The 247399-nt window shown below is 47.7% G+C and overlaps 1 protein-coding gene across 4 annotated transcripts; it reads right to left on the bottom strand.

Moving 5' to 3' along the window:
* Positions 1-38083: 38083 nt before the first annotated feature.
* Positions 38084-171997, bottom strand: BOC (BOC cell adhesion associated, oncogene regulated). Of its 4 annotated transcripts, none has more exons than XM_086935638.1 (19): positions 171792-171997; positions 95627-95799; positions 93813-94091; positions 67723-67869; positions 60972-61115; positions 59203-59496; positions 57719-57991; positions 55511-55812; positions 54823-54985; positions 52745-52852; positions 49973-50179; positions 48725-48906; positions 47762-47867; positions 46540-46662; positions 43887-44105; positions 42693-42886; positions 41920-42110; positions 39764-39942; positions 38084-39097 (listed from the first exon to the last, which is right to left on the bottom strand). In XM_086935638.1, the coding sequence occupies exons 2-19, from the start codon at positions 95769-95771 to the stop codon at positions 38916-38918; spliced, it is 3438 nt and encodes a 1145-aa protein (XP_086791764.1). In that variant the 5' UTR covers positions 95772-95799; positions 171792-171997; the 3' UTR covers positions 38084-38915. The 4 variants fall into 4 exon arrangements, with proteins under 4 accessions (XP_086791764.1, XP_086791762.1, XP_086791763.1 ...); XM_086935636.1 differs by having other exon boundaries at positions 54823-54982; positions 171792-171910; XM_086935637.1 differs by having other exon boundaries at positions 41920-42107; positions 171792-171910.
* Between the last annotated feature and the right edge of the window lie 75402 nt (positions 171998-247399).

Raw genomic sequence — 247399 nt, forward strand, 5'->3', positions numbered from 1 at the left:
CAGTACCTGCACTCCAGTAGAATGTTGAGGACCTATTGTACAGAACTAGACTCCTTGGAAATTGTGCTGAAGATGCAGAGGGGCGCCCGTGCTGCACGGTAGTCTGCAGGGGGGAAAAAATCTGAGTCTCGATGTCAAACTCCCTGCCAAAGACTGGCGATGTTTTAGCAGCTTCGAGGCGCAGTGCCTCAGCTATGAAAGTCTTCTAGCATGAAGTGCAGGACACAAGTCCTAAAGAGAAAAGTGGGGGGACGCTGTCACTGGAAGTGACGTCATGACAGGAAGTGACGTCACAAAAGTTGGCTTGCACCATCAGGCTCATTGCCTCCCCTCGCTCACCCCTTAGACGCGATTGCGTCTGAGAAGCCAGCGTGTGAGCAGCCTGCTTCGATCTCGTCCCAGAGAGGCCAAAGTGTGAAGTCCAGCTGTTTGGCAGGGGGGACGGCGTCCACCCGGTAAAAACCTGGTAAAATAAGTGGGGGGACGCCGTCCACTCGCTTGGTACCCAGACTCGAACCCTGATGAAGAGTGACTATTGGCAGCAAACAGTTTTGACTACGGTGGACAAAGCCGACTGCCATGCTTTCTAAGGTGGAGGTTAACCTTAAAAGCATGGCCCCTGGGCTACTCTACGCTGCGAGGAAGGGGCTATTTGCAAGGTCAGTCCCTGGAGCTAAGATTCTCGCTGTTTGCTCAATGATGTCTTTGAGGTTAGTGCTGGGAATGAAGATCCTCGGTGTCCACTCGAAGCCTGAAATCTTAGGTGTAGTCTTTTCCTCTGGCGCTGGAGTGGACAGTCCTATAAAATCTTGATCTTTGGAGTCAGATGTATGGGAGAACACATACATGGGTCTCTACTCCTGCAGTGTCTTTGCGCTATGGTACGACCAATGCCTTTCATCATCGGATATACTCGTTCTGCTTCATTGGCAACAGGGGTCAATTTGGATGTGGCCCTTTCTATGAAGGCCCAAGTCCATACGGTGGCCGGGGTCTGATTAGGGCTGCTGAGAATGCTGCGAAATTTTCTCCCCCTGCTCTCAGTCCCCTATAGGAAAACAGTGGTTCAGACCCTGGTAGTCTCTAGATTGGACTATGTTAACTCCTTATTTCTCAGCCTTCCTGAATACCTCCTGGGCCGACTACAGGTGATTCAGAATGCGGAGGCCAGGGCCAATTATCTGACAGGCCCCAGAACCCACACTACTCAGCTTCTGCCCTCACTACATTGGCCCCCGGTGCGGAAAAGAATTCATTTTAAAGCCCTGGTCTTGGTCTTTAAAGTTTTTCACAAGATTTGTGCCCCCTCCCTTCGGGATAGATTCCAACCTTTCATTCCATAGCGTACCTCGAGATCTTCTTCCCAGCTTCTGATCTCAGTCCCAAAAGTTCGATCTCCCGGGTAGGGGGCAGATCTTTTCATGCAGGGGCCTCTCGGCTGTGGAATAGCCTACCCTTCTCCATTAGACAGAGCCCGGACTTCCTTACATTCAGGAAGGCTCTTTCAGCTGTGAGCTTCATAGCAATGGAATGCTCCGTACGACGTTATGTGGTCTAGGTTTCTCTCCGCGCCGGGACACTCCGAGGAGTAGCCGTGCATTTTATAAATATTAGCTAACATAACAGCAGAGGTGGACTCAATAGTGTCCTGGAAACACACCACTGAATAGTGTACTCACCTGTTGTCCCTTCAATGCCAAATGGTTTTCTTTGAATGAAAGGTGTTACCCTTCGAGCGGGCAGCTTTGCAGTGGTGCCTCAGAAGACAGAGGTTACTGACTCATGCTGGCCGGACAACACGAGTCTGCTATGCATTGGTGGCATTATTTTTACAGTGTGTTTTCCAAACCCACGATCCACATCATTCTTTTAAGACCTTCATTGCAACCAGTCCTGAAGAGTCAATGATAACACAATAGCATCGATGTACTGATAAAATGGTGCCCACGTGCTCCACCATCTACATTTTGTGGTGTGCAGTGGTAATAGAGCAGTCCAAACACATTCTAACCTGATGGGGTAAAAAAAAGACAATCTTAGGTGGAGTCTCTCTATCCGAGTATGGATTTCAGAGGAGTTAACGCGACTCATCTCAAAACTGAAACCTCTTCTTCAAAGAAAAACAACTTGCAAAACCTGAGTCCAACACTAGATGGCAGGAATGTGCACAGCATGTGGTCTCCAGCAGTAAATGCTACATATGTGTATTTTAAGGCATTGCAGGGTTATAGTGCTACAAGAAAGTTAAAATAACTTTTAGAACTGATCTTTTGGGGTCAACAGCTTTGAGGTTCTTTAATTTCGACTCCATTTTACATTCGTCACCATTTTGTGTTGCCTTTACACAGGCGGCTCGAATCACTAGGTGTCTCTGCCCCTTGGACTGCAACGTGTCCAAAAACCCCTCCGTCCTTGTCTTGAAACTCATCTCAGACACCAGCCGGCCTAACTAATCCTTGTCTGGACTACCTAATCTCTATATCAACTATCGGTTAGCCTTTAGTATTCTTCTCTTGCCGTATCTTATCTTTTGGCCTTCGTCATTCTCTCCTTGTGTTTTCCTATTTTTCAACCTTTCTTTTTAAGCATACAGACATGTCCTGCCATTGCAACACTGAACCATGGGTACCAGTATTGATTAACTCTGGGGGCTGGATAACAGACAAACATGTAAGCAGAGAGCATTCTGGTTGCACAACACCTTGTTTTCAAACTCTTCTGATTGGCAGAAACTTTGTGTATTGGATGTATGTTTGTACAGATTTATTTTTGCTATAAAAGACTGTGAGCCACGGAGTAAAGGGGCAGTCTCCTGAGAACCTACTTGGTGTACTTCTGGGACAACTGTGCTTAGCTGCAGCTAATAAACTTGGTCTTTCTACGCCAACAGAGTATTCCGTGTCTCTGTGCAACAAGGCAGGTGAACTCGAAGATTTCAGGCGTGCCCTGCGCCGCCAGGCCCAAAGGCCCGGTTCTTCAATTGGCAGCCCAGCGTGGGGCGGCTTCAGAGGTAGCGGTTGAGCCCAAGGATCGTTAGGAGCCCACAGGATAATTCCAGAGGAGGCGCCCCCACACCAGCGACCCCTGTATGTCGAAAAGTGGACCGATGGTCTTTTGAAGTGTAGCTTCTCATTTCCAACGTCTGCTGGTGACTGCTGCCCTGACTGCCGTCCTGCCTTGGTCCCTTTTTGGTGATGACTGGTATTGCGAGACATTAGACAGACCTCTGTTAGGGTGAGAAGACATTTTGTTAAGAATTTGTGGGTAGCGCCCACTTCTTTGTTTTTGGGTCTTTGATTCGATTGTTGCAATAACCGAAGCCAAGGGGTGAGTACGTTTGTGCTGTTTTGATTAGCACTTTGTTGTTTGTAAAGGAGCCAGTGAAGTAACAATGCCTGGTTTCAGTAAGTTTAGGAAATTGTGTTGTTTTGGTTGCGATAGGGACTCCCGACTGGAGGACTCTTGTCCAGTTCCTCCGGTTGGAACTCCTACTTATGAGCTCTATTCTAAGCATGGTGTTTGTCCCATCACCTTTAATGAAGTGTGGGTTCGCTACACAAAGAAAGATGGTGTTTTACAGTGGCCACATAATGATAGTTTTGAGCCTGACATTCTAGATGATTTAGAAGCTACTTTGTTTAAAAGAAAAGCCCGGCCGGCTATGTTTGACGCTTTTCGCCTTGGCTCAAGGAAGCCAAACAGAAAGAAATTAAACAGGCAAAAAGAGATAGGAAAGAAAGAGGCATGACTGTTATACAGGATGCCCAGCAGTTTAAGGATGATGAAATAGATTATGCATCTGAGGTCTCAGATAAACAACATCGCATGGCAATTGATAAATGTTACCCGGTGCTGCCAACTTCTCCCCCCAAATACTGATGCTGATCTTGAGAAGGATCCTTTAATTTCCACTTGTTAAGATTGCCCACGCCCTATGTACAAGGTGCTAATGCACCTCCGCTTTTGTTACCCGTCCAGCAACCTGTTATTCTCCCACCAGCTCCAGCTCCTGCACCTCCACTACTGCCAGCTTCACTGCCTCCAGCTCCTCTGCTTTCGGCTCCCTTGCCTTCGACTTCTTTGCCTCAGCCTTCTCTGCCCTCGACCTCCGTTCTACCTATTGCCTCTTCTCCTGCTCCGTCTCATACCTTATCTCCTGTTTTTCTGCCAACTTCCCCTTCCGTCCGTCAGTGGATGGTTGAGACTGTTTCTGGTCTCTTTTCTCCTCTCTTTGGGTCAGTAAGTCTGACTCCTGTTCTTCCCCATAGGCAGACACGAAGCTCACTCCCAGATTCCCAAGAACGAGAGGCGTTAATGAGTCTTGCTCACAAGTGGATCCTGAGTGATCTTGAATATACTGTTCCGGATATCATGAATACTTTTGAGCAGTGGGATGCCCCTGTACAAAGATTCATTTTCAATGCCATGTGTGACAATCTAGGTCAGGAATGGGAGGCTACAGGATTGGGTTTAGCTCCAAAAGGTTTGCTGGATATTAGGACTGATTTTGATAAGGGAATTATTGTGGGTCCGTAGGTTGAGAATGCTGTACGGACACTTATCACTTTTAGATCAATGTTTATTTCCCGGTCCTTGTCTGAACCTGATCCTTCTGTTATAGGCAAACTAAAGCACTACCCTATGCGAGAGGTTCCCCAAGTGTGGAGAGAAGCGGTATAAAAGATGAAAAATTAGTTGGCCCTCTTCAATGAATACATTAAAATGAACCGTAGTTTATATTAATTTATGTCTGACATCTGCCTGTAAATGATATGAGCCACTCATAATGGGAGGTAGCTCCATGCTGCACAAATGGTTAAAATTAAGTTGTCTGAAATTCAGCTGAAACCAGAAAGAATGGCAAGTGAACATGTACGTGCCCATTCTGCTGTAACTCCAACTTGTTTAATGATTCACTAGCTTTCATCTGTGTATAGAGCCAGTTCAGCGAGCCAATTCCTAGAAAGGATTCGCTGACCTAGGACGTGTCAAGTTTGCTCTGCCCTTGCCCGGTTAAGTGAAAGGGTAAAGTGTTTGCTCAGCACAGATAGCAAGTGCGTCATTTGTATGAGGAAAGCAGAAAACACGGGCCTCTGCTGATAAGAGCAAACAGTGCACATTGACATTTTAAAGATAACCGACCAAAAGGCTGTGGGTCAGGAGGTAGTGGTGTAAAGATTAACCAGCATCTGCATGGTCAGATCCGTCAGGAATAACGTAAAGTGTGAACGTAGACATATTTCTGAAATGCACCATGATGTTGTAATGTACACGTGGCTGAGATGGTCACACCACAATGTAGTAGTTAATGAATAATGTGTCAGGGGTCTGTGAAAACATATATAAAGACTGATTTCCTCACTGAAAAACCAGATCACTTTGCAGTCCTGCAAATTGTCTCAGCTGCAGCTTATTGGCAATAAAGCCACTTTCTTTTGAAACCTTGTATGTGCCCTTCTTCTTGTCCCTATTCACAATTTTGTGCTTTTACAGATGGTGCCAGTGACTCGCTGGGAACTGATGGTCTCTGCAGGGGGTAAAGAACTGCGGTCTCGGGACTCTTCAGGGGCCTTCCAGTCTCGGTGTATGCTGCGCAGCTGCTGATTGGACATAGTTTCCTGCAAGGCCCAGACAAAAAGGCTCCCGTTGATAAGCCTTTGACAATAGACACCACCAGCTTCCTTTGAGCCATCAGGTGATTTTGCTACAGCAAAGAAGGACGCATACAATGGCATTACTGGTCTGTGATCAGGTAGGCAGTGCTTAACTGCACTGAACTCAATTTTATCAATTGAATGTTGTTTTTCTAAATACATCAGAGGGTACACACTGAGATTCATTAGGGGTCTCTAGGGGAGGTCTGAGGGCGCCTTTAAGATAGGTGCCTGAGGAGGACTGTCCAACCTGTGAAAGATCATAAGGATCCCAAGGACAGGAGAGGGACCGTGGGAGGTTGCCTCAGAGGGACCGTGGGAGGTTGCCTCAAGACAGAGCATGCTTCTAAAAGACGTCTAAAAAATATGCATATTGTTGAAGTAAGGTGTACAACAGTATATTTCTAGAAAAGAAATAAAAAGTGACAAAGGAAGAAAAATAATTAAATTTGTAACTAAATAAAATTAAAAATGCTTAGCAAAATATTTCTGAGCACTGCTAAAGGCCGCAGGGCAGCCTTAGATGTCACCCAACCGACACCTCCTCGTGGCACACCAGCATGGTACGAGTCACAGAAAAAAGGGTACCATACAGCTGTTCATCTAGATCAATGGACTCATTATACCAGGAAAAATCCTGATTTACAATGGCCAGAAGATGGCACGTTTGATAGAGCTAAAATGCTTTATTTAGAAGATTGTTTAAGGGAACCTGAAAAGAAAGGGAAGAAAGTACGTTTATTACAATGGGATGCATTTCATGCATGGCGGTCATACGCCGCTAATAGATGGTCAGGGGAACCTAGGACAACGAAAGGAAAAGCTATGGCACATGATAGGAAGAAGGCAAAAGAAAGATGTGTAACAAGTTGTAGGGAAAAAGAAATGGAAATAGACAAATGCCTTACAGTTCACAAGCCAATACCAGATGTTTACCCCACTCTACCTAATGCTCCCTTAGAACAGGAACATACTGAAGATCCTGTAATAGAGGCATTATTAACAACTCCACCACCATACAGCCCGCAAACAACGCAAGCTTCATCAGCACCGCAGACACACACACCACAAGTTACATCACAAACTAGTGAGACAATACCTATACAACTTCAGGGTACCCCTGTTTCTGGCTCAGGTAGACAAGGGTTACGGATAAAAATATCAGACAAAGAACAGAAAGTGATACACGAGTGGGTGATGGAGGTTATATAAAATGGTACTTCTACATGGCGTAATGCAAAAAGCTGCTTCCCGACTGATTTCACGCCTGCACTTCAACGCAGTGCTTTGGAAAAGTTGGACAAGAAAAGTTACAGCTGGTTTAAAGACTGGGACAAACATTGGCCTGAGGAAGACAGCTACCCCCAACCTGACAGGTTGTCCCGTGTTCTTAACGGCACAATATCAGCAGTAATAGACGATGTAGGGGCAACAAGCACAGAAATATTAGATGCTGTCCAGATATTAGCTGAATGGATAGATACACTACTGATATTAGAAAAAAAATTTACAAAAGTTAAAAAAAGTAAGGAGGAGGAAGCTAGTACTCTTTCTCCTACTCACACCTTGCCTTTGAGAGAAGTACCAGGAAGTCAGCCAGGACACACTACTATTAAGGTGCACACACCATGGTCTAACGTTGAGTTACATAGATTTGCACTTCAGTTTCCAGATATTAGACAAGACAGAGAAGAATGGTATAGACAGACAGAAATAATACTAAGAGTTGGCACTCTCACACTGGATGACATAGAACAAATGTTTTCTATAATATTGCCACCAGACATTTGGGGAAAAATAAGGAGAGAGGATGATGAATTTTTAAAAATAAAATGGGAAGATATAACTTCAGAAAAAAGGAAACAAGGAGAGGATATATCGGATGATATTAGAGACTTACCAGCAAAAATAATGGCTAAAGTAAATACACTGGTACCCAGAAAACAAATAGACTGGTCAAAATTAAATGCATGCATTCAAGATACTGAAAAAACAGTATCTGGGTTTTTCGCTAGAATACAGAAAGTCTTCACAGCTTCAAGTGGTTTAGATACTGAAAAAGAAGCAACACAAAGCGCACTTGTCTCCTGTTTTGTAAATAATTTAAAACCTGCAATTAAAAGAGGGATTCTAGAGTACAACCCTACTTGGTCATGCAAACCTCTGACAGAAATTTTACAATTAGCACAGTATTACGAAATGCTAGGGAAAAAGCATTTGGAAAGTAAAAATAACAAAATAAAGGAGTTAAAAACAAAAGTTTTGATTCAGCAAGCAAACCAGTATAGCGGCAGAGGACAAAGAAGCAGGGGGAGAGGAAGAGGCCGTGGAGGCCCACAAAGGTCATTTTCGGCTCCCCCTACACAGCATACCACCACAAATGAACACACACACACAGGGATGCTTTAATTGTGGGGAACATGATCACAGGAGAGCTCAATGCCCACACCCTGTCAAACAGTCACAAAGACGGGGTGGGATGGGGAGATCAAGAGGCCGCGGAAGGAGCATGGGAAGAGCTGGATATCAACAGCAAGGACGTGACTCACAAGATGGCCCAGCAGGGTATCCCCCAACACAAATTTCTTTGATAATGAACAAATACCAAAAATGCAGGTGCATCACCCTTATGATGGAATATATCAGGAAGGACCCCAAGGGGAATGGGACTATTATGCACCATAGGGAGGCCCGAGAGAGTTAATACAGAGGATGGTAATCCCTGTAGATCCCACTGGACCATATGTGAGGGGTAAGATTGAAGGTACACCTGTGGAATTACTAATAGATACAGGGTCCACCAATTCCTCCTTAACAAAGAAAACGTTTCCAGATGTTCCTCTCTCGGGAAAAATAAATAAGTCAGTGGGATTCACCAACATACTTGTAACAAGCCCAATTTCAGCACCCTTGAAATACAGTATAGGCCCAATTCAGGACACGCATTCATTCCTTATATCAGACAAATGTGCATTTAATTTGTTGGGATTGGACTTGCTAAAAAAGATGAATGCCACAATTAAGTGCACTGCAGACGGAGTTTTCTTGGAAGTAGATGGACCAATGACAGAGGAAATGGGCAACTGTTTCCTATCAATAGGAATACAAAACATTACAGCACAAATAATGGATCAGATAGATTCAAGGATATGGGCAAAACACAAAAATGACACAGGGAAAATGAACATCACACCTGTAACAATTACAGTCAAACAGAATGTGAAATTACCAAGAATACCACAGTACAAAATAGCTCCAGAGGGTCTAAAGGGATTGCAGGATATAGTAGCTGACTTACTAAAAGAAGGGATTGTTAAAGAAATATAAGGCAGTCCTTGTAACAGCCCTATTCTTCCGGTCTTAAAAAAAAGCAATGGAAATACTAATGAAAAAAGTTACAGGTTCATAGTTGATCTCAGAGAAATTAATAAAATAGTGGTGCCACAGTTCCCGGTTGTCCCAAATGTAGTATCAATATTGTCAACATTGTCACCAGAAATGGCATATTTTTCTGTAGTGGATTTAAAAAATGCCTTCTTCTCAATTCCAGTAGATGAGGGTAGCATGTACCTCCTTTCATTCTCTGTAAGCGGGAGAACCTTCTGCTTCAGTAGAATCCCTCAAGGGTTCACAGAAAGCCCGAGCATTAACAACCAGGCCTTGAAAAGAGAACTAGACACATTCAATTTATCACCTAATTCTGTGCTAATACAATACATAGATGGCCTGCTGCTTGGTAGCATCTCTGAGACACAATGTACAACTGACACCATTAATTTGTTAAATTTCTTAGCTGAACGTGGTCACAAAGTTTCACCAGAAAAGATACAATTTGTTCAACAGGAAGTACCCTACCTAGGACACATCCTGTTGAAAGGGCAGAGAAGATTGGATGATAAGCGCATTAAATTGATTCTACAGACACCAGTGCCACGCACCCAAAAACAGGTGCGAGCCTTTTTAGGTATGGCCAGTTATTGTCGACATTGGATTGCTAACTTCTCCTTGATTTCAAAACCCTTATTGGCCCTGACCCACAAGGACACGTCCGAACCCCTTCAGTGGTTGCCAGAACATGAACAAAGCTTCCTTGCCATTCGGCAAGCTCTCTGCTCTGCTCCTGCTTTAGGCCTACCAGACTATTCTAAGTCTTTCCAACTCTATGTTCATGAGTCTGACGGGAGTGCTCTTGGGATTCTATGCCAGCAGTTTGGTGACCACAAAAGACCATGAGCATATTTGTCTGCCACCTTGGATACTGTAGCCAAGGCTTTACCTTCCTGTATACGTTCTGTTGCAGCAACTGCCTTAGCACTACAACGTGCAGAAAGCATAATAATGGGACATGAAGTTGATGTCTATGTTCCACATGCCGTAGAGCTGATACTGAATAAGACACGTACGCAGCACCTCACAAATGCCAGGCTCACGCAGAATGAGATCTGTTTATTTGCAGCACATGTAACACTTCACAAGTGTAATGTGCTTAACCCTGCCACTCTGTTACCTATTCCCACTGATGATCTAGTGGACTCAGACCATGATTGTATTTTGTTAACTGAGGAGCAAACAAAAGGGAGAATAGATATGACTGATACACCCTATGCAGATGCTGAAGGAGAATTGTGGGTGGATGGTTCCTGCCTTAGAACAGAGGATGGAAATACATCAGCAGCCTATGCAGTTGTAACAAATAAAACTGTAGTTGAGTCCTATAAGATACATGAGTTGTCTGCACAAGCAGCAGAACTTGTGGCACTCACACAAGCTTGTGAATTATCTGAACGAAGGTGTGTTAACATATATACAGACAGCCAATATGCCTTTAATGTGGCACATTCCTTTGGAAGACTCTGGAAGGAAAGAGGTTTTATTACCTCACAAGGCACAAAGATACAGCACGGAGTGCTTATCACCAAATGACTTAACTCCCTGGCACTTCCAAAGAAATTGGCCATAGTTAAATGCAGTACTCACAAGAAGGTTACAGACAAGGTAGGCCAGGGAAATGCATTTGCTGACATAACAGCAAAACAGACAGCAAGAAATAATTCAGCACTAGTACTAACGGCCCAAGAATTACCTGAAGAAGTGAAGTCACTAGATCTAACAACTGAAGGTATAAGACTAATGCAACAAGGAGCAACAGCAGAAGAACAGATGGGTTGGTCAAAGGACGGGTCATTTGTTCAAGGATGTTGGATGAATGGCGCCAAGGAGAAATATATGTTACCACGCAGGATGGTCTACTCCATGTGTTTGGCCATGCATGGCCCGGCACATATATGCAGGGATGCAATTGTAAATTGTATGGACAAATTCTGGGTGAACAAGAACATAAGAAAAATAGCACAGGAGATATGTCAAACAGGTATGGTATGTGCACAGTACAATGTGGGTAAGACTGCTCCAGTACTCAAAGGCCACTTTCAAAAACCAACAATGCCATTTGAAGCCCTGCAAATAGACTATGTGGAGATGCCCCCTACAAATAAGTATAGGTATATCCTGGTGGTGGTGTGCATGTATTCAAAATGGATAGAGGCATACCCGGTAAAACACAATGATGCCATCTCAACAGCCAAGTGCCTGATAAAGGAGTTGATCCCACGTTTTGGGGTCCCAAAAACAATATTTTCAGACAATGGCAGTCACTTCTGTAATGAAATAATAAAACTGACATGCAAAGCCTTGGGAATACAGCAGAAGCTACACTGCGCCTATCATCCAGAGGCCGCTGGTGCAGTAGAAAGAAAAAATGGCGTGCTCAAGGCCAAGATAGCAAAAATATGTGCTGACACAAAATTGACCGGGATGGATGCCTTACCTATTGCCCTAATGAGCATGAGGAGCACACCAGATGCCAAGACCAAACTCAGTGCACACGAAATTGTCACTGGGTTGCCAATGGTAGCTTGGGGAGTTCCAGACAAAAATGCTCTGCCTATGATGACGAATGAAGTGTTGAATGATTACTGCATGTCACTTACACGCACTCTTGCTTCTATCAACCAGCACGTGAAGGGGGCCCTTCCAGAGCCACTGCAGGTCGAGGGGCACAAGTTCAAGCCCGGTGATTGGGTGCTCATCAAAGCATTCCAGAAGTCCAACTGTCTCCAAGCTCGCTGGAAGGGTCCGCAGCAAGTCCTGCTCGCCACAAAGACAGCAGTGAAGTGCACCAACAACAAATCTTGGATACACGCCAGCCATATAAAGAGGGCACCTCCTGAGACTGCATCCAGCCAAGACCCAGGTCAGCAGCACATGCCAACACCAGAACTGATCAGAGAGGAAAAAAGGTACAATTTGAGGTCTACAAAGAAGAAGGAGATGAAATGTCAGTAATTTTGGTAACTGATCTTCTGCAGGAAATAGATGAAGTACTACTATTAGATATTATCCTAACAGATATTTTGACAACAATTTTTGACTTTGAGAATAGCAGTGAAGAAGACAACGAAGACGCACTCATTTACCTTGAGGAACTATTTGATCAGCTAGAATACCAACTAATGCGAGATTAAAATAGTATAGCATTACAAGAAGCCTTGAGTAGAGTACTTTCTGACTAAAAAAATTCAACTAGGGTATATTGCACACTACCACCAGGAGTAATAGCTCAGTTGCAGAACAGGAAATGTTTAGCACACTTCATCAGGGAATTCTTAGTAAAAAACAAAATGGGCCAGTACAACGTTGAGTAGATGAACTGATCCAGGAGGTATTTGCGAGTCCTCCTGTAACTGCATAGTGCCTGTGCCACTGCAGCAATTAGTAGATGAACTGATCCAGGAGGTATTTGCGAGTCCTCCTGTAACTGCATAGTGCCCGTGCCACTGCAGCAATTAGTAGATGAACTGATCCGGGAGGTATTTGCAAGTCCTCCTGTCACTGCGAGCACCCGTGCTGCTGCAGCAACCAGCAAATAACTTTTTCACAGGTTGGCAAGACAGCCTGCTTCAAAAAGCTCCTTTAGGGTGAGGTACAGTGGACAATATTGTAAAAAAATTAAGTAAGGCTGCACTAAGGGTTAATACACGTGACCAAAGGGTCGTGCATTACAAGAATTACATGCATATCTTTGGGAGTCGAGAAGTACAAAGAAATTCTCAGAGGCCATCTGAAATATTAACGAATAGCTGTTCGCAATATATTCTGTACTACAGCCTCACCTTATATGTGTTTATGCTTTTTGTGTGTTTAGCTTATATTATAGTAAAGATTCACAGTGATAATTTACAACATAGTGTCATCAATAGCACTACATCCAATTCAAGAAAGTATAAGATTAGATAGGTATGGATAGGGAAAATACAGCTCTAAAAATGAAGAAAAAATGGTATAAGTCTAAAATGTGCATACCTGGGGTGATATTCTGTCTGTTATTGCTAGCATTAATTACTGTATATCTATTGGATGTGTTCTATCCCATGGAACAGTTGATCCCAACACCAACAACACCTGCTACAATACCTGCATACACTTTGTCACCTGAAGAAATAGCCCACAGAGAAGACATGCACCACAATTCCTTTGTAGCTTTGTTGCATCATACAAATAAGATATTACCAAGGGGAAATTGCTGGATATGTTTGCAATTCCCAGCTTCGGTGGACCAAGGTTTGCCCCTTTTTCAAGTCCCACTGCCTTTTGCAGCATCCTGTTATGCCATTTACATAACAATAGTAAAAATAGAACTAATAGCTGTTTTGCAGAATTTAAAGAAAAGTACTGCTGGTGCAGGGACAACTAGGGCTCCACCTGCAGGAACATTATATAACAAATATATGGCAGATATTCTGACTCTGGGGAACTGCACGGAGGTAATAGAACAGAATGCAACATTCCCCCTCTCTGACATCTTTACTCCGCTCTTTCCAACTCAGAATACAAGCACTGGGATAGCAGGCCAATAAGAATATACCATTTTTGAAGTTAAAATAAAAAAAAACACAACGCAATAGGGAGTATTTGTATTAAGAGTAATGGGACCTATCAGGTGGGCAATAGTACAAATTGTAACATGACATTTGAAATGACGGCCGGAAATATTAGCATTCCACTTTACGTAGGTGACTCAATTTATTTCATTTGTGGAGAGAAGGCTTATACATGGCTTCCAACAAGTTGGAGTGGTTGTTGTCACCTAGGGTTTATATTACCTTCTATAGCAATAAAGGACACAAAGGAAGTACGAAGGGACATGCAAAGACATGCACCACGGCGAGGCAGGAGAAGTGTGGATCAAAGAGATACAGCATCACAGATAGCGGGTGATATATTTAAAGGGGTGATACCATGGATTGGTCCATCTATCAACTCAGGGGATATACGTAAATTGTCCAGGCTACTAGAAGCAACAATAAATGAAACGACAAGTATACTTGAAAATATTACAGTAGAGCTTCAAGCTGTGAGATTAGTTTCGTTACAAAATAGAATGATTCTTGACATGATGCTAGCAGAAAGGGGAGGAGCCTGTGCAATTATAGGGGCGTCCTGTTGCACCTATGTCCCTGACTCCTCTGTTACTGTCAGGGAAGCAATAAAAAGATTGCATCATATAGGTGTAGAAGCACATCAGGATTCTGGTACATGGGATATAGGAGGTTCACTTTGGAGTTGGTTGAGCGCATGGGGTTGGAAGATAGGAATGGTGTTCATAACAATTTTCCTACTAATAATAGGCTGTTGTCTATTAATTAATTGCCTGCCAATGTGCTGTCAACTATTGGGACAGCTGACAAAATGCCAAGTGAGGAAATTAGAGGAAAAAGAAAGAATGCTGATGCAAACAGTCACTACTGAGTTGATGAACATAGACATTTCTGACAATGATAAGAATGGACAATATAATTATTAAAGTGTGATATGCTTTGTGATGAAATTATTTTAAACTAAGGTTCAAAGGGTCGTTTTGTAAAAGATGAAAAATTAGTTGGCCCTCTCGAATGAATACATTAAAATGAACCGTAGTTTATATTAATTTATGTCTGACATCTGCCTGTAAATGATATGAGCCACTCATAATGGGAGGTAGCTCCATGCTGCACAAATGGTTAAAATTAAGTTGTCTGAAATTCAGCGGAAACCAGAAAGAATGGCAAGTGAACATGTACGTGCCCATTCTGCTGTAACTCCAACTTGTTTAATGATTCACTAGCTTTCACCTGTGTATAGAGCCAGTTCAGCGAGCCAATTCCTAGAAAGGGTTCGCTGACCTAGGACGTGTCAAGTTTGCTCTGCCCTTGCCCGGTTAAGTGAAAGGGTAAAGTGTTTGCTCAGCACAGATAGCAAGTGCGTCATTTGTATGAGGAAAGCAGAAAACACGGGCCTCTGCTGATAAGAGCAAACAGTGCACATTGACATTTTAAAGATAACCGACCAAAAGGCTGTGGGTCAGGAGGTAGTGGTGTAAAGATTAACCAGCATCTGCATGGTCAGATCCGTCAGGAATAACGTAAAGTGTGAACGTAGACATATTTCTGAAATGCACCATGATGTTGTAATGTACACGTGGCTGAGATGGTCACACCACAATGTAGTAGTTAATGAATAATGTGTCAGGGGTCTGTGAAAACATATATAAAGACTGATTTCCTCACTGAAAAACCAGATCACTTTGCAGTCCTGCAAATTGTCTCAGCTGCAGCTTATTGGCAATAAAGCCACTTTCTTTTGAAACCTTGTAGGTGCCCTTCTTCTTGTCCCTATTCACTATTTTGTGCTTTTACAGCGGTTCCAGCCCAGGATGGTAATCAGCCTATTCCAGCTCATTTCCAACGTATATGGGTACAGGTACCTTGGAAGAGATCTGAGGTGCTGGCCCTTAAACAGTCTTTACCTGACCCCCGTAAAAACCCAGCTGGTTACTACAAAGAATTATCTCAGACTGTTGATGCTTGCGCTATGAATTTGGCTGAGATAGATATGTTGATGGGAAATGTTGTCCCACAACCATTGTGGGCCAGGATTCGGAAAGAGGACCACGTCCAAGAATTAGGAGGGGATTGGAACGCTATACTGGCTGCTGATAGCCTCCAGGTGGGCGGTGCTAAGCCTGATGATTTAATTGCACAACTTTCTGGTAGGATTATTACCTTAATGAAAACTGATGCCCGCTCTGCGAGTTAATTGGGATAAGTAAGCTGCCTGTAAGCAGAAGAAAGATGAGAGTGTCTCCGACTTCTTTACTAGTTTTGAGGAAACGTTCCTTGATCACAGTGGTCAGGATATGAGCACAGAGGGGGGACAGCGATTGTTCGTAGATAAATTTGTATTGAATTTGCTTCCCGAACTCTCTAATAAATTAAAAGATTCCGAAAGTTCATAGGCTGTTTCTTCTTCTGCCCAGATATTGGCTACTGCTCAGTATTATGAAAATAGGGATAAGGAGGAGAAGGATAAACTTGATAAAAAGACCAAAAAAATAAAGACAAAAGTTCTTTTGCCACAGGCTTATCCCCCTCGCCCTGCTCAGCGTCAGTTTCAGCCGACTCCCCAATTTTAGAAGTTGTTTCAGAAACCTGAGCCCTTTGTTCCACGGCCTCCACTGGGTCCTAATCAATGTGCCTATTGTAAGGAAGAAGGTCACTTTAAGAATAATTGCCCGGCTTTATCACAGCGTACTGGTGGTACGCCTGGGCCGCGAGGCCGAGGTGGCTTCCAGTCAACACCTAGAGGGAGGGGGCGAAGTACAATGCTCCAGGATCAACGTTCCTTTCTGCCTAAAAATTCCATGAATTATTTTGATCAGCAAAATACTCAGTCTGCCCATTATTATAATGACGATTATTACATGGAAGATAAGAATCAGGGTTTCTCCAGCTAGGACAGCCATAGACAAAGTGAGGGAGTCATATCAGTTCCAGTGGACCAAAATGGGCCTTATGTTGATGTTGTTGCACTAGGTGTGTCAGAGCCATTTCTCTTGGATACTGGTGCAAGGAAGAGTTCTGTCATCCACTCTAAACTCCCTGGGGCACCTTTGTCTGGCTTAACAAATGTTTCTGTAGGATTTTCTGGTGCCCCAGTTCGTTACCCAGTTTCTTGTCCTCTGCCCATTTCAATAGGTCCTTATGATTTAGAGGCTCCGCTTATTTTGACGACTGGTTGTGGTGAAAATTTGTTGGGTTTGGATTTGTGGAAAAGACTATATGCGACACTGCATTGTTCTCCTTCTGGTGTACACCTTACTTTAGGTAAAAGTCTGCTTTCCCGACATATTTGTCTAGAGACCAACTCCCTCTTGAATTACGCTCCCTGCCTGCCACTCTTTGGACTACAGGCCCCAATGATGTTGGTCTCTTGCAGATTCCACCCTGTATTGTCACCCTCAAGTCCAATGTTAGGCTACCTCGCATTCCTCAGTACAGAATTTCGAGTGATGGTGAGAGAGCACTGATGGCTATCATTTATGATCTGGTTGAGAAAGGTGTGGTTGAAGAGACTAGAGGAAATGTGTGCAATAGCCCTGTTCTGCCTGTCCTTAAACGTACTGACTCTTCCCAGCCACCTGTTTATCGTTTTGTGATCGATCTCCGGGAGGTCAACAAGATTGTTGTACCACAGTTTCCTGTCGTTCCAGATATCACTCCTTTATTGACAATGATACCTGCTTCGGCCGCCTGGTTTTTGGTCATTGACCTTAAGAACGCTTTCTTTAGCATTCCCATTGCTGAGGAAAGTAGGGATATTTTTGGTTTCTCTTTGGGAGGCCGAAGTTTACGGTTCAAGCGCGCGCCTCAAGGCTATTGTGAAAGTCCCTCCATTTATAGTCAGGCTTTGAAAACTCAGCTTGATGCTTTCACTTTGCCTCCGGGTGCCACCTCATTCAGTACGTAGATGATCTGTTGGTTACTGCTGATTCTGAGGATGTTTGTAAACAAGATACTGTTTCACTGTTGCATCTCTTGTCTGACCATCATAAGGTTTCGCCCTCTAAATTACAATATTGTCGCCAAGAGGTTACCTACTTAGGTCATCTCTTGTCGAAGGAGGGACGGCGATTGACCCCAGAAAGAATCCAAGCAATTGCACAAATGTCTGTACCATGCACACAGAGAGAGGTGTGTGCCTTTTTGGGCATTACCTCTTATTGCAGACAGTGGATTCCGAATTTTTCTTTGTTAGCAAAACCTTTGTTAGCACTTACCTTTAAAGATACACCCCAACCTCTCCCTTGGACAGAGGAATGCCCAAAAAGTTTTACTGATTTGCGCACTTCCTTATGTTCTGCTCCTGTGTTGGGTACTCCGGATTACAGTAAACCTTTCACACTTTATGTGCACGAGAGAGAAGGTTGCGCATTGTCAGTCTTGACACAGCAAGTTGGGGACAAGCAGCGCCCATGTGCCTATTTTTCGGCTACATTAGACCCTGTAGCTAAAGCATTACCCAGTTGTCTGAAGGCTACAGCAGCAGCAGCAGCAGCAGCAGTTTCCATTCGCCAGTCTGCTGGATTGGTACTAGACAATACTCTTATTGTCATGGTGCCACATGCAGTAGATACTCTCCTAAATAGGACAAAAACTCAGCACCTAACGAGCGCCCGCTTATCTTGGTATGAGCTGACGCTCTTGGCTAGTCACGTGCACATCAAACAATGTAATACCCTAAATCGAGCTACACTGTTACCAATCCCAGTAGAGAAAGACATTCAAGAGCAGCATAATTGTTTTCTCCATACAGAGGAGGAGACAAAAGGTGGATTGATTTAAAAGATACACCGCTCCTGGACCCGGATGGGATCCTATGGGTGGATGGTTCGTTTTTCAAGCTCCCCAATGGTGAAATGACTGCAGCCTATGCTGTTACCACTTTGCACACAGTTGTAGAAACAGCACGCATTAGGCAGAATTCAGCCCAAGCAGCTGAATTGATAGCTCTGACTAGAGCTTGTGTATTGGCTGAAGGAAAGAGAGTGAATGTGTTTACCGATAGCCAGTATGCATTTGGGGTGGCCCACAGTTTTGGCCACCTTTGGAGGGAAAGAGGATTCTTTACCTCACATGGTACTAAAATACAGCATGGTCAGTTAGTTAATGACCTTTTGGCATCACTTGCTTTGCCCACTCAGATAGCAATTGTGAAGTGTAGTGCGCATAAGAGGATCACTGATGATGTGGGTGAAGGAAACGCTTTTGCGGATCAGATAGCGAAAGAGACAGCGAGAGATGTGACAAGTCATATGTATGTTGCTGGACCTGCTAGATGGGTCAGTCAAGGAGGAATGTGTGAGGACACAATAGAAAGTGTTAAAATGATTCAGGAAGAGGCTACAGAGAAAGAATTGAGTAAGTGGAGAGATGGTACGGGAATGCTGGATGCAACGGGGTGTTGGATAGAATTGTCGGAACACCGACGTTGGCTGTTACCAGACGCCTATGTACTTACAGTAGTAACTATGGCGCATGGTCCAGCCCACATCAGTGCGAAAGGAATATGCAAGCTTTTAGCTCCAGTATAGCAGAATGCAGGGATTCCTAAATGTGCCGACAATCTTGTTAAACATTGCATTGTTTGTTTGATGCACAACCCAGGAAGAGGGACACCAACCCCAGCAGGCCATTTTGCTCCCCCAACGTATCCTTTTGAGGTATTGCAAATAGACTACATTCACATGGAGAGATCCAATAACTTGAAGTATGTCCTTGTGGTGGTGTGCGCTTTTTCTAGATGGATAGAGGCCTACCCCCTAAAGGATAATACTGCCTTGTCTACAGCCAAGGTCCTTCTGAAAGAATACTGCCCTCTTGTCAACTCGAACAGCTGTTCATTCTCGTGTGGGACTTAGCCCATATGAGATTGTGTTCGGACGCCCGGCTAATGTCTGGGATGTCCCTAGGCCCAAAGAGTACTCTGACATAGAATACCCAATGTTGGTTGACTATTTGCATGACTAAATTGCGTATTCTCCATCAGCAGGTACAAGGCGCTTTGCCTCAGGCTTCTTCAGATCCCGGGCACACCATCCAACCCGGGGACTGAGTGTGTCTGAAAAACTTCCAAAGGACGAGGAACTTTGAGCCTCGCTGGCAAGAGCTGAGACAGGTCCTGCTGATGACACGTACAGCTGTGAAAGTGGTTGGAAAGAAGAACTGGATTCATGGTGTGCACTGCAAAAAGGTACCCTTGAATTTGCCTTTTGACAAGTGGCTCCGCAAGGGTGTAGGTGATTTTGAAGGGGAAAGGGTTCCCCGGTTTGTACCTTTTAGCGATGCACACCTGGAATGGACTCGGACTGAGAAAGAAGACGATGATGTTTTGCAAGAAGATATCCCACCACATCTGAGATTAAACACAACTAATCCAGAGACACTTTACCAGGATCAGACTGTACCGAACAGAAATACAATTTGAGATCTAGAGCTGTACCGGACAGAATTAGATACAATTTGAGATCTAGAGCAACTAAGGACAATTAGGGAATTTTTTTTGTTGTTGTGTGCTTTTTGCGATGTTGACCATCAAATTAGGTTGCAGGGTCGTGGTAAGAGCCTTAGTTAGTGACCCGAATTAAGGCAATAGGTCTGCGGGACTTGCAGTGTCATAGGACGGCTAACAATCACGGCTAAGTGAAGAAGGAAGACTACCAGGAGCAACATCTAGAAGATGGATTCTGCTAAATATTGTAAATTATTATTTAATAGATGTGGCGTAGTACTATGTGTTTTAACTTTGCTATGTGTTTTATTAACTTGTGTGGGTTGGGTTATTCACACTTTGCAGCCAACATCTGTACCTATATCTACCTCCCAGCCCATACCTTTTCAAACTAATGTTTCCCCACACCAATTTCATACGCTACCAGAGCATGAGCAAATTAGGAGAATGGAGTATTTCAACAATTCCTTCTTTTAATTGTTACACCAGCATCAATTGGTGATCAATACCACTGACTGCTGGGTTTGTGGACTTTTACCCCATAATACAGATAGAGGAATGCCATATTTAGTTCTACCCTTCTCCCTAAAAGGATCTGCTTGGGCTTACACCTCTATGTTTGCCAATGCCTATGAGAACCAACATCGACATCCTGTTGGTCCGTATAGAGATGGAATTGACGTTAGTCATGACGCATTGATAAAAGGAATAGTGGCTATATCAAAACATTATAAGAAATTTAATGAATTCCCCACTGACGAACGACAAGCATACATTGACTGGAATGTGACCCATTATGTCACTAGTCTTACAGACAGAGCCAAAAGGAAAAGATCCCCACCTATATATACTGTACCACACCAAGGTCACTTATGTCTCCAAGGAAATGGTCAAAGTTCTAAGGCTCAATTGGGAAAGAGCACTTGTAAGATCACATATATCTATACATCCCGAACGTCTCCACCACTGGTAGCGTCTCAAGGAACATATTTCGTTTGCCATGACAGAGCCTGTACATGGCTACCAGCCGATTTCTCAGGAACTTGTTATATGGCTTTTCTTCTCCCTCCAACATATACTGCTCCTTCGGGACATCACAAGACAAGGTACGGTAGAGGGGCTATTGCTTTGGAAGACACAGTAGGACAAGAAGGAGGCAACTTCCTTAAAGGATTCCCCCCATCTTGGGGCCCTATGGCCAATAGTAGAAATATCAGGCATCTCATTCGTGTTGTTGAAGCAACAATAAATGAAACTGTCGGAGCACTGGGTAATATCATTGCTGACCTTCAGGCGGATCGCCTTATGACATTACAAAATAGAATGGTGTTCGACATCATTCTTGCGGATCGTGGTGGAGTCTGTAAATTGATCGGATCCAGTTGTTGCATTTACATACCTGACAACGCCTCTACAGTATACCAGGTCATCTCTAAATTACACCACACTGCTGAGTCCATCCACCAGGACGAAGGAAATTGGTCTCTGATGGGATGGTTTTGGGGACTACTGTCCACATGGGGATGGAAGGTATTGACTTTCATTGGAGTAGTCTTGGCCATCATCTTTCCGTGTTGCCTTTGTTTGCAATGTGGCCCCACAATTTGTGGTCTTTGTGCTACCATGTGTGTCCCAAGACCCATGTCACAGAAAACAGAGAATATGAAGATGATGTTGCAGCAACAGCTTGACGACCTCATGAACATCGACATTGATTCAGATTAGCGCGAGTCTTTGTGTATTGCCTGCGTAATGGCAAAAGGAGGGTCTGAGGTTCTTTAATTTCGACTCCATTTTACATTCGCCACCATTTTGTGTTGCCTTTACACAGGCTGCTCGATTCACGAAGTTCCTCTGCCCCTTGGACTGCAATGTGTCAAAAACCCCCTCCGTCCTTGTCTTGAAACGAATAGTTTCTTACCTGTCGGTGTAGTTTTGCAGCTTGAAGATCTTTCTGGATTCACTATGCTGTGCATATTCCGCGGTCTTGTGGTTGGGTCCGGATTCGTAGTCTTTTCTTTTTTTTTTCCGTCGCCCAGGTGGGCGTCGGCGTCACCCCTCCTTGGGTGCATTTCCGGTGACGTCGGCATGCTTCCTGCGGAAGCTCCCACCCTTGTGTGCCATCTTCGGATTCTTTTTTTCCGCGTTTCTTTCGTCTCCGAAGTGATGGCAATGTTCTATGTAGGTGAAACTTTTCAACCGCTTTGTACATAAAGTCCTTTCTACCTTTTTTTTTTTTTTGACCACCTCTTACCTCTCCAGCCTCATCTTTCCGGCGGAGGTGGGTGGGTTCGCTAGTGAATCCAGAAAGATCTTCAAGCTGCAAAACTACACCGACAGGTAAGAAACTATTCGTTTTGCAGCGTGCATCTTTCTGGATTCACTATGCTGTGCATAGATTTTGTAGCGGTTTCTCATTTCTGTGGCGGCTGGGTGGAAGATGAGCTTTGGTTCTTGAATATGTGCTGGAGCACCTTTTGTCTGAACATCCACGCAGTAGTGCTTCGTGAATGTGTGCACCGAAGCCCATGTTGCCGCCAGGCATATGTCTTGTATGGGTGTGTTAGCCAGGAAGGCTATTGTAGCACCTTTTTTCCTAGTGGAGTGGGCACGTGGCCCCTCCGCTAGTTCTTGCCCTGCCCTTTTGTGGCAGAGTTGAATTGTTTGCGCGATCCATCGTGCAATAGTGTTCTTGGTTACTGCCTTTCCCATGAAACTGTTGGCAAATGACACAAAGAACTGCTTTGTCTTCCTGTGTCCCTTTGTCCTCTCGATATAGTGCATGACCGCCCTTCTGGCGTCTAGGGTGTGTAGGGCTCGCTCTGCACTAGTGGTTGCTTTTTGGAAAAAACTCGGTATCTGTATGGACTGGTTCATGTGGAATTTGGACACCACCTTTGGCAAGAAGTGTGGGTCGGTCCTCATCACAACCCTGTCATTGTGTATTTGTATGTAGGGTTCCTGTAGCGTTAGTGCTTGAAGCTCGCTTACTCTGCGTAAGGACGTTATTGCAACCAAGAAAGCGGTTTTCATGGTAAGCATTTCTAGTGAGCCCTTGTGGAGTGGTTCAAAGGGCTCCTTCATGAGTTCCGTTAGGACTATGTTCAAGTTCCATGCCAGTGGGTGGTGCGATCCTCTTCGCTCCTTCCAGGAACCTGTTCACAACCTGTGATGTGAAGAAACTCCTGCCCATCTCACCCCTTGTATAGGCGACTATCGCTGCCAAGTGGACTCTCAAGGAGTACGAGCTGAGGTTCTTCTCCAGTAAGTGCGTGAGGTATTTTAGCACTGTGGAGTCCTTCTTCATTTTATTGTGAAGTCTTTCTTTCCTGCACCACATCGTGAATCTCTTCCACCTTGCCACATAGCACTTCCGTGTGCTGGGCCTTCGTGCCTCCCGAAGGACCCTGAGGGTGCTCTCTGGTAGTCTCAAGTGTGCGAACTCTATGTCCTCAGGAGCCACGCCACTAGGCTCAGGCTCTCTGGCTCTGGGTGCAGTGCCTCTCCGTTGTGCATGGAGAGCAGGTCTTTTCTCCTGCCGAATCTGTGGGGTGCACTTTGTGTCATCTCCATGATCTGCGAGTACCATGTCGGTCTGGCCCACTGTGGCGCGACCAGTATCAGGGTCATGTTGCTCGCTCTGCACTTGCTCAGTACTCTGTGTATCAGTGGTATCGGGGGAAAAGCGTAAGCAAATGTCCCGGACCAAGCTATCCATAGGGCATTCCCAAGGGAGCCCTCTTCGGGTTGTCTGGATGCAAAGCTTTGGCATTTTGCATTCTGGCGTGTTGCATACAGGTCCACTGATGGCGTTCCCCACCTGTTGAACAACCACCTCGTCTCCTGAGCATTGAGCTCCCACTCGTGGGATGCCGATGTCTGTCTGCTGAGCCAGTCTGCTTGAATGTTCTCCTTCCCTGGTAGGTGTATGGCCAGTAGGTCTATCCTGAGGGGGATGGCCCATCTCCATATCTCCTGCGCCAGTGTCGAAAGCGCGGTTGACTGTGTTCCACCCTGCTTGTTGATGTAGAACATCGCTGTGGTGTTGTCTGTCTGCAGCAACACCTTGTGCTTGTACAGTCTTGTTTGGAAGGCTTTCAGTGCAAGGAAAATTGTTTTCAATTCTAGGTAATTGATGTGCTTTGTCGCATCTGTTGGTGTCCACAGACCCCTCACTTTGAGTTCCTCCATGTGAGCGCCCCATCCCTTCAGGGATGCGTCTGTGGTGATGGTCGCAGTTGGTGTTGGGGGTGTTAGAGGCTTTCCCTTTGTTATGTTCTCCATGGTCCACCATTCCATCTCCTTCTGCACTGCGTGCATCACAACCACTAGATCCTCCCAACTGCCTGAAGCCTGTGACCATTGTTCCTGGAGCCATTCCTGGATGGTTCTTATGTGAAGTCGTACATTTGGTACCAGGTGGATGCATGATGCCATCATCCCCAAGATCTTGCTCGCAGTCCTTACTGTCCGAGCTTGTCCCCTCCGGTAGAGGCGAGTTTCCCTTACCAGGGCCCTTGCTCTCCTGTCGCTGGGGAACTCCCTGCCCTGTAAGGTGTTGATCTGTGCCCCCAGGAAGATCTTTACTCTCTCCGGCTCCATTGACGATTTCTTCCAATGGATGGAGAACCCCAGGTTTATTACCGCGCTCGTCACTGTATGTGCATCTTTCCTGCATTTCTGGTACGAGTTTGCTTTCACTAACCAGTCGTCCAGGTAAGGGTATACGTGTATTCCCTGCCTTCATAGGTGCGCTGCGACTGCCGCGAGGCACTTTGTGAAGACCCTCGGTGCTGATTTTAGCCCGAAGGCTAGTGTTGTGAACTGGTAGTGGCTTTCTCCGATCGTGAACCTGAGCATATGCTTGTGCTTTACGTTCATTGGGATGTGCAGGTAGGTGTCCTTGAGGTCTATCGTGACCATGAAGTCTCCGATCTGCAATTGTGGTAGCACCTCCTGCAGGGAGGTCATTTTGAATTTTTGTGTTCTTATGAATTTGTTCAGGAACCTCAGGTCCAGAATGGGTCTCATCGTCTCGTCGACCTTTGGCACGAGGAAATACGTTGAGTATATTCCCTTGTTTCTTTCCTTGAAGGGAACCCGTTCTATGGCCTGCTTTTGTAGGAGCTCTTTTGCTTCTTCCTGAAGCTGCTCTAGCTGTTCGTTTGCTAGTGGCTTTCTCTTTGGTCTCCTGCTTGCTGGCCTCCCTTCCACTTCTATGCAGTATCCAAATTGGATGATGTTGAGGATCCATTTGTCTGATGTGATCTCTCTCCATTCCTGAAGGTAGAATCTTAATCTTCCACCCACTGGTGTTATGTGGTGGTAGGTGTCCAGTTTGTCTTGACCCCACTTGTACGTGTTGCCCCCTGGGATCTTTTCTGTGGGCGGGCATACGGATCTCTTGGAAGTCACTTAGAGGCGGGCTGCTGGCCCCCTCTTTTATGCTGTCCTCATCCATTTCCTCTCCCTCGAAAGGACTGGCCTCTTGACTGGTACTGCCAGGACTGCTTCTGCTGACTCAGTTGCGCCTGCGAGTCTGCCTGGTGCGTCTGTTGGAAAGCCTGGTGTAAACTACCTGGCTGGTTTCCACCCCTTCCGCTGGGCCTCCGTGACTGGGTGCCCCTCTTGTTGCCCCTGAACTGCAATGCTCCCATGGATCTTGCAGTTTCATTGTCTTTCTTTAGTTGACTTAGTTTGTCGTCAACTGTTGTCCCGAACAGCGTCTCGCCATTGAACGGTGTGTTCAAGATGCTGTGTTGAACCTCTGGTTTGAAGCCCGAGATTCTGAGCCATGCGTGTCTTCTTTCAGTGACACCCATCATCATGAGCCTGCTGGAGGTGTCTGCTCCATCCAGGGCCGTCTTGAGGCAACAATTTGCTGCATTCTTCCCGTCTTCCACCAGTTTCTTGGCCTTCTGCCTGGCCTCCTGGGGCAGGTCTTTCACCAGCCTTCCCAGCTCCTCCATGATCTGGTACATGTGCCTGTTTATGAGGGCATTGGAATTAGCCATGCGCCATTGGGTCGCGGCATTCCGTTCGATCCTTCTGCCCACTGAGTCCATCCTTTTGCTCTCCTTATCAGGTGGTGGGCCAGAAGTAGTGGCCAGGTTGGCCCTCTTCCTTGCTGTGGCCGTGATGATGGAGTCAGCTGAGACCATGCCTCGAATGTAGGCTGGATCCTTTGATGAATGCTTGTACTTCTTTTCCGTTCGGGGAGTGACTGCCTTGCATGTTGCGGGCTTCCTGAATGCTTCCATCCCCTGCGCCAAGATGCTATCGAGCATAGGCAGATACTGGCTCCTTGTTTGCGTGGGGAGTAATGTCTCGAGAAGAAAGTCCGCTTTTTGCTTCTCTTAGTCGAGCTTGAGTTTAAAAGCTGCTGCCGCAGACCTTATCACCAAGTTGTAGGCCCCGATGTCGTCCGGCGGCGATGGCCTCGAGGGATATGTGTCGACCGCCTCTTCCGGGCTTTCGGTGTCGACATCTAGGTAATCCTCCTCCTGCGGGTCAGAGGTGGCCGAATCGGCGTCCATCCTGCTGTCCTCTTCCTCCCCATAGTTGTAACTCTCGTAGGGGTTCTCGTCATCTTCCTGGTCGGCGACCATTTCGACGCCAGGCTCATGTTCGACATTTTCATCTTCCTCCTCGACCAGTTCTAGCACGGGTGGCTTGGTCTTGTGGGGAATCGTGAAGGCTCTCATCTTGGCATCGAAATCTTTCTTCCATTGCAAGATGTTTTCCATTTCGGCTTCTAGTCGCCTTCTTTTCTTCTCCATCTCGGCTGTGTTGTCCGCGCCGGGTTGTTCGGCCCCTCTCTTCGGCGCCTGGCTCGGCGGTGAGAAATTCAGTGCCGAGGACTTGGATGTCGAACTGGGTTTCGGGGTCCCTGGACGGCATCGGGCGTTAGGGTCTTTCTCCCTCGACGTCGATCGGTCCCTTTCGGGGGCGATTTTCAACGCCTTCTGCTGTTCAACAGCTCTCGGCGCCGGGGACTCCTTCTCAGAGGATCCGCTGGGCCTGTGGGTAGTCGCGGACGCCAGATGTTTCTGCGCCGGCGCTTTCGGGGTCTTGCCCTCGCTTTTTCGAGACTCAGAATCTCTCGTGTTCTTGGGGAACGACGAGTCTCCTACCTTATCAGATGTCTTCGTGTAATCGGTCTCTACGACCGTGTAGCTGTCATCTTCGGCAGCAGCGTTGTCCTCTTCCTCCGAGGACATCCCCAGCTCGTACAGCGATGGCGTCGGGGCTTTTCCTTGGAGGGTGGCGTGCGCTACCCTCTGGCTCTTTCTCACACGAAGGGTCTTTGGGGCGAAGGCGGAGCAGGCGTTGCAGTCCTCGCTTCTGTGGTCTACCGGTAGGCAAAGGTTGCAAACCGGGTGTTGGTCTTTCTGCGCGTACTTGTGGTGGCAGTTACGGCAGAACTTGAACGGCGTGTTGTCCATCATCGAGTGTTCAGGCCTCCCTGGCCGCGTGGACTTCGACGATCGTCTAAGTCCTCGATGATTTCTCCTTCTTTTCGCTGGTCAGTGATCAGCGAAGTCTTCCGTAGTCTTCTGGTGAATTTCTTCTCCAATTTCAGTCTTTTCCTTGTACTTTCTCCAAAAATGTCTGGAGCCCAACGGGAACGATCCAGACCCGACCTCGGAAAAAAGAAGCCCTGCACACCCTAGACGCCAGAAGGGCGGTCATGCACTATATCGAGAGGACAAAGGGACACAGGAAGACAAAGCAGTTCTTTGTGTCATTCGCCAACAGTTTCATGGGGAAGGCAGTAACCAAGAACACTATTGCACGATGGATCGCGCAAACAATTCAACTCTGCCACAAAAGGGTAGGGCAACAACTAGCGGAGGGGCCACGTGCCCACTCCACTAGGAAAAAAGGTGCTACAATAGCCTTCCTGGCTAACACACCCATACAAGACATATGCCTGGCGGCAACATGGGCTTCGGTGCACACATTCACGAAGCACTACTGCGTGGATGTTCAGATGAACAAGGAATCACAAGTCGGACAAAAGGTGCTCCAGCACATATTCAAGAACCAAAGCTCATCTTCCACCTAGCCGCCACAGAAATGAGAAACCTCTACAAAATCTATGCACAGCAAAGTGAATCCAGAAAGATTCACGCTGCAAAACGAATGGTTTCTTACCTGTCGGTGTAGTTTTGCAGCTTGAAGATCTTTCTGGATTCACTAGCGAACCCACCCACCTCCGCCGGAAAGATGAGGCTGGAGAGGTAAGAGGTGGTCAAAAAAAAAAAAAAAAAAAAAAAGGTAGAAAGGACTTTATGTACAAAGCGGTTGAAAAGTTTCACCTACATAGAACATTGCCATCACTTCGGAGACGAAAGAAACACGGAAAAAAAGAATCCGAAGATGGCGCCCAAGGGTGGGAGCTTCCGCAGGAAGCATGCCGACGTCACCGGAAATGCACCCAAGGAGGGGTGACGCCGACGCCCACCTGGGCGACGGAAAAAAAAAAAAAAAAAAAAAAGAAAAGACTACGAATCCGGACCCAACCACAAGACCGCGGAATATGCACAGCATAGTTAATCCAGAAAGATTCACGCTGCAAAACTCATCTCAGACACCAGCTGGCCTAACTAATCCTTGTCTGGACTACCTAATCTCTATATGAACTATCTGTTAGCCTTTAGTATTCTTCTCTTTCCGTATCTTATCTTTTGGCCTTCGCCATTCTCTCCTTGTGTTTTCCTATTTTTCAACCTTTCTTTTGAAGCATACAGACATGTCCTGCCATTGCAACACTGAACCATGGGTACCAGTATTCATTAACTCTGGGGGCTGGATAACAGACAAACATGTAAGCAGAGAGCATTCTAGTTGCACAACACCTTGTTTTCAAACTCTTCTGATTGGCTGAAACTTTGTGTATTGGATGTATTTTTGTACAGATGTATTTTTGCTATAAAAGACTGTGAGCCACAGAGTAAAGTGGCAGTCTCCTGAGAACCTACTTGGTGTACTTCTGGGACAACTGTGCTTAGCTGCAGCTAATAAACCTGGTCTTTCTACGCCAACAGAGTATTCCGTGTCTTTGTGCAACAAGGCAGGTGAACTCGAAGATTTCAGGCGTGCCCTGTGCCGCCAGGCCCAAAGGCCTGGTTTTTCAGCTTGTATGTCCTGTTTTATCAGAAACAGACAATCGGTCCCCGTAAGCACATTACATCATAATCGGTCCTCAACCTTCATTCTTAGTGCAGAAACATAAATCGTGGAAGCAGGTTCATAAGTCAGTCTGTCGAAGACCAACATTTGTCTCTGTGCATTTTCAAAGTCTTCAGTTTGAAAATAGTTCAGCAACAAGATCATCGTGATACAGAGGGTAACACAAATTATACTCTGTCTGCAAGTCTACCCACAGGAATTAAAAGTACCACTTTAGGCCGAGCCTAAAGGAAACTGTCCACCTCCAAAATGAAAACAATTTAAAATAAGCATTTTCAATGCAATAGGTCTCGCATTTGCAAGCGTTTAAGCTATTGGTATTGTAAATGACAATGCCTTTTATTTGTGTTAAAAAGAACACATATATAAAAGGCATTGTGTTTTTAATGCGAAGAGCTCAAACTCTCACAAATGCGAGACCACTATAATGGTGGCCACGCCCGTTTTTAAGACACTGCTTGCATAATTAGGTTACCGTGAGCAGAGTCTAAACAAAGGGGCGTGGCCAACATTAAACTGAAAGCGCATATGGTGCTTTCACCCAAAGTATAAAAAAAAAATAAGTACTTTCAAAAGCTCTGTAGCGCCTGCTAAAGTGAAAGCGGGCTGAGCTAGTAATTAAATAGGTTTTGGCCGCTACAGAGAATGCGGACCGCGCCGTACATATTAAATAATGAAATAAGTGCATCCGCCATAAAGCGGACCGCGCTGTAATTTGAATTAAACTACATTACAAAAAAAAAGCGGGCTGGTGCTCCAATGTCATGGGTGGAATAGGGGTATCAGTTAATGGATGAACACCGTGTTGAGTCAGGTTTTCTATGGGGTCAATGTACATCTCGAAGTTTCATTAAACTTAGCATATCTTACAAAATTTCTCAATTTAACATCCCAATCAGAAAAATATATTGCAACCCCATGGCAGAAAAATGAACCTGCAAATGGTGATCACATTGTGGGTCAATGTCGGCTTGTGGTCGACGTCACTGATAAATCATAAAGACCCTGTCAATGGTTGATGCCAAAATAGATTTATTACGATGTTTTTCCAGCTCAACATCTGGATAGCAGATTAATGCACAGCATGTGAATTTATAGAAAGTTAATCCAGAGTCTGTGCCTTCCATTCCATTTTTCATGCCTCTCTACATCCACCACAAACTCTATGTAGGTATCTGTCTCCAAGACCACCATGAACCAGGTTTGGTGTATCCGTCTAGCGGTGACCCTAACTGCCTGCTCCAATGACGCGTTCCCATGTTGCCTTCACAGTATCCAGATCTGCAGGTCCCCCTCCCTGTATCCATGTATTCCTGTCGCTGACTAAGTGCCTCCCTTGTTCAGTGTTTAAGGTACTGCTGTGTAGTAGTTCCTTACTCCAGTTGTATTTTCACTTTCCTCACAATCCTGCTATAATGTACCCTGGTCTGTGTCCTATACCCTAGTATTGCAATCTCCCTGGCCCAGGGTTTTGTCACCTGAACTCACGTTCGATTGTCCTTGTCCCTTTGCACCTTACACAGCTACTACATTGCATTCTTTATGTAACTGACTCTACTCAGAGGGATGGAGCTGCTTTAGGGAGCTGGGTAGAGCAGCAAATCATGTATGAAGTCCTCTCTGAAAGCAAGATGACCGCTAGTAAGTAACCAGGTGTTATGTGAACAGAGGAGAGGAGCGTAACCTGATTTTGGCAGGAGTTCTCCCCATTGAAGTCAGTGGCTAGCCAGAAGTAATTGCACATGTTACCGGTAACCTACAACGTCCTGCACGGTTGGCTTCAGAGGGTCAATGTGTTTGGGTAGGCAGTACTGGACAAATCTTTTCCACTTGACATGCTCTAGTGGTGTGACGGCGAGGCAGTACTGGACAAATCTTTTCCACTTGGCATGCTCTAGTGGTGGGACTGTGAGCCTCTTTGAGAACGGATATACATTAAAAGGGCACATTGGGATAATCAAACTAAGACCGCAAGAGCCAGATCCCCAGGTTGTGCTGCATGACATTAGGATGCCTGAGTGCCCTGATGTTGGGTGAGAAGGTCCAGCCTGTTAGGGAGCTTCTCGTGGGCTGTAAACCAAGCAGTCTGGCCCACATGGGAGTCAGTAGGGTGAAGGATGGCTGTAGAAGCTTCCAAATTACGTATGGAAGGAGTGGTAGGTGGAGAAGGTTAGATAAATATCCCTCAACACTTCATCCAGATTGCATTGACCATGGACTATGGACACATGGAGGCAAAGCTTGGGCTACCAGCATTTTCTGTGGTTGTGTACAAATCTATGTCAGGAAACCCAAAACATTGGAAGTAGGCGAGCAGGGTTTTGTGGTGGAGTTCCCACTCACGGATTTGTTGCTGCATCCTGCTGAGCAGCTCTGAAAAGTCGTTGTCTGCTCCTGGAAGGTACTTCTCAAGCCCATGTACATTGTGGTGGATCGTCCAACTTCACATGTCCTTCGCTAGTGCAGAGAGGTGGGGAAGAGTATGCCCCGCTGTGTATGCAGGTAGTACATGGCAGTCATATTGTCTGTTTTGATCAGGACTGCCTTGTGATGAAGAAGGCCTTCAAAGCCAAATGAACTTCCAGCAAATCCAGGTTGTTGATGTGGACGGTCTGTTGAAGGGGTGTCCACATGCTCTGAAGTCATGTGCTGCTGATGTACTCCCCATTCTGGGAGTGAGGCGTCTGTGGTGATGGTCACTTGGGAAACGGGATCTAACAACACCTGCCCCCTCCCCCCCCCCAACAAATTGTTGTTGTTTCACCACTGTAGAGAGCGATGGATGCTGGCCCAAATCAACAGCAGTTCTTCCCATAGACCCTCTGCTTGAGACCACTGTGTCGGTAGGCACTCTTGAATCGGACGCATGTGTAATCGGGCTTCGGGAACGATGGCGATGCGGCAGGCAATCATGCATAGGAGGCACATCACTGTTCTGACTGTTACTGGATACTGTGGTTGACAAAGAGGCAGCAGTGTCTGAAGGGCTTGGACTATTGTGGGGCTGGGGCAAGCTTTCCCGGGGAGTGAGCGAAGTATTGCCACAAGGAAGGGTTTACGTGTGAGCAGTGGCCTAGGGAACTCCCCGTCCCACTCTAGCAGCTTAAGTGGGAGTAGAGTCTTGGCTCGCTGGGCTGGTGAACTGCGTCCCACTAGAACATTAGTTTGTTATTTGTGGGAAGACGAAATTCTCGAGTCGCTGGTAGGGAAAACCACGATAGAGGGATGTGGCCTTGGAGCTGCTGAACCGTGAACGAAACTAAAAGAGAAGAAAGATCAGAATAGGGAAAAACAAAGAATGGGGGACAAATTGAGAAAGTAAGCATGAGAGAAAAAGGTAAGAGGGGAAAAATATGGATAAAAAAAGTTGGGTAGATGGATGTAAAAAAAAGATGGGAGGAGTAAGGAAGGATAGAATGAAAAGAAATGTGAAAGGCAAAATGGAAGAAAAGGAGAAATGTATAATTTCAAGATGAAAGGATGGATAAGTGGAAGGGCGAGAAGATGGAAGGTTTAAATTGAGAATAGATGGAAGGGAGAGTGAAAGTATCGCTAGGTGAAAGGTTGAATGAATGGAAAGATTGGAAGATGAGTGAAATGATGGCTAAAGGTATAGTGTAGGGATGGATGGGTAAAAGGATGGATGGATTAATGAATATATCGCCGAGTGGAAGGTTGAAATTCAGGATGGATACAAAGTGTGGGTGGGTGAAAAGGTGACTGGAAAGAAGGGTGGATGAATGAACAGATGGAAATTAGTAGATGGGAGTGTGAAAGAATGCATGGATAGAAGTATGAAGGGAACTTTCCTAAGAAGAGTCAGGTTAGCCCACTTCACATGCTTTATTATGGTTAGAAATATGGTTCTCCAATCAAGTGGCTGGTATTTTAATTTTCTGGCTACTCCATTGAAGGTGGGATTGGCCCACAATGATAATGAAACCCAAATCATGGAGGAGGTCTGTGTTTGAGCCAGACACTGCTACTTGCTTGCAATCTTTATCAGCTAGTCATCGAGATTGGGGAAAACGGGGATGCTGTACCTCCGTAAATGAGTGGCGACCACTACAAGACGTTCGGGGAACACTCTTTGGGCGGTAATGACGCCAAATGGCAGAACTTTGAATTTAAAGTACTGTCCACCTATTATGAACCTGAGGTAGCGGCGATGTGCAGGATGGATTGGGATGTGGAAATAGGCGTCCTTCAAGTTGAGGGAAGTCATAAAGTCGCCTTGTCGCAGTAGCGAAAGGACATCCTGGAATAGAATGCACCTGTTGAGGGGTCCAAGGTCTAGTATGGGCCTCAGATACCCATCCGTTTAAGTTTAGGGAGTACACCCATTTGGCACGTTGTTGGGGCGGCACGGACTATGGATCCCTTGAATAAGGGTACGTGTACTTCACTTCGTAGGAGCCTTTGGTGTTGAAGGGAAGGGGAGTGTTTGCGTGGGGGGGTGTTTGGTGGTGGGGCAGTAAGCCTCAAGCATTAACCCTGCTCTAAAATGGAAAAGACTCATTTGTCTGTGGTGATGCCTCATCATTGTGGATGGAACCCCTGCAGACATCCCCCGACAGGGGTAATGTTATCGGGGGGAAGAGAGAGGAAGTGACTGCTTATGGCGTGCAGCTCCCTTAGCTGCTTTGCCGCAACCCCTACCTTTGGCGTGGTTTCTTCTAAAGGCATCCCTGGACTATCCTTGAGGGGCTTGTGGTTGTTGCTGTTGCCTCTGGTATCAGGACGAAACATCTTGGAGGTAGTTTTGGCGCTGCCACGAAATTGTGTGCGATTTAAAGTCTCAGTGGGCGATAGAGACTGGAGAACTCCTGTTGGTTTGGCTGTATCCATATCCAGAACAGTATCTGATCAACTTGAGGCCAAAAAGGTATTCCCTATGAAAGGGCATGTTGAACAGTTGCTGCTGTACCCTTGGCTTGAAGCCAGACATACAAAGCCATGCAAGCCTGCGGATTGGCATGCTGGAATTTATACCCCGGTTGGTGAGATCTGCTACATCAAAAGCACACCTTATGATGGTGTTTGAGAGTCTTTGCTCATTAGCTATAAGGTCATATGACATCTGTTCATATTGATCAGCAGGATGTTGAATTAAGTCCCCATTTCATCCAATTGGGCACGCCAATAACCCTACTGAGTTGGTGATATGCCACTGAGTTGCCGATTGTGGAGCAACCTGTTTTCCCACATCAGGGGGTGAAGGATTGTACTTTTTGTCAACCCTTGGGGGGATAACTCAGGTTTTAATAGGATCCTTAAAGACCTCTTTTGTAGGGTGAAGTATTCCCTTAAGCATAGCCAACACTTTTGTGGCACTCTTGAGTGTGGGAGATTGTTTTCACCAGAAAATCCTCCTCCTCTGGCAAAGTGTGTAAGTACACCTTGTGAAAGGTAGCTGCCCTGTAAATAGCCTTGTGATACAAGGTGGTATCGTCAGGAGGGGAAGGCTTGGTGGGGCACAGCTCAAGGTCATTGTCACCTGAAGCGACAACCCCATAATCATCCCATGGGTCATCTCATCGCTCCCTACATCGTGGTCAGAGGGAATCGGGTTCCGGGCTGAAAGACTATCTGCTAAACTAAGAACCCTCCTTCCTCCACAAAGTCTTCTCCAAAGATATCAGAGGTGCCTTTGCCTCTATGTTGCTCCATAGCATACAGAGCAAGTTGACGATTGTAATGATTCCTGACAGTCTTTTTGGAGTAGAAGGCAAGGCAACTGCCTAGTAATGCTCCGGGGACAGGCAGATATTGAAGTCCACGCGTTGATCTGCCCAGGAGTACTTGGAACGGCACTGCGGACCTTAGTGAAAAGCAGGAGGCTTGACGGAAGAGGCCGAGCCCTGAGCGAAACACCAATGAAATCAGAGAAGTGGACTCGATGGAAGTACCACGACAGAATACGAATGGGTGGATGCACCGAAGTATTGTTTGAAGGCTAACAGGAGCGGAGAACTGGAGAGGCCCAACGAAGAACGCGGCATCGACTCATAATCCCGGTGAAGCACATCCAACCCAAACAGCTTCAGAAAACAATCTAACCATGGCGCTGATGCCCATCCATATTACCAGTCATGGGAGGAGTCTCTAAACTTTGCCACTCAAAAGATTTCTTCAAACAAAAACAAGTTGTACCCATACGAGCCTAAGACCAGATGGCAGAAGTATGCACAGCATGTCTCTCTACAGCTACACATGCAGTTCCTAAGTATAACTGTAGTGCAAGTGGTGCCATTTTGGACTCTTTGAGAACTAGCAGTAAGGCTTGGGGCGTAGGTCATGGGTGGTAAATTTACAAGAGGAGGTGGGTGTTTCTGCAGTAACTGTAGTCATTAAGGACCAAGGGACAAATCATTGGGCCCAATTCACAGAACTAACTTAAGACAAAATCCTAAACTTACTACCATTTCGGTATTCACAGAAGTTAGGAGTCCTAACTTTACTACTCCTAAACTGAGAAAAATCCTAACTGTAAGACTTTCGGTATTCACAGAAGGCATTTAGGAGTCCTAAAGTTAGGACTCCTAACTTCTGTGAATACCGAAATGAGTAAGTGCCTTCTGTGAATATTGAAATGAGTAAGTGCCTTCTGTGAATACCAAAATGGTAGTAGTTTAGGATTTCGTCTTAAGTTAGTTCTGTGAATCGGGCCCATTGAGACCAGTGCGATCGAGTAAGTACTGCATAGGAGAGAGAAAATGACTTAGGTGTGCAAGAACCTACTTAAAAAATAGAGGAGCAGGTACAGCCTAGATTTTCATAAGCAGGAGACTGACTAGAGAGCAGGTGGTTCACCATTTCACATGCTTGGAACATGTGCAGGACAATGAGGATTCCTCTAGCACTGGTTTTGCTTTACGACCCCGTAAACATTCTAGCAGACGGTGTATCTTGTATCGCTCGAACCCCGATTGGTCGGTATCTTGTAATGTGTGTGTTTTTCAGGTTGATTGGACACAGAATATGATCTTGGTGGGCTACAGGATATTGTAAATAGGCAGCTAGTCGTCGTATTGTGATGGTGGACGGTGCCCCTTTTGAGAAGCGGGTTGACCAGAATGCCCTGCCGTCTTGCATTGCTATTGACACATATAGAGGATTACTTTTTGTATTGACTACTGACATCATAAATGTATGATGCACAAGCATTGGCAAAGCCAATAAGTCTCGCTTATAGAATAAGGATGCAAAGCTATTAACTTTGCCAATGTTTTGGCAAGGATGGCTTAAAACAGTAAAGAAAAAAACATTTCAAAATACTAGAGGAAAGGCAAACGCATCTTAAGGTACACAGCATTCAATTTTCAATCTTTATAAATGGTATGCTTTATTTTTCAACTACTTTTCCTTAAGGAAACATAAAAAGAAAAACACGTGCCAGGGCCTATTTTAACCCCTTCGCTGCTGGCCCGTTTCCGCCGCTGTGCGGTAAACAAATGAACAGGGGCGGGCCATGACGAACCCCAGCCGTCATCAGCACACGAGCACCGTAGTGCATGACGGCTGCGGTTCGTCATCAGCATACAAGGGGTTAATTTCCACAGTACTGGGAAATGAAACATCCTTTTGCCATTTGGCCCTCTGCAGGGCCCAGCGTGCAGGTTTAAGAGCCTCCTTTCCAGTCACGCGAATTAAACGTTCTGAAGCAAATATCCCGCTGGAGGAACCAGCTCCTAACCCAGCACCATAAAAGCCTTTGTATGCCCAGGCCTGAGCTATGCAAAATGTAGAATGGTAGAGCCACACCAAAAACAAACCTTAAAGCCTGCTTTTCAGTCATACCCTAGCAAAAACACACCTGTGCAGTGCTTTTATAGACAAGCGGGGAGGGGTGGGGAAGTAACATCGAGGTGGGGAATTAACACTGAGTACAGGGTGGGGGTATTAAAGGGGTGTTATGCATCCCACAATGAAAAGCAAAACATGGGCACTCTTATGGAGTGTTGACTGAAAAATGAAACATGTTCCCTAACTGTGACCAGTGAAAAGTTACAAGTCGGTCAAACAAAAGGGGGCACAATGAAACGGAGGCACAAATCACACGAACAGGCAGGCAGTCCCCATGGAACAAGACGCGTCAAATGAATGACAATAAAACCACACAATTGTAAGCAATGGGAAGGCTCTAACCCCACCCCCCCCCTGTACATTGTTGGTATGGTCCAAATGAGATGTTCGCCTACAGACAACTAAAAGCTGCCTGGTAGGCAAGACCTAAAAATCGTTTCAATAATCCCTATTCCTGGTTCCTCAAAAAGAGGAAAAAAGTGTTGAGGTGCCATGTGGGCAGCCTGGCACTACCAGATGGACCAACTGGAAAAGGTCGGTGTGCGGGCCATACTTTTTACCCCTGTGGGCTGTGATGGGACCAAAATACAAGCCTACACACCAGCCCTTTCAAGATGACCCATCTGAGGGCAGACTGCCAGACTCCCCAAAGGTCAGTCCAGCTGTGTGAAGGTTGTGTCAGAGTCTGCCCAGATGTTAGGCAGACTTGCTCACCTGGAAGCTTCAATCTGCTCACCGCAGCTCTTGGTGGCACAAGGTGCTATAGCCACGTTTCTTGCTTCCGCGTATGATTGGCGATTCAGACTTCTACGGCACACTTTCCCATCAATGCTGCTCCATTACCTCACTGCCTAAACACTGGACCATAGCTGCACTGATTGCAATGTATAATGGCCTCAGTGCAGACACTATTTAAACAGCAAGTTGGAATGAGGCTTACAGTGGAGCAAAGGGTTAACAACTGCAATCCGAAATCTAATCCCAGATCTGTCTCCTGAGGACACCACTGCTAATGCTTGAAAAACACAACAATAAACAGAAAATAATACTAAGTATTTATTTAGAAATGTAAGAGTTGGCTCTTTTACAAATATATTGCTAGACGTATGTAATGTTTTCAGGTGCTTTGACATCACTTCCTATTATATTATTTGACATCACTTCCTTTTAGGCTTGTCCTGTAAAGTCTTTAATGTGACAAAATTCCAAGTGCTTAATTTTCAGCAAAACACACATGTAGTGCACATCTTTTTATTTTATCAGGGGTGACCATTGTTATTTAACGAGCAAAGATGGCGGACATGCTGTCCTTTTGCTAGGAGTAGAATTCCTGTGGCAAGGGGGGTAGTCTGTTGCCGTTAAATACATTCTATGGACGTTGTCTTTAGCAGTTGGGCTCACGTGATGACATCACTTCTTTTCGAATGCCTAATCGGGAATTTCACCCATTCAGTCCTGTGGGCACTTCACGACCTCACTTCCTGTTGTCACGAAAGCTGGTTGGGGTTGTCTTTCAGATGCAAAGTCATCTCATGATCTCATTTCCTGCTGCAAAGTATTCACGTATAAAAATGTTGCTTCCCTGGCGTCTGTTGGTATGATGACATCACTTCCTGCGGCAACTCGCATCTAAATATTGACCATTTATTAATGTGACCGAATACCATTGAAGCACTGGGTTTGGTCAGACCGGTAGAAGGAAAGGAAGTGTGGCTCGGATTCCATATGCTACGGCTGTGTAATAGGCACATGTACATTTATTTACAAGTTCATAAATATATAAATATTGCTGTTATACAAAAATAAATACATCTTTTCTCTGTGTTTTTGTAGTTTACATAAAAAGTCTCTGAGCGGCGTCTCTGGGGCTAAACCTTAACTTGTGGGGGGCTCTGGAGAGCAGTGCATTGTGGGATTGCTGGAGAGGCTTGGTCCTGGGTCTTGCTCCATGCAGGTGAGGTCTACCGTACATGGACAAAGTTCATGGTCATTGCTTCGGATGGAGTTTGGACTCTCAACCTCTTCCACGGGTGGCAGGTCAATGCAGTAGATGACGCCTATTGGAGACATGTCCGAAGAAAGCCAACATTAGCAATACGAAGAGGGAACTTATTTCAGATGTCTTTGTTTATCAGAGAAAGATTAAAGCATGCAGACAAAGGAGAAGGCAGGTCTGATATCAGCATGTAAAACAGCCCACATCCCTAGATGCGTTCACAAAATGGGCTTTATATTTGGAGAGACTTGCCCCTTTTGTCATATCCTAACTGTAAACAGAAGAAAGAAGCAAGGCCAACGAAGCTCAATGCAGGCGCCTGCCTGGACCAACCTCCCTGGGAGGATTGGAGCCGGTAGACAACGGAAGAAGAACCCAGAGAGATGCACAGGAAAAGAACCAAGTAGCTGATCCAGAGTTAGACTGCATGCAACAAAGGTCAAAGTTGACTAAAGACTTTTAAATAAAAAAAAGTGGGGGACTTCAAAGAGGTTAATCCACTATTCCCCATCTCAACAGCAAGATGTGTGCTTCCAACTTTGCGATCAATGCACGCATACTTGCAATGAAGCGCCCACCCCCACTTTCTCTCCAAACAATGTACCAGATGGTATTTTTACCACTGCCTTTCATAGCCACAGCCCTGGGAGGACAGTAAACATCATTCAATCACTGTTCCCTGCATTGTGGGATCTTGAATCGAAAGGCGGCACTGGTCTATACTCACCGTGTTGAACACAGTCTCCCACTCCTTGGTTGGCGGGGTGGGCTGTCTCCGCATGCTGCGGTTCAGGCTGACATGGCTGCTGCAGTAGGTGGCTCTCGGGAGACTGAAGAAGCTCTTGGGCAGAGTCATCGGGGCAGTCGGGCAGGTAGCAGCTTTCCTGGGACCTCTGTAGAGTGTTCCTGAGAAGGCAAAAGGAAAGATAAGTTCACCATCATTTGCTACTGATCAACGTGCTGAAAAAAGCAAGACTCAACGGCTTGGTAATCAAATCAACAAAATGGCAGATTCTAAAAAAAAACAAAAAAACAAAAAAACGAACAAGACTGTGCATCGAGACCATACCGAATCAATCAACATGGCCAAGAGGATGTTCTCAACCAATGGATTACCAATGTGTCCCTAAAACACTCATTATGATCTAAGTTGACTCAAGGAACAACCTCTAGCAAGAATCGCTTCCCACCCCAATAAAACACACCAGCGCTGTCAACGCCCGCTGCCTTACCCAAACACGGCCAAAAAATAATACGCGTAAGGGGGTCTGAATTCGGCTTCAGTAGTTACCATTACCCGGATCAACAGTACTTTTTTAAATTGACCTAAAATATCAACGGTGGAACGGATTAATCTCGTCGCCTCATCACATTACTCCAGCACCGCCACCTCGTGCCCTGGATTTACGACATTAAGACGCAGGGCTTATGAGAATAAGTATCGTCTGTCTATCACCACAACTTGGAGCCATATCTTGTTTTAAGAACGTACGGTGGCAGCGGAGCACTCACGAGCATGTTAAGAAGCAACCACACTCCATCTTTTTGTTGAGCCAACACTAACGTCTATAAAAACTTCTACAAGGAACAAAAACAAACCACTGTGATAGCCCTGAATTCTTTCAATCTGCACCTCTGATTTTGTAACAAATATAAATGATACACTTGCTGTCCTACTAATGTAATTTACTGTTTGAGGACATCAGTTTGAAAAAACAATATGAGCAACAAAAAGATCAAAAGTACCCTATATGGATGGCAATTTTTACTGAGAATTAGGGTAAATAAAAACATGAATAGTACTGAACATATTTAGTATCTGCAACAACTATCTCCCTATGAGGCTGTTAAAGCTCCAACTGAGGAAAACAGTAAGAGGTTATCTACGTCATTTCCTACGCATGAAGAAGCTCTTCGTATTTAACCCTTTCCATGCAGATGTAATGCCGCAGTGTGTTTATGTCGCAGTGTTTTTATTCGAATGGCGTGTTTTGGAAGTCAGCTTTGTGTTGTAAATTGTCAACAGGCGTCACTCTCTGTAACCAACATACGTTTGTGTGCTTTAATATTTCTCATTAAAGGCAGAATGGACCATTTTCAGCTCAGTCAAAAATCCCACATAATTACTGTGGATTAATTAAACTTCAAAATAAAAGTCAGAGCTCCTTTTCATTTCACTTTACAGATCCAGGCAGTGCTCTGAACTTTTATTTCAGGTTTCCAAAACACTCCAGGAGACAGATGTGAAGCTGTGGTAACCGAGGATCAGTCTGGCTTGCGTAGAAGAGGCTCTAAGGTGTTAGAAGTACATCCCAGTGAGAAACTACTCTAAGGAGAATAGGAAACTGCCTATTTCCTTCAATGAGCAGACAGGTCCTTCATTCATAGCAGAGAGAACACAGAAATGTCTAAGATGGACATTTCCCAACAAGATTTTAGTTTAAAGCCCACTGCCTCACTTAATGTAATGCGCGACTCTGGCCGGAGTGGGACTACATGGAAGTTGGAGATGGACTTTGAGCAGGATGTGTTGCTAGCACCATCATCTTCCTGTGAAAGTTTGCTGCATCTACAGAGTACATATATCGATGACGCTTGCAATGCACTAACTCCTGTTGCTGAAGCAATTGCTGCAAAAATTCAATTTTCCAAGAATGTTACTAAGTTGCAGAAGATGTACGTGCTACAGCGACCAACAATTGCATGGATAATTCCTCGAAGCGGCACCCTTGAGGCACATAAGTGTCCTCGCTTACCGGCACACAAGATACCAAGATACCACTAAGGTTGTAACTGCTGGCTGAGAGATTGAGAGGCGGTTGTGTATAGGTGAAGTGGTGCCTTCGTCAACATGCGCAGCAACAAAGTAACTGTGTTCCTTACCCTGACACTTGGTGGTCGCTCGCCATCAGGCTCCCCGGCAGTGACGCGCCAGGCTCGGCATCTCTTGTGAGCACCCCCTGCATTAACGTGTTGGGATCAGGATTTCCAGTCAGAAATCCCTGAAGTAAGGTATTGGGGTCAACGCTCCTGGACAGAATCCCTTGTAGTAAGACATCTCTCTCTTCCGACTGCTGAAATGAAAGACAGAGAGTAGTAAGACACTGTGCAGCAGAATTCAAATCAAAGAATCAATTTGTCTTCTGGAGCCAAGAAATGTAAGAACTTCACCCATCCCAAACACTGTGTATAACTTTTTATAACTTCCTCTTCTCCTTCCTTGAATCCCTACCCAGTTTCAAGTCATCCCCATGGTGGGTGTATCTGGAAATCCTCTCGACACATCCATTTCTCTCACTACATTCACTCGGCCGGATGCAAATGGTTTGTTTCTCTTGGATCTGGGAATCGCTGCTCTTGTCACATATTGTGCACAACATGAGCAGAGTAAAGTTGCTCCACCAATCCTGTGCTTGGACTACCACTAGCCTGGAAACATCTGCAACTGCAAAGTCCTCAATTCTTGTACAAATCCTACCCTTATGTATTTCGGACTTCGTTTCAAGCCATCTTGAGTTTCTAGGTTTTGGTTTTAATTATGCACGACACTATACCCAGAGTTCTATAAAGTTTCTGTGTAGCTTTCCCCCTTATCCTGTGCCATAAGTCAGTACATTTCCGGACAGAGATGCAGGTACACTTGAGCAGGTCAATACCTGAATACAGTCGTCCGGTTGGTACTCCCTGCGCTTGGCAGCCAGACCGTTCAATTCACCAGGGAGGCAGCTGCCATTGGCATAGGGAAGCCCGTTGGCTTGGCCGGTGGAAACCCCTCGAAGTGGGACCATGGTGTACTGGCAAGAGGACGTCAGGAGCCCTGTCCGTGGGAACGCAAGATCTGTACTTTGCTCTGTAAGGAGGAGACGGTTTAGTTAGAATCAATAAGCCTTTTTCTTAGCCAATCAGAACTTAACATGATGCAGCCATGTATCTCACATCACACCAGATCTCATATACTCAATCACTATCTGTTACAATAGGAAGTCCTGGGTGTTAGCGAATCAGGTGCGGTCTGTATTGTGACGCACTGGGTTACATCTGTGTAGCTCATGTATCTCAATCCAGCTGCCTACTGTAAAACTTTACATCCTCCAATCTGCGTATTTCTCTAGCTGGGAATCGGCAAGCATCAAACCTACCCAACAGCATTCGTCCTCTAGGCTTCATACACACCAATCTAGCATTCCCATGGCTCTCCGCGCTTCCTTTCCCCCACCACAGAGTTCATTTAAGGGCAGGTTTTATATATTTCTATCGCACCAATCGTGGTAATCCAGACTAGGTTTAAAGCTGCAAATCCACCAATCACAGCATTCCTTAAGCTCAGGTCATATATGCATCATACACACCAATCGAGCATTCCCATGGCTCTCTGCGCTTCCTATCCCCTGCCACAAAAATCATTTAAGTGCATGTGTTGTACATTTCAATCCCACCAATTATTTAAAAGAAGAAGTTCAAAGCTGCAAACCCACCAATCACAGCATTCCTTAAGCTCAGGTTCTATATGCTTCACATATACTAATCAGAGTATTCAAGAGGCTCAGTCTGCTTCATCAGGCATAGAATGCCTTTCAGTGCAAGTTCTGTGCTTCGGATCCACCAAAAACGCATTACTTAATATCAGTGACAGGATTTTGCAAACTCAGTCTGCCTCACATGAACCAATCATAGCATTCCTCCGTCCCTATAAGCACCAATCACATCCCTTAAGCTCACTTAAAACAAACCATAGCATCCACCAGACCCTCGAAGATCCACATACATTAAGGGACACATTGAACCGTATGTGCACCTTCCTGCCCACACATGCCCCCCTCCTACCCCCCAGAATATGGAGAGAAACTTACTCTGCTTTGACCAAGCCCTCCAGAGGCAGCAGGGGATGAAGGCCACAATGATGAAGACGATGGAGCCCAACACAACGCCCACGATGAGGTACGGCAGGTCGCTGGACCGGGCTACCTTAGCGCCGATGCTGGGTGGCCCTGAGCCACTCTTCTCCGGGGGGGACTGGGAGGGCAACAGTGATGGAGGCAGGCGTCCAGGCGGCCCAGGGAACTTGCGGGCTGCAAGGTAAAAGAACTTGGTGAGAATCTCAGGTGGTGCTCTTAAAGCAAGCATGCTACCCTTCTTCAGGGCCACTGAAAAAGCACCACAGAGCTGCTGCAGTAGAGGCTTCAGTGAAAATGTGGCTTTACTGCACTTGTCAAAGAATCCAACCTCTGCTACTTAATCTAAAGATTTCAAGTAAAACAACTGTTTTAGAGCAAACAAATCAAAAATCACTAACAAGATTAGGATACCCAAAATAAAAGAGGTGCGCCTTTTATTACATGAAATGTGCACAAGTAGTCTGGAGTCCTGCTGTGTGCAACTCTGTATGCGTAATGCTAATTATTTTAAAGTATAACTTAAGAGACAATGTTACTGGTGTTCCAGTGCTTCCATGGAAGAGAAAAAGTTGTATATATTGGATAAAAAAATGTTCAATAGGATTTAGTGAATGCACATAGTTTTCTGCATTAAGAAACCTTTGCATTTGTAGGTGTTGAAATCACAAAACAGAGAATAACTGCCAGGAAGGTGGCCGCATAATTTGCTTTTTATTGCTGCCTAATTTAGTTGTTCCAGCCACATAATTTGGTCCTCCACTCCTGTACAATTTAAATGGTTCTGTCCATATCCCATCATGAAAACGTAGGATGGTTGTGATGTCATGGAACGTGGCAGGAGATGGTGCAAAGAAAAGGAACCCATGAAAGCCAGAACACGGCCAGCGTTTTTCAGGGTTTTTATAAACTATACAGATATAAGAGTGGGCATGGATGGGAGGGGAGTGAAAGTTTCCTCTCAACAACTTTATGGTCTAAACAAGAGCTTTATTAGATCGACACTGACAGGATACAAAATAGAAGGATTTTGAAGTGTGTAACTGAACAATCCAGCAGGTGGCAGCAGAGGCAAGCTTCTGAGCCTGAAGAAGGTCCCATGATATAGAAAGGCACTATTAGGAGGCAGGGGGATAAAACATAGCATGGAAGCTGCAAGTCTGGATCTCAGCAGTGAGGTGTGAGCTCATTTCCTACAGTTTTTCATGTCTAAAGAACTGATGGATAATTATTCCAGCACATTATGAGCCAGAAAGTACAGAGTGGGCAAGAAAATATCCATATGGGTCCCAATAAACATGTGTTCATCAAAGAATGGAGGGATGAGGAAAAATAGTCTCTGTTTCTTTCCCCTAGGTATGAGACAGATTTAATCAAAAGTGAAAAATGGACACTAGTTACACCTTCTAACCTTCGGTTTAAAAGGTAAAGAGTACCCTCAAAAAACTCAATGCATACGGAGGTGCGGTATATATGGATCATCCGCCCCGCATTGTAGTTGTGGCAGTTATCATCGGGTTGATCTTCTGTGTGTGAACTGCCAGCCTCACCCGAGGCACCTCTGGGTTATATGGTGCAGTGTCCAGAGATATGAGGGTTTCCCCACTATACACAGTGCAAAAAAGAAAGAAAAAAGTGATGTGCAAAAAATTATTTTAAAAAAGGGAAATGACCCCGAGGATTTATTTAAGGGGTATATTTCCACTATAGTTTAAAAAAGGTCTGTACTTTACGTAGAACGAGTTACTGGGTCTACAAGTATTTGGTAAGAAAGCGTCGACATGTTTCAGCTCCTTGGGCCATACGGGTCTATGGAAATCCGGGGGCAGAGCCAGCACAAGTCAGGAGACTTCCTACACGCGGCTCTGGGCTTGAATAAGCGAACTCCCCTGAGGTGACAAAACGATCTCTTATTTAAGAGTTCGAAAATTGACAAACTGATACTGCACAAATAGTGTGAGTATAATCTCTATGTTTTGTGTGTCTTTTTTGTACAAGTCCTGACGAAGGCTCCATAGACCCGTATGGCCCAAGGAGCTGAAACATGTCGACGCTTTCTTACCAAATACTTGTAGACCCAGTAACTCGTTCTACGTAAAGTACAGACCTTTTTTAAACTATAGTGGAAATATACCCCTTAAATAAATCCTCGGGGTCATTTCCCTTTTTTAAAATAATTTTTTGCACATCACTTTTTTCTTTCTTTTTTGCACTGTGTATAGTGGGGAAACCCTCATATCTCTGGACACTGCACCATATAACCCAGAGGTGCCTCGGGTGAGGCTGGCAGTTCACACACAGAAGATCAACCCGATGATAACTGCCACAACTACAATGCGGGGCGGATGAACCATATATACCGCACCTCCGTATGCATTGAGTTTTTTGAGGGTACTCTTCACCTTTTAAACCGAAGGTTAGAAGGTGTAACTAGTGTCCATTTTTCACTTTTGATTAAATCTGTTCCAATAAACATGGACATCAAAATATATGGGAGTATGAAATGACCACAGCAGGAGATATTATGGTAATTGACATATTGCATTTACACCTGGCACTGCCAGGCTGGCGCGTGCAGGGTGCATCAGGCAGACGTCGCGCCTCGTCTTACCTCTGGTTTCGCAGATCATGACGTTGCTGAATTCGCTCTCGCCGCCCTCGTTGAAGCAGCGCATCTTGATGTCGTACGAGGTCTCCGGCTGCAGGTGGGCGATGGAATGCCAATGCCGGTCCCCTGTGAGAGTAGATGTGGAGAACAAGTTCATGTCAAGTCAGAGGGCGGTAAGTGGAGAAGTGTGGCTCAATTGTTAGAGCGGCAGACCCTGATGCAGAGGTCTAGCCCGGGACCAGGGTTCAATTCCCCGCCTCGGCGTATCTTGGGCTCAAAATTCCATGGACCTGATAATTCTCGCCTCTGTGCCTATTGCAATCAATGAGTCCCACTCTGCAACTCTGGGCAATAGCTTGCTTAATCTCCACAACGGCCCCCACAACGCTAAGGATGCCTGGCCTCCACCTTGGGGGTGCCCAGGAGTGGACGCCTCACAGGGAAAGCCAGGATGAGTTCCACAGCGGTATTCGTACAAGCGCCTTGAGACCCTGCGGGTGAGTAGTGCGCTATACAAGTATCAATTTACAACTTACATTTAACCGCTCGCTCTGGGTGCACATGTGTGATAGGTCTGAAAACTGCATGGACCAAGGGGTGCGCGTGTGTTCGTGGCGAATGCACATGGCCACAGGGCCGAGCTGTAAGTGGGAATGACTGTCACTAGGACATGGTGGTACTGGCCGTCATCAGCTCCTCCGGACCTTCTGTGATAGGATGAACTATCCCTACAGTCTTAGGGTCTCTATGTGAGATCGGACTGTCCCTAGAACTTTAGCCCCTCTACGTGGTGGTACTGACCGCCTTTAGCTCCTCAGCCCCTCTCTGTAAGAGTAGGAACAATCCCTACAGTCTTTGGGTTCTCTCTGTGATTTCACATGGTTGGTCCCCACCTGTAATGCCACAATTAGCCAAACCAGTGGAATGGAATGCTGCCTAGAACAATTGCCAATAGTTACAGTGAACGCAAGCATTTCCATTTACGAGTCTTATTTTTCTAGTTTAGAATGGGTAACCCTAGGGATAGGCCGTTTGCCCTCTTCTGTGAGGAGACGCCCCTACCACCGAGGAGACGCCCCTACCACTAAGGCCCCTGCCCTCCTCTACGATGAGATCGCCTGCTTGAACCAATATCGATACGTTTCGGTTCGCTATGTCCCAGACCCTGAGCGTTAAACCTCAAGCATCTATCGTAGGTATAGGTTTGCGAATGTTGCCTCCTCACCTTCCACTACATCCTTTTTGTAGTCGCTGTCATTGTCACTATCCGTGGGTCGGTAGTAGATGTAGAAGCCATGGATAGGGGTGTTGTTATTGCTGGCCGGAGTGTACTACGAGGCAGGAACAAAGAAAAACAGATATTTTAAAGAAGGTACAGCATTGTCCTTGTATAAATACTTTGTTGCCAATTGTGTCCCTCATTACCAAATACCACAACCTTGTCCACATGCCTGTAAGCTTTCACAGACAGACCAACGTTCAAAAGCAGCAATCTCCCTGCCTACCACAGCTTGCCTTTAACCCTTCCACTGCACCACCTCAGCCAGATAACTTTACCCACCCCATAGACTAACTCCACCTGGCACTAATGCTCACCTCCCCCACACCCCGACCCGCTGCACGTTTTGCTGCTGAGCCATTCTTGGTGTCACCAATGACCAACTTCTGCAACCCCAGCTAGCATCTGAGACCACTGCATCCATACCAGTGCTGGCGACACCATTCACTCGGACCAAAGGAAGCAAAAACATCAAAACAGACTATGACTGCCCCATGCGTGATTCAAGACACTTTTGCCATTTGGCTGTGCAATGTGCCTGCTTTCTACCTAGGGGGCAAAGTTTGGAACCCTGCAGATGGAAATGGAAAAACAAATACAGACAACTCTAGGGGGTAATAATAGGTCTCCTCGTCATTTCCAGTTTTACTTGGCATCCTCAGCGGTGTAGCCCAAATGCTGTAAATGTTGACTAGAGCCCTGCCCCTCAGAATGCATTGGTTCATTAAATGAAAGCCCAGGGCTGGACCTGTGTATCTGGGCACTCATATAGTCAACCTAGATACATCTCAAGATGAGAGTGAGAGCCCTTTACAGGTGAGAACCCTTCTAAAAAACTTCACATGTAGGTATTCCTGGCTAACTCCCCTGCAGCATTAAGGCTTTAGGTGCACGAGAACTGCCCCTTACCATCCACTTCAGCATGATGGTGGTCTCATTGACGGCCTCCGTGAAGGTGATGTATGGCCCCGTCACAGGCCGCTCATACACACGGTTGCTGTAGCCAGACACGGCGTAGGGCCTCGAGGCGGCGCTGGGCTGGCTCTCCCCAAGGATGTTGAGCGCTCGGACACGAAAGCGGTAGGAGGTGCCTAGTAAGAAAAAGAAGGCACCAGAAGTTACAGAGGGCACCAACAATACATTTTCAGCATGAGTGCAGACCTCAATCCAGTTCACCTCCGCCAACTAGTACCTCAACTTGAACCGCAGTGTTTGGCTTCATCCGCACTCAGGTATTCAGCCATTCACGAGAGGACCAAACCCAGGGCCACCATCAAACTCCAAACCTCACACTAAGTGGATGGTGTTGATTGGATTTTGTCTAACACCTTCCAGACTATTTCCAACACATTTACTGGATGACAAGAATATGGACTGCTTGTGAATCTACAACCGATTCATGGGGCAAAAGTAGAATTATATGTGATCATGGTTGTCTGGCCAATCTGTTTTCACAAAAATGTAGCATACGAGAGACGGAGTAAACAGCCAAAGTTGACGAGCATTGCAGTTTGTTTTCATCTTGACCTAAGTTTAGAAGTCCGATCAACCAGCCTGGACATCCACCTGACCGATAACCGCACGAGTAGCTAGGTTTTTACCAGACTGTAAATGTTGGCGGACTGAGGAAGGTCTATATCTAGAGAAAGAATACTTAGGAAAGAATCCCCAAAACACCAAGGAAAAACAAAAATTGGAGGAGTTAACTTTTCAACAAGATCGTATGGAAGCAAACAGGACCGCTGCTAACCAAACTTAGAAGTTCAGTAAGAAAGAAACAAAGGTGGAAACACAAGTTATAAACAGTTGCAGCGGATATCAGAAAGGAACAAGCTCACAGATATTTTGTAAAAATCCTGCAAAGGCAGTAGACCAAAGAGGAGCTATGGGTAGAGAAGATCCAGAGAACAGCAGAATTACTGACAAAATCCTGCAAACAATGCACAGGTGCAATGTTGACCTCCAGCCACAGGTGAATGGCCAGCATTGTGAACAACCTTCTGTACGGTGCCTTGCAAGAACTGTACGCAAAGCGGTGACCCTGTGCAGGTCCTCAGAGAGCACAGAGGTGGACACATTAACGAAGATACACAAAAAGAACTTGTTTCTAAAGAAACTCGCGTCTTAGCGTGTAACTTGGAGAGCGGCAGTCCATACCTTTCTCCAGCTCTGGAATCTCAACGGAGAGACGAGACGGGGGGATGTCGGAGGTGGCCAACATCCAGTCTCCCGCCTGCTTCAGCTTCTTGTACTCCACCCGGAAGGACTGGATCGGGAAGCCACCATTCCCACGGGGAATCCACGTCACGTAGACGGAGGTCTCCGAGGCTGTGGATATTGTTGGTCGGTCAGGAGCCTCTGGAGCTGGAGAGAGAAGAGAAAATAATAGGTAAATATAGGATCAATGTCAACAAAGATAAACTCTCTTCTCCAACAGTGTGGCCCCCCTACGAAAAGCCACTCCGAAATACCAGCAGGAACATTTTCAACCTAAATATACATGAATGAATTGATAAATTAACGAATGAATGAAAAGATTAATAAAGCGCACTGTTACTGCAGCAGAATGTCTCAGTGCTACATGCAAGCATGTCCCTGAAGCGCCTTAACAAAACCTAAGAGTCTTAGCCATGGTCCTAATGCTATGGCCCATGGGACGCACTCCCAGTGATCACAGAAGGGAGCGGGAGACCACAAAAGAACGTCAAAGGAGTTTCAAGCAATGGTGGGTGAAAAATTCAGGAGAAACACAAGAAATTCAATGTGGAAAAAAGTTCATGGATTGAAAAAATTTGACAATTTCCCAGTTTATTCCGTTTGGTGGATTTTGTATAAGTTTGTGGATTGTGCAGAATTTTGGGTGCTTTCCGGCCACCTCCGGAAAAACCTGCACCCACCTCAAAGTACTACATACCACGTGGCAGAAAATGATCACGCGAGTAGGAAAAAAAAATTTTCACATTTTTTCTACTTTCAAGTTTCACAAAAAGTGGCCAGGCCTATTTTACTGCACTGCCATTCTAAGTGCAATAGGAGAGAGGGAAGGATCATAGGCAAAACTCAGAGGGTATTCAGTATGGCCTTAGTGGGTGTTATAGGTCAGGATACATCTCCAGTGTTTCATAAAGGATTTAAAGGGGCCTTCCAGAGCAGAGAAACAGGATATTCTGTTCTTCAGTGCTCCATCGCGAACAATCGCCAACAAAAAGCATTTTAGGATGTGGTTTGTTGGATGATGTCCACTTCTGTTTTGAGGCCTATTGTGACGTCATTCACTCCAAGTCCCTTTTAGTAGGTCACAATGGAGAAAGTGTAACGGGCATGGATAGAGGTTAGTACACATGCGTAACTTCCAGCGTTATTAACTGCTGAAGAGTAAAGTTGCATCAAGGCGCTCTACTGTGCGATACTGATGCTGTGGTCCTCATGACATTCTGGGTCCGATTTAGATCACGGCAGATGGGTTATTCAATCACAACGGTGCTGGATATCCTGTCCGCCGAAATACAAATCCCATATGATTTAACAGGATTTATATTTCAGGGGTGCGTTATCCATCACCATTGTGACGGAGTAACCTTTCCGCCGAGATCTAAATTGGGATTTATATTTCAGTGGACGGGATATCCCTCAACGTTGCGACGAAGTAACCTTTCCGCCGAGATCTACATTGGGATTTATATTTCAGTGGATGGGATATCCCTCAACGTTGCGACAAAGTAACCTTTCCATCGAGATCTAATTTGGAATTTATATTTCAGTGGACGGGATATCCCTCAACATTGCGACGAAGTAACCTTTCTGCCGAGATCTAAATTGGGATTTATATTTCAGTGGACGGGATATCCCTCAACATTGCGACGAAGTAACCTTTCTGCCGAGATCTAAATTGGAATTTATATTTTAATGGACGGGATATCCCTCACCGCTGTGACAAAGTAAGCTTTCCGCCGAAATCTAGATCGAGTTTTATATTTTCGGTGGACAGGTTATCCATCATCGTTGTGACGAAGTAACCCGTCCGCTAAGATCTATATCTGGCTCTCTGTCATACGGCTGTCACAAGGGAGGCAGGTTAAGAGGAGCATTATCCACTGGGCGCCATGCTTCGGCCTCAAAATCTAGTTAGAGATTTAAAAAGGCACGCTTGCTATTTATTTTATTATTTAAGAAGAGTCAGCCATGGAAGAGGTGCAGCTCCACGTATAGTTTTTTATTTCGCCCTGAAAAGACATCTGAAACCTGCAGAGTGCCATAGAATGAGAATCTTCTCTGCCAAGACCTTTCATTTACAGGACCCTGCATGGATTCCACAGGGTAACCCTCAAGGTGCTCTGCTGTAGTGTTTACGGTAACCCTCCAGGAGCTCTCCCTTGGTTGCATCCCCACCCTTTGTCGCTCCAGGTGTTCTGCACATGGATCCAGAGGTCTACACCGTGCTTAATTTGTAAAAAAAAAAATCATAAGTGCCAGAGCCCTGGTCAGGAGGCCACTGCAGTTTGCACCACACATTGCCCGGCCAGTGCAGCCCGTGACAGCATAAACATACCTAAAAACCTTACATTCCTACAAGTGCAGCACTTCAGACTATTTCTGTCCCTCTGGGCTATATGAATGGCTTGGGTGGCAGGTACTAGTCATTTTTAATGTATATTCAATTATCAAACAAATGTTGCTGTGTTCATCTCTAAATAAAACAAACAGCGCCACCATGTGGCAGACTGCCTTAAGTGCCTGTGTTGGCAATTAAGTACTGGTGCCCAGTACTGGAAACCACTAGCTCAAATTAAGCACTGCTACTGCCCTTGGAGGGACGCTAAAAGCACTATCATCAGGCCCTTGAGAAGCTCTGCCTGGGGGTTCTTTTCCAGAGACACTTGAGGTGCTCCCCTCTAGGGCTCCCTTCCCAGGGCTCTCCAGGACACTTACGGGATAGGCGATTGTTGTCCGACTGGTTGATGCTCTGTGTGCTGGTTCCTGGGTCATCCTTCTGAATCTGCTCCTTGCTGGCGATGATCTCCGGCTTTGGGCGACGCCCTGTGGAAAAACAAGAGGGAAAAATGTCAGTAAGCAAGAGGCCATCAGTCGGGCCCAAAACATGCCCCCAGCTTCCTTCCCCAGCTCAGATTCTCTGCCGCTTCTTCACACACAGCCTCCCGCTAAGCGTGCTCACACCTGCCCAACACTGGAGACCCACTCACGCCTTTTATTGAGCTGTCAGAGACCCTCTTCCCCAGACCATGACAGCTATGGGATATCCATTCACCCCTGAGCCGCTCTGTCCCAGGGGCACCTGCACCAGATCAGCCTCAGTGCGGTGCGATGACGTAAGCGCTGTTGAGGCGCCTTCAGTGTGACCCCCCTCCTTCAGTGTGACCCCCCCCCCTGTCCCCCCTCCTTACCTCCCACCCTCTCCCGGGAGGTATGAGAGTCTCTTCTCTGTGGGAAAAAGAGGACTGTATGAACACACCACAAAAACCAGCCGCGGCTCATGGGGTGAGCTGTATGGAAAGGAAGCAGTCGAGGAAAGAGGCTCTCTGCCTCCCTCACCGCTCATCAAGAGCCGAAGATGAGGGACTCCAGCGGGTATGGGGCACCTATGCCATACTATCAATCCAGTAAATGCTTGTGTTAATGTGCGAGTTTGTACAGTGCATACAAGACACTGTGCATTTGTACAGCGCATGAGATGGTTTAGGGGGATCGCATTGTGCACACAGTACACGACCTTGGGACGGGTGAATTGGAACGCACACATTTGTAAAGCGGGCAAGCTAAAACAGGGTATTGGTGATTATGCTATTTGCACAGAGCATGAGATTGCACAGGGTGAACTTAGATGTGTCCTTTTGTACAGTGTATGTTTCACCAGCATGTGTACTGGTGCATGCTGCGCACCTGCATAGTGTATGTTTCACCAGCATGTGCTCTGGTGCATGCTGCACACTTGCATAGTGTACGTTTCACCAGCATGTGCTCTGGTGCATGCTGCACACTTGCATAGTGTATGTTTCACCAGCATGTGCTCTGGTGCATGCTGCACGCGTGTACAGTGTATGTTTCACCAGCATGTGTACTGGTGCATGCTGCACACCTGCATAGTGTATGTTTCACCAGCATGTGCTCTGGTGCATGCTGCACGCGTGTACAGTGTATGTTTCACCAGCATGTGCTCTGGTGCATGCTGCACGCTAGTACAGTTTATGTATCACCAGCATGTGCTCCAGTGCATGCTGCACGCGTGTACAGTGTATGTTGCACCAGCATGTGCTCTGGTGCATGCTGCACACCTGCATAGTGTATGTTTCACCAGCATGTGCTCTGGTGCATGCTGCACGCTTGCATAGTGTATGTTTCACCAGCATGTGCTCTGGTGCATGCTGCACGCGTGTACAGTGTATGTTGCACCAGCATGTGCTCTGGTGCATGCTGCACGCTAGTACAGTGTATGTATCACCCGCATGTGCTCCAGTGCATGCTGCAAGCTTGTACAGCGTGAACGTTTGGTTTGCTGGAATATTCAGGTGCAGCATGTGAACGGGTCATGGTAAGGAGAGGACCCCCTTTTCCCAATTTGCAACGTTTGGTTTGTCAGGCTTAGTGAGGTCATTATAGGGGGTTCAGCTTTGAAAGGGGAGAAATCAAACTAGATTGAGAATGCCCCCCGCAACCCTCTCCCCCCAGGCCCCATTCCAAGAGAAATCAGGAAGAACCGAATACAAAGATCTCTTGTTAGTGTAAGGTGAGAGTAATATCTGGGGCAAAGAAAGGCCTTTGGTAAGATGGAAGCAAAAAAAACAAAAAACAAAAAACAAAAAAAAAACAGCACATGCGTGGCACAATAATGGATACACACAGACAGCAATGACATCACCGCAGTGGGTCAGCAATACTAGCAAACCCACAGATTGCAGTCCCTATAACGCATTTGTTCAAATGAATATAGAAAGCCTTCTCAGTTTGATAACCCCACACTTTCACTCCATCAGAAGACAAGCAGCCATTACCGGTTCGGAAGGTGACCATGGCCGTCTGGCCCTCGCCGCCACAGTTGAAAGCCGCCATCTCCACCTCGTAGAGGCTTCCGGGGTCCAGAGGCGCCAGCGTAAGGCGGTGCTGCGTGCTGGGGACACGTGACACGACCCAGTCCTCAGAGGAGTTTGTTACCTGCTGCAAAGAGAAGCACAGTCAGGACCGCTCACCCCTCGAGATGGAGCATCTTGGTCATGGCAACTACTCTAAGCAAAGTTCAAGACCCTTGGGTGGTCATTCATGGAGCATCAGTTATCACCTAGTAACTGTGATGTAAAGGGACCAACCCACTCCTACATCTTAAAACTTCACAAAATGCATTAAAAGCTTCAGTTACTACAGACATCAGCTTTGTAGAATTCTTGGCAAATGGGTGTAAACACACAAAAAAAATAAAAAGAGAAAAAAAGACTACAATTCCGGACCCAACCACTAGATGGCGGAATAATGCACAGCATAGTGAATCCAGAAAGATTCATGCTGCAAAACAATGGTTAATATAATGGATGGCAGGGAACCCTGTGGGAAACACAGGAAGGCGAGATGTTTATTTATTCTATTGAAATGTCAGTGCACCGATATGCTTTGTATCTGTTTTTTTACTAAACTGTCAAACAGAATTTTAAAAAAATGGTTCGGTCAGAACTCAAAGAAGCAGAATACCTTGCGGTGTTTGACCACATAGTGGAGGAGCGGCGCCCTGCCGTCGTGCCGGGGCTTCCACACCAGCTCATAGAAGTCCATCTTGGAAGTCCTGGGGGAGCTGAGAATAACGGGCGCCTCGGCCAGCGCCACTGGCTCCTTGAGGGACGCGCACTGCGGCAGGAGAGACGCGGAGGTGGTCTTCAGCTTCGGCAGCGCCCGCTCCTTGAGGAGCACTGAGGAACCGCCTGGTCCAGAAGGCAGCAGTGTCGGGGAGAGTAGTGAAGTGGAGATGAGGTCCTGAGCAGGCTTCAAGGTGGCTCCTGCAAGGTAGTAGAGGGACAACAAAAAGTTGGGTGAGCTAAACAGGTCCCGCCCATAACAGGTACATCCAAGAAAAGGGCGCCGCAAACGGCTGTACGACGGAACACAGGAAAAACAATGCATAAATGTACCACACATTTTTTACCCCGCATCTTTTTTAGCAAGGATATGCTTTTACCTTGCTTGCCATTACCAAGCATTAATAGTCTAACTAAGGTAAGTATCAGTTAGGTAAGTATCAGTTAGGTAAATATATATATACATACATATACACAAATATACATATTTGTTATCTTTTTGGGGTGAGATCCCCCGCCCCCCCAAACTCTGCATACTTACCCTAAATGTGTGGTAAAGGCCTATAAATGGTAAAACCTTGTGCGGTAATAAATGCGTGTTAAAGGCACTGCGATGTAAAAATCGCGTTGTAAAGGCGGTCTGCTGCCGGAAGCTTACCAGAAGGCCAAACCTTTACTTGCTAACAAGTTTATGATACAGGATCTCAGGAGGTGGGGTTTTCACAGTTTCTTAGGCTGCTACACCCACAATATTTATAAAGGAAACACCAACTTTGTCGCAGTAAACACAGCAAAGGAGTAAAACTATTTTCAAAAATAATAAATACCAAAGCCAAAACCTGTGGTGTTGTACCCTGGAAGGGAATGCTGAACAGACTACTGCACACCTAACCACAAAAAATATATTTTTCTTAAAACAGCAGCCTGGCGCTCATGTGGGAACAAGGAAAAAAGATGTAAGTGGAAAAAGCCAGATCAACAGGGAGCTGCTAAAGCACAAGGACAAGACCTAAATAGCGGGGAAAGGTTAGTGAAAAGAACTGAAAATCGAAACTTAATGTTAAGGTGAGAAGAAATGTTCGAAAATTTCAGTTCCAGGTCTAATGTGCGACTCAACCGTGCTCGGCACCTTCACAACTCAACATTTGATCATAAAGTTATCCAGTTTTCCAAGATTTACCATCAAGGTGATTGTAATCCCCTTTCACCTTTGCCACATGCATATGCATGTCTACAACTTCCGCCTCTGCCTTGGCCCAAAAGAGAGCTGTGTGGTGTATAGATGGTCTTAAGAGGGCTGAATAGAGGTTATGGGATAAAGAGAGGGCTGAGAGACAGAAAACCATCAACGCGTGACGTAGCCCACACCACCCGCCATGTTTTGCGCCTGATAGTTTTTCGCTGTGCCGTTTTCAAATGGGTGTTGTGCTTCGTGTTTCCTGCATGGCAGGTGATCTAACCTAACAGGTGATGTGACGTGGCAGGTGATGTGACGTGGCATCTACTGTGTACTCTGAACACCCTTAATAACAAATGTCAATGGTTTTGCACCTTTCAGCCAGAACCCGAACCCAATTTTTAAACTGTCTTTTTTTCTGCAAATTTGAGGTTTTATGACACACTTAATTTCCAACCCCATTAAATAATATTTGGTGTTCAATTGTGGAGTGACCAGTTCAAATGTCTGCCCCAAACATCTTCTTGGGTATTAAACCATGGAGTCCCCTGTCCTCTTGGTGCCTTTAGTTTCATTACTTAGATACGAGAAATTTTACACACAAAAACTTTTACAAGACGATGCTTTGTCGAGTATAGACCAAACGAAAGTACATAGATTATCTTGCATATCAGACCTTTAAATATAACAATTTAATATATTTAGGGTGACATACAAAGAAATGTGAAAGAACAGAACAGTACCACTATAGAAAGACAGACTAAAAGGGAAACAGTTAAATAATGGACAAATGACAGAAAAACTAGGAAAAAATTAAAGGGGGGGGGGAGAAAAAAATAGAAAGGTAAGAGTGACAATATAGAGATAGGATTTAGATGGTGGTGCCTTCTTAAGAGAGGAGGCATCATTGGGGGGAATGGGCAGACTGACCTGGCCTGGTGGTTCTGAGCAGCATCATGGCTTGGGCACTGCCCACCTCGTTCTCCGCCATGCACTGGTACATGCCGTCATCTTCCGGTCCCACGTTGATCACGCGCAGCGACTTCCGGGAGAGGCGGTGGCGCTGGCCCGCGGCGAGCGGCACAGCGTTCCGCAGCCACAGCACGGAGGGCGAAGGGTTCCCCCGGACCTCGCAGGTGATCCTGGCACTCTGGCCCCAGGGCACCATCTGATAGGCCAGCTCCATCAGGACCTCCGGCGGCTCTGTGGGTCCGAAGAGCAGCGAATTAACAAACCGCGACAAGGGTCCGGAAAATGCTGCAAGGCCTACTGAGTGTGTTTGGACAACCTTCACTGTCCGCACCAGGTCATTCTCACTGATATTTACCCAAGCCAGAACAGTGCAGGCTGGGTCTAGCCAGTGGCGTAGCAAGGTCAGGTGGTACCTGGTTCCTGAAAATTTCTTGTCATCCATAAAATACATATTTTTGCCATTTTGCTACCCCCCTCAGTGATGACACTAGGCGCTTTGAGACCCTCTGGGTATGTAGTGCGCTATATAAATTTTGACTTGACACTGAGATTATCACAGGAGACAGGCTTTTAAGCGCCTCTTCTAGCGCCACACAGAAGCCCTCCCATGCAAATGTTTAGTAAAAGTCTTAAACAATACATCACCACCCTCTTCAGGAGCTCCACCACCCAAGGATACTGACACAGGCTTGAGTGACACTGCAGCTACCCAACACAGCAGCACCATCACCCGTGCAACTACACCAGGCGTCACCAAGACCGCTACATCGCCAAGCATCCGCCCACCTACCAACGATCTTAAACATAGGCTTGAATGACAGTGCATGCACCCAATACAGCAGTCCCATCACCCATGCAACTACATGCAGGCTTCACCAAGACTGCTGCATCCTAAGCATCCGCCCACCTACCAATGATCTTAAACATAGGCTTGAATGACAGTGCATGCACCCAATACAGCAGTCCCATCACCCATGCAACTACACGCAGGCTTCACCAAGACTGCTGCATCCTAAGCATTTGCTAACCTTCCAATGATCTTAAACATAAGCTTCAGTGAAAAATCACCAGCCCAGTATTCCAACATAATCCAAGTAAAAACGGAGCAAAAGTCGAACTTTACCAACCCAACATACCCGCACCACCGCTCATGGAATTAGGCAGGAGCTTGACGCACTTCTCCTGTTCCAGACAACAAGCTACCTTCCAATGGAACTGGACACAAGTTGGATGACACAACCCCAGTCTCAGACAACTCCACAGCTAACCTTCCTTTGCCTTCCAAAATCACCAAAATGCAGGCAGAAACGAGGGCGGTTTGAGTGGTACCTTCCCTGGCGCGCCAAAACCCACTCAACAAGTAATGCAGTGATCCCTCCACAGCACCACACTTAGGATAGCCACAGAAATAGCCTAGAGGGGTCTCTGAACCCTGTACTCACCGAAGACCTGCACATTGTAGGAGATGAAAGCGGCACCCGCCTCTCCAATGCCGTTGCTGGCCATGCAGCTGTACGTCCCGGAGTCCGCCTCGGTGGTGGCGTCAATCAGAAGGTTGCTGAGCAGGAAGCGCGTCTTGTTGTAGCCGGCCACATCGGCTCCATCCTTCGCCCAGGTGATACGTGGTGGCGGCATCCCGCTTGCCACGCACTCCAGGATGAGGTTCTGGCCTTTGGTCACTATGATGGTCTGGGCGGCCAGCGGATAGATGATACGAGCCGCCTCCGCCGTGGAGCCTGGCGGGCACAAGAGAAAGAAGGAAACACATACAGGAACGTTAACAGAAATAGAAGGCTCTAGTGATACAGCTTCATACTTCCCCATCAAAGTTACACCAGGTCTTAGGAATAAAGAGCAAAAATATGAACAAACACTGGCAAAGCCAATAAGTCTGGCTTTCGTACAGTAATTGCAACCAACAACAAAGTTATGGAAGGAATGCTTGAAATAATCCCAGACACTGGCGTATGCTTAAGCTAGCCCATTATTTTTCACCCTCTGTGCCATTTTAGACAGAGTACAGTCATATGTAAATCAAGGTTTGTCCTGCTCCAATAGAAACAATTCAACCCAAACTACCAGGCCAAATCCCATCCAGCTGGAAAGACTAGCAACCCCAGACCGTTGTTGGCCTACTTAGACGTAGTCAGTGAGGTTTAGCTTGAGTCCTATGGCACAATGAGCACAGGACCCATGTAATGGCGTATGCAAAGCACTTTGAGTATGAAATGCAACAACGTTATGGAACAATATGATAAAGCATGAAAGCTCAGGCATTCTTAAAGGTGGTGATGGTAATGGTGGTGGGTTCTGGTGATGGTGGTATTAATGGTTGCCATGGTGATGGTGGTGGTAATGCCTTGCATTCGAGCCCTGACAAAACATTTCTAAAATCCTACTACAATGAAAGAAATATGAAAAGGGTTTGTTTTTTGTATACGGTGACAGTATGATGATTCAGTGTATTTTCCTGGCATAGAATAGCCCCTTAATCATTACAATAGAAGCAGAAGGCGAAATGATACAGAAAACTGCAAAGACCACGAGGGAAGAGAGTGCAATTAGTAAATTGTTAAAGAATGATTAAAGAGGTGTTGAAGAATTCACAACAAAATGTATTACAGACAACTGTGCTGAAAAGACAGACCCAGAAGAGGGTGGTGAGCTACATTGACAGTTGAGGTGCTCGCACATGTTCAGAAAATAGTGAAAATAACAAGATCAGGGGGAAAAAAATACAAGAGTTAAATAAATACCAGAGGACGGTGGAGACCAGAAGATGAGAAGGCAAAGAACAGAAAATGGCAAAGACACTGAAAACATCTAGAACAAAGCAAAAGCAGAGGATATCAAACGAGAAAAGGGTGGTGGCCAGGAAACTGGGAACATGTGTCAGACCAAACCAAGGAAGAAAAAACACAGGAAGCAGGTGCACCAGGACATCAAAAGGCAGCCAGTGCTGATGAACAATGGATGGCGGTGCCACAAGAAGGCTATGCTCAACAGAACAGTTAAGGACCATAGACAGAAAACCAGATGGAAATGATGGAAAAACGACTATAATGTGGAGATGGACAGGTTAGCAGGTGAAAAGTTTGGTGAAGAGTTGAGAAGAGAGGTGGCCAGGAGACAAGACAAACACGGTAACAGCACACAAAGTGTTTATTGACGTGGAGCAAACAATAATACTTAAGTAAAAAGAGGGTCTTACGTCGCACACGCAGCCTATCACTGGAAACAGAGGTCTTCACTTCCTGTGTCACGGGGTTGTACGCCGCACACTTGTACGTGCCCTCATCCTGCTGGGTGGCGTTGACAATCTGCAGGTTCCCGGATGGCATGATCAGGTAGTTATCTGGGGGAGGAGAGAAGGCAAAGATGTGTGAGTGAAGGCACTCCCGGAGGAGGGAACAGACCCCTAGGGCCATACTGGTACAGCTCTTACAAATGCCCCCTAGAGACACAACTTTACCAACAGGTATATGCCTGCTGTAACCTTAGGCACTATACAATCCTGAACACACACGGTCAACAATCATAGGTGTAGGTGTATGTGTAGGTATGTGTGTGTGTGCACGCGAGAGAAAGAGAGAGATTGGAGGCAAAATAGAAGTGATGCTGAATGACCCACAGTTTTAGATGAAGTGTGTGCATTAGGTGTTTTTATTTTATTTTTATTTATTTTTAGAGTTTTCTATAGCGCGAACTTGAACCGATTAGGTTATCAGAGCGCTTTACATAGCACCAGTTCCGTTACATGTTATCACAGCAGTTTACATAGAATCAGTTACGTTGCACATTTCAGGATCTTGAACCGATTAGGTTATCAGAGCGCTTTACATAGGACAGCCTTCGATGTCCAGTGCCCTCCTCCGCCGTGTAGCGGGGGACCACTTCCAGCCCTCCGAAGTCGTCGAGCTGTCGGGACTAGGCTCCTGGAATTTCAGCTGCCCCTTTACAAGGCACTTTACATAGAATCAGTTACGTTACACATTTCAGGAACACCTTTCTTTTTGCTCTAGTGGATAGGGTTATCTCTTCACACGGGGGAAGGGATACACCTGGCTATATTCCAACAGTTCCACAGGCGATTAGTCGTAAAAGCTATAATTCTAACACAGGGAGGGGATACACATGGATACAATCTAAAAATCAAATAGTATACTAGTTGTTAGAGTTATCTTCTATCTTGACAGGAGGGATGTGACTGGAAACACTCTAGGGGTAATATAGGGGTGGTAGAGAGTACAAAGGACCGCTGCAAACACTACACGAGTACCAGCATAGAGGAGGGGTGGGTGGGATGCAAAGGTCTGGAGGGAAGGAAGGGCTAGAGTCCAGCGAGAACTGTCCAAGAAAAAACAGCAGCATTCACAGCATAGAGGAAGGGTGGGTAGGATGCAGGGTATGGAGGGAGGGACTAGTCCAACGAAAAAGTCCTCCAGAGTCCACCAGGGCACTATCCTCTGCGTTCGTGTTCCCGTAGCCTGCGTCTGCCGGTCATAGAAAGAGTGTCCCCAAGGGCGCCATCTTGAAGTCAGGCACCGCCGACGCCAAACAGCGCGGCCAGCAATGGGGAAGGGGGGGGCACATCTCTGCCCTCGGGCCCAGGCTCGTCTGTGGCGGAGAGAGGGGTGTATGGCCCCCGGAGCAGGTCGGTGGGAAGGCCTCAAGGCGGCGCCGTCATCAGCAGGGGCGCCGCCGTCAATCACCGGCCCTTTACTGGTGTGCCCCTGGAATGCCCTCAGAGTCTCGGCGGGTGACAGCGGGTGGCAGCGGGGGACGCCGTGGGAGCTCTACATACCGCTCAGGTGATCAGCGCCTGTCCGACTCGCCCCCGGTCTCCGCTCCTCTTCCCTGATGCCCTTCAGCCCGGGCCGGCAGCGGGCGTCCGCCATGTTGGGTCCCCGGCAGGGATCGACAGGAGCCAGCCAGCGCTCTCCACAGACACCAGCAACGAGGTGGCAGCGGGGGACGCGGCAGGAGCCCTACATCGGCTCGGGTGAACAGCGCCCGCCCGTCCGACTCGCCCCCGGTCTCCGCTCCTCCTCCTTGTTGCTCCACAGCCCGAGCTGGCAACGGGCGGCCGTCATGTTGGGTCCGCCCGTAGGTGTATAGGTGTTTGTGTGCATGCATTGGAGAAAGTGTGCATGCGTGTACTCATTTGGGCCACACGTATTTATTTGGGTTGGTGCATGTCTGGTGGTGGGGGAGTGCATGTACATGCTTGGGAGGGCTGGTATGCTCGCATTTCACAAGAATCGTGCTTGTGTGTGATGAGTGCACAAATATGTGTTTGCTAAATGGAGGGTGAAGAAACATGAAATATTTCCAGTGAACTCTGAGAAGAAGACTGTTTCCAAAATCACAACACCGCATTCCATACTGCGCCTCCCTAAACTAGGCAGGAGGGTCTGTGTGTAAGAGTCTCGCCAGGGGGAGAGCTGGGTGCATACAGACCCCCTCAACCAACCATCCTAAAATATCCCACCCGCATGCAGCAAGTGCACTGACCCCGCCAAGGTGCCCCGTTTTTCTTCCAGCTCTGCTTTTGTTTTATTTTTGCAAGTGGTCGCAGATAGCGCTTAATGCTGTCCCTGCAGCTCCAGGCACGTCAGGCTACACACAGGTGTGCGCAAGTGTTTACGGAACCCTGATTGAAGCAATCATGTTCATCAGGGCAACTCGCTGGGGCATGAACAGTTTCCACACACAAACCCCAACAAAAAGCAGGGGCAGTACGTACAAGCAGACCTGGGCTCGATCCTTTAACAAGCCACGCCCCCTGTCAATCAATTGAGCCATTGCACCACCGGATCTGGGTCACCAAGCTCTTTCAAAACCTCTAGAGATGAGAATTCGGAGGTCTTTTTCTATTAATTTTTGAGTGCCTGGTCCCTTTTCTAGCATACAGGCGGCGGCCATTTTGCTTTGGGGTCAAACTGTGGCTCAGGTTTGGAACTGTGAGCGAACTGAGGCAGAGAACGAGGCTGGATGATTAAAAGTATGTTCTGATACTCGCAGTTTAGATGTGGAATTATGTCTGGATTGGAAAGGTATGTATCGACTCTGTGGTTGGGACAGCAGTGACCTCTTCATCGTTTGTACAGTTCTGTTTGCCTTCCTCCTCAACACTCTCGGTGAAAAGCTGGTGGTATTTCAGGTCAGCTCGATGACCGTTGCTTACTGGGGTTCAAGGTGGCCGGATGGAGCAGCTCGCTCCGTAACAGCTCAGAGGGGTTATTTGCGCCAAGTGAGCCGGGATTGAGACTCTTACAATTAAGTGCCAAATAAACACTGAATACATGTAACATCATTGAGACCAAAGAGGGTGAGGTAGAAGTTATGTTATGTTATGTTATGTTATTAAAATATTTCTAAAGCGCGCTTTCACCGATTGGTTTCTTGGCGCTGTGATCATCAGTAACATGAACAAAGGGTGGGGAGTTGCGTTATTGAAATGCTTGTCTGAAGAGCCAGGTCTTCAAGGCTTTCCGGAAAGAGAGGAGGTCTTGACAATTCCGGATCTCCAGGGGGAAGGAATTCCACAAGCAGGAAGCAAGGGTCGCAAACCTACGGCCTCCTGCGCGCTTAAGTTTGAAGGAGGGCATCTGCAGGAGGCTCAAATGGAGTGAGCGTAGGTTGCGGGATGGAGTATATCTGGAAAACAGTTGGTTAATGAATGAGGGGCTTTTACAATAGAGGGACTTGAAGATTATACAACCAGTTTTAAAGGCACAGCGCTGGGTTACTGGGAGCCAGTGTAGTTTCTTTAGTAGAGGGGTAGCTGCGTGTCGCCTAGGTTGGTTCAGGATTAGCCTTGAGGCATGGTTCTGTACCATCTGGAGTCGCTTAACTAGGTAGTTGGGAAGACCTAGGTAGGTGGCGTTCGCGTAGTCCAGATGGGACAGTACAGTTGAGATCACAACCTGGGTGATTGCCTCTGAAGTAAGCAGACGGCGTACCTTCCGAATTTTTTTTAGTTGGAAAAAGCACTTGGAGACCACCTGACCTACTTGCGCTTTCAGTGATAGGTCGCGGTCCACGGTGACTCCAAGTGTTTTGGCTGACAAGGAAGGTGTTGGAGCTTGGCCTAATTCAGAGGGCCAATAGTGGAGGCCCCAGTACTTAGTGCTGTCGCCGGTCAAAACTAACTCGGTTTTCCCCGGGTTTAGTTTGAGCTGGTTCTGGTCCATCCAAGTTTTAATGAAACTCATGGTGGACTGAAAGTGCAGTATGGAGTCTTCAGTGTTGTCGATGGTAAAGAGCAGTTGTAAATCGTCTGCGTAGTTGAAGACACTCACCTGTTTGTCTCTTAGGGTCTGAATCAGGGGAAGTATGTAAAGATTAAATAGGTGAGGTGACAGGGAGGAACCTTGTGGCACTCCGCAGGTGATGGCCTGTTTGGCACCCATTAGATCACCAAGGCGTAGTGTTTGGTTGCGGTCTGTCAAGAAGGATCTCAACCAACAGGCTGCTAGGTCCCGGACGCCGGCCTGTTCGACACGGTCGACCAAGATGTTGTGATCGACCGTGTCAAAAGCGGCCGAAAGGTCCAGGAGCACCAGGGCCTGTGGGGAGCGTCTGTCGGCGCAGTCACGCAGGGTGTCCAAGACTGTCGTGACTACTGCTTCAGTGGAGTGTGCAGGCCGAAAGCCTGCCTGGTGGGGGTCGAAGCAGGAGGATTCCTCAAGAAAGTTAGAGAGGCACTTGGCCACGTGCGCCTCTAGAACTTTTGCCAAATAGGGCAGCAGCGAGATGGGTCGAAAGTTGGCTTTGCAAGCTGGGTCTGCCCCCGGTTTTTTTAGCAGCGGGATGACTATGGCCTCTTTAAACGCTGCGGGAACTGTGCCAAGAGACAGGGAGTTATTCAGGAGGGAAATGGCAGGTGCTGGGTGTGTCAGGAAGCACTCTTTTTTAAGATGTGAGGCGGGCAGCTGTCCGAGGGTGCACCGGATTTTACTCTTGATAGCAATTCCCGAAATTGGTCCTGGGTAATAGGTGGGAAGCTACTAAGGATGTTGTGGTTAGGCTTTATAGACATGATGGACGTGAGGGGGGACACCGGTTGAGGGATACTGGCTTTGATGTCCAGTATTTTGTCAATAAAGTAGACATTAAGTGAGTCACAAAGCGGTTGAGTGGGGATGATCTTAGGACGAGAAGCGGTTGAGTGGGTCACAAAGCGGTTGAGTGGGGATGATCTTAGGACCAGAAGTCCCTGGTCCAACAGGTGTGGACACAACTCAACACAGGGGACTTTCAGGAGACCAAAGAGGGTGGAACGGAAGCCACTAATAGAAGCCTCAAAGGTGGGTGAGTCCCAAGGAAGCGAGGTCAACGCCCTTCGTGGAGGAGGAATCATGGCTACTCCATGCTGGAGTCCAGAGAGAGTGGGATCAAAGACCCCCAGGGGATCACCATTGGCTAACGATGGCGTCAAAGTGGCTAAATGGAAGACTCTTGCCAAAATAATTCATTGGTTGTTACTTAACGGAGCCCGAAGGGAGTGGACATGATGAGCCGCAATAGAACGGCGCCATACTTGGTAAAGGCTTAAACCAAGATGGAAGGACGACTAGACCCCTCCTCCCCCGCTTTAGCGCAGCTCAAAGATTATTCATTTATGGTTCATGCACTCGATTTTTGTACTTGCGTAAGCCCAAACAAGATAGCATGCACATTCTTGCTAGCACCACTCATCAGTTAGGTATTCGAGCTGAAAGGAAGTAAGGCACAAGATTCTTGCTGGAACAGCTCATGATTGGTACCAGCTTAATTGTTGGGAATTAGGAATTAGCCCAAAGGGCTTATCTCCGGGTCATTAAACACTAGGAGATTCATCTCGGGTGATTACTCTTGAAGCGATCAGTATCTGAGGAGCTCTAGTTGTTTAATTCATTTTTCATTACGAATTTTTAGTTGAACCTCGGGTGTTGCTGTTTTTTTTTTTAATAAAAGCCCCAAACCAGATACTTTCCTGTAATTTATATCTTTACTGTGTTGTTGTCGTCCTTTTTAAAATTCACTTCACTCTTCCGGCTTCTTTTCTATAGTTTGGTAAAATTAATATAAGTAACATACCTCCCATTTCCTATTCACATCTGGGTTTTGACAGTGCCGCTGCCAAAGAGAACTATTGCTTACAGCATAGAAAGAGTGGAGTTTGGGTCCATTACTTTGATCTAGTGGTTCTTCTTGTTGCCCTCTTGAATCAGTATCTCCTAAGTGCTGCCAGAATGCGTATTTTTTCCGTTTCATAGAAAAAGAAAGGCAGACTATACTGAAGCCTCCATTGTCTTCAATACCACCCTCTTTTTGTTTCTTTATCAAAAAGGTTGGATAGAAGGGCGCCATCGGTATAGTTCTCCCTTCTTCCTAGGTAATATTAACTAAAGAATGTTGATAATGAAAGCTAACTTACCATCCAACCATTATTTGAAATAGAACAAAAACAGGATTGTACTGAAGGCAAGGACGCCTTCAATTAAGTCTTTCTTTCATTTCTTGTCGTGCTTTAAAGTGCTTACATTACATGGCGGGCGGTAGCACCTTAAACACAGACAGATTGAATTCACCAATTTTTTTTTAAATTTTTTTTAATTATACTAGTCTTTATCTTCTATTTTTCTTCCTTTTGGCAACAATAACCCTCACAGTGACGTTTATATCAATGATTTTGTTTCCACTGCCTTTGGTTTCTCAAATTAACTACTCAGATGTTTCTAAAGGGAATCAAACCAGGAAAAGTACATCACTGAAAGAACCCAACTAGAAGGACAACCACTGGAAAACAAACAGCGGTGCTGAGAAGCCCCACAGGAAAACCACTGCAGCCCTGGCTTGTAGGGTGGCAGGGCACGGCTCAGTGGAGATCAGGACTACACACCACACCCTACAAATCCCCCCACAAGAGGACATATTGCGCCTTGGGCTCAAGGACTCAGACGGTGGCCACTCACCTCTGGAGGACTCCAGCCACTCCTGCTTGACGCTGTAGCGGACTTGGGCCTTCGGGTGGCTCTCGGGCAGGTTGCAGGCGATGACCGCTGTGTTCCCCTCATCCACCTCGATCACATGCTGGGCGTCGAACTTGAAGTCCTGGAGGTCTGTGGGGGAGCAAGAAGTGGGGTGCATTAGGAGGTGGCCTTGAGTGACCGGTCTGCTGTGCTGCAAGGGCTGCTTTCAGCATCTCCTGAGCAGCATCAGACACTTGATGCAGAAGTTATGCTCGAACCTCAAGGTCCTGCAAGGACACTGCCAGAAGTTGTATAAAGTGCTGTAGATTTACGACGGAGAAAAAGAAGCACTTCATTTTCTATACGCTTACGCCTACCACCATGTTTTTGGCCAAGTCAAAATTACACATAATTCATGGTTTTGGCAGCAAAAAAAGGCTTCTGAGGTTTACTACAGGGAAAGTACAAAATGTACTCGTTCCCCAGGACTAATCTTGGACCAGGAAAGTGTTACAATACCATTTACAAAAGTGGCAGACATCACAATGGCATGAAACTGTACAACTCACAGCACCCTCTTCTGATCATGAACCGCCTCCTCCCCCAATGAAAAATATAAAATGTTTGTTTTTAAAGAGGTCAAACGCAAGAAGTGAGCAGACAGTACTTTTCTTAGATAATAAAAATCAAAAAGTAGGACATTAATTAAAAGTGGGTGTCAAGAAAGCCCGAAACTTTGCTTGGGCACACGGAGAGACCATGGGGCAGTGCGGTTACTGGACACCGCTTGTCCACACAGACCACAGGGACAGTGAGCGTGGGCAGCTTCACAGCGTGGGCAGACTGAGCCACGGGCTAGAACATATGTATTCATAAAGCGTACGTTCACCCTCTCGGATAGCTTTTCACTAAATAAAAGATATTTATTGCTGCCCAACTTAACGGTGCACACGTTATCCACCTAGAGAGCATGAAGGGATGTGTGCATCTGTTCGGACTCGAGCTTGCAACCAACATACGCACACACACGTCACCCACCCACACTGACCTACGACAGGGATATAGATTATAGACAGGGCCACTGGAATTAGGCGGCAGGGGGGCAGCAAATTATGCAGTAGGATTGACTAAAATATGCAACCAGAAAAGGCAAATTATGGTGCACAATGCGTTCGATAGTAATACTTCATTATTTTCTAATATTTCGTTATGGTAATACTGCCTGGGTTAAGAGTTCATCCCATTAGTACCAGTTTATGAACCAAATACAGAAATAAGCAACAGAAAGATGACCAGTTAACCTTCGCGAAGAGTATTCCACTGCGTGCGAACAAGTCACCACGTTTTAGTAACTTTTGATCTGTTGGAGCTGGAAACTATTTTTTCTTAAAATCTGCAAATAATGTATCAGATGATGAATTATGTGGCAAATGCTGCAAATCACAGCCTGTCCACACATTGACCCTTGGGGGGGCACGAGAGCGCAGCTTGTCACCACTAGGACTCCCCGACTATGAGAGACCAGCTTGTACATACTCCAACCCCTGGACTGCAAGAAAGATTCTAGAGTCCAGCCTGTCCACCCTCGGACCCCGAGGGTGGAACTAGAATCCTGAGCTTGTGTACACACTAATCCCTGGATAGTGAAACAGATTCTAGAGTACAGCCTGTCCACACACTGACCCCTGGATGGTCAAATGCATTCTAGAGCACAGCCTGTCCACACACATTGACACCTGGGCTGTGAGATAGTTTCTGGAGCACAGCCTGTCCACACACACAGACACCTGGGCTGTGAGATAGTTTCTAGAGTCCAGCCTGTCCACACACACTAACTCCTGGAAAGCCAGATAGATTCCAGAGTCCGCCTGCCCATACTGCCCCTGGGGCGGAAGTGGGGCACAGCTGGACTACACGAGCCGCCCTCAAGCTTCCGTGGAGTTGTTTGGGGGAGGGGGTGTGGGGTGAGAGGGGCTCCCTTCCTCCGCCTGGTCCTGATGAGTGTACCAGCTCTGTCACGTGGACCGAGAGAGAGGGTCGTGTTTCACGGACGTGTGTGTGGGGCTGACACCTGCCCCCCCCCCCCCCTCACTGCGGGGTGCCTCTCTCAGGCCCATTAGCGGTTGTTTTCACAGTGACTCCCCTGTCTGCATTCCTCCTTCCCAAAGCATCGAGCTGCCTGCATCCATCATGTGGAGTGCTGTCACTGGGGGACACCATGCCCCCCCCCCCCCTCACTCCCGAATGCACTTATCCGGTCCACGTCCACCGCCCCCACCCGCATGCATGTGACTCCCCCTCCCTTGCTCTCGGGGCCCAGAATCCACCGGGGGCTCCGAGGAGACGCCGACCCTCCTCTGGACTTTCGGGGATGGAAGGGACTTCCAGGTTGCTTCACGTTCCTGCTGGGGTTTCCCAGCTGTGGCCCCTCCCTAAGCCATCCTGCGAGGATCTACCAATTAGAGGGGGCGGGCGGAAGGCAGAGAGACCCCTCCCCCATACTGGGTTCCCTTAGGCAGAGTGGGCAGTCTGGAAATGCTGCTTGGCAAATGTGTCTTCATTTGGCACTGCTACTGGGGCAGTGACAGAGGGCAGTCTGCTTTACTTACTGATAAAAGGGCAGTTAAAGGACAGTCTGCTGTAGTTACTGATGGACACGCAGTGGAAGAGGGCAGTCTCTTTCAGTTACTGGTGCGAGGGCAGTTCAAGAGGGCTGTCTCTTTAAGTTACTGGTGCAGGGGGCAGTTCAAGAGGGCTGTCTCTTCCAGTTACTGGTGCGAGGGCAGTTCAAGAGGGCTGTCTCTTTAAGTTACTGGTGTAGGAGGCAGTTCAAGAGGGTGGTCTCTTTCAGTTACTGGTGCAGGGGGCAGTTCAAGAGGGCTGTCTCTTTAAGTTACTGGTGTAGGGGGCAGTTCAAGAGGGCTGTCTCTTTAAGTTACTGGTGCAGGGGGCAGTTCAAGAGGGCTGTCTCTTTTAGTTACTGGTGCTGGGGGCAGTTCAAGAGGGCTGTCTCTTTAAGTTACTGGTGCAGGGGGCAGTTCAAGCGGGCTGTCTCTTTTAGTTACTGGTGCAGGGGGCAGTTCAAGAGGGCTGTCTCTTTTAGTTACTGGTGCAGGGGGCAGTTCAAGAGGGCTGTCTCTTTTAGTTACTGGCGCAGGGGGCAGTTCAAGAGGGCTGTCTCTTTCAGTTACTGGCGCAGGGGGCAGTTCAAGAGGGCTGTCTCTTTTAGTTACTGGTGCAGGGGGCAGTTCAAGAGGGCTGTCTCTTTTAGTTATTGGCGCAGGGGGCAGTTCAAGAGGGCTGTCTCTTTCAGTTACTGGCGCAGGGGGCAGTTCAAGAGGGCTGTCTCTTTCAGTTACTGGCGCAGGGGGCAGTTCAAGAGGGCGGTCTCTTTTAGTTACTGGCGCAGGGGGCAGTTCAAGAGGACTGTCTCTTTAAGTTACTGGCGCAGGGGGCAGTTCAAGAGGGCTGTCTCTTTTAGTTACTGGTGAAGGGGGCAGTTCAAGAGGGCTGTCTCTTTCAGTTACTGGTGCAGGGGGCAGTTCAAGAGGACTGTCTCTTTCAGTTACTGGTGCAGGGGGCAGTTCAAGAGGGTTGTCTCTTTCAGTTACTGGCGCAGGGGGCAGTTCAAGAGGGCTGTCTCTTTCAGTTACTGGCGCAGGGGGCAGTTCAAGAGGGCTGTCTCTTTTAGTTACTGGTGCAGGGGGCAGTTCCAGAGGGTGGTCTCTTTCAGTTACTGGTGCAGGGGGCAGTTCAAGAGGGCTGTCTCTTTTAGTTACTGGCGCAGTGGCAGTTCAAGAGGGCTGTCTCTTTCAGTTACTGGTGCAGGGGGCAGTTCAAGAGGGCTGTCTCTTTTAGTTACTGGCGCAGTGGCAGTTCAAGAGGGCTGTCTCTTTCAGTTACTGGTGCAGGGGGCAGTTCAAGAGGGCTGTCTCTTTCAGTTACTGGCGCAGGGGGCAGTTCAAGAGGGCTGTCTCTTTCAGTTACTTGTGCAGGGGGCAGTTCAAGAGGGCTGTCTCTTTCAGTTACTGGCGCAGGGGGCAGTTCAAGAGGGCTGTCTCTTTCAGTTACTTGTGCAGGGGGCAGTTCAAGAGGGCTGTCTCTCTTAGTTACTGGTGCAGGGGGCAGTTCAAGAGGGCTGTCTCTTTAGTTTCTGGTGCAGGGGGCAGTTCAAGAGGGCTGTCTCTTTAAGTTACTGGTGCAGGGGGCAGTTCAAGAGGGCTGTCTCTTTAAGTTACTGGTGCAGGGGGCAGTTCAAGAGGGCTGTCTCTTTTAGTTACTGGTTTAGGGGCCAGTCAAGAGGGCTGTCTCTTTCAGTTACTGGTGCAGGGGCAGTTCAAGAGGGCTGTCTCTTTTAGTTACTGGTGCAGGGGGCAGTTCAAGAGGGCTGTCTCTTTTAGTTACTGGTGCAGGGGGCAGTTCAAGAGGGCTGTCTCTTTTAGTTACTGGTGCAGGGGGCAGTTCAAGAGGGCTGTCTCTTTCAGTTACTGGCGCAGGTGGCAGTTCAAGAGGGCTGTCTCTTTTAGTTACTGGCGCAGGGGGCAGTTCAAGAGGGCTGTCTCTTTTAATTACTGGCGCAGGGGGCAGTTCTAGAGGGATGTCTCTTTTAGTTACTGGCGCAGGGGGCAGTTCTAGAGGGCTGTCTCTTTTAGTTCCTGGCGCCGGGGGCAGTTCAAGAGGGCTGTCTCTTTTAATTACTGGCGCAGGGGGCAGTTCTAGAGGGATGTCTCTTTTAGTTACTGGCGCAGGGGGCAGTTCTAGAGGGCTGTCTCTTTTAGTTCCTGGCGCCGGGGGCAGTTCAAGAGGGCTGTCTCTTTTAATTACTGGCGCAGGGGGCAGTTCTAGAGGGATGTCTCTTTTAGTTACTGGCGCAGGGGGCAGTTCTAGAGGGCTGTCTCTTTTAGTTCCTGGCGCCGGGGGCAGTTCAAGAGGGCTGTCTCTTTTAATTACTGGCGCAGGGGGCAGTTCTAGAGGGATGTCTCTTTTAGTTACTGGCGCAGGGGGCAGTTCTAGAGGGCTGTCTCTTTTAGTTACTGGCGCAGGGGGCAGTTCAAGAGGGCTGTCTCTTTTAGTTACTGGCGCAGGGGACAGTTCAAGAGGGCTGTCTCTTTCAGTTACTGGTGCAGGGGGCAGTTCAAGAGGACTGTCTCTTTCAGTTACTGGTGCAGGGGGCAGTTCAAGAGGGTTGTCTCTTTCAGTTACTGGCGCAGGGGGCAGTTCAAGAGGGCTGTCTCTTTCAGTTACTGGCGCAGGGGGCAGTTCAAGAGGGCTGTCTCTTTTAGTTACTGGTGCAGGGGGCAGTTCCAGAGGGTGGTCTCTTTCAGTTACTGGTGCAGGGGGCAGTTCAAGAGGGCTGTCTCTTTTAGTTACTGGCGCAGTGGCAGTTCAAGAGGGCTGTCTCTTTCAGTTACTGGTGCAGGGGGCAGTTCAAGAGGGCTGTCTCTTTTAGTTACTGGCGCAGTGGCAGTTCAAGAGGGCTGTCTCTTTCAGTTACTGGTGCAGGGGGCAGTTCAAGAGGGCTGTCTCTTTCAGTTACTGGCGCAGGGGGCAGTTCAAGAGGGCTGTCTCTTTCAGTTACTTGTGCAGGGGGCAGTTCAAGAGGGCTGTCTCTTTCAGTTACTGGCGCAGGGGGCAGTTCAAGAGGGCTGTCTCTTTCAGTTACTTGTGCAGGGGGCAGTTCAAGAGGGCTGTCTCTCTTAGTTACTGGTGCAGGGGGCAGTTCAAGAGGGCTGTCTCTTTAGTTTCTGGTGCAGGGGGCAGTTCAAGAGGGCTGTCTCTTTAAGTTACTGGTGCAGGGGGCAGTTCAAGAGGGCTGTCTCTTTAAGTTACTGGTGCAGGGGGCAGTTCAAGAGGGCTGTCTCTTTTAGTTACTGGTTTAGGGGCCAGTCAAGAGGGCTGTCTCTTTCAGTTACTGGTGCAGGGGCAGTTCAAGAGGGCTGTCTCTTTTAGTTACTGGTGCAGGGGGCAGTTCAAGAGGGCTGTCTCTTTTAGTTACTGGTGCAGGGGGCAGTTCAAGAGGGCGGTCTCTTTTAGTTACTGGTGCAGGGGGCAGTTCAAGAGGGCTGTCTCTTTCAGTTACTGGCGCAGGTGGCAGTTCAAGAGGGCTGTCTCTTTTAGTTACTGGCGCAGGGGGCAGTTCAAGAGGGCTGTCTCTTTTAATTACTGGCGCAGGGGGCAGTTCTAGAGGGATGTCTCTTTTAGTTACTGGCGCAGGGGGCAGTTCTAGAGGGCTGTCTCTTTTAGTTCCTGGCGCCGGGGGCAGTTCAAGAGGGCTGTCTCTTTTAATTACTGGCGCAGGGGGCAGTTCTAGAGGGATGTCTCTTTTAGTTACTGGTGCAGGGGGCAGTTCAAGAGGGCTGTCTCTTTCAGTTACTGGTGCAGGGGGCAGTTCAAGAGGGCTGTCTCTTTTAGTTACTGGCGCAGGGGGCAGTTCAAGAGGGCTGTCTCTTTAAGTTACTGATCCATGGGGACAGTGGACCAAGGCAGTCTATTTTAGTTGGTGGTAAGTAGCCAGTGAAAAGGACAGTTTTAATACACAATGGTAGTAGAAAGGGGAAGCCTCCTTAACTTACTGATACGTAGTGGTGGGTGGTAAATTCCACTCCGCGCTTTATGGAAAAACCACTCCAACCGGGCGGGAACAGCAGCACATGAGGAAGAGAGCAAAACAGCAGAGGGATTGGTCGGGAGAGCAGCACATAAGAGTGACAGCAGCCCACGAGGGCGAGAGCAACACGCACCATTGGCATTTTGCAGTGAGGAGCACGTGAGGAAGAGAGCTGGAAAACACATGCACTACCGTGAAGTGCTGGACGGAAAAGGTATTTTCCCCCCAAAAGTGAGCAATAGAAAGGCTAAAATACCAGCCATCAAAGGAATGAGAAACAGCTTTGCTCCAGTGGTGGGCCAAACCTCAGAAGGGGAAGGAAAACCAGAAAACGAGTGACAAGCAAGCAGCCCACAAGGTCTTCGACAACAAACATCAAAGGGTGTCTGTCCGGGAGACGGAACCAAAGCAAAGTGTAACACCACCCACGCATGCGTGAACATTACCAGTGCCCTGAGCACCAACGCGACACACACTCAGGGCTTCTCACAAGTCATACGCACGACTTGGGAACATGGACTCTGTATATAGCATCAAAGGTTAGGCGCTACAGGCGCCCCATCTTTGGAATACTTCAAGTTGAGGCCAGGAGGCAACACCACGGGGCTTTCTTCGCCTCCCACCGACAGTTTAAGAGCAGGGCGGGCGGGCACACGAGAAAGCCGAGACTCCAACATTGTCCAGAAAAAACAGACACAAAAATCTCAGAGACGCCACAAAACAGCGAGAGTTGGCATATTATAAATTCACTCCCCTCCGGCTGCCGGGAAAGCGGGCCCCACCTTCCGCCAGGGGTTCAGCATTGATTTAAATGCCAGCAGCAGGTACCCCTCTGCCCCCGCACCCCCCGCGCAGGCCTCTTCCGAGGACCCGGGGGAGGGGGCAGGCAGTTCACTTTCCAGATGTGGCCCAAGTGGGGAATCAGTCATCAGTCCTGGGGGGTTCCCAGGGCCTCGTTACAGCTAGGCCGGGGAGGTGATAACTCAGGGCTGAAGGGATTGTAGGGTCGGCCAGCGTTAAGGGCTTGAGAGGACCCCCCCCCCCTCCCTCCCCGTGTTGTTCCACACCCCCCAGCTCATTAAAGCCGGACTGCAGGGGGCGTCGTATGGCTGAGGAGGTGCTGGGCAGCCGGAGTTCAAAGGTCCCTTAGACACACCCTGTCCCGTCCCAGACATTATTTCTCTCGCCAAATATGGACTCCGAGGGAAATCTCTTTATTTTTTTATTTTTATTAGTTTTTTTATACAATGTACAGAAGTACACTTTACATATAACAGTTATCAGGTTTCGCTGACATTCACATTAGGGCTGGTTTCTTGCTGTGGCGACTTTGTTCGATTGTTCGAGGGTGGACGAGCATTTGGTTTTAACCGGTCTACGCTTTATGGCCCTGTAAGCTTGCGTAAATGTAACACTGAACGTGTGTCTCAATTGCTTTCCGGCCACTTTACCAGTTGTAACATATAACATAACAAAAAAACACATATGCGTTTGGCTGATGATTGGTGATTGGCCGCCGGCCTCTGTGGGTGTTTCCTATTGGTGTAGCGTCGTTAAAATGTTTATGGGGGTTTGTACGGGTTTAGGAATTTGTCTAAAGTTGACCACATCCCTCTGTTGGGATTTCTCCAGGGTATGTGTCTCAGTGCAGTGTTGTCCGCCCCCTGAGATACGTCACCCAATTCGCCCAGCCTTTGAATGTGGCCTTGGTGGTGTCTTTCCATTTGGCTAGCACCGTTTTTGTTGCAGTCGTCAGGAGGAAGTCTAGAAGGTTTCTGTCTTGTTGTGTGGCTATGTCTGTTGTGATGTGTGCTGTGGTTATAGTGGCAAATTCCCGTTTTAGAGTGCAGCCTAGGGCTTTGTTAACGAAGTCGAACACCTTTCCCCAGAATTTGCTGACCTTACTACAATGGAAGGTGAGGTGTGCGAGGTCTCCCTTCTCTGTGCTGCAATTCCAGCAGCAGTCGTTATCCCTCAGGCCTATCGATGCTAGATGAGCTGGTGTCCAGTATGCTTGGTGTAATAGTCTTCAAAGAAGAGAGTTTCCCAGAAAAACCAGAAAGGACTGGGTATCAAAATAATAACAAAAGCAAGATTCCTTTCTGTGTCGTATTGCGGCTTTGTGACCAACTAGTCTACTTATAATGTATTATATAACTGGCTAGACCGACAGGTTATATAGGTACTAAATTTTACTCCACACTAGAATATATGCCAAAAAGTTTGGTTTTTTATTTTTTATTTTCGAGTTTGTTTTTTGAGCGATAATAAGAATAGGATTTATGCTGTATTAGACTAGGGAACGCTCAATTTTTATGTATGATATGATCTACTCTGTTGTGAATTTTACATGAATGTTTTTAACTAATGAAAATAAAATGCTGAGAGAAAGAAAACTATTCTAGTGTGGAGTAAAAATTAGTACCTATATAAACCTGTCAGTCAAGCCAGTTATATAATACATTATAAGTAGACTAGTTGGTCACAAAGCTGCAATACGACACAGAAAGGAATCTTGCTTTTGTTATTATTTTGCTTGGTGTAATAGCCAGAATTTCGTCTGAACTAGCCCCGGTGATATGTTTTTTGCTGGGGCCGCTCACATGGTTTGTAATTCTTGTTCAGTGAGTTTGGAGCCTATCTGCGTTTCCCAGTAGCTAGTATTCTTGGCATTGAGATTGGAGGAGACATGGCGGAGGAGTTTGTACAGGTGAGAGACTTGGTGTCCCGTCTTATTTATGACTGTAAATGTTATATGACGATTGACCATCTCCCTCCAGGCCACTGGCTATACTCCTGGACTTTTAGGGGATAAACAAATGCATTCTGGGGGTTGGGAGTCTTGTTTTGCTTCCTCTGCACTAATTAGACAAATACACTGGGCAATACAGGAAAAAAGTTCAGGACTTGCGACAGTAAACATCTTGCGTAACAACACCTGTAACAGGGGCAGTCCTCGTGGGAGGTAACAACAGGAGAGGGAGGTACTAAGGAGGGACTAACAAGCCTATTAACAAATCAAAAGCCAATAGTTACAAAGAACAGTTAAGGGAACCAATTAAAAAGATGGGCGGAGCTTACAGCCTATACTGGAATAAAGCATGTCTCGAAGAGTCAGCGCAAGCACTGCCTAGGCGGCTGACTCAGCGAGACCTAAAAACTGAAAAACTGCAACAACAACAAAAAAAACCCTTGTAAAAATAAATATGTAACACAATGGAATAAAGGAGGCAAAGCATAAATGAATGCACAAGTCATATCCAGGGTCTGAACATCTTTGCAGATTTGCCCTACACGTCCACTGCTGCAGACCCTCTGGAACCTCGACACCAGGTCCAAACTACAGACCCATGGGAGCTTCCATCATCCAGTGTCTGTGTTACAGACCTATGTGAGCCTACACATGGTGTCCCTACTACAGACTTATTAAAGCTTCCACGATATGGCCACGCTAGTTAAACTTTACATTTAGTGTCCCAGATACAGACCCAGGAAAGCTTATATCCTGTATCCCAGGGTCTGACCATCTTTGCAGATTTGCCCTACACGTCCACTGCTGCAGACCCTCCGGAACTTCGACACCAGGTCCAAACTACAGACCCATGGGAGCTTCCATCATCGAGTGTCCGTGTTACAGACCTATGTGAGCCTACACATGGTGTCCCTACTACAGACTTATTAAAGCTTTCACGATATGGCCATGCTAGTTAAACTTTACATTTAGTGTCCCAGATACAGACCCAGGAAAGCTTATATCCTGTATCCCAGAGACAGGCCCAGGGTATATCTTTATTTTTTTATTTTTTATTTTTAAAGTTTTGTATAGCGCTAGCTAGACCCATAGGTATCAGAGCGCTTCACATACATATTGTGCAAAGCCGAAGGGCATTACATTACCTAGAAGGCTGACAGTAAGTAAGCAAACCACTGATAAAAAATACAGTATGAACAATAAATAACTGTGCAACGGAGGGGGAGAGAAAAAAAAGAAAAACAAGGTGATTAGCATAGTCCATTAGCCAACAATCCTTGAATGGGAGTCAACTCGGGATATTGAGGTCTAGGTTAGTTGACGTTGTTCAGGAAAGTATTTATTAAGGAGATGGAGTTTGAGGTCTCTTTTGAAATAAGAGAAGGAGGGGTTGCATCTGAGGACTCCCGGGAGAGCGTTCCATATCCTGGGAGCGTTGCCAGAAAACGATCGGTATTGGGTGGTTTTCTTTTTCCACCAGGTATCGCAGATACCAGCCCATGAAAGCTTCTACCTGAAGTCCCAGCTTCCCATCGGTGTCCCAGATGCAGCCTTGTTAGAACTTCCACTTTGTGTCTGAGATACTACCATATGAGAGCTTCCACCCAGAGCCTCAAGAGTGCCCCCTGGTATCCTGTGTTCAGCGCTCTCGCATGAGAGCACTTCCACCCAATGAAGGACTCCCAAGAGGTATCCCAAAGATCACATGGAAGAGATCCCCACAAAAAGGCCCTAAGTAAAGGGCCTCATACAGGGGATCAAAGAGGACTTATCTCGCTCATTCGAGGCAGCGACCTGAATCCTCCAACTCAGCATCGAGGAGATGGCACCAGGGAAGAGCTTCTACCCAACACCCAGCAAATGCCCCCATTGAACATATTCTACCCAGAATCCAAGAGGTGCCCCAGGGGGAGCTTCAACACAGCATCTGGGAGATGGCCCCTGTAAGGTCGTCCACCCAACATGCAGACGGTGCCCAATGAAAGCGCTGCCAGCCAGGATCCAGAAGACAGCTCCCAGAAGAGCTTCAAACCCACATCCAGGAGATGCTGATGGGAGAACTTCACACCAAAATCCAGGAGATGCTGCTGGGAGGGCTTCAAAACATATCCAGGAGATGCTGCTGGGAGAACTTCACACCAACATCCAGGAGCTACTGCTGAGAGGGCTTCCAACACACATCCAGGAGCTACTGCTGGGAGGGCTTCCAACACACATCCAGGAGCTACTGCTGGGAGGGCTTCCAAAACACATCCAGGAGGCACTGGCTGGAGAGCTTCAAACTAACATCGAGGCAATGCTGATGGGAGAAGCTTCCACCGTAGATACAGGAGATGGCCCCATTGAAGATCATTCACCCAACACCCAAAAGATGGCCCTAGGGAAGAGTTTCAACAAAGCATCTGGGAGATGGCCACGTTTAAATGAGCTTCTGCCCAATATCCTAGAGATGATGCCATGGAAGAGTTTCTACCCTATATTTTGGAGAGGGCTTTTTGGAAGAGCTCCAAACTTCTTCCCCAGAAGAGATTCCACCAGGTGCCGGGGAGAGGTTTTACTGGGCATTGAGGAGACACCAGGGAAGTTTTCTCACCTGATGTGCACAGCTGGCCTAAGGAAGAGCTGCCATCATTCACCATAGCTGGCAACCAGCAGATGGCCCAGAGCAGGAGATCCTATTCAACATCCCTATCCAGCTTGTGGAACATCCCCATCCAAGAGACAGCTTCCCAGATGAGACCGTTGCTTCTGTCGCTAGATGTCAAATGAAAGAAATCCTGGAGGTACACCACTGGAAGAGCTCCTTCGAGGGTCCAGCGGTACACAAATGGAAGAGCTTACACTAGAGGTCCGATGAAAGAGCATGGAAGTGCACGGGGGTGCTCGGTTTTAAGTGCTTGACCTAGGGTCCAGTGGTGCACATCTGGAACAGCTCTTGCTAGGGTCCAGTGGTGCACCACTGGAAGAGCCCCCGCTAGGGCCCAGTGGAGTATTGCTGGAAGAGCTCCTGCTAGGGTCCACTGGTGGACCGCGGGAAGAGCTCCCAGCAGGGTCAACTGCAACACCGCTGGAAGAGCTCCCGCTAGGGTGCAGTGACGCACTGCTGGAAGAGCTCCCAGAAGGGTCAACTGCTGCACTGCTGGAAGAACTCCCGCTAGGGTGCAGTGGTGCAGCTCTGAACAGCTCCGCTAAGGTACAGTGGTGTAGTGCAGGAGGAGCTTCCATAGGGTTCACTGGTGGACCGCTGTAAGAGCTCCCACTAAGGTCCAGTGGTGCACCTCTGGAACAGCTCCCGAAAGGGAACAGTCGTACAACTCTGGAAGAGCTCCCACTAAGGTCCAGTGGTGCACCTATGAAACAGCTCCCGCTAGGGAACAGTGGTGCACCGCTGGAAGAGCCCCCGCTAAGGAACAGTGGTGCACAGCTGGAATAGCTCCCACTAAGGTCCAGTGGTACACCGCTGGAACAGCTCCCGCTAAGGTCCAGTGGTGCAACGCTGGAAGAGCTCCCATCAAGGTCCAGTGGTACACCGCTGGAACAGCTCCCGCTAAGGTCCAGTGGTACACCGCTGGAACAGCTCCCGCTAGGGAACACTGGTGCCCCTCTGGAACAGCTCTCTTTAGGCGTCCTGGAGACACCCCGTGGAAGAAGAGTTCTCACTGGTGTCCAGGGTGAACGCCCATAGAGGGGCCCCCACTGGATGTCCAGGAGGGGGCCAATGGGAGCTATGACACGCCTCGCGCTCATCTTAATGACCCAAGCGACTTTCTTGCTCCCTTTAATGTTACAAAGCCCCGCCTCAAACCCTAGGCTCGGCCCCCTCCTACACCCCCCCCCTTCCCTTCTCCCGGCGCCGGGTTTATCTTTCTTTTTAGGGAGTCGGAGGAGGCAGGTTCACGAAGACATAAAAATGATTTGCGGCGCATATGCTTAATACTTCAGGAATGTCCTGGCATCGCTCAATTAAGGGAAAAAACCCAAGTTCAGAAATGTGATTAATCTGTACAGACAGGCAGACGAAAGGAGCCATGTTTTTCCACTCGGTATTAAAGCCAGATGGGGGTTAACTCTTTAGCGCCCAGCGCCGACTCCGGGCAGGGAACAGTTTAGAGGGATTTTTCCCCCCTACCACGACCCTTCTCGTGAAAAGCGCCGAATGAAGGCAGATTCTATAAGATCTAAAAGAAGAAATTACCCCAAAGATACACAACACCAAGTTCATGCAGGCTCAAACCAGATAACTCGAGTGAGTTGAGAACCCCAAGTGGCGATGCGAGTGCAGAATGCAGGCAAGGGGTTTAAATAGTAGCAGGGCAGACCCCCTTTCATCTTCCTAAGGTCGATCACACGAGGCCTATTTAGAGAAGACAAGCTGATGGCAATCCTGATGAATGTCTTTAATTATTTCGGTTCGCAGTTGGACTAATGATTTTAGGAAGAAACTCACAATGATGTGGGCCAAATATTTGAAATAACAGTAGCTACAGATGCAAGTTATGCATGCATTGTATTACGGTCATATCCGTCTTTAGTATTTTCAACCATATATGCTGCATTTTATGGTTTTAATAGGTCTGCTTAGGTTTTCGCCTGAAATGTGCAGCGGTTTGAACCCAGCTCTGCAGTCACTGGTCCCCTTAAACTCAAGGTCGGGGTAACTCCACCAGGGGTCCAGGAAGAGGGCCTAGGGACTGGGGAGCTTCTAGGAATACACCATCCAAATGCAGAAGTCCAGAGGTAATTAGATCCAGATAGGGGTGGTGGGAAATATAATAAAAAGACACAGCAGCTAATGGAAATAAAAAACAGAGGGAAGACGAGTGGGAATGAAATAGAGGAAAAAAGTTGGGAAAATGTTCTTGTTCCCTAGTTTAACACCGGTCAGATCTTCAAAGGGACGGGGCACCACGTCTAAATGAATGGATAGATTAAGCTTCTCGCTTCAATGGGTCCACCGAATGCGGATGCACCGACAAGGGTTGAACCCATCCTGCCTCATCTAGGAGCGAACAAAAGGCTGTCCCGTTGGAGGTATCTTCAGGTGGAGCAGGGCAAAGACTTGTCAAGACACATCCCATTCCGGTGAAAGACCCAGGCTAGAAACACAAATATATCAAAACTTTCAAAAGTTTCTAAAAAACTCAACTCAGATTCGAGCTTTCACATCAGTTAGTTTTGTGCCACAAGACACAAGTTATCCATTTCCAGAGAAACAATATTACTAGACCTGGGCAGTAAACTTCGCTCAGTTCGGAGTTTTCTGCACTCCGCGGAACACAGAAAACTCCGCTTCGCGATGTGCAGTAGAGTTTTTTCCCCACTCGCAAATGGTAAATTTGCGAGCGCGAGCTGCCGCTTGGGTAGACTTTCTACCCGAGCTGCAGGAATACCAGCACAAACTGCTGTTCGTACTGCACTCCGCCATTTGCGGAAATTGCAGGGTTTTTTTTTTGTAACTTCGCGAAGTTCCGCGTAGCAAAACTCCACAAACTACGCCCAGGCCTAGATATTACAACGTATCTCCACACTGCACTTATCATGTGGCCTGTGGGTTACATGTGTACTGTAGGGCACGTGGTACAGGGGCACCTCGTAGCACTGGGGAAATTGTACAGCTTTAGTGCGCTTTAAGGAACTACACGGAGGACTGGCAGAATCCGGCTACAGGTCTCCTTCAGCTCAACAACTGAGGTCCCTTTCACAATAGGGTTCCAAGCTGCAACTGCATGTGCGGTGCGCAGCATGCACGAGTGCACCCTGCACACCAGTCCTCACCCACGTTATGCAGATTTGTATAGCGGAGCTAATCACCCGCGAGGGTATCCAGGCACTGGAGCAGGAGTGTAGGCATAATACGAAAGATGTGGGGCTTCAGACCCCGCAAAATTATTCAAGTAACTGGGCCTTCAGCTTCTTGTAGAATTTAAAAAGTGAGGAGGCGGCCCTGATTGTATTGTAATTGCATTTATATAGCGCTTACTATCCCTGACGAGGCATTGAATCACTTTTTCGGCAAGTAGCACGCTACTCCGGGACCCATAAAAGATTAGTGTTGAATTAGTATAGTGAAATATGAAAGTAATTTTAGTGGTGGATGGGTTAGTCAGTTATTTGGATTTGGAAGGATAGAAGAGGAAAAAAAGGTTTGTATTTATATAGTTATGGGAGATAGTTCCGGGTCTTGGGTGTGATGTAGGCGAATGCTCAACCTCCCGTCTGCTTTTGTGGATGCGGGGTGTGAGCGAGTTAGAGTGTGGCTGAGCGTAGGTGTCTGGAGGGTTGGTAGAAGTGTAGGCGGTTGTTCAGGTATGTTGACACGATGCTGTGCAGTGCCCTGTATGAGTGTGTGAGGAGTTTGAATGGACTGCGTTTGTGTATGGGAAGCAAGTGGAGATCTTGGAGCAGTGGTGGGATGAGGGATCGCTGTGGGAGGTTGAGGGGGAGTCTCGCTGCGGTGTTCTGGATGGCCTAGAGTCTATGTAGCAGATGGTTGGAGATCCCGGCATAGACTGTGTTGGAATAGTCTAGTCGAGGGCTTTCTTGATGTCTGGTTTTTCAGGGGTAGTCATTTGAATATCTTGCAGAGCATGTGGAAGAAGGAAGAGGTTTGACCTGCACCCTTATGTTGAGCTTGTCTCAGTAGATTCATACTGGTTGCAGGTGAATGTATTTAATTTATCTTTATTTTTTTAGCTCAAAGAAAAGTTTATTAGGATAACCAATATAGCTTCAATAATTTATCTTTATTTACAAAGTGCAAAAATCGACTTGATCAGCTAAGTACTTGAGACAAGAATGCTGGATTATGTATACATGAGTGAGCACAAGAATTAAGAGATTAATGAAGAAACTGAGAAATGTTTAACCTGTTAGCGCAGCTGTGCCAAACTGAAATGCCGTAAAGATGCCTCATGGTTGGAGGAATTGGGGCACATGCAGAACAGAAAAGTGGTGTTTTAGGTTTTCTGAAGGGAAGTGGTTACGTGGTTATGCTCCAGTCCAAGTGGTTGGGGGTAATGTTTGAGTAGGGAGAGTACCTCAGTCTGAGCATGACCAGCGGAAGGACACCTATGAAGATATCCATCAGTACTTGGTCCATGCTCCATCAAAAGTACAAGCGCACAAAAAAAGTGAAACCGGATGCAATCACCAATGAGAAGCAATGAATTGAGCGACAATGAAGCCAACCAGTAGTAAGTAATGTAGACTGAATGCCGCAGCAATGAAAGGGAATGGAAAATAAAGAAACAAGGGACCAGAACAAATACTAGAAAATATATATAATAAACTTAGCAAGAACAGGCTTAAAAGAGGAAAGAGTTCCAAAAAGAACAAAGATTGAAAATGGAAATTGCACAACAAAAAGCAAAAGTGAAATTAATAAAAAAAAGTGAAGAAAGGACAAAAGAAACAAATATGCAAATAAGAAAAGAAATTAAGGAAAGAGGAACAATAAAGGGAAGCAAACAATAAAAAAGGAATTCAAGAGAAAAAGAAAGGAGCAAAAGATGAAATAAGGAAAGAAGGAAGGTGAAATGGTGAAAGAAGAAAATAAAAAGGGTTCAATAAAAAAAGATGGAAAAAGACAAACTGGTAAATGAAGAATAAAAATGAAAAAGCAAAAAAGGAAAAGAAGAGAAGGAGATGGTAAGAAATGAGGGCAGAATACAGTAAAAGCTGGGTAGAGGGGAAACCCAAGGGAATAAGGTAAGAAGAAAATAAAAATAAAAAGGTAATGAAAATAATGAAAGAGAACGGGGAAAAAGGAAAATGTACAGCGGAGAGGGAGAATAATGGGAGTAATATAGAATTACTTATTGCCAGAGTCACAGTCCGGTGTAGCTGTGTGAAGGCGCAATGAACCCGGAGAAGACCAAAAGAGGGTAAAAATGGGAAGCGGGAAAAACACTTTCTCGGCGGCCTCCACCCACGAGCACACATATTTTCGTGATGGAGAAAGTATAAACTTGGAGCAAGAAAATTAATTTGTGCTGCGGTGGTCCAGGCTCCTGACAGCCAAGTGCAGACATCGGAGCCAAAACCAAGGTTTAGAGGTGGGGGCGGAGAGGGGGGCAATATAGTGAGGAGGACCTGAGCGAGAGAGCAGAAAGGCGTCACTGTTGGGGAAAAGCGTATTGGGAGACAGGCCAAGAGAGGGAAAGCAGAGGTGCCCCGGGGGGACGGGGAGGTGCAGACATCGGGGAGAGAAGAGTACAGTTTGAGGTATAGTGAAGGCAGAGGGGCCCCGGGGGGACGGGGAGTCGTAGACAACGGGGAGAGACCGGTACAGTGCGGGCAGAGGTGCCCCGGGGTACGGGGAGGCGTAGATATCGGGTAGAGACAAGTACAGGTAGAGAGACGGTGGAAAAGTGAGGGCAGAGGGGCCCCGGGGGGACGGGGAGGTGCAGACATCGGGGAGAGAGGTAGAGGAGCCCCGGGGGGACGGGGAGGAGTAGACATCGGGGAGAGACAGGTACAGTGTGGCAGAGGTGCCCCGGGAGGACGGGGAAGTGCAGCCATCAGAGAGAGAAGAGTACAAGTAGAGAGGGAGGTAAAGTGTAGGAAGAGGGGCTGGCAGAGAGCAGAGTGGAATGATGAGACAACAGAGACTTTGACTAAATGAAAATTGGCCCGTGAAAGAATGGAGCATGGGTGGACACATGGAGTGAAGATGGTGTCTGGTGGGAGACAGCAACAGGGAGAAAAAACAAGCATTGGCAACACTTTAGAGACTTATTAACACAGTCAGTGTCTTTTGTTCATGCTGTACATGGTTCGGCAAAAAATCTGAAATGCCCGAGCTCAGGTTCGCGTCATGGTGGCACATGGCATGAAAGCTCCTGATGGGTCCGGAGCGTAGGGGGCCCTCTCTATGTACTTTGCAGGTGGGACCCCACAAGTTTCATTACGGCACTGGTTCAGATCAATGCCGCAACAATAGTCCCCCAAACACCAGGGGGCACCTCCGCACTGTGCACAGGCGGCGGACACTTGGCATCAGAGAACCAGACGGGGTCCGGAGCGTGGGTGACCCCCTTCATGTACTTTGCAGGTGGCACCCCTCAAATTTCGTTACGCCACTGGTTCAGAGAATCGGAACGTGCCAGAAGCCCCATGTACGGGAGGCTAGGGAGGGGCCATTCTCCGCTAGCAAGCGGGCTGCACGGGACTCCACCGCGCGTCTTGGTGCACAGCCATTGCTCTGGGTAGGAGGAGGAGGCCGCCGGAAACACCACAGCGCTGGAAGGAGACAGGGCTGGGAGAACAGGAAATGGAAGGCGACTGCTCCAGCTGAGGAGCTCGGCAGGCGTCTCCCGCCTAATCCCGGCCTTGGCTCACGGGCTCTCAGCAGACTTACAGCAGCTTTCTGCCCCATATGAAAAACGAGAGGCGAAACATGAGGAGCAGACTGGAGCCATTGGCACCCTCATGCTTACTGGCAGCCAAGGCCTGAACAGACTTGTGCCAAGGCTAAGAGGGGCAAACACTGCTTCACACACCCTCAAAGCCCTGTGGGTACTGCGGAGGGCAGAAACTGTCCTGTTGGTATGGAGGACAACCTCTGCATACCAAGGCTTAGTGGCCAGTGCCAAGGCAGACTCTACACTCACTTCAGGGCCCCCCCTGTGCTACCACTGCGTGATGTAAAATGTACAACAACATATTGAGGCATTCTGCGGTTTGCCGGTGGCTAGTGCTCACACAATTTTTTGTAGAATTTCACATAATTATGCAAAAGCAAATTACTCAAAGTTCAACAAGACCATTCACCTTCAATAAAGACCCAGCAGCATTTATTAAGGCAATGCTTACCCCCCACAGCATGGACCCGGAGGTCTCCTTCAAGGCCCAGTGCACCCCGCTCAAGGAAAGGAGTATCCTCATTGGGTGGAAAGTCCACGGACCAGGACAGACACTACCATCACAGTGAGGGACGACACATCACCTCAAGCCATGGCAGCCAACTGGGCTGCGTGGAATGGACCTTCTCAAGCAAAACCTGGTGGCCATTGCCACGGGCAGTCACTCCCATCACAGTGGGCAACAGGAAGTCTAATTTCCAAGCCAACAAAACAGTTCAAGGCAGGCAGTCCAATCCGTCTGAAATCACAATGTGGAATGTCAGCCACTGCTTGGAGCGGACTCCGCCTTCACTGTGTGGAATGTCAGACACTGCTTGGAGCGGACTCCGCCTTCACTGTGTGGAATGTCAGACACTCCCTAGAGCGAACTCCGCCTTCACTGTGTGGAGTATCAGCAACTCCCTAGAGCGGACTCAGCCTTCACTGTGTGGAATGTCAGCCACTCCCTAGAGCAGACTCTGCCTTCACTGTGTGAAATATCAGTCACTGCGTTGAGCGGACTCAGCCTTCCATATGTGGAATGTCAGCCACTCCCTAGAGAGGACTCCGCCTTCAATGTGTGGAATGTCAGCCACTCCCTAGAGAGGATTCCGCCTTCACTGTGCGGAATGTCAGACACTGCTTGGAACGGACTCAGCCTTCCATATGTGGAGTGTCAGACACAGCTCTCACAGTGTGGAATGTCAGCCATTACTTCGCGCAGGCACACTTCTCACAGTGTGGAATATTGTTGCCGTCCCCAGAACAACTACAGCCCTAGTATTATAGGACAATTTACAGCAGACGTGAGAAGCCCCTCTCCAACAGGGCATAACAGTTATTACACTGGGCAGTAGCACGCACAGAACATGGCTGGACCACAGAGGAAGCACATTTTTTCTAGAGTAGTCAATCTGTGGACACAACAGGTGCAATTCATGTGGCAAAACAGTTGCACGTCATGGCAGCCTATCAACAGGAGGGAATAGCAGCAGCGGTGGCATTGAACCAATAGTAGGGAATAGGAGCAGTTCATGGCGTCGAACCAATAGCAGAGAACAGGAGCAAATCATGGCATCCCACCATAGGAGGGAATAGCAGCAGGTCATGGCGTCCAACCAATAGCAAGGAATAGGAGCACCTCATGGCGCTCAACCAATAGCAGGGAACAGGAGCACCTCATGGCGCTCAACCAATAGCAGGGAGCAGGAGCACCTCATGGGCTGCAACCAATAGCAGGGAAGAGGAGGACATGGCATCCCACCATAGGAGGGAATAGCAGTAGTTCATGGCGTCCAACCAACAGCAGTGAACAGGAGCACCTCATGGACTGCAACCAATAGCAGTGACCAGGAGCACCCCCTGGCGTCCAACCAACACTCACTTCGTCCACTTGAAGGGTGAAGGACTGCGACTGCCTGTGAGTGGGGATCAGGTGTATGATGGTCTGGGGCGGAAGAGGAGCGTAGCAGACGCTGCTACAGAGACCACCTGAGGGTTTTACCAGACATCCTCCTTCCCGTCTGGACCCGGTCTCTTGGCAGGTACACACGTCCCAGAAGGGCAGTAACTCTTCAGCGATAGCCAGGCTTGAACCTACCGAAGGCTCCCTCCCCCACAGCCCGCCTGGCATCCCAAGGCTCCAATCACAGCTGGCGGGCGGCCATCTTGTATACAGACTGACTCTTGGCCAAAAATCACAAAAGAAATGCTTTTTGCATTGTATGCAAACGTGAAGGTCCGATGGGTCTACAGGCTGGACAAAACAGGGAGACGGGCAGCGAGTCTTTACCAACACCGTTAGCCCTTCCATAAATAGGATTTTTATTTGTTGTATAGATATACGTTTTTGTCCACTTTCTTTTTAAAAAAAAACATTCTCAGGTGCTACTTTGTTACTGTTACACTATCGTATAATTAAAGCAGGGCAGGGGTAAAAAAAAAAAAATAGCAGCTGCCCTATCTACACCTACTGGAGGGCTTTTTACTCCCCGGTCACACAGCACCTCCCGTCCCTCACCATGGCTATGCACGGGCAAATACCGCACCCTCAATGGGCCCATCTGATTCTCATCTTGCCTATCACTGGACCCGGCTCTTTTGTACTCCCAGGTCTGTCCCAAGTGGAACTTTACCCACCGCTGGCCCACTCTGCCCTTCGCTGCCCTTCGCTGGCCCACTCTGCCCTTCGCTGGCCCACTCTGCCCTCCTCAGCTACCAGCAGAATGTTGTCGCTCCTGGGGTCAGCCTCCTTCCTTCCTTGCTTACAACATCCCCATCGGTCAACACCACCGTCACAATTACCTTACTTGATTTAAAAATTTTAGACTGGTCATTTCCTATTTGCCATAGTATGGTTGGAGTCTGGGCTTTCAGTTATTTTGATTTCCATTGCATTTTTTTCCATCGCTTGGAGTCTCCTTTAAAAAAAAAAGTTATTACATTTTCAATGTATTGTAACAAGCGAAATTTTCAGCACTCCGTCCATCATCTCCTTGTGTTTGCTATATACTCTGTTGCCATTTATCTGTGTGTACCCCGTATAAACGCTTTTACACCACATGTAACTCCTGCCACTGTCTATCGTATACTTCCTGTGTATACGGTGCCCATGCATTTACTCCATATGTAACTCGTCCAACTGCTACTGTTTACCATATGCTTCTCGTGTATACTGTGGCTACGTAGGGAAACAGCATTTACAACGCTGCCAATACCACGCAGGTAGGTTACAACGCGTTACATCGTCCGCTATTACCACGCATGGCATTACATCGCAAGTCGTTTCTACGACTTGCGCTAGATGGCGCACAACGCCAGGGAATGTGTTGGATTTGAAATCCAACACATTCCGTGCTTTTGCGCTAACTGGAGTAGGAATAGTAATTTACACTATTACCAAGTCCAGCGCGATGTAAACCCATGTGTGGTAACAACGCAGATGATAGAACGTCCGCGTTGTAACCTACTGCGTGGTAATGTATGGCGTAGTGACGTCATACATTTGGCTACCTATTGCGCCTTCTGCATGTACTTGTATTTACCCATGTGCAACTCATGCAACGGTTTCTTAGCCATCTATGTACAGCGCTCCGATACCTCCGGGTCGAGTTTGCGCTATGCAAAACGCTATAAATAAAGCCTCCAGCAAACTCGAGTATAGGTCCACAGGCGCTATTTTGTCTCCCAAGACCCCCGCACATTCCTCGCTGGGTAATTGTAGCAACCATTACTGCAGCGCTTGGGTAACAAATTAAAAACAAAATTAAGCCTAAAAAAACGATATTATCTGAAACTAGATCCAGTCAGGCTGCTGGCGGGGTTCCAAGGCTGGAGACCTCCTCCCCCCCCTCTCTCGCTATCCACTTCCCCCATCTACCCCAGCTTTCGGTTATCCTATCTGCCTCCAGCGCCATGACCCCACCTCGTGGCGCTGCTTTATGAAAGCGTCCCACCTCTTGGGCTGGGGGATATTAAATCCACGGCTAGGGAGACACAGGCCCCTTTCTCCTGCGGAATGTTTTTTCAAAGAGGTAATGCAATCCTTAGAGCCGAGGCATGGCCCCCTCCACAGAGCAGGCGCCCTCCTTTATTCATCCTCCATCTTCCCCCTGTCCCCCCCTTGCAGTCCCACCTGCCTCCTCCACCCCCGCCGAGGCCCCAGCCTGAACCCTTCACGTCTGATTAATGTCTCGATGACATGGCCCCGTCGCTCTCATATTCGCTTTTTTTATTATTATTTTAACGAAAACAACCCCGCATTCCTCCCGCCTCACTTTCCATCGCCGGCTCGTTCTCCGGTTACCTCGACGCCCACTCCTGGTCCCAATTTAGGGAGACAGGGAGGTATTGAGAGGGGTGGAAGGAAGGGCTTACTGAAGGGCGCAAACTGCACTCCCCCAAGGGGAGGCCGGACCCCCAGGGCGGGAAGAAGAGTGCAGGCCACGGCCAGCGTGAAGCCAGCCACAGAATGGAAGAAAAAACACGGATCGGGTCTACCTGTACGAGAGACGGTGCCTACCTGTAGAGGGTCAGCCACCTCTAGGAAGGCATGCACAGGTGGTGCCTACCTGTAGAGTGTCAGCCACCCCTAGGAAAGCATGCGCAGGTGGGGCCTACCTGTAGAGTGTCAGCCGCCACCTCTAGGAAGGCATGCACAGGTGGGGCCTACCTGTAGAGTGTCAGCCACCCCTAGGAGGGGAAGAACAGACCGTGCCTACCTGTAGAGCGTCAAGGCATGCACAGGTGGTGCCTACCTGTAGAGCGCCAGCCACCCCTAGGAAGGCATGCACAGGTGGTGCCTACCTGTAGAGCGTCAGCCACCCCTAGGAAGGCATGCACAGGTGGTGCCTACCCGTAGATTGTCAGCCACCTCTAGGAAGGCATGCACAGGTGGTGCCTACATGTAGAGCGTCAAGGCATGCACAGGTGGTGCCTACCTGTAGAGTGTCAGCCACCTCTAGGAAGGCATGCACAGGTGGTGCCTACCTGTAGAGTGTCAGCCACCTCTAGGAAGGCATGCACAGGTGGTGCCTACCTGTAGAGAGTCAGCCACCCCTAGGAAGGCATGCACAGGTGGTGCCTACCTGTAGAGCGTCAGCCACCCCTAGGAAGGCATGCACAGGTGGTGCCTACCTGTAGATTGTCAGCCACCTCTAGGAAGGCATGCACAGGTGGTGCCTACCTGTAGAGCGTCAAGGCATGCACAGGTGGTGCCTACCTGTAGAGCGTCAGCCACCCCTAGGAAGGCATGCACAGGTGGTGCCTACCTGTAGAGCGTCAGCCACCCCTAGGAAGGCATGCACAGGTGGTGCCTACCTGTAGATTGTCAGCCACCTCTAGGAAGGCATGCACAGGTGGTGCCTACCTGTAGAGCGTCAAGGCATGCACAGGTGGTGCCTACCTGTAGAGTGTCAGCCACCTCTAGGAAGGCATGCACAGGTGGTGCCTACCTGTAGAGCGTCAGCCACCCCTAGGAAGGCATGCACAGGTGGTGCCTACCTGTAGAGTGTCAACCACCTCTAGGAAGGCATGCACAGGTGGTGCCTACCTGTAGAGCGTCAAGGCATGCACAGGTGGTGCCTACCTGTAGAGCGTCAGCCACCCCTAGGAAGGCATGCACAGGTGGGGCCCACCTGTAGAGTGTCAGCCACCTCTAGGAAGGCATGCACTGGTGGTGCCTACCTGTGGAGCGTCAAGGCATGCACAGGTGGTGCCTACCTGTAGAGCGTCAGCCACCCCTAGGAAGGCATGCACAGGTGGTGCCTACCTGTAGAGCGTCAGCCACCCCTAGGAAGGCATGCACAGGTGGTGCCTACCTGTAGATTGTCAGCCACCTCTAGGAAGGCATGCACAGGTGGTGCCTACCTGTAGAGCGTCAAGGCATGCACAGGTGGTGCCTACCTCTAGAGTGTCAGCCACCTCTAGGAAGGCATGCACAGGGGTTGCCTACCTGTAGAGCGTCAGCCACCCCTAGGAAGGGATGCACAGGAGGTGCGTACCTGTAGAGCGTCAGCCACCCCTAGGAAGGCATGCACAGGTGGTGCCTACCTGTAGAGTGTCAACCACCTCTAGGAAGGCATGCACAGGTGGTGCCTACCTGTAGAGCGTCAAGGCATGCACAGGTGGTGCCTACCTGTAGAGCGTCAAGGCATGCACAGGTGGAGCCTACCTGTAGAGCGTCAAGGCATGCACAGGTGGTGCCTACCTGTAGAATGTCAGCCACCCCTAGGAGGGGAGGAACAGACCGTGCCTACCTGCAAGGTGCCAAGTCTATCTCCTACAGGTAGGCACGGTCTGCCCCCTACAGGTAGGCACGTCTGCCCCCTACAGGTAGGCACGTCTGCCCCCTACAGGTAGGCACGGCCTGTGCATCCCTTCACTGCCACGTCACTGTGGGGCTCCGCCCACCCAGGCCTAAAGTTCTATCATACTCGAGGTTTCTATATCTAAAGCTTTGTCCTCACTAGAACACCCTAATGGTGTTGTGCATGCAACCGGCTGGATAAATACAAGCACTGGTAAGGCCAATATATGTCACCTTTCAATGGAGTTACTTGCCTTTTTAGCTTTGCTAGTGCTTTTGCAAAAGCTATTCCTCATCGACAAAAAAAAACCAAAAAACATGCTTGCTTGCCGAACACCATCAGGAAAAAGAAAGAAAAGTACCCGCACCAAAATGATGTGTATGTGCGCATGCATCACTACATATGCGTCACAACACAGTGGCCATTTTTGTTTTCTTTTTTAACTAACAATTTACCATTTCAAGATGGTGTACACCAATCATGGAGCAGTAAATAAAAAAATATGCACAAAAATGCACCAGTTTGGGAAGGAGAATGGAGGACCGGTAGGGGAAGAAATCAATTCCTGCCGGAGCGGTGAGGGTGAGTAACCATGTGCCCTTCCCTTACACTGGGACGCCAGTGTCTCCCCAGGATCACTGCGCTTTTTACTTGCAGCCTCAAGAGATCTCAGGTCTAGTAGATTTCATGGAGTTCTAAAGGTCGGTCCCAGGTCAAATATCCTGAGCTACAGGTGGACACCTGCGAAACTGAGCTCGGAATTCAGAAGTCCCTGGTGGGCAGGTGGTGTCCAAGTCTAGGCGTCTCTTCCCTGGGTCTTATGGCCCAAAACTCAAGCGAATTCATATCAAATATGGACAAAACAAATTCTGCAACACAGAGATCCCCTTAAATAACACACTACTGTGCCAGAGAGGATCATACTGTAAATTTTCTGCATGACACGACAAATCAGAAATCTTGAACTCACAAACACATCCCAGTCAGAGCCCTTACCAGCCAGCCGTCCCTGGAGCTTAGACCTGGCACTATAAGATCATATCAAACATTGGGTAGCGCCTACATCAACCAAGCATTGTACTCACTGGCCAACGTGACAATGGCAGGGACACTGGCAACCGCTCCTGCAGAGGTCTGACCGATGCACTGGTACCGGCCCGCCGTGTCGTTCCGCAGCGCCGCGATGACCAATGTGCCACCTGCAATGCGGATCCCCAGAGCGGTCTGATCTCCATCCAACTCTTTGCCATCCAGTCGCCAAGAGACGTTGGCCCCCGGGGGCTCCACCACACAGCTCAGGGTGACCGAGCCACCGTACTTTTGGAATGTCGATAAGGGTTGCACGGCGAAGCGTGGCACATCACCTGCAAATTTAAGGTGCAACAAGTCAGTAAAGAAAAAACTGATCTTTTTAGACAGTGAAACTCAACGTTCCTTCCATCTCAGTAGAAGCCTTCTAACACGGTCATTGCTTTCGGTTACATTGGACTGCCTCACAGTACCTTCTTAAGCTTTCCCAAACCATTTCTACAATTCTCTTGTGACCATTACCTTGTTTTCCAAACCCTAAACCAGTTCTGCAAAATCTGCTAATTCCATAGGGATACACAATTAAAATGCACATTTCTTTAAACTGAGCCACTGTGGAGAAAAATGATACAGCAGACATTAAGTTCAGGGATATATTGGTAAGTTGGTTCAAGATTTTGGATGAAAGCTGTACCCCAAGAATCTTTCGCAGAATATCCTTTGATCTGCACCAGGTCAGCGATCCCAACAAATTTAAATCCGTGACCATTATTAAATATCGTTGGATTCCTCTTTCAACCTTATCCGCTATGTTTGAGAGATGTGAACTTAATCGCACCTTTGTGACGATTAATTTTGTCTAATTTCAGAATGATGCTGCAACATAATGAAGTTGGGATATGTGACCATTTTTACTCCAGATAATTTACAGACCATATTTTACGAATTATTTCTTTTTTCAATATTTTTTGTGCAAAGTTTTGACTTCCTGGCAAAGGCTCACATCTCTTTCCATATGAAGTGACTCTGAATTCTAAACAATGGATACAGATGTACATAAAATTCCTAACTTTCTTTTAAACATCTACATAACTTTTCCGCCTAAAGTAGTAAAACCGTATTCATTCAAATGCAGTAACTTATTCGCAGGTTCATAAAAAGTTGGGCTGTATATAAAAAAAACTCAAGATTTCTGCCAAGATACAAGAATCGATTGGAATTCAATTTTAATGACAAACATCGTGCCAGAGATACAACTTCATTGATAAACTAAAAATTCAAGAAATTACGGTGCCACAATTAATACAGAATTGTGACATCAAAAAAAAACTGTGCACATCTCTAAAAGCAACTTTGTGTTCTCCTGATAACAGGATGATATTTTGTTTGGGATGGCAGGGGTGGCCATGACAGCCAAGATGGGAGTGGTGGTCATGTCATGCTAGCCAAAAGGGAATTTGGTGATGGTCATGTTGGCCAAGGTAGAACGATCAACAGCCTTGTTCTCAACGATGGGTACTGGATGGGTTTGAGCATGACAGAACTGGCAGAATTGGTCAGCCGTGACACAATGGCAGTACTGGCAGAATCTGTCGGACAGAACTGGCACTCTTGTGAACTATAATGGGACTAGCAGACATGCTGAACACGAAAAGACTAGATGCCATGTTGGCCACATTTGGTTGGTTGGTGGTCATGGCATAAATTGCATACACTGCCCGATTCTGGTTTTCTCTGCCATCCTATAAAACGTGTGTTTTGTTCCACACACTTAATACCAGGTGCCATAAAACCAGCATCATGTTCTCTGCCAGACTGAAAATCAAAAACACACCACACAATCCCGCAAGGAGCCAGTTGAAGCACTCACCCATGTCCGCCAAGCAGCTGCGTGTCGCAAGGATCAGCCAGGTGATGGCCGCCGCGCCTCTTCTCCACGCTGGCATCTTCCTCCGGTGCGCTGTGGTCTGGTGGAAGAGGCAGTGGAGTGGGTTCCCATAGGGTATGCTGCCCATACCCTGGAGAGAGGTTTGAGTCCTGCACCTGTGAAGATCAGAAAATAGTGACCAGTCAGTATAACGCACAAAGCAGGACTTTAACCCTTCCTCACCAGGGCGAACACCACCTTCCACTGCCTGTGGAGGCCACGTCTGCCCACTGCTGCCCTGGAAGGCCTGGGGGAATGGGCCATGTTTTTTTTTTAACTTATTTATAAAAGTTTTATATAGCGCAAACTTGATCCCAAAGGATATCGGAGCGCTTCACAAATTGAGGGAATGAGGTAACATCAGTACGAACAAATAGGGAAAATACATAGAAAATTCCAAAATAGTGCACAGGAAAGGAATAGGCATTGCGAGCATAAAGGCAAGGGGAGCAAATACAATAGAAAAATACAGGGGTGACATCCACTCTTGGAGTGTGTCCGATGTGCGAAGAGCTGACCATGAAGGTAGGAATTTGTTCATGAGGAATCTTTTTGCTTCCAGTTTGAAAGCAACCTTGGAGGAGATTCTCCGAATTTCCGGTGGAAGAGAGTTTCAAATTTTTGGGGCAGAGCCCAAGAACGCTCGTTGGCAAGTTCTCTTTTTGCGGAAGATCTGAGGTTTCAGGAGGAAGGAATTAGCACTCCTAGACGGTCTCCCCCTCTGGATAGTTTTAACTTTTGCACCAGGTAAATGGGGGTTTTGAAGTGGAGGGCTTTGTGCTATAAGCATGCAATCTTTAGTTGAATTCTAGCTTCGTAGGGCAGCCAGTTTAGAGATTTTAGGACCGGGGAGATGAAGGTGGTCAGGATGCATTGGTTGGTAGAGTGCTAAAGGTTGACTGGACACACTGGCAGTGTGGGGAGGGGTTCTGGGCTAGCAGTAAGCAGGGGTAAGGTGAGCGTGGATGTTGTGAAGGTGTGCACTAAATGTTTGGATGTGCTGACGCTGCACAGAGTGGTGAGGAAGTACTGCCGATGGAGGGCAGGCTGTGGCAGAATGTGTTGGCAGTGAGTGGACTGATGTACTACTTGAGGTCTGGCTTTGTTGGCAGTCTTGTAAGAGTTGCCAGGATGAATTTGTGCTGCGCAGACACTTGTGTGGCTGAACTGATGGAATGATCAGAATGGTCAGGATGTACACTGATGGAATGTTCAGAATGACCAGGAAGTATACTTGTGTAGCTGTACTAATTGAATGCTCAGAATGGGTAGGATGTACACTTGCGTGGCTATACAGATGAAATGTTTAGAATGGCCAGGGAATACACTGATGGAATGTATAGGATGTACACTTGTGTGGATGTAATGTTGGAATGTTCAGAATGGCCAACATGTACGCTTGTGTGGATGTACTGTTGGAATGTTCAGAATGGCCAACATGTACGCTTGTGTGGATGTACTGTTGGAATGTTCAGAATGGCCAACATGTACATTTGTGTGGATGTACTGATGGAATGTTCAGAATGGCCAGGATGTACATTTGTATGGATGTACTGATGGAATGTATAGGATGTACACTTGTGTGGATGTACCGTTTGGAATGTTCAGAATGGCCAGGATGTACACCTGTGTGGATGTACTGATGGACTGTTCAGAATGGCCAGGAAATACACTTGTGTGGCTGTACGGGTGGAATGTTCAGAATGCCCAGGATGTACTGGCGATGTTATGGATGTGAAAGTGGCCAGAATGTACTGGTTGAGTGTGTAAGGGGGTTCCTGGTTGTACTGGCAGCATGAAAGAGTGTCACCTGGATGTCTGGGCTAAGGGTGTTGAGAGTGGGGCACGGTGGGTTTACAGTGACCCAGGCAGGCCTTCTGGAGAGCCTTCCTTGATGGACAACTGAGGTCCACAATGGTTTGGAAATAGCAAGAATGATGACGCAAGTCCCTATCATTATGCGCCTAGAAGCAGCCACCCACGACAAGAGAAGAGCACTACTCAGGTCACTCACGCACGACACTGAAAAGCTTCCCTCTCAGCACACACTGTAATTCCAACACACACCCCACCCCCGCTGTGCAGTCTGCTGCCTGCCCACTACCACACAAAGCGCCTCGACACGGGAATGAGCGCTATACGACTCCCACAACAATACGATGCTTGGAAGGTCTCGTATAAAATCTTAAATGCAGTCACAAGCGCCCTCTGAAGCCCACGCCTGGACGGAGGGGGGTCGGGGGGGGAGTTGGATATTGGTTTCCGGCCCCGGATCTCTTCGCCAGGTGAGGCGAGGACCTGGCAGTGACTCGGAGGAGGGGGCGCCGACTGGCGGGGTGCAGAGAGGCCGAGCAGGGGACAGGTAGGAACCCGAGCCGCTGGGCCCTGGCGCACAACCACGTCTTCAGCTCCAGCCAGGCGAAGCAACAATGCAGCTATTCAGGAGGGGGTCCGGCCTGCCATCGCACCGGAGCCGGGGGAGGAGGGGCCAGAGGCGGCAGGAACCTGAGCGCACAAGAGGGGCCTTTAGGAGGAAGGGGCCCTTCGCCACCACCCACCTGCACCGACCCAGTGAAGGGCTTTCTTAAATCAGGCCCTGGGGGCGACTTCCACACAGCAAGTTCTCTTAACCCTCACACTCCCCAGGAAAATACAGGGTCTTGGAGAAATCTGTATTCTTTTTATATTTTATTTTTGTTCAAATATCATTGTTTATTTATATTTTTTGATTCAATTGCATTTTAAATTTAATCTTCATCTTCTGCAGCAGTGAGATCACATTACCCTATCATGGTAAGAAAGAAATGGCGGCCCGGCCGCCATCTTACAAGTGCCTTAGGATGTAACGCGCTTGTAATAGAGCAGACGGGGCATGCGTAATATTTGTGATGGAGTAACCCGCCCGCCAAAATCTAAACCAGGCCCATGGTCTTTTGGTGATGAATGCGCGGGGCTCAAGAGGAAACAGAACCCTAAAGGGCGGGATCGGCACTCTATTGCAAAAAGGAGCACTGCTAAACACTACAATATGGAGATCAGAGATCCCACTCCACACACGGGGTATGGCCTGGTGTGTGAAACTGTGAGAACCTATATATCTAGCCATAGGTTCCCGTAACGAGCACAAAGAAATTGCAGGATTTGGTATGATCATGTTCAGCTGCACATGACATACCGAGCGAGTTGTACACTCAGATTTCACAGATGTTGCAACAACATGGCGCACCACAACGGATTACACTATGTGGGGCCTGTCAGTTCTTGTTTAAAGTCTAATATAGACAGTCCTTGTTTTGTATTTTTTTTTCCACCTAGCTCCCAGGTCCACCTGCAGAGCTCCTGGGTCCGCGGATCCACCCGCAGAGCTCCTGGGTCCGCGGATCCACCCGCAGAGCTCCTGGGTCCGCGGATCCACCCGCAGAGCTCCTGGGTCTGCGGATCCACCCGCAGAGCTCCTGGGTCCTGTCCACAGGAAGAAAGACCAGTCTGCCTTGTGCTTCTTAGAAATGTTCCTATAGAAGTATGTGGACTGAGCCTCATCAGGATGAGGGGACACCAGATACCAATGGTCAAACAACTTCACAACACCATCCACACAACGCCGGCAAGAAGACAAAGATCAGTGATCTCGGGCACTCAGCTGTGGGGGATCATCAAACGAGCCTGTGCCATCAAGGCAGTGCCGCTGAAGCAGACACCACAATCCACCTCTACAAACGACAAAGGCACAAACACATTAACTCTGCACATACGCCAAGTAGGTGGAAAGCAGAGACCATCGGTGGAGAGATCCATGTAGATAACCATACCGAGAAGTTCTAACACTTCATGAAGGAGGATGTCACAACATCCTGAGGAAGGCACCAGGAGCACCGAAACATATACACAATAGCAGGTAATCGCCCCATCTGCATTCTGAGACTGAAAGGTAAAAAACAGACAAGCACAGGTTGTGGTGAATGATCATAAGCGCCCTTCAGTGGGAAAATCTATTAGTAGGTCCTCCAAGGAAGCCAACTGCAGCAAAAGATTACGACGGCAACTAGTTACACGGCGAAACCAAAACATCTGCGTCATATAACCCTTATCGGCATCAGTCTGAATGAAGTAAGTCCCATTGGCACACCATAAAGAAAAATATATGCAACATTGCGTCAACGCCAGCCACCAGAGCGAAGACTGCTGACCAACAATCTAGTCCCAAGCTTGACGTGGGAGGGCCTTTAAGAAGGCTGGGGACTCCAAGTCTCCAAGCAGCGAGAAGACCCAGAGTACTACTGCACATTTGTGGTCAAACTGCACTCACCGGGGCACTCATAATAAGGCCCAGTGTCCCAGGTTTTGTATGCGTTATGGCATGGGCCTCAAACTTTACAAAACTTTCCTCACTTTGGAGCACTGAGCATGGAATTAATGCGGTTTCTATATGAACGTCTGGGGACTTTAGGGGCATCTTCACAAAATGGGGTATGAGAAAGTGGGGGTAGGGGAGGGATTTGCAGACAAGGAGGACAGAAATTACTGGTTGTCTCAGTGGGATAGACACATTTTTTCACAATCTCAATTAATACAACATTTTTAGCTTAAACCCGAGCAGAACAGGCACATGAGCGCTGTGCAATTACAAATATACAAGTTACAACATTAGTAATCGAAACGCAATAGTTAGAAGGGCCTGTGTTGTCAAACGGGCAAAACACTGAAAAAACACATTAGCCTTTGGTGCACCGTATTATTTAACATGGCGTACTTCTTTTTTTTAGGTCTGGCTAGAAAAAACATTCTTTCACTGTGGAATTCGAATGGTAAAACTTTACGGTAATGCTCTAACTGAAAGGAGACTCACTCTCTGGCAGTCTGGGTGGTGGGGATTTGGGGTCTCGCACTCAACGTTACCCCAATGACAGCCTCAGCCTCGACCTTCATGGAATCTCACTCGCTCTCAGGAGCGACCTTCACTCATTGCAAGAGCTTACCTGGACATACCAAGTCACCCTCTTCAATAAGGCTAGATCGTCACCTATTTTACCCATATTATTATGGGAATCATTTCTATAATTTGTACACATTTATTTGAGGTTCGGCTCATGCAGAGATGTTTTCTGAAGTTACAGCAACCAGTAGCTTGAACCCTAGTGGGAGCCAGTAATTGAAAACAGCCTTTGGTGGAGACGGAGGGTAATGAGAACAGGTAATGATGAGAAGATTGCAATAAGTATGAACTCGGCCAACCTGAGTGGACCAGCCTCTGCAAGCAGGAGCGAGGAAAGACAACCTTAGGAGCACTCCCTTGGCTTTGATAGTGCTTTGACTATCCTACAGCCATGAACATTTAATCTGAACTGTACTGTGCATTATGGGAAATGTATTATCTTGACAACTGCTCACCTGGTCATGCATTAACGTGTCAATAGTGTGCCGCCTGACCACTTCCGAGCATGCGCCGTGCCTACTTCACTAAACTTTGTGTAAAACTTTTCTTCCCATCCTTGGCCTTGAGGACTCTGAGTTTCTCATTGTTACTAAGGCCTCAAGGCTCCCAGAATCCAAAGAGCTGCTGGCTACAAAGTCAGCACTGGCAGAAGGGGCCACAAAAGACAAGTGGCCACTTGGCTGCCAAGGGTGCCGGCCTTTGGAGGGAGACCGCAGCCGGCTGTGGTCGGAGGCCAGGCCCGGCCCCCACGCTCTGGGCCACGATGCCAGCTTTTCACCTCCAATCCTGTGGCTTGGTTTTATTGGCGCTGCTGAGTTTTGATTACCTGTTTATCCTCTGAAGTTGTCCTAGGTTTTCATGGCTATAAACAAACAGTATATCTTTTTTTATAATAACCAAGGGTGTCAAGGCGGATTTTGCTGGACCAGGCCCCTGCTGGAGAGTGAAGGGCCCTGTGTTTGTACAAGCCCAGTGTTTACACGTGTGTGGGCTCTGTGGAGGCGGAGGGGGTAAGTAGCTGTCGGTTTACCGCTAGAAAATGACCAATTTCCACTCCTGAAGGGTCCGACGCACCAGTAAACGGTGATTCTGCTCACCTCAAGACATGACCATCTACAAACAAACCCCTGATTCTTCGCTCCCATCTACCTTCCAGCGGTCAAGAGGTACTTTAATATCAATTATTACCCGATCACAGGCTCCCCCTCCCCACCGCCAGAGTACAAACGGGTGTCTGTTACAAACGTACTATTAAGACTGGGCATTAACATTTCTTAAAAAATAAAAATAAAAAAAGGACAATATACACTATAAATATATATATATATATATATATATATATATATATATATATATATATATATATATACATACACATATATATACATACACACACACACACACATAACTACACATCATAAATAACTACATACCGATATTTAATGTTAAATTGTAGATATTTCTAGCAAAATAATGTTTAGTCTGAGAGCTAGGTTATAATCGCAGCTTTGTCACTTAACAAAAAGGACTGCCAAAGCCAATAGGTCTTGCAAGCAGGAGGGATTATCTTGGTCAATGGTTTTAGCCATGTTTTACAGCAGAGTGGCTCCTGTGCAGCACTGTTGAAAGTTACAAAAAACAAAAATAAACTTTTCCTTCTCTGAGAACAGAATTCCAACTGTCTGACCTGCTGTACAAAGTGATAAATGAAAGGCTATAAGATATCAGGTTTTTCCAAACACACATTTAAATAGCTAACAAGCCAACTGTAAAAAAAAATCAAAATATATTTTAGTACTTGTGAAAGCACATTTTTTGTACTTCTGAGTGATTAAAAAATATTTTATAGGATGAAAAACAAATAACTATTTTACTTGGTGATGTGCAAATGATATGTTTTCTGCAACTCAATGTTCACAGATTAGTGTTAATACACTGTATAGTTTTATCAGTAAAGCTGCAAGTTAGTGGGAAGGTTTTTTCCCTTTCTTGGAAATGTACTGTCTGTAAATGTCATTGCACTACCACATCATGCCATAGCAATATATTTATTAAAATGGAGTGTTTAAACAAACTGAAAAACACTCCTGCTCCTGCCTTGATGGCAATGTTATTAGTAAACTGAGAGGCAAGTCAGGGATCATGTGTACCCTACATGTCGCGGCGCAAGCGTTTTCTCTATTTAGTCAAACAAAAGAGTTTTGTTTTATATAGCAGAAATGCTGAACTCTCATATTTGAAGGTGCATTCAAGAGAGAATGAAGAAAAAGCCAACTGTGTAAAATAAAATATTTCCCATTGAGCACACAATTTGAGACCAGTTCATGGGTTAAATTAGTTAGGTCAAGTAAATTACTGAAGTTACTCAACCTGCAGGTCTAGGGACATTTTTAGGATTTTTCGAGACCTGGGTTGAACCTTGGCAAGCTGCAATTTCTTTTTTTTTTTTAGTTCATTTTTTCTCCAAAAATAATCAGTAGACATTAAAAGTTTGAAAGTAAATTTTTTTAATGTGGACACATCTAAAGGTGGCATGCATAAATAGGTTTGCAAAAAAGTAAGTAAAAAAAGAAGGCACACCAAAGTTACATTTAAAAACTATGCAATGAAATAAGACATTGGCCTACTGATCCTGGCACTGAAGCGGAGGACTTTCTAGGTTGATGGGTGCATGTGATAGAAAAAAAAATGCAATCAATTTCAGTGAAGAGATCTAAGGGCTGGAGTGAGCTGATCCACTGCCCAATGCGGTAGGCTGTTGTGATTGGAAGCAGAATGCGAATGACACTTAAACAGACCAATGGATGAACAGGGTTTGCTAAAAGGCGCTCTTTGAGTATATGTATTTTATTATGATTTTTCTGAGAAAACGTGAGGCTACAGAACGCTCTAGGCCACACCTAAAATGTTTATCAGAACAATAAGTTCTGTAGGAATTTCTGTAAGGTGGTGAGTTCCTACCTGGAGAGAATGTCTGAAACTATTTGAGCAGACGTTTTGTTTTGTACTTGGAAGTGGAAAGCAATTACTACAAAGTTTCTACAAAAGGCCAGAAAAAATAGCATTTTCCACTGCAAGGGAAGCAAGCGCTCCAGAGTGAAAAATGCTAAAATGACCGGAGTGCTATGGTGAAAGAATGTGTGGCCTTGGTCTATTTTTCAATTTTCAGCTCCCTCAACTGAGCATCACTCACCTCTCCAAAGTATTGGATCAACATTTAATGTGTGAAAAAGTGGAGGAAATATTTATGCAATGGCTATTGTAATTAGAAAAAAAAATAATTGCAGAGGATTCTGATTCGAATTCTATGTGAAAAAAAACAAACAAAAAAATACAAAAAACATAAGTATTGATAATAGTCCCAAGAAACACATTTGTGGCTAAATGTTCATAGTTTAATGGCTTACCCTGTGTTCTGTTTAACCTCTGTATGACCTCCCTGTGACGAGTAGGCAATGTCAAGCCTATATTGAAAGATCTAGGGTTTATACAAGTTAAACCGGCTTTTCTGTTCCTACAGCTAATGGAAACACCTTTAATAATGTATGGGGTAGCCAATTTCCTTACAATGTCTATACGGTCCAGACAAAAAAGACTCCGACCGCCACCACCCTGATAGTATGGGATCTGACTATTTGAATTTGTTCCCTGAAAAAATCTGTATGCCCTGTCAGGGTAGTGCTGTAAATTGATTGTAATATAGATCTGTAAATATAATTGTAAATAGATCATTTAGCAAATTCATTAGTACAATCTGTGTAAATTCACTGAAAAACTTGAAGAAATCTATAGTGAGTGTAAATATGATGTAGCTGTATAAAATTATTGTACAGTTATCTTGATTACTATTGAAGATTTGTACATAATGATTTCTTGTTTTTAACGTTTTTTTAATATAAATTCTTTTATTCTTGTGATCAGAATTGGATGTATAGCATACTTTTATGATTTTAAAATAATCGAATAAAGTGTTTTTGACTCTGACTCTGAGTAGGCAATGTCACATTAGCACTTGAATTCCAACCCAGCACCACAACCTAATTTACCAAGAACAGGTTAGCACACTGTGGTTTCCTGTCACTGCGCAGGTTTCTTTGGTTGCACCCAATACAGAATCCTACAATCATCAGTCATTTTATTTTTAGACCTGGCTTGACACCGCAGGCGTCTGCAAGATCAACTGTTGCCAATTCGTTAAAATATACACAGAGTGTCCTTTTGCTCCGCCCAAAGGATTCTCTCCTGCTCACCTAATGCTATTTGTTGTTTGGTGTATCCTTGCGCCCGCTATGAAGGGCTCATGTTACAATGATGAGGGGCTATTTTACAACTCAAAAGTACACCAAACCCTCACACACAAAAATCTTTATCACATAGATGCATTATCTGTATGCAGAGAACAATTTTTTTATTTGGTTTGTCTTTTCACTTCTGCAGGCTTTTTTATGTTTTAGTCAAGATGATTGTAAATGTAAGCCAGGCCTATTTCCTTTATTCCTGCATCTAATGCCACTTTTTTTCTAACTTTACCAGCTGAACGGTGGCCACCAACCTTCTCCCTCCTATACATTTCCATTGGAAAAGAGACACATTCATTAGTACTTCATGTACATGCATTGGTGTCTGCATGCCACATAAAGCCACGTGTGTCTATGTCAACAAGGATATATCTGAGAATAGAAAAAGGGAGAGAAAGAAGGTGGCTGCAAAGGGTCAACTTTCTGCTGTTAAAGTTAGAAAAGAAGGATAGAACTTGTAGATGAGAAGCAGGAAGAGACGTTGCATTGTGTGTCATCCACCCATCTAGGGGGAAAGATACTCCTACATACATTTTAGAGATGCAATCTAGGAAATAAAGGTGCCTCGGCCCTTTTCGCTGTAGAAAAGCACTTTTAGGTCCCGCACCAGTTAACATGCACGTCTGGGGCGCTTCATTTTTTTTATCATGGTTTTCTTTAATAATTTGTGGTTAAAGGGTAAATAACCTGTTTTGAGATAAAAATAAATAATTCGAATAGCTTCTTGTACAAGTGTGAACAAACGTGTTCCACTGCTTGCAAATAAAAACGTGTTGGGTGGAACAGCCAACTCCTTCACCTCAAGTTTTACAGTTCAAATGATATTTGTGATTTTTAAAACTTTAGTATATTATCTAAAAAAAATAAAAGCTATCACCGGCATTTCTCGCAGAATGACTGGATATGCGGCAGCGGGTTACGTGGCACAGCACGCAAGGGGTGTTTCTTTAAGGGAGGGTCTGCCCCCACTTCAAGCGTCACCCGGAGGTGAGGAGGGCAGGCATGGGTGGCTGTGTGCCCTGCCCAGCTCACTGGCCCCTGTTCATCCAGTCACCGCCACACTGGTGGGCCCACCCCTCTGTCACCCCAGGTCCCTCCCTGTCCTGTCTTTACTCACCCGTCACCGATGATGAATACGGCTTTTACATTTGCAGCTGACGAAGGCTGGAAACTTGGCTCGCCAGAAGGAAAGTCGGCGCTTTCAAGCTACGCAACTACTCTCTTTTCTGTCCCCCTCTTTCACATCTTGGCTCACGGTTTTTATTTTTTCTGGACTTCACCAGACTCCCACCTGACAGCAGGCAAGACATTTCTGCATAACTTCAACAACTGAGCTGATTTTTTTGTTCTTGTTGATGTAGCGCAGTTGCCAACGGGTGGAGTGCGCCCTAGAGGGCACAGAGACGGGTAACACGGTGTACTTTTGATACAGCGCACAGTACGAGCTGATTCACCTCTAGGCGCTTTCTATTTTTAAGACTCGTGTAAGATGACCAGTTGAGGGCGCTGCAGGCCTCCGCTCTGGAATGTGGGCGCCTCATACAAATCTGGAGCTATGCTACAAAACGCATCATACGTGGCTCTCCGGTCTCTCAGGCGGACCCTGCTTCCCAAGCCTCTTGGGCGGTCTGTCAGTGCGCCCCAAGCTCCTCCCACTCACTGCCGTAACCCCAATCTCCCACGTTGTGCCAATGTGCAGCGCACACACAGACCATCCATGTGCCCTGCTTGTGCCCAAATGGGTAAAGGCGTACCCTGGCCACTCACAATGGGCCCCTCCTCTCCTCCCGCCCCATAGGTCCATAGCTGGGAAGGGTCATATTAAACGTTTGAAGGCCTGAAATCCCCAACCACTACCTTGCTGGTATCCGTGAGGCCCTTGGCCACATCACTGACCATACATTTTGGCACCTGAGAAAATGTTTGCGAGTATCCATGGTATAGGGTCTGGGTGAGATCAGATTATACAAGCTGGGATAGGGAAGGCAGTGCTGCAATGTGAACCGTTGCGCCGTGACATATACTTTCGTTTCTTGCAGTAACAATCTATTTAAAAAATGTCAACACCCTGGGGGATCCAGGACCCGCACCGTTGTTTCACGAGGGCGGACTCCAAGGCATATCTGCAGGAGATCTGATACCTGGTCTTAAAATATTCCACTTTTTTCCCCTAAAGCACTCATTTGGCAAAAAGGGCCCCTTGGCTTCCACCAGCTGTTCAAGCTTTAGACCAAACTTTGACAGGCCCAGCCATGGGGGAATGGCCATCTTAAATGAAACCAAAGAAGTGGGGAGGCACACTATTTCAAAATAAGGTGAAATCTGCCTTGTGAGTGTAATCTTCTTGGGTGCACGTGGGTATCCCCCTCTGGCCTAAGGGAGTACGTTCAGTATCATGAATGACCACTAAGTCTGTCTTCCTCAGTGTCCCCCTGTTGCGCTCCACTAGGTTAGAATAACCGTTATCAAGTTCAAATGAATTGCACAAATGTTCACATTCAGTTTATTCAGAACAACTTATGTCTCTTTTTAATCTGATGTTTGAAGATCACTATGTTGAATCTCACATGTGAATATACATCACATATGTGGGTAAACTGTTTCTTGGTATCCTATTAATTCAATCATCCCGATGCATTTCGGCTCAGAGACCCTTCATCAGGGGGCTGTTATCCTGAAATCAAAAAGTCAAAAAACAAGAATTTGGAGCCTTCCGGCAGATCAAAAAAGTGAGTAACTAATAAATAAGCTACTTGCGGTGCACTATAAAATTGTAACAAGTGATTTGATACTAGTTCCCGATGTGCTCAAAATGCCGTCAGCTATGGGAGACGTGTAGAACACGCTTCCAGAAACGGAGAGTTTTCAGGTAATACAGAGACGGCGAGGTACATGCTGTGCACTGTAAATGTAAATGTAAATTGATACTTGTATAGCGCACTACTCACCCGCAAGGCTCTGAAGGCGCTTGTACGAATACCGCTGTGGAACCCATCCTGGCTTTCCCTGTGAGGCGTCCACTCCTGGGCACCCCCAAGGTGGAGGCCAGGCATCCTTAGCGTTGTGGGGGACGTTGTGGAGATTAAGCAAGCTATTGCCCAGAGTTGCAGAGTGGGACTCCATGATTGGAATAGGCACCGAGGCGAGAATTATCAGGTCCGTGGAATTTTGAGCCCAAGACCCGCCGACGCGGGGAATTGAACCCTGGTCCTGGTATCTTCCTAAGAGCCAATTGAAGCATAAAGAAAGTAACTCTCGGAGCATCTTCCCAGCAGCTGCCTATATCTGAAGTGGACAGTGCCAGAACCAGAGGACAGAGAAAGACTGTGCCAAGCCGCCGGGGCAAGGGCAGAGAAGGAACGACTGCTTCCCTTTTCAAAAAGGAGCAGGGCATAGGCTGTACCAGCATCCATCGCAGACCATACAGACTCCAGGAAGGACCGGTTCTCTATGTGGAGGCATAAACCTGCCCGCTGGTCACCAAGAAATGCCCGGATTCAACAGAATCAGACCCGGGCATGGATCCTGCCAACATTGAACTTCCATTTCAGATCCTCAAGAGCACGAAGGAGGAACAACTCCCAACATCTATGGAGGCAGAAACCACCACGGTGAACAAAGATTCAACAAAATCCACAAACCATGAAGCTACAATGGCTCAGGAACTTGATGGACGCAGAGAACCAACAAAATGAACCAAATTTGGAAAATTTACATAGAATGATCCCTAAACATAATCGCACTGCAGAAAAAATATTGAGAGGTTGTTCTCCCTATCCCTATAATAAGAGTAAACACAATTGTCTAAAAAAATACACGAGTACCGAACTTGCTTTACCAGAGAAGGGCTATCGCCCTCAAAGAAAACGGTTGTTCGGAGTGGGTTCTTGTCCTGCCCCACTTACATATTCCCTTTCTAGAGTTATATACTGTAGACTCCTCAACTTCAACGGGCCCTTGCTCGCCCAAATGCTTCTGTATCTCTGGAGGAGACCCAACCAAGATACATTTTAGGGGCTCTTCAAGAAATTTTGTAAAGGTTCACAGCACTGCCTTCCCTATCCTAGTTTGTATAATCTGATCTCACCCAGACCCTACGCCACGGATACCCGTGCCACGATGTATGGTCAGTGATGGGGCTGAACTGCAAAATGTGAAACCAGAGAACCTGCTATTAATATTAATCCCAGCTTCTCCACTCTTACCTGTGTGATCCGAACCAACGTTTTATTTCCCTTCCTCCTCCTTCTTCAAAACCACGAGAGAACTTTGACGTACAGGGCTTCAGAATGTGTGCTGTGCAAAACCTTCTCCAGTGTTGGGTGAAATGAACTATGAATGTCGTCCATGTATATAATAGGAACACATTTCACCCAAAGAGGGCATATTAAAACTGATTTACCTCTTAGTTCACTATTGGCATTGTTGTTGGGGGGGTTGGGGGGAGGGGGTGTAGTGGAAGTATGAATGTTAACAAATTCTTGCATGAAAACTATCCCTTTAAAAAAAACATACGCCGCAGTGCAGTATAAATCTGATGCACAAAGGTGACACAGTTCTGCCTCTTAATAAACTTTTAGAATTTTGAAGAGACTGTATTATACGTTTGCCCATAGGATGAAAGATGCCTCAAAATAAAGGCGTTTCTAAAATCGAGGGGTGTCGGGAACCTACGTAACTTTCTTTAACTGTCATTAACCTTCAAATACTTGCATGCCTGATTATTCAAAACGTTTTCAATGTTGGTGCTGTGTTGAGTTAACATCAGTCCAGTGCTGCTGATGATCAGGGCCGCTTGTGAAGGTCAGGAGGGCTGCATGCGGCCCCCGGGCCGTACTTCGAGTATCAATGCCCTATGCTGTTTGTATTCACAGCCCCTCATGTTCGAGGCACATCTGATGTAACAGAGCATGTTCTCGGTAAATATCAATCAATCAATCAGGAGTTTGTTAAAGCGCAACTACTCACCCGTAAGGGTCTCAAGGCGCTAGGGGTGGGGGGTGGGGGTGCAGGTTCCATTCCATCAAGGAGGGGGTCTGTCGAAGAGCCAGGTTTTGAGGTTTCTTGCGAAGATGGGGAGCGATGTTTTCTGTCTGAGGTGGAGCGGAAGGGCGCTCCATGCTTTGGCCGCGAGGAAGGAGAAGGAGCGACCTCCCGATCTGGTCTTTCTGGTGCGGGGGACCACGGAGTAGGAAAGCTGGGCTGATCGTAGGGTCCTTTGGGGTGCGTGGAATTTGAGTCGGCTGTTCAGGTATGCTGGTCCGGTGCCATGGAAGGCCTTGTGTGCGTGGGTGAGCATCTTAAAGGTGATTCTCGCCTTGATGGGGAGCCAGTGGAGTGTGCGCAGGTGCTGGGAGATGTGGCAGTGTTTTGGCAGGTTGAGGACCAGTCTTGCGGCGGCGTTCTGGATGTTCTGTAGCTTGCGGATGAGGTTTTTGTTTATTCCGGTGTAGAGTGCGTTGCCGTAGTCGAGTCTGCTGGTGACCAGGGCGTGCTTTCTATCGCCTCCTGGTCAGCACTACATCAAATACCCACAATTCAAATAAATTACACAAAACGACAACTACTCCAGGGCCTGTACTGCCCCTGCCAAGGGTTCAATGCCCACCAGGAACTACATCTGGCCCACTTGGCAGTCCTAATTTTTTGCCCTGAGCGGTGCCCAGAGGGCAGCCCTTTCAGGACTTCAACAGGACTACTTTTCAACCCTTCCTAAAAACAACGTCTTAAAAAGTATAATTTTCCTCAAACTATTCCAGGACTGGAGTCAGAATAGTAAAAAAAGTCTCCTGGGAGATTTGGGGGAAAAGCTGCCCTGACCCCAAATATTTTAGGACAGGAGTTAGAAAAGTGTTTTTGACCTCGAGTGCTCGCCACGCCCACTGCTGCCCTGAGGGCGCAGTTCAACTTAGCCAAGGGATGTTAATGTATATATGTAGAGCTGCTACCTGTAGAGCGTAAAGATAGCCGGAGAGCTCTGATAAGTGGGGGAGACCGGAGGGGTGGCTGAGGTGGCTCAAAGGAGGCAGGGAGTGTGCGGGTCTGATCCTGGATGACGTCATCTTCGAAGAAATGTGTCATGTTTCTTTGAGAGCAGGACACGTTGTAATGTTGATCGGGGTGTGTTGCTCCAAACCCTGGGGGTGCAGCTGGACAAGGCAGGTGGGGGTGAGATGGGCTGAGGAGACGAAGTGGTAAAAGAAGTGGAGAGTAAAATGGGCTGTGGAACTGGGGGGTGCAGATGGGAGATTGGAAAGAGGGAAGAGAGGTGGGGTAGAAAAATGGCAGTTGGTGAGACCGAGTGGATGGTAAGAAGTGGGGGTGTTGGAAGAGATGTAATGAGGCAGAGAGGGCGGGGTGACTGCTGGGAGGTGAGGTGAGAGATTACTGAAAGGTGGATCTTGCTGAAAGGTGGAGCAGTGAGAAATAGGAGGTGAGAGGTGGGTGGTGAGAGATGGGTGAAAGGTGGAGATGGGTGAAAAGTGGAGATGGGTGAAATAGAACGTGAGAGATTGGTGAAAGGTGGAGAGGTAAGAAAGGGGAGGCGAGAGAAAGGTGGAGATGGGTGAAAGGTGGAGAGGTGAGCGATAAGTTAAAGTTGGAGCGAGATGGGTGGTGAGGAGAGAGCGTGAGATGTAAAGCAGAGAGAAGAACAGACAAGGGGGGGAGTGGGGGGCAGCCATGGAGGCGAGTCATGGGCGGTCGAGGTCTCGGCTTCAAACCAAGATATTTACAGCAGGAGGCCAAAAAGAGAGAGGCGAGGCGCCCTTCAGAGGCAGAAAGGAGATACACGCCGAGGCGAACATTAAATATGGCATCCGGCTCCGGGCCTGTCTTCTGTCAGAAAGGATCGCCGCCCTGAGGGAGGGAAGGAGGGGGGAGGGGAGGCAGGGAGCCCTGAGAACAGCCCCCTCCTCCAGACTGTTAGTCAGTCACCCTGACCCCGCCCACCCCGACCCTACAGAAAACGAGCCAAGACACTCTACAGAGCTCCCAAAGCCCACTGACGTCAGAGGGTCACAGGCCATTGTCGACACAGTGCCACCTCACCATAGAGGGCACCACTGCAGACACACTGCCACCTCACCATAGAGGGCACCACTGCAGACACACTACCACCGCTCAATGCAGAGGGTACCACTGCAGACACACTACCACTGCTCAATGCAGAGGGTACCACTGCAGACACACTGCCACCGCTCAATGCAGAGGGTACCACTGCAGACACACTGCCACCGCTCAATGCAGAGGGTACCACTGCAGACACACTGCCACCGCTCAATGCAGAGGGTACCACTGCAGACACACTGCCACCGCTCAATGCAGAGGGCACCACTGCAGACACACTACCACCGCTCAATGCAGAGGGCACCACTGCAGACACACTACCACCGCTCAATGCAGAGGGCACCACTGCAGACACACTGCCACCGCTCACTGCAGAGGGCACCACTGCAGACACACTGCCACCGCTCAATGCAGAGGGTACCACTGCAGACACACTGCCACCGCTCAATGCAGAGGGCACCACTGCAGACACAGTGCCACCGCTCACTGCAGAGGGCACCACTGCAGACACACTACCACCGCTCAATGCAGAGGGCACCACTGCAGACACACTACCACTGCTCAATGCAGAGGGTAACACTGCAGACACACTGCCACCGCTCACTGCAGAGGTAACCACTGCAGACACAGTGCCACCGCTCACTGCAGAGGGTACCACTGCAGACACACTGCCACCGCTCACTGCAGACGTAACAACTGAAAACACACTGCCACCGCTCAATGCAGAGGTAACCACTGCAGACACAGTACCACCGCTCAATGCAGAGGGTAACACTGCAGACACACTGCCACCGCTCACTGCAGAGGTAACCACTGAAAACACACTGCCACCGCTCAATGCAGAGGTAACCACTGCAGACACAGTACCACCGCTCACTGCAGAGGGTACCACTGCAGACACACTGCCACCGCTCACTGCAGACGTAACAACTGAAAACACACTGCCACAGCTCAATGCAGAGGTAACCACTGCAGACACAGTGCCACCGCTCAATGCAGAGGCACCACTGCAGACACACTACCACCGCTCAATGCAGAGGGTAACACTGCAGACACACTGCCACCGCTCAATGCAGAGGTAACTACTGAAAACACACTGCCACCGCTCAATGCAGAGGGTACCACTGCAGACACTGCCACCGCTCAATGCAGACACACTGCCATCGCTCACTGCAGACACACTGCCATCGCTCACTGCAGAGACACTGCCACTGCTCACTGCAGAGGCACCACTGCAGACCTTGCCACTGCTCACTGCAGAGGCACCACTGCAGACACACTGCCACCGCTCACTGCAGAGGCACCACTGCAGACACTGTGCCACTGCAGAGGGTACCACTGCAGACACACGGCCAAAGCTCACTGCAGAGGCACCACTTCAGGCACTGCAGACACACTGCCACCACTCACTGCAGAGGCACCGCTGTAGACGCAGTGCCACTGCTCACTGCAGAGGTACTGAAAACACTGTGCCACCGCTCACTACAGAGGCACCACTGCAGACACTGTGCCACTGCAGAGGGTACCGCAGACACACTGCCACCGCTCACTGCAGAGGCAGCACTGCAGACTGTGCCACTGTAGAGGGTACCACTACAGACACTGCCACCGTTCACTGCAGAGGCACCGCTGCAGACACACTGCCACCGCTCACTGCAGAGGCAGCACTGCAGACTGTGCCACTGTAGAGGGTACCACTACAGACACTGCCACCGTTCACTGCAGAGGCACCGCTGCAGACACACTGCCACTGCTCACTGCAGAGGCACCGCTGCAGACACACGGCCACCACTCACTGCAGAGGTACCGCTGCAGACACAGTGCCACCGCTCAATGCAGAGGTACTGAAAACACTGTGCCACCGCTCACTGCAGAGGTACTGAAAACACTGTGCCACCACTCACTAGAGGTACCACTGCAGACAATGCCACCACTCACTGCGAACAGTGCCACCGCTCACTGCAGAGGTACCACTGCAGACACAGTGCCACCGCTCCCCGCAGTGGTACCACTCCAGACAGTGCCACCGCTCACTGCATAGGGTACCACTGGAGAAAATGCCACCTCACTGCAGATGTACCAATGCAGACACAGTGCCACCGCTCACTGCATGAGTTACAACTCCTACCACTGCAGACCTGGTGCTACCACTCACTGTAAACCCACAAAACAGTGCCATCGCTCACTAAAGATCCAGCACTGCAGACCATGCCACCGCTCACTGCAAAACCTTTCAGCATTGACAACACATGGCCACTGCTAACTGCGGAGCCGCCATTGCAGACACCGGGACACCGCTCACCGCAGAGGCCCAGACCCATCACTGAATACATAACGACACCACTCACTGCAGATGCTCCACTGCAGACACATGACCACTGCTCACTGAAGACCCACCACTGCAGACACAGGGCCACTGCTTGCTGCAGAAATACCACTGCAGACACAGGGCCACTGCTCACTGAAGACCTACCACTAAGAACAGGGCCACTGCTCACTGAAGACTCGCCACTGCAGACACAGGGCCGCACCTCACTGCAGACACAGGGCCACTGTTTACTGAAGACCCAGCACTGCAGACACAGGGCCGTACCTCACTGCAGACCCACCACTGCAGACACAGGGCCGCACCTCACTGCAGACATACATACCACTGCAGACACAGGGCCACTGCTCACTGGAGACCCACCACTGCAGACACAGGGCCACTGCTCACTGCAGACATACCACTGCAGACACAGGGCCACTGCTCACTGAAGACCCACCACTACAGACACAGGGCCGCACCTCACTGCAGACAGACACTGCTCACTGAAGACCCACCACTGCAGACACAGAGCCACTGCTCACTGAAGACCCACCACTGCAGACACAGGGCCACTGCTCACTGAAGACCCACCACTGCAGACACAGGGCTGCACCTCACTGCAGGCACGGGGCCACTGCTCACTGCAGACATACCACTGCACAAAGGGCCACTGCTCACAGAAGATCCACCACTGCAGACACAGGGCCACTGCTCACTGGAGACCCAGCACTGCAGACACAGGGCCACTGCTCACTGGAGACCCAGCACTGCAGACACAGGGCCACTGCTCACTGGAGACCCAGCACTGCAGACACAGGGCCACTGCTCACTGCAGACATACCACTGCAGACACAGGGCCACTGCTCACCGAAGTCCCAGCACTGCAGACACAGTGCCACACCTCACTGCAGACACAGGGCAACTGCTCACAGCAGAAATAGCACTGCAGACACAGGGCCACTGCTCACTGAAGACCTACCACTGAGAACAGGGCCACTGCTCACTGAAGTCCCAGCACTGCAGACACAGTGCCACACCTCACTGCAGACACAGGGCCACTGCTCACAGCCGAAATAGCACTGCAGACACAGGGCCATTGCTCACTGAAGTCCCAGCACTGCAGACAGGGCCACTGCTTAATGAAGACCCAGCACTGCAGACACAGGGTCGCACCTCACTGCAGACACAGGGCCGCACCTCACTGCAGACACAGGGCCACTGCTCACTGCAAACCCAACAAGGTTGAACCTATCTTAGTTCACGTGTTGTGCAGAACTCCGCCATCTAGTGGCTGGGTGCAAGAAGTTCTTCCAATTTGCTTTTCTTTTGAAAAGACTTCCATTGTAGGTGTTGGCCATCGGCGGGGGCCAGTCGCTCACACCTCACAATGTGGCAGGAAGCAAATCGAGAAATGCGTTTCATTAACCAATGAATATGGGGCCCCCTGAAATCCTCGGTTGGTGCCCACGGACCCTCGGTTTCAGGTATGCTAATGTTGGACGTTTTTAAGTGCAAAACGTTCAAACAACTTCCAAAAGGGCAAACCAAAAGGTACATCTGTTGTATTGACTAGACTGTACCTGCAATAGCCTGATATAACTGGCAGAAATCTCCCCCCTCCACACCCTTCAATGTCTCACTCAATTACACCCCCCCCCCCGTCCCGCCCCGCCCCACCCCACCCCCAATCCTACCCCTGTGTAAGACTTGGACTTTCGCAAGCCCCGGTGGCTGCTCTGGCGTCCGCGCTGCTGTATGAAATGAAAAGCACAAGGCTGAGGAATTTGACCTCACTGCCCAATTATGGAGTTCTGTTTTTTTTTTTAATCATGAAAACATGTACTCTCAAAATTCTAGGCTTCGGAATGTTTAGTATTCCTAAATAAGTAAGGGCTTTCCAGCATGTACGGAGCACTTTTCTTGTTGCTATTAAAAAATGCTTGATGCTAAGAATAATTTTTTTAAAATAACAATCTTTCTTAAGCGCTGCATCCAAACGTGGAAGTACAGCCAGAAACGCCACCCCCTACGCCGCTTTTAAGAAGAAATGTAACATGTTAAAGCTTTTTAACAATAACACTGACATGGACCCCTCATTCAGGTAAAACACTGACCATCAATTCTATTTAAAGCACTAAGCACGTTCGGATTCAGTTATTCGATGTAACCTACGAATAAATTGTTTATAAAGTAAAATACACACTTGAACGGTATAGGATTGCTGGTATGTACATTCGCCAGAGTGTTTTTTTTAATACAATGAAGCACTATGCTTATGACGATATGCTCAAGAACTTGTTCTAAACGTGTAAAGCGCTCAGACGCTTGAAATGGCCCGGTCGGCGCTAGGGAAAACTGAAAATAAATGCATTTTTAGGCACGTTGGTATATATATGACTTGTTCTCTCCAGCAAAGGGTAAACTCAACGAAGTGTTGTCCTCAGATCGTACCCCTCTGTTTCCCCCGAGGCACTACATGTTCACACCCCCCACCGCCCCCCTCGTCGCAGCATCACACACAGACTCCCTCTTCACTTCTTAAAACTAATCGCATTTCTGCCTCGGGAAGAAAAGTGAGCGATTCACATACAAAGAAAAGAAGAAAAAAAAAAAAAGAAACAAAAGCAGAAAGAAGAGCGGAGAAAAAAAAAAAGAGACTTTTCTCCCCATCGGCTTAATTTTTTCGCCTGTTTCTGTATAAATTCAAATTGACAACCTTGCTAATTGGATAAATGCAGTTCCCGCTCTCCCTAGAAGGGCTTTCTCTGGTTTTGGAAAGGGACGTCCATTTGGAGGGGGCCGAGGCCTGTGTGGAGAGGGGTGGGGGTCCGCAACCGTTTTTTTTATAACATGAATTCCATCTGCTTTTTCTCCCACTCCCATTCAAGAAGGCCTCTTGCATATTCATGAGCCTCAACTTTTTCTTGCCACCCCCCTCTCCCCTGGCTGTCCCCTTATCCGAAGCTGCCCCCGCCCCCACCCTCTGCGGTTCTCATTGCACGGAACAATGCCCCTCCAAATGGCCCCCCCTCCAGGCTTTAGATAAACACAGGCAGTGTCAAGTGTGAGGAGGGGGCCGAGCTGCCAGTCATGCCCCGGGCCCTCAATGCGGCCTAGCGGCCTGCAATAATATAGTGCATGCTTTCCATATGGGAGCTATGTTGCCCCGGGAAACACTAACAGGCAGAACGGGGCTTAATAGAGTCCGCATTCATTGTAAAGCACCGAGCTGGCTCAAGAGACTATTGCCCCGGGGGTCGCCTCGCTTTATCCCCTCTTCCCCTCCCGCCTCCCGCGCTTTCTTCCTTTCAAAGGGGAAGGTCGCGCGGGGGTCCCACTCTGGAGAGCCTGGGGGCCGGGGTGGTGGCGGCGGGCAGGGTGGGGCGAGTGGAGGGTCGAAGAGCCCCGGGGGCTCGGGGGCAGACCGCATTTAGACCCGCAGGGGCACCGGCTGGCCACGGGGATTTCAACTTGGGAGACTTCGAAAAGTCATCCGAGGCCCCGAGCCACCGGGCATTCCCCCGGGGGGTCGGCCTGGCGGTCTGTCCAGTGGCTCCGACTACCCACTGGAGAAGGAGTGTGGATTTAGGGTCTTACAAACCACACCACACCCCTCAAGGCACCTTTGTATTGCCTCATGGGCCAAATCAGCGCCGCCATTTTGTTTTAGGGTCTACCTTATTTCATTATAAAAATCCCTAGGACCCCCTTAAGGGTTATGAAGCTAATTACCTGGGGGTGTCAAGGCGCTGGGTGTCATTGGGAAGATTAAGCAAGCTATTGGCCAGAGTCCCATGGTACTGGACCAAACTTTCAACCGGCAACAGGGATCGAACCGTGAACCCATGGTAGGGAGTCGGGCGCTCTGGCCGCTGCGCCACATCTTAAGCAGGAAACTGACGCATTTCTCATGCAACATGGACGCCTTTTCCACCCAAAATCATGAATTCTATAAGATATTTATATCATAAACATTTAAATGCAACTAGCATTGCAAATGGATAATTGATAAAACTGCAAGGGTTAGACTACATATAATGTCAACAAACGGTATTCGATATTATATTAAGTTGAAAATTAAACACTGAACCGTAAAACATGAAGACACTCGGCCTAGTTACCAGGCCCAGTTGTAACCATGAAACTAACCGTAGTCCTGTGCCTTAACACAAGTACCAACGCTAACCCTAAGGCCTAGAGCTAAACCCAGTGCCAGTCCTTTAGCAACAGATCAGCCCTGCTCCTGGCCCCAAGATTTACACTAGTAATCTAGTTCTGTCAGCTATTAAGCACCGGAAGTTGTGGAATGCTCCGGCTTTATGGGGGTTTAATGGCTGCATTTAGGTCTGCAGAAACCTGTATCTAGCGCTGAAACACCTCATTTGAGGTAACTATGCGCTTTAGAAAATGTATGATCATGGGTGTACACTCCAGCAGCTCACACTACAGGAAATAAGCTATTTAACTTACACGGTGCAAATTGCATGAACTTTTTAGACGTTCATTAAAACCCACACAAATAAAATTGGCTATAGGTCAGCATAAAGAATAATCTTTAAAATAAAAAAAACATTTTAAAAAGGTGCGTATTTTTAGGCAAAACATTTCAAAATTCAAATATTTCAGCTTCACAAACGGTGACTTTTTTTTAGGTGTTTTAGTAGCATTTCTTTTGGATGAATGAGGGTTTACCAATCACACATCGTTCATAAACATACTTCTTGCACAAGCAGTAAGCTCACACCCAAAAATCAAAACTCGCCCACATTCTGTAGTCCAATAATGCAAAATGCAAACTTTACAGTTTAGAATACAACCTTTCGTCCAATAACATGATGCGTTCGGCACCAACTGCCTAAATTGCACAATTACGATACAAACATGAATACACCTGCAAGCAGCTAAAGGCCCAACTAATATTTTTGGTCTACAAAACAATATAGAAATGGTACAGTTAAAATAATGGAACATCTTATCCTACTGTAATTTTTTTACTCGATTCCGTAAATGAGATCTAATTAAGCTGTACCTTTCCATAGACATAAAAATGTGATACCATCTGTCGAAAAGAATAAAACAGGCAATTTCTGAAGTGGAGCACAATGTCATTCCATAAACCCATAGTGTTCTTCAATGCCTATTTTCCAAGACACTCTTCATGAGTCAATTGGGTACAAAACTATACAGTCCCGTTAAACCTTTCTACCGTTCCATTCCACTGCAGATCATACTTATTAAGCCAGGTGTTAAAAATAACTTCAATTCCTATTGTAAGTAATAGGACAAGGTTATGTTACCAACCTGTCAGCAGATATAGTGTCACCGACCTTAACCTACAGACATTTCAAGAAACAATCATGGTCAAATACTTAATGGATTCATAATGCCCATTGCTCTTTCAAGCGTAGAGGTGTTTGCTATGCTGCTCCAAAGCATGCCATTGGTCAATTTCACAAGAAGCTTACACATCTGTTCGCAGATCTGAGCACCTGCTCTTTAACCTGGAGTTGGACAGTCCTGAAAGGTAAAACTTCACAGTTTTAAGACACCCATCTGCAGTTTGCATAAGACATATAATAACATCTTCTAAAGTGAAGGCAGGCGTTTCTTAAAGGTCTCTCCGGATGCGCCACCACAGAGCTGGCAAACATATGAACTGATGCACTCCTGTAGAATGCTCAATTCTGCTAATCCAAATTCTAATAGATTGGCAGCATTACAATGGGTAGTACAGGCACAGACTTCCGTCTGAAACAGGCTACTTTCCTCACTGTCCAGGTGAGTACCGAGAACACAGCAGTCACACACAAACAAGCGAGCTAGCCCACAGTTCACGTTTGTTTTGAATTTGCAGTGGAATACCTATCAACAAATCTTTCCAAAACCAACTCACTCCTATTAGGGTCACAAAGTATAGTCCGGGCAGCCAGGCCATGAAATAATTCACATTATGGCAATATTTCTAACATCCTTGTAGGCAAAAAGTATTGCAAGTAAAGTAGTGGCGAGAGGTATGTTTACACTTGCAAAACCACAGACACTTTCCAGTAACCTGTGTGGTGCCTCTGACCAAACTCTTCCTATCCACGCGCGACATTACAAACATCACTTGTAAAACAGCAAAGAATTCTAGACTTTTTGGATAAATGTAGTCATGTATAGTAAACATGAGGGTCCTTGCAAACGAGATATTCCTGCATAGTCAGACGAACCACTGAAGACGAAGCAGGGTCTGTTGCTAACCTATAGTAAACACTGGTTTTAGATGTAAACATTTAGGGAAGTAACCAGGGCACACAGTGTTCACCTCTTACAGAGCCGAGTTCAAACTTAGGCGTGATTTGGTGAGCCAGTATTGCACTGTCCAGTACAGGCATCCACACAAAGTTGGCGGATTCGCCCTAGTCTAACTTATTACCAACAAAAGCACCCGCATCTGGGTGAAGCCAGCATCGGTAACTGCAACCAGTATTTTTCCAACCCATGTGGAATTTTGTAAAAACAACTTATGTAGTAATTGGTCGGATCATAAAAAAAATGTGGAATCATAATGGGTATCAATTCGACCGACCTAATCAGTATTCATCAGGTATGTCGTAAGTGCAACTCACTACAATTGGTCTCAGGGATGGTGACAGCAGACTGTCATGTTTATAATCATCTTTAAAAAATAAAAAAAAGTACATATTTCTTGTTTTCCTTAATGGCTGTGTTTACATTTTTTTAAAACTTTTTAAAAGTTTGATTGAGAGACACCGGTCCCCTGTACCCCAGTCTACTGCTGAATAAACAAATTATATATAATATAAATATATATATATATATATATATATATATATTGGCAAAACTCGGAAACCCCAAAGCTCCCAGGTTTCAAGGAATGAGAGCACTCGAAGCAAATGTGGCGTAGGTCAGCCAAGTCTTTATTCATTACACTCCCTCGAAAAAATAGTCAGTTAGCAAACGCGTTTCGGCGTTTCCGCCTTCGTCAGTGTAACTGACACTATTTACAAATCAGATTTAAATCAAATAACATCGTGATCGTCATAGGTCACGTGTCAATTCATGTACATTGACATAAACGAAGGTACTCAGAACAATACATTCACTGCTTTTGCGGCGGCCATCTTTGAATATGTAATTCACTATATTACATATGTACAAATAGACACAATGAAAAAGAACTAATAACTCATTCATTTGTAATGACCATTCAAATTTAAAAAAGGAAACATTCAATTCGTTTCAATGATCAATCTTACTTATCACCCATAGATTGAGATGGTAAATGCGCCGCTAGTACCAACAAATGCGAGTTTCACTCAAAATTTATCGTGAAAGTCGCCTATGTTCACATGGTTTTACGTTACCATTCTTGCATCGCAGTTGTCATATGTACAGTTTCAGCCCTGGATGGGCATATGAATTATTTACATTATTTACATTCCAGCCTTGAATAGGCCTTTCATCAATGACCAAATCAACTGATAAATAACTGCATTTGTATTAGTCAACATATTGAAAATAATGTGCTAAACATTAGTGGTAACTTCACTCTACTCTGTTTCAAGGACACTATATACAAATTTACATCACTGGTTCTTCAACAAAGAGGGAAGGAAACAATTGGAGGGATGCTCAGATGTGAGTCCACATCTCTTCTTCATTATTCATCCCTCCCGGGGTTTTGGTCTGTAACTGGATAATAAATCGTGATTCCAGTGTTCTCAGCTTTTTTACCCAATTGCCCCCTCTTTCTGTTCTGACCAACTGATCTAGAATGAAATAAGTCAGAAGATTGCTATTACTAGCATGTTCCTGTTCAAAATGACGGGCTACTGGGTAGTTGGGGTCCTTTGATGTAATCGCCCTCATATGCTCTAGGACCCGGAGTTTGGTTTGTTTAACCGTGCTCCCTACATACCTCTTCCCACAGGGACATGTTAGACAATAGACTGTGTAGTCAGAGTTGCAATTCAACAGTTTGGTTATTCTGCCTTTCCTCTTTTGACCAGGTATGTAATACTCCTTGACTTTCTGCGAATTCTTACAGGCCTTGCACTTCATGCAAGGATAGAAGCCGGAAACAGGTGGTTTTGTCTTCCTTTTATGTTCAAAGTGGCTATTTACAAGATGGTCTTTGAAAGATTTCCCCTTTCTGTAGGTCACCAGGGGGTGATCAGATAAGGACTTCCCTATTATAGGATCTGCTTTTAAGATCTTCCAGTTCTTCCGCATCGCGTTGAAGACTTCTGGAGATTTTTCAGAGAAGTCAGTGATTAGCCTGATCTTGTCATCTTTAGGTTTGGATCGATTAATTAATAGATCCTTCCTTTCGACCAAATTGCTCCTCAACTCTGCTTGTGTGAGAATTCCTTTCCCATAGCCTCTCTCGGAAAATCTCATTCTTGACTGTTCCCTAGAGTTTACAAACTCCTTGGGGGTCGAGCAATTGCGTTTCATTCGCAAGAACTCCCCCAGGGGGATGTTGTTAATTACACTGCGGGGATGATAGCTGCGTGAGTGCAATATAGTATTGCCCGCCGTGGGTTTTCTGAAGACGGCGGTTTGTATTTTCTTGTCTTCCACGAAGACCCGTAGGTCTAGGTAGAACACCTCACTTTGACTGATACTGCTTGTGAAGCTCAGATTTAGACTGTTTTTATTTAAATCTGAGATATATTCCTCAGCCTCATTCTGTGAACCCCGCCACACCAAGAACAAGTCGTCGATGTAGCGGGTCCAAAGAACAATATTGTTCATCCACCGTTCGTTGGTCCCTGCCCAGGCCACGTGCTTCTCCCACCAGCCCACGAAAAGATTCGCGTAGCTGGGAGCGAAGCACGTGCCCATCGCAGTCCCCTGCAGTTGCAAATACAATTTTCCTGCAAACAAAAAAATGTTATTACGGAGACAGAAGTCCGTAAGCTCTAATAACATGTGGTTATGGCTTCGGTACTTGATAGGTCTTAATTCAAGGAAGCTTCTCATTGCCATTAAGCCGTCCTCATGTTTGATTGATGTGTACAGGCTGGCAATGTCCAAAGTTATTAAGAACATATCTTCTTCCCAAACCACACCCTGTATGATCCGCAGAAAGTCCTTCGTATCCTTTAGATACGAACTGAGGTCCTTCACGAAAGGGGCAATGAAGCTGTCGATATAGCTCGATGTTTTCTCTAGTAAGCTGTCCTTGGCAGATACAATCGGTCTGCCTGGGGGCCAGATTTTACTCTTATGTACCTTGGGCAGGTGATAGAAAGTCGCAATTTGCGGGTGATCACATTTCAGATTTTTCCAGTCTTTGAGATCAAGGATGCCTTTATCCTTCCAATTATTTATTAGGTCATTGAATGCTTTTATGCTTTCAGTATATTTAATGCGTTTGATCTCCACATAATGTTTCTTGTTGTTCAGTTGGGATAGGGCCTCATCCTCATATTGCCCTCGTTTAAGAATGACAATATTGCCCCCTTTATCACTGGGTTTGATGATTATGCTGTTATCGTCTTTTAAATTCTGAATTGTTGCCCATTCATCCTTGGTCAGATTCTTCTTGTTGGCGTTAAAACCTTCCAATTGGAGATACTTAAGTTCCTCAATGACCATCTCCTGGAAAGTGTCTATTCCGTCATGTGGTGTTCTCGGATTTGTTTTTGATTTTATAATCATGTCACTCTTGCAACCTTGTTGAGTAATGCCACAGTCTTCCAGAGTCTGTGTAGGTTGAACCTCCCAATCCTGGGAATAGCTAGTTCCAATGAGTGTTTGTGCTACCGCAATTGCCTCAAAATCTTGTCCTGTAATCATTGAAAGTGGATCTTCTCCTTCAATGGTAGTTCCATCAGATGCTTTCGGGTTCAGAGTATGGATTTTATGTAATTTCAATTTTCTGATAAATCTAAAAAGATCTATCCTGGTTTGTGTGTAACTGAACGCAGGAGTCGGGCAAAAGGTAAGTCCAAGTTTCAATAGTTCTTCTTCTTTGGGAGTCAGTATCCGGTCCGAGAGATTGATTATGGTGTTCTCTGTTGTATTCATTGTGGTCCTTTCCAGGTCTTCCCTCGGGCACTCCTTGTTACCACCGGTGTAGATCTTCCTTGGGCGCCCCCGCCTCCCCCTCCTCGTTTTCCTTTTGGTGTTTTTGGAGGGTGTGTTGTTGCTGCGGGTCGCTCTCTGAGTCCTCTGATGACCTCGTACTCCTCGAAAAAAGGATCGTCTTCAGTGAGATCGGCTCTGGCCCCTCCCCCTTCTGCACCTCCCAATTCTACGGTGCTCCTTGCTCTGATTGATTCGTCCTCTGAAATTTCAGATTCTTCAGTGCTCGCTGGGGTTCGATTCTTAAGTTTGTCCTGTTGTATCTTTCTTCTTGGGGCATCGTATTTTCGTGCAAATGTCAATATCCTGCCATTTGCATAGTCCTTTTCATCTCGGATGTATTTAGATTGCTTCCTCAATTTTATGGTGTTCTCATAATCTATTAACCTTTTCTTCATCTGTTCCCGCAACTCCTCACATTTTTTTGTATCTTTTTCGTCGCTAATCTTAGCTTCTATTGCCTTTATTTCCTCCTGCAATTTATTGCGATCACTCCATGCGTGTTTCACCAGCAGTTTTAGCATTCCTTGCATAACATCGCTCATAAATTCGGACCATTCCTTTAAAAGTTCATGGTTGGGTTTTTCATATGAGGGGACCAGTAGGATTCTCAATCCCCTAGGAACCCTCCCAACTTCCAAATATTTCTGAAGGCTGGTGGCCTCCCACCACTTGCGGATTTCTCGCTCATATGTCTTTTCAAGGGTGGCATATAACTTTGTCAATGTATCAGGTGTGCTTGCTGCCGTTGATGGAGTTGTTTTCTTCCGTGCCCCTGTTTGGGGGATAAACAGAGAGTCTGCTGCTTGCTCCCTTTCACTATCAGTGAACATAACTTTGGTCGAGGGGTTGAATTTCTTTGCGTGGCTCTGCCTCTCGCTCAGGCTGTACGTGTTCTTGCCGGATATTTCAAACAATGGTGTAAGCGTCGCTCACTCACCCGTTCCAGAATCCCCAGCCGCCGAGTTCCCTCACGGTCAGTTGTTCTTTCCCGGGTTGAGTTTGGCGATGTCTCGCTGCAATATCAAGTCGTGCACCTTTGCACGCTGTTCCGGCGGGGCCAGACGGCAATCCAAATTTTCGGCACTCGTTTTTCACCAGCCTCCGCTCCGCTCGAACACGGGTGCCTCTCTCGCACGGTGAGATGCGATATGTATTGGCAAAACTCGGAAACCCCAAAGCTCCCAGGTTTCAAGGAATGAGAGCACTCGAAGCAAATGTGGCGTAGGTCAGCCAAGTCTTTATTCATTACACTCCCTCGAAAAAATAGTCAGTTAGCAAACGCGTTTCGGCGTTTCCGCCTTCGTCAGTGTAACTGACACTATTTACAAATCAGATTTAAATCAAATAACATCGTGATCGTCATAGGTCACGTGTCAATTCATGTACATTGACATAAACGAAGGTACTCAGAACAATACATTCACTGCTTTTGCGGCGGCCATCTTTGAATATGTAATTCACTATATTACATATGTACAAATAGACACAATGAAAAAGAACTAATAACTCATTCATTTGTAATGACCATTCAAATTTAAAAAAGGAAACATTCAATTCGTTTCAATGATCAATCTTACTTATCACCCATAGATTGAGATGGTAAATGCGCCGCTAGTACCAACAAATGCGAGTTTCACTCAAAATTTATCGTGAAAGTCGCCTATGTTCACATGGTTTTACGTTACCATTCTTGCATCGCAGTTGTCATATGTACAGTTTCAGCCCTGGATGGGCATATGAATTATTTACAAAAAAAAAAAAAAAAAAAAAAAAAAAAAAAAAAATTATATATATATATATATATATATATATATATATATATATATATATATATATATATATATTCCACTCCTTCCTGCTTCTCCAGGCACGGCACGCAGGACACAAAGACCACCACACAGCTCATCCAGTACAACAGGTCAGTTTATTATCACCTTAGTTCTCCCTCTGGCATGACGCGTTTCGGGTATGGACTACCCTTGATCACATAACGGTACACTGGTTAAAGAGACCTTTAAATACTCATTATTTTCTCCCTCTTTGCTAAGCACACCACGTGATTCATAAAAAGTGAAGATATACTTAAACATATAAGGCGAGTGGCTCTTTCATTTTTGAGAAAACAGCACATATGGATAATTAAATATCGTGATCAAATATATACTCTGACTGTTCACATATAATTATAACTGCATGAATGCATATGCGGTAAACATGGACTGGATTTGTGCAAATTTACAAGTATAAATTACTGCGGCATATGTTCTATCAATCTATACAATTTAAATCATTTATATATATATATATATATATATTCCTTCAAACGCGACGAAAACAAAAGCGTGGCGCACACAGCCTCGTATATTTCAAATTACTTTATTCTGCTCCCCTTGGCAAAAAAATAATATATATACACATACATACATACATACATACATTCTTAGTCACAAAGGGGAAGAGGTGCCAGTGGGGGACTCTCGCCTTTGGCATTCAGGTTACCACCCCAACTCTAGGGTTAGTAACTTTCAATGGCTTACACCCTCTATTAAACAGCGATTATAACCAACTGAAAAAAACTTTTAGGAGTGGATAGTTTCTGACTCCTAAAATGAGTTTTTCGTACTTTGCAGAAAGCATGCCTCCATTCATAAACTCCGAACCAGAGAGTTTGCAATCATGTAAATGAATATTGTATGTGGCCCCTGGACCAAGTTCATAGGGTCTCCAAGCAGGTAGTGCGTCGCTGCGAGAACTAAAATGACCCCCCCTCTTTTTTCATTTAGCACTTAATGCCCGGATTTCCTAAAGAGGAGCTTTAACTGGAAACGTGGTGCTCCAGTGACATGAATTCCAATCAATATCCCAACGTTATGCAAAAAAAAGTTATGACTGTACAGAAAAGTTGCCACTGAAGTCCCACGGTTCCTCCCGATACACGAACGACTCTCTTCTGGTTTTGGCAAATTATTAAATTTTCGTTTACATGTTTGCCTGATTCCAACCACTAGAGGGCAGAATGACGCACGGCAAGTGAATTCAGGCTCGGTTCCATTTGCAAAACTAACAACTATTTCTCTAAAAGCGGAACATTTGGTGAGCCCGGCCGATGTGAACGAAGCATTTCATACAAGCAAATATACAAGTATTTACAGGGGTGAAAAGTTCCTTTTATCTCCAAAGACTTTCTGTGGCTGCCCTTTGCCGGAGTAAAGTTTTATGCACATTATAATGCGACAGCGACCTCATTTTCATGAAGCCCTGCCAAGCTGGCACGGTTGCAGCCTATTTTTCTGCGAGTTCTCGCTTTAATTCGCTTTTCTCTGCTGATTGGCGAAGGTTTGCCATCTTGGGTGTCTCCAAGCTTGCCATGTGTGTTTCTAGGCACTAGAGAGGCCCGTTGAAGTGCGCACACAGCTCGAGTGCGGCGCCCCTCCCCCTGCACAGGCTGGCACGCTTCACACCCTGCCTCCAGGCCGGGGCTCCCCCCACGCACGGGCCTCGGCGTTTGCTTTACTCCACTCAGTTTACTTTCGCCCTCCAGATCTCTCAAACAAGGCCTGAGCTTTAAACAAATAGACGTCCTGGGAAGCGGCGGCGGCCCCCGGGCCCTCGTGTCCCACACGGGCCCGCGGCCCAGGCTTGTTTACTCGGCCCCGCGGCCTCAGGCCTGCGCGCCCCCGGCCGCATCCACACGTGCGGCCCGCGGGCGGCGTGCGGCCCCCCCGGCTCCCGGGTTTGCTTTGGCCGGCCGGATTTGCGGAAACAAATAAACACGCGTGATTTAGGGAGAGAGACAGTGAAGAGGAGCGTGGGAGGGCGCCCTGCAGAGGTGGGAGAACAGTAGGGGAGGGGAGAACAGTAGGGGAGGGAAGGACGTGGGGAGAAGCAGAAAGAGTTTCTGAGACAGTGGGCACAAATGAAGGGGGCAAATATGACACCTTAGGGACCCCAGAGGGCTGGGTGGAAGGAGGACTGCTCTTAAGTGTCACTTCTACTTTTGTAATGGAATAAATAGGACTACAGGTCCCAGAATGCAAAGCAAAAACCTGGAACTGGATGAGATACTCGTGCATGAACTTGAGAAGCTGGAGCTGCTCTGAAGACGGATTCAGATCCAAATCTCCATGGGGTGGTCTGGTCTGGGCACAAATGTCAACTCTCCCTCACCAGAAGCCTCATGTCTAACCCTATTTTCTCTTGTCAGTCTTAAAATGTTTTGTTTTCCGTGGCACACCTAAAGATTGATGTGGCGTAATGCATTCCAGTAGATCATCAAGGGCTGAGTCACATTTACTTGCCCGAGAACGCCCAAGACTCGGGGTCAGGCACATTTCATGCTAACATACCAGGAACATAATCTAACTTCTGCCTTTGGCGCGGATTGTGGATTTGTAAAGATTTGACAGGGACACATATGAGGAGGAGATGTAAATTTTAATAAACTTAGGGGCGGATTTTAAAAAACACACACGCAACGCAGCATAGCACCCAAAGAGGCTGCGTTGAGCGACAGGGAGGGAGCAGGAGGCAGAAGAGTGCCGCTCTCCTCCCCTCTTCCTAGCGCCGGTGCGGATTTCAGCAGTCAAGCCTCACACGCATAGCGCTAGGGTGTGTGCGTGGGTCTAGCATAGGTTTTGTACAGGTGTGTGCGTGGGTCTAGCATAGGTTTTGTACAGGAAGACCATGTATGTGCGCTGCAGAGTGCGGCATGCATGCAAAGTCGGGGGGAAAAAAGGAGAAATTAAAACATTTCTTCTGCTAGCGCCTCCTTTGAAGTGCTGTTAACTTTTGGACTAAACCTTATCTACAATTGTTTGCAGATAGGGTTTTGCATCAAAAGGCAAAGGTCAAGTCAAGTCAAGTCAAGTCAAAACATTTATATAGCGCACTACATACCCAGAGGGTTTCAAGGCGCTAAGGAAGGGGGGAGGATTATTTGTCAAATATCCACGTTTTAAGCTGCTTTCTGAACGCTAGGTGATTCTGGGTGAGGCGAAGGTAAGCGGGGAGGGAGTTCCATGTTTTGGCAGCTAGGTATGAGAAGGATCTGCCCCCCATGGTGGACTTGTTGATGCGAGGTACAATGGCGAGGGCTTGGCTGGAAGAGCGAAGTTGGCGGGAGGGGGTGTAGAAGGACAGTCGAGAGTTGAGGCAATCTGGTCCGATGTCGTAGAGTGATTTGTGTGCGTGGGTAAGCAGTCGGAAGGTAATCCTCTTATTGACTGGTAGCCAGTGGAGGTCTTTAAGGTGACCAGAGATGTGTTCGTTGCGTGGGATGTCTAATATGAGCCTGGCTGAGGCGTTTTGGATTCGTTGTAGTTTTTTCTGGAGTTTAGCGGTGGTACCTGCGTAGAGGGTGTTTCCGTAGTCCAGTCGGCTCGTGACTAGAGCGTGGGTGACTGTTTTCCTTGTTTCGGAGGGGATCCATCGAAATGTTTTTTTGAGCATGCGAAGGATGTTAAAGCAGGAAGAGGATACGGCGCTGACTTGTCTGTTCATTGAGAGTGAGGAATCCAGGATGACGCCAAGGTTCCGTGCGTGGTCTGTCGGGATGGGTGCATTTCCGAGGGCTTCCGGCCACCAGGAGTCGTCCCAAGCAGAGGGGGATTTACCTAAGATGAGGACTTCTGTTTTGTCTGAGTTCAGTTTCAGACGGCTTTGTTTCATCCATTCGGCGACTTCTTTCATTCCTTCGTGTAGGTTAGTTTTGGCGGTGCTGGGGTCCTTGGTGAGAGATAGGATCAGTTGAGTGTCATCCGCGTAAGAGATGATGTTGAGGTTGTGTTGGCGGGCGATGGCCGCGAGGGGGCTCATGTATACGTTGAAGAGGGTGGGACTGAGTGAGGAACCTTGTGGTACGCCGCAGATGATATCAGAGGCCTCGGACTTGAATGGTGGGAGGCGGACTCTCTGGGTCCTTCCGGTGAGGAAGGAGGTGATCCATTCCAGTGCCTTTCCTTGGATTCCGATGTTTCTGAGGCGTTGTAAAAGGGTGCTGTGGCAGACTGTGTCGAAGGCTGCAGAGAGGTCGAGGAGGATGAGGGCGACTGTGTCTCCATTGTCCAGTAGAGTTCGAATGTCGTCTGTTGCTGCGATTAGGGCGGTCTCAGTGCTGTGTTTGGCTCGGAAGCCAGATTGAGAGGGGTCGAGTGATTTGTTGGCTTCGAGGAAGGTGGCGAGCTGGTTGTTGACAGCTTTCTCGATGACTTTGGCCGGGAATGGAAGAAGCGAGATGGGGCGGTAGTTTTTGAGTTCGGTGGGGTCTGCTGTTGGTTTTTTCAGAAGGGCGGTGAGTTCAGCGTGTTTCCAGTCTTCTGGGAAGGTAGCGGAATTGAAGGAGCGGTTGATGACGTCTCGGAGGTGCGGAGCTATGACGGAGTCAGCTTTGTTGAAGATGTGGTGAGGGCATGGGTCTGTGGGGGATCCCGAGTGGATGGAATTCATCAGGCGGATGGTGTCCTCAGTGGAGATTGGGTTCCAGGCGTTAAGGGTGTTAACGGGGGGAAGATGGTCAGCAGATGGTAGGGTGGGTTGGCTTCCGGGCTGGTTGTCAAAGCTGTTGTGGATGTCGGCAATCTTGTTGTGGAAAAAAGAGGCTAGTGAGTCGCAGAGGGTTTGAGAGGGGGTGATGTCGTTGGAGTTGGCCGAGGGGTTGGAAAATTCCTTGACAATGTTGAAAAGTTCCTTGCTGTTGTGGGCATTGTTGTCAAGTCGATCCTTGAATGCTGCTTTCTTGGCTTTTCGGATCAGTTGGTGGTGTGTACGGGTGGCGCTTTTGAAGGCGTCCTTGTTGCTGGTGGATTGGTCTTTTTTCCAGGCCTTTTCAAGGGAGCGGCACAGTTTCTTGGACTTCCTGAGATCATCGTTGAACCATGAGGCCTTCTTGTTGCCGAGTTTGTGTTGACGTTTTTTCAATGGTGCCAAGGTGTCGGCGGTTTTGGAAAGCCAAAGGGTGAGGTTGGAGGCGGCTTCGTTGGCGTTCGAAGAGAGGGCTGGGGAGGTTTGAAGGAGCGATGTGGAGATCTGCTCTGTGGTGATTTTGTTCCAGTTTCTTTGTAGAGTTGGTTGGAGGTGGGTGGTGGGTTTTGGTTTGTTGTAGGTGAAGTGAACGCAGCTGTGGTCAGTCCAGAGGAGATCCGTAGTGTGGCTGAATGAGACATGATTGCTGGAGGTGAAGATGGGGTCTAGAGTGTGGCCTGCGATGTGGGTGGGGGAAGTGACCAGTTGTTTAAGTCCGAGGTTGGCGAGGTTGTCCAAGAGGGTGGCGGTGTTGCGGTCGTTGATCTTTTCAAGGTGGAAGTTGAGGTCTCCCAGAAGGATGTAGTCTTTGGAGGGGAGCGCGTGTGGGGTGATGAAGTCCGTGAAGTCTTCACTGAATTTTGCGCGTGGTCCTGGTGGTCTGTAGAGGAGGGTGCCTCTGAGAGTGGTCTTGGGGTCGATGTGGACCTGGAAGTGAAGGTGTTCGGAGTTAGCGAGGTTGGCGTCAGAGCTGGTTGAGATGCGGATTGATTTCTTATGGACGATAGCGATTCCTCCTCCTGTATGGTCGGTGCGGTCCTTGCGTGTGATCTTATAGTCATCCGGGATAGCGATGGCGATGTCAGGGGCTGAGGAAGCGTTCATCCATGTTTCCGTTAGGAAGGCGACGTCAGGAGAGATGGTGTCTAGTAGGTTCCAAAGGTCAATGGCGTGCCTGTGGACCGAGCGGGTGTTGAGAAGGATGCATTCTAGGTGGTTGGGGTCGGGGATCTGTGTTGTGGTCGTAGCGGGGATGATGTAGGTGCCGCTAAATTTGCAGGAGAAGCAGGAGAATGGTCCATGGGTGCGACCAGGAGCGGCTTGGACGCAGTTGGGAGCGCGACCGGGGTTAAGGGCTAGGAGGGTGGCGGCATCGTACGTAATGCGGGAGGGCTGGGCAGCGCGAGGGGCAGGGGGTCTGGCGCTGGGCGCGGTCCAGGCGCGGACGGGCGTAGACGGGCTTACCTTTGGCGCACCTTCGGCGCGGGTTGGGCGCAAACGCTGCGCGTGAACGCTGCGCGCGGGAACAACTGTCATATATGGATAGTGGAGGGGGAGGGGCGAGGGCGTCTCAGCTGGGAGGCGGGTCGGGCACACGAGGAGCAGGAAAACAAACAAAATGGAGGCGGAGGGGGGGGCAGGGCGGAGCGCTATTGGCTAGCGCGCAAAACAAAGTCAATAATAATAAGTACAGTCAAATCTTCGAGCGCTAAGGAGGCAAAGCGTTACGCAGGCAGGCTAAATACAAATGCTGCACAAATAATTCCAACTTTGGCACAGCAGCGCTAATTTATTTATTTATTTATTTATTTATGCATTTTTATATAGCGCGGACTTTACCCGAAGGCGTCAGAGCGCTTCACATAAGGAACAGAAATGAAACATAATGAGAAACATTACAGAAGAGCAGATTACTAAAACATACGTTACTTACATAGGGTAATAGTGACAATTGTGAGCAAACAAAAAACATGAGGTAGTAAAAATTGTGAGCAACCAAAAATACATGAGGTAGTAAAGGTAATAGTGACAATTGTGAGCAAACAAAGTACTTGAGGTAGTAAAAATTGTGAACAACCAAAAATACATGAGGTAGTCAAAAGTGCACAAGAGGAAAAGTGACAAGTGGGCAGTTATAAGAGAAAACAGAGTATAATTTGAGGTATAATACTGCAATAAGTGCTAGGCACAAGAACAGGCGTTACGTAGGCAAGGTGGCACTTGTGCAAGTATCAAAGGTAAAAACATGTGAGAGGTAGCAACCGTGTGTTACAAGGGCAAAGTGTTGTGTGCATGTTACAAAAGGGCACCGAACACAAGTACATGGAGAATACTGCAAAAAGGCAGACACTCCCACCACAGGAAAACACTGGGAAGGCACTCCCATGGTCATGGAAAGTAGAAAATATCAGTAGTGGGAAGTCTTCCTCCGAATAGCAAGAGGACGTGAATTACTTTTGGAGGTGTCTCTGGAGGAGGAGAACTTTGAGGTCCCTTTTGAAGGCCTGGGAGGAGGCGGTGGTCCGGAGCTCAGGCGGAAACGAGTTCCAGATTCTCACCGCGTTGCCTGAAAAGGATTGGGCCATTGTTCTTTCCTTCTTGAAAGTGGGAGGTTCAAGCAGTAGATTCTCCGCATTGCGTGAAGGTCTAGAGCCTCCAGAGAGTTTCAGTTTATTCGCCAGGTAGCGGGGAGAGGAGGAGTGCAAGGCTTTGTGGGTGATACAAGCGGTCTTGTAGATAGCTCTAGCCTCGAAGGGAAGCCAGCGGAGGGTGGATAACAACGGTGTGATGTGATCGCTTCTTTTGGCCCCATAGATGAAACGAGCTGCTGAATGGAAGACAGACTTAAGTGGGGACAGGTGAGATTTGGGGAGGCCAGTAAGAAGAGAATTGCAGTAGTCTAGTCTGGAGAGGACCAGCGATTGCACCAGGGTTATAAGGTCCTGCTCCGGGAAGAAGCGACGGATTCCCCAAAGAAGGCGCAGTTGGTAGCGAGCAGATTTTGCAATAGAATTGATGTGGGGAGTTAGATTGAGTTTTTTGTCTAGAATGACACCAAGAGATTTTGCGCTGTCGACAATGATGGGTTTGTTGTTTAGTAGATTCATCGGATCCATCCATGATTGAACCGGGGGAGGAGAGAGTGAGGAGGAGAAGAGGAGGAATTCAGTTTTGGAGGGATTCAGAATTAATTGATGAGATGACATCCAGTTTTGAATGGAGTCAAGAGTAGATTTTAGGATGGAGAGATCATGAGTGGAGGCAACCTTGAGGTAGAGTTGAGTGTCATCTGCATAGAGATGATAGTGAATCCCGGATTTGCTTAGGAGGTTTCCCAGTGGTTCTAAGTAGAGATTGAACAGTGTGGGTGCAAGTATAGAGCCTTGGGGAACACCTTGACCCACCGCCACAGGAGACGAAAGACTGTTCGCTATTTTGATCATTTGAGATCTGTCAGAGAGGAAGGATGCAAACCATTTAAGCACAGTGCCCTCCATGCCCATTCTCTGTTGAAGAATATTGAGGAGGGTGTTGTGATTAACAGTGTCGAAGGCTGCGGAGAGGTCAAGGAGAATTAGCAGACAGGACCCCCCTGAGTCGAGTATCCTCAGCGCATCATCAACCACTTGCAGTAGGGCTGTTTCAGTGCTGCAGTTTTGGATGAAGCCGGACTGACAATTGTCAAGAAGATCATTGTCCTTGATATGACGAGAGAGTTGTTTGGCTACACATCTTTCCGTTATCTTTGCAAGAAAGGGAAGGTTAGTGATGGGGCGGTAGTTATTGAGGTCATTCGCATCAGCAGTGGGCTTTTTCAGCAGAGGGGTGACCTGCCCAGTTTTGAAGGGGACAGGAAGGGAGCCTTGCCAGAGGGAGAGGTTGATCAGAGTGGTCCAATAGGAGAGGGAATGGGTATAGAAGTCAAAGGCAATGGCACTGGGGATAGGGTCAAGCGAATGGTTGGAGGGCTTTGTTTCCCGTATGCATTTGAGAAGGGCATCTTCAGATATGGGATCAAAGCTCTGCCAAATGGCTAAGGATTTGCGCTCCTCTGGAGGTGTAGGATGAGCAACCTGATCCACAAGTGATTTCACCTTTCCATCGAAGAAAGTAGCGAAATCCGCTGCTCTCTTTGTAGAATCCTCCACCTTGGAGGTTGGGGGAGAGCAGCTCGGAGTCTTGATGAGCTCGAATAGTTTTTTGGGTCTATTTTTGGCGGAATCAAGGAGGGTTTTGAAGTGCGTCGCTTTCTCAAGGAAGATGTGCTTGTGGTATTTGGATCTTGCTGTCCGAAGCAAGGCTAAATTGTCAGTGGAAGGCAATTGCCTCCATTGCTTCTCCAGGAATCTTAGCTGCTTCCTTTCCTCATAAAGGGATTTGTTGAACCAAGGTTAAGGCTAAGCAGGCAGAGCGTTACACAGGCAGGCGAAGTTAAATGCAGCACAAATAATTCCAACTTGGCAAGGCGGCGCTACGATACCAAAAACCACGTGTCTGCCAGGGACACTGGGAGCGACCACTCGGACCGTCAGGAGGAGTGAGTCACAGCGACTAGGAGCCGAGGAGCGCTATAAGAAGCCAGTGGGAGGGCGTCTCAGCTGGGAGGCGGGTCGGGCACACGAGGAGCAGGAAAACAAACAAAATGGAGGCGGAGGGGGGGGCAGGGCGGAGCGCTATTGGCTAACGCGCAAAACAAAGTCAATAATAATAAGTACAGTCAAATCTTCGAGCGCTAAGGAGGCAAAGCGTTACGCAGGCAGGCTAAATACAAATGCTGCACAAATAATTCCAACTTTGGCACAGCAGCGCTAAGCAGGCAGAGCGTTACACAGGCAGGCGAAGTTAAATGCAGCACAAATAATTCCAACTTGGCAAGGCGGCGCTACGATACCAAAAACCACATGTCTGCCAGGGACACTGGGAGCGACCACTCGGACCGTCAGGAGGAGTGAGTCACAGCGACTAGGAGCCGAGGAGCGCTATAAGAAGCCAGTGGGAGGGCGTCTCAGCTGGGAGGCGGGTCGGGCACACGAGGAGCAGGAAAATAAACAAAATGGAGGCGGAGGGGGGGGCAGGGCGGAGCGCTATTGGCTAACGCGCAAAACAAAGTCAATAATAATAAGTACAGTCAAATCTTCGAGCGCTAAGGAGGCAAAGCGTTACGCAGGCAGGCTAAATACAAATGCTGCACAAATAATTCCAACTTTGGCACAGCAGCGCTAAGCAGGCAGAGCGTTACACAGGCAGGCGAAGTTAAATGCAGCACAAATAATTCCAACTTGGCAAGGCGGCGCTACGATACCAAAAACCACGTGTCTGCCAGGGACACTGGGAGCGACCACTCGGACCGTCCTTGGCGCGAACGAAAAACAGTGATTCACACCGCTTTATGCTACTTTTAGGGTACTTTCTAGCGCAAAACAAGTTTTGCACTGGAGAACAAATTCCCCCCAAAAACATCTTGGGCTGTTAGCGTCACTTTTTTTACGCTGACCCAGCGGAAAATGTTTGACAATCTACCCTTCTATATTTTGTATTGAGGGTTAACCTAGTCTCTTAGCAGACATAACTTCAGGGCTCGAGTCGGGGTACCACCCGGGTGGACGGCGTCCCCCCACTTATTTTACCGGGGGGACGCCGTCCCCTCTGCTAAACAGCTGGACTTCACTTTTTGGCCTCGCACCTTTCGTGACGTCACTTCCTGTTGTGACGTCACTTCCAGTGACAGCGTCCCCCCACTTCTTTTTTTACGACTTGTGCCCTGCATAACTTGATGCCTTTCATGGTTGTGAAATCCGCGTTCCTTATCAATATGCATTCAATGAATAAAGAACAGCCGCCTCTGACAGCTCAACGGGTCTTAGGTTGCATGAATCCGCTAGAAGGATAGGCCTCTGATTGGGTCTTTCAGAAAGCGCCCTCATTGGGTGGTGCATTTCAAAACACCGAGCCCCTCCTTACAAGTTACTCTGAATTTTCCGACTCCTGAGTCAACCCCTGTTTGCGCAGTGATCGGAATTCTCAGTTGGGTGGTATAGACACAGCATACAGTATGTACCGGGTGTGTTAAATAATTCACCGCTCATTAAAGTGCACCAGGTCAAACGTGCCTGAATGTAAGATGAGAAAAAATGTATGGTAATTACTGTACCACGCGGTTTTGGTGCAGCAAGCACCATTAGAGTGTTATATAGCGCGATTCGAAGACATCGGGTATCAGAGCGCTTTACATTTTTAATTTTTTTTATTTTAAATGTTTTATATAGCGCTAGCTTAACCCCTAGGTATCAGAGTATCAGTTTCGTTACACTAGGACACATTCATTTTTTTGTTAGGCACGGGGAGATTAGATTAAGTCATTTGTCCAGAATCACAGGGTGTTGAGCGTTGTTGCAGAGACTCGAACCCGGTTCCATTGCGTCGACTGCTCTAGCCGTAAGGCTACATCCTCTCTCTCTTCAGGTTATTCCCCACAAACTCTTAACAGGTGTTATTTATCGCAATCAAGCCCCGTTGTATCGTTATTCACCAGGTGCAATAAAGAACACCTTTATGCCGACAAACCCTAACTCCGGGCCAGAAATTAATATTATCCGGTAAATGGGTGCATAGTCCGGGTGCAAAGTGCTACAACCATAGGGAATGAAGATGTAACTCAAGGGATCCCACATCAGCCTGGAGTCTTTCAGAGCCCGGGCACCCATATTAGGCCAGGCTTACAAACAGCCCTAATGACAGGAGACCTGTTTCACCTGATAAGGTCCTTAGAGGTTCCTGGTTTTGTTGCAGGACACTTGCTGTTTCCGGTTTTGCATTGTGTAAGAGATGTAACTTGTTTATTCCTATTAGATAAATATTGACAAAAATATTGGCAAAGCTAATAGGTACAGTCTTGGCTAATCTATTATACTTTATTTTTGGAAATATGGGCTATGCAAAACAGCAAATATTAACAAAAAGTATAAAACCAAAGGAGTGCACAGCAGCCCAAACACACCAGCCATTGCACTGAAGTACACTCCTTGCTTAAGGGGGCTGGCGGGAGAGCATGAGATATGGTAAAATGCCAAGATTCATAATGCAAGACAGCCAATGGCTGAAATGGGCTGGCCCATTGTTTCTTCTGTGAGGGGGGAGAATATGTGAATGACACTTGAATAGACCAATGGGTAAAGAGCGCTGACCGAAAGCCCCTGGATGTTAGTACGTATGCATATTTTTAGTACAATTTCTGTGAGAAATACAAGGCTGGTAAAACTGGCAAGACAGCTAATGCTGGCTCGAGGCTATATCTAAAAATAAAAAAAATTAAGTAAAAAAATGTTTTTTCCTAGTCCTACAGTCCTACATATCTAACAATCACCAACACTAGTTGCTCTATTTTTCAGATCAGAAGAGGCACCAGGCAGGGTTGCCCACTCTCTCCACACCTTTTTAACCTGTACATAGAACCTTTAGCTAATATGATCAGATCTTCTGAAGAAATCCCACCTTTTAGTTTTAATGGTTGGGCTCTGAAAGTGGCGTTATATGCAGACCGACCTAATAATCTACACGAGTAACCTGAATGAATCGGTTAGCATAAATCGCTTATTATCGGATTTTGGGAGGTTATCCGGTTATCAAATTAACCACCAAAAAACGGAAATTATGCATTGGAACATAACGCTACCTCTGACTGAGTCTAAAAATGAAATAAAATATTTGGGGATTGAAGTCCTAAGAAGCATCGAAGATGTGGCTCAAGTCAATCTTGATCTTAAAACCAAAGAAAAGAGGAAGCCGTTAAAATCGTGGAGCTGTCTACATCTCACTTTTTTGGGGAGATCAAACGTAGTCAAAATGGCCATTCTACTAAAGTTCCCATTCATTTTTAACACAATCCCTTTGGAGTTTAATTCTGTGGGGATAAGAAAGATACAGAGTGTAATCAACTGGGCATCTAAAGGGGTAAGAATAGCCTGGAGAAAGCTTTGCCAAAAAAATACTCGATGCTCCATGATGTTGGACCCATTTGTTTAACAAGATAATTTTCATCCTCCGTCCTCTCCATCCTTCTTTCTTCCGCGGCACTTGAGCGGTTGTACGATGGTACAACCCAGGTAAATACATTGTATGCCTTTGCCACACATTTTTGGCATGCATGTTTTTACTGTGAATATGCATTTACAAGCCAAGCTGAAGCATTGTTTTTAGATTTAAAAACAATGTGTTTGTGGGTGGAGACCCTTCCACCACCTCCCCCAACGTAACCTTAAATGCGCGGTATTGGCATGCGGTATATTTGCATATTCGCTGTAAAAATATGCGTGTTAAAAAAAGGCACAAAGAGGTAAAAACCTTGCTGCAAAGGCCTTTTCACCACTTGAAAAGATTGATTGTCTTGGGAGACATTTGACACTACACAAAACTCAGATTGTGGTCTCCATAATTTTACACGGCAGGCAGTCTGTCTTCATAACTCCCGGTAAAACAATGCCCTGTGCTTAATGGAAGGTGGGACCCATGCCAGATTTCAAAGATCACTTCGGACTCTGCAAACGAGTTCCATTTAGACTCGTTAATGCAGGGATTGGACACTAAGGGACCGTAGGCTGGGTCCAGGGCCGAGGGGCAGGTGGTCCAAACGAAGTCCGAGGGGAGATGTGTGGTAACAACGCAGACCCTCAAGGGGTGGTGGCAGGTAAGGTGTAAAGGGTATTTCTGCCTTCCTGACAAAGGCAGTCCATGATGCTTAATAATGGTACTCCGGTACCCCCTGCACGTGCCACCCATAGTGGCATGAGCTGGAGCTGGCCGTAGCAGGAGGGGGTATAACTGCAGAGTGTCGCTATGAACTGTGACAACTTCAGCCACTGCTGGGTGTTAAGTTAACATTAGTTAAGCTATTAGCTGGACTACGGGAACGCTCTCTACGTAGGAATCACCTCACGCCTCCTGACGAGACTACCGACAATACAAAACTCAGCAGCAAGACTCATCCTCGACCTCCCCATTCGGACTCACATCACCCCTCGCTGCAAGAAGCTACCTTGGCTCCTGACCCACCAGACGTGCCAGTTCAAGATGTTGACCAACGCATTCAAAGCCCTGCACAACGAAGGCGGCTAGCATGTCCAGCGCCTTGAGACCCTCGCAGGAGATTTGCCGCACTTTACAAATCCTGGGAACTGCAGTTTTCCATAAGTAGTAGTACGTTGTTGAGAAGTGAAGTAGAGATCGGATTAGGGCACCACGGAGGAAATAGGGTCACTTGGAAGATGTGAGTGTGAAAATAGAGGCCACAAACTGGACTGCAGACAGCACCATCAAGTCCAGTTTCCCTCTCAAGAATCCGCGCTGCTGCTTTCCTAAAATGGAAATTCCCCAGCCAACCCGAGCCAGAGAATCAGGCCGCCACGGTGTGGTGTTTAAAACAATGGGAGTGTGTGTCTGTAGTGCACAATAGCCCTCTTTGCTGGCAGCAGTGCGCTAGTGGGGAAAGTGCATGTGCACAGGGCACGCTTCCCACCCCCTTGCCAACAAGATGGCAGCCCCAAGGCCCTGGTTCACAAACTACTAAGAGTCAGGCCTGAAAGCTATCCAAGACCACATACAACAACAGGGCTGTGCGGATGGCATCTGTAGGGCGCTTCGTGGCAGCATTAAGGCGTCACAGCGCTGACTACTAGACCTTTCTTGCGGACCTGCACTCCTACACTGTGATTGGGCAAGGCACCTTTGAAGCAGGAGGCTCAAAAGGTTCAAAATTGTTTATTTGCGTAGTTAATTAAAAGCATTGCAGTACAGATTTCAAAAATTCTTAAAACATCATTAAAAAACACAATGTGGCTCTAGTGATAGACAGACATGTTCAGTTAGGTGTCCGTTAGTGTCCATCTTCGGATCGGTCTGCTTCTGTAGTGTTTTCCAACCGTTTTGGCATTCTCAGTTCGGCCACTCTCAAGAATTTCACAAATCTGCAATTTAGTTGCGTATTTGTTGGGTTCAGACAGGCAAGCACCGCTTGCCTTCTGGTACCGATCCCTCTCTGCTTAAAATGGTCTTTAAGAAGCAATTGACGTGCTTGTTGCAGGTCTCCGCATAGGCAGGTTACGTGAAGAAGGTCGCCCTTGTTGGAGTTGCATAGCCTACAGGTCTCATTGCCGTCCTTCTTCAGCCATGGTGGTAAATGCCCCGTGCATGGTAGAATCCCTAGTCTGTACTATTCAGTTTTATGGCTCTGGGGTACCCCTGGTTGAAGTAGGTTTGTGGTGTTCGTGATTTATAGGAGTTTAGAGTCATCCATGCGTGCGATCTTTTTGAGAATAAAACCTTGTCCTCCAGCAAGGAGAGTGATTTGACATTTTTTCCAAAATATTTTTTTTTTAATTGCTATGCCCAAGCTGTTTGTCCCGGAGCTCTGAGAGTTTGGTGGCCTCCAAGGCTGACTGGAGGTACTTTCTTGCCTATTAAGCGTCCCTGCTTTGTATATCACTCCATTTCAGAGAGTTTAATGCGTTTGTGGTGGCGTTTCTAAATTTGTGGTAGCAAGTGATGTATGCTCCTTACCTGGCTAGATCTTGTTTTTACAGGCCGAACTCCAGTCTCATTTGAGCTGGGGATGTATAAGTCGGGAGCGAGAACATTGTTCTATAGGCCTTGACCTGTATGCTGTCCAGGTCCTTGGAACCCCTTCCCCGCATTGCCTCGCTGCCATACGTAATCGGGGGAAGCAGTTTTGCCTGGATTACCTTCAAAAACGGGGTCATTGTCGGACCCATCAGTCGGGTTGCCAGATTGTTCATCGTCAAGGCAATCAGTGAACCTCTCCTTATTATTTCCTGCTTCTGGCGCGCGAAAGAACCTTCTTTGTCAAAAAGGACTCCCAGGTATTTTTACTCGCAGGCGGAGTCAATTTTTATGTCACCGAACAACCAGCTCTTGCGTTGTTTTTTGTTGGCATTAATTGACATTGTGCATTGTGACATCGAAGCAGGAGGAGTTTGCGCGTGCGCAGTAGAGAGCCCAGTTTGTTAAGGGAGGTTCAAAGTTTAGCAGCAAAAAGATTCTGGGTAGGTCTAGCCAACTCCAGCAAGAAGCGCAGTAAGAAACAGAATTGTGTGCAGTTGTAGCCCTGGACAGGATTCCAACCTCATGAGAAACAGCAATGAAATCGCTTTTTCTTTCTTCTCCGTTTAAACTTTCCATCTTGAACATCTGCAATCACCAGCTGATGACCTTCACAGCAGGATGCTTAATTCACTGGGGAGGTCAGTACAGAAGAGCAGAACTTTATATCCATGCTGCAAGTCACCCTCAGGCCTAAAGCTCCCCAGCCCCAGAGTCTAATGGAAACAGAAGTAGGACTACGATCGCTATCCAGTTAATAAACCGTGAGGTTCTACCAGATGTGGTTTAACCCCTCAAACACGGGGGCAGGTGCTCGGCTGAAGTTTGCACAATGAGTTGATGCTTACACAATCAGTAGTACCGCCCCCGCCCCCCCCCCAAAAAAAAACACAATGAGCAATAAATAAATGCTTTCTCGCGTGGCCATAGTAATCTAGACACCTCTACCCCAAACAGGTCTTATTTTTCGAGTTTACCCTGTTGCACTTTTCATTACATATTTATTATTTACTTGTTAGACTGGTGAGAACTTTAAGATTTGAGGCTTTGGACCTCAAGGAGAGTTGCAACATACTGTTTCTTCCAAACTCGGAGCACATTCTTGGAATAAGTGTTGCTATGAGAAAAGTATCAAATGCAAAAAAAGAACAGATGATGGAAGGAAAGCTGAACCAATCAATCATTCACCCCCAGTCACAGATCTGGTAGAAATTCATTGTTTTTTTGCGCACCACGCCACTACAGTTTAGCCCCAGCCATATGCAAATCAGTCTTGACCCTGTGCCTCATGGGAACAGTCCAGCCCGAACTGCCAGGCCAGGTCCTCCCTGGACTGAAAACAAGCATCCTAGGACCGGTTTCGGGCTTTCAGCCCTCATCAGCCTGGATAGCTTGATTCAAGTGGCATGGAGAGCATGGGACTCACGTCTGGGCATACCCGTCCCACTCGGGGGTGACAAATGCAAAAACAACAATTGATGGACAGAATGCAGAACAATGTCATACATTCACCCCAGTACAGATATCTGGGCCTAAAGCCATAGGGTTTTTTTTTTGCACACCACACCACCCCAGTTTGGACTCCGCCATATGAAAATCAGTCTTGACCTTGTTCCTTGTGGGAACAGTCCAGCCCGAACTGCCAGGCCAGGTCCTCCCTGGACTGGAAACAAGCATCCTAGGACAGGTTTCGGGCTATCACCCCTCATCAGCTAGGATAGTTTGAATCTGGTGGAAAAGTATAGGCAACATATCTGTAGGTTGAGAAGTGTGTGAGATGTCAGCAGAAATTTGCATGAGTAATAACACAACAGACTTTCATGACAATTTACAAATTGTTGTTATTATGTTGTATGGTTTAGTTATTTGTTTACTGATTCAGACAAAAGCTTTTTAACCAGGTCATCAATAGGGGGACGTTACTTTACACATAATTAATGCCGCAATACATCAAGCAACACACAAGGTGAACAGTCGGCGTTTGCACATGACGTGGGGTGACTAATTTTTGTAGAAGCAACTTAAAAATAAATAAATCTTTATTTGGTTAATCATAAGATAACCAAAAAAGAGCAAATAAAAGCATTACTCACAAGATATGATCAAATTACAGTAGATTAGTGAGAGCAGAATAGTAAATACATAAAAACATTTTATTTGAAGTCGGAAGCAACTAATTTTGTATTCAGATTAGCAGATTCTGGATTACGGGGTAAGGGCAGCAAATGGACCAGTTTTGGGCACGTCACAGCGCCACGATTCACGTCATGGTTTAGTTTTATGACTGCGTACGTCACGAAGATAGCAGCATGTACAATAAAACTTACACATGGTCGACAGCGTGGGCATGGTGGTAAAAATAAACCGTCACGTGACCCGGAAACGCTCGCCAACCGGAACCCTCCGGGCTGCTTTCCAAAACATCTGTCCCTGGGCTGTGCAGACGAGCACAGACTCCTCGGTCGGCCATTCCCTCCCAGACTCCAGAGCATGAACCAGGAAGGCGGAGAACTAGGGAAAATCTAAAATAAACAGCGGTGTCCACTGCTGAGCCAGCTCCTTCTAACAGAGCTGGGAAGAAAAAGAAACACCCCGTCCTTCTGTGGTAGCGTCCTTGCTTCCTTTCCTTACAGATGTTTTCTATAAGATGCCACTGCCCCCCTCCCCCCTCTTGCAGCTGAACAGAAACTTAAGAACAGGCTCAGAGTTACTGGGTCAGAAGTACTCGTCACGTGCTGCAAATGTACTGGCAAAAAAGATAGCAAAATACTAGTCATCGCGTATCTCATGTGGCCAGCGGCAAGTGTTGAATGATTGGCGCTAGCCAATCACGCCATGCCAGGTCCTGGAGGCCTGGGAAGGCCAATGTCCATCATGCTGAGGTTCCACTAGCCCAGCCAGAGTTTTATTTTATAACGGTTTATATAGCGTGACATGACCCAAGAGGGTATGGGAGCGCTTTAAATTTAGGATTGTTGCGTTACAAGTTACATCAGATACAAGAGCATAGTAAGGTACAGTGCACATAAACAATGTTTCAATAATTCGAAGGAGGGAGGGGAGGAAGGAGTAAAAGCGGAGAGACGAGGAGGAACCATGCCCAATGTCCGGCTGGGTAGGTGCCACTAGAATCTATACGTGATCGCTCCACCTATAGACTCTGGCCTATAGGTGGCATTGCAGAGCCATGGTGAGGTACCACTAGCCCAAGCAGAGCTGATGATGAAGCCCATTGCCAGAGCCTCTGGGTAGCCCCCACTCGAGTCTATAGGCACACACTGCCCCTATAGACTCGAGCCTTTAGGTGCCACTGAGGAATGATGGCGAGGTACGATAAGCAAGGAAGACTATCACCTAGAGCCTTTAGGTAGCCCCTACTACTAGAGTGCATGGGTGCTCGCTGCTCCTATAGATGCCACTGCAAAGCCATGGCGAGTTTCCACTAGCCTAGTCAGAGCTGGCCTTGAAGGCCATCACCAGAGCCCCTAGGTAGCCACCACTGGCGTCTATAGGTTCACACTGCACCTGTAGAATGTAGCCTATAGGTGCCACTACAGGGCCATGGTGAGGTACGGCTAGCCCAAGCAGAGCTAGCATTGAAGCCCATTGCCAGAGCCTCTGGGTAGCCCCCCACGCGAGTCTATAGGTGCACACTGCCCCTATAGACTATCCTACAGGTGCCAGTGCGGAGCCATGGTGGGGTACCGCTAGCCCAGGCAGAGTTGGCGCTGAAGGCCATTGCCAGAGCCTCTGGGAAGCCCCCGCTTGAGTCTATAGGTTCTCGCTGCACATTAGCTTTCAGAGCCCAAAGCGCCTCTTTCTCTACACAGCAGCGATGCCAGGTACAGGAGGCCCCCCTGAATCCAGGAAGAAGAGCCGCCATGTCTTCAAATGACTGCAGAAGCCTCAAAGAGTGAAAAAAAATAAGATTCTGAACTTCCAAGGTCGTTCGGGTGCAAAACCATTGAATGGTCCTCTGTCTTTCAAAGTACTGAGCTGTACTCTGTCCACTGGGACTCCAGTGCATCAAACTCTCCACGCACGTGACAATCCTGGGCCTTCAAGCACTTCCACCCCCTTGTAAGTAGCCTGTAAGTTTGTTTTTAATACCCCAGAGAAAGATCACAGGCGACAGACACGTTTCCTGACAACCACTGGGAATGCCCACCAATGACACCCTGCAGAACAGGTGCACTTCCGGCGGCTAGGCGTGTGGGGAAGTGACGTGCATCAATGGACACTGAAGAGTTGGTGTAGAGAAAATTAAAGCAATTAAGAATTGTGTTGGTTGGTAATAGAGACAAATTACTTTAATTTTCCGAATACTGTGTGAGGACATGTGCCCACTAAACAGAATACATTAACGACTGTGGTAAACCTATGAACATTCATCACTAACCTCCACCCTCACCAAAAAAAAAAAAGCACACAGCAGTATTCAGCAATGACAGTACCAGCCACCAGCATTGTTCTGTGTTTATATTGTTGTCAGGGAGAGAAAACTACAAGTCCAAGGCTGTACCGCATTCATATATTGGCCTCTCAGGTTAGTTTTGATGGTTGGCGAGTTCACTGCAGCTCATGGGCAGCTATACCACTTATTCCATGTGCTCCGAGATGCTCTTCAGATCACTGCGTGCCTATGGTGTGGAAGACACTTAAAGTTTCTGCACTCTATAAGGTTTTGCAATTTATTTTCAGTACTTTTCTCTGCAAACTGGTACCATGCCAGGTGCCGCCTTCCAAACTCCTACCTTTCAACCAGACTTGCCCCAGATGCCGCTGAGTTGAGTTGGGTTAGCCTCTTTGGATAAGCCTCTCTCCTACAGTGGCGACCCAGCTTCTTCTTGCAGCCACAAAGGTGTTGAAGCGATACAAAAGGGGATGATGGACGACCACCCCCTTTTGTACCACTTTTGGCCGCCATAAGTATGGCAGGGTATGCTCAGACGTGAGTCCCTTGCTCACTTTGCCACCGGATTCCAGCAAGCCGGGCTGAAGACGGCTGGAATGCCAGAAACCGGTCCTCGGAAGCTTGTTTCCGGTCCAGGGAAGACATGGCTTGGCAGTTCGGGCTGGACTGTTCCCATGAGGCACAGGGTCAGACTGATTTGCATATAGCCATGTCTGAACTGGGGTTGCAGAGTGGGCTAAAGAACGGTGATGGATTAAACCCAGATCTTTTGACTGGGTGTGAGTGTTTGATTGATTCAGATGCTCCGTCTATCACCACCCCCTTTTGTACCACAAAGGTGTTGAGTCAACACCAGAAGTATTTGAAGGACAACAGTTTAAGAGGATTTGGTCTGCAACATAAAACAAACGTCTACGTGTGACTACTTTGGACATTCAATGGAGGACCACAGATAACCTTCCTCCTCTGAACTCCATCTGCAGTGCCGGACCCCCATTGACACCTACGGGCCACTGGTCTGCAAAGTTTGGTGATGGACAAGTCCTCCCTCGAATAGGTTCTAGGTGATATCACTTGCACCGTTAGTCTGAATCTCTCGGGCTGACATGTGGAGTTCCAAGGGGGCCTCGGTTTCACTCAGTCGACTTAATATCAACGTCCGGCTGATGGTGGGTCTCATCAGGCTGATGGTGGGTCTCATCAGGCTGATGGTGGGTCTCATCAGGCTGGTAGTGTGTCTCATCAGGCTGGTAGTGTGTCTCATCAGGCTGGTAGTGGGTCTCATCAGGCTGGTGGTTGGTCTCTTCAGGCTGAGGGTGGGTCTCATCAAGGCCCATGACTTCCTTTTCAATACGTTTGTAGAGGATATCCAGAAGCTCCTCCGTCCGGCTATGCATCTGTAGGACTTATGACCTAGGAGAAAGCCCAACAGCAGTAAAAGTTGTGAAAAATATGGGACGCAATCTAGACTCCACACTCTCCTTAAAGTCATAGATTGGCCGGTTTCTTCAGTTCTGAGTTTCCCGTCTTCAACAGTGGAAGTCTCTGCTTGGCTTACTTGAGCAACCATAGTGGTCCTTGTGCCCGGCCAAACAATCTAGGTTGGTTATTGGAACTCGCTGCACCCCGAGGGCTGCCGCGATCCACCAGTCTCTTCTCCAGGTTACTCAGATTGCCGTGCCTCATCAGATCCCGCATGATAGCAAATAAGACTGTGCAAAGCCATCCCAGGGGACCCTTCTGAGGCCGCCATCTTCAGAAAGGACCATATTGAAGAACGGTCTCTTGTAATCCTTGAGCCGGTGAACGCTGTGTGGATTCGTCGAGTGCCCAGGACTTATGCATCTTAAGGCTAAGGAAGTTCTGAAAGGTCACGTGAAAAGTCCACATTTCTTGGAGTACCGAGGGTGTCATTTGGTTTTGGTGATGGGTGTGGAGAAGGCAGTTGTGAGTGCCAGCTAGCACAACACCGGCCCCCCTGGCCTGAAACAATCTGCTTCCAAAGCTGCATTTCACCACAAATCTTAGCTTCAAAAAGAAGCTCCAAACCAAGCTTTTCTTTTCCATATCCCTGGATAAGGGCCACCAATGAGCTTAGCCAACAAGAGGTGCACAGGCTTTAGTGTAGGGAACTTCTAAAATGTGTATTTCAGCCCCAAAATGTGCTTGAGCCCCTGAGACCTCCTGCTTTCCTGGCCCCTGGATCAGGACACTCTGCGCTCCAGTGCCTCCAGGAAGCTTGGCTCTGCATGTGACTCTTCGCAAGTGGTCCACCCAGGTCATAGGTCAAACCTCAACAATTCTGTTTGTGCTCAGCTTACACCCCCTCAGAGGTAGCTCCACCTGTTCCGAGTCACACCTCAACCACGCACTCAAAAAAAAGTTCCAGTGACTGACAGCGGGCGGGTATGGGCCTGAAGTGTGAAAAACTGTAAACACAGGTCCTGACCCGCTCTCTGTCAAAGGCGCCTCAAGCTCCCTGGTAATGCAAGAATACAAGATCTCAGGTGTCTGTGTGTGGGGAGGGGGGGTTACTTCATTTTATTTTATTTTATTTTCAGAGTTTTATATAGCGCGAACAAGATCTTTGCAGATATCAGAGCGCTTTACATAGAAGAGCACATGAGGGAACACAGTCAAATAGGTAGGTCGATAGTTCACAGAGTACAGAAGGGAACATGAGGGAACAAAGTCAAATACGTAAATCAGTAGATCATACAATACAAATAATACAATTGGGTGGCTGCAAAGCAGTCAAGTGGGTGATAAGACAGCTCGTACAAAAAGATAAGTGGTCAAGCAAGTAATAAAGATCATCGCAGGGTGTTGATAGGGTTCGAGATAGTAGTACAGGTGAATTTAGCCATGAGGATAGCTTTTACTTCTTTTTTGAAGAGTGTAGTGGAAGAGAGAAGCCTGGTTTCGGGAGGGAGTGAGTTCCAAATCCTAGGCGCCATTCCTGAGAAAGAGCGCTTGTATGTTTTCTCCTTCCGGAATCTTCGAGGTTTCAACAGAAGATTGTTTGCGCCTCTCGTGTTTCTGGTTCCCCCAGAGATTGTCAATTTCTGAGCAAGGTAGCCGGGTGAGTTTAGGTGTACAGCCTTGTGTGTCATGCAGGCTATTTTCAAATGTATTCTGGCTTCAAACGGCAACCAATTCAAGGATTTCAAGTCAGGGGTGATGTGGGAGTGCTTTTTTGACCCCGTGATAAGTCTCGCTGCAGCATTTAGAGATGCTTTTAGTGGTGCAGTTGTAGTTAGTGGGAGTCCGCAGAGGGAGGTGATGCCGTATTCAATTCGTGGGATGACTAGTGTTTGCACCGCTGTTTGGAAGTCTTTGGCTGGGAGGTAGGGTTTAAGTTTCCTCAAAGTATTGATCTGGAAGTTCGCTCCCTTAGTAGCTTTGCTGACATGTTGCTGCATGTTGAGATTGGTGTCGAGTGTTATGCCTAAAGATTTTGCTGATTCCACGATGGTGGGTTGGACATTGAGTGCGGTTAGGAGTTTAAGCCAATGTTGAGTGGTGGTTATCTTCGATGGAGGTGCGATCAGAAGGAACTCTGTTTTCAGGGCATTGAGTTTGAGGTGATTGTCGGCAAGCCAGGATTGGGTGCATCTGATCGTTGAGTTCAGGAGCAGGATGTCATTGGGAGATTGCAGTTTGAGGTAGAGTTGGGTGTCATCGGCATACATGTGAAAGTGTACATTGGATTCTTGTAGCAGAGTGGTGAGCGGTTCCATGACTAGGTTGAACAAGGTTGGGGATAGAGAAGATCCTTGGGGGACGCCTAGCGTTACAGGTACTGGCGTGGACATCAGGTTGTTGCTCTTGAATTTCTGCGTCCTGTTGCGGAGAAAGGAAGTGAACCATTTGAGGACAGTTCCAGATAAGCCCATTCTTTTGTTTAGTAGTTCTGTTAGATTCTCATGTTTAACGGTGTCGAATGCGGAGGAGAGATCGAGAAGGATGAGGAGGCAGGTATCATTTTGGTCTAGCATTTGAAGTGCGTCGTCAATTATGTGAGTCATAGCCGTTTCTGTGCTGTGTCCTGCTCGGAAACCTGATTGGTGAGGGTTGAGGAGATCGAATTGTTCAATGTGTTTAGTCAATTGTAGTTGTGCACATTTTTCCAGCAGTTTGGCGAGAGTGGGGATATTGGTGATGGGACGGTAGTTGTTGAGATCCGCGGGGTCGGCTGTTGGTTTCTTTAGTAGAGGTGTGACCTTCAGAGCCCCCATGTCACACCTTTGTGGTCTCGCTCCCTTTGAAGACTTTGTGCAGCTGGAAAAAGACCACAACATGTCAACTTCCCCAAACTCCCCAATAAGAAATTTTAATTTTGAAAAATTGCAAACGTAAGTAAGGAGTTCCTTAATATTTAAAGCCGCGACTCAAGCTGAAATGTTTTGTGGGGGTCGATACCATGGCCAGTTGGCTCAAGTAGCCCCCGGTGCTGGTTAAACAGCAGAATGGACCCCCCCCCCCACCACACCCCGATCAATGAGGGAGGATGGAGGCATGGGCAGACTGCAAACACTGCCTAAAATAGTTAGTGTGACTAACATACAAACACCCTGCCCTATCTGTGCCTTGCTTACGACCGGTGCCTGGATTTTTTTTACGTCTCTCCTTGCAAAGAGCCCAGATGGCATTATGGCATCGCCGTACCATAGCACCATGTTTTCGGTGCAGCCATACGTGGAGAAAGAAGTGGTGCACAGGAGCACTTCCTCTAATATAAACAACTTATTTAGGACTTCTTGTCACATGACACGGTTTTCCACCAGTACCCTACTTACTAAGTCTCCATCCGCTTATCTATTGTGGCAATGCTCCCTCTAGCCAGACCTAATGTCCTACTGACTAATACCCAGTATGCAAACGCCTTTGGGGTATCTAGGTCTTATGCAGCCTGGGTGCCCTGGTGTTTACCACCTTCCATTCCCCAGGGAGCCTCAGACAGGTTCCTGCTGGCCCATCCCCCCCCCGGGGTCCTTTGTGGCAGGCCCCGTGCCGTGCATGCCAGCACACTGTCTGCTGAACAAGAAGCACTCTCCCCATGGGCACAAGGGCGACGCCAGGATTCCTCCTGCCGGAAGTAGGCCATGAACTTGGGCCCAAGGGCCCCTGGCACCCATGGGCCTGTCTGAGCCGGGTGGATGAACAGAGCCCTTCTGTTCCATAGGGCGCAGCGCGGGTGGCCCCTGGCTTCCAAGGCGTCGCTAGACCCAGGCAGGTCTGGACTGGGCAGGACGCTGTACTATTGTATGCACTTGTATAGTGCCTCGTACCACTAGAGAGGCAACGAAGCGCTTTTCAGTCGATAGGTAGCAGGCTACACCCACGGCTGAGCAGGGTTGAAGATTGTAGGGTTACCGCGTGGCCCATATGGGACGCGTTTTGTCGTCATGTGAGATGACCAATGGGACGCTCTTCCTGCATCACGTGACTCTACGCTTAAGCAGGGAGGGGAGCGTGATATACTTAGCTTTGTCTCAGACGAACCTCAAAACACAGTGTTCAATTTAACTAAACACATGCTTTCTTCCTACCAATTATCTCGATGTTTACACATTGCTATTTCTCAGAATTTTTTTTAGATGCCATATTTCATGCCAGGGAAGGAGCCTTCTTTTCCATTTTCAACTTTTTAAAGTTGCTGTGTTCCTCATAAGTTTTTTTTTTTAAATCCTTGCCAGCTTGGGGTTCATAATAAAAATTGTAAATATTTATTATTACTTTGATTTAAGTGGGCAGTCTGAAAAAATAATAATAAACACTTGCTGCTGGTAGCGGAAGGATCACCAAGTGAAAGTGCAGATTGGGTAAGTAGGACTAGAAACAGCAACTCGCCAGTTACTACAAACCAACCCTTAAGCTTTACTACGAGTATTCACAGATTGGCTTTAAAAACTTGGTTGCCGATGCTGCTCCGTTGTGGAGACAAATTATATTTTTTTAGTGTGTCAAATGTCTTTTAGCAAAGCTTCAACGCAGCAGCAAAGAGTGCTAAGGTGCTGTGCAGGGCTTTTTTGTGGTAAGAGAGTGACGCCCACAAGCAACTGCTTCACTTGCTGCGCAACTGGACCCAGAGCTGGACTCACTGATGAGGCCCAGTAGGGTCCTTCCTTGCTCCACCACTGGACACAGAGCTGCACCTCACTGATGAGACCCAGTAAGGTCCTTCCTTGCTCCACCACTGGACACAGAGCTGCACCTCACTGATGAGACCCAGTAAGGCCCTTGCTCCACCACTGGACACAGAGCTGCACTCACTGATGAGGCCCAGTAAGGTCCTTGCCCCCTCCACCACTGGACCCAGAGCTGCACTCACTGATAAGCACAGTAAGGTCCTTCCTTGCTCCGCCACTGGACCCAGAGCTGCACTCACTGATGAGGCCCAGTAAGGTCCTTGCCCCCTCCGCCACTGGACCCAGAGCTGCACTCACTGATGAGGCCAGGCCCAGTAAGGTCCTTCCTTGCTCCGCCACTGGACCCAGAGCTGCACTCACTGATGAGGCCCAGTAAGGTCCTTCCTTGCTCCGCCACTGGACCCTGAGCTGCACTCACTGATGAGGCCCAGTAAGGCCCTTCCCTGCTCCGCCACTGGACCCAGACCTGCACTCACTGAGGAGGCCCAGTAAGGTCCTTCCTTGCTCCGCCACTGGACCCAGAGCTGCACTCACTGATAAGCACAGTAAGGTCCTTCCTTGCTCCGCCACTGGACCCTGAGCTGCACTCACTGATGAGGCCCAGTAAGGTCCTTCCTTGCTCCGCCACTGGACCCTGAGCTGCACTCACTGATGAGGCCCAGTAAGGCCCTTCCCTGCTCCGCCACTGGACCCAGACCTGCACTCACTGATGAGGCCCAGTAAGGTCCTTCCTTGCTCCGCCACTGGACCCAGAGCTGCACTCACTGATAAGCACAGTAAGGTCCTTCCTTGCTCCGCCACTGGACCCTGAGCTGCACTCACTGATGAGGCCCAGTAAGGTCCTTCCTTGCTCCGCCACTGGACCCAGAGCTGCACTCACTGATGAGGCCCAGTAAGGTCCTTCCCTGCTCCGCCACTGGACCCTGAGCTGCACTCACTGATGAGGCCCAGTAAGGCTCTTCCATGCTCCACCACTGGACCCTGAGCTGCACTCACTGATGAGGCCCAGTAAGGTCCTTCCTTGCTCCACCACTGGACCCTGAGCTGCACTCACTGATGAGGCCCAGTAAGGTCCTTCCTTGCTCCGCCACTGGACCCAGAGCTGCACTCACTGATGAGGCCCAGGAAGGCCCTTCCTTGCTCACTCCGCCACTGGACCCAGAGCTGCACTCACTGATGAGGCCCAGTAAGGTCCTTGCTCCACCACTGGACCCAGAGCTGCACTCACTGATGAGGCCCAGTAAGGTCCTTGCTGCCTCCACCACTGGACCCAGAGCTGCACTCACTGATGAGGTCCAGTAAGGTCCTTGCTTGCTCCACCACTGGACCCAGAGCTGCACTCACTGATGAGGCCCAGTAAGGTCCTTGCTGCCTCCACCACTGGACCCTGAGCTGCACTCACTGATGAGGCCCAGTAAGGTCCTTCCTTGCTTTGCCACTAGACCCAGAGCTGCACTCACTGATGAGGCCCAGTAAGGTCCTTCCTTGCTCCGCCACTGGACCCTGAGCTGCACTCACTGATGAGGCCCAGTAAGGCTCTTCCATGCTCCACCACTGGACCCTGAGCTGCACTCACTGATGAGGCCCAGTAAGGTCCTTCCTTGCTCCACCACTGGACCCTGAGCTGCACTCACTGATGAGGCCCAGTAAGGTCCTTCCTTGCTCCACCACTGGACCCAGAGCTGCACTCACTGATGAGGCCCAGTAAGGTCCTTCCTTGCTCCGCCACTGGACCCAGAGCTGCACTCACTGATGAGGCCCAGTAAGGTCCTTCCTTGCTCCGCCACTGGACCCTGAGCTGCACTCACTGATGAGGCCCAGTAAGGCCCTTCCCTGCTCCGCCACTGGACCCAGAGCTGCACTCACTGAGGAGGCCCAGTAAGGTCCTTCCTTGCTCCGCCACTGGACCCAGAGCTGCACTCACTGATAAGCACAGTAAGGTCCTTCCTTGCTCCGCCACTGGACCCTGAGCTGCACTCACTGATGAGGCCCAGTAAGGTCCTTGCTGCCTCCACCACTGGACCCAGAGCTGCACTCACTGATGAGGTCCAGTAAGGTCCTTGCTTGCTCCACCACTGGACCCAGAGCTGCACTCACTGATGAGGCCCAGTAAGGTCCTTGCTGCCTCCACCACTGGACCCTGAGCTGCACTCACTGATGAGGCCCAGTAAGGTCCTTCCTTGCTCCGCCACTGGACCCTGAGCTGCACTCACTGATGAGGCCCAGTAAGGTCCTTCCTTGCTCCGCCACTGGACCCTGAGCTGCACTCACTGATAAGCACAGTAAGGTCCTTCCTTGCTCCGCCACTGGACCCAGAGCTGCACCTCACTGATGAGGCCCAGTAAGGTCCTTCCTTGCTCCGCCACTGGACCCAGAGCTGCACTCACTGATGAGGCCCAGTAAGGTCCTTCCTTGCTCCGCCACTGGACCCTGAGCTGCACTCACTGATGAGGCCCAGTAAGGCCCTTCCCTGCTCCGCCACTGGACCCAGAGCTGCACTCACTGAGGAGGCCCAGTAAGGTCCTTCCTTGCTCCGCCACTGGACCCAGAGCTGCACTCACTGATAAGCACAGTAAGGTCCTTCCTTGCTCCGCCACTGGACCCTGAGCTGCACTCACTGATGAGGCCCAGTAAGGTCCTTCCTTGCTCCGCCACTGGACCCAGAGCTGCACTCACTGATGAGGCCCAGTAAGGTCCTTCCTTGCTCCACCACTGGACCCTGAGCTACACTCACTGATGAGGCCCAGTAAGGTCCTTCCTTGCTCCGCCACTGGACCCTGAGCTGCACTCACTGATGAGGCCCAGTAAGGTCCTTGCTCCACCACTGGACCCAGAGCTGCACTCACTGATGAGGCCCAGTAAGGTCCTTGCTGCCTCCACCACTGGACCCAGAGCTGCACTCACTGATGAGGTCCAGTAAGGTCCTTGCTTGCTCCACCACTGGACCCAGAGCTGCACTCACTGATGAGGCCCAGTAAGGTCCTTGCTTCCTCCACCACTGGACCCTGAGCTGCACTCACTGATGAGGCCCAGTAAGGTCCTTCCTTGCTTTGCCACTAGACCCAGAGCTGCACTCACTGATGAGGCCCAGTAAGGTCCTTCCTTGCTCCGCCACTGGACCCAGAGCTGCACTCACTGATGAGGCCCAGTAAGGTCCTTCCTTGCTCCGCCACTGGACCCTGAGCTGCACTCACTGATGAGGCCCAGTAAGGCCCTTCCCTGCTCCGCCACTGGACCCAGAGCTGCACTCACTGAGGAGGCCCAGTAAGGTCCTTCCTTGCTCCGCCACTGGACCCAGAGCTGCACTCACTGATAAGCACAGTAAGGTCCTTCCTTCCTCCGCCACTGGACCCTGAGCTGCACTCACTGATGAGGCCCAGTAAGGTCCTTGCTGCCTCCACCACTGGACCCAGAGCTGCACTCACTGATGAGGTCCAGTAAGGTCCTTGCTTGCTCCACCACTGGACCCAGAGCTGCACTCACTGATGAGGCCCAGTAAGGTCCTTGCTGCCTCCACCACTGGACCCAGAGCTGCACTCACTGATGAGGTCCAGTAAGGTCCTTGCTTGCTCCACCACTGGACCCAGAGCTGCACTCACTGATGAGGCCCAGTAAGGTCCTTGCTGCCTCCACCACTGGACCCTGAGCTGCACTCACTGATGAGGCCCAGTAAGGTCCTTCCTTGCTTTGCCACTAGACCCAGAGCTGCACTCACTGATGAGGCCCAGTAAGGTCCTTCCTTGCTCCGCCACTGGACCCTGAGCTGCACTCACTGATGAGGCCCAGTAAGGTCCTTCCTTGCTCCGCCACTGGACCCAGAGCTGCACTCACTGATGAGGCCCAGTAAGGTCCTTCCTTGCTCCGCCACTGGACCCTGAGCTGCACTCACTGATGAGGCCCAGTAAGGCCCTTCCCTGCTCCGCCACTGGACCCAGAGCTGCACTCACTGAGGAGGCCCAGTAAGGTCCTTCCTTGCTCCGCCACTGGACCCAGAGCTGCACTCACTGATAAGCACAGTAAGGTCCTTCCTTGCTCCGCCACTGGACCCTGAGCTGCACTCACTGATGAGGCCCAGTAAGGTCCTTCCTTGCTCCGCCACTGGACCCAGAGCTGCACTCACTGATGAGGCCCAGTAAGGTCCTTCCCTGCTCCGCCACTGGACCCTGAGCTGCACTCACTGATGAGGCCCAGTAAGGTCCTTCCTTGCTCCGCCACTGGACCCAGAGCTGCACTCACTGATGAGGCCCAGTAAGGCTCTTCCTTGCTCCACCACTGGACCCTGAGCTGCACTCACTGATGAGGCCCAGTAAGGTCCTTCCTTGCTCCGCCACTGGACCCTGAGCTGCACTCACTGATGAGGCCCAGTAAGGTCCTTCCTTGCTCCGCCACTGGACCCAGAGCTGCACTCACTGATGAGGCCCAGGAAGGCCCTTCCTTGCTCACTCCGCCACTGGACCCAGAGCTGCACTCACTGATGAGGCCCAGTAAGGTCCTTGCTCCACCACTGGACCCAGAGCTGCACTCACTGATGAGGCCCAGTAAGGTCCTTGCTGCCTCCACCACTGGACCCAGAGCTGCACTCACTGATGAGGTCCAGTAAGGTCCTTGCTTGCTCCACCACTGGACCCAGAGCTGCACTCACTGATGAGGCCCAGTAAGGTCCTTGCTGCCTCCACCACTGGACCCTGAGCTGCACTCACTGATGAGGCCCAGTAAGGTCCTTCCTTGCTCCACCACTGGACCCAGAGCTGCACTCACTGATGAGGCCCAGTAAGGTCCTTGCCCCCTCCACCACTGGACCCAGAGCTGCACTCACTGATGAGGCCCAGTAAGGTCCTTGCCCCCTCCACCACTGGACCCAGAGCTGCACTCACTGATGAGGCCCAGTAAGGCCCTTCCTTGCTCCGCCACTAGACCCAGAGCTGCACTCACTGATGAGGCCCAGTAAGGTCCTTGCCCCCTCCACCACTGGACCCAGAGCTGCACTCGCTGATGAGGCCCAGTAAGGTTCTTGCCCCCTCCACCACTGGACCCAGAGCTGCACTCACTGATGAGGCCCAGTAAGGTCCTTCCTTGCTCCCTCCACCACTCGACCCTGAGCTGCACCTACTGATGAGGCCCAGTAAGGCCCTTCCTTGCTTTACCACTGGACCCAGAGCTGCACTCACTGATGAGGCCCAGTAAGGCCCTTCCTTGCTCCACCACTGGACCCAGAGCTGCACTCACTGATGAGCACAGTAAGGTCCTTTCTTGCTCCCTCCACCACTGGACCCAGAGCTGCACTCACTGATGAGGCCCAGTAAGGTCATTCCTTGCTCCGCCACTGGACCCTGAGCTGCACTCACTGATGAGGCCCAGTAAGGTCCTTCCTTGCTCCGCCACTGGACCCTGAGCTGCACTCACTGATGAGGCCCAGTAAGGTCCTTGCCCCCTCCACCACTGGACCCAGAGCTGCACTCACTGATGAGGCCAAGTAAGGTCCTTCCTTGCTCCGCCACTGGACCCTGAGCTGCACTCACTGATGAGGCCCAGTAAGGCCCTTCCTTGTTCCACCACTGGACCCCGAGCTGCACTCACTGATGAGGCCCAGTAAGGCCCTTCCTTGCTCCGCCACTGGACCCAGAGCTGCACTCACTGATGAGGCCCAGTAGGAATCTTGCCCCCTCCACCACTTGACCCAGAGCTGCACTCACTGATGAGGCCCACTAAGGTCCTTCCTTGCTACAACACTGGACCCAGAGCTGCACTCACCGATGAGGCCCAGTAAGGTCCTTCCTTGCTCCGCCACTAAACCCAAAGCTGCACTCACTGATGAGGCCCAGTAAGGTCCTTGCTCACTCCGCCACTGGACCCAGAGCTGCACTCACTGATAAGCACAGTAAGGTCCTTGCTCACTCCGCCACTGGACCCAGAGCTGCACTCACTGAGGAGGCCCAGTAAGGTCCTTGCTCACTCCGCCACTGGACCCAGAGCTGCACTCACTGATAAGCACAGTAAGGTCCTCGCTCCCTCCACCACTGGACCCAGAGCTGCACTCACTGATGAGGCCCACTAAGGTCCTTCCTTGCTACAACACTGGACCCAGAGCTGCACTCACCGATGAGGCCCAGTAAGGTCCTTCCTTGCTCCGCCACTGGACCCAGAGCTGCACTCACTGATGAGGCCCAGTAAGGTCCTTGCTCACTCCGCCACTGGACCCAGAGCTGCACTCACTGATAAGCACAGTAAGGTCCTCGCTCACTCCGCCACTGGACCCAGAGCTGCACTCACTGATGAGGCCAGGCCCAGTAAGGTCCTTCCTTGCTCCGCCACTGGACCCTGAGCTGCACTCACTGATGAGGCCCAGTAAGGTCCTTCCTTGCTCCGCCACTGGACCCTGAGCTGCACTCACTGATGAGGCCCACTAAGGTCCTTCCTTGCTCCACCACTGGACCCAGAGCTGCACTCACTGATGAGGCCCAGTAAGGTCCTTCCTAGCTCCCTCCGCCACTGGACCCTGAGCTGCACCTACTGATGAGACCCAGTAAGGCCCTTCCTTGCTCCACCACTGGACCCAGAGCTGCACTCACTGATGAGGCCCAGTAAGGCCCTTCCTTGCTCCACCACTGGACCCAGAGCTGCACTCACTGATGAGGCCCAGTAAGATCCTTCCTTGCTCCGCCACTGGACCCTGAGCTGCACTCACTGATGAGGCCCAGTAAGGCCCTTCCTTGCTCCACCACTGGACCCAGAGCTGCACTCACTGATGAGGCCCAGTAAGATCCTTCCTTGCTCCGCCACTGGACCCAGAGCTGCACTCACTGATGAGGCCCAGTAAGGTCCTTGCTCCCTCCACCACTGGACCCAGAGCTGCACTCACTGATGAGGCCCAGTAAGGCCCTTCCTTGCTCCACCACTGGACCCAGAGCTGCACTCACTGATGAGGCCCAGTAAGATCCTTCCTTGCTCCGCCACTGGACCCTGAGCTGCACTCACTGATGAGGCCCAGTAAGGCCCTTCCTTGCTCCGCCACTGGACCCTGAGCTGCACTCACTGATGAGGCCCAGTAAGGTCCTTGCCCCCTCCACCACTGGACCCAGAGCTGCACTCACTGATGAGGCCAGGCCCAGTAAGGTCCTTCCTTGCTCCGCCACTGGACCCAGAGCTGCACTCACTGATGAGCACAGTAAGGTCCTTCCTTGCTCCCTCCACCACTGGACCCAGAGCTGCACTCACTGATGAGGCCCAGTAAGGTCCTTCCTTGCTCCGCCACTGGACCCTGAGCTGCACTCACTGATGAGGCCCAGTAAGGCCCTTCCTTGCTCCGCCACTAGACCCAGAGCTGCACTCACTGATGAGGCCCAGTAAGGTCCTTGCCCCCTCCACCACTGGACCCAGAGCTGCACTCACTGATGAGGCCAGGCCCAGTAAGGTCCTTCCTTGCTCCGCCACTAAACCCAAAGCTGCACTCACTGATGAGGCCCAGTAAGGTCCTTGCTCACTCCGCCACTGGACCCAGAGCTGCACTCACTGATAAGCACAGTAAGGTCCTTCCTTGCTCCGCCACTGGACCCAGAGCTGCACTCACTGATGAGGCCCAGTAAGGTCCTTCCTTGCTCCGCCACTGGACCCTGAGCTGCACTCACTGATGAGGCCCAGTAAGGTCCTTGCTTGCTCCACCACTGGACCCAGAGCTGCACTCACTGATGAGGCCCAGTAAGGTCCTTGCTGCCTCCACCACTGGACCCTGAGCTGCACTCACTGATGAGGCCCAGTAAGGCCCTTCCTTGCTCCGCCACTAGACCCAGAGCTGCACTCACTGATGAGGCCCAGTAAGGTCCTTGCCCCCTCCGCCACTGGACCCAGAGCTGCACCTCACTGATGAGGCCCAGTAAGGCCCTTCCCTGCTCCGCCACTGGACCCAGAGCTGCACTCACTGAGGAGGCCCAGGAAGGCCCTTCCTTGCTCACTCCGCCACTGGACCCAGAGCTGCACTCACTGATAAGCACAGTAAGGTCCTTGTTCACTCCGCCACTGGACCCAGAGCTGCACTCACTGATGAGGCCCACTAAGGTCCTTCCTTGCTCCGCCACTGGAACCAGAGCTGCACTCACTGATGAGGCCCAGTAAGGTCCTTGCTCACTCCGCCACTGGACCCAGAGCTGCACTCACCGATGAGGCCCAGTAAGGTCCTTCCTTGCTCCGCCACTGGACCCAGAGCTGCACTCACTGATAAGCACAGTAAGGTCCTTGCTCACTCCGCCACTGGACCCAGAGCTGCACTCACTGATGAGGCCAGGCCCAGTAAGGTCCTTCCTTGCTCCGCCACTGGACCCAGAGCTGCACTCACTGATGAGCACAGTAAGGTCCTTCCTTGCTCCCTCCACCACTGGACCCAGAGCTGCACTCACTGATGAGGCCCAGTAAGGCCCTTCCTTGCTCCGCCACTAGACCCAGAGCTGCACTCACTGATAAGCACAGTAAGGTCCTTGCTCACTCCGCCACTGGACCCAGAGCTGCACTCACTGATGAGGCCCAGTAAGGCCCTTCCTTGCTCCGCCACTGGACCCAGAGCTGCACTCACTGATGAGGCCCACTAAGGTCCTTCCTTGCTCCCTCCACCACTGGACCCAGAGCTGCACTCACTGAGGAGGCCCAGTAAGGTCCTTCCTTGCTCCCTCCACCACTGGACCCAGAGCTGCACTCACTGATGAGGCCCAGTAAGGTCCTTCCTTGCTCCCTCCACCACTGGACCCAGAGCTGCACTCACTGATGAGGCCCAGTAAGGTCCTTCCTTGCTCCCTCCACCACTGGACCCAGAGCTGCACTCACTGATGAGGCCCAGTAAGGTCCTTCCTTGCTCCGCCACTGGACCCTGAGCTGCACTCACTGATGAGGCCCAGTAAGGTCCTTGCTTGCTCCACCACTGGACCCAGAGCTGCACTCACTGATGAGGCCCAGTAAGGTCCTTGCTGCCTCCACCACTGGACCCTGAGCTGCACTCACTGATGAGGCCCAGTAAGGTCCTTCCTTGCTCCACCACTGGACCCAGAGCTGCACTCACTGATGAGGCCCAGTAAGGTCCTTGCTGCCTCCACCACTGGACCCTGAGCTGCACTCACTGATGAGGCCCACTAAGGTCCTTCCTTGCTCCGCCACTGGAACCAGAGCTGCACTCACTGATGAGGCCCAGTAAGGTCCTTGCTCACTCCGCCACTGGACCCAGAGCTGCACTTACCGATGAGGCCCAGTAAGGTCCTTCCTTGCTCCGCCACTGGACCCAGAGCTGCACTCACTGATAAGCACAGTAAGGTCCTTGCTCACTCCGCCACTGGACCCAGAGCTGCACTCACTGATGAGGCCCAGTAAGGCCCTTCCTTGCTCCGCCACTGGACCCAGAGCTGCACTCACTGATGAGGCCCACTAAGGTCCTTCCTTGCTCCCTCCACCACTGGACCCAGAGCTGCACTCACTGAGGAGGCCCAGTAAGGTCCTTCCTTGCTCCCTCCACCACTGGACCCAGAGCTGCACTCACTGATGAGGCCCAGTAAGGTCCTTCCTTGCTCCCTCCACCACTGGACCCAGAGCTGCACTCACTGATGAGGCCCAGTAAGGTCCTTGCTTGCTCCACCACTGGACCCAGAGCTGCACTCACTGATGAGGCCCAGTAAGGTCCTTGCTGCCTCCACCACTGGACCCAGAGCTGCACTCACTGATGAGGCCCAGTAAGGTCCTTGCTTGCTCCACCACTGGACCCAGAGCTGCACTCACTGATGAGGCCCAGTAAGGTCCTTGCTGCCTCCACCACTGGACCCAGAGCTGCACTCACTGATGAGGCCCAGTAAGGTCCTTGCTTGCTCCACCACTGGACCCAGAGCTGCACTCACTGATGAGGCCCAGTAAGGTCCTTGCTGCCTCCACCACTGGACCCTGAGCTGCACTCACTGATGAGGCCCACTAAGGTCCTTCCTTGCTCCGCCACCGGACCCAGAGCTGCACTCACTGATGATGCCCAGTAAGGTCCTTGCTCACTCCGCCACTGGACCCAGAGCTGCACTCACTGATGAGGCCCACTAAGGTCCTTCCTTGCTCCGCCACCGGACCCAGAGCTGCACTCACTGATGATGCCCAGTAAGGTCCTTGCTCACTCCGCCACTGGACCCAGAGCTGTACCTCACTGATGAGGCCCAGTAAGGCCCTTCCTTGCTGTATCACTGGACTCAGAGCTGCACCCAACTGATAAGCACAGTAAGGTTGAAACTGGTCTGGGTGGTTTTTGTTCCCATTCAGAGTGGAGCTGGCCAGAGGGCTCCATCTGTAATGCTTCTATTGGAGCAGGGCCGAGGCTGATTTGCATACGATTCGTCCTCTCAAGCACTGGCACAGACCAGTGAAAAGGATACTGTATACTGGGTTCTGATTAATTCCATCCACAATATAGGATATTGTACTACATTTCTGTTTTTGTTTCCATGACACAACATTCACTATAAAGCTTGTTAGGGCCGGTAAAATGCAGGGATTTTAGGGAAACACAATCAAGTTTCAGCAGACAGAACTGCTGCTTCCCAGCAGAGATACAAATTGCTGAACACTAGCAAACATGCATAATTCTAAACCACAGTGGAAATCTGAGCAAAGATACCATCAAACATATGTACTGCTAATTCCCAGCAGAGATACCAAGTGGTAAACATCAGCAGACGTGTACTGCTAAACCACAGTAGAGATGCACATCAATAAATCTGAGCAGAGATACACGCTGCTTATTCTCAGCAGAGATACACGCCGCTTATTCTCAGCAGAGATACACGCCGCTTATTCTCAGCAGAGATACACGCCGCTTATTCTCAGCAGAGATACACGCCGCTTATTCTCAGCAGAGATACACGCCGCTTATTCTCAGCAGAGATACACGCCGCTTATTCTCAGCAGAGATACACGCCTCTTATTCTCAGCAGAGATACCCAAAGCTAATTCCCAGCAGAGACACACGCCTCTTATGCTCAGCAGAGATACAGGCCGCTTATGCTCAGCAGAGATACAGGCCGCTTATTCTCAGCAGAGATACACGCCGCTTATTCTCAGCAGAGATACACGCCGCTTATTCTCAGCAGAGATACACGCCGCTTATTCCCAGCAGAGATACACGCCGCTTATTCTCAGCAGAGATACCCGCCTCTTATTCTCAGCAGAGATACCCAAAGCTAATTCCCAGCAGAGACACACGCCTCTTATGCTCAGCAGAGATACAGGCCGCTTATGCTCAGCAGAGATACAGGCCGCTTATTCTCAGCAGAGATACACGCCGCTTATTCTCAGCAGAGATACACGCCTCTTATTCTCAGCAGAGATACACGCCGCTTATTCTCAGCAGAGATACACGCCGCTTATTCTCAGCAGAGATACACGCCGCTTATTCCCAGCAGAGATACACGCCGCTTATTCCCAGCAGAGATACACGCTGCTTATTCCCAGCAGAGATACACGCTGCTTATTCTCAGCAGAGATACCCAAAGCTAATTCCCAGCAGAGACACACGCCTCTTATGCTCAGCAGAGATACAGGCCGCTTATGCTCAGCAGAGATACAGGCCGCTTATGCTCAGCAGAGATACACGCCGCTTATTCTCAGCAGAGATACACGCCTCTTATTCTCAGCAGAGATACACGCCGCTTATTCTCAGCAGAGATACACGCCGCTTATTCCCAGCAGAGATACACGCCGCTTATTCTCAGCAGAGATACACGCCTCTTATTCTCAGCAGAGATACCCAAAGCTAATTCCCAGCAGAGACACACGCCTCTTATGCTCAGCAGAGATACAGGCCGCTTATGCTCAGCAGAGATACAGGCCGCTTATTCTCAGCAGAGATACACGCCGCTTATTCTCAGCAGAGATACACGCCGCTTATTCTCAGCAGAGATACACGCCTCTTATTCTCAGCAGAGATACACGCCGCTTATTCTCAGCAGAGATACACGCCGCTTATTCTCAGCAGAGATACACGCCGCTTATTCCCAGCAGAGATACACGCCGCTTATTCCCAGCAGAGATACACGCTGCTTATTCCCAGCAGAGATACACGCTGCTTATTCTCAGCAGAGATACCCAAAGCTAATTCCCAGCAGAGACACACGCCTCTTATGCTCAGCAGAGATACAGGCCGCTTATGCTCAGCAGAGATACAGGCCGCTTATGCTCAGCAGAGATACAGGCCGCTTATGCTCAGCAGAGATACAGGCCGCTTATTCTCAGCAGAGATACACGCCGCTTATTCTCAGCAGAGATACACGCCTCTTATTCTCAGCAGAGATACACGCCGCTTATTCTCAGCAGAGATACACGCCGCTTATTCCCAGCAGAGATACACGCTGCTTATTCCCAGCAGAGATACACGCCGCTTATTCTCAGCAGAGATACACGCCGCTTATTCCCAGCAGAGATACACGCTGCTTATTCTCAGCAGAGATACACGCTGCTTATTCTCAGCAGAGATACACGCTGCTTATTCTCAGCAGAGATACATACCGTTCTACCAGACAGGATGAAGAGGATGGTCAAGGCACATCCTAGGTACGCGAGGCCCTGGTATGGGCCACCGCTGAGTGATAGAGTGGTATTTGGAGCTGGAGAGGATATGCCAGGGGTACCCCACAGGATGAAATGGATGGTCAACGCACATCGCGTGTACGTGAGGCACTAGGAGGAGCTATCACTGAGGATAACACAGCGGGCGAGGTGGAGATTTTGGGCAAATGGTGGCCCTGGACCTGTATTAACGGCCTGCTAAAAAAAAACACACGCAAAACAAGTATAGGCAAAACAAGGCTGGTGCTGGCCTTTTGTATTTGACAACGTTTGTTTTGTTGCGTCATACTTGGTCCTGTGCATGGCTGCTTTGTGTCCGCGGGTCTTCCCAACACCCCTGATGTCCACAGGTTCCTGGTATGTGCCCGTTTCCCTGCTGCTTTGCACGGCTTCTGCTTTGCACCCCTGTGCTGTCCTGCAACTTAGTTCGTTGATGCCTCTGCTCGTGTGTTGTTTACACACATTACTGTGCTGTTAGTTGTGAAGCTTCGCCACTGCAAGTGAGCTTGTGCTCTCACGTGGGACGTGCTCACAGGGAAACGGCACTACTGCCGTGCAAGCTGTTGTGACAGTCTTCACGAATGGAGTTGCGGGCGTCCCCACACAAACCACCACATTTGTGGGTTTTTAAAAACAATATTCGTGATTTCCAACACAAATACGTTCAGATTTACTACGGGTGAAGAACCGAATACATGCGTTTTGATGCCGCCCTCTAGAGGGAATACCAAACCTAGGGACACATATTGACCTGAAATGTTTGTGACTGTGGGTCACGAGTTTTAAAACTTTCTCTCCGTGGTACTACAACAGGCCTCTGACTGTAGTCACGTCACTTCCTGTGTCTTCACGCACCTCGCTGTGTGCGGTTACAGGTTACATTCCCAACAAGAAATTGATGCACAATCATGTATATAACTCACCAGAATCTAAAGTAAGCTGGCACTTGCAACAGGTATAAATATTTAAATTATTCATGGTTCTCATGTTATCAATCTCGAAAGGACAGGGATGGCGGAAGTGACATCACACACGTGTGCGTCCCCTCTTCCAAGGGGAGGGCGTGTCTCCTTGTCCCATCTTTAGCCCCTCAAAAAGTCCCTCATTTGCTCCCGAATCAAAAGGCGTGAAAACTGCGGAAGTTCCTGGCCACCCCGTGGCCCCGTCGTGGTCTTCACGCCCAGGAGCAGTGACGTCACGGCGGGGGAAGAACAGCTGCAAACCCTAGCGACGTTTGCGGCATCTGTGGAGTTTAGGACTGCAGCCAGCGCTGGAACCTGCCGGACTACCGGCAGTTAATGTATACCTTGGACGGCTCTCTGTGGTCCTGCTCTGCTCCTAGAACCACCAAGCAGCCTGGGGCTTCCTGACCTCTCAGATGTCACCCCCAACCCCCACCTGCTTACAACTCAGGCGTCTGGTCCGGCCCACTTCCGGGGAAGGCGTTTGTGGGCCCGGAGGGAGGTGGCGCGGCTGCCAGCAGGCCAGGGTACCTCACCTGCGGCCACATGCAAGGATGGGCACAGCCATGAATAAACCAGAGGGGCACTGGCAGTCACAGACTGCTGCAACAACGTTTACACGGAAAGACTCGTGTAAAAACAACTTGTGAACAGACAGTCCAGTTCAAAACAACTTGTGTCTGGCACACCAGCGCTAAAACAAAGTGTACACATAAGGACCAGTTAAAAACAATTGGTGTACAGACAGCCCTACAAAAAACAACGTGTGTCTGGCAGCCCGGGGGTAGAGCAATGTTTACACAGAGGGAACAGTGCAGAAACAACTTGTGTACAGATAGTCCAAAGCAAAAACAACTTGTGCACAGACAGTCCAGTACTAAAACAACATTTACCCAGAAAGACCAATGTAAAAACATTTTCACGGACAGTCCAGTACAAAAACAACTTACATCAGATGATTCTGTGCTAAAACAACTTTTGCACAGACAGTCCAGTGCAAAAACAACTTTTGCACAGACAGTCCAGTGCAAAAACAACTTGTGTACAGACAGTCCGGTGCAAAAACAACTTGTGCACAGTCAGTCTAGTGGAAAAACAACTTGTGCACAGACAGTCTAGTGCAAAAACAAATTGTGCACAGACAGTCCAGTGCAAAAACATCTTGAGCACAGACAGTCCAGTGCAAAAACAACTTGTGCACAGTCAGTCTAGTGGAAAAACAACTTGTGCACAGACAGTCTAGTGCAAAAACAAATTGTGCACAGACAGTCCAGTGCAAAAACAACTTGTGTCTGACAGTCCAGTACTAAAACAACATTTACCCAGAAAGACCAGTGTAAAAACATTTGCACGGGCAGTCCAGTACAAAAACAACTTATATCAGATGATTCTGTGCAAAAACAACTTTTGCACAGACAGTCCAGTGCAAAAACAACTTTTGCACAGACAGTCCAGTGCAAAAACAACTTGTGTACAGACAGTCCGGTGCAAAAACAACTTGTGCACAGTCAGTCTAGTGGAAAAACAACTTGTGCACAGACAGTCTAGTGCAAAAACAAATTGTGCACAGACAGTCCAGTGCAAAAACATCTTGAGCACAGACAGTCCAGTGCAAAAACAACTTGTGCACAGTCAGTCTAGTGGAAAAACAACTTGTGCACAGACAGTCTAGTGCAAAAACAAATTGTGCACAGACAGTCCAGTGCAAAAACAACTTGTGTCTGACAGTCCAGTACTAAAACAACATTTACCCAGAAAGACCAGTGTAAAAACATTTGCACGGGCAGTCCAGTACAAAAACAACTTATATCAGATGATTCTGTGCAAAAACAACATTTGCACAGACTGTCCAGTGCAAAAACAACATTCATACAGAAAGACCAGTGTAAAAACATATGCACTTGTAGTCCATTGCAAAAACAACTTTAGTACTGACAGCCCAGTGCTAAAGCAACATTTGCACTGACACTCCAGTACTACAACGACATCTACACAGAAACACCAGTGTAAAAACAACATGGTCTCAGTTATGGGCGGCATCTGTGCCATAAGAACAACTACATTTTAAAGACGCATATTCAGCGAAGCCAGCCTCCTCTCGAAACAGAATGTGAAAAATGCGCCTTAAATTACCCCTGGGTATCTGGGACAGATCACCCTTTCGAATATTAAAACCAGATGACGTAATAACAGATTAATATATGTCAGTTCGGCAAGTTAGATGAGAACCAGGCGATCTGCCTTGCGCCCAAACGAGTTCATCCAATTTTAAGGCATCCTCGAATTTTTTTAATTGCTTCCAACTGGAAATCCTGTTTTCTGGTTGATAAATGAATATGCGCAACAGTGAGTTTTAAAGTTGTAGGTACTCGGGGCCTCCTGGGCCAATGTACAATAAAAATATGTGCCCAAGATCACAATCTCATAGGTTTTTCCTGCAGAGGAATGGGGAGCTGCTCGGGGTTACACCTCAAGGCTGGTCTTTAACTCGTCTAGCATCGCCAGCTCTGGCCTTAATCTCGCGATGTCTGGAGTCCCCAAGCCGCGCGCATCTCGATGGGCACTTGACCAATTTAATGGTTTCTTCTGGCACAGATCACCTCCGCGACTCTACCGGGGCAAATAACCTCATGAAAAGATAAAGAAAACATAGTTGTCAAAATGATTCATGCCTGAATGTTCAGCGAGTGGCACTAAGCATGCTGGGGCTTGTAGTTTCGCCATGTTCACTCAGGGGTATGCAACAAGTTATTTCAAGGTTCGAATGGTTACTTGCGTTCTATTGTTGGCACAAATTTCATAAATGTCTGAAAGCGGTACCCATGACTTGGGACAGGTTTATGGATGTGAAAACTTCTAGAACTGTACTGTACTACAAAAAAAAAAAAGTAAAAAAAATAATCTTCATATATTTTGTGCAGTGCGACCACCAAAGAATGGATGTATTATATGGAAGCAAAAGTTGCGCAAAAATGTTGCTTCCATGTAATACATCCATTCTTTAGTGGTCGCACTGCACAAACATTTTGCACGCATTGTAAAATGGGACGCTGTGCAATTTCAGTTTTTGGTAAAGTAGTGCAGAACAAGATCAGGATGGAAGCGGTAGCGTGAGGAGGCGTGACACCGGCAACAGAAAGCGTGCTCTGTGGTCTTGCTGATGCTTGTGCACATGGCACAAGTCTTGTGCGTGCCAGGCAGCCCCCAATTTATTTCAGGCCGGATCAGTTTAAATCTGGTCAAATGTGTCCAAGTGGGGAAGCCGGGATTAGAACCCGGGTCCCTGCCTCGAAGACTCTGCTTTCAGCCTTCTGCCTACAGCTAGACCCCAGACTCTGCCCATGTGCGCGGATGACAGCCAGCCTGTCACTCACTGAGTGGGTAGACCGGAGATGGTGCTAGCAGACTTCCGGCTCCTCGACTGTCTGCCCTTCAAATGCAAGGCCTCCCTGTCTCCAGCTGTACACTTCCGGCGTCCGCTCCATCACTGCCCTGCACGGCTCGAGGCAGGCTTTGGAAATGCATTCACTGCGCTGTCCCTTTGCAGTTTATCTGGAGGCGTTTTTGTGATTGTTTACATTATAACAGTTTCCATACAGCACTTGCTTTTAATGTCTTGCTGATTCGTGGCACTTTACTCAACAGGTTCAATTGCCACCCAATTCCGTGGCAGTTTGTATATTCTGTAATAAAAGTTATGCATCCCATTCCACAGACACAAACTGTGCAAGTGAATAGTATTTTCTCCCTTTATGGCAGCTTCCATGTCAGTCTGGAGCTTATGTCTGTGCAGCTGGCGCAGTGCGTTCGGGTTGTTAAATAGTTCTCTGTAGTTAGCACTTTGCAGCCATTCTGACATAGGTTTCCGCACAGCTTCACAGGGGTGAGTAACTTTGCCATTCAATATGATGGTTTTCCAAGCCCTCGAAAAAGGCAGGAATGGATGAGAGTTTACCCAATCACACAAGGCCACACTTGGCAGATGTGATAATAAACATTACAACGATAATAATAGCAATAACGTGTTTTGTGTGCAACTTACTCACAAGTCTTGTGGTTTCAGAGTGTGTATGTCAATCGTGTGTTCAACCAATAAACTAACATATGGCAGGGTAACAGGGCCACCAGTCCACAGTTTTGAGTTTAAAAACCATCCCTTCATCCCCATACTCCAAACTACAGAGTGGCCCAGGACCTTCAGCCTACCTCCCTAGCTGTCCAAAGACCTCTTAGCACCTGCCTTTTTAGTCTAGCAACACTGAGCATTCTGGAACTTGTAGTTTCACTTTTCCCATTGTAAGTAAACTCAGGCCTGGGAGAGGCAGTGAACCAACCATGATTTCGTCTGGAAGGCAGCCTCGTGCCGAGGTCCCAAATGACAGCTAAACCCCTGGACCCCGAGTCTGGTATCTGCCCAGCTCTTTAGGCCGATTGCTTACGTTGTCTCTCAAACATCTGGCTTCACTAAACGGCTTTGAAACTCAACATATAAGGCACAACGTGCTATGGCCGAGTTTTGAAGCAGGATTCCAATCCTGAAGGTTTATACGTTATTTTATTTGTCAAAATGCAGGACTACAAGTACCAGAATGCAAAGGGAAAGTAACTGGGGAAACAAGAAATATACACGTAACAGAGACCTGTCTGACATTTCCAATAGTGTCATCAAACATGCACTTCATGTCCGCGCATGGACTGAATGTATTCACAATTAATTCGCTCATCGAGGTGGTAACATGACTTTAAAAAAACATGAAACAGAAACAAGGAAGTAATCATTGTAGGAGCAAAAACAGAGCTGGTGACTAAGTAGCGCCTGCGGTGTTGCAAGAAACCACGAAGTGGTGATTACACGTGCTCAATTCCCCACCCCTTGCCAAACCAAAGACTCATCGAAGCGCCAAGATGATTTTGGGGTGATAAATGGGCGCTTCACAATTTGGTACAACATGTTACAGGTGCAGGAGAGCACAATTACAGATCACACAAAAGTCTTCAATGAGCTTTACAGTTGAATTTTGCATTGAAGCACCAGTTGCCCTCAGCGCCGTGAAACAGCAAAGCCTGGTGGCAAGCACTATGTGAAAAACACGTCACGTATCATCCCAAATACCCCAATGTGTCCAGTGCTCTGCGTCAGCAGCCCCCTGCAGTCCCGTGTTTTGCATTCTGGCACTTGCAGCTACCAAATGATAACAGGGAAAATCAGCCTACAAGTACCAGGATGCAAAGCGAGAAGACCTGTTGACAGGCGCGAGAGCGGCTGGGCCGTCTCATCAGTTTGTACCTCGAGTTCACACCCCCGCTGTCACTTCTTACAGTTCTCCTGACTGAGTTTCTAAACAACAACCTAACCTCGTAAAGTTACACAGTGAAGTTGGTTTACATTTGTCTCTCGAAACAATAATTACACACTCTCAACACACACTTTGTGGCAATAACACTCCCACAGGACCCACGACAGCGGGAACAGCAGCATGAAAACATCACACACACGTCTTCGTGGAATTCCATTTTCCTCGCCACATGAGACACACAGCCGAGGCGCACTGACAAAAACTGCCCAGCGAGCAGGGACAATGCACATTTCACACACACGGAGCACGAACACACTCGCTGCTCGCCAAGCGCATCACTGCGGGGGAAGGGGGTGCCGCACGCTCGGGGAGCACCCCGGTGCAAATTCAAAAAATGCCCTTGTTCGGGAGTTATCCCGGGCCTGGTGTGGGTCTGCCCGGGTTTCCTGCCCCGCACAGGCCCTGGATGCAGAACTAGGCCTCTTCTGGCGCGCCGGCAGCGGCCACAAACACAACCGAAAACACCGCTACAGAGGCATTTATAACATCACACATCGGCCCCAAAGGCACAAAAAGCCAACAAGGTGGGTGCGTCGGTCACACACCGTAAAACAACACATATATAAACTCCGCGCGCAGTGGAAAAGTGAGGCAAAATGCGACCCACAGAAGAGATGCAACCACGGACACTGCAGGAGCACGGAGGGTGCACCGAATTCACACCACAAACAGCCTAAAAACAGCACGGGCGCCTCGTGTGCACCGTACACAGGCACCACGAAGGCGCACCATGCGCCTGGAGTCTAACTTTGGATGCTCAAGGCGCAGAGAGAGCCACAGACCTCCCTCCATCCCTCCTCCATGCGGCCACTCACCAGGCGAGGGTCGGATTGCAGCGGGTTCAGAAGCAGCAGCAAAAATAGAATCAAAAAAATCCTGGCTGTCCCAAAGAAGAGAGGTCTGCGCGTCGTGCGAGTTGGGATGTTGTTGTTTGTTGTCGGAACCCTCAAGCCTCAGACATCTTGTGGCGAGGGGCAAGCTGGGAAAGTCCGTCCGGAACAACAGGCGTCTCTGGGTGACTGCACTCTCTCACACAAACCCCTTCTTTTGGTGTTTTTCCCTCTGCCTGGTGCCTCCCTGCTCTGAAAGGAGAGGGGAGGGAACAGGGGGAGGGGAGGAGGGATGCCTGCCCTAAACCAGCCCCAAAAGAGCGGCGAGGGCCCGGTGCCACAGCTCGGAGTGGAAACCACAGCAGACGGGACCCTGCTGCCCGGCCTGGGATGGGGAAACTGCTCTGGCGTGGGCACGGACGGACCCTTCCAGGGAGAGGAGGCTCTAAAATCAGAAACTCCGAGTTCCGGGGCCTGGAGGGAATAGAAAGTTTTTGGGTGGGAAGAGCCGGCGGCCCCGCCCCTCGGCTGCGCTGGGTTTGGTGCGAGCCTGTCCTTTGGAAGAGGCCCGGCTCCTCCTGTGACCCCCATTCATCACCAGGGAGGCAGCAGCTGCATAGCTGAGGCCTCCTGGCCGAAGGGGGAGGGGGTCCAGTGCCAGGCAGAGGAGGGGAGGGAGGCTGCAGGCACAGGGGTATCAGAAGGGGCAGGCAGGCAGGGGGTGCAGAGACGCAGAAGAGGATGCAGGCAGGGGTATCAGAAAGGGCGTGCAGGCAAGCAGAACCCAGCAGCTGAGGATGCAGGAGGAGGCAGCAGGCATGAGGTGCAGGCAAGAGGACCCAGTATTTGAGGATGCAGGCAGGGGTTGCAGGCAAGAGGACCCAGTGCCGAGGGTGCAGGTAGGGGTATCAGAAAGGGAGTGCAGGCACGAGGAGCCATCACTGGGGATGCAGGCAGAGGTAGCAGGCAGGCAGGGGGTGCAGAGACGCAGGACAGACAGAAGAGGATGCAGGTGGATGGATGGATGTGTTTTTATATAGCGCAATATCACCGCCAGGTCTCAAAGCGCTTTGCATTGGGAACCCGTCCTGGTTTTTCCCTGTGAGATAGCCCCTACTCGGTATCCCCAAGGTGAAAGCCAGGCATCCCGCCGCGGGGGGCCGTAGTGGAGATTAAGCAAGCTATTGCCCAGAGTTGCAGAGTGTGAACCTGTGATTCGAGTAGGCACCGAAGCGAGAATTACCGAGTCCGTGGACATTTTGGGCTCAAGACCCTGCCGCGTCGGGAATTGAACCCTGGTCCCGGGTCTGATCTCAGCGTCCGGGTCTGCCTCCTCTAACCAGTGAGCCACACTTCTCCACCAGGTAGGGGTATCAGAAAGGGCGCGCAGGCAAAAAGACCAGCAGCTGAGGATCACGCAGGCAGGGGTAAAGGGCGCGCAGGCAAGAAGACCAGCAGCTGAGGATGCAGGCAGGGGTATCAGCCAGCGGGTACAGAGGCGCAGGGCAGGCAGAGAGGTATCTTAAGTGGTGCAGGCAGGTCTTTACCTCTGGTGGCGCCCGGTGCGACAATGTTTGTTGGCGCCCCCCAATAACCACCTCTACTACGGATTGTTTCGCTGCCACCTTTTAAGAGTACCCCTCAAGGCTCCATAACCACTCTCTCTCAGATGCATTTAATTAGTTAAATAGTGCCACTCATAGCAGTGTAGGGCGTCAGAGCACGTTGCATCACACACACATTACACAGAGACAATCACTCATACGTGTGGCATCAGTGTATAGGAAATGTTACATAAGTCAGAGGACTACAAGGTGAAGGAATGACATGTTATTCATACCGGTAGGCGGTACAGTTTAGGAGTGCTTGGTCTGGAGAAGCACAAACTCAGAACTGAAAATGGAAGACCATAGTTGGGGTTTCTCTTTAATAATAAGAATCGATGCCTACCCAAAGGAACCCTTTTTACAACATTAATCTATGCTCTAATCTGTTCTTTGCAGTGTGCATGCAGTTCTTTAATGACAGTTAATAATTCACTGTTCTATGTTGGGATTTTACCGTATAAACTGCAAGTAACAAAAAAAGCAGTAACCCACTGACCTATTTACATTATATGCACTTTGTGATCTGCATGGTACACATTCTTTGCAGTAGGCATATTAATCATCTGTACTTTTTTATGATCAGTCAAAATGTCAGCTAGACAAAACTCCTATCTCTCTAAAAGGAGAACATTAATCACCAGAGTTATCTTGACATTTTTGTTGTTGCGTGGAAATTGCTCGAGGCCAGGAATGCAGCAGCAGGTGCTTTTGAAACCTAAATAAACTTGCAAACTCAGAGCCCCCTGAAGTCAGCACCCGGTGCAATGGCACCGATCGCACTGCCCTAGAGCTGGCCCTGGGTGCCGGAAAGAGGGCCTCACAGCTGAAGGTGCAGGAAATGAAATGAAATGAAAAATTACACTTGTATAGCGCATAAACTACCCGGAGGCCTCGCAGCGCAGGCAGAGGCATTAAGGGGATATGGCTAACAAAGATATCAGGAGGGTGTGCAGGCAGTTCAGTTATCACTAGAAAGAGCAGGAGGAAGCAGAAAGAGGTAGTAAACAACCTTTACTACGAATTTTTTATTCCAACTTCAAATATCACGCATACTTTTACACCGCAAAGTCATTCATACCGTATACTTTCCCTCCGCACATACATTCTCATCGAATACACTTACTCCGCAATACTATTACTCCGCATGGTAAATTATGAAGTTGCCTTTTTTTTTTAACAAGCTGCATGTTTAAATTGGTAACTAGACTTAAAATTTGCCGATTTTCCATCCAGGGGGTTTGCTGTAAAGGTTTCTTAAGGGTTGAATTAATTATTAATTAAATGCGAATAAAATGTAAAGATTCCGTCCGTGTTAGAATTAATTAAAAAAATAATGTTTAAAGAAGATGACATTTCACTTATATTATTTAAAAAAAATAAACTTACCAAATTTATGTTCTCTGTATTAGTCGGTTCCTAATCACCGCGCACATCATTGTTCATGATTATTATTTTTTTAAATAAAAAATGACGAAACTATTATTAGTATTAAAAAGGACGAAGATGTAATGATGCTTCCTTCCCCAGAATAACGACAGGACACTTGCTGGGCATATACGTTATTTAAATAAAGTTATTCACTAGAGAGCGCCGAGCCGGCAACCTCCGTGCTCAGACACTCGCGCCGTTTTCGTTAGCCTGCGCGCGCATCCTAAAAATGGCCGCCGGCACGTCGCGTCGTGACGCGACGTGCATGCACTAGAGCGCATCTCTACATATCTCCCTTTTTTCCAAACAATGGAAACTTATAACTTACAGTCCGCTGCTCATATCAATGTCTTGGAACCTGGCCGGTCTCATCACAGTTCTCCCCCTTCGAGTCATTCTTACCGGAGTAGCCATGGCCTCTCTCCCAGGAGTCTCTGCGCTGTCTCCTCTGTTGCTCAGCGCCACCTGGCTCTCCACCTGTCTCCCCATGTCCATCTCCTGCTCCGCTCTGGGGCTACCTCCATCACCTTGCTCCTCACTGACTTCTCCACTTCCCATGTCCATCTCCTTGTCGATTTGTTCACCTCCAGTCTCAGGCTCCACCGCCAATTCCAGGTCTTGACCCACTTGACTCGGCTGCAGCATCTTGTTGCATCTCGCCATGCGGTCCTGAGACCACACATTTCCATCACTCAACAAGGCCGCACTGTCATATACCTTCTTAATTTGCAGGGGTTTGCTGTATTTGCTCTCCCCCTTTCTTTGCATCGTCGCCAACTTAACTCGCACCCATTCGCCTTCTTCTAGTCCGGTATCCTTCACATTTCTTCATCTATTGTAGTGCTTGGCATATACAGCTTGTGCCTTCTCTAAGTTCGCTTGAACCACCGCAGGGGACCATTTACTCATTATGGTTTTCTCCTTCCACACACGATTGTCCTTCGTGAAGGGATCACGCCCTCTCAAGATTTGGAAAGGACTATACCCGGTCCCCGTGGGGGTGATTCTGTATGCCCATACCATTTGCCATATCTCCTTCTCCCAGTCCTTGTTCTGGGATATCGCTGCTTGCACAGATCCCATCACCACACGGTTAAACTATTCTACTAGTCCATTTCCTGCCGGGTGATAGATCGACGTGTGCTTGGAGAGGATACCATTTCTCTCCATGAAGTTGGTCCACTTATCTGAGGTAAACTGGGGGCCGTTGTCGCTCAGAATGGATTTTGGAATGCCCTCTCTCACAAACGTGTCACTCAAAAACTTCAAGATAGTCTCTGTGTCCATTACTTCCTCCACCTTCATTTCAGATCATTTAGAGTATCTGTCGATGAGGACACACACATACTTTTGGACTACTTGTCCGTCTAGAATTGGGCCCAAAATGTCTATGGACAACTCCTCCCACGGGTTCTGTGGGGGGTCAAATCTCCCTAGCGCCGGGCGTAAAGGCTTAAGAGTTTTGTCTGCTCCTTGGCACTGTGGGCAATCTCTGACGTGACGTTCTGCTCGTAAGTCCATGCCTGGCCACCAGTACCCTTCTTTAGTCCTCAATTTCATCTTGCCTATCCCTAAGTGGCCTTCATGGAGTAAGACCAGCAGTTTGGGGATTATGCCAGCTGGGGGAATAACCTTGTCTCCCTAGAACACAAACACTCCTTGGTCGTCCATTGACAATTCTTCTCTGACCTCATAGTACATTCTCAGGGTGTCGCTGGTGTGTTTCTTCTCCGGCCATCCCTGTACTATGAAATTCTTCACCTCTTGTATCGTCTGGTCTTCACTGTAGGCTTCCTTCCACTCCTGGTTGCTGATGACTTTCTCCTTGTCATCTGTCAGGGCCACCATCTCTTCCCCACTTGTCGATTCTTCACCTCCAGGTTCCATGCCCGCCGCCCTACTTAGATAGTCTGCGACTGTGTTCCGACTGCCTGGAATATACTCCACATCATATCTAAATTCTAGCAGCTTCAATGTCATTTTTAAGATCCTGGGGGTGGCACTCGCGTGCCCACTAGAGGTGAGTACCTTCACCAAGGGTTTATGATCTGTCTTTAGCTGAAATCGTGTACCCCACAGGAATTGTCTGAACCTGGTCATTGCCCACACTACTGCGAGCATCTACTTTTCGATGACGCTGTATTTCTTCTCCGTGTCACTCAGGGTGCGAGAAGCGAAGCTTAGTGTGTCCATCACCCCTTGTCCCGGTCTTGCATTAACACCGCGCCCAAGCCTTTGTCGCTGGCGTCCGTCGTGAGCACAGTCTTTCCATGGGGGTCATATCCTTGCAGGGGTATGGCTCTCACTACGTCTTCCTTTACCCTCTCGAATTCCTTTTGCGCTTCTTCCGTCCAGCTAAACACTGAGCTCTCTCTCGTTAGCTTCCTCATGTGATGGGTCTTTGTTACGAAATGCTGCACGAATTTACTATAGTGTTCGGTCATTCCTAAGAAGGACCTGACATCCTCCTTACTGGTGGGTGGTGGTGCATCGTTGATCGCCTTCACATTTTCCGCCTTGGGGGTGATCCCTTGCACTCCGATTTCGTGCCCTAGGTAGGTCACCGATTCCATGCCCAGGCGGCACTTTTCCCACTCCGCTGTGAGGCCCTTGCCTTCTAATACTCTCAACACCTTGGTCAGTTTGGCATCGTGGTCTAATTTGTCGCAGCCCATCACAAGGATATCATCCTGGAAATACTGGATGCCATCCATGTCCTTAAACAGTTGGTGCATTAACTTCTGGAACACCGCTGCCGCCGATGCCAGTCCAAATGGCATGCGGCGGAACTGGTAGCACCCGAAGGGGGTAATGAATGAAGTTAACCTCCTGCTCTCCGGGTGCAATGCGATTTGATGGTACGCTGAGGTTAGGTCAATGGCAGAGTACCACTTAATCCCCCTCGTCTTGGCTAGCATCTCCTCAATCCTTGATAGGGGAAACGTCTCTACCACAATGTTCTTATTCAATTCACGCAGGTCCACACACAGTCTGACCTTTCCACTGGGCTTCATGACTACCACCAATGGTGCCAGCCACTCTGCGCACGTGATCGGTTCGATGATTCCCCTTCTCTCCAATTCTTGCAATTCTTCTTGTACTGCATCTCTTACTGCGAGAGGTACGTTTCTCACCTTCTGAGTCACCGGTATGGCACTTGCTTTGAGGACAATTTTGTGTGCAAACTTCTCGAGCCTCCCCACCGTGCCTCCAAACACCTTGGGGTACTCCTTCCATTTGTCCAGGTTCGGCCATTCTTCTGGTTCCGTGAGGAGGATCTGTTCTTTTCCTCCGGGGTCTAGTTTGATGCCCAGGTCCCCTTGGTCTAGCCAACCTAGCACCGATGGTCCTTTTTCAGAAATGTACAGTTTGCAGTAGGCACTGCGCCCTCTGAATTCAAACCTTAACGGTCGGAATCCTAACATGGGTATGCATCTCCGTTGTATGTGACCGGCCTTATGTCTAATTTCTCCAAGTCTGGGCCCAAGTGTGAGCTGAAGGTTTCATTCCACACCGTTCTCTGTACAATGGTGTAGGGTGATCCGTTGTCCGCCACTATATTTATCGGCACTCCTCCGATCGTCATGTCCAGTACTGGCTTGGTCGACCTTTTGTTATCCACACTCAGTACTTGGTCGTAGATGCAGAGTACTGTGTCCTCGTCTTCATGGTCACTGCCTTCCTTCTCCTCTTGTCCATGGTCAATGTATTTAACCATAGTTCTGGATGACTTCCTGCGGCATACTTTCTCATAGTGCCCTATGATTCCACAATACATACATTTGGCGCGAAACGCCGGGCACTTCCTGTCATGGGCCTCGTGTGCCCAACTTCCGCATCTGTAGCAGGCCTTTTTGTTGTTCCCAGTTTGCTTTCCCGGTGGCCCTGGATTCCCTTGCCACCTATTCGGTCTCTTCGATGGGGGCCCCTTGCTCCTGTTGTCCCTGCGGGGTTCTTCGTCTTCAATCCTGTTCACCACAGGCGTCGTTGCAGCCTCTCTTTTTGCCGCCTCTGCACATCTTTGCGCCATCTCAGCTCTCTTGACGATTATCATCACTTCTTGGAACGTGGCGTCGCCGCTGACCCACAGCTTGTCTTGCACTGCGGTGCTCGTGGTGTGCATACGATTTGATCCTTGATAAATTTGTCTTGGAATGTATCGTATCTACACGTTGATGCCAATTTCTTTAACGCCGCCACGTACTCTTCCACTGATTCTCCAGGTCGTTGTTTCCTTTGCTGGAAGTTATACCTGTCAATCGAAACACAAATCGCCGGTTTGTAATGTTCGTTCAGTTCTTCTATTGCGTGGGCGTATACATCGTCATCTGTACTCCCCCGTTGTTTGGGTATTAGAGTCTTGAAGATCCTGAGCCCCTCCGGGCCTAGATTGTGTAATAATATTCGCCTCTTCCTCTTGATTGAGAACTTTTCTTCATTTTCGTCTTCTAGCACTTCGATGAAGTTGTCAATATAGTCTCTCCAATCTTCCCACCTCATCCGTGGTTCTCCTGGCTTGGGCAAAAATTGTACGGGGGCCGTCGCAGACACTGCTTGTGCACACATTCTTTCGCGCTTTTCCGTGGGCGGGGTACCACTGTGACTTCTGGGGCTGCATGGTGCACTGTTTTCCTCTATCTTCTCTGTTTTCAGTTGGGGGGTCTCTGTGTCTGCCCCTTCGCTCTTCCCTTCGGTCGCCAGTGCTCCTGCCCTTGGTCGCGCTGCGTCGTGGGGTTCCCTGGGTGGTCTTCCCTGTGCACACCCTGTATTACTTCCCCTGTGCACAGTTCTAGCTCCCCTCGCGTCACTGTGGGCTCTGCCGCGCTCTCTGGTCTGTGGGGTGTTACTTACAGGCCACTTGTGGATGCTTCGAATGTCTGGTTCCCAGCCGTGGTCCTTCTCCTGTCTAGGTCGTTTTTTTTTTTTTTCCGACTGGTATGCCTCCTTAGGTCTTTATCCCGACCTCGTCGCCATTGTAATGATGCTTCCTTACCCCAGAATAACTACAGGACATTTGCTGGGCATATACGTTATTTAATTAAAGTTGTTCACTAGAGAGCGCCGAGCCGGCAACCTCCGTGCTCAGACACTCGCGCCATTTTCGTTAGCCTGCGCGCGCATCCTAAAGATGGCCGCCGGCACGTCGCGTCGTGACGCGACATGCATGCACTAGAGCGCAACTCTACAGAAGAGAGTAAATAATAATGTGGAGTGACAGTAGAGTATTCGTTTAGGTGAAGCTGATAGAAAGGTATGTGTTCTGTAAAGTTTGAAAAATTGTCTTTCTTTTATGTTTATAAATAAATTTGACGAAAGCGGTAAACCGTTTTAATAATAGGTTTACTTTGCAGCGTGTGTTCATCGGGAATGGATGCAGGAATAAATTTGTTTGAAATTTTTAAATAATACGAAATAGAAGAATTATCCTTGTATTGAAGCAGTTTATCATGAATTAGTACTAGCTATCAAAAAGTAAGAATAGGAGCGTGGCATAAGGGAATAGAAGAATTTATTTTTGTTGCTAAAGCATTCGTACTAATGGTGAAACATATAGAAACTGACAGTGGATCCCTTCTAGTAGACAGCACCTAAGTTGCTATCCCTCCATATTTCCAACCTCTCTATCCTCATGAGGAAATGTGTGCACACTGTATCACCCCCACTGTCAAAAGGTTATTCCCAAGGGAACTCCACAATTTTAAAACAAAAGCCCAGGTGCACCAAAACTTAGTACATAGGGAAATGATACATTCAATCTATTCCCAAACAGTAATTGTATTTCAAAATTTCATTTATTAAGGATATCAAAAGGAATTGTAAATAGAAAGATAACAAACATCAGTTGCTGAAAATCAAAATTTTAACTTATTTTGAGAATTTGAAGAAAGAATAATGTTTACAATATTAGCAGATCTTGTAAAAAATGCAAAATGTTTCTTAAGCTTGATATTAATTGATTTCATCTGATCTTTTATAACAGTTCATGAAGGCAATATGTAATATATTTTATGTTATGGAACATTGTAATGGTTTTAATTAACTACACCATAAACTATTTACTTACTTACCAGTTGCTGAAAATGGCACAGCAGACGTGTTTCGTCCTTTAGAAAGGACTTCTTCAGGGCGCAAAAAGTTTTTTATTATCCGTATTATTCTTGGCAGCACGAGTAGAAAATAAGCGGTTCAAGTATCAACAATTCCGTCCAGCAAGTTTCTAGTAGGAGTTACTATTTGGTAAAACTCCAGTAGTCCATTTCATTCCAATCCTATTCTGCAAGTTCGTAGTTACGGATGTCGTCAATTAAAAATCAGTTCATTCCCGGCGTATCAAATTTGGAGGTGATGGCACTCAATACTATGAAAAGGTTCCCTGTTTAATTACAATTTTATGATACTAGAGGAAACAGTAGGTCGAATCAGACCTGGAGCCTCTTTTAAATAGGAGAGAGCTGAAGTCAAGCGCAGTCAGTCAAAGGCTTGATGTCGAAAAGCGGGTTATCCAAGAAATGAGCAGGGACCATCAACGTGCCTGGTACAGTAACCGGTAAACAGGAACAGAATTTGCAGCATAGGATTGGGATGAAATGGAATACTGTCAAGCCTCCTAATGCTCTGTCGGAGTCATAGAATTTATTTTTGAAATTATGTACTGTCTGGGCATGTGTATATCCCAGTTCACCAGTGGCAAATGATTTGTACTGGTTCCATTTGTAATCTAATGATCTTTGGACAAGGAAAAGTATTTTGTTAGTTCAACAACATAGTCAAATAGGAACTGAAATCAATAGACGGAATTTACGAGCAATGGCATAAGCCTGTTGCAGATTTAACTTGTAGTTTCTACAAGGTTCAGGGACCTCATGACACAACCTTCTTCAACTATAAGCTCTGGTAAAAGTAAAAATAATTACATTAAAAAAACAACTAAAATAACTAGGAGCTCTGGTGTTTTCTAGAACACATAAACCACCATCCCACAGTTCTATAGCTTCAACAATTCCACTGTCAGTGTAAAGTGGGTAATGGTAGTAGCAAACAAAGAGCCGATATGCCGATGAACTATAAATTTGTTATTGAAGCTTCAGGTGGAATACACAGGAGTCAGGGGCGGCTCTAGGCTCATGGTGGCCCTGGGCAGGGAGCGTAGGTAGGGGGCCCCAGAAGAGGCGGTCCGGGCGGGGCGGAGCGTGGAGGCCAGTGAAGAGGGGGGGTGGCTCAGGGTGTTTGGAAGTGGAACAGAGCTGGAGGCCGCCAAATCCCTACCAGGGGCCACCACGCAAATATGTACCAATCCTGAGAGGATTATTATATTAAGGATATATATTGGCGTGGTGGCCCCTGGGGTTTGCTGGCCCTGTGCATGTGCACAGCTTGCACATGCCTAAGGCCGCCCCTGCAGGAGTGCGTCTCTCCTCAGCGAAGATCAGGGTGCATCTGACTGTTGCACGCATTCTGAGTTCATTGAGGAGAAACGTCAGCGCGAGAAATACACTTTCAACTATAAACAGGATGACTTCAGCACGTGCCACGCTGAAATTGATGTACGTATCGGAACCTACTAATCAGGGCCGGACTGATAACCAAAACCGGCCCTGGCACAGTGCTCGGCCGGCCCCCTGGGGGTGCGACCGAGCTCTTTGTCCGGCCGGTTTTCGGCCGATTTTGATACAGGGCCGCTTTTGCAGCTATGCTGCAAAAACGGCCCTGTAACAAAAACGACCCCCTGGGCCCAAAACCGCCCCCCACCCTTGCGGCGCACCGGGGGATTGCCCGGTGCCCGCAACGGCCAGTTTGGGCCTGCTACTAATCATCGTGATAAACATAGAAGACACACAATAATTGTGTCTTCATAAGCATCATTACAGTCAGACACTGCAAGATGTTACTTTTTCGGTGTAAGTAGGTGCGCATCTGGAAAAGACTCAAAGGAAAACTAAAAGGACCAAAGTACAAGAACCCAATCTGAAGTAATAATTCATTAGTTATATAGTACTTTATACCCTAGTTTGCCATTACTAAGCCCTTTTAGCAGCAGGTGTTTCCAGTGGTGGTTGGCACTGATTGGGGCGCGCAGGGAGGAGTGCAGGGTGGGGGTAAAGAAAAAACTTGCTTCCTTGCCACGTCTCTCCTCCTTTGTCTGTCTGTGTCTCTCCCGGCCGGAACAGGAAGCACCCAGGCTCCCCTAAGCCAATCACAACTCTGCAATGCCGCCTTGTGATTGGTCCGAGGATCGTGGTACGGCGCTCAGCCAGGTACTGGGAACCAGGGCATGTTCTCCGCCGTGGCTGTAATGCAGCCTGGGTGGAGAACATGCAAAGTGCGTATGACTGCTTGGCCGGCCTGAGACGGCAGGGCAAACATTCATGTGCACTTTCAGAGTGACCACCACTCCTCCCCCTCCCCTGAGAGCACAGAACCCCCGCCCCACAAAGCTGCCGCAGCAGGAAAAAATAAAGTGATAATAACGAGTTAATCATCATTTTACTTTTCCTTTATTTACACTGCTGAAAAGCAGTGGGGCGACGCACCTCCCCCTTAGTTGAGAAGCCGCCACTTGCTTAATTTTGTAGTACTAGGTTCACTAACATCAGAAGGATGGCAAGCTGAGTAGGCCTGATATGCAGGCCATAGCAGAAATCACCTGTAAGCAGTGCTTAATGTCTAAAAGAATTAGGGGCATATGTAGGTGATTTCCATTTTGCGATTCTCAAATAGCGATTTTTAAGGAATCGCTATTTGAGGATTGCAAAAATGGAATATAGGTAAAAATATCGCATTTTTTTTGTGAATTGCTAAAATTCCTTAATTGCGATTAGCAAATTGCGAATCGCAATTAAGGATTGAGTGTCCCATTCATTCCTATTGGCCAAGAGGTCCATAGGAATGAATGGGGATACATTCTCAAATTGCGATTTTCTATGAGAAAATTGCAATTTGAGAATCGCAATGCCAAGGGTGCCAGGGTGTCCAAAGGACACCTGTTGCACCCCTGGGATGTGCCTGTAAGTACATGTGGGGCACAGACATGCCCTAAGGGCATGTCTGTGCGCCACATGGCACTTTGAATTTTATCAAAAAAAGCACTTTGACAGGTAATTGCAAAATACCATCTACTTGGAGTAGGTGGTATTTTGCGATTCCTTAAGCCAAAATCGCAATTTTCAAGCACCCCTACTAGCATTTAAGGAATCGCAAAATTGCGATTCCTTAAATGCTTGAGCAAAATAAGGAATTGCAATTTTAGCGATTCCTTATTTTGCTATGTGGCCCATACATACCAAAACGCCTTTTGCGATTCGCAAACGCCGGAATTTGTCGAATTCCGGCAATTGCGAATCACAAACGTCTTCCCACATATGCCCCTTAGTGTCATGGCCTTAAGCTTTACTCAGAAGACTGTGGTTGGCGCTATCAACGATTGTGGTGCTGAATACCACATTGCATAGTCTTCCACCTCATGCCTTTTTCGTCCACCATCAGACACTCCTTGACCCTTTATCTCACTCTCGCAGGTTCTTTTTATCCGTGCATTCTCCCTTTGACACCGATTTCCCCTCTTTCTCTTCTTCCTTCTTCCTCGCTCTTGTGTTTTTTTCTCTCCCTGGATCAAAGTCTGTTGAGAAAAAAAACGTATTGCTGGTCCCCAAAATTGAGATCCAGGGGGGCCCACCTGCAAAATAAGCACTGGCTGGAGGTGTAAACTCAATGATTCCTCTCACCAGCTTAGAACTACTGTCTGTATTTGACAGGGGAAGACTTTAAAAAAAATTGTTTATTGGATTTTAAGTGGACATACTGCGTTGTATATATTTTATAAGTCAGACAATTCTTTTAGTTTTACAAGAGGTGACACCCTACTACTTGTTACAAACACAGATAACTCCGTAATTTCTCTGGTACTCCAGTTCCAGTTCCTTTATCTACTGTCCAGCTGTGGAAAGGGCTGGTGAACTGCCCAGACCAGATTATCTTTTTCTCTGTATTTTTTCAAGTAATTTTTTTTATATCTAACCATGGAAGCAAAGTACGATAACGTTCCCGTACTCGTGTGATCACTTTCAATGTACACGTGTGATCACTTTCCACCCACCCACCCCTCCGCAGCAGTCCATGTAAATCTCCCAGTCAGAGTGTCATCTTCACAATTTACTTCTCCAATTGCCTCAATTTTCTCCAGTGCCCTGCTGTTTGCTTATAATGTTAGTGTGTCTTGGAGGTCGTAGTCAGGATGTTCCAAGGCAGTTAATATTTCACCCCATTTTTCTGCAATGGGGTATTTTCAGATGCATTTCAATTCTTCTTATATTAACATAATGGGTTCTAGGTTGGTCCTGTTTCCACCAGTTCAGTTGCTGCTATCCATTGGCTTTCTAGTGCATGATTATATAGCTTTTGGCTAGTATAAAGGATAGGTCAATACACCTATTACTAGCTCTCCTATCTTTAGGTTTAGGGAATATCCCCAAAAGGCACAGTATTTGAGCACAGTAAAGTTCCCCATGCACCACTGTATACGCACTATTTGTTCCCAGTAATGTGTCTAAGGCCCACAATGTCACACAATGCGTGAAAAATCTACATCTATGGCGTCATATCTAGAGCATCTCTGTCCCTAGCATATGATTCAATCATCTAGGCATTAAGTATGTAGCGTTCAGCTGATTAAATGCAATGTATTTGAACTGTGCATTTATAGAGACTCTATGGCCCCGATCACGAGCCGGCCGGTTAATTCCGACCCTTGCGTAAACCCTGTTTATGAACGGGTTGGAATAAAAAAAAATCTGTATTTAACACATCTGATAATTATCAGATGCATGAAATACTCTAGTTGTTGGTAAATTTCAGCAGGTTAAACCTGCCATAATTTAGCATGGAAACTAGAATGGTATTTACTGTTCTATGCGAATGTTGGTGCTTTACACACCAAAATCCTCAGGTTATTCCCTACAAACTCGTGATAGGTTTTATTTTTTGTACACGATAAATAACATACCCTGTGGTATTATTATTTATCATGTGCGATACATAACGTCTAAGCGCCTAATCAGGGCCTCAGAGTGTATTCCATCATCCTATTCCATTCCTTATCCATCAGGGCCCTCTCAATGCAAGTTTACTATCTTGTTTGGGTGGCTAACATGTCAATTTTAGTAATATCTATAAGTGATTTGTAAAACCAGGAGATCCGTTTGATGCAATGTCTCATGTTATGTGTATTTGTAAAGCGCGCTTTGACCGCCCACCCTACGGTAGGTTGGTTAATTGAAAAGCCAGGTCGTCAGCTTTGTGCGGAATTCAAGAAGAGAGGAAGAGAAGGCTCGGATGTCGAGTTGGAAGCCGTCCCACCCTTTAGGAGCAGTGTAAGAGAACGCACATCCTCCTAATCTGGTTCTGTGTATGAGTGGGATGTGTCGTAGGAGGAGTCTTGCGAACCAGACGTGCCTGGGTTGTTGATGGAAGGAGATGGTTCAGGTAGGTGGGGACTAAGTTTCATAATCCATTGAATGTGTGTGTGAGGAGTTTGAAATGAGTGCATATGTGTACTAGGGGCCAATGGAGCTCCCCGAAGGGTGGTGTGATGTGAGTTCTGTGTGGGATGTTGAAGAGGAACCTGGTTGCCAAATTCTGGATGGTTCAAAGTCATCTAGTGAGTTGCTTAGTAGAAGGTGTTCCCGTAGTCTAACTTGGTGGTCACTTGTGAGTCAGTGACACGTTTTCTAGTGTTAGTTGGAAGCCATTTGAAGATCTTCCTCATCATCTTCAGGGTGTGGAAGTAGGATGCATTGGTGGTGTTGACGTGTGCGCTCATGTTCAGTTTGCTGTTGATGATGATTCTGAGGTTCATGGTGTGGGTGGTGGGTATGGGTGTGGGTCTGAGTTCAGCTGGCTACCTGTTGGAGTCCCAGGGTGAAGTGAAGACCACTATTTCTATCTTGTTGGTGTTGAGTTTGAGATAGGTGTCTTTCATCCAGTTAACAACTTCGATCATGCAGTCTATAGACTTGTTTTTAGGTCTCGCCTGTCGATGCGCATGCGCATCGAGCAAGCGAGACTATGGTGGCTTATCCACTCTTTATCCAACTTGCAAGGAATCGTGGCGATTCCTTGCAGTGCACGAGAAATTTAAGCTCAATGCGCATGCGCATTGAGCTTAAAAGCGCGTGCACATGCCCCCAGCCGCCTGCCTTGCCTACTCTCCCAGCTGGTGCCGCTCCACCCCCTGCGGCATCAAAGGCTTTCACGGCCGGCCGGCCATGCTTTCAGTTTCACGACCGGCCGGCCGTGTGAAGTACATTTCAAAGCCCGCTCTCCCTGCTCCGCCCCCTGCTCCGGCCGAGACGCATTTCTCCTCCCTCCTCCCCCCTCCTGGGTCAGGTTACCCTGCTTTCTCTTTCGCTTTTTTTTCACGCTCATGCTTATGATTTCTTTATTGTATCTTGTGCTTCTCCGCCCATCTAATGGTTGTTAGTGCGCTTTACGTTTGAACAGCCATGGAAAATGAGATTTCTTATATAATAAATATTTAGCTTGCATACAAATGGGAGTGCTTTAGTGGGAGAGCGTGACAATTGTTCATAGGGATCATTTGAAGATAGGGAGGTGCGTCATTTCCTGTGGAAAACGCGGAAGAGACTTTTCACAGTTGAATGGAAGGGGTGAAGGTAAAGTGTGTTATAAGAGGCATTATAGCATGTACACATTTTGTTTGGCCGTCTCATTGAAGTAACACGCATGCAATGCACTCTATACTATTTTAAGCTCATGCAATAAAATAAGCTCTTGAATTAGTACTTGGAAAATATTTCAGTACATAGACTTATGACACGTGCATTGCGACTAGGCTCATTTCAGTAATATACGTGTGTTCCAATTGTGAAATGACATCCAGAATTGATATTCTATTTATCACACCAAGCCACCCTGTGCTTAATCAAATCGCTCCCTGTATTATATCAGAATGCAATTGATAACGTGTTTTTAAATATAAGCCCCTTTTCCATCTTTGTTTTTGTTTTTGTTTTGCCAAGTAAGCATAGGCATTCCAGCGCCTATCGAATAACGTTTCGAGGCACAAAGGGTCTCACAGTAATGCTTTTCACCACTTTTATTGTGACACTTTATTATCGCCAGGTCATTATTAATAATTAAAGGATAGGCGATTACACACGATCCTTACTTATCGTATGCATAAGCAAATGCATATTATTTTTGGTAAATGCGGGTTTCACCAAATTCAAATGCCTACGCAGCGCCAAATGAGTTTGAGCGATAAAGGCGACACTAGAAAGGGAGCCGGGAGCAAAGGAAACTGTCCTGTAGCATTTGTACTTACATAATTTTACTCAAAAGACCATACCCTTTAATTATTTACATTTTTCTCCAGCCACATACAATAAAATATATATTTTGTGAAGAACTTCTTAATCCTCTAGTGTGGTTTCCTGATTTTTTTTACTTGTTTTTTATTAAATCCGCCTCCACTGTATCAGGGGTTTCACGATTAGTGCTGGAAAATCAGATTTAATGGCGCTGAAAAAATGTAGATTAATCGTGCTGGAGCAGCGGTTTAATCGAACACCCTCTTTGTTTATAGCATCCAGGGTAAGCTGGCAGCCTCATTGGGAAGCATGCCTGCCCCTCTCTTTGAAGTGTTTTTTGTACAGCAGCGCATTGAGGCGGCGCAGGCGCTCTACACGTGACCTATGACATAACACGCGGTAAAGCTTCTCAAAAGCACATCAGGGGTTAAATGTTAAATTTAAAAGAGGACCCTAGACACATATTCTCTCTTCCATCCTACAGAGGAGCCCAAGCGCCTATCTTACAACTTTTCGAGGCTTCGAGGCACAAATGGGTCTCACACCAATGCTTTTCGACGCTTTTAGTGCAACATTTTAATATGGCCAGGTTGTTTTTTTTTATATTTTAAGAACAGAAACATACATTAGATCGTTACTTTGTTACTTTTTTTTTATTTAGCTGGGACATTGGGGGGGGGGGGGGGGGTGGGGGGGGGGGTGAGAATGTGATTTCGGACAATATATGAAAACACTTCCCACTGCCCCCGCCATTAACTAAAATATGAAATGGTTATTCAGCAGTCTTTGGAAATTCCTGGAGGCAGAACAAGTGTTTGCACTTAAAGGGTGTGGTTGGCTTCTCGGATTGCAATAATGTCCAATTGTCTTGAAAGAGCTTGGCAATTCAAATCACACCTGTACTAAAATGCAAGGCACTTAGCTGCCCTCCTTCCAAAATATCAGATATACACATACATTGTATTTTTTTTCTGTTTGGTGCATTTCTTATCTGCAAAGGACACTCTGTAAACAGAAAGCATCTCCAAATGTGCCCTCCATAGCAATACATATTATTATTATTATTATTATTATTTCTCACACCCTCACTCACCCTCACACACACTCACGCAACGTCACACACCCGAAGCCTCACACCCCCTCACTCACACTCACCCTCACACCCCCTAACCCGCACACCGCCTAACGCTCACACCCCCTAACGCTCACACCCCCTAACAATCACCCCCTAACCCTCACCCCCTAACCCTCACCCCCTCACTCTCACCCCACACCCTCACCCCCTCACCCCTCACCCCTCACCCCTCACCCCCTCACCCCCTCACCCTCACCCCCTCACCCTCACCCCCTCACCCTCCACCCTCACTCACCCTCAACCCCTCACCCTCACACCCTCAACCCTTCGCCCTCAACCTCTCACTCACCCTCACTCACCCTCACTCACCCTCAACACCTCAGCCTCACCCTCACTCACCCTCACCCTCACTCACCCTCAACCCCTCACACTCACTCACCCTCACCCTCACTCACCCTCAACTCCTCACCCTCACTCACCCTCACTCACCCTCACCCACACTCACCCTCCCTCAACCCCTCACCCTCACTCACCCTCAACCCCTCACCCTCACCCTCAAACCTTCACCCTCAACCTCTCACTCACCCTCACTCTCACTCACCCTCACTCAGCCTCAACTACTCTCACTCACCCTCAACCCCTCACCCTAACTCACCCTCACCCTCACTCACCCTCAACACCTCACTCACCCTCACCCTCACTCACCCTCAACACCTCACCCTCAACCTCAACCCCTCACCCTCACTCACCCTCACCCTCACTCACCCTCACTCTCACTCACTCACCCTCAACCCCTCACCCTCACTCACCCTCACTCACCCTCACTCACCCTCACTCTCACTCACCCTCAACCCCTCACCCTCACCCACCCTCACCCTCACCCTCAACTCCTCACCCTCACACAGTGCAATAGGTCTCAGACCATTTCAGTTACAGCTTTAAGAAATGTTTATGGCTTTTTTTATTTGTAATTCTTTAGCATTGGCTACAGGAAACAAAAATGCTAAACATTTACAAAAAAAACCCATAAACAATTCTAAAAGCACTAACTCTAATGGTGCGAGACCTATTGCATTTCCAATGCTTGTTTGTGTTGGGGGTTGTGTCAGAGTGGCAGAGTATGAGTTGCATGTTGTCAGCATAGGAGATGATGTTGATGGTGTGTGCCTGAATGATGTTGGCCAGAAGGATCATGTATGCGTTGAAGAGAGTGGGGCTGAGCAATGAACCTTGAGGCACTCCGCAGATGAATTTGTTGGCTTCCGAGAAGTAAGGTACCAGGCTGACAGCTTGTTTACTGTCTGTTAAGACGGAACAGATCCAGTCGAGAGCGGGTCCTTGGGTGCTAATTTTGTGCAGGCACTTAATGGGACTATGGTGGGTGACCTTGTCAAATACTGCAGAGAGGTCCAGGAGAATGAGGGCTGCCGTGTCTTCTCTGTCAAGGATCATGGGGATGTCGTCTGTAGTGGTGATGAGTGCTGTTTCTGTTCTGTGGTTTGGCCTGAATCTGTACTGTGTGGTGTCAAGGAGCTAGTGGTTGCTGGGGTGGTCAATGAGGTGTGGTTGATTTGTTTCTCGAAGACCTTTGCTGGGTATGGTAGGAGGGAGATAGGTTTGTAGTTGGAAAGCGTGTCTGGGTCATTGGGTGTTTTCTTGAGCAGGGGTGCAACTATAGCATCTTTCCATGTATACGGGAATGTGACTGAGTCAATGGGGGCATTGAGGATGGATGTTACCGCTTTGTTGATTGGTAGGAGTCCTTTCGTGAAGGTGGGGTGTAGACAAGGGTCGGATGGGGTCCCTGAGTGAGTGTTCTTTATGTTACCAGCAGTTACGATAGCGGTGACGACGGGCCACTAGGTCAGGGTTCCTTCTTTGGCTGTGATGGGTAGTTGCGAGATTGACAGGGTCATGTTGGAGTTGCTGTATATGAAAATTATTTTGTTACAGAATAATTCAGAGAGCTTGTTGCAAAGGTCTTTCAAGGGAGTGATGTTGCTGGAGGCAGAATGAGGCATGGTGAAATCTTTGGTGAAGATTTGCTTGCTGCTGTTAGTGCCGGCTTCAAACTAATCTGCAAGAGCTATGCGTTTCGTGTTCTTTATCTGCCGGTGGTAGCGTCTTAGTTTGAAGATGTCTTTATATGTAGTGTTTTGGCTTGTTCTTCATTTGTGCTCCAGTTACTTACAATGGTGTTTTGTCAGCCTGAGTCCCTCTGTGTACCAGGTGGCGGTTGGGTTGCACTTTAGGGGAATCTGGGTGTTGGTGCAGGCTGTGATCCAGCTGTTTAGGTTCTTGGTGGCTTTCGGCAATTTCTGATATGCTCGGGCTAGAGCGCGGAGAGAGCAAAAGCCCACTACTCTTCTGTGATGCTTTTCCAGCTGTGGCAGATGTGTCCGGTGGTGGTAGGTCTATGGTGGTGTGGGATAGGTATGCTGAAACAGATGGAGACGTGGTCTGTCTGGGTTTTAGTTGCTAGCTCATCGACAGCGATGTTACTGAATGAGGAGAAAATCTAGTCCAATAGGCTTCTGACGGTGTTGGTAGGTTTGGTAAAGGGCTGGTTGAGGCTGAGTAGCCAAGGTTTTCTAAAAGGACCATAGAGTTTGGGTCTGTGCGGTCTTCTAGGTGAAAGATGAGATCTCTGAGGAGGAAGAAGGTGCTGGTGTTGATGACGAGTGGTGCAAAATCTCTGCCGGGTCCAGCAGACTCAGTTGAAACTTCTGAGTGTCGGGTCCTGGTCCATGGAGCTACACGACGAAGGGGCCCGGCAGTCTGGGGATCTGGGCTACCACTCACCCTTAGCAGACTTCTTCAGCGGTTGTGTCCGTGTGCTGCAAACAAGAGGTCAGTCAGATGACCCTTGGAGTCTCTTTGCTTTAGTTGGGTTCTGGAGATGACTGCTCCTTGAGCAACACACAGCAGGACCAGCCCCACTAGCCACTATACACAGCAGGTGCAGCCCATGTCGGTGTAGCCTCTCTTAGCCGGGAACTTGGTGTATAGCAGGCCAGCCTTTCTTTGGTCCTTCTTTTAGTCCAATTGAGATCTGAGTTCTGGGTGCCGTATTTATGCTCAGAAAACGCCCTCAGGGTAGGATGCAGTTGTTAACCAATGGGCTAGCAGGTTCCCTCGCTCCTGATGACTACTTCTTGGGAACTGTGGCATCTGGCTATCCCAGGATGCACCATTCTCCATAATCCCAAGATGGCAGAACCCCTCTCCTAGAGTCTAGAGCTCCCCAGCCCAACCCAAAGGTGTGGCTACCACGGTGGCTGCACGCCCCTAGAAAACCGGTTTGACATCAGGGTTCCCCTCTCCTGTCCAGGTACCAGCTAGTCTACCTAAACAATGGGTCGGCCCCTCTCCAAAATAATCCTCTTTTGCCCTTCAAAATGGCAGCTTCAGCTTTGAAAATTGCCTTTTGGGCCAACACCATGTGGCTTCCTGCGGGAGGGAGGTAACACCTCTCTCCAGAGCAGGCCGCTATTGTCCTCTTTCCTTTGAGTCATTAGCACATCTCCCCTGGAGGGCAGAACGCTGTCTCTGGTTCAAGCTCAATGTGCAACCATGAAGGGCCCAGAGGATTGAAGGCAACAAAATGACAACTTTGATAAAATTGCACACTGTAACTTGTTACATTAATTTTAACTGGAGAACCAAGTTGGGTTTAATGTAATAAGTTGTTTGATACCTTGCTCCAGCTTTGGTCACACCAGTCAGGAGTTAGTACAGCTGAGGAGTCAGCGTGTAACCCTGCACTTGCCAAAGGGGCAACCAAATATTTCCACAGTAAAAACAACAATTTTGTGTTTTCCTATCGGAACACATACGTGTAAAATAAATGTTCTGCCCATGAAATATGCTGCACCCTGCCTTAGGGCTTGGTAGACTTACACATGTTTCAGGGGGACAGTGGAATTTGCCATTGCTTTGAAGTGGCAAAGTCGGACTAGCACTACAGTCGACTGCCCGATCAGTCTTCAGTGGTGGACTTGGAGATTCTTCATGGTCTGGCATATCTGCTTCTATGCTATTTGCTTGTAATGCAGGACTTTACCATTCAACATTCCTGAAGCCAGACCTATTTATTGCCACTGATTGGTATACTCATCACCCCCTGGGTGGCACAACTCCAACCCTTAGGGGCGGGGGGGCTCCATAACTTACAGACCCTGGGTACCATATATTAGGGACTTACATGTAAGTTAGCCTATGCCAATCGGGTATAGCCAAGGTAAAATACACGTTTTAGGGGTCAGGGCACTGGCAATGAGGAATGGTCAGCATTCCCAGAGTGGAAAAACCAGCAGAGTCAGTGGAAAACCCTGGAGGAGGCCTTACAAAAAGAGGTATTTCCTTACAAGGACTATGCACCCTTGAAAGAATTGTGGCAGGGCTAGAGCAGGCTATACCTGGGACAGATTGACTATTTGTTAATTTATGTATTTGAGTATTTATTTTGTATTTTTTTTAATATATGTATGTATAGGTTTATATATCACACTGCTTATTATTTGGGTATTTATGTGGTTGTTTTGTATGTATTTATACAGTTATGTATTGATTTGTCACCATAAGTATACCTTTTTTTGCTTTTGTATTTATATATGTAAGTATAGATGTGTTTATGTGTGTATTTATATCTTTCTTTGGACAAATATTTATTTATTTGGTTATTTATTTGAGCATCTATTTGTGCATGTTTTTATATATCTCTATTTATTTGCTGATTTGTGCATTTATTTATGTGCGAGTAGGGTTTTGTAAAGCATGGACTAGGCACAGAATGACATCACAGGATGAGCTACAAGATGACCTATGTGGCAAGGGTGGGGTCCTTAAAGGAGACTTCAAGGTGAGAAGTGAGGGGTCCAGATAGATTGGACAGAAGTAGGGGGATACAGGGGCGAAGGCAGGACAGAAGGACAAAGTGATGGCGATGGCTCGTTTTCAGGTGAGACGGCACCAAGAGGCGCAAAACATGGGACATGAACTTGTTGCTCTAAAAATTTTGGGAAGGTCTGCATTTGAGAATACCTTGATGAATGCATTTGGAAAATCGCATCAGTGGGTATAAAAGATGCCCGTGGGAATTCTAGTGGATTACCTGTGTGGTTGCAATAGAGGTGCCTGTGAGGATGTCTTAAGAATGAATGTGTGAATAGATGAGGAATGCTGTATGGATGCATTAGAAGTGGAAGAGGCTTCACCCTGTTCCTCTATAATAAACCTGCAGGGTGGAGGGCCTTTGTACATTCATATTTTTCCAGAAAGAACAGCTGAAGAGAATACCAGCACCTGGAGTAACACAAGTATTCAAGGTAACTACAGTACACTGACCACAAGGAAGACTTGCAGTTAGATCCTGTTACCCCAACCACAGGTTTTACTTTAATAACATGGAACCCTAGCAATAGTAGGGATTCCTGAAAAAAGTCAGGTGAATCTACTGCACACACCTCCCAGGTGTTCTTTGGTGTCACATCTGTTCTTCATGCTGAGGATGGAGGCAAGTAAGGCAGAGATGTCCTTGGGGTGACCTTCACTGCTCCTAGGTCCAGGTCCTCCCCATTACCAGTTTCTGGGATCCGGCCTCTCCCCGCATCACCTATTGGTGTGTCTTCTGGGAGGGGCGGAGCTAAGTAATAATGCGCAACTTGTTTTAAGAAGTTTTGAAAGGCTATTTCACTACCACTATAAAGAAGCCACAAGTTGGAAAATGGCCAGAGCTTTGGATTCCTCGGATGTGGGTCACCTCAAAAAATCTACGTGCCTTTGGTTTCTTTTGGCCTCCAGTATCTCTCACTAATTTCTAAAAAAGAGCTGGTAATATCACCGCAGCATTCCATAGCTACCTGCCCGCAGGTAACGGAAGCTCAGGACTGGCATCTAGTGCTTTTTAAAAAATATTTATTTTTTGGGCGGAGAATGTAGACACAGTGATACAAAATGCACTGGATAGAGAATATGTAAGAAATTAAACAAGATTTCAGAGTTAAAAATTCAACCCAGCTTTTAATTTCCTCGCCAGATCCACCAAGGAAGCCATTGTATTGGAAAAATCTGGATTCAATAGCCTAGGGGGTAGAAGTATGAGGGTGGCAGTGTCTAGGGAATTTCTATTTGGGGGAATGGTCCAATGTTGGTGGCTCTCAGCTTCTTTCTCACATGGGATTTTAGAATGCCATACTAGCATGATTTGCATATATGCAAATTTATCCCAGAATGCACAGAGTTCAGCGCTCACATTACACAGAAGACTATGGGAGCACGCTTCTTAAGACTGCACTTTACCCATCAGGCTAGCGTGTGCCGGGGGACCCTCGGAGGGAATAGCCCCCTGTGCCTGCCGGGCTTGCTGCCCCCGGCCCTACCAGTAAGGAGACCTACTGTGGTGGCCTACATGATGGAAAAGAGCAGCTAGCCTCTCCTTGACTTGCTGCTTTTGGATTTGCATTCACTGCTTCCAGTCTAATTCGATTTTCCAGAAGTGCCCCTGAGTGCTGGAGAACCAAGCTCCCCACAATTTCTCATAACTGGCTGAAGGGGTCGATTTATGGCTGGCCAAGTGCTCTGTTGACCGAGAGAAATAAAAACAAGCCCCATCGTCCTCACGAAAAAAAGCCTCCGCTGAAGCCTGCAGTCATATTTCAGTGGCCTGCGCGGGACAGGCTGTAACAATGGCTGCTGTGTCCTCTGCAGCCCTGTCATGGAGCCTGTGCAAACAGCAGGCAGATTTATGCAGCAGCTACAGCCAGCTGCTGGCAAAAAGCAAACTTTCTTCATAAAATGTGAGGTTCTTTCATAGAGTGTGTAATATGGACTGGGCTTCAAGTGAGTCCAAAGAAAACAGGAGGTTGGCGGACGAGGCCGCCACTGCGCGAGCGCCCAAGGCTCCGCAGGCCGAGCTTGCGCCGCTCTTTCTGACACTCTTAGCATCCTCCTCGTGGGGCAGTGGTTGGGCAAGAGCTGTCACCTTGACGTTATGTCTTCTCTCCACTCCTCAGATGACTCTATTCTTCTTCAGGCCACTCAAAATGACGATCTCCATAGCCTTACACCCCCCACTCAGACCATAGCTGTCTTTCCGTCCTCCTCAACCAACCTCTATCCTCTTGTAGAGCCAATCTGGCATTTCTTTCTATTTCTCAACTACATCTGGCCTTGCAACTTTCTTTAGCTCCAAAATTGCCAAACGTTTCTCGTCCTGTGCTAATGCTTCTCTGCCTTTCACTACTCCTTCTTCTGCCTTTATCCCCCTCACCCTTTTCTCTCTCTTTCTTGTCTCCTATTTGAACGAGGGACTTCCTTCTTTCTCTTCACAACACTGAAACTCCTTCTGCTTCCTCTAGATGTCATTCTGTGGTCTTTATTCCTATTGTGTTTCATTTGTTATCTGTCGCTTTCTTCTGGTATTCCTTTCACTCCTTTGAACATCCTTAAAAATATGTTTTTGTCCATCATCTTCTCTAATGTCTGCACCATCTCCTTTCCCTCCGAGCTCCTTCTGTTCTTGGTTCTTTTTATGAATTAAGGTGCAGACCAGTATCCCTCAGTGGATTGCAGACCAGCACCCCTCAGCGGTTTGCAGACCAGTATCCCTCAGTGGTTTGCAGACCAGCATCCCTCAGTGGATTGCAGACCAGCACCCCTCAGCGGTTTGCAGACCAGTATCCCTCAGTGGTTTGCAGACCAGCACCCCTCAGCGGTTTGCAGACCAGCACCCCTCAGCGGTTTGCAGACCAGCACCCCTCAGCGGTTTGCAGACTAGCACCCCTCAGCGGTTTGCAGACCAGCACCCCTCAGCGGTTTGCAGACCAGCACCCCTCACCGGTTTGCAGACCAGCACCTTTCACCGGTTTGCAGACAACCACCCCTCAGCGGTATGCAGACCACCACCCCTCCCCGGTTTGCAGACCAGCACCTCTCACCGGTTTGCAGACCAGCACCCATCAGCGGTTTGCAGACCAGCACCCCTCACAGGTTTGTGGACCAGCACCTCTCAGCGGTTTGCAGACCAGCACCCCTCACCGGTTTGCAGACCAGCACCCCTCACCGGTTTGCAGACCAGCACCTCTCAGCGATTTGCAGACCAGCACCCCTCAGCGGTTTGCAGACCAGCATCCCTCAGCAGTTTGCAGACCAGCACCCCTCAGCGGTTTACAGACCAGCAATCCTCAGCGGTTTGCAGACCAGCATCCCTCAGCGGTTTGCAGACCAGCATCCCTCAGTGGTTTGCAGACCAGCATTCCTCAGTGGTTTGCAGACCAGCACCCCTCAGCGGTTTGCAGACCAACATCCCTCAGCGGTTTGCAGACCAGCACACCTCAGCGGTTTGCAGACCAGCATCCCTCCGCGGTTTGCAGACAGCACCTCTCAGCGGTTTGCAGACCAGCACCTCTCAGCGGTTTGCAGACCACCACCCCTCAGCGGTTTGCAGACCAGCATCCCTCTGCGGTTTGCAGACCAGCACCTCTCAGCGGTTTGCAGACTAGCAACCCTCAGTGGTTTTCAGACCAGCACCCCTCAGTGGTTTGCAGACCAGCACCCCTCACTGGATTGCAGAGCAGCACCCCTCAGCGGTTTGCTGACCAGCACCCCTCACCGGTTTGCAGACCACCACCTTTCACCGGTTTGCAGACCACCACCCCTCAGCGGTATGCAGACTAGCACCCTTAAGTGGTTTGCAGACCAGCCTCCCTCAGCGGTTTGCAGACCAGCATCCCTCAGCGGTTTGCAGACCAGCATCCCTCAGCGGTTTGCAGACCAGCACCTCTCAGCGGTTTGCTACGAGCCCCCTTGACCGGTTTGCAGACCATCACCCATCAGCGGTTTGCAGACCAGCACCCCTCACCGGTTTGTAGACCAGCACCTCTCAGCGGTTTGCAGACCAGCACCCCTCACCGGTTTGCAGACCAGCCTCCCTCAGCAGTTTGCAGACCAGCATCCCTCAGCGGTTTGCAGACCAGCACCTCTCAGCGGTTTGCAGACCAGCACCCCTCAGCGGTTTGCAGACCAGCCCCCCTGACCGGTTTGCAGACCATCACCCATCAGTGGTTTGCAGACCAGCACCCCTCACCGGTTTGTAGACCAGCACCTCTCAGCGGTTTGCAGACCAGCACCCCTCACCGGTTTGCAGACCAGCACCCCTCACTGGTTTGCAGACCAGCACCTCTCAGCGATTTGCAGACCAGCACCCCTCAGCGGTTTGCAGACCAGCACCCTTCAGCGGTTTGCAGACCAGCACCAGCAGTTTGCAGACCACCACCCCTCAGCGGTTTGCAGACCAGCACCCTTCACCGGTTTGCAGACCACCACCTCTCAGCAGTTTGCAGACCAGCACCCTTCACCGGTTTGCAGACCAGCACCCCTCAGCGGTTTGCAGACAACCACCCTTCACCTGTTTGCAGACCGCCACCCCTCAACGGCTTGCAGGCCACCACCCTTCAGCAGTTTGCAGACCACCACCCCTCAGCGGTTTGCAGACCAGCGCCTCTCAGCGGTTTGCAGACCAGCACCCCTCAGCGGTTTGCAGACCAGCATCTCTCAGCGGTTTGCAGACCAGCACCCCTCACCGGTTTGCAGACCACCATCCCTAACCGGTTTGCAGACCACCACCCCTCACCGGTTGGCAGACCAGCATCCCTCCGCGGTTTGCAGACCATCACCTCTCAGCGGTTTGCAGACCAGCACCCCTCAGTGGTTTGCAGACCAGCACCCTTCAGTGGTTTGCAGACCAGCACCCCTCACCGGTTTGCAGACCAACATCCCTCAGCAGTTTGCAGACCACCACCCCTCAGCGGTTTGCAGACCAGCATCCCTCAGCGGTTTGCAGACCAGCACCCCTCAGCTGTTTGCAGACCAACACCCCTCAGCGGTTTGCAGACCAGCAATCCTCAGCGGTTTGCAGACCAGCAATCCTCAGCGGTTTGCAGACCAGCATTCCTCAGCGGTTTGCAGATCAACACCCCTCAGCGGTTTGCAGACCAGCAATCCTCAGCGGTTTGCAGACCAGTATCCCTTAGCGGTTTGCAGACCAGCATGCCTCAGTCGTTTGCAGACCAGCATTCCTCAGCGATTTGTAGACCAGCAATCCTCAGCAGTTTGCAGACCAGCATCCCTTAGTGGTTTGCAGATCAGCAATCCTCAGCGATTTGTAGACCAGCAATCCTCAGCAGTTTGCAGACCAGCATCCCTCAGCAGTTTGCAGACCAGCATCCCTCAGCAGTTTGCAGACCAGCATCCCTCAGTGGTTTGTAGACCAGATTTCCTCAGCGATTTGTAGACCAGCACCCCTCAGCAGTTTGCAGACCAGCATCCCTCACCGTTTTGCAGACCAGCACCCTTCAGTGGTTTGCAGACCAGCATCCCTGAGCGGTTTGCAGACCAGCACCCCTCAGCGGTTTGCGACCAGCATCCCTCAGCAGTTTGCAGACCAGCATCCCTCAGCAGTTTGCAGACCAGCATCCCTCAGTGGTTTGCAGACCAACATTCCTCAGCGATTTGTAGACCAGCAATCCTCAGCGGTTTGCAGACCAGCACCCCTCAGCGGATTGCAGAACAGCATCCCTCAGCGGATTGCAGACCAGCAATCCTCAGCGGTTTGCAGACCAGCACCCCTCAGCGGTTTGCAGACCAGCACCACTCAGCGGTTTGCAGACCAGCAATCCTCAGCGGTTTGCAGACCAGCATTCCTCAGCGGTTTGCAGACCAGCATTCCTCAGCGGTTTGCAGACCAGCATCCCTCAGCGGTTTGCAGACCAGCAATCCTCAGCGGTTTGCAGACCAGTATCCCTCAGTGGTTTGCAGACCAGCATTCCTCAGCGGTTTGCAGACCAGCATTCCTCAGCGATTTGTAGACCAGCAATCCTCAGCAGTTTGCAGGCCAGCATCCCTCAGCAGTTTGCAGACCAGCATCCCTCAGCAGTTTGCAGACCAGCATCCCTCAGCAGTTTGCAGACCAGCATCCCTCAGCAGTTTGCAGACCAGCATCCCTCAGTGGTTTGCAGACCAGCATTCCTCAGCGATTTGTAGACCAGCACCCCTCAGCGGTTTACAGACCAGCATTCCTCAGCGGTTTGCAGACCAGCACCCCTCACTGGTTTGCAGACCAGCACCCCTCAGCGGTTTGCAGACCAGCACCCCTCACTGGTTTGCAGACCAGCACCCTTCAGTGGTTTGCAGACCAGCATCCCTCACCGGTTTGCAGACCAGCACCCTTCAGTGGTTTGCAGACCAGCATTCCTCAGCGGTTTGCAGACCAGCATTCCTCAGCGATTTGCAGACCAGTATCCCTCATTGGTTTGCAGACCAGCATCCCTCAGCAGTTTGCAGACCAGACCAGCGGTTTGCAGACCAGCAATTCTCAGCGGTTTGCAGACCAGCAATCCTCAGCGGTTTGCAGACCAGTATCCCTCAGTGGTTTGCAGACCAGTATCCCTCAGTGGTTTGCAGACCAGCATCCCTCTGCGGTTTACAGACCAGCATCCCTCAGTGGTTTGCAGACCAGCATCCCTCAGCGGTTTGCAGACCAGCACCCCTCAGTGGTTTGCAGACCAGCATCCCTCAGCGGTTTGCAGACCAGCATCCCTCAGTGGTTTGCAGACCAGCCCCCCTGACCGGTTTGCAGATCAGTATCCCTCAGCGGTTTGCAGACCAGAGCCTTGCCCTAAAAGTTATACTTGATAATATCTCTTCAACGGTTAGAACCACCGACTTAGGACCTGCACAATGCTTCATTTCAGTATCCTACCCCAGCTGGCCTTCAATCAAAGAGCTCCAGAGACCAGGCGGCTTCAGAAACTCATTTGGTACAGGTCCCCTCCTCACACAGTGAAATGTATTTGTGAGTTGGCTCTGAAACTGCCTTCTTTGTTGTTGCTCAACAGGTAGGTTTGTACCATTTCCCCCCTCGGTGCAAGGAGTTGAGTGCTTCATTTAAGAAGTGAGAGGGACCTCCATAGATGCAAAATTAAATAGGATTCCTTCTTAGGGGCTATGATTTAAATATGGCCCCATAAAGAGGGTGCTTATCCTGAGCACTCATGTTGGATATATTGTAAGTTCCTTGGCGAGGAGGGTTTCCTTTCAGTTTTCCTTTGTTTGCTCTTCGCGTGCACCACAATCCTATCTTTGTCGCACCAGCCGTCATCGAATAAAAATACTCTATTTCCTGAACAGATACCACCTTTAGTGATGCCCCTTAATCATAATTCTGTTTTCTGTGGTCCCCTTCACCGTACTTGTCCAATTTCCAACCTTTCCCTCCACTGTGGTCCTCGCTCCACAACCAAAGCTGATGTAACATTGTATCCACAAATCTTCCATCCATCAACGCACACAGCAACAACGCAGAGGAGTTGTGGTCAGTGATAGGATAAGTCATGAATTGGAGGATTGAGACCACTTTCTTACAGAAACATTTTCAAGGCCACGATGGGAAACTGAACCCCGGTACCCAACCCAAAGACAAAGCAGTCGCACAAAAGCCCAGTCTGCAAAACATTGATTTAAACTTCAATACTAGGAGAAACCACAAATAGTTATTACACCTAATTCGAAATATAATCCATTTTCACCAGTCCAGGCCACTGGGTAGTGTAGCGGGAATTCCGTTCTCCTACAGAACTGTGCATAGAGACCTGGAACCTCGGTGAATTAGGATGGCCCAAAACTCACTTCAGTACCCAAAATCCCCTTACCGAGCTAGCTACAGTGTCTCATTAGTCATAACAAACCCCCAATGCTTAGACAGACCAGAACATGAACTTAGATTACCTCAGGTATCGTGGAACACATGAACACTCTTTCGTTATATAATCATTACAAACCAGAACGTGGAGTAAAAGAGGACACGTGCATGTTTGAAATATTTATTTTCTAATGCAAGGTTCTCAAACGCAGTATCTTGTACAATACTAGCAAACATATTATAAGCAACAAAGTTATCAGCATAGTTACTAGTCCATAAAAGGCGAATGGTGACAGCATTCTAAGATGCTGTAATGAATAGGAATTAACAACACCTAATTATCACCCTCCCTATTTAGCATAGTGTTTTATATCTATGAAGGTCTCATTTGGGTTTTAGCAGGGCAGGCCCATACCTCAAAATCTCAGTGGCAGAGGATCACATCATCTTGCACCAGCTCTCTGCATGCGAAGCACCATCAAGTGTGTTTCGTGTGTGTTCAGCACAACAATATAAAACCCGCCTAGAGCCAGATTTTGGCAGCAGCATGTGTGTTATGTCTATGGACGTGCAAAGATCAGACCTCACAACAACATCGTGTCTAGTTATCCTTGCGGCCTTCAGCACTCACTGTGCAGACAGTGTACAGAGCAAAACTGATATCAGAGCAATAACATATTATTTCTCAAGTAAATCACGAAGCTCTTCTGGGTTGAAAACTAAGACAACAATTATGTGTTGTGTGCAAAATGAGGCAGAAGGGTAAAAATGGCGTTTAAATATTTAATAAGCTCATGCTAACTTAACACAGTATATAGAAAAGAATTAGCTATATGACACCCCCCCCCCCCAATGATCCGAGCACGGACAAAATCAAGGCAAGGTGAAACCAGAACAGGGGCATAACATGAAAGCAAAGTTCAATAATAATGAGCTAAGCTAATCTGAAAAGGCATACATGATGGCCTATAGTGGCCAAAATAAATGGTTCAAAATCCTCAAAGATAATGTCAATAGGCCTGGGGCATACAAAGTCAATAGGCCTGTGGCGTATAAAAAAAACTCAGCGTAAGGAAAAGGCACCATCAAAAAATACAAACTGGTACGTGCCTAAATAATAAAAAGTTTCGAGGCATCTCATGGTAGGACTGTATACGCAAAATATGCAGCAACAGCTTCTACAATGAAATCACTGTCATCATCTGAAAACAGTTCAGCCATCCAATTAAGCAGCGGAAAAGAACGTATGTGCTCCTCCAGCATTGGATCCTCTAGCAGCATCAGAGGATAACACAGTGGGATTTCAAGAACGCTATGTGTCAAGAACTCATGCGCTGCTGCGAATATGTCCCAATGACCCATTGGTCCATGCATCGCTGCCAAGGCCAGAATCCTTTTGCCAGAACAAACCAACTCGTGAGCAACTACGGGGCTCATCAGATGATTAAAATCGACGTCAGGAGACACTGTCAAGCAGAGTCACAAATCAAGAGCCCATTCGAAATCGCAGCTCAGGCAATGAAAAACAGGCTGGACACATGTGAAATAGGAAAATCGAAACGATAATCCAAAAGCCGTGCTTAAAGTCGCAAGCGGCAGGGTGCCATAGTAATCAAGCATACGGTTGCAAAACAGTAGCAGGAGGGGCTCTGCGGCTTCCAGCGCAAGATGGGCATCCATGTTTAACAAAACTAAATATAATCAAAACGCCTGCGGCTAATGCAGCAAAACCGGGAAGCCGCCAAACAGACTCGAAAATATAGAATGGAAAAAGCTAGGGATGATCCCAAATATCTTCTCGAATGAAGTCAAGAGACCACTGCTAACCAATTTAAAAAAATGAGCCAGGCCAGAAGTGGAGGAGGCATTAAAGATTTGGTGAGCCAGCTCACTGAAATGTAACGGTAAATCAGTGTTCAAAAGGGCCTGCACCTCTGTACGCGTGTTAGCTATGTGAAGGACGAATGTTTCTTGGGCCGAACTCAGGGCCACTTCTTTTTGAGACAAAAGGGCTCTTATTCTAGTCATACCATTGAACTCTGCTTTCAAGGTTGGGATGCGCGGCTAGATGGAAACAGCTGAACTCCCATTTGTAGGGGGATACAGAACGTTTTTGCAACAGACGACACGCTCTGATACAGTTACCACATAAGCGACCCCTTTAATTAAACCACAACACTCCTCGTTATTCAACAGCAAATAACTACCATTCGCCAGTAATGTGAATGTGGGAACTATTGGAGGAACTGGGGTCCCTTTTAAAAAACAGGCTAAATTAGGCTGGTCCTGATTACAAGAACCATGTAACTGGATGTGTCTGCATATCAATGAATGGTCAGGGGACTCTGTGCATTCTTCCCCATTAAGGTACACCTCTTTCCCGTCTTTCAGGCATCTATAAGTGAATGGAAGAGACCATGTCTCGTGGAGGAATGAGTTCCCTAATGGTTCATATCTCCCTATAGCTATGTAACGCATACAATTAGTAAACTTGTACAAGGCAAATGGTAATGTGATTAATCCGTGGATAAGCCACGTTGCAGCAGTAGCTTCAGCAACAGAAAACGGTAAAGACTCCAACCTCTCAATGTGTAACATGGAAAATGAAGCATCACGCATTGAAAGCATGCGTTGTTTGTCAGTTAAATTAAAAGGGGCAAAAAGAGAGGAAACGTTCATGTAACTCCAAGGCACACGACCAGCCTTAAGCGTCTGCAGGGTCCAAGCAAATTGCATAATAGAACTCAATTGATTTTGACCATGGTACAAAAACAGACACTTCATCTGTACGATGTCAACAACAGATGATACAATATTATTCAATGTATAAATGCGGGAAGAAAGCATGTTAATACTGTTATCCACAACAGCAAGCACTTTTTCCAAATTAGCTTGATCTATCGCTCTTAGGCGCTTAGCAGCCTCAACCTGTGAAGTTTTCCAGATTTCATTGTAAATTGCATAAATCCATCTTTTAGATCTACCATTAGCCGGGCCCTTTATGAAGTCATTTAAATCCACGTCATCAGTCAGTTTGGAAAGATGTAATTTAACAGCAGCTAATGTAGAATGTTGTAGCCAATTCTGACATAATTTGCCCACTGAGTAAGTGGTGACAGTATGGTCAGCATCAAAACGTGGATCAGGCCTGACTTGTGTAAAACCTTCAGTTAAAACCCAAAAAGCGACGTTGGCAAGAATCAGATCTTCTGTGCACATCAGCCAACCCCTCGGATCCCAACTGGATATATTGAAGGATGCATTGTGCATTAACGTTTTCAATTCTCGAATGGAAAACTGTGTATAATTATTCCAACCCGAATATTCTTCTAAATCAGGAATAGAAGGGGTATTTAGTTTTTTTGAAGTAGCCAATCCAAACCATGTTGTCTGGAAAATGGTAGAATGTAAAAACAACATATGATTTGGGATGAGACATGCACGATGCAAAGCCTCAGTGCCCTGTATCTGCCAATTTTTAGAACCCCAAACCGATTTAAGGTCAATAGTTTCCTTCCATAGCTCATAGCCACCTGCAGCTAATCTGTCTAGAAAGGACTTCGAATACAACAATTTAGTATAGGTAAGTCTATTTTTGGACATGGGCTTTTGTGTCATCGTAAAGTAAAAGGACTCAGGACTTGATTGATTAAAGTCGGTAAAATAAGTGTACTTTTAAAAAAATGTACTGGAGCTGCCTTGTAACGGTGCTGGGCAATGTTCCCACTGTGTGTAATTTACAGTACCCCTTCTGGAACTTGTTTTATGCAAGAAATGGTTACCAAAATGTTGGAAGCAAAGTAAATCACCATAATTAGCAGATTCTAAATACAAATCTTCAGCATCAAAGGCAGCATAATATTTCAAATCAGAAAATAATGATTCTACGGCCTGAACATCCCAATCATCAGAACGTATGTTTTGTTTCACCACATCCCCCATGTTCACTCTCAGTACATTAGGGACATTAACCACTTCAGTTGGGCCATGGATTTGAAATTTAACTGCATCCCACACAATCCCATCAAGAACCGGCCAAGCAGTGATGTTTACAAAATTCAAGTCTCTCTTCAGTCTGTGTGCAGGATGAGACGAGGAAAGGGGGGCCAAACTTCCATTAAGATGCTGAATGCATGTTCTCTCCTCGACATAGTGTCCATCAACCAGACGGAAAAAATAAAACACAAATCCAATTGACATAAAAAGATATATTGAAAAAAGCACCAGCCAAATATATGTCCATGGAGGGACCAAAAAATGTTTTTTTTAAAAAGTGTGGCATATGTTGCTAGACATGAGGGTTTCTTCGAATTTACTGAAACAGAGTCAAATGAGAATCGGGATTCTGTGGTCAAACGTGTCTGTATACCAGGCATCGACAAATCAGCAGGATAGGCATAGTCTAAGTCATCAATTTTATTAACGTGAAAAGTATTCAATAAAGGATTGGAAATGGCAGGCATCTCGAGGGCCACTTCTGGCTCAGCATTAGAAATAGTGGCCAACACAGAATTTCTCACAACCGAAGGACAGGAGACCACCGGTGTCATACTACGAAGAATCAGCCACCCTGTGTAACTTGACATTGTCAATTGAGATAAACCTGTTTTCCTTACGACCTAGAAGTGGTGGTAAAATTACTGTTCTTGTGCCCTTCACTCCAAGAACGGGAACCGGTGCTCGATAGGAAGGACCAAATTCTTTCTTGTTATCGATCTTCTCTCGAACCAGTTCTCCAACTTTGGGTAGCCAGCCAACTACCGGGATCTGCAACGCATCATCTGATGTGGAGGGCAAATGTTCCTTTGCAAGACTGTCTCTGGTCTTTTGTAGATCCTGTAAAACATTGCAATGTTCATCCACGTCAAAGGCCGTGGCTTGAGCCACGTAGTCTAGACCGTCGAGGTCAGGGACATACATCTTGATACCAAAGAGCATTTTGTACGGGGTCCGCCCACCCAGAGACCTTCTAGGGAGATTGTTTAGAGCACGCTGCACGCCATTAAGGTGGGCTAAACAGTTTCTGCCAGTGCCTATAACTCGAGCTGTCAAAGATTGCTTTAAGTCCCGGTTCATTCGCTCCACTACACTATTACCCTCAGGTCTGTATGGAGACGAAAACTTGACTTGGACCCCCAACGAAATCATAGCATCCTTATACGCCTTAGAGGCGAAAGCAGGACCCTGATCCGAATGGAAGGTACCACAGGCAAAAATCCCTACAAAGACTCGCAAATCTCTGATGACAGTCCGTGAATCAGCGCTGCGATGGGGCCATACTGAGGAAAATTAAATTTTTGGTCATGTTATGTTCCCTAGCGCGTACCCCACCGACTCCGTGTACCAGCTTAAAGTGCATGTAACTTCCCTCCTGTGCCAGCTATGAAGACGCAAATACATTTGCGTCCACCGTTAACATGTCCTCTTTCAGATCCACCCTGAATGGATTATATAATCCGTTCTTAGGTATGCTATGCCACCGTCTTTTTGTAGTACACTTTACATGTTTTTCCTGCTCTAGCAGAGTAGGCCCTGAATTTCTGCCATCGAGCCTCTTTTGTGGCTCCTGACTCTGGCAGCCTCTGCCCAGGCTACCTCTGTACCCGTGAACTCTGACTTACTTTCAGCGCGGCCCCTCGCGCTCAGCTCAGCCTGCTTTCTGCCAAGACTGACTATAACCTTCGAGTTATCTGTTCCGCTCCCCGAGAATACATTCCTGCCTACTAGATCCTGTAAACATCCTCCCCAGCTGCAGAGCCAAAGGGCCGACCTGTCTCAATGCAAGTAATTCATAGCCTCTGTTACCATGCTTCCATGGAAGGCCCCGTGCCCCCACGCTTCTCATGCAGACACTTAGGCGCTTATACATGCATCCACAGTTAGCATAGAATAGCTTCTGCCCTAGAGACCTTTCCGCCCAGATAGTATGGTTCCTAAACATCAGATATCAGATATGATAGAAGTACAAGTTGATCTGACATGCCAGACTTCTGTCTCTTTCCGTCAGTGTAAATGTCAAGTCCCCTGCACCCCGTCAATCACACGTCATGCAGCTGCGCGCGCATCCAAGCTTCCGATTTCTGCTGACATTGCAACAATTCTGTTAGCACCACCCCTTGGTGCCACCCACTTGCGTCACCTATCAGTGACGTTTCTAGCACACACCTCTAGTTCACGCCTCTTGATTACGTACTAGTACCACGTGTATACTGTTATCTTGTCTTCTCTCAGCTGTTACGCCTCTTACATTACTTCTTATGGTATAAATCAAGTATATAAGCTATGTATTGTTAATAAACGGTAGCGCTCTATCCCTTCTGACACCCCTGTGGTGGTCAGAACATGATATCCTGGTCCAGACCATTCCTTTATGAGGAATAAAACCCTTAGAAACTCTAACACCACGGGCTCTGTCTTTTTTCATTCCGATCTGAGTTATTATTGGTTAAGTACTTACCTGCATAGAAATTAAGAGAGTAAATTAATTATTTACGTCATTTTGGCGCCCGAATAGGGACCCCTCCCCCACCTCACGCGCCGGTTGGTGCGTTGCAAGCTATGTCCCCTGCCATCAGTTAGAAGGAACCTACGCGTACTGGCAGGATTTCCTGCATCTCCCTCTGACCCACGGAGGTGACGAAGACTGCGATCAGTGCCCAGACGAGGCGGTGAGGAGTGCGGAGGATCCCGACCAGAGCCTAGCCGAAAGTAGCAAGGTCCGAGGTGTTAAGAGGCCCACCAGGTTTCCGAAGTTTTCCGAAGTTTTCCGAAGTATTCCGAAGTACCGAGTCGAGTCCAGTCGAAGTTTTCCGAGGCCTTCTGTTTCCGTGCTTCCCGGTGAGTACCATTGCTGGGTCGTATCTAGACGGGTTTGGGTACGCAAGTCCGGTCTGCACTGTTTTTAGGCAGTGTATCTGTACTGTTTAGCAGTATATCTAGTATTCCGAATTTCTGCACTGTTACACCAGTGTATCTGTACTGTTGAGCAGTACATCCAGTATAGGGGGGTAGTCATCTATGTCTTCAATGTTCTTATGTGATTAATGTTGTGGTATGAATGTGACTGTTTAACGTGTATTATTGTGTTTCTCGTATAACGTAGCTGTCAAAGAGTATTAAGGAATAAGGATCGAGCATTCAGTAATAAGTAAGCAAAATGCCGTTTTTTCAACAAGTTAAAGCAGATAGGAACTAGGAAAGGGATACTGGAGGAAGAAATTCCTATTCCCCCTAGGGACACTCCCGGCAATTTTATGTATCAGAAGCATGGCATAGATGCCATATTGTATCTAGATTTATGGGCCGATTACACCAAACACCTAGACGAAAGACACAGATGGCCTGTCACCGGAACATGGGATGCCGAGTGCATCATGAGGGTAGAAGAAGCATTATGGAAAAAGAAAGCTAGACAATCTCAGAAGGACGCCATAGAATTTTGGCGTAAGGAATCACGTAAGCGTGCTGACAAAGCACTCCGTAGAGAAGACAGACTTAAAGAATCAGAGAAAGACCAAGAAAACGAATTAGTTACTGAAGGGATCCGAGTAAAAACAGAACAAATAGACCATGCCCGAAATAATCTTGTAAACGGTATGTATCTTGCAGCAGATGGCACATCTGAAGCCCTATCAGAAATACCGAAAAACTTACCGACACCATTAGTTCCAACTAAAGTAATGCATAAAACTACTAAAGACATATTCTTAAATGCTTATCTAGAGGATGTAGCACCAGCTTACACCAATCTGCCTGTTCGTGCCCTGCCTACTGACAGGGATGGGGGTGGCACTACGCCCCCAGATCATGTTCCGCCAGTACCGCGACAGACTTCCCCTGTTCCGCCAGCTCCGCCACTTCCCGCACTCAAGATTGACTTACCGAAACAGGTCCTACCTGATCCTACTAAACGACAAATTCAAGTTCAGATCCAGACTCCACGGAGAGATAATGCCCAAGCATCCGCCTCAGGAGGTGCGACCGCGGGTCCTCAGACCCCGCCATTAACACACAGATTCAATTTAAGGGACACGCAGAATCCTTTCACGTTCCAGTCCCCCCGCCTTGACGCATTAAAGGAAAACATGTCAGTTTGTAGATATGATCCAGTACCCGGAAGAAACGATCTAATGATATTGACATCCTTACGGTTAAGATCTGCCACTGATATCTTGCTATGCTATGTAGGAATGAAGGAGCGTCTCGATAGAATATACGAGTTTATACAGACAGGGAAAGACCCTGACAGTGTCAAAGATGCCATGCATAAACAGAAAGTTGACATTCAAGCCCAGATATTACGATTTTTCATAAATTGTCTAATAAGAGAACGAGACAGGCCCGAGACAGATCAAAGCGAATTAGATGGACTAACAAAGTGGGGTCAAAATATAGCCGAAGGAAAACATGACAAGGGGGCTTGCATAGCCAGTATGTCCCAGAAAATTAGAAAGGCAGTATTAATTGCACACCAGGAAGGGAATGATAAAGCCTCCTCCGAGGAGGAAGAAGAACTTACAGAAAAAGGAAGGTCTACAGATACTATAGCGTATGTAGGTAAGGGAAACTACCTTAGGAAAGGCATCCGTCCGGAAAACAAGAGAGTTTTTCTCTCTGCTCTAACAAACCCGAATTCTTCTGAACATCAGTTCCAGGAAACTGATAAAAGGCTTCGAGACCGAATGGGGTACCATGTACTGAATTCTATGGATGAACAGGAATTAGCCCGGTCAGCCGTGTTATGGGCCGAAAACCCAGACATATATAATGACGATACGTTAGCACAGACATTCTTGAACCTCTCCCCAGACGAGCAGAAATTAGCAGGTGTATACATGATTCAGCACCTCCTCATCAAGTACAGAAACCACCATTCCGATCCAGGTCCTTTACACGAAACATTAGAAGCCCTACTCATGGATAGATGGAGAGGTTTCAGTACCAAGTTAATACAAATAATTCTAGAACAACGACGTAAATATAACACCTTCATAAGTTCTGAATATGTTCCCGCCCCGCCTCCAGAAAGAAAAACGTATCACATGCAATGCCTAAGTGGCATTGAAAGTCAGAACCCCTTACGAGAAGTACACCCAGTTATGGGTGCGGATCAAGTTTTGAGGCGTGTGTACGTCCACACACCACTGACTAAGTTAGAACTGTTAGAAATGAAGAAATTAGTACTGTGTCATGATAAAGACCCTGCAGGTTTTCACAGAGAGCTCAAAGACATGTTGTTGATGGGGGATTACACGTATGATGATATTATGAAAATGTTAAAAGTACTGTTGCCCACGGGCATTTACGAGAAATTAAAAGAAAAGGATTGGGAGGTGGGAGAGTCTAAGATAGCATGGGCAGAAATAGAAGACGAAGAAAGCAAACGAATCCCAGGGGTAGGCCTTGGGGATAGGACTAAAGCATTACCAGGTTTAATAGTACAGGTTTTGCCAAGATTATTGACAACTAGAAAGGAAGATTGGGACGCAATCTCGTCCTGTAAACAGAAACAAGATGAAGATACTAGTGACTTCTATTCAAGATTCGAGAAATGTTTCATTATAAATAGTGGCCTACAACACAGCAGCGAGTCATATCCACACCTTTTCGTATCAAAGTTAGTCGAGAATTCCCTACCATTAGTTAAAAATAGAGTGTATAAGGTTGAAAGTACTTGGCAGGCAAATACGCCATCCCAGATGTTACAAATGTTACAATATCATCAGAACAGAATTAGAGAAGAACATGATCAGGAACAGAAGCGTATGAAAGACACGAAAATGAAAATGTTAGTAGCTCAGACGGTCCCAGCCGACAGTCAGAGAAAAGGTGGGGCCCAGACCAATAACGCTACAACTCCCGTTAAAGGGACATGTAATTACTGCAAGCAGCCAGGTCACTATGTACATGAATGCCCAGTCCTGAAACATAACATCTCAACAGGTAAAACTAAAGAAAGACCGCATCCGCCTAGACATGAACATGGTCAGCAACAGACCTCACAAAATGTACAGCCAATGCAGAATACACAGCCTACGCATGCTTCATCTCATACAGCACAGACAGTAGCAGTACCACAGCCACAGCCCATTGCCGCGACTCAGCAAGTTTCACAACAGATGTACCAGTATGCCCAATCTGCATATCCAGATTACCCCCGATACACATGAAACAGCCTAGAGAGGGAAGGTGGTTTGCCTCTTATTGAAATTCCTGTAGATCAAGAAGGTCCTTATGTACACAGTCACGTATTGGGAAAAGACAGAAAGTTTTTAATAGACACAGGGGCAAGTCGCACTACAATAAGTCACAATGAAGTCCCAGGGGCACCCCTCTCAGGCTCACAGAATGTATCCCTTGGTTTTTCAGGACAGCCTATTGTAAATGAAGTATCGGAACCAGTACCATTAGCTGTAGGTCCATTATCCCGAGTTACAGATTTGTTACTTACGAAATCATGTCCAGAAAATCTGTTAGGAATTAAAACACTGAAGGCTCTAGGAGCTATAATATGCTGTTCCCCGGAGGGAGTCAGACTCTTTCTACGGGATTTCAAGGGTCATTATGTTTTACGTGATTTTGATGTCAGATTGAAAAATGTACCAGATCACTTATGGGCAAAAGGCCCAGCTGATGTAGGTTGTATGCATATCACTCCATATCGTGTTACACTCAAGGCAGGAGTTGTCCTACCCAGAATCAGACAATACAAGTTACCACCCGATGCTGTAGTGGCTTTACTGAAAATCATTGAAGAGCTTATTGCCCAGGGAGTGGTCGTAGAGACCAACTCCAACATCTGTAATTCACCCATCATTCCAATTCTTAAACGTACAGACCGCAATGCACCGCCAGTATATCGGCGGGTGATTGATCTTCGAGAGCTGAACAAATGCATTGTACCGCAGTACCCTGTGGTCCCCGATATCTCTTCCCTATTGACTGCTATTGATTCAGAAGCAACGTTCTTTACTGTAATTGACCTCAAGAACGCTTTCTTCAGTGTACCTATTGACCCGGAGAGCCAATATCTCTTCAGATTCAGTTTAAATGGACGAAGTTTCAAATTTTCCCGCGCACCTCAAGGATTCACAGAAAGCCCCAGCATCTATAGTCAAGCACTGAAAAGACAACTAGATTGTGTTCAAATGCCAGTTAACACCGCTTTACTGCAATACGTCGATGATCTACTGATCACCGCACGAAGTGAGCCCGAATGTGAGCAAGCATCATTGACAGTTTTACATTTCCTGGCCGACAAGGGACACAAGGTGTCTCCTTCGAAGCTACAATTCTGTGTTCAGCAAGTTGTGTACTTGGGTCACTTGCTGTCCAAAGTGGGGAGACAGCTCACTCCCGATCGCATTCAGTTAATTGTAAAAATGCCACGACCCCAGACGCAAAAGGAAGTGCGGGCCTTTATAGGCCTCACCTCGTACTGCAGACAATGGATTCCTCAATATGCATTTCTAGCTAAACCACTCATCCAGTTAACGACGCAGGAGGCAGCAACTTCGCCTGCCCTCCCTTGGACTCGGGAACACACACAAGCCTTTGAGGAATTAAAGAAAGCATTATGCCAAGCACCAGTTTTAGCGACACCATGTTACAGCAAACCGTTTACACTTTTTGTTACAGAACGTGACGGTACAGCATTGTCTGTCCTCACTCAAGATCAAGCAGGTTCACATAAGCCTTGCGCTTATTTTTCAAGTACATTGGACTCAGTAGCCCAGGCACTCCCTGCGTGCTTAAAGTCAGTAGCAGCAACAGCGTTAGCAATCAGACAGAGCGATTCAATTGTTCTAGGTCATCAGTTAACAGTACAAGTTCCACATTCAGTAGAGGTTCTTTTAAACAGAACCCAAACTCAACACTTGACTATAGCACGACTGACAGGTTATGAATTAACACTATTCCAGCCACACATAGAAATCAGACGTTGCAGTATCTTGAACCCAGCAACACTGTTACCTACAATTATGACAGATCCAGCTCCGCATGATTGCATAGAGATCATTAATGCAGTAACAAAACCCCGACGAGATTTAACAGATATTCCATTGACAAACCCAGACCTGACACTTTATGTGGACGGTTCATGCATGAGAACAAGTACAGGAGAATTAGTGGCCGCGTATGCCGTGACCACTGAAACTGAAGTTAAAGACACACATCGTATTGATACACTGTCTGCTCAAGCAGCAGAGCTCATCGCTCTGACCCGAGCCTGTATTCTAGCCAAGAACAGAAATGTCAACATATACACTGATTCCCGTTATGCGTTCGGAGTCGTACACGACTTCGGCATGCTGTGGCAAGAACGAGGTTTTCTGACCTCTCATGGTGCCAAGATACAACACGGTCCTCTCATTCAAGCACTGTTAGAAGCAATACATCTGCCTTCAGCCATATCCGTCATGAAGTGTAAAGCACATACTAAAGTCACAGATTCTGTTTCCCAGGGTAACGACCTGGCAGACCAGACAGCAAAACATACAGCACTGACCTACACTCAGATAACTGATACGACAATGACAACAGATCCGACAAACTGTATGACAGTCAGGGATCCCACACTAGATGTTATCGACATTCAGACACATGCTACTCCAGAAGAAATAAAGAAATGGATCGAACTAGGAGGGATCCAGACAGATCAAGGTTGGATGACGAAGGGAAAATCTACATGGTTTCTCCCTGACTCTATGGTTCAAGTCATGATAAATACAGCACATAGTCCTGCACATCTAGGAGAGAAAGCAATGTTAGACAGTTTACAAAATCTCTGGAACAATAAACACCTACGAACAGCAGCAAAACAGAAAGTGCGTACTTGCATGATCTGTTGTCAGTTCAATCCAGGAAAAAGCGTCCCTGTAGAGCAAGGTGGATTTCATCCTCCCGACCACCCTTTTGAAGTCCTCCAGATGGATTATATCCAGATGGACCGTTGTCGGGGATTTAAATATGTTCTCGTAATTGTTTGTGCTTTGTCCCGCTGGACCGAAGCATACCCAGTCCCAGATTACACTGCTCCGACCACTGCCAAGCAGCTGGTTCGTGAATTCTTCCCACGATACGGCTTGCCTCGTGTCGTGTACTCAGATAACGGTCAGCCATTCTCATCTGCATTAATGAAAGAAGTTTCCTTATTACTGGGATACCAGTGGAAGTTCCATTGTGTCCGACATCCCGAAGCCGCAGGCCTTGTAGAAAGGCATAACCAGACACTAAAGATCCGCCTTGCCAAAATATGTCAGGAGAAAGGGGTCGACTGGATAGTCGCCCTGCCAGTGGCACTATTCTATATGAGAATGGTCGCCCATTCGAGATCAGGGCTATCTCCGTACGAGGTGGTCTTTGGAAGACCACCGAATATGTGGGGGACGCCCATTCCGAAAAGGATTACTGATGTTGATTCTAATATGTTGACAGATTATCTTGCCTCCTTGATGTCTGCACTCCAATCATGTCGTTCACAGGTTGCCGCAGCCTTCCCTGACAACACTGATGTAAAGCCACACGACGTCCGTCCTGGTGACCTTGTGTTCGTCCGCAACTTCGACAGGAAAAGTCCGCTGGAGCCCCGCTGGAAGTCCCCGAAGACCGTTCTTCTAACAACCAGGACGGCCGTGAAGATAGAGGGAAGAAAGGGGTGGGTCCACACGAGTCATATAAAAAAATTCTCTGGACTGAAACCTGACCGAGACTCGTCCACCCCCACCAAAGACTGTGTCAAACAGAAAGACTTTACAGAATCTGAACGAGAAAAGACTCCTCAAGAAAACTATCGCATGAAATTACGATCTAGCAAGTCAGACAGTTTAATTGTTTAAGTCCTCCCCTAGGTGAATCGGTTAAATAGTTTCTGACATGTATCCCCTAGATCGAGATAGAGAGAGAGAGAGAGAAGCAAAGAAACGTACATACTGCAAATCACTTCGTAGTCACTGCATAGTGACACTAATAATCATGTTTATTCTCAGTGTTTTAATTATCGTTACTAGCATCCTATTGCCTATCTATTACCCTATTTTCAAGCGTGAACAATCTGCTTACAATGTTTCTGCTGAACACACTTTTAGCAAGTTACCTCCACACGAGCTTTCCTACAGACTTGCGCTGCGCAACAATACATTCATTAGTATGCTACACCATTCCCATCAAACTAACAATGCTACAGACTGCTGGATATGTGGCCGACTCCCTCCCTACCAGAATTACAAGGGAGCTCTGCCCCTCTTTCCGTACCCATTCACTCATAATGGCTCCTGCGGAGCATGGTTTAAAATAATTAATTCCTTAGATCCTGATATTGCTGTTTTCGATGAGGGTTGGGTTTGGGGAAATCTGAACTTGGTCCTGCTCGACGTCTGTTACCCAGATAAGGAGGGACTCCCCACTAGAATAGGAACTGATCTAGAAAATGAAGTATATGGACTAGGTAATTATACAATTAGCCTTATGATTCTTACTGTCGAATCCGAAGCCACACCAGTTCTACCAATTATGTCAGTACTGCCAGTCACTGGTGAATTATGTATCAAGAAGAAAGGTTCAGTACACTTAGGTCATAGTAAATGCACTACTGTGGTCGAATTCAGTGATCATGGAAAATCATCCTTCAAAGCCATCAGTCACTCTTACTTTGTTTGTGGTCATACCGCATACATTCGTCTACCTCCAGATTGGGATGGTACCTGTTACCTTGCATTCCTTCTGCCACCTGTTTTTCTAGCTCCTCCTGATTACCACAGAAATACTAATCTAGTAAAGAATAGACACAGAAGAGATATCCCACTTGTTGACTACACAGAAACGGCATGGGAACAGTACACCGACTTTAATAAAGGATTCTTTTTCTTCTTAGGACCTGTTCAGAATAGTAAATTAATACGCAGATTAACTAGAACACTTGAAGCAGTAGTAAATGAAACTGCCTCCGCCTTAGGTAACTTAACCGAAGAGCAGTCCGCCATGCGGGTTGTTGTCCTTCAGAATCGTCTTGTTATTGACGTCATCTTGGCAGATAGAGGTGGAGCCTGTAAGGTCATCGGGTCAAGTTGCTGTGTTTTCATACCACAAAACGCACCATCTGTATATCAAGCTATCACCCGTCTCCATAAAATTGCAAATCAGATACATCAGAATCCAGGCACCTGGACTTGGTCCGGTTGGTTCTGGACAACATTAACAGCTTGGGGATGGAAGATCCTATCCTTCCTAGGTATTGGCCTAGTCCTAGTATTCAGTTGCTGCCTGTGCCTACAGTGTGGGCCAGCGATTTGTGGACTGTGTGCCACTTCTTGTATTGAACACTCCAGTTTTCTCTCAAAACGTAACCGAAAGAAAGAAGAACAAATGATGTTACAAGAACAGACTGATCGATTCATGAGGATCGATATTTCATGAAGGGTCCGTAGGGAACAAGGAGGGAATGAGGAAAATTAAATTTTTGGTCATGTTATGTTCCCTAGCGCGTACCCCACCGACTCCGTGTACCAGCTTAAAGTGCATGTAACTTCCCTCCTGTGCCAGCTATGAAGACGCAAATACATTTGCGTCCACCGTTAACATGTCCTCTTTCAGATCCACCCTGAATGGATTATATAATCCGTTCTTAGGTATGCTATGCCACCGTCTTTTTGTAGTACACTTTACATGTTTTTCCTGCTCTAGCAGAGTAGGCCCTGAATTTCTGCCATCGAGCCTCTTTTGTGGCTCCTGACTCTGGCAGCCTCTGCCCAGGCTACCTCTGTACCCGTGAACTCTGACTTACTTTCAGCGCGGCCCCTCGCGCTCAGCTCAGCCTGCTTTCTGCCAAGACTGACTATAACCTTCGAGTTATCTGTTCCGCTCCCCGAGAATACATTCCTGCCTACTAGATCCTGTAAACATCCTCCCCAGCTGCAGAGCCAAAGGGCCGACCTGTCTCAATGCAAGTAATTCATAGCCTCTGTTACCATGCTTCCATGGAAGGCCCCGTGCCCCCACGCTTCTCATGCAGACACTTAGGCGCTTATACATGCATCCACAGTTAGCATAGAATAGCTTCTGCCCTAGAGACCTTTCCGCCCAGATAGTATGGTTCCTAAACATCAGATATCAGATATGATAGAAGTACAAGTTGATCTGACATGCCAGACTTCTGTCTCTTTCCGTCAGTGTAAATGTCAAGTCCCCTGCACCCCGTCAATCACACGTCATGCAGCTGCGCGCGCATCCAAGCTTCCGATTTCTGCTGACATTGCAACAATTCTGTTAGCACCACCCCTTGGTGCCACCCACTTGCGTCACCTATCAGTGACGTTTCTAGCACACACCTCTAGTTCACGCCTCTTGATTACGTACTAGTACCACGTGTATACTGTTATCTTGTCTTCTCTCAGCTGTTACGCCTCTTACATTACTTCTTATGGTATAAATCAAGTATATAAGCTATGTATTGTTAATAAACGGTAGCGCTCTATCCCTTCTGACACCCCTGTGGTGGTCAGAACATGATATCCTGGTCCAGACCATTCCTTTATGAGGAATAAAACCCTTAGAAACTCTAACACCACGGGCTCTGTCTTTTTTCATTCCGATCTGAGTTATTATTGATTAAGTACTTACCTGCATAGAAATTAAGAGAGTAAATTAATTATTTACGTCAATACCCACACAAAGCGTGTGCATGAATCAACTGCTACTAAGATGTATTTTTACGCAATATCAGAAGAAAAAGGACCGCAGTGATCTAAATAAACGCAACCCAGTGGTTTATTAGATATGTACAACTGTGTCTGAGGACGGCATCACAGCAGTCGAAGGCTTGATCTGCTGGCAAATGTCACATTGAAGGACATAATCACGCGTCTGTTTGTACAGTCCCCGCCACCAGAACCTCTGTTGAAGCTGAGTTACAGTGGCTGAGACGCCCGCATGCGCAGACGCCACACCTTCATGAGCCGCTGTAATCAAAGTAGCTCTGCGATCCGAGTTGGGAATCAAACGTTCAGCAACATCAGGAATCTTCACGTAAGGAACCTTATCGGGACTTAAGTGGTATGTGTACTTCGAAGGGAACCCCGCAGGATATTTACCTCCCTTCTCAGTGGCAGCAACCGCCGCCAAGATGTCATCATCTATTTTACTTTTGGACCGTGTAACTGCTGCAACTAAGTATTTCGATACTGCAGATTTCGCCGCTTCATCAGCAAGCGAGTTACCGACAGCGTGGACTCCTACACGCTGATGGCCGAGAGTATGAATCACAAACACAAGTGGCAACCGCTCTTTAAGCTCAGCCACTCGGACCCAGATCATTTTATGTTTTATTGTGCTACCCTTGGAATCACGAAAGTCATTCTGAATCCAATAGATCAAGTTCTCATTGTAAGACTGGACACAGTAGTAAGAATCACTTACTATTAGAGTTGTCACACACGGATCAGCGTACTCAAATGCAAGCATCAGAGCACAAAGCTCTGCCAATTGTGCAGTGCAGTCCCCTAGTGTCTGCCTGTGCACGACACTGGACTTGAACTCATCGTTCACCATGGCACCGACCACAATGGCGGATGCGGAAACTTAGGCATGTTTAGAGCCATGTGCAACCTGTCCCGAACCATCAGTGTAAATGATGCAATGGAAATCCTCCAGGGGTCGCATTGCTAAAGTTGCCGGATGAACAAATTCATACTGTAAGTACTCCTGCGACCGTAACAAGGCGTAAAAAAAAAAACGTGACATCCTGGGATGTCAAGGATGCAGCCCATTGAATCCACCGAGGGTGCAAAGCTTTAGAATTTGGTACACTGGCTTTTGTGACTGCCTCCAAGGCAGGACACGGGGTAACAACCAACATGCGCTTTCCCTGTGACAGGGCACGTTCCTTAAGAATTGCCATCTGCACAGCCATCAAAACCTTCTCCACAGTGGAAAAGCGCAATTCAGCCGAAGTGTACAAGTGTGACTTGTAAGCAATAGGTACTGTGTCTCCTTCATTAAAAGTCAGGTACGTGAAACCCACCATCCCAGGGATAATTCTTATCACCAGGTTGGTCTGGTTATCACGAGTCAATAAGAATTTAGAAGCGAGCAGATCAGCTTGCAAAGACTGCAGAATAGCCAAATGCTCTGGCAGCCAGCATGATTTGGAAAAAGATGGTTGTATCAAAGCATACAATGGCTTGATACGCTGGGCATATTCCGGAATGTATGTCCTCCCGAAATTCAAGAAGCCCAGTAGAGATTGTAATTTTTTCAGTGTTGTTGGAGCGCGCAATTGTGCGCATTTCTCCAGGAAGTGAGGAGCCAATCCCTTTCCCTCATTGTTGAGCTAATAGCCCAGAAACAACACTGTGAACTCTGCAATGTGCGATTTTGCAAAGTTGAATTTGTAACCTAAGGCGGCAAAGGTGCAAATAATCCCATTGACTCAACACAGATGCTCCCAAAGTTCGTTGTCTGTGAGATATATGTCATCCACAAAGAACAAGCATCTGGGTCGATTCCCTCTAAGAGGGAGACAATGCGGGCAGTGAAAATCCCAGGACTATTCTTATAGCCCATAGGCAAACGCCGATATTGTTTTTGTACACCGCCGCAAGTAAAGGATGTCCATTGGGAACTTAGAGCATCCAATCGATGGGCATAAAAACCGTTGGAAATGTCAAGCGTGGTCTTAAACCGCTTACGCACAAGACTATTCACCAGAGCAGAGCCGTGGGTATTCTGTACTGCACAGTTACGGCAATGCGAGTTTAAATGCCTGTAATCCAATACCAAACGATATGAACCGTCTGGCTTGTTCACAGTAAAAAGAGGGTTATTTATTGGTGACACACAGGTTTCAATGTCTCCTTGATATTCTAGTTGTTCAAGGATAGCTGCGACGGAAGCCTTAGCTTCTCGCCTTATGGGATATTGAGGTTGAGGTTGTGGCTGAGACCGTAAAGGAATCTCATGGCATGGGGACAATTTATCCCAACCACATTGATTGCGGTACACAGCTGGTGCTAGAGCCAGAGCCCACTCTTCTGCAAAGTGCAGCGCATCCTCTTTCGAGACTGTGTTCGCGAAACTGGGGAGGATCACCTCCTCCCCTCGCGGAGCTGCGAGCACAAAAGGTGGGGGACAGTCAGCCTCCAAAAGCAAAATGTCATATGTAGACGAAAGATTTTCCCAAAATACCCCTTTTATGGTTTGCTGTATGCCACCCTCGATTAACAGGACAATTTCAAAAAGTCTATCAGGGGGAGCAACTCTGGTATCAGCTGTTTCAATGACAACATAAGTATCAGTCGCTTTCACCTTCAGTAGTGGACGGAGGGCCTCTCTCACTATGATAATCTCCGCCGCGCTGTCCAGCAAGGTCAGAGCCCACGTCAGATTCCGAAGCCGCGTTCTCACTATCTGGGGCATATCGATGCGCTGTCAAGGCTGCGACTTTCTTCTTGGCAAACTGCGGTCTCTTAGGCGTAGAGCCTTTCTGCTTTTCTGCACCGTTCCTCGGGCGGGGCTGGTCACATCCTTGCTGGCCACCCCTACCCCTGCCGCCACCTCCACCACCGGTTGTCGGGGCCGATGAGTCCTGAAAGGAACGAGGAGAGTGTTGGTCAGAAGCCTGAAAACTATCAGGAGTTTTAATCATCGCGCGATCGCGCAAGTCATAAATACGTTCCAACTGCGCAGGCAACGGAGACGCAGGACGAGAACTTTGGGTCTGTTGTTGTTGCTGTTGCTTACCCTGTTTCTGTTTTTTAGGCCAATTTTGTTTTTTGGACTTGGGCTGAACTTCAGTTTCCGAAGCTTGTCCCTGGGGCTGCTTTTTCTCTTTAACAGAAAAAGGCTTAAGTCCATTGGCATTGCGACCCACTGTTTTATAAGCCGCCACAATGATCTTCGCTAACTGTCGAGGTTTCTCGGCATCGGGAAGCGCCGCAAACGTGTTAGCCACCTGAAAGTTCACTGCATCTCCCTTGACATTCGCAAGGATCAGATTGCAAACCACATCAAAGGTGCCACACAGGCGCATGCCCAATTCAATCACAGACTCCGGTCCGTGATCATCTTGAACACGTTTAAGGACCGAAGACAGCACGGACATAGACGGGGTGCCGTAGCACCTCGCATAGACCGCTACAAAAGTCTTACCCCAGGTCTCACAGTCGACGAGCTCAGGGGCCAAATCTTTCGGCAAACTTAGCATAAGAATCCGGTGTTTTTCACCCGGAGTCGTATTAGGAAATACAGCTTCCAGCTGGTCAAACTTCTCGGCAAGTCAGAAAGGAAAATCATCCTTATCCTGGGGCTTCTTGCCCATGACCGCATTCACCATGACAGGACTGATTTTCAAACCGCCCTGTCCGGCTGGAAGCGCCGCACCCCCCCGGAGCTCCACCATGAAGATTACGGCCCATGTAATGCACTAAGGCTCTAATCGCGGCAATCGCGACTACATGTAGTCGTCGGAGTTCAGCCCCGTTACAATTGCCGTGTAGAGGATGAGGAGTAAATCCAGCCAAAACAGGCCAACTAGCGCCTGGAATGGACAAAGGCCCTAACCTCGGAGCGGTTAAAGAATGGGGTAGGGCGCCACCAAACCAAACTCCATGCTCAATAGAAACTTCCTGTGCCCTGTACGGAGTATACTCATTAGGTACAGCCGTGGGAGTGTACGTTTGGAATACACCAGAATTAGCGTCCACTGCCAGAAATGTCACCCACGAATAAAACAGTTCGTAAGGATAAGCATGTTCCGCACTCACCACCATGATCACAGCCAAGCCTTCCAAAGGCACATTGTACATCTGCAAATGATCTCGCACCGCAATGCGACTATGCTGCGGAATGTCCACGGCAGCCATGACGGCACAAGAAATAAGAAAAACAAATTAAACTTTGTAGCACAAATGGGTAGTAATTCAAGGAAACCGTTCTAGTAAGAATCAAGCTTGAAAAGACCTATTTCAAAAATAGGTAGGTTTTTCCGACACCACCGTTTTCCGGAAACTACAGTGAAGGGGTTAAGGTTTGAATGATATACTACTCGAGTGTCATGATATAAGGCCAACAGGGGGTGGTGATGGACAGAGTTTCTGAATTAAGCAGAATACTCTCACCCAGTCAAGAGATCAGGGCTTAATCCAACACCGTTTTTTAGCTCACTGCACCATCCCAGCTCAGAACCTGGCTATATGCAAATTAGTCTGTCCCTGGCCCAGTGTATCATGGGAAAAGGACAAACCAAACTACCAAGCCAATTCTTTCACTGGGAAGGAAACAAGCTACCGGGGACCAGTTTCTGGCATTTCAGCCGTCTTCGGCCCGGCTTGCTTGAATCCTGATGGTGCAATGAGCTAGGGGCTCACGTCTGAGCATACCCTTCCACGCTTATGGTGGACAAAATAATTAAACAACAGGGGGTGGTGATGGACAGAGTTTCTGAAGAATTGGCTTGGTAGTTTGGTTTGCCCTGTTCCCATGATACACTGGGCCAGGGACAGACTAATTTGCATATAGCCAGGTTCTGAGTTGGGATGGTGCAGTGAGCTAAAAAACGGTGTTAGATTAAGCCCTGATCTTTTGACTGGGTGAGAGTATTCTGCTTAATTCAGAAACTCTGTCCATCACCACCCCTGTTGTTTAATTATGATATAAGGCCAACAACGTATGGGCGCCATGTAGCGGGAATTCCGTTCTCCTACAGAACTGTGCATAGAGACCTGGAACCTCGGTGAATTAGGATGGCCCAAAACTCACCTCAGTACCCAAAATCCCCTTACCGAGCTAGCTACAATGTCTCATTGGTCATAACAAACTCCCAATGCTTAGACAGACCAGAACATGAACTTAGATTACCTCAGGTATCGTGGAACACATGAACACTCTTTCGTTATATAATTATTACAAACCGGAACGTGGAGTAAAAGAGGACACGTGCATGTTTGAAATATTTATTTTCTAATGCAAGGTTCTCAAACGCAGTATCTTGTACAATACTAGCAAACATATTATAAGCAACAAAGTTATCAGCATAGTTACTAGTCCATAAAAGGCTAATGGTGACAGCATACTAAGATGCTGTAATGAATATGAATTAACAACACCTAATTATCACCCTCCCTATTTAGCATAGTATTTTATATCTATGAAGGTCTCATTTGGGTTTTAGCAGGGCAGGCCCATACCTCAAAATATCAGTGGCAGAGGATCACATCATCTTCCACCAGCTCTCTGCATGCGAAGCACCATCAAGTGTGTTTCGTGTGTGTTCAGCACAACAATATAAAACCCGCCTAGAGCCAGATTTTGGCAGCAGCATGTGTGTTATGTCTATGGACGTGCGAAGATCAGACCTCACAACAACATCGTGTCTAGTTATCCTTGCGGCCTTCAGCACTCACTGTGCAGACAGTGTACCGAGCAAAACTGATATCAGAGCAATAACATGTTATTTCTCAAGTAAATCACGAAGCTCTTCTGGGTTGAAAGCTAAGACAACAATTATGTGCTGTGTGCAAAATGAGGCAGAAAGGTAAAAATGGCGTTTAAACATTTAATAAGCTCATTCTAACTTAACACAGTATATATAAAATAATGACCTATATGACAGTAGGACCTGAAATGGCCATTCATGGCAGATCAACCTGGGTCAAAGGAGTGAGTTCTGGACATCAGACAGACTACACTGTATAGTTGTGCCCAAAGAGAACAATATGGACACTCTGCGTTTGCCGAAGTACTCCACGAACAATATGAACTTTCACAGTAAGTTAGTGCATTACTGGATTGTGCCACGGAGATGGGTGGAAATACAGAACTGTAAGAATTTGTGGTATGGCTGAGAGAGGAGGCCGGTGGTTGGTTGTGTCTCTGCGGTTGAGTTCATTCTGGTTGAGTTCAGTCATGAAGAAGGCATACACAGAGGCCAGCTGCTGTGCAACATGACTTGAATTCAGGATGAAAAAAGCATTATGATATTACCAGCATTGATCACGTCATATTTCTTTTTTTGTACAGGGAAAACAAAACAAGCAAGTTGTGGGGGAGTGGGAAAGAAGTACCAGACGGGGTTTGTGGAAGTGGGAGGAGGGAGGAAGAAATAGTACCTCAATCACATTGGGAGCAGCAGGTGGGCACAGATTATGTTGAATCAATCTGTGATTGGTCCGTGCTCCGCAGAAAGGATTGAAAGTAACGCTTGACCATTTAGGAGGCTGAAAAGAAGAGTGGCACTGAAACCAACAAGTGGTAAGCAATGGGAGGGTTCCAAGCTCTTTATTGTAAACAATAGTGTCTCGCAAGCAAGAGCGCAAGCAGCACATGCGCTTCAACAGGCTTCACCTAAAATTCCAGCATAGTGCATCTGACCCACCACAATGAGCACATACATTAAGACCAATTTTAGAAGCTTTTAGTAGTAGTCACAGGATTCTAGGTTTCGTTCTATTAACTGGCAGTTCTGGGACGGGCTTGTAAGAGTGCAGAGTATATGGCAGCCAACAGCCTTCAAAAGTTTCTCTACAGGGAGATAACTACTATTAACGCAGCAGTCTTCGTAAATGACACTTTTAGTTGCCAAATATGTTTCTCATCTCAACTGCGAGATGAGAAGTTCACGTAAATAAACTACCAACGTCAAGAAAAGATGGCTGCTACAAGTGACACATGATATTTTTATCATTTTATTTTTTCAATATGGTTTCCAAATTTTTATGATGATTGTCATTCTTCACATCAGGAACCTGTTATACAGCTAGGTAGAATTCACCCCCTACCATGATGTTCAAACCATTTTGTTCTGTCCCATATGAACCTTTTTTCAAAACTCATGCATGTGGGGGATACATGTGGACAAGGATCATGGCATCTGGGGTTGGGTGGACATTGTGCAACCATCAGGGTGTTTAAGTATCTTCACATCAGTGAAAGAAGAAGAGCTTCTGGCCCCCAGACGAGGAGATTGTAGGTGTGATGGTGGATGTCTTGCTTAAATTCCTCAAGGTCTTTCTCTAGACCATTGTTCCTTTATTGTTGATGTAATTAAAGGGGGGTAAACCTTCTCATCTCTATTTCTGCCACTCTTCAACTGTAAGAGGTCTGTGCCCTTTATTATTTTCTGGGAGAGGAAACACAGGTGTGAGTTTGAGGTCAATTGTTTGGTTTTCAATTATGCCTAAGAAGCTACAAATTCACAAAAAGCAAATTGAACATTGCAGAGTGATGAGTGATTGAAGTTGTATCTTCCCTGTTGGTCACTGAATTTTGCACCCCCTTTAGAGCTGGCACAGATGTCCACTCTGTGGGCGCGGAGTACTGATTAGATCACGCTATTGAAGTCCTTTGGGTATTTTTGTGTTGAATATTCTTTTAGATATCCAACAAAGATACTGAGTTATGGAGGAAGAGGCCAGGGGGGTCACAGAAAGGAGAAGATGGCCACTAAGCGATGGCCTCTGAGTCGGATGTTGTACAGGGGCGGCTGCTCTAATTTGGATGTGGAGAGGCAACGTGAATTCGTGGAAGTCGAGGAGGAAGAGAGGAAAATAATAAATTAGCTCACTTGCCTGCTGCTATGGCCGCTGCCTCAGTGTTCTTCTCCCGATGCTGGTGCACTGCACAGGCTCCCAGGGGCCAATCATGATGCTGCTCTCATGCTGGTACCAGCATAACAGCAGGGCCATAATTGGCCTGAGCAGGCTGGCTAGAGGCTCGCTCCGGCATAGAGAGCTTGTTCCATTTCTCCAGCCAGCTGTGCAACACAGAGAAATGTAAGTGCGCATGTCGGTTTGGCTGTCCTAAGACGGCCGGCAAAACCGACATGCGCACTTACAGTGCTCTCCTCCTCTCTCTTGCTGATGTAGTGGCATTCCCAGGATAGCCCCGCCCTAAGACTCGGCTGACAGTGGCAAGGTAAGAAAAAATAAATTGATAATAACATGGTTCTATTATCATTTTATTTTTTTTGTTTGCCTCTGCTGCCTCTCAGCAGTGGGCCAACGCTCTTCCGCCATAACGGTGGAGCCGCCCCTGCCTTAATGCAAACCAGTACTGACCCTACTCCTCAGGTGAACGGTATATCCCAAACCTTGGTCACCTCACACATTCACCCTGTGTCCCACTGCTGTTTTAGATGGGAAATGTGGGATTCATCCATCCCTACGCTCGAATCTCCCTCCTTAACCCCTTCCATGCTGATGACGAACCCCAGCCGTCATGCACTACGGTGCTCGTGTGCTGATGACGGCTGGGGTTCGTCACGGCCCGCCCCTGTTCGTGTTGTTTACAGCACACCAGGGGAATCGCGGCCGCATGGAAGGGGTTAAGGTCCGCCCCTGTGTTTCCAATGTCAAAGCCTTTGCCTCTTGGTCATAAGGAAAACAGCTCTCGTTGTCTCCTGACGACTGAACCACTAACACAGCCAATAACATTTCTGTATACACCCTGCTTGTGAATGTTGATGACATCATAAAAAGGTCAGATAATACTCCTCATATGATTGATTGAATACACTTTCAGTCTCTTTTTAACTTATTGCCTGTGCTCCTACGCCTGTCGGATTAAAATTATTAGTGAACCGCTTTTTGGGTTTAGGAAGACGATTCTGGGGTACACTTTGTGCTGCTTTGGACTTACCTGTCCCAGCGATGACTGCACCTTATTATTACTGTTAAACAAGACCATACATCATATAATCATGTGCCTTGAAATTTGACACTTCAATCAATTGGCATTTAATAAGGAGGGCTTTTGGTTATTCAAAGCACTAAACCAGCAATTGCTGGTCCAAATAGTTGTCATTTATTGACTAAACTCCTTTTAGTTTTGAATTGATTGAAGTGTCAAATTTCAAGGCACATGATTATATGATGTATGGTCTTGTTTAACAGTCTTGTATTTTATGTAGGATGTCAGTATTCATTTTATTTAAAGTTTTTTGTATTGTCATTTTTTGCATTGTATAATAGTGTAAATATGTGGATGAGGTAGTGTGGCTCACTGGTTAGAGGCGGCAGACCCGAGAGCAGAGGACTGCCCGGGACCAGGGTTTGATTCCCGGCCCGGCAGGTTTCTGGACCAGGGTCAGCGGACTCGATAATTCTCTCGCCTCGGTGCCCACTCTGATCAGCGATCACACTCGGCAACTCTGGGCATTAGCTTGCCTCATCTTCACTAACGGCCCCACCAGACCGCCGGGGATGCCTGGTCTCACCCTGGAGATACCCATTAAGGGACCATGTCTCAGGGAAGCCAGGAAGGGTTTCGCAGCGGTCGAAGCGCGGAGATACTCCCCCGGGAGTGATTCTAGCGCTATATAAACACGCAAATTAAATGTACAGTTGTCTTATTTGCTGAAAAAATGTCTTCAAAAATTTAAAAATAGATACAAATAGTTGGTATAAATAAAAATACCTGGTCAAATCAGACAAGTGGTGTTTTTGACCTATTGAATTGAATATTGTGTAAAAATAATGGTGGTTAGGCACTTTTGTGTTTTTCTTATCTGAATAGGGTTCAGCCTGACCACTTGTCCATAAGGGCCTAACTCCATAGGTTTTCATTCATTTACAGAGCAATATATTTGCAATCCTTTAATGTAATGCCATGCACACGGCAAAATTTAAGTTTGTAGATTTATATAGCCTGGTTTATCACCTGTGAGGGTATCTAGGCACTGTCCGTGGGTATGGGGAGATTGGGTGATCTGCCCAGAATCACAGGATGTTGCGCAGATGCCGAGACTCAAACCCGGATCCCCAGCGTCCGAGTTGGCAGCTCTGGCTGCTGCGCCACATCCTCTCCCCTGAGAGCTACTGCACCCCTTCATAGTCTTTGACAGAGGTAAACAGGGTAGCTGAGTCAGAGTACTCAATACAACACACTCGGAATGAAATAACTTGACACCCCTGCTAAACCGCTCCTCTGTGGGGCCAATAAACACTTTCTCGAGTAGCTGCAGTTTCCCAAGTTGCTGATAATTCACATCTGGATACAACCCGGGGATATTTTCCAAGACAGAGAGAAACTCCACACTTTCCTTGGTATTTCACCTCTGGACAGACTCCACGAGTACATGTTCTGCATTCCTTTCTTTCTTGTTTTGTCTTCCAGCCTTCCTGCCCATGTCCCTCGGCTCTTCCAGCCCCTCTGCCCTATCACTGGTTCAGGGGTGACCTGTTGGGCCCTCGGATCACGTGACCAGGTCTCTGCACCTCCCTCCCCTTCTCTAGAGATTCACAACCACCTCCTACTCACCCGCTCCTCCCACAGCATCCAGCCTGGGCCCTGGGAACGCCTGGGGCTCGGTTCCCTGCCTCCTGGCATGAATGAATGATGCATATTTGTAGAGCGCACGGTGCTAATACTCTCAAACTAACAGACCTGACAATCACACCCAGCACTGGAAGAATCTAGGGGCATATTAGTAACAAATAGCAATATTTATAGCTAAATGCATTTACCGGATTTATTTTAATCACCGTCTATCGCCGGATATTATCGCAGAGATAACATGCTATTAGCAAGGTTTATCTCCAATGCGATAAAATATCCGGCGATAGCGGCTCAATGCCTGAATATCACTGGAGATCCAGCGATATTCAGGCATTATTGCCAATGGGGACTTAACCTGAATATCCACCTCCCATTGGAGAAACAGGTTAAGTCATGGTCTGAGCAGGCGTTAGGTTCTGGCGATAATCGCGCTTAGCGCTAATTTTTCAGTCGCTTCGTCTGTCTTGCTAATAGGCGATAGCTGTGTTAGCGACTGCTTTCAGTTGCTAACAGGTTGGGTACGCCCACTTTGCATGTCATTAGCGATAAATATCACTGACATGCAAAGCGGGCCCCATACCTGTAGCTATCGCCTAAAAGCTGTCGCTAACTGCTGATAGCGACAGCTTGCTAATAGGGTGATAAAAATATTGCCGCTTTAGCGGGAAAAAGTCCTTGCTAATATGCCCCCAAGTTTAAAAAAAATTCTTTAAAACTGTCAGGTCAGCCGTAGATCTGTGAGAAGCCAGGAGTTCGCTCCACGCTTCATTCATTCATTCATCCTACACCAATCCCTCCCTTGAACGCTTCTGTCCTCCATTCATCAAACACACTAGTTATATGCCTCCTGCAGCACTACCCACCACCAGCACCAGGAATCCTGGGAGCTCCAGACAGCCACCATGTTGTTGCCACTGGTTCACTTTGGATTATCTATGGAGAGCCCCGAAACAGGCTTCCTAGAACCAGTTCACGTCTCCAGAGTGGACCCTATGGAGTAATGACCCTGGCTGGCTGCAACAGTACAAGCCTCAGACCTCTCCTCTGTCTCTCTTGTGTGAACCCTACAGAGAATTTACTGAGGCAACCTGTAACAAGTGCACTTAGCTGCTCCTCTGCTGCCCCTGAGTGGACCCAAGAGAGCATACATCGAGTCCACCTGTGACCAGGGTTTGCCATCCGCTGTGCTTCTCTTACTCCTTGTGGGCCCGGGCCACCGGCAACCACTACATAGCACCTCTGTCGCTTCTGGGTGGGCCCTGCAATAACCAGGCTGTCTGCAACCAGAGCATAGCGTGGGCTGCTTCTCTGTCACGCCCGGGTGGGCCCTATCCAGCATATATCCAGGACGCCTGCAACCAGAGCATAGCGTGGCCTGCTTCTCTGTCACTCCTGGGTGGGCCCTATCCAGCATATATCCGGGCCGCGAGCACCAGAGCATAGCGTGGCCTGCTTCTCTGTCACTCCTGGGTGGGCCCTATCCAGCATATATCCGGGCCGCGAGCACCAGAGCATAGCGTGGCCTGCTTCTCTGTCACTCCTGGGTGGGCCCTATCCAGCATATATCCGGGCCGTGTGCACCAGAGCATAGCGTGGGCTGCTTCTCTGTCACTCCTGGGTGGGCCGTATCCAGCATATATCCGGGCCGTGTGCACCAGAGCATAGCGTGGGCTGCTTCTCTGTCACTCCTGGGTGGGCCGTATCCAGCATATATCCGGGCCGTGTGCACCAGAGCATAGCGTGGCCTGCTTCTCTGTCACTCCTGGGTGGGCCCTATCCAGCATATATCCGGGCCGTGTGCACCAGAGCATAGCATGGGCTGCTTCTCTGTCACGCCCGGGTGGGCCCTGTCCAGCATATATCCAGGACGCCTGCAACCAGAGCATAGTGTGGGCTGCTTCTCTGTCACTGCTGGGTGGGCCCTATCCAGCATATATCCGGGCCGTGTGCACCAGGGCATAGCCTGGGCTGCTTCTCTGCCACTCCTGGGTGGGCCCTGTACAGCATATATCCAGGCCGCCTGCACCAAAGCATAGAGTGGGCTGCTTCACTGCCACTCCTGGGTGAGCCCTGTACAGCATATATCCAGGCCGCCTGCACCAGAGCATAGCATGGGCTGCTTCACTGCCACTCCTGGGTGAGCCCTATCCAGCATATATCCGGGCCGCCTGCACTAGTGCATAGCGTGGGCTGCTTCTCTGTCACTCCTGGGTGGGCGCTATCCAGTATATAACCAGGCTGCCAGCAAGCAGCTCATCTTTTGCTCCCAAGTGGACCCAAGGGGCATCACCTAATTACCAGTACCTGGTGCATGCCATGGGCATTGTAAGGAAATGCCTCTTTTTGCATGCTCACCCCCATAGTTTTACACTGATGCTGCTGGTTTTCGACTCCGAGTGTGCACTGAGACCTGCTAACCGGACTTTAGTGCCAGTGTTGAAACCCTTTACAAAGTATATGTTGAACTGTCTACTCCCAAGTGGCATAAGTTAACTTGCACATAAGTCCAGAGTATATGGTCCCATGGGTATCCAGGACATATAGTTTTAAGTGTCCACCCTCGGCTGCAGCACTGGTTGTACTACAAAATGGCTCCCAGCCTGCCACTGCAGCCTGGAAGTGCGGCTTCAACTTGCTAAACTCGACTTTGTCATTTAAACCAATAGCAAAACCCACATTTCTCTTAATAATGTTTATAAGTCTCCCCTAAGGAAGGCCTATCGTGCCCTAATGCAGGGAACTGTATATTCGTAAGTAGGACATATATATTTCCTTCTGTCCCAACAGTAAAAAAAATAAAAAATAGTTGTTTTTACTGTGGAAAAACTAGTAGCCCTATTAAGCAGAAAAGGGTCGCAGAATGCCATTTAAGCTCTGCTAACATATGAATGTGGATTCTGAAAATGATTCAAGGTATCAAATTAATCATGGGATTAAACCTGACTTGATGCCCAAGTCGAATTTAATGTCACTTTTAAAGAAAGACAACTTTTAGAAACTTGCCACTCTGTTGCCCAGTCTTTCCAGTGCCCACTCGCAAGCCCCCAGACAGCCTTCTACTCTCCTGAGGAGTGGTGTGAATGACTCCCCAGCCTAAAAACTATAGAGGCCTCCTACGGAGGGAGGTGTTACCCCCGCCTCACTGGAATTAATACACAGTGAACACTAGTGCAGCGACTCAGCAACATCGGAATTCAGGAGAAGGCACTGGAGTGGATCATCTCCTTCCTCGCCGGAAGGACACAGAGAGTCCGCCTCCCCCGTTCAGATCTGAAGCCACCGAAGTCATCTGCGGCGTCCCTCAAGGCTCCTCGCTCAGTCCAACCCTCTTCAACGTCTACATGAGCTCCCTCGCAGACATCGCACGCCAGCACAACCTCAACATCATCTCCCACGCCGACGACACCCAGCTGATTCTCTCCCTCACCAACGACCCCGCCACCGCCAGAGCCAACCTTCACGAAGGGATGAAAGAGGTAGCCGAATGGATGAAGAACAGCCGCCTGAAGCTGAACTCGGACAAGACGGAAGTCCTCATCCTGGGATCCTCACCCTCCGCCTGGGACGACTCCTGGTGGCCCCCTGCCCTAGGCAGCGCACCCAAACCAACAGACCACGCACGCAACCTGGGCTTCATCCTGGACTCCTCCCTCTCCATGACCAGACAAGTCAACGCCGTCTCCTCGTCGTGCTTCAACATCCTGCGCATGCTACGTAAGATCTTCCGGTGGATCCCCACCGAGACCAGGAAGACGGTCACCCAGGCCCTCGTCACCAGCCGTCTGGACTACGGCAACTCCCTCTACGCCGGAACCACCGCCAAACTCCAGAAGAGACTCCAGCGGATCCAGAACGCCTCAGCACGACTCATCCTGGACATCCCCCGTCGCAGCCACATCTCCGAACACCTGAGAGACCTGCACTGGCTCCCGGTCAACAAGAGAATCACCTTCCGACTCCTCACCCACGCACACAAAGCCCTACACAACCAAGGCCCAGGATACCTCAACAGCCGCCTCAACTTCTACGCTACCAAACGCCAGCTTCGATCGACCGGCCACGCCCTCGCCGCCGTCCCCCGCATCCGAAGAGCCACCACAGGGGGACGGTCCTTCTCCTACCTCGCCGCCAAGACATAGAACTCCCTCCCGACCCACCTCCGCCTGACCCAGGACCACCTCGCCTTCAGGAAGCAACTCAAGACCTGGCTGTTCGAGCAGTAGCGGACCCCCCTCCCCTAGCGCCTTGAGACCCTCTGGGTGAGTAGTGCGCTATATAAATGCATTGATTGATTGATTGATTGACAGTGCTGGCCCAAAACGAACTTCAAAGGAGAAGCTGCCTTTGTTGGGCAAATGGCGACCAGACTCAAGAGAGGCTGCCCTGTTATTCATATAGACGTGCTGTGGCGGGACCGGAGAGGGAAAACCAGTTGGCAATGCATTTTCCCAAGGACGGGTAGCCCACAGGTAGCCACACCTATAGGGTGGGCTACAAAGCCCCTCACAGCGATGGAAGGGTTCAGACATATTGAGGCTGGGTAGAATAGTACGCTCTGGGGTGCCACGCATAGCTCAAAGTCATCATAAGACGCGAGGGATCCTGGTAGCTCATTTGCTAGTGACCTCATCATCCCCACAAGGCACTTTCTGGCAGCCCTGAACCTCAGATCCCATCTGGACTGGGGAAAGGACCGAAGAAGGACTGGGGTGCTGACCCCTGGACCTAGCAAGAGAGGCTGCACCATCAGCTGGACTGCCCCTGCTGCTCCTTGGGCTAGTGGTGCCTGGCTCATGGAAAAGGCATTCCAGAGCCCCAGACCAAAAACGGGAACTTCACTATTCAGTTAGCTGACTCCCTGTTAATGCACCAGGGCCATAAAAGCTGAAGTAGCCCATTCCGGCTTGTCAGTAGCCTCTTTCACAAAATCCGCACTAACTGCTGATGTGTAGGGAAGATGGCAACCCCTCAATGCTCGAAAGTTGCCCCTGGGGTCTGCTGGACCAGGGAGAGTCATCAGAATGCAGTTTGGTCACCAACAAAGGACACTCGCCTATGGATACCACTGGACCTGCTATGACCAGAGACCTGTACCCCTGCTGTTGCCAGGCTTCTGCCAGCTCAAAGAGGACTTTGAGAGACACTGACCCGATGGACTAAGACTGCTTTGGTGACCAAGTGGCTATCCATATATTCTCCTTACTGATACCCCAACTTTATTCCTGTCTGAATTGGTCACCCAGAACCGCCCAGAGTAGTCAGACAAATCTTTTTTAAACTTTTCAAACTTTTCAGTTACCAGTCCTTGGACTAAAAACTGAGATTTACGTTCCACTTAAAAATCTATATCTTCAGAACCCTCCAGTGTATTTTGCTCCCTTTGGTGTCTAAAAATTCATGAAATGTAATTTGATTTTATTTTATTTTATAAATTGGTGTCTGAATTGTTGTCGGATTTCTTTTGTGACTTTCTTGTTCTGCTGTTTGGTACTTCTAAATGCTTTACACTTGTTCCTTTGTTTAAGTTTAAGCCTTTCAGTTGGAAGCCACAGCTACCCTGGGTTGAGCTGGAGGTTTTACAAACAAGAGTGTGTGGACCCAAGATGGTATTGTGAGTGTATTACACAGCGATGTCTAACAATACACCATGTAATACACCACAATGGTCACAGGTATCTCCTCTGTTGCTTGTGGGTAGATCCTACATTTATGTATCCTGGTCGTGTGTAACCAGAGCATGCCATGTGCTGCTCCTCTGGTGCTCTGGAGTGGGTCCTGTTAGCACTTATCCCGGCCACCCCCAATGAGTCCACGCCGTGGTCTGCTCCTCTGTCCCTCCCGGGGACTGGACAGGGCTGTGATCTGAGCTGCCTCTTGTAGTGTACCCCTTGTTCTGCTCCTTGTGCATGCTGTGGGCACTCCCCTCTTCGCTCTTGGGTGGACCCTAGTATGCAAAGTCTGATATGCACCTGGCAGTCCCAACTCTTGATGCCACAGTGCTGAATGCCAGCCACGAGATGGGCATTAGGCTCTAGCTTCAACTTTTGACTTGGAAAAATAATTAGAATAGCGGAAATGAAATTGAGGAAAAAGATTGTTATTTTGAGTAATATTGATGAACATTATTGCATGTTTTTCATGCACATAGGATTGCTGAAGAGGAGTGGGTTGTCCTTAACATTGTGGGTAGTTTTGTAGAGTTGTGTTTGAGCTTATGATTATAGTTAAGTTCAAAGTTACGGCACTTTTTAGGGGTGGGGTTGTGTGAAACAGAGGAAGAGGATGTTTTAAAGCTGCTGTTAGGGGGGTTTCTTATTCTTTTATTGAGTATAATCGGTGCCACTTGAATTATGCAGGAAGGGAGGACCACATTTTGCTAAAGGGTCGACTACATTATACAGAAAGAAAAGAAAATGTATTCTCCACATGGCATTACATATTGTGGCAGTATTGGTTTGCTTTGTTGTCATTTTAACACACATAAATAGTGTCGGAGCAAATGTTTCACATCATTAGTAACAGTTTAGCACAAGAATACAGCAAACATCAACTAAAGGTGAGCATGTCAACTTCGCAAACCACATGCAGTGATTTCTTTTAGTAACTTAAGGGCCATATGTATCAACACATTTCGCCATAGACACAGAATGGCAAAACCCTTTGATACATCTGGCCCTTGACCTGTTTGAGCTAGTTACAATCTGCAAACTGTGCAGAAGATGCTGAATTATGCGGCTAGTAAATCCATAATTATGCATTAATAACAATGCCTTCTTTATCATTAATGTGGTTTATGCATTTTATTTTTTCCTTTGAGTTCCTCAAAATCACTTCCTTATTAATGTACAATAAACAAAATCAGTTTTTCACGTACTTTATGCGTTTGACTTTTCGGAGCAGTAAACATAAATAAGTGCAAAGAGAGAACTGTACGTGAGTCGAACCAACCTAGTACACAATTGTTATAGAAGAATAAAATGGGGTGTAGACCTAGCAGCTATCAAGAATGTTTGGGGATTTATATAGCAAAATTGCCTGCGAATAGGTTAAAAATACTATAGATTCTGTATCTGTGCTATGAAATTCACTGAAGGCACAAATTTGCTTAGTGATGAAATAATTCCCATTTATTCTGTGAAGGACAAAAAGTTAAGAGAGCACAGAAGTCAAAACCTAAAATATAAGATTGGAGGAAAAGTAAGAATTCATTAAAAGTAAGACTCACAGTTTTACGTTTTTGTGATGCTTTCAGGTGAATCCATACAGAAAATATGCGTATCCTGTCTGAATTTATTTTTAAAAGTGGAAAAATACAGATAATTGAGCTTGAGTGACTGTGCTTTTTTGAGTGACATTCTATGCTATCATTCATGAATTGCAGGCTGATGGCTGTGCAGTTGACAAGGAAGTCTAAAAACAGGATGAGATTTCCTTAAATAACCCCATATCTCAAGATTTGATTCTGTTATGATGCTAATATTTTCATTTGGGGATATTATTTTATTATATTTGGGTTTGCAATGTGCTAAAACCAGAAAGGCATCAAAGCATAAGTGCACTTTTCTCAGTTAAATAAATGTGGAAATATACAAGTTACAACTTCATGTGTCACAAAACTTGTAGATATGGATACGTACTGATAAGGCTGAGAAAAAAGAAATATGGGTAATTACAGATGGAGATGTTAAAAAACCCGGGATCCTTTATTAAAAGTAATGTGTTTGGTGGCAAGATGAAGGAGATACAAGATCCAGGAGGTACAACATCCAGGAGATATAGAATTCAAGAGGTACAAGATCCAAGAGGTACAACATCTGAGAGGTAATAGATCCAAGAGGTAAAAGACCCAAGAGGTACAAGGTCCAAGAGGTACAACATCTAAGAGGTACAAGATGCAAGAGGAACAAGATCCAGGAGATATACCATTCAGGAGGTACATGATCCAAGAGATACATGATCCAGCAGGTACAGGACCCATGAGGTACGAGATCCAGGAGTTTCAAAATCTAAAAGGTACAAAATCCAAGCGATACATGATCTAGAAGGCACAAGACCCATGAGGTACAAGATCCAGGCGGTTCAAAATCTAAAAGGTACAAAATCCAAGAGATACATGATCCAGAAGGTACAAGACCCATGAGGTACAAGATTCAGGAGGTTCAAAATCTAAAAGGTACAAAATCCAATAGATACATGATCCAGGAGGTACAGGACCCAAGAGGTAGGAGATCCAAGAGGTTCAAAATCTAAAAGGTACAAATCCAATAGATACATGATCCAGGAGGTACAGGACCCATGAAGTACACGATCCAGAAGGTTCAAAATCTAGGAGGTACAAAGTCCAAGACATACACAATCCAGGAGGTAGAAGATCCAACAGGTACAGCATCCAAGAGGTACAAGATCCTGGAGATGCACAAATCAAGAGGTAGCTGATCCAAGAGGTACAAAATCCAGAAGGTACCAAATCTAAGAGGTAAAAGATCCAAGAGGTACAAGATCCAGAAGGTACCAAATCTAAGAGGTACGAGATCCAGGTAGTAGACGATCTAACAGGTAAAAGATCCAAGAGGTACAAGATCCAGGAGGAACAAGATCCTGGAGATACACAATTCAAGAGGTACAAGATCCAAGAGGTACAAAATACAAGAGGGCCAAGTCTTAAGAGGTAAAAGATCCAAGAGGTACAAGATCCAGAAGGTACAACATCTAAGAGGTACAAAATCCAAGAGGAACAAGTTCCTGGAGGTACACAATTCAAGAAGTACAAGATCCAAGAGGTACAAGATCCAGATGGTACAAAATCTAAGAGGGACAAGATCCAAGAGATAAGAGGTCCAAGAGGTACAAGGTCCAAGAGGTCCAAGGTCCAAGTGGTACAACATCTAAGATGTACCAGATGCAAGAGGTACAAGATCCAAGAGATACACAATTCAGGAGGTACAAGAGCCAAGTGATACAAGGTCCAAGAGGTGCAAGTTCCAAGAGATACAAGATCCAAGAGGTACAAGATCCAGGAGGTACAAAATCTAAAAGGTACAAAATCCTACAGATACAGGATCCAGGAGGTACAAGATCCAACAGGTACAACATCCAAGAGGTACAAGATCCAGGAGGTACAAGATCCGAGAAGGACAAGATCCAAGAGATACAAGATACAGGATGTATAAGATCCAGGAGATACACGATTGAGGAAGTACAAGATCCAAGAGGTGCAAGATCCTGGAGGTACAAGATCCAAGAGGTGCAAGATGTAGGAAGTAAAAGATTCAGAAAGTACAAGATCTAACAGATGCAAGATCTAGGAGGTGCAAGATCCAAAAGGTACAAGAGCTAAGAGGTACAGAATCCTAGAGCTACCAGATCCAGGAGGTGAAAGATTTAGGAAGTATAAGATCCAGGAAGTACAAGATCCAGGAAGTACAAGATCCAGAGGTACAAAATCCAAGAGGTACAAGATCGAGGAGATACAAGATCCATGAAGTACAAGATCCAACAGGTACAAGATCCAAGAGGCACAAAATTGAAGAAGTACACGCTCCAAGAAGAGGTAATAGATCTAAGAGGTACAAGATCCAAGAGGTGCAAGGTCCAGGAAGTACAAATCCAAGAGGTGAAAGATCCAGGAGGCACAACATCCCAGAAGTACAGGATCCAAGAGGTTCAAGATCAGGAAGGTACATGATTGAATAGGCACAACATCCAGGAAGTACAAGATCCAAGAGGTGCAAGATAAGGAAGGTACATGATTGAATAGGTACAAGATTCAGCAGGTACAGCATCCAAGAGGTACAAGATCCAGGAGGAACAAGATCCTGGAGATGCCCAAATCAAGAGGTAGCTGATCCAAGAGGTACAAAATCCAAGAGGGCCAAGACCCAAGAGGTAAAAGATCCAAGAGGTACAAGATCTAGAAGGTACCAAATCTAAGAGGTACGTGATCCAGGTAGAAGAATATCTAACAGGTAAAAGATCCAAGAGGTACAAGATCCAGGAGGAACAAGATCCTGGAGATACACATTTCAAGAGGTATAAGATCCAAGAGATACAAAATACAAGAGGGCCAAGACTTAAGAGGTAAAAGATACAAGAGGTACAAGATCTAAGAGGTACAAAATCCAAGAGGAACAAGATCCTGGAGGTACACAATTCAGGAGGTAAAAGATCGAGGAGATACAAGATCCATGAAGTACAAGATCCAACAGGTACAAGATCCAAGAGGCACAAAATTGAAGAAGTACAAGCTCCAAGAAGAGGTAAAAGATCCAAGAGGTACAAGATCCAAGAGGTGCAAGACACAGGAAGTACAAATCCAAGAGGTGCAAGATCCAGGAGGCACAACATCCAGGAAGTACAAGATCCAAGAGGTGCAAGATCAGGAAGGTACATGATTGAATAGGTACAAGACCCAAGAGGTACAAGATCCAAGAGGTACAGGATCCTAGAGGTACAAAATCCAGGAGGTGCAAGATCCAGGAAGTACAAGATCCAGGAAGTACAAGATCCAGGAAGTACAAGATCAGGAAGTACAAGATCCAACAGGTGCAAGAACCAAGAGGTACATGATTGAAGTAGTCCAAGATCCAAGAGGTACAAGATCCAAGAGGTACAAGCTTCAGGAGGTACAAGATCCAGGAGGTACACAATCCAAGAGATACAAGTTTGAGGAGTTACAAGATACATGATTGAAGAAGTACAAGATCAAAGAGGTACAAGATCCAAGAGGTACAATATCCAACAGGTACAAGATCCAGGAAGTCCAAGATCCAGAAAGTACAATATCCAACAGGTACAAGATCCAGGAAGTCCAAGATCCAGGAGGTGCAAGATCCAAAAGGTACAAGAGACAAGAGGTACAGGATCCTAGAGCTACAGGATCCAGGAGGTGCAAGATCTAGGAAGTATAAGATCCAGGAAGTACAGGATCCAGGAAGTACAGGATCCAGGAAGTACAAGATCCAGCAGGTACAGAATCCAAGAGGTACAAGATCAAAGAGATACAATATCCATGAAGTACGAGATCCAAGAGTTACAAGTTCCAGGAGCACAAGATCCCGAAGATACACAATTCAAGAGGTACAAGATCCAAGAGGTACAAAATCCAAGAGGGCCAAGACCCAAGAGGTAAAAGTTCCAAGAGGTATAAGAACCAGAAGGTACAGAATCTAAGAGGTACAAGGTCCAGGAGATAGAAGATCCAACAAGTAAAAGATCCAAGAGGTACAAGATCCAGGAGGAACAAGATCCTGGAGATACACAATTCAAGAGGTAAAAGACCCAAGAGGTAAAAAATACAAGAGGGCCAAGGCCAAAAGGTAAAAGATCCAAGAGGTACACGATACAGAAGGTAAAAAATCTAAGAGGTACAAGATCCAAGAGGTAAGAGGTCCAAGAGGTACAAGGCTCAAAAGGTACAAGGTCCAAGTGGTACAACATCTAAGAGGTACAAGATCCGGGAGGTACAAGATCCAAGAGATACACAATTCAGGAGGTACAAATCCAAGTGATACAAGGTCCAAGAGGTGCAAGATCCAAAAGATACAAGATCCAAGAGGTACAAGATCCAGGAGGTACAGCATCTTAGAGGTACATAATCCTAGAGATACAAGATCCAGGAGGTACACGATCCAACAGGTACAAAATCCAAGAAGTACAAGATCCAGGAGGTTCAAGATCAAAGAAGTACAAGATCCAAGAGATACAAGATCCAGGATGTATAAGATCCAGGAGATACACGATTGAGGAAGTGCAAGATCCAAGAGGTATAAGATCCAGGAGGTACAAGATCCAGGAAGTACAAGATCCAGAAAGTACAAGGTCCAACAGGTGCAAGATCCAGGAGGTGCAAGATCCAAAAGGTACAAGAGCCAATAAGTACAGGATCCCAGAGCTACAAGAGCCAGAAGGTGCAAGATCTAGGAAGTATAAGATCCAGGAAGTACAAGATCCAGGAAGTACAAGATCCATGAAGTACAAGATCCAGGAAGTCCAAGATCCAGGAAGTACAAGATCCATGAAGTAAAAGATCCAGGAAGTCCAAGATCCAGAAAGTACAATATCCAACAGGTACAAGATCCAGGAAGTCCAAGATCCAGGAGGTGCAAGATCCAAAAGGTACAAGAGACAAGAGACACAGGATCCTAGAGCTACAGGATCCAGGAGGTGCAAGATCTAGGAAGTATAAGATCCAGCAAGCACAGGATCCAGGAAGTACAAGGTCCTGCAGGTACAGAATCCAAGAGGTACAAGATCAAAGAGATACAAGATCCATGAAGTACGAGATCCAAGAGGTACAAGTTCCAGGAGGAACAAGATCCTGGAGATACACAATTCAAGAGGTACAAGATCCAAGAGGTACAAAATCCAAGAGGGCCAAGACCCAGGAGGTAAAAGATCCAAGAGGTATAAGATCCAGAAGGTACAGAATCTATGAGGTACAAGATCCAGGAGATAGAAGATCCAACAAGTAAAAGATCCAAGAGGTACAAGATCCAGGAGGAACAAGATCCTGGAGATACACAATTCAAGAGGTAAAAGACCCAAGAGGTACAAAATACAAGAGGGCCAAGGCCCAAGAGGTAAAAGATCCAAGAGGTACAAGATACAGAAGGTACAAAATCTAAGAGGTACAAGATCCAAAAGGTAAGAGGTCCAAGAGGTACAAGACCCAAGAGTTACAAGGTCCAAGTGGTACAACATCTAAGAGGTACAAGATCCAGTAGGTACAAGATCCAAGAGATACACAATTCAGGAGGTACAAATCCAAGTGATACAAGGTCCAAGAGGTGCAAGATCCAAAAGATACAAGATCCAAGAGGTACAACATCTTAGAGGTACACAATCCTAGAGATACAAGATACAGGAGGTACACGATCCAACAGGTACAAAATCCAAGTAGTACAAGATCCAGGAGGTTCAAGATCAAAGAAGTACAAGATCCAAGAGATACAAGATCCAGGATGTATAAGATCCAGGAGATACACAATTGAGGAAGTGCAAGATCCAAGAGGTATAAGATCCAGGAGGTGCAAGATCCAAGAAGTACAAGATCCAGAAAGTGCAAGGTCCAACAGGTGCAAGATCCAGGAGGTGCAAGATCCAAAAGGTGCAAGAGCCAAGAAGTACAGGATCCTAGAGCTACAAGATCCAAAAGGTGCAAAGATCTAGGAAGTATAAGATCCAGGAAGTACAAGATCCAGGAAGTACAAGATCCAACAGGTACAAGATCCAAGAGGCACACAATTGAAGAAGTACAAGCTCCAAGAAGAGGTGCAAGATCCAAGAGGTAAAAGATCCAGGAAGTACAAGATCCAAAAGGTGCAAGATCCAAAAGGTGCAAGATCCAGGAGTTATAAGATCCAGGAGGTACAAGCTCCAAGAGGTGCAAGATAGCTAAACTCTTGGCATCATGTTAAAATGTCATTGCATGAGCGTAACTGGAGACATCACAGTGTGGCACTGTGCAATATTTTACCCTTTTCTGAATGCATTACTGCATCCTTTCTGTAGTAAATCAGACTTACTCAAGGATAAGAAATTCATTAGGATTATTGAGAAAGAAGTTAAGGGCCAGATTTATCAAGCTTTTGAAATCCGTGTCGGGGGCACAAGGGCGATGCAAAACCTAAGTGAGATTTATCAACCACGCAAGGGGACACATGGGCGTTGCAAAACCTAAGTGAGATCATCGAAGCCACCGACGACCTCATCGCAGCCACCGACGACATCAGGTCCCTGCTCGACAACGGGGAAACGGCTGCCTTCATCCTCCTGGACCTCTCAGCAGCCTTCGACACTGTATGCCACCGCACCATGATACAGCGCCTCAGCAACACCGGAATCCAAGGAGCGGCCCTGGAGTGGATCATCTCATTCCTCGTCGGAAGAACCCAGAGAGTCCGCCTCCCCTCGTTCCGATCCGCGGTCACCAAAGTCATCTGCGGCGTCCCGCAAGGATCCTCACTCAGCCCCACCCTCTTCAACGTCTACATGAGCCCCCTCGCAGCCATCGCCCACCAACACAACCTCAACATCATCTTCTACGTCGACGACACCCAACTGATTCTCTCCCTCACCAACGACCCCGCCACCGCCAAAGCCAACCTCCAGGAAGGAATGAAAGACGTTATGGAATGGATGAAGATCAGCCGTCTGAAACTGAACTCAGACAAGACGGAAGTCCTCATCCTAGGACCATCCCCTTCTGCCTGGGACGACTCCTGGTGGCCCCCTGCCCTGGGCTGCGCACCCAAACCAACGGACCACGCACGCAACCAGGGCGTCATCCTGGACTCCTCCCTCACAATGACCAAGCAAGTGAACGCAGTCTCATCATCCTGCTTCAACACCCTGCGCATGCTCCGAAAGATCTTCCGGTGGATCCCCACCGAAACCAGGAAGACGGTCACCCAGGCCCTCGTCACCAGCCATCTGGACTACGGAAACACCCTCTAAGCTGGAACCACAGTCACACTCCAGAAAAGACTCCAGCGCATTCAGAACGCCTCAGCAGGACTCATCCTGGACATGCCGCCCCCTAGCCACATCTCTGCCCACCTGAAAGACCTGCACTGGCTCCCCGTCAACAAGAGGATCACGTTCAGACTCCTCACCCACGCACACAAGGCTCTCCACGACATGGGCCCAAAGTACCTCAACAGCCGCCTCACTTTCTACACACCCACCCGTCAGCTCCGATCCGCCAGCCTCGCCCTCGCCTCCGTCCCAAGAATTCGGAAACCCACCGTCGGAGGAAGATCCTTCTCCTACCTGGCAGCCAAGACATGGAACTCCCTACCCACTCACCTACGGCTGACCCGGGATCACCTCTCCTTCAGGAAACAACTCAAGACCTGGCTGTTCGAGCAGTAGCGCACCCCCCCCCCCCCCCCTCAGCGCCTTGAGACCCCTACGGGTGAGTAGCACGCTATACAAATTTTGTGATTGATTGATACAAGTCCTGATTGCCCTGGTGCTCTCCCGCCTGGATTTTTCAAACTCTCTGTACTATGGCCTACCCAAATCCCTTCTTCACAGGCTCCAAATTGTACAGAGCCAGGCGGCTAGACTGGCCTACAAAACCCTGAAGTGGCAGTCTGCGAAGCCATTACTTCGCAAACTCCATTGGCTGCCGGTCGAATGGAGGGTTGCATTCAAGATCGGCTACCTGGCATTCAAAGCTGTTTCTGGGACTTCTCCCGCCTTTCTTAAATCCCTGGTCACCCCCTACTGTCTGGTATGCAACCTACGGTCCTCTCATCGCCAGCTCTTAGTTACCCCCCCCCAATCAAGCTAAATAAATTTGGCGGCCGTAGATTCGCTCACATGGCCCCCAACCTCTGGAATCCGCTGCCCCTCTTGTTCAAATCTTCCAACTCTCTTTTGGAATTCAGAAAACTCCTGAAAACTTGCCTTTTTACACAGTCTGGCTAGACCCTTGTACCTACAACTCTCAGCACTCAATCAGCACCAGGAAACTTATGGTGACAGAGCGCTATACAAAACCCCCTTAAGATAAGATAAGATAAGATTGAGATTTATCAAGCCATGCAAGGGGGCACAAGCATCACACAAAACCTAAGTCGGATTTATCAAGCAGTGCAAGGCCACCTTGCATGGACCTGCATGGGTCTATGAACCTGCAGTAACGCAAGTCAGCACAAATCGCTGCCTTGTGTTACGCTGGCCCAGGGAGGCGTTCCACGGGTGGAGCGTGGGTGTTCCACGCATCCACCCATGGATTCTGGCATAATCCCAGATTTACCATTAGGTGTAGACCTGGGAATGCGTTTAAATGCTACAGGGAGGTGTAACGAGGAGACATATCTTTATTTCTCTCATTTTTCCTGCATTCTGCGGCACACTTAGAAAGACGAAAATGCCTCTGAGTATTGGTTTTCTACAGGAAGGAGCCCCTTCCTGCACAAAAACCATCCCGTCCACCCCGCAGGCATCCTTGTGTTGGCGCAGGTAGCCAAATATGTCCCAGCGAAAGGAAAGGACGCGAATGCGCTGTACAATGTTAAATACAGCGCATTCCTGCCCTTTCCCTTCCACACAGCGCAGCGAGGTGGCGTGCAGCGCTGCATGCAAATGAATACATATGAGCCTCATTTTGAGAGTGCTACGTGGAAGGTCTTAAGAAGAGAGCCCTGGCTGGCAGAATGAATTAAAGGCACTCAGAGAGTGTAAAGAGACCAAAAACAGGAAAGGGAGAGGGAATGGCATGTCTTGAAAGAAATGTTATGGAAAGGAGGGAGCAGGAAACGCAGCACACAGGGGGATACACACATCTATGGAAAAATAATTAGAGACATTTTGGATGAGGGAATGAAGGAAAAGCGTGGAAACAGCCATCACACACAAGGCTGGCAGGACCAAAGGGGTTCAGGAGCCAAAGCAAATCCCAGTAAAAGTTTTATGATTCTCAGTAAAATACAGGATACACGCAGGAGCAATTAAAAAATCAGAAAACGTGTAAAGGACAAACTGTGGCTGTGGATTGAGGAGAACCGAATTAGAAATGAAAGAGAGGAAACCTTGAAACGAGGTGAACTGAAATATGGTATAAAACATAGTAAAATCATGGAATTTAAAATAAGAACCAAGAAAGGTGTGAGATTCAAACAGAACACGTGATGGAAACAGGATATTACAAACCTTACAGCAGTTGTTCTCGGCTCTCTACCTCCTTGGTCTGGCACAATTAACGCCTAATTGAGGAATCGGGCAGGCAGATGCACTGAGATTTTTGGGGTCACACCCTGTAGACTTTATGAACCCCTAAAGGAAATTATGTCCTTTTTTTAGAAAAGAGGGAAACGGGCAGGTGTCGTTTGGCCCTTGAAACTTGTGCTTTTGAAACAGAGAAGTTAGGAGTCAGGCAAAGCTGTCAGAGCACCTCTTACACCTGCAGGGGGCACTGCAGAGCCCACCCTGAACCGCAGGATTAGAAGACACAAATAAAGGTGTTTTATAACCTATTAAAATGTATTAAAAGCTGTTCTTTTATCGATCACATGATTAAGCATTACCATCATAATTAGGAACTTCTCAGCAACTAAAAAAGCGGATAAGGCTGAGGTCTGTCTACACCAAAAACATTTTACACAATCATCACACATCCCTGCCCCATTGTTGTCATTTTCGATCAGTGTAATCTTCACATGGCTCACAGCAGGGGTTATTCGCCTTTTCATTGATGTGGACCCCCCCTGAGTCATTATTAGAAGCTGGCGACCCCCACTGAGTCATTATTGGAAGTCGGGGACAAAAATACATAAAAATATAGAGACAAGTATACACCAAACAAATCCCAGAAAATCTAAATATTTTGTTTCACAATGAAAAATAGAAAAAGTTTTCAAATTTGCTTCATTTGCATACACTTTTATTATATCACACAACTTTTATGGCACGGGTCTTATTTCGCAGTATTCCCAGGGGAAAAAGGGAAACAGCCATGTTGTAGGAAATTATCCACAACAAAGCATAAAGGTACTGGTCGGAAAGGCCTCGCCCACTCTTTGTGACATGCTTCATCATCGGCCAGTCCCACCCACCGTGTGAGATAATACTCGCTAATTTTAATGCATTAATTGTATTATTATTTAATTCATATGTAGGCCCGTTGTCATTTGGGAGAAAGGACACCCGCCTGCACTTTTCTCCTTCCCCCGCCGCCGCAGCTCCTTTCACGCGGCCGCAGAGCAGGGAAGGATACATTGAAAACTACAACTACCAGCGCTCCCTGGACACCGGGGAATCTGATTGCCACCACCCACTTCCAGCCCGCTCGCCCATAACAGTCAGCTGCCCCTCCGTCTGAGCGGGAAACGTTGTCATTTGGGAGAAAGGACACCCCCCTGCACTTTTCTCCTTCCCCCGCCGCCGCAGCTCCTTTCACGCGGCCGCAGAGCGGGGAAGGATACATTGAAAACTACAACTACCAGCGCTCCCTGGACACCGGGGAAACTGATTGCCACCACCCACTTCGAGCCTGCTCGCCCATAACAGTCAGCTGCCCCTCCCCCCTCGCGGGACGCGCGCCGGCTAAGCCCGGGCAAAGGGCAGAGGCCTGAAGAGGACGGGACGGTGCCACCCACCTTGACCCTACCAATCTGCCAAGGTATTTACGTTATGATCTTCCTGACATTATGGCAAGGGAATACCCACCATATTTATTAGCCAGAGAGGCC

This window comes from Lissotriton vulgaris, chromosome 8, assembly GCF_964263255.1.
Source record: "Lissotriton vulgaris chromosome 8, aLisVul1.2, whole genome shotgun sequence".
Taxonomy (NCBI): domain Eukaryota; kingdom Metazoa; phylum Chordata; class Amphibia; order Caudata; family Salamandridae; genus Lissotriton; species Lissotriton vulgaris.

Bases quoted from the DNA above. Each gene is read 5' to 3' on its own strand.
- BOC (XM_086935638.1), bottom strand. From the start codon at position 95,771: ATGGGCAGCATACCCTATGGGAACCCACTCCACTGCCTCTTCCACCAG. The intron at 50,180-52,744 runs GTAAGTGTCCTG...TTCTCTCTCCAG, and splicing joins GGACAACAATCGCCTATCCC to CTCCAGAGGCTCCTGACCGA. The intron at 48,907-49,972 runs GTATGGACTGCC...TTTTCTTACTAG, and splicing joins GATTCCAGAGCTGGAGAAAG to GCACCTCCTACCGCTTTCGT.